We start from the raw sequence: 269,405 nt of genomic DNA, 5'->3' as shown, positions 1-269,405 counted from the left end.
ACAAACAATGCCTCGGTCTAATCTTGCACTAACCACTGCACCTACTGTAAAATGCCAGATACTTTTTCGTGCCCTCATGTCCACATTTTGTGCCCACATTGTCCACATCCTGCATTTGCCCTCTGAATGTAGATATTTTAAAGGAATATTTAACCCAGAAATGAACATTTGCAGAAAAATTTCTCTCCCTCAGGCCATCCAATATGTAGATTAATTTGTTTCTTCATCAGAATAGACATGGATTTTTTTTTTTTTTACATTAAATCACTTAGAGAAAGCAAAAGTACATGTATTTTTGCTTCACCAGATGTTAACTGATGGACTGGAGCCGTGTCAATTACTTGTGGATATTGTGATGTTTTTATCAGCTGTTTGAACTCTCATTTTGATGTCACTTATTCGCTTCAGAGCATCCTTTGGTGAGGTGACTGGTTAAGTGATGCAATTCAAAATTTCTTCTGTTCAGATGAAGAAACAAACTCATCTACATATTACATGGCCTACTTTTTCAGTAGTCTAAAACTAAAAAAAAAACAGAATTATTATGGATAACCATAGTGAAGATATTGAAATGTGGCTTATACATGGAAAAACATTTATAAACGCAACACTTGTTTTTGCCCAATTTTTCATGGGTTGAACTCAAAGATCTAAGACTTTTTCTATGTACATAAAATGCCTATTTCTCTCAAATATTGTACACAAATCTGTCTAAATCTGTGTAAGTGAGCACTTCTACTTTGCCAAGATAGTCTATCCACCTCACAGGTGTTGCATTTCAAGATGCTGATTACACAGCATGATTATTGCACAGGTGTGCCTTAGGCTGGTCACAATAATAGGCCACTCTAAAGTGTTCAGTTTTATCATCAGCACAATACCACAAAGGTCGCAAGTTTTTTGGTAGTGTGCAATTGGCATGTTGGAATGTCCACCAGAGCTGTTCCCCATGAATTGAATGTTAATTTCTCTACCATAAGCCATCTCCAAAGGCATTTCAGAGAATTTGGCGGTACATCCAACTGGCCTCACAACTGCAGACCACATGTAACCACACCAGCCCAGGACCTCCACATCCAGCATCTTCACCTCCAAGATCGTCTGAGACCAGCCACCTGGACAGCTGCTGCAACAGCATAACCAAAGCATTTCTGCACAAACTGTCAGAAACCATCTCAGGGAAGCTCATCTGCATGCTCGTTGTCCTCATCGGGGTCTCGACCTGATTGCAGTTTGCTGTCGTAACTGACTTGAGTGGGAAAATGCTCACATTCGAGAGGTGTTCTCTTCATGGATAAATACTGGTTTTCACTGTACAGGGCAGATGGCAGCGTGTATGGCGTTGTGTGGATGAGCCGTTTGCAAATGTCAACATTGTGGATTGAGTGGCCCATGGTGGCAGTGGGGTTATGGTATGGGCAGGTGTATGTTATGGACAATAAACACAGGTGCAATTTATTGATGGCATTTTGTATGCACAGAGATATCGTAATGAGATCCGGAGGCCCACTGTTGTGCCATTCATCCACGACCATCCCCTCATGTTGCAGCATGATAATGCACAGCCCCATGATGCAAGGATCTGTACACGATTCTTGGAAGCTGAAAACATCCAAGTTCTTGCATAGTCAGCATATTCACTGGACATGTCACCCATTGAGCATGTTTGGGATGCTCTGGATCAGCGTATATGACAATGTGTTCCAGTTCCTTCCAATATCCAGCAACTTCGCACAGCCATTGAAGAGGATTGGCCCAACAGTCCACAGACCACAATGAACAACCTTGTCAACTCTATGCGAAGGAGATGTGTTGCACAGCGTGAGGTAAATGGTGGTCACACCAGATACTTACATGTCCCCCCCTCCCTCCGGGACCCCCAATAAATTAAAACTGCACATTATAGAGTGGCCTTTTATTATGGCCAGCCTAAGGCATACCTGTGCAATAATCATGCTGTCTAATCAGCATCTTGATATGCCACTCATGTGAGGTGGATGGATTTTCTCAGCAAAGGAGAAGTGCTCACTAACACAGATTTAGACAGATTTGTGAACAATATTTGAGAGAAATAGGCCTTTTGTGTACATAGAAAAAGTCTTAGATCTTTGACTTCAGCTCATGAAAAATGGGGCAAAAACAAGTGTTACGCTTATAATTTTGTTCAGTGTATGTGCCAACATAGAAATGTCACCATTTAATTTAAAAGCCAGTGGTGTATTATGAAGCTTGTTACCATAAATGACAGACCATTTTATTTTATATTGTTTATTGTGTGGTCTGAAAGAACTTCCTAAATTTGCAAATATATAATTTACATTTAATTTCAAATTATTATTATTATTTATCAAACATTCCTGATCCAATTTTAACAATTAAATCTGAGACAGTTTAACAATTGTTTGAACGGAAATTAGAAGATTAGATTAATTTTACTGAGAAGTGGTAAATATAATTAGACTCACATCATTGTGATTGATGTTTCCTTTTGGCGCTGTTTCGCTTGCGTTGCAGCGTTCTGTCGGTCAGTACGGAAGTCAGAAGTAGGGTACTTGCAGACGCTCCCTTACAATTTGCTGAGAGTCATCAATTATGCAGGCTAGCCGTACGCACTGGGAAGGAAGATAGCGGCAACAATATGGCGACATCCGCAGTTTCTCCTGGGTCTTTTAAACATCCTTAGGCACGCAAGATCTACATGGATCGCTCTTAATGTGGAAAAAGTAAGTGGACTTTCTCTTATCTACAGCGCAAGTGTTGTGTTTTTTCCCCCAGGTGTTTATAGCCTGTTTTGAGCGTGTCTTATATCTGGACTCATCTGCCGCAGAGCGGTCTCTCGCGCTCAGCATCTTTTCTGCTCACAGATGTGGATAGGTTTGCTGCAGAAAACGCAGGAAAACGCCAATTAACACGATAGGACACTACTAACCGCTATAGTATTGGAGAAACAGAGGCAATGCAAAAGGGAAAAAGTCTGACTGAGGTAAATGAGGGTGTTGGCCTGGCGCTGGAGACATAACATTGGTGTGTGTGTCGAAATGTAGAACATATGCATACCATGGGACAGGCAAGTACGACCGCCGCAAACTTTATTGCATGGGAATATTGTGCGGACAGAAGACGCAAGACGCATTATTCAACATTCGGATGTCATTTGTGACCGTTTTGCAACGTAACATGTCAAAATCACTAATGTGGCAGTTTTTTTAGTTCCCTTGTGCCTGCATTCCCCCTCCCTTCGAGTCTCTCTCGCCATACTACTTTGGGCTGGAATACTGAATGGTTGCGTTTCCGTTTTTGCCGTTAAAAACTGGGACTACCACCCTCGATTTCTCACTCATTTCTCCCTAAAGCGTTAGCGGCATGATGTGCCCGAGAGTGTGCGCGGTTGCGGGTTAAATCACAAAGGGGACGGTCTGACTGCACGGGTGTGGTACTGGAGCCGTCAAGAGTCCCAGATGTTCTTAAGTGTTCAGATACGAATGCTTTTGAAACATAGCGGGATAGAAAGCCGAGACGTCGCTGGCACGACTGTCTGAGACATCAGTGGCGTTCATATTGAGATGTTTCACAGATTGATTCGCTGACTCGTGGCTTTGCACGAGCTCCCCTCAGCTCCACTGCAGTATTTCAGTCGAGAGAGTAGGGCCCACGCGCGTACGTACAGATGCCATAATTACCGCAAACAAACTTGGGCATCCTGGTCTGTAAATTTCATAACATGCACCGCCTTCATATGCGCAAAGCTTGTTATTAGGAGAAGAAATTGCATAGTAAGTGTAGGAAGTATGAATCAATTTAAGTATGCTTTTGCCATCTCAGATGCTCTATAAATTATATCTGCTTTCAAATGATGTGGACCGTGTCCTTAATGAGGTGTAGCCTATGTTACTGTTGGCGTAACCAAACAAATATTACATATGCAAAATGTGAGATAGCTAAATGTAGTAAGACAAGGGCCTATCAGTGTGTTTATGTGTTTTGAGAAATATAAAATAGAGAGTTATAGTCAGATTTTGCGGCCTTTATTCTCCACACGGGATAGGTCGGCGAGGTTCGTCCTCGTGACAGCTGTGCAGCTCCCCTCCCCTCGATGTACAGTGCCAGGAGCCAGACATTCACTTTCCATATAATTACGTTAAAGGCATCAAATTCGCGAAAGTCACTTCAATCGGGATGTTTCATCGTGGCTTGAGGAAGCATCTGTACGTCACCCCCACCCCCACCCCTCTCAATCTCTAAATCTTAAGGGCAAACGTGAGCTCGCGCTGAGCGGTGCTGAACGGACAGCGCCGCTCAGACTCGGCATTTGACGGCATCTAGAAGACACTGGATTTCTTTGTGTTTCCTGAAAGCATACTTCACTTCTTGCTTGATAAGGAATACCTTTGCGATGGTACAGGAACGTACAGTTTACCAGAGATGAGAGCAGGCAATGACATTGCTTGAAGGCACGTAAGTCTAACCCGTCGAATGGCATCGTTTATTTTGGATTTAACGTTTAAGTGTTTGAACTTGGGGCAATCTAGAATTGGAGGACGTAGGCTACCATGTAACAGCATATTATTTTTCGATAACCAACGATGGCAAAACACTAGTTTATAAGAAACAAAATGCAGGAGTTTTGTTAAGGTAATTTTGTGTATATATTGTGAGGATTTTGTGTATATATTGTGAGGGTCTGTCTATCTGATGTATCACCTTGAGGATAGGCATCTCTACAGTATCCCAGGAAGGAGACTTGGAGGTTGGACACAGCCAGCGTTTAACTTAAAACGCACATCATACTCTTTACTCTGTATGTCTTTTGTCTACACAGTCAATTTTTGAAAAATGAATTACTTTGTTGCTTTGCCTAATATGTCTATGGCAAGCTGGTTTAATAAACATTAATTAAAACTATCTATTGATGCAATTAAAATACTTAATTTAATAATTAATTTTAATAATGGGTAAGTGATTCAGTAGTGACTAGTATCTTTTTCAATTTAGCTATTGACTATTCATTATATAAGTAGTAATTTTATTATTTCTAGTCGGATAACTAATAAGTTCTACTACCTAATGAATGAACTATACATTCTGTTACCTAATTAATAGCGAACCTGGATCATGTACCAGCAATATTTGGAATTCTTATTGCAACTGCTACTATATTCGAAATAAGTGCTAGTGATTAACTGTACTTGTTACTATTGTAATACAAAATACCATTTTTATCTAATGAATATTGAATAATGAAAAATATGAATACTAGTCATAGTTGGATTGCTTTAAAATGTGCAAGTTAATGCTAGATTACATGAATAAATATTAAAAGTACTTGCTGTAAAATCTACTGTAGATCAAGAAGCCTTTTAATGGTGTTTTAATGGTGATAAAGTCATCCATCATATTGAGCAGTTCTGCTACCTAATGAATAGTTATTAGTAAAACTGTAAAACTTAGTAAAAGTTTGAAGGAATAAATGTTAAAACGACTTGCCATAGGTCTGCTGTCGATCAGGAAGCCTTCTTTTTTAATGGTGATAAAGTCGCCCATCATAAAGAGCAATGCCATGTGACCGTGGGCACTTCACTATTGATTTGGCCGGTGCTGACTTAACTGAATCAGTTTTTGGTGTATAAATAATTAAGAGACCGTCATTAAGGATATAGAGAACAGGGATTCATCATTAGACAACATAAAACAATCCAGCAAAAAGACAAATGATAAGAGAATCATTAGTGTTAGGTTTAATGTTTTTGAAAGTAATTGTGAAAGAATGTGATTTCTGTATAACACATCATATAGCTCTTCGGGATGATGGTCTACAAACAAGCAGCTTCTGTAATCAGTTGAAGAGGGCATCATGTCATCAGTGGTTATGTGCACTTATACGAAGTGCTTACAAAGTGCACATGTGCTTTTCTTATTTTTGCTTGTCTAATTAGTTTTGTACTAGAAAAGGATAAGTTTTACATTGATCACTGGACCATAAGTGCAAGTCAGCTCTGCGATAGAAAATTCCTGTAAAAGGACATTCTGGAAGAGGAATAGCCCAGTTTAGTGGAGCCTGAGGGACTAGACTGGGACTAACTCTGCGACACACACCTGGAACACAGGATAGGGTGACTAAATAGCACTAATGTAATTTAAAGTTGTTGTTTTTTTGTCTTCACATTTGTGATAAATCTCCTTGAAAAGGATTGTTCTTCACCAACAAAACTCTATGGGGGAAGTTACTTGTTAAATTGCAATGGAACAGCTACATCAAGTGTAGTGTGTAAATTCTACGTTGTGCAAGATTGTTTGGTATTTGTGCAAGACCAAAGTCAGTATATGTATATGTATATGTATATGTATATGTATATGTATATGTATATGTATATGTATATGTATATTTATATGTATATGTATATGTATATGTATGTATACAAACCTGGCTAAACTTGGGTTAATTAAGCTTTTACATTATTTGTAGTGTGATTAATCCATGTGTATTATGATTGAAAATATTCACAGTTACGTGAATCTGTCTGTCTGTCTGTCTGTCTGTCTGTCTGTCTGTCTGTCTATTTATTTTACACTAAATGTACGCAAAATTAATCTTTTTCTATTATATGTTTATCTATTTTGGATTTGGACAGAGTTAATCTCAAAATGGCCAGATATTGGCTGACTAATCAGTCTGGTCAATATATCAGGTCTGTCACTCTAAACATAAATGTCAAAGGGGCACAGTTCATTTTATTGTATTTGTATTGAATTCTCTGTCCTATCTTTATTGAGAGACACATAATGTGTTGTTGTTTTTTCTGTATTATTTAGGTTAAGAGATTCAGTCAGAAACAGGTTTGTCTCCATCCTGTGCTAGAGATTAATTGCCAACAGTCAGCACACACATACAAAAATGCATCTTTGCAATAGAAATTAAGTAAGATCAAATAAAAGCTGGTGAAATAGTTCCAGTAAAAACCTAATACATCACAAACGTGAAACGACAAGTATGACGACAACAATGTTGATTTTTAACTTGTTAAGACTACCTTTCTTGAACAGCTGGACATTTGCTGAGATGATGAGATGAACTCATTGTACAGCAAGAATAATCCATTTTATTTTGTATAAAATTGAAAGAAAAGTGTTTAATCAGCATAGTGTATCTAATGTGTAACCTTAGTATTAAATGAGTAAAGTGGAGAGTTTGTGATCTGTAATCCAAAAACACCAAATTCGATGTGGTGGTTTCAATCTGAACAATGACATTAAGTTATAAATCTGTAAAAGACAGATTCAATATGTTTGAATTGATTGAATGTTTAATATGTGTTTTTTTTTTTTTTTTTTTTGGAATGGGATTGATGACATCATGGACTGGAATATTAGTTAGATAATCCAGGTCATTACAGAGGTTTGATAAGGGCAGTAATGCATTTTTGACCTTACCCTCTAATGTACAGTCTTTGAGCCTCCAGTGCTGCAGTGCATTTTGTATTATTCTGCTTGGTCATCTACTTCTTAATGGACGTAATGAGTGTGTGTGTGTGTGTGTGTGTGTGTGAGTGAGAGAGAGAGAGAGAGAGTGTAAGAGTGAGAAAAAGAGGATAACCAATAACACAGGCCACTGAAATCAATGGATAATTCGCAAACACACACACACACACACACACACACACACAAACACACACAAATATGCTTAAAAAGTAGAAATGTTTTATGTTTGTATCATTTGTGTGGAATTATTAGCTTTTTTTAATGTATTTTGAATTTTAATTTCTGTCCTTTTTCTTTCTTTATTGTTCCCTTTCTGCATCTGTCCGGGTTCCTGCCTCTCCCCTCCTTTTCCTAGAGCTGGCTGTCCTGAATGGCTTCTAAATAAAGAAGATTCTGCTGCAGGATGACAATATGGCTGCGCAGCTGCTCGCACCTCCAGGCCCCGATAGCTTCAAGAGGTTCACCAAAGAATCTTTGGCCAACATCGAGAAGCGCATCGCTGAGGAGAAAAAGAAGAAGCCCGTTAAGCCCAGATCTGACAGCAGTCACCGTGATGACGATGATGACAACAAACTGCAGCCCAACACCGACTTGGAAGCGGGGAAGAGCGTGCCCTTTATTTACGGGGACGTCCCTTCTAACATGTTGGCTGTGCCCCTGGAGGACTTGGACCCCTTCTATATGAACAAGAAAGTGAGTGAGCTTTGAGCCCATATCATCCTTGATAAAATTCATTCTCCATGCAGGCTGAATACAGTTTTCCTCACTATGATAAGTTAAGAAGTGTCCTGAATGCTTCACTCTCCATCATCTGGGAGAACCGAAGGAAAGAGAGAGCAATGGAAAGGTTTAGAAAAGTGCGGAGAGGATAATGAGTGGTGGTGATAATCAAACTTGCAAACTTATATGTATGTTTGGATGGATTATCAAATTAGATGATTTAGTAACAAATAAGCACAAGGAATGACAATTTCTTTTAAAAAATGTGGTTAGTAAACATATTCGTTGAGACTGGTTTGTTGAAATTGAGGTTTCTCAAAAATAATTCATTGACAACTAACAATTTGATACAATGATTTTCTCACCTTGATTTTGGGTAAAAATGAATGTAAAATTAAAGTTAAACTTCACCCAAAAATGAACATTCTGTCATCATTTACTCACCTAAACATGTATGTGTTTCTTTCTTCTGTTGAACAGAAAATAATATATTTTTAAGAATGTGAGTAACCAAAGGAGTAGGTGATCCATTATTTTCCAAAGTATGGAAAAAATACTATGGAAGTCAATTGGGACTGCAACTGTTTGGTTATCCATAGTCTTCAAAATATCTTCTTATAAGGAATATTTTTCCCTTATTTGAAATGGCATTGGATAGTTCATACTGTTCATACTGAAGTGATCGGTTGGTAAACTCTGATCTTCCAGTGTCAGAATGTACAATATTCTCCTGATTTTAAGGCACGCATAATTCTAGTGTGTACAAACATGATTTGTTTGTTTGAATGTTTCCTATTCCACATCAACCGACAGAGTGGGTATTGCTTATTGATTGTTTATTGATGTTGGTGGAGCTCTATGAGGTGGAGAATTAGGTGAATTAGGGCTTGATATAGATTAATAATGATATCTTACTTTTTTTAGGCATTTTAATATTTTAGATACTTTTATATTTTGTATTTGCTATGAGATGACAGTTTTTTTCATCAGATATTCAAAATGTCTAAAGCAAATAAAATGCATCAAAATGTGAAATAATCAGTATCTTACTAACAAGTTTTATGAACTAACTTAAATGAAATTATATTTTTATTTATATGCACCAAATAAAAAATATGAAGTAATAAATAATATTTATATTTACAGACATTTTTTTTCGTATTCTTTGTATCTTTTTTTTTTTTGTCAATTAATTCAAACAGGCGATTAAAACACAACTGAATCAAACTCTAATCCGCTCTGATGCTGTTTTTGCTACTTAAGTTTAAATCAGAGATGCTGCAACATCTCTTTTTTTAATTCACACACTTACAAGTTTTGAAATAACAAAGGATTGTGAAATACTCTCAAAAGTGCATTCAGATCATTACAATATTCACTGTGTTGCACAGTATACGCAAGTTTATATGATCAGCAAACTCATAGCAAACACAGAATTTGTATGTTCATATATGGCACAGTTAATTTGAATGCTCTACAAATAATGAACAAAATTTTCCAAGTGTGTGTGTGTATTCTCCTTATGGTATGTTGGTAAGAACTTTTCAGTGGCTTTTTAAATGCCCTTCAGCCTCAGTGTAGTTGGTGTGTATGTATGGGTAAAGGAGCGGTGCACCCACATCAGCACCTCCTTGTTGGTACACTAGAGGTATGTGTTACATAACCAAGAACAGTGTAGCATGTGTTCTACAGTGGGAGTAGAGCAGATATTTTCGAGAGAGAATTAGTAGAGGAAACAGAATATTGGTCTTGTCTGTGTTTTTATCATCTTTTGCACACTTTACCATAACCACCCCGCATTACCAGAAATAATGTGCATTGCTGCCAGCGTGCATCATCCAACATATATCATCCCCGTTTCTGCCCTCCCTTCTCCTCTCCCTCTTGGCAGTGGTGTTTTTTTGTTGTTATAACTGCTGCAGCTGTGGTACTGTATACTCATGCATTGTGGGGAAGGGTTAAAGTGAATAAGAAAGAAGTGCGGAGTTGCAGTTATACTGGTCCCTTGAGTAGTGGGGTGAAAGAGACATTCAGATTATAACTTTATTGGCTCTCAAAAAGATGGATAGACAGACAGAAAGATGCATCTTGAAAATTGTAAATGAAGACTGAGAAGTGTTGGTTAGTGGTTGGATGGGTGTTGGCCGCTTGAGGCCTTACGGTAAGTGCATTCAGTGACGTCGAGTAGACCGGATGTACTTGGACTTAAGTGCAACAGTGATGCTACATTATATCCAGTTTTTCCACTTTTGACCCCCCTCCCTTCTCCTTCCCTTCCTCATCCTCCTCCCCCACCCCCGCACCAGTTCCCTCAGCTCTTGTCCACATCTTCATGTCTCTCTGGCTCTCTTCTCTGTAGATGATGAAATTTTCAGTAGCTTTGCAGCATATCACTTATGCTGTCAGAAGGAAAGCCCAATAGTCTGCATTGTGTGTGTGCAGGTGTTGACATAAAGCTTTGATCACATGTACATGACCATTTAACTCCATGTTTTTGTAGCATGTTTCGCTCATATTCACTCTCTGCAAAACGCTTACCTTTTATAGACACAAGGACAAAGGGTCGAAGTCACAGTTGAAACTATTTGTTATGATCATGGATTATTCGGATGGGACGGTTGAGGTTATGCGCTTGCATGTGTGTTGCTTGACTGTTAGACACTTGTACTTGTCACGCTCATTTTAGCGTAGTGATAAACAAGATGCTCGTTAATATGAAGTTTTAGAGAAGATTAGGACGATTTTTAGGCCAGGATACTGAGAGCTGCAGCTATGTCATTAGCATTGAGTGCAGCATTGTGAGAGTGGGAGCTCCCGCCAGCGGAGGAAGCCCACAGTCTGTCGCAGTGTGTGTGTCTGTGTGTGTGAGAGAGACTCTGGGGAAACCAGTGCTCAGTATTCAGTAACACATGGAGCCTTCTGGGCAGTTCACAGCTTTTGCTAGTGTGACAGTCTTTGTGATTTTGTGCCTCAGAAGGACAGCTGTCTTCAGACGGAAGACGCAGCATTTTCGTTCCGACATACGCTGTCTTTTAATTTATGATTTTGTTAAGCATGTTGTAGTGTTTGACATGATGAAATTAACAGACAGACACAGAAAAATACAGTGAAAAAAGAGATAGTGGAGGAGAAATCGAGACATAGGGACACTCTGAGGTAAAGGTGCTCATTTTGTCCTCCTTCAGACAGCTGTCTATTTTTAACCTAATTAGATTTCAGGAAGATTCTCATCCGCTCGTCTCTGTGGTGTTTCCTTGTGTGTGTGTGTAACTGGAGTGGTGTTTTGTGCACATTATTCAATGTGTGTGATGTCACAGGGCTGAAGAAATATTGTCTTAATCAGTATTTTGTCTTGTTCTCCAGTAAAAATCTCTGAAACAAATAATATCAACAACAATAAAAACATAATGAGGTTCATTCTAAAAAACAAGAAAGAAAGACTATTTACCAAGTGGATAAGAAAGAAAGGATAAGAAGATAGGTACAAACACAATTTTACTTCTTTGACATGAAGTCTGTATGTGTGTGTACCTTGGATTGATGTGGTTTCCGTGATGAGTATGTGGATGAAGATTCTCTGTCTCTTTTTTTCTTACATTATGCAGGATCAAAGGAGCTTTGCAGGGCTTTTGACCCATCTTTCCTTCCTTCCTTCCTTCCCTCCCCCTCCCTCTCGCTTTTCCCTGTCCCACACACACTATCTGGAGTCAGCACTTCTGCATCTGATGGATCGCAGTGTTAGTGGTTAGCATTAGCGTTAGTATTACAGTCTGAGTTCCTGTAAGAGGTCCATCTCTTTGCCAGAGCTTACTGCAGTTGTCTTAGCTCCAGTTGCGTAAATATATCCCTAGCTGTGTTTTAATGGGCGTGATTTAGAAATTACATTTGACCTGGACTTTTATATTTTATTTTATTTTAGGAAAAAGTTGTGTGGGTGTTTTTTAATATTGTTTACATTTAGCAAGTTTATGTTGAATGCTAAGTTCTTTTCATGTTAACCTTTCATATATGTGATTTATTGCCATTTCTCAACTGTTTTTTTTTTATGTTTGTGTGAATGACTATGCTGTCTCACCATGCACCCTGACACATGAAGCTAATATCTCTCCCTCTCTTTTCTCTTTTTTCTGTTTTCTCTTTTTCTCTTCAGACCTTTATAGTGCTTAACAAAGGAAAAACTATCTTCCGTTTCAGTGCCACGCCCTCGTTATATATCATTAGCCCTTTTAGCCTATTCAGGCAAATAGCAATTAAAATTTTGATACACTCATATCCTTTTCAATGCTCCAGACATTGTCCATGTTATTAAGGATTGTTCTAATCTGTACTTCGTCTGTCTGAAATATGAGAACAATGCTTTGTTGCATTTGTAGGTTTTATCACATTTATAAATTACACGTGTTCATTACACCCTATTATCTGTATCAAACATTGTACTTAAATGTTTTGGAGAAAAAAAAGACTTCTGAATTGTGTTGTGACACAGAAAGTGATTTAAAGACCATTAGGTCGAGGCTAACATCATACTTTCCTTATGAAACATAGTAAATGTTCCTCAACCAACAATTTTTTTGTGTGTGACCCCAGATTTTACTACATAATTTTATGAAATGATTCACATTTTTATTAATGTTCCTATTTCCATTTTTAGTTTTGATATCTGATGACTATTTATGACATTACCACAGGATTTCCTTAACTACTTCTTACAGTTTTCAGCATGATCATCATGTGTACAATTTTGACTAATTGTGTCTTCATGACATTCAGCAATCCTCCAGAATGGTCCAAACAAGTAGAGTAAGTATTCTAATATATTCTATTGTATTCTATTCTAGTCTAGTCTTGTCTAATCTAGTCTATGCAGATTGGTGTGTGTGTGTGTGTGTGTGATTTATGTGCACAGATTTAATAATTAAAGGCAGTATAGTATAAAGGGATAGAAGCCAAGGGTCTAAAATGTAAACTCTGAGCACCAACCACTCCAGTGTGTGTGCTGAAAAGCAGGGCTTATAATGTCAGTAGAGTGACAAGTTAATGACTGGCTAGGAGGGAGGAAAGCTTAAGGACAATGTAAGATTCACTTGGAAATTTGGCCAGTCCTATAAATTGCTGGATCTATTTTGGGGTAACTGGGGATAATGGAGTCCTTAACCAATGGTAAGCTCTGTTCCAAAACTCTGCTCTGTTCCTGAACCCATTGTGACAAGCACTGTTGGTGAGGGTGAGAGAAATACTGTATTAGTTAAACAAACCATGTTTCATTTAATGATGAAAAGTATCAATTCAAATTTAAATTCCAAACACTTATTTATATGCCTTTTTTTTTTGTACAATGTTAGATACACCTTCACAGGAATCTACACTTTCGAGTCACTGACAAAGATTGTGGCTCGAGGATTCTGTATAGATGGCTTCACCTTCCTCAGAGACCCTTGGAACTGGCTGGATTTCATGGTCATCTCTATGGCGTAAGTAGAATGCTGATTTAATTCAAACATTAAAGAAACATTTAGGTAATGTTGCATTCAAAATCTGTTTTGCATGCAATAATTACACGTGCATAACTCTTGTGTGCAGCATTGACTTTTAGGCTATAGAGGAGCTTTAGTTGGTGCCACCTAAGCAGTGGAGCAATATTATTAGGTAAAATTATTAGAAAATAAATAAATAAAAACACTATGTTCCATCCTTTTCCAGTTTGCAGCTTTTTAAAATGAACTCTTTGATTCGATGTGCACCCACATCGAATCAAGCATCTCCACTGATTTTAGTGTAATTCTAGACCAAGCCTCAAAGCTTTGAAAATGACAATTATTTATTCTAGTAAACCGTTGACTTGTTTCTTTGGTCTGAAGATGCAATCAACACCATAGGATGACCTTTGAGCCTTGGAGTCATGCTTGCACAAAAAAGTGTTTGTGGGTGAACTTGAGAGAGAAAGAGGCTCCAATGTCCTGCCTCTCATAGGTGGTGGATTTCAGGGAGTTCAATGCTCAAAGATGACAATGTTTGTGCCTATACTTCTGTATATGTCTGTTTACATAATATATGATAACTATCTTTCTTTACAAACTTTAATTAATCTGTCCATCACTCCTTTACTCTACATATCTGCATTTTCTTCGTACATAAGACAACCATTTCCCCTAAAAAGTAAAATGTTCAAATTAAGAATATGGTGAAATATTGACAAAACAACTATTACAAAAAATAACTAAATAAATAAAACCCCCGCTCTTTCCCTTTGGAATGAGCAAGTTAGGAAAGAATGTGATACATTTTTTAAATGTTAAGGGTTCAATAGAAGTGAATCGCTATGTACAGTTTCTGTGACATGCAGTCAGTAACCACAGAAAATAATTTCAACTTTAGACCGTAAAAACAAAGGAAAACAGTTTATCCTATTATAAGTCTATGAGGCAAGGCATTATACTGGAATAAATGCCACAAGATTTAAATTCTTATGCTGGGATTACATCATGTTAGAATTACTGTAATTACGAGGATAAAAAGTGTGAAAGTGACATGACACACAGCCAAGTATGGTGACCCATACTTAGAATTCATGCTCTGCATTTAACCTACTCAAAATCCAAAGTGCACACACAAAGCAATGAACACGCACACTGAACACACTCTCGGAGCAGTGGGCAGCCATTTATGCTGCGGCGCCCGGGGAGCATTTGGGGGTTCGGTGCCTTGCACAAGGGCACCTCAGCCGTGGTATTGCCAGCCCGAGACCCAAACCCACAACCTAAGCCACAACTTCCCCCGATAGCAACTCTTAAGATTGTAATCTGAGCTGTTTACATCCTCGACTTGAGAAATAAATGGTTTCTAAGGGAATGCTCATAACGTGTGCTGTGGCAAATAATTTGATTGTTACACTGAACAACAGTTGAACAAAATGTGGGTTTATTATTTTTTTTAACCAGCCTTAAACTTGTAATTACATTAATGCTGTGAAATATGGATCCTGGATCATTGTTTTAATGGGATGCATATATTTTTACATCTCTTAATTTTTCTTGTGAACCATCTTCCCTCATTCATCCTGTATCTATTCTCCTTTCCATTCTCTCGCTCTCCTTTCTCTCTCTCTGGTAACTATGTTGCAATCCATTCTGCAGGTATATTACAGAGTTTGTAAACCTAGGCAATGTGTCAGCTCTGCGCACATTCAGGGTGCTGAGGGCTTTGAAAACTGTTGCTGTGATCCCAGGTAAGTCCAGCATCCATCTGGGCCAACAGACGGCGCCGTTCGCTGTCTCTCTTTTCACGCTCCTGTCTCTTCCTTCCTCCTCCGTTCGTTTCTCTCTCTTCTCCCGTTAGACAGGCTTTGCGTGGTGTTTTCCTCCCAGTTCAGTGGTGGTGCTGGTGGTAGTGGTGTGTCGTACGTGTTGTGGTGTTGTGTGTGTGTGTTGTGTCATAGTGTTTGTTCTGTGTGTGATCCTCCCTTGTTGCAGATATGTAACAGAGTTTGTGGACCTCGGGAATGTGTCAGCCCTGAGAACCTTCAGGGTTCTACGAGCTCTCAAAACTATTTCTGTCATACCAGGTGAGAACGCGTTTAAACACGAAGGCTGAGCTGCTTCCCACGCCGATGCAAACTATTATTATCATTACCAGTATTACTACTAGTGTTATTATTTTTCTCTCAGTGTTTTTTTTTTTTCACTTGACTTGCTGTACTTTTTCAAGAGGATGCTGCTGGAAGAATACTTTCATTTATGTTCTATTTATGTTTTAATACACAAACAATCAAAAATGGTAGCGATACATTTTTGATAGGCTTTGCAGTCTGCAGTCAAATCATGGAAAAATTACACGCGCTTCCAGTTTTCTGGGATTTAAAGGACTTTATTTATTAAAAACTGCATACGCAACTTGTTATAAATGTCGGCTATTATGACAAAAAGTAGCGTGAATGCCTGAAATATGCATTTAGCCCTGCTAGCAAACCCATCTTAAGGTGCTAGCTGTGTTTTGTAACATGGTCACTAGTTAAGGTGGAATAACAGCTGGTGAGGACTTGACTGAGTTGGTATACCAACTGGTTAAATGTGGTCAAGCAGGTATAATGTTGGTCGAGTATGCCTGACCAGATCAGTTTTAAGGAACTTAGACCAATGAATGGCCAGACTGGAAACCAGGTGCAATGTTTCAAACCACTTTAAGTTGGTTTTAACTTGGGTTTGCAGTTGGGAGATCACATATCCTAGTATGCAGTTTAGTTCTGAAGTACAGTACACATAGACATGAAATGCAGTTGTTATTACACAACCCATATATATATGCATATCCCAAAAAAAGGATTGCTCCTCTGCGTTCTTTATTCAGTATGTCCAGCCTAAGAGTTATTGCATCATAGGACAGATGTCTGTTCTTTGTTATGTTGAGTTTTACTAACAGTATCTATCAGACTACATAAAACTCAACCTTATGACATCTTTAAGGCATATAAACATTAATATGTGCAATTCATATTGTTCAAAAAGCTGGAATAGTTTGTCTTTTGGTGAACATCTCATCAGATTTGTTTAAAAGAAGCTGATGTGATGTATCATGAAGCCAAGGTTTATGGGTAGAGCACTCACTGAGACTGCCAAGCCAAGTTTGACACATTTTTGCTGCATGATGCTTTTGAAGACATCTGCTTTTTTAGTTTGTCTTTCTTTTATTCTGTTTTTATTTTTGGTAATTTTTTTTAAACAAATGGCCTCAAATGTCTGCATCCTTTACACACATGTAGGTTTATATAATTTTGATCTTATTTTTTTGGTAAAATTACTATTTTGTAGGTCCCTCCCTATTCTTAATTCAAAGAACTCGGAGTGGAAAGTAAAACAGAGACATCAGAAGATTTGAGAAGATTTGTGTGTGTGTGTGCATTGTAGCAAGGGGACGAAAAATCAGGAATTGCCAAGTTAACACAATTACACCCACCTACATTAAACACATTCACATTCAGGATTGTCACATTATATCCATTGTTGTAGGCTTCACATGTGAGTATTTAGTTTAGAGAATGCCTTTTTTTTTATTCACCTGGTTTCTCTCAGCTAAGAGATCAGATGGGATAAGAAGACAGGGTTACACATTCTCGGGACATGAACAATTGGTTAAACGGATATTGACACCATGGTGACAAAGCAAATATGATGATGTTACTGCCTTCAGCCTTGGCGTTTAAATGACCTGCATGCCCTTCCTCCCCTTGCCTGTCCTCTCCTCTTCCTCTCTCTGTGCTGGCTCTCTGCATACTGTTTGAGTATGGCACCGCTCTCTTCAGGCAGTGTCCATTTTGCTGATATGTGTTGAATATTGGATGTGTGTTTATCTTTTAAAGAGTGCTCCTCGTGTCTCTCCAAGGTCCCTACACAACCCGTCTTTAGTAAAGTGCTTTTGAGAAAACTGTAAATGTGCATTTTTTGGAAATCTTTTGAGCATTAGCATCTGCAGCATCCCGTTCATTATATTGGCTACTACTTCATTTGAAAGCCCTCTCACACATAAGAAGGAAATACATGTATGACTATATAATCTCTTATATAAAAGCTTTCTTTTTTTCTCTCAGATTAATTCATATAAACATCAATGGAACTTGTATATTGAAACTTAAGAAAATGTTAACATTACTTTTCAATGGCTGGTTATTGCCCTATTATTAGTACATTCTAGCATCACTACTATTAGTATTGATTATATTTAGGGTTAACACTGTCCTGCACTGATTGTGCTACAGACTTGAATGATACATCAGATCTTTTGTTTATGTGTTTGTTGAGAAACTTTCTGAGCAGTGAGATGTATGGTTTTAGTTTTGTGAACAATAAAAATACCTCATAGCCTCATCCTAAAGCAGTGGTTCCCAAAATGGGGTGTGTGGAGTTAAAAAAGAAGGGCATGGCAAGGCAAGATTATCCCGTTTAATATGTTAGTAATTGCCACATCATTTAATAACATATTATATTACCTCAAGATGACTCACCGTCTGTTATCAGTTGTTGTGGTGCTTGTTGTAGAATAATAGACCAATAGATGGCGTGGTTGAAGAATCCGAAATGAGTTGCAGGGAGCTGTGTCAAATTATTAATAAGTGATGCATGGTTCTGCACTCAACATGGACAAGTTTGTGAAAGGACTGTCAGTGCCTAATACAAAGCAGACAATGAATCTACTTCAAACATCCCTAAAACAAAGACAAGCAAAAATGATGAGGCATATCTCGCTCTGAGAATCACCAGTACAATGGTGGGTAATGAAGAGAGACCACAGTGTGTTGTGTGCCTCAAAATATTAGCTTCTGACAGTGTGTAACCAAACAAGTTGAGACAACACTTAGGGACTTCACATCATGAACACAAAGACAAGCCCATTGATTTTTTTCCCAAAAAACCTACTCAACTGTTGTGCAAAACTAAAGTAGCATTTGTGCCTTCATATACTCAGCTCGCCTCATACGAAGTGGCCTACAGAGCAGCTCAGTGTAAAAAGCCATACACTGTAGCTAAGGAGTTAATACTTCAATCTGTTATTGATATGGTTTCAACTATGATCAATAAAGCAATAGTCAGTAACCTAAATGTTATTCCTTTGTCAGACAAAACTATCAGGAGCTGCATTTCTGACATGTCAAAAGATGTAGAGGAGCAGCTTGGTGACAAGATACGAGACAACCATTTTGCTCAGCAGATGAATGAATCGACTGAGAGTAGAAAAAGACTATTTATTGATAACATGTCAGAATCATTGATGCCGATGATTTGGTAACTAAAAGAGAGCCACTGCAGTTGAATTGTTTGTGAATCATTGACACTGATCTGAAATGAGAGGATTGTGTTGGGATATGTACAGATGGGGCTCAGGCAATGGCCGGGAAACGAAGAGGGCTGCAAGCATTAGTCAAGCACGTTTCACCGATTGTGCAGTAGACACACTGTATGATGCACTGGGAAGCGCAAGCATCTAAAGAGATGAGTCCCAACCTGAAAGATGTGAGGGAAGTTATTAGCGCCACTGTAAATTAAATCAGAACAAGACCAGTCAATTTCTCCACTCTTTGGGGAAAGGGGATCTGAACACCCAGCAGTTTTGTTTCACTTTAAGTCCCGTTGACTGTCGCTTGGGAAGGTTTTATCCAGGTTGTTTGAATTGAGATCAAAATCTTCTTGGAGGAAGAGAGAAATGAACTTGCCTGCAAGTTCAACAATAACAATTTTCTCATGAAACTTGCATACTTCAGCGACAGAAGTTTCAGAAAACTTCAATGAACTAAATCTACAGCTAACACACACCTTCCAAAGCTGGCAGATGATATCATAACCATCACAAGAAAACTAGAAAGGGGGAATGTAGACTCATTTCAGAGCTTGAAATCATTCATTGAGGTCAACAAGCTGCAAAAACAAAAACATTTCCAGATCCTTCAAAAATATTACTGGATTCGAGACCCCTTCAAAGCACCACAAGCCTCTAATTTAAGCACAGCAGAAGAGGAACAGTTTCATCGATGCCATCTCTAATGAGGCTTCAGTTTAAGTCCATTACATTAGCTGCATTTTGGGATGGAGTGGAAAAGGACTACTACCCACTGCTAGACAGGAGAGCCCTGGCTGTACTCCTTCCTTTTGCCACATCCAACATATGTGAGGTTTCTCTGCAGATGCTTCAATTAATACAAAGTACAGATCGAAGCTGGATGTTGAAAATGAGCTAAGAGTTGTAACCATACAGCTGCGTCCTTGATTTGAGAAGATCTGCAGCACGAATCAAGCACTGAAAAAAATGTTTAACTATTAAGCATAATTTCTATAGTTTATTATTATTATTATTATTATTTTCATTTTTTGTGCAGAGGCAAGTTTGAAAATCTGTTGAAATTATCTTTTTTTTTTAAATTGTAATTACTGTGTTATTACAATGTTTCAAATATATCCTGTAGGATTTTGCAAGCAAGGTCATGTCTGAGAGTGACTTTATGTCGGTGCATTTAGGATTGAAAATATTTTTCTGTACAAAAGGGGACCCAGGAGAAAAAGTTTGGGAATCACTGCCCTAAAGGAATGGTTGAGTCATATTTACAGATGGAAATACAATCTCATAGTCTTGCAACAACCACCCAGAACCCCTTAGCAATGCACTGGTAACCACCTAGAACTTTCTATTTGTGTTTAAAAATTTAGCACACAAGTCATCTTGCATGGTTCCTGCTGCTAGCATGAATGATACCACAGATCATGTGATTAAAACCTCATTCACTACTTTTCTTGGGAGATCAAAAAAAAAAGAGAGAGAGAGAGAGAGAGAGAGAGAGAGAGAGAAAAAGACCAATACACATATAACAACTTAATAACCCTAGTAACAACCCAGACCAGCCTAGGAACACCATAGCAACACCTGAGAAACCACATAGAACATAACTAGTCAGAATAACTTATGAACAACCTTTACACCCCTAGCATTGTGGTGGTGAGTTTTGCACAAAAGCACCACTCACATTTTCTCTAGAAAAAAAGTAAAACTTCAGTGGCTCATGTGTATTGATGTCAGTTTCTGATTTATTATTTGTAAAATGTTTTGCAAAAATTGTAGTGGGGATTAAGGAGGGACTTCCCCCCCTCAATCTTCTCCTTTCTTCTCCAAGACTGTATAAAATGTGATCCTTGTGTTGCTGTTGTTATTATTACAAACGACATTACACAGAATTGACATTTCAATTGTTTTTCAGGTGATATAATGTTAAACTGATAGCAAACTACACATACATCTATTCACTGAGATACAGACAGATTGTGTGCAGTGGCCGTGTGGAGACGGGAGACTCTTTAAGCTGCCTGTTAAGTGTAAATCATTGTTTTATATAAGTAAAACACATGATTATTTCTTATGGTATATGTGTGTGAGAAAGTAAAGAAAACTAAATAAGTTATGGTGTGGTTGCTTAGGTATCTGAATGTGGATGTAATGCTGAAGTAATATTTTTTTTTTCTTATTCATATATATATATAAGCTTAACACAATACTGTTCAAAATTTTGGGGACAGTAAGATATTGACATTAGTTTTTAAGGCATTAATTATTTTATTTTTCAAGGATGCATTTAATTGATAAATAGTGACAGTAAAGACTGTTCTTTTTACCTTTCTATCCGTCACAGATTCCTGGAAGTTATGTATCACAGTTTCCACAAAAATATTAAGCAGCCATTTTCAACATTGATTGTAATAAAATCAATCAAACCAGCAAATCAGCATATAAGATTGATTTCTGAAGGATCAAATGACACTGAAGAGTGGAGAAAACAATAATTTTAAACTGTAATAATATGTGACAATATTATTGTTTTTACTATAGTTTAGATTAAATACACTTTGCATAAGCGACTGCTTTCAAAAACATTAATAAAATTTCTCTGACCCCAAAATTTTAAACGGTAGTGTACATTGTAGTACAAAGTAGTAAAAACAGTATTGTGTGTGTGTGTGCTCTTGCGCAGGTATGACCATTATCACTTGTGCAGCAGACTATATATTCCTTGTTGTGTTTGTCTCCTCATCTTCCCTCAGGGCTGAAAACCATTGTGGGTGCTCTGATCCAGTCAGTGAAGAAGCTGTCAGATGTGATGATTCTGACTGTGTTCTGTCTGAGTGTATTTGCCCTCATCGGTCTACAGTTGTTCATGGGTAATCTTCGCCAAAAATGTGTCATCTGGCCATTCAACCAAACTGATTCCTACCTAGCCAATGGGAGCAGAGGCTTTGACTTCAATGAATACATCATGAATGAAAGTATGTATAGGCAATGTTCTGACTACAAAGGATAGTTTCTAATACAGCTGCGTTAAGCGGTGCTGTTTTTGGTGATTTTAAACTTTCACATTTTACAAGTCTCTCTTCTCTCTGCTCTTTTCACAGCAAACTTCTACTTTCTGCCAGGCATGCTGGATGCGCTGCTATGTGGAAACAGCTCAGACGCAGGGTGAAGAGTGAAAACATACACAGACAAACACACAATATTCCCAATACTAAATTTAGCAACAATTATTTAATTTGATTTAAGTCTAAATTGTAAAATCTAAATGTTTATTTTCAAATAATAGCACACTTGATGCACTTTCCAATGACCTTTTATTGTTAAGGTATGATCTGTTATACAAAAGCACAAACATATTTGTTATTTGTAGTATAGGGTGTGTGTGTGTGTGTGTGTTTGTGTAGGCGGTGTCCAGAGGGCTATACTTGCATGAAGGCTGGACGCAACCCAAACTATGGCTATACTAGCTTTGACTCCTTTGGTTGGGCTTTTCTTGCTCTCTTCCGACTCATGACACAAGACTTCTGGGAGAATCTGTACCAACTGGTGTGCACTCATTCCTCTAACTCTTGCTCTGTATTTGACTTGCTTCTGGTCCTGTTTCAGCACTAGTTTACTATGATGAACTGGATGATTTTCTTGTTGTGATTTTTTCATTTGACCTCACCATGTTGCATATTTAATATAAAATTCTGGCTACCATACACTTACAGTGTAAAAAAAAAAAAACCTAAAAACCTTTTTAATGTCGAGATTTAGTTATGACAGAATCAGTGTTATTTTAATACCACTGAGATACTGTCATAGTTTTTGTTAATATTTAGTTTTCGTTATATTTAGTTTTTATTTTTATATTTTCATGATCATTTTAGTATTTTGTTGTGTTTTCTCCTTTTTATCAGTTTTTGTTTTATGTCTATGTTTTTAATATTTGATTTGATTTGATTTCAGTTAACATTTTATTTTACGGTTTTAGATTTAGTTAACTATAATAACCCTGGACAGAATTAATTTTTTTGGATTAAATATCCCTTTTATTATTTAAAAACAAGTCAGGTTAATAGACAAAATAACTGTAATTTCTTGAAATTTCTACCCTCAGTTTTTGAACGAGGATATTTTTATCAGGTTTTATTGAACACTGTCCACAATCAGAGAGTTTAGAAGTTTGGAGTGGCACTTAGCTTGGCCAACCAAATTTGGGGGTGGCTTTGGATACGCCCCTGATATTGCATACAGTAAACATATTGCATACTGCAAGAAAGTAGTATGATATTATGCTGCTTCAAATATATTAATAGGAGTTTCTTTCTTTAAGACTCTGCGAGCCGCAGGGAAGACGTACATGATCTTCTTTGTTCTGGTGATCTTTGTGGGATCCTTCTACCTGGTGAATCTGATTCTGGCTGTGGTAGCCATGGCTTATGAAGAACAAAACCAGGCCACTATGGAGGAGGCAGAACAGAAGGAGGCTGAGTTTAAAGCCATGCTGGAACAGCTGAAGAAACAACAGGAGGAGGCACAGGTACACAAATACTGTACATGCATATTACAAGCTGAATTAGTCAACTTCCCTACGCTTTTTTGTTCCTAGGTTCATTCTGTTTCTTGTCCTTTTGTCCCTCATCACTAGGCCAATGCAATGGCAACCTCGGCAGGTACAGTATCTGAGGATGCAGTAGAGGATGACGGAGGAGGGCATCTGTCCCGCAGTTCATCTGAGGTGTCCAAGCTGAGCTCCAAGAGTGCCAAGGAGCGACGGAACCGAAAGAAAAAGTGGAAGAAAGACCAAGAAGAGAAAGGTGACAGTGAGAAGGTGGTAAAGTCAGAATCTGAAGACGGCAGCAAGAGGAGCCGCTTCCGTTTCAGAGACAACAGGCTTGGGAGGAAGGCCTCAATCATTAACCAGGTAAGAGTGGGGTTATTTCAACAGCGGCCCACATAAACATATTTCCTCATGATCTTGTCCGTCTCATGTTAAGTGATATATGTCTTGGCAAGGCAAGGATAGCTTAAATTAATTTCATAAGGAGGAGATCATTATGTTCATTCAGACATTGGTAAAGGAGCAGAGAGATTTAAGAGGTGTTTGTTGTTTACTGTTGTCATCATTGAATTATTCTCTTTGTAAATTTTATCTATTTTTTATCATTTTATCTGTCTATATTAAGATAAAAGTAGCACATAAATACCTTTTTGTGGCTTTTATTCCATGTCTGATAAGACTTTTATGAGCAGATATACGGGTAATTGACATGTCCTATGGTGAGACAAGCTCTACTACTGTACAACTAAAATTATTTTAAACAACGTTTGCTATTTTTTTATACTTGTTATACATTCAGCTTTAATGTCTTTGTTAATTTATATTCCATGGAATATTCATATTTTTAAAAATGCATTTGTCACACCACAGGACCATATAAAATAAACTAGTTAAAACAAAAACAAAAATTTTATATATTTTTTTAATAATTATTATTCATGCAGCTTTTATGATCTTAAACTTATTTGTATTCCATGAAATATTCCCATTTTTTTTAAATAAAATTATCACACCACACCAAAGGACCATTTAAAATGAACTAATTCAAACAAACAAAGTGTTCAAATGTTTTGACTATTTATAGAATATAAATATATACATTTTCCTTTCAACTTACTACACAATAATTCTCAATGCGCAACAAAACCTTAATTATTTCAGCAGACATGTCAATAGACGTGTGATTAATCTTCTTTGAAAATGGACCAGAAATATCATCTTTGAATTATCAAAACTCTTCTTGCACTGGGGCTTATAAATATTTTGTTGAATAAAATGCCCTCTTGAATAAGACCCCCCCCCCAAACATAAATACCACATGGTGTCAGTTAGCAACAACATGTAGCAAATTACAGTTTACTGTTTCCCCTTGAACTTTGCCATGCATGTTTGTTTTGATAGACAGTATTTTATTATTAGAGTTAATGATTTAGAGCTAATCTCTACAACTGTACTCTGCGATTATACTGACATGCTTCTTTTGCAGTCTGTCATGTTGCAATATAAAGCTGATATAACCTCTGGTGTATGCTATCACGGCCCAGTTGAGCCCAGCCCAGTTCTTGATACTACTGTTCTCTGCTCTGTGCAGTCGCTAGCACTTTCTGCTGAGTCATCGTCCATATCACCAGGGTGATTAGACAAAGTGCTTCAGTCTTACACTCAAAGATCAGAAGAAGAGGAAGTGCTCTTACTCAGTGCCCATCTATCTATCACTATAATTCTTTCCATCTCATTCATTGTCTAGCTTTGGGCAGGATTTATGATTGTAGATTTCTCTGTGTGTCTAAAAGCTCAGTTAAATTACTCGAAACTACATCAAACCTGGTGCTTTTGGAGTTATTTAATTTGATTCCTCTGTCATCTGTTCATTTTGTCACCTTTCTCTGGTTTACAGAAGAATGCTTAGCCATTCTGAGGGCAGTAGGAACTCCTGTTCAAGATCTGTCTTATGTTGTTGTGTGGAGATGTGAAGTATGGCATGGAACCCCATACTTTCACTGGTCCTGTGAATTATTTAACCTCTCGCTATGAATCTTTCATCTGATGAGAGCAGTAATATAGTGTGCTTAAGCAGGAAGTTATACTCCTGGGTCCCACCCTGCAAATTCTGCCCAGCTCAACCTCACAACAATGGATAAAAGCACCTTATTAGACAGTCGCTGGTTAAATTGGAAGCTGGTTTCATGACATTAGTTATTACAGTGTGACCCAATATTTTACCCCTTGTAGAGTTTTTTTTTTCTCCTTGGATTTAGCACAGAATGCCACTGATTGTTATGGATATTTAAGTAAAATCATACAATCTCCAAAGGATTTTGCCTTTGTAGCACTGAGGTCTCAACCCTTTACCAGATCAACCCACTTCTCCTTAATGAGTGTTCTGAATTAAATAGTCCCTGCTGCATTTGGGCTTCTTTCTGCTGTACAAAGACTGCAGTGGTCAACCACTCTATTAGGGAGAAGGCTCTCAACCGCACCGCAGAGAAAACGCCTGCGCTAGCAACTAGCATTCTGCATTATCAGTGAATTTCGGCAAACAGTTAGAGCACTATTATTGGTCTCAACTAGAATCTTGGATCATCTGTGAATTTCATATGGGAAGTGAATTTTAGCCAGAAGGGAGCATTCTGCAGTAGGACAAAAGTTTCTTTTTAAACTTACAGTATAAAAATGCACTAAACTTCCGTAATGTTACGTGTTTCCAAGTGAAATAAATAATTTATTGGATTGTGAAGTGTGGGTGTCACAGAATGAAGTCAGAGTGAATGTTAAAAATGATTGCTAAATGTACTTTTGTCATTTCATAAGCTTTTTTTTATTTTTTTTATTCAGCTTTCATTTATTTTTATTTCAGTTTTAGTAATTGCAGTACTTAAAACATATTAAGCTAAAACATATTTTATTTCACTTAGTTGCCAAGGCAACATTTCCAATTAATTTAATACTTACATTGTATTTCAGCTTTATTTTTAACTAAACATGTGATATCCGTCAGCTATTTAGCAATATGTTTAGCATTCACTCTTACATTCAGCTTTATTTCATAACAAAAACTATTTAGAATAGTTACTTTTAGGTAACAATGACAACACTTTACTGTTATTATGAAGAGTATGAAGATAATTAAAAGGTTATGAAGACAAACAGTTATTTCTAATAAGCTGAATTATTGAAAATAAATTAATAAAAATTTTAGGAATGTGCAATGAGACAATAAACATGGTCTGCTTTAATTTCATACGGATCTTAAACATTTATCAGCTTTGGTTCTGTTTTATGAAAGAATAGAGAACAATGGCTCTCTGAATACCAGAAGGGACCTGTAGTTAGCTGTTCAATTATTCATTTAATGACTTTGGTCAGCGGTTTTGCTCTCCATGTTTCTGAGTCACTGTTCGGTTAGAAAAATTATTCGAAAAATTGGATAAATCAGTGCAATGCAAATGCCTTTTTTCTTCTCATGTTTATATAACACACTTGCTTCTTACACACACTGAAGATTTCCCGTTCTCATGTGTGCCGTCCTTTTTTTTATAGTCCCTGTTGAGCATCCCAGGCTCACCCTTCATGTCCCGCCGCAGCAGTATATTCAGCTTCAAGGGCTCGGAGAACGAGTTTGCAGACGATGAACACAGCACGGTCGAGGAGAGTGAAGACCGCCGCGGCTCCCTCTTTGTCCCGTACAGGCGCAGCAGCTACAGCGGCTACAGTCAGGGCTCCTCACGCATTAACCCACTGGCCCACCACCCAGGGTGCAAGAGAAACAGCACAGTGGACTGCAACGGCGTGGTGTCTCTGATCGGAGCTGTGCCCAGCCGGCTACTGCCTGAGGTGAAAATAGATAAGGCAGCTTCAGATGACAGTGTAAGGACGTCCACAGGGGGCAGGTTCAGAGTATAGGCATGACAAGAGTGGCCGATTATGATTCCAGTTCATATTCTTCCTCTCTTTCCCTTTTCGTTAACCCCATTTTGACTCTGTCCTTCTAAGTCTCTCAGTTTCTAGTCTGTCTGTTCCCTCTCTACTCCTCAACAACCTTTCTTGTCTCTATTTATTTATTTTTATGGCAGTCCCACTCCCTGCCATCACTCTCCCTCTGTGAATGGCATGGTCAATCAAAAAAAAAAAAAACTGAAACAAGATACTTGTAATATTACCATTCCTTCATGTCAACCATAATCTCAAATATGTAATTTTGTAAAGGTTTCCCCCTCGATTGTTTTTCCCCCCCCTTTTTTTCAGAATTTCAGGACCACTCTGCTTCCTCCAAAAAAGTGTGATGCAAGAAAAACCTATCCTAACTTTTCCAATAACAGCAGTCTGCCTCATTTTAGTTAGCATGGTGGATTGACATCCTTATACTCTCTTTGCCTTCTCCTCCTGTGTGGGAAGCATGATTTTGTGCCCAGATTTCACCCAAATTCATAGCATGCTGTTTCAGACCTTCAACTAAACAAGCTACTGTCACCAAGTAACTGCATTGTAAAATCTAGATGATCTTTGGAACTGAACGTAACAGCGAAGATAAACAGATAAACATTGCCTTGACCAACACCCACAATACCAAGTGAATATATATTCAAGATACTTTTCTAATGGCAGTGAAAACTGGGCCTTAAGCAATGTGTGAATTTCTTTTTGCATGATAATATTTGCTGGAGAGCAAGTAGGCAACCTTTTCAGCAGCTAGTAGTGATGAATAGTCTTGTAATTGAAATAAATAAATAGGTGTCACTCATTCACAATTTCAGATGTAGATAAAATCTGTATTTATTTTTACTGTTAAATGTCTGTAAGAGAATTAGTTATAGTAGGTCCATATGCCATTGTCATAGTAAAGCTAGTTTGAAAAGAGTTTAGGTACAACACTTTACAGTGTGGTTAAGAGAGAGACAATCTACATAGAAATGCATCAGAGAAATGAACTATAAATGTTAAGAATGAGTTGCAGGTTCATTCGGGCTTGTGTTTTTGTCAGCATGTGCATGTGTGTTGGCATGGGTTTAAATGTTTATTGAAAGAAATCCCGTCTCTGATTGTTTTTTGTCTTTCTCCACCTTATGTCACTCTTGTCCACAGGCCACCGAGGTGGAGGGAAAGAGAAAACACTCAGGTTCTCATATGGTGTCAGTGGACCAGCTCAATACTTCCTTTAGCCGGAAAGAGCGAGCCAACAGTGCAATGACTGTTGTCACCAACACACTGATGGAAGGTATTGTGTAACATCTGTCTGTCTGTATTATAATGTTGCCAAAACATAGTAAAAATATAATAATATAAAATCAGTGATCATAAAACCATTTTATAGTTCCATATAGATTCATATTAAATTTTTCCTTACTCATAATATAGTTCTCAACATATTCCTCTTTTCCTTATTATTTTTTTGTCACCACAGAGCTGGAGGATTCTCAGAGAAAATGTCCACCCTGCTGGTATAAGTTTGCCAACATTTTCTTAATATGGGATTGCTGTCCAATTTGGATAAAGCTAAAAGAGATAATGAACCTCATAGTGATGGATCCATTTGTCGACCTGGCTATCACTATATGTATTGTGCTGAACACAGTCTTCATGGCCATGGAGCATTATCCCATGACACCACACTTTGAGGAGGTGCTTTCTGTTGGAAACCTGGTAAGACTGTGTGTGCGTTTCTTTTTATTTTCATAGTTTGTTCTTTTTTATACAAATGACCAATGCAAAACTCAACTGATTGCAAAAAAAGAAATGGCTTTCTAACTGATAGCATCTTTGTGATTTTGTTTCACCAATGATTATGATTCTGGACATTATACTCTGTTTATTGCAGAAAGAATACCTGATCAAATGTAATTAATTATGCACCATGAGTGGCACATTATTTTTAATGGATTTATATATTTTTAATTATATTATACAATTTTAAGTTGATACAAAACACAAATATTCTGACTCCTTTCAATAGCTATGACAATGTGCTTTCGAATATAATTATTTGATACTTTTCTTAGCAAATGTTTGTATGTATATGTTTGATTAATTGCTATGTCATTTTATTAATTGAATTGCAATTTTTAATTAATCGACAGCCCTAAATTCAATCGTTTCCTTTTTCAGTCCTGACCCTTTCTCCCCATTTCTGTAATGAGCAGAAACATTATACCACATTTGTGCCACATTTCCACTGATTTCTACTCAGTGTCTGATGGACCTGCAATGAAAATGCAGAATGCATTAAACCAGTATTTCTCCATTGTTCTAGTTTCTTCTACCTTCCACCACCCATCCATTGCTTCTCGTATCCAATTTAGTGATCTCACAGTATTCATGCTACAGGCACAATCAATGTTTGTTGTTTGAGTCATATTAATGGTATTTTTATTTGTTTTCTTTTTATCTCAGGTGTTCACAGGCATCTTCACAGCTGAAATGTTTGCCAAGCTGATAGCCATGGATCCATACTACTACTTCCAGGAGGGCTGGAATATCTTTGATGGCTTCATTGTGAGCCTGAGTTTGGTGGAGCTGGGGCTGGCTGATGTAGAGGGGCTGTCTGTGCTCAGATCCTTCAGATTGGTGCGTTATTAGTGAAGACATTTTTATACGATATAAATTACGATGCAATACATTTTATTAGAGATGTAAACATCACTCGTTCCTAGGATTTGCATGCTCCCTTCTTATACCAACACTAAACTTTTAAGCGGTAGAGTAAAATGTCCCTTAATTTCTGATTCCGAACCTTTTGTGAATCCCAAACTTCTCTCTCATACAGCTGAGGGTGTTTAAGCTTGCTAAATCATGGCCCACGCTGAACATGCTGATCAAGATCATTGGTAACTCGGTGGGAGCTTTGGGAAACCTGACCCTGGTGCTGGCCATCATCGTCTTCATCTTTGCTGTCGTGGGCATGCAGCTGTTTGGGAAGAGCTATAAAGACTGTGTGTGCAAGATCGCCGCAGAAACCTGTGAGCTGCCCCGCTGGCATATGAACGACTTTTTTCACTCCTTCCTTATTGTGTTCCGGGTGCTGTGTGGAGAGTGGATTGAAACCATGTGGGACTGTATGGAGGTGGCTGGACAAACAATGTGTCTCACTGTATTCATGATGGTGATGGTCATTGGAAACTTGGTGGTGAGTTTTACAGTTCTTCTCTGCTCAGTTACTTTCCCATGTTGCAGTTCATCCTGCTTTTTTGTCACTATTTCTTTCCTCACTGTAAGGAACGTCCTGCGAGACTGTAGGGTGTCCCACCTGTCATTTTGTGGTTCAAACAGTATTGGGGGTAACACATTACAAGTAACGTCATGTAATCAGATTATTTTTGTCAAGTAGCTAGTAACGGCAGTTACTTTGTTTTTCCATTTAATGACTGACAAGTCTCCTGTTCCCATATTGGGAGAAATCGGAAGAACAGAGGAATTTTGTGCGCTGTGTGAACATGATGTAGTTCTAGACTAAATGTGAATGTGCATTAATTTATCCCACTCGCAAAAAAAAACTGAATTAATTACAATTAATTAAAACAGGGAAATGCAAACTCAGAATATGATGCAAACCTGCAATAATTAAATATGTTAAACAACACAAATGTATCAAATCCCATTTTATAAACTAATTTCTTTGCTGCTGACCTTTGATGACCAGTTCAACCAATAAGCAAAAATTAATTTAGATAAACTAACAATTGTGCTTGTTGTTTATTGTTTTGTTTTTTTTATGGTTGAAGAGTGTTCTTCTCATGTGTTCTACTGTACAGATGTGAATTTACTTTTCCTTCAGAGGTTTATTCATTACACTTTTTGGTGTGAAAGGGCTTTTACCTTTGCTGTAAATAGAACTTCTTATATTAAATTTAAAATTAAAATTACATTTATGCATTTAGCAGACACTTTTATCCAAAGCGACTTACAGTGCATTCAGATTATCAATTGTTACCTATCATGTGTTCCCGGGGAATCGAACCCCCAACCTTACGCTTGATAGTGCAACACTCTACTAGTTGAGCTACAGGAACACTCTATTAAAAACAATCAAGCCCTGCTCATATTTAAAAATTAATGCAAAAGTAACGCAAAAGTAATGTAATGCATTACTTTTCATAAAAAGTAACTAAGTAACGTAATTAGTTACTTTTTTAGGGAGAAACGCAATATTGTAATGTATTACTTTTAAAAGTAACTTTCCACAACACTGGGTTCAAAAGGATGTTTGCGGGACTCATTGGGGTTTGCACAAGTCACATAAGGGGAGGGATTGAGCATGGTTGGACCAAAAAATGACAAATGGGTCAGCCTATTGTCTTGTGGACTTCAAGTCTTCATCATATGGAAAAGCTAAAGCGATGCTCTTCTCTTGATCAGGTGCTAAACCTATTCTTGGCCTTGCTGCTCAGCTCCTTCAGTGCTGATAATCTGGCAGCCACAGACGATGACGGTGAACTGAACAACTTGCAGATTTCAGTGATCCGCATTAAGAAGGGTATCGCTTGGTTCAAGATTCACGTACGTCTCTTGGTGGCCCACATCCTGAAGAAGAAACCTTTGGAAGATGATGACAAACCTCTTGATGATATGTATGACAAAAAACTCAACCTCATGGGTAACCACACTGGTGTTGACATCAAATGTGGCGATCTAAACTACCCCAAGAATGGCAATGGCACTACAAGCGGCATTGGAAGCAGTGTAGGAAAGTACATAATTGATGAGGAGCCCATGTCCTTCATACACAACCCCAACCTAACTGTACGGGTTCCCATCGCTGTGGGAGAGTCAGACTTTGAGAACCTCAACACAGAGGACTTCAGTAGTGAGTCGGATGTGGAAAACAGCAAAGATGTGAGTATTACTGAAGTCCCTTTTAAGGAAAGTCAATTCACTTGGTTTCCATATTTGAAATGCCTCCAGGTAGTTATTTCTGCGATGCAAGGCCAACTACTATCTACTTGAATGAAGAAATCCTGAAATCTTAAGAAGTCCTTGACCAATTCACATTTGAATAACATATTTAAAATCAGCAATACAATCTTTCATGAACTGTGCTATAAATCTAGTTTCTGATGCTGTAATAACATTAAAAAACATATATTTTAAGGTCCAACTTAAGCACACTAAATGTTCCTTTAAGAACTGGAGCTTCGAAGTTCTAATAAGGCAGCTTTAATGCGCTGTTTCGTATATACTGTATAAAACCAAAGCAGCATCAGAGTTGCCTTATTTATACTTTAATGCGGCATTGGATCTTTGTAGAGAATTTAGAGGCAACACTGTCTAGGACAACTTTTGACTTTCCTTTGTATTTTTAGCTGGTTACAAGAGATAAAAATAGTTGTTTTTAATTTACTGTTGAAGGAAACTCATTTTGGATTGAAAATATTTATTCTACAATCTCAAAAAGGTTATTTATTGTAACATTTTAGTAAATGTCCTTATACTACAAATAAATGTGTGTGTGTGTGTGTGTGTGTGTGTGTGTGTGTGTGTGTGTGTGTGTGTGTGTAAGTTAAAGTAAACCAGAGGAAAATTGTATATAGCCCATACAGTATTCTTTGAGGAATTGAAAATGGCTTACTGCTGCTTACTGTACAGAATTCACAAGGATCATCATTTTGAGCCCATGTTGCTTTTTGCATCATTTCACTTTCAGAAGCTGTTGGCTTATGTACTCTGGCAGATAGACTTTCTTTTCCTGGCACAATGCAAATGCTTGTGAAACATTTGATTGCATCTTTTTAGATATTTCCTAAGGCCATATTATGGCTTTTTGATTAAAGATGACTACTCTATTAATAAAATGCCAAAAGAAGGCTTCCTGAGTCCGTAGATCATGACAGAAATAAATAACAACGTGTTCACACTTAGAGAAGCAAGCTAGTCATTTATATTTTGTGTTTGATACTTTGACAAATGCATTATACTCAAATGCAAATACATGAATGAATTCAATGATGAAAACCTTTATTTTGGGAGTATGATCAGATTATGGTGATATGTGTTTGTAGAGCGTGACTAGATGAAGTCAGTGTCAGTAGTTGATTACAGGCTGCAGATTCCAGCAGTATGGGTGGATTAAGGCTTTGCAGGCAGTATAAGAATGTTGAGTTGGGCTGTTCCTGTGATTTATTGCCTTGCTGCTTCTGCTGAGTGCTGAGCCACTCAGCCAAAGAATAGATGCAGTCCAGCACCAGATGATGTAATGTTTTTCCTTTGCATGTGTGTGTTTGTACACGTGCATTTGTGCGTAAGGTTCAATAAAATCAGGTTATTAAATCTGAGGTAACAAGAGAGCAACAAAGAGCATAGCCAGCCACTAAAAGTTAATACTGTTATATTTCTGTTTTAGCATGCTACCAGGCATAATAATGAACGTGAAAACAATGTCAGTGATCTCTTGTCATCCGAAATCATATGTAATTCATAATGTCAGTTTACCTATGGCCCTCAAAGTGAGGATCAAGCGTGAATTCACATGAATTGAGTAATATTGAGAACTGAATAAGAAAAATAATGCACTTTTTTAATAGTTATATTTGATATTAGCACACATTTACATTAATACTGAATCTCCTGTCATTGTCCTGGTCTCTGTGCAAAGACTGGGTCACCTTGACCCAGTTTAGACGTAACGGATCTAGTACGGCTGAACTATCCATGCTATACTGTACATCTAGCCAGTGGCATCACAGTAAATCATTCCTGTTAGCCAATCAGGGCACCCCTGGTTGAGCCTTTATTTTTGATTGGCTAGGCTGGGTCAGGGAGGACTGCAGTGGTGGTGTGTAAGGGTTGTTTCACTTTATATGCTTTAAACTGCTGATGTGTGTGTATGTGTATTAACGATTCAGGTTTTATAAAACTGCTGTGTCATCCTGGCCTGCTATCATCAGGGTCAGGCTTTTCCAGTAGGCTGAGGAGTATTTTTTTTAGTGTTTGTATGTTATAATCATGTGTGTGTGTGTGTGTGTGTGTGTATTATTTTTAAATTATGGTAGGTGCTTGCAGTAAGAGAGAGTTTGATGACACTGCACAAGGCTTATACGTCACATTTATGCTTCCTGGTAAAAATGTCATATCATATCATATCATATCATATCATATCATATCATATCATATTATAATAGCCAATGTAGACACACTAACATTTAATACGAAAACTTTTAATAAAATAATAATCAGAAACAATGAGACCTATTTTTCTGTGTCTGAATGATTGTTATCATATTAGTATAAAAATGTGTATAATAATAAAATTAATATAAAAAAATTGTATGTATCACATTTACCACATGCTAGTAGTTTCAGTTTCACATAAAATTTGTTTTTAATGTATGTTGTTTATAATGAATGCCTCTACAAGTTATGTTTGTTTTATACTAATATTTTTTATTTTTGTTCTGAACAAAAATAAACTTGTTGAGTGAGTAAAATATGCCGTTATAGCGTTTTTATCATTTTTATTATTATTATTATTATATATTTTTTACAGGATTTTTTTTACATTTAGGGGGTAATAAAATTTGACTTACCCATTTTTTTTTCCTTTTTTTTTTTTTAACTTAATGCGACCTATAGTCAAATGCGACTTATTTTCCAGAAAACAGAAAATTATATTATGATGTTATGTTGTTATATATGGACATCATAGTTTAACATAACTTTCAGATTATTGTTTATTTTCAAATAATAATCAGAAATATTATTATTATTATTATTATAACAATAAATATTATGTGATGTGCCGTACCATAATATGTAACAAAAAAGGAAATCAATACTCAATACCTGATCACAAGAAAGTCATTAAATACAGTCTGATTTGCATATGTAGGCCCTAGATGATAGGTTTCAACCTTGTTAATTCAGTTAATGTTGAGTCAAGGTTAATTTTTTCTTGGGTAGAGTGAATCCTAATTAAGCTAGACATCCAGAAGAACAATGAAGGTCAGAGCTGTCTGGCCTCAGCTTATAACTAGTAGGTTACATTTTTTGACTCACTGCACTGTCATGTTCAGGTATCAATTTATATTGCATCAGGTTTTCACTTTGTGTTGACCTTGTTTGTGATTATCTGTAATTTTTTTGGAAAGCTGTTGTTGAAATAAATAGATCCAATAAAAGTGGAAGGATGAATCAAAATAAACCAAATTTTCATTGATGCATATTTGTGATTTTATTTTCCTTTAGCTGGATGACACCAGCTCTTCAGAGGGAAGCACTATCGACATAAAGCCTGATGAGGAAGAACTGGCTGTAGTGGAGGTTGTGGAAGAGTACTTAGACCCAGAGGCATGCTGGACTGATGGTGAGCAATGCATGCATCTGTCAATAGTTTGAATTAATTACAATTAATAAATCAAATGTATAAATATTTGCTGAGAACAAATATGTAATTAATTGTACAAAATAAACATTAAACTGTATATACTGTACTGCACATTTAATGTTCACTAGTAAAGCAGTACATTTGTTTTAGCTTTAGATAAGAAAGCATACATTGTGAACATCGATTTGATTTGATTTGATGTGTGTTCAGTATATGTGTAATATGTTTTTCAGCCTGCGTGGCACGGTACAAATGCTGTGACGTGCCTATTACCGAGGGCTGGGGAAAGTACTGGTGGTTTCTGAGGAAAACTTGCTACCTTATTGTTGAACACAACTGGTTTGAGACACTCATCATTTTTATGATTCTGCTCAGCTCTGGAGCTCTGGTGAGGTCACACACATGCACACAAGTAGAAACTGATTTTATTTGCTACTATTCTCTTAAAAGTGCTAAGATGTAAATCACATTCCATGGATGCAGTACACAGGTGTTCAGTTCATTTTATTAAAGAATTTGAAGCATATATTTCATGTTGTAAATTAATAAATAAATACATTTCTTTAATTTATTGGCAATATTTATTGATAACCAGAAACCAGCATTGATACCAAACTTGCTATCTCCTACTTAGTGGCTGCTTAATTTAGTCTAAATTTATTAAATGTTGTTAATTTATATATTTTTTATGTTGTTATTTGTTATTTAATAAATGCATATTTCTAGACATGTATTTAACATGCATTTAGAGTACTTTACATTGGGGTTACAACAACATGAAATATTTAGTTCTGGTGTTTACATATTCTGAATGTTAAGCTTCTTTTTTCATTTACCTTTGTTGAAAAAGAGGGGGAAATATATATATATATATATATATATATATATATATATATATATATATATATATATATATATATATATATATACACACATACATTTTTTGAAAGAGTTCTAGGGCATATTTTACATGCAGTTTGTTTAAAGTGATTCAGATAACCTTTATGTGTGTTGCAGATAAATTAGTTATAAAATTTTCTATAAATTAGATAAAGAGTAGAGACCTCAAAAATGTCCATTGATTTTTGAACATCAGTGATAAAGATTTGCAGAAGCTGAAAGAATTAAAGACTGAGATAAAGATTCTGAAATAGGATCGGACGATACATGGGCACAGTGTAGATATCTCAACCTTTCACCATATATTTGTGCAAAACTAATGCAATTTAATGCTAGTGCAGGTAGATTTTAATGTGATTGAGGAGGCATAGCATAATGTGTGATATATGATCTATGCAAGTAGCTAATGGCTATCACTATATTGCACTGTACCGGCTCCTGCACCTCAGCAGTCTGTCTAGGGGCTGCAGTATCTCATGTCTGCTGTTAGGGACCGTAGCCAAGTGCTGCAGAAATGGACGCACATGCAGACAATTCTGCTGCCTCTCTCACAGCTACTGTTATAGATCGTGCCCGCTAAAGTGAAAGTGCAAGCTAAAGTAAGTGGGGTTGCAGTGCCATCCTTTGGTGATGTCAGGGACTGAAAGTGCTTGTGGGAAATATGCAGTTGAGAAATCTTCAATTAAACAAACTAATTGAAAATAATTTTGACAAACATGCATCAAGATTTAGTTACCATAATTGATTTTGTAGCCATTAGAAAGAAGAATTGAACATTCAGAAACACTGTGCTAATTAAATGTTTTGTTTCTAAGGCATTCGAGGATGTATACATCGAACAGAGGAAAACCATCCAGATCATTCTAGAATATGCAGACAGAGTCTTCACATACATTTTCATCCTGGAAATGTTGCTGAAATGGGTGGCCTATGGCTTTGTCAAATACTTCACAAATGCATGGTGCTGGCTGGACTTCTTCATTGTGGATGTAAGTAACTTACAGTAATACCCATAAATCACAGCTGTTATCCCTTGCACTGCCTCACATCAGATGGGTTATTTTGCAGACATATGCAGTAGTTTTCAGTTTTTCATGGTGCATTGTCAGTCCTTTTGGGGATTAATTATATTATTCTCAATACAAACAAACATGTTTTTCTATTCTATTCCTTTTGGTCCTTGTGGTCTGCTCTGAGGTCAGTGGTCATTGTCTTCAGACTGATCTTAAAATTAGATTTGATCTTCACCGGTAGAGTCCTCGGGTGTTGAGGCGCACTCAATTTAGTGTTTATTAGTCATGTCTCAAAATATGTATACTAATAACATTATTATTATTACTTCTTCTTTATTTTCTCTGATTATTATTTATTCTTGATCTAATGGGAATAAAATGTTAATGTAAAGCAGAAATGTACAGAAACATTGTTACTAGTGACACTGTTACCTTATTTTATTTGAAGATATATATGATGCATTTCAATGTATTTCCCCTTTTCATAATATAAACATTAGAATCGGCAAAAAACGACTTATTGTGAATCCTAGGTTTACGAACAGAACCCAGATTTTTACAACTTAATTGTATCATTTTACATCTATCATAGATGATTCTTTTAGTTGAAACCACATAGAAAAATAAGCAAGTTCCCATACATACGTTTCAAATTATTTTAGCATTTTTTAAATGAAAGTTAATGCAATTATTAATGTTAGTTCATTATGGAATACTTTTGAATTTATTTATATGCTAATATTATTAAACTCTCACAAAAAAAATCACTTTTTCACTTTGGCTCCTTGCTTTTTTTTTAATGAAATATGTACATAGACATACTTGTAAATTAACTTGATAAAATAGGTCATTCTGAAATGGTTGACATAGTGATGATGTCAAGACAGTGAACATGTCTAAATGACATTTATATACATAGCCTATTTTGGTTTGCAGCCACTTGGCAGTGCCCATTGTATGTTTGACTACATATCTAAGTCCTAAACGAAAGTGTTTCTGATTGCTAGTTATTGTCCTTGACAGGCACTGTAACCTTGTCTCTCTATAGTGCTGATGGACACAGAGGGCCTGAGGGGGCATAAGAGGGCCGTGAAATGAGGGGCCAGGGTAAGGTCTCTGCTAGGACTCTCTTGTTCTTTTACAGGAGTTCCTCTCTCTCTCTGCCTCCTTACTCTCCCAAACCGCCCTGTTATCCTAGTGACTCTCGATTGGTCTCGTGTGTACCGTACGCGGTTGGTGTTTGTACGTATTGTGCGTATCTTGTGTGTACAAAGTACAGTGAATGTGCTTGTAAGTTTGTTCACACCTCTTCTCTAAATGTGTCCCTTCACCCCTTTTTGTATTTCTCAACCAAAAGTTTCCTTCCAGGTTTGCTGTAAGCTGCTTTCCGAGCTTCGTCTGCCTGTGATACCAAAAACGAATCGCATACTAAGATCAAAATTCAAACATTTGGGTCACCCAATATACAGTACCTATGACTGGTTTACCTATGACTGGTTAACCCCATGTTTAACCTAAATCTCTCTCCTTCTCTCTCTCTCTCTGATGTTGAATACACGTATATGCATACATACATGAGCAAGCCCTTCTATATGTATGTATATATGTGTTTACTGCCTCTCCAGCTCAGTGTCAACGTAGGGTCCTCTCTCTTTCTCCTTGATGTCCTCCTTGAGTCTAACACTTTGGCCCATCTCTTTCTCTCTTCCTCCCTTCCTCTTTCTCTCTTTGTATAGGTGTCTATAGTCAGCCTTATAGCTAATGCGCTGGGCTACTCAGACTTGGGCCCCATAAAGTCCCTGAGGACTTTGAGGGCTCTCAGGCCCCTGAGAGCTTTGTCCCGGTTTGAGGGCATGAGGGTAAGATCCAGGGCTGCCCTATGCATGCCAGTCACTCTGTGAGAACACGACTGCATGCCGAAAACCACCATTGTGCAGAAAGCAAAACCACAGCTATATAAAGTATAAGCAAACCTATCAGGATTCTGGAAATCCAAATAACATTGTTTTGGCTAGACTTATCCTTCAAGTGCATGTATTTTAAAACTCTCTGCATGGAAAACCTTTTCAACATTGCGTCATGATGCAGCTGAAATATGAAGATTTAGCTTCCTTTTATGGATTTCTTAGATGTCAAGAAGCATAATGAAATTCCTTTTGCATTCAACTGACATCGCAAATAATCTTATAGCAACTTTTGGGGAAACTTATGGTTTTTAGAGTAAAGAAGAGAGGGGATATTATGTGAAGCTGCCTCATCACCACCATTCATTTCTTTTGTTGGGTTTTTATTTGAAACAACATAACTACCATTCATGCAACAACATTAATTAAGGCCTTTTTGTGATGTTTATAGCATCCATATGCTTTAAAGCAGCACTATGTAACTTTTGGCACTCTGGCGGTTAATAAACAGAAATGCAAGCATCCCCCGGCAGTGCATTCTAACCGGAGTCACTTCTCTTAAATTTATGTCTATGACAAAAACGTGGGTTTGAAGATGAATTCATGATGTACTCGCTCAGTATATCCATTTTTTAATTTTGGATACTGAAAAAGTTACATAGTGCTGCTTTAAAGGACTATCACTGTTTCACTGTTTCTCTCAAAATACCTCTGCCATTTTCTAAAGTCGTCCTCCAGCCTGAACCCCTAGTTCCCATGCTCTGTCTTCATCCTGCTCTTTTCTAAACCAATTCCTCCAGTCAAAACAGAACAATGTGTAAAAATGCCATGGCATACCTATTCAGTTTGTCTGATCATTTTTCTCAAGGTGTTTAATTATAATGTATTCTGGTTTTGGTTATGATGGCCATATGTTTGGATTTAAGTATAGTATTCGCTATAAAAGACATATAAAAGAGAGCATTTTTATGCATCAATCATAGGCCAGTAATGGAATATGGGAAAAAAGTGATTTATGTCAAAAATGCATAATTTTCAGTCATTTAAGCCAAATTTGAAAGACTAATAGATAATGTTAATGAAAAGCAACATCAGAAGTCAGCAGCTTCTAACCCTAATGCTAAATAATTATTTGACTAATGGAACTTGAATATAACTCTTTATCTGCATTAATACTAGTTTCTTGTATAGGCTAATGGTTTGTCTTTTTTCTTTTTTCTTTTTCTTCCACCAAAGTACTGCATTACTGTTTTTTGTATCCACTCAGTTGTTCATAATCTTGTTTAATCTCTTTGCCATCGCATATCATGTAGAATGCATGTTCTTGAAGGTGTAAGAATAAAGTCATGTTCCCCCCTTAGTTGTTTCGTATCTAATCTCTGAGATTGTGTAATTATCTCATTGACTTGTGTATTTAGTAATGCTAATCATATTTATAAATCATATATATATTTATATTCACTGATTGCCTGAATGCCTGGACTATGGGAGTATGTACAGGTCAAATTTCCCTACCTGAGAATTATTCGTTTTTACTTATTTTTGAGAAATATATCTTTGATACTGTCCCTTTTGATAAAATCCCTACACTTTGTTTGTAGGATCACTAATTAATGAGTTAGTAAGATTGTTGATATAGTTAATTTTATAGATGGGGGTGGGGGTGGGGGGGGCATGGCTGCTGCTAGGATTGAGGCCCTGCATGCACCATTATTGGCTAACCATTTCTGACATCACCCAACCAGATGACATGTGCTGACATCACAGCTTTTGTGTGTACCATGAGTGAGAGGTGATTGGGAGGGTGGGAGTCTTCCTCTACAGTGTCTACCTTAACATTTTTACCACAAATGTGGCAGGTATTTTCTCTAAATATCTGTGTTCTTTCTTGACACTAAGTGGTATACTGGTATGGCAAGAGAAAAAAAAATTGGTGGTTATTTATTAATGTATCAGTAATAATAAATCAAAAGTGGCAATGGTTTACAAATTGAATTCCACTTTTCCAGTGGATACTGAGGCTGTTTTGCTTCTGCTTGTTTCTTACTACTTGAGACAGTTGTCAAGCATAATTGCTACCCATTCTTATTTTAAAAAAACATAGACTCATCACATTTAATATAATTCTGGATTCTTAAGATTATAGAATATTTGAAAATAATACCTTTTTTCCAATCATCGAATGGGGAACAATGCTGGCTTGCAAATAAGGTAGCAAGTGAATAATGTGAAGCAGATAGAAGCAGAGCATGTGAAATCCAGCATGCAGCTCACAGACAGAGAAAAAAAAACACTTTTACTATCCTGCATATTTGAACCTTGGTGTGATAAAAACTGCTAAAAGTTCAATTTAAATCAAACATTTAATCAGAATAAAGAATTTTCTTGTATTTTATCTGTATAACCTTTGCCACTTTAATTTACATAATTTCTGTTTGGGGATCAAGCCATACCGGTTTACATCATCTTAGTGCTGTCATCTTTAGATTCTATGTTAAGTTACAATACATTTGTGTATTTATCTCCATGCTCTTACTGTGTAATTACAGTAGATGCATAGACATTGATCAACAAATGACCAGATATTACTACAATTTATTTGTTATTAAACATTTATCAGTAAAATAAATGTAAATAAATGTTGTTCTAAAAGAGATTCATTTACCTTTTTGTTCATGAAAAAATATGTAGAGGTGGAAAATTGGATCGCTTTCAAAAGAGCTTGAAGATATGCACATTACATGTTTAACGTAAGAACATCAGAATAGCTCAATTTTACTCTAACACCCACTTTCTCTATCTCTCTGTTTATTTTTTATTTCTCTCTCAAACATTCTATTGAAATCCATCCTACTTTTTTGCCCACTTCTCCCAATTGTTTTCCTTTTTTTTTTTGTCCTATAGGTTGTCGTGAATGCTTTGGTGGGTGCCATTCCCTCCATTATGAATGTGCTGTTGGTGTGTTTGATCTTCTGGCTGATCTTCAGTATTATGGGTGTCAACCTGTTCGCTGGGAAGTACTATTACTGCTTCAACGAGACATCAGAGGAGTATTTTGACGCTGAAGTTGTCGACAACAGGACAGAATGCTTTGCACTCATCAATTCAAACCACACAGAGGTTCGCTGGAAGAATGTGAAGATCAACTTTGATAATGTGGGCGCAGGTTACCTGGCACTCTTGCAAGTGGTAAGTCATCTCACATCTTTTGTGTATCAGTTGTTTAAATACCCACCATACCAACACAAGTTTCTTAATAATTAAACTCTTAAGAGGATAAACACATAGTACCTTTGTTACTGTGCTTAGATTTGAGTTTGGTTTCTTTCTCCGTATGACTTAGGCCACATTTAAAGGCTGGATGGACATCATGTATGCTGCTGTGGATTCCAGAAGGGTACGGATGTGTCTATAGTGTGACACTGTTTGCTCTTGATTCAAGTGAGTCAGTTTTTGCTTATTGCTGCTTTCAGGTTGAGGACCAGCCCATCTATGAAGACAACATCTACATGTATATATATTTTGTCATCTTCATAATCTTTGGGTCCTTCTTCACTCTGAATCTCTTCATTGGTGTCATTATTGACAACTTCAACCAACAGAAGAAAAAGATAAGTGTTCTCTCTTTTCCCACCACTTATAGTGCTGACCTCACCTACATTTCTTCTCTGTCCTTTGCACTTTTTTTTATTTTATCTCCTATTCTGTCCGTATTTTTGCAAGACAGGCTTTCAGTTTTGTGCTCAATGGTGAAATCTCTACAGCCACAGTGTGCAATGCTGTGGGTTTGTATGGGCCTGTGCTCCATGTGAGCACATGTGGTTGAGGAAGATTGTCAGGTTGTAACCAGTCTTTTTTGTTTGTGCCTATACTTTGGAGGTCAGGATATCTTCATGACTGAAGAACAGAAAAAGTACTACAATGCTATGAAGAAACTAGGCTCAAAGAAACCCCAGAAACCCATCCCTAGACCTCTGGTATGCAGACAGATAAGCATTTAGATCTGGGTTGCTACACATATCTGGTCATAGTGAGAGACCAATAATGGCATATTTAAGCATGTGTATTCTTTTTATATCAAGTTGATAAAAGAAGCATATGGCATAAAATGCAATCGCAAAGGAAATTTAAATGCAAAAAGTTGCATTTAAAAAACATTCTTATGGTTGCATTCAGCTATATTTTAAATATAAGTTAAACAGTTTTAAATGTTTAATTTGTCTATCTCAAAAGCATTTTAATTTATTGATTATTGTTTAATTTAACTACATTTTAAATAAATGAAAAAGTTTTTAAATGTTTATTTGTCAATTTCAGAAGCGTTTTATTAATTTATTATTTTATTGCTACATTTTAAATAAATGAAAAACTTTTCAAATGTTTAATTGTCAATTTCAGAAGCGTTTTATTAATTTATTATTTTATTGCTACATTTTAAATAAATGAAAACGTTTTCAAATGTTTATTTGTCAATTTCAGAAGCGTTTTATTAATTTATTATTTTATTGCTACATTTAAATAAAAAATTTTTTAATGAACTGAACATTTTCTAGTTTTTAAATATGTCTATGTATTTGTCAATTTCTAATTAAAAATTCTGTCTTATTTATTTACTTTACATATATTAGAAAATAAATCAGCTGATTTCCTCATATTGATTTTAAGTAATTCTTCTAGTCTTTTAATCTCTTCTGTATTTTGTCTTCTTTTCCTTTTATTACAGAACAAAATCCAAGGGATGGTATTTGACTTTGTCACTCAGCAGGCCTTTGACATTTCCATCATGATTCTCATCTGTCTCAACATGGTTACCATGATGGTGGAAACTGATGATCAGTCGGATGAGACAGAGAACATTTTGTACTTGGTAAACTTCATATTCATTGTGGCCTTCACTGGCGAGTTCGTCCTAAAACTCTTTGCTCTACGACACTACTATTTCACCAATGGTTGGAACATTTTTGACTGCGTTGTCGTCATTCTGTCCATTGTGGGTGAGTGTTGTGTCCAAATGTGATTTCATCAATATTTTTCTTGACACCTTTTTGAACAGTTTTGTAAAAAAAAAGATTTTGGTTTTGTTTTTCAGGTATGTTCCTGGCAGACCTCATTGAGAAGTACTTTGTGTCACCAACTTTGTTCAGGGTCATCCGTCTGGCTCGAATTGGCCGTATTCTGCGTCTAATCAAAGGAGCCAAGGGCATCCGGACATTACTGTTCGCTTTGATGATGTCGCTTCCTGCGCTGTTCAACATCGGCCTGCTGCTTTTCCTAGTCATGTTCATCTTCTCCATTTTTGGCATGTCTAATTTTGCCTATGTGAAACGAGAAGTAGGAATTGATGACATGTATAACTTTGAAACTTTTGGCAACAGCATGATCTGTCTGTTCATGATCACCACATCAGCTGGGTGGGATGGCCTCTTGGCTCCTATCTTGAACTATCCGCCTGACTGCAACCCCGAGAAAGAGAACCCAGGAACCACAGTTAAGGGCGATTGTGGCAATCCCTCAGTAGGAATCTTCTTCTTTGTGATGTACATTATTGTGTCCTTCCTAATTGTGGTGAACATGTACATCGCTATCATCTTGGAGAACTTCAGTGTTGCCACCGAGGAGAGTGCTGATCCACTGTGCGAAGACGACTTTGAGTCCTTCTATGAAATCTGGGAGAAGTTCGACCCGGATGCTTCGCAGTTCATCACCTTTGCCAAGCTGTCAGACTTTGCAGATACATTAGAACATCCTCTCCGTGTGCCAAAGCCAAACATCATCGAGCTGATCGCCATGGATATGCCCATGGTGAGTGGCGACCGCATTCACTGCTTGGATATTCTGTTCGCCTTTACCAAGCGTGTGCTGGGTGACAGCGGCGACCTGGACATGATGCGACAGCAAATGGAGGAGCGCTTTGTGGCGGCCAATCCCTCTAAGGTGTCATACGAGCCCATCACTACCACACTGCGGCGTAAACAGGAGGAGGTGTCAGCTATCATCATCCAGAGGGCGTACCGAGCCCACCTGTCACGCAGAGGCTTCATCTGTAAACGCAGGCCCGCCAACAACAAACTGGAGAACGGAGGCACTAATCAGGAGAAGAAAGAGGGCACACCTTCCACTGCATCCCTGCCGTCCTATGACAGTGTAACCAAGCCCGAGAAGGAGAAACAGGACGACAACAATGAAGGCAAGGGCCGCAAAGAGAAAGGCCGAAACCAAAAAGACGTCAGGGAATCCAAGTGTTAAGACTGCTGCTGTAAAACTCATGGACAGTGATAATGATCACGATGATATTATAACAAAAACTGTCATTTCAAGCGAATGGAAACCTTGAATCAAACAATACAGATGTACAGATTAATTTCATTTAAGAGGAAAAACAACAAAAAAATTGTTTACAAACGTCACTGGTGTATCGAGGCGAAGAAAAGTGTTGGGGTTCCTCAAAGCTTGAAGATACTTACAAGTTAAACCAAACATAATCAGCTTCCTGTGTGACACTGTTGCATCAAGTCTTGATTAAAACTGAGTCAAATACGAGTTTAAAAACACAGATACTTTATGAAGTGTATTTTAGAGGGCTATATTGCGCTTCAGTATGGAACTCTTCACAGAGCAGGAACGTGATAACCCAAGGGAGAACTAGGATCCAATCCCACGCTTCTGAACTGCAACGGCGAACTTTTGATGCAGAAAACGAACACTGCTATTCATGAATGGATCAGCTTCCGGAAGCGAATGGTGAATGGAGTCTGCACCGTTTCATTTCATATATGTGTAAGAACTCAACGTTACTGTGAGAGCGAGCAGGATAGACATGAGTATGAAACAAAACAAAGAGTCTGGCTGAGTCCAACGGTCTCTTTGCGTTGTTAGCGTCGAATATATTTTACAAGGTCTTTACATTATTTGAGCGGCAAAAATAGGAGAAACATGAGGAAAAATCCGAATTTAACATTTTGCCCATGTCACACTCAGTAACTGTGTCATGATAACTTTGTTATACCTGCATCAACAGGCTTTTTCTACATGGGCTTTCACACCGATAGGACAGGGGGCAATAACCAGGGGCCCCCAATACACATCTCCAAATGAATAATAAATAATTGTGCTTGTTCAATGCATAGAAATGACTTGCATGATGGCATGTTTTGATCAGAAATTTTGCATGAGTAATCATAGTCCACACAACACTAATACAGACCACCACAGTGGCTTGACGATGTTTTAGGCTGTCCACTGGCAAAATTTATGACCAGAAACCGAATTTAATCTGATACTGAGAAAACCAAATTGGTCCTAAGATGCTGAATCGCATCTTCTCCTCTACTTAACACTATGAAATAGATTATCAAACATTAGGACAAAATTTGAGCTTGGCTTCAGATGGTGCAAAATGCCTGTGACTAATCAGTGGCTTACGTACATTGAAACAAATACTAGCATTGTGGCACATTATTGGAGAGAAAGGATACAAGGGACATCCCATTTTTTGCTGCTCAGGAGATAATGAATGGGAAAACTAAATGTCAGAATGCGCGTGTATTGAGACGGGAGGAAAATGATACAAAACAACACTGTAATTCCTAAAGCTTCGTATTTTATTTGTATGCAGCAATATCGCTTACCTCACCTACAGCACTGCCCGCGCCGCGGGACATATTCTAGGTGGGTCCAGGGAGGGGCAAGAGGGTGGGGGGCAATGGTTTGGGCATTATTAGAGGAGTAGCAAGTTGGTTGGCATTTTAAATCTCCATCAGGGGTTAGATGAGATGAGCTATAACCGTTTCTGAGAAAGTGGCAGTTTTTTTTTATTTTAGAAGAACAGAATTATAATATTTTTCATTCGATTTTATTTCCTTAAAGAGTTTTGCAGTTTGTCTATGCCTAGTCTCGTCCCGGTTTGTCCTTCAAGGATCAGCCGGATGTTTTTATTCGTGTATGAAGCCATCACATCTTCAGCAATGGTTTGATCGTAGCCAGGGACAGGACAGGACTTGAGAGAGACAGCGGGATGGTTGGGCCGTCACAGCTGTTTAAGGAGAAGCCAAAGATGTTTGTCTGATTATTTGGTGTGTGCAATTTGTGTCTGGAAGTTTCTGGAATGTCTCAGGAGCGGAGTGATCCTCTCCTCCTTAACTCTTTCAGACAGACTGATGCTTGTTGACGTTCCCCATTATTCTCAGGATACAACGCAGATGTATCATGTGACTCTGATGTCATCAATAAGGGCCTTCACTAGGTCCAGAGAATGTTTGTAAAATGGGGTGGAGCTGAAGCAGAAGCGCTCCCACCACACTGAACTCTCATGTAGAGAGAGGAGTAGGGCTATCTGACACAGAGCCGAGCTTCAGGCAGTAATAAGAGTGTTCATTGTGGAGGCGATGATTAAATGAAATCCAGACTGAGAATATTCAATTCTCACCACTGTTCTACAGAGGGCCTTGGTTTTAAATGTGCAGTTATTCGACCCCTGGTCAGCCTCGTTTCTCATCAGTACACCTCTACACTAATGCCAAATAACCAGTCAGCACTGGCCCCACAGCAGCTTATTGTGAGCCGGGCAACTCCACACATCAGAGCGACTTCATTTTCAGTTTAATTTAGTGATATCAGCGGTTTTCCCTTACCCTTCATCTGGTGTCAGTGGTCCAGTTGCTGCATGTGAGGGTGTTGACCTGAAACATAAGGGAAAAAGAATAATAAACTGCTCAGCAAAGCTCAATCATTCTCATTTATGCATTCTCATTTATGCAGCCATGCAGGCTCGTCTGTATAAACAGCAAAAAAAAAAGAAAAGAAAAAAAAAGAATAAATAACATATGTTCGTTAAAAAGAAAAAAGGAATGAAAAATCAATGGAAAAATATATTGTACAGTATAGGCTATGTTGTAAGCAGCACAAAATGCTGAAAAGTTAAGAATTAACTTTTTAAGAGACTATAAATAATGTAATATATCATTTATTTTAATGGCATGCATAGTTTTTTTTTTTTTGTAAATACAGAAAAAAAGGAAAAAAAAACTACTACTGCTATTAATCTAATATTGAAAGATAATTATAACCTTAATAGAATGACTTCACTCATTGCCCTGGTCTCACTAGGTAGACTGTGACATATTTGTTAGAAGGTGTAGATTTTTTCGACACACTTTTCACATTAAAGAGGCGAATCTAATATATGTTACATGCAAAAAGTATATATAAATCTATACATAAATAAAGGCATATATATAGAGCTATACAACATATGTATCTATGTATATGTATATGTACATATGTGTATATATATGCACATGTATACATATGTATGTATATATGATACTGAGAGCACTGTCCTCCTCTGTGTTGACCTCTGCTTGAAGTGGAGGTGAAGCACTGCTGGCTGTCATTTGCTCATGTTCTTTCTTTCGTGCAATACGTTCGGTGAACGACCAAAACTGACCTGGCCCACATAGTGTGAGCTTGTGTGCGTGTTTGAGATGTCTGGGTTTGAGTGAGTGTTGTCTGTGTGCGTGCGCGGGTCTAGCTTTCAATGCACGGTGATGTACTGGCTTTTCACTATGGCTTATGTCGCCTGTTTTTGGGAGGGAATGCACTACAATTCATTTACACCCTGTGTGAATATGTCCTACCATCTCAAACTCACATACTACATACATATGCACTGGACACCACATGTTCTTTCCCCATAAACCCTGTTTTCATCTTCTGGCCTAATCGTCAAATACCATGATCTTTCAGTCCGAGTCTGAGAGAATGAGTGTGTGTGCACGTGTGGGGTAGGGGGGAAGGGACGAAGCGCGTGTGACCGTTTGGTCTCTTTAAATATGTGTGATGCAGCTTGACTTAAGCTTAGCTTGTTCTTCATCTCATAGATACACAGCAATGCATTTTGCAGTCTTAGGTTTGGTTAGGCTTTCTATTATGCTTTTCTTGTCTTTGTATGTTTGTTTAAGGTGCCTTTTGCTGCCAATTTTGTTTGTCGAAAAATGTAGATGATGTTGCATAAAATTCTCCTAAACAAGTGGAGCTTGTTTCAAATGAGCACTGGGAGAAAGAACTGAACTAAAGAATGTCTGTGACATCTATTAAAAAGCAAAAAATGAAACTAAAAAAAGACAAAATACAAAAAACGAAAATTACAAAAAGCGGGAAAAAAGAAAACTTAACTGGCATCAGCCTGACTTCATCATCAGAGATTGTCAAATAGCCTGGGGTGGGAAATAGAGTGCGTTTGCCACTCAGTGAAGAGTTGAGTCTATAGAAAGAGAAACAGTTTGCCTTCTGTGCTCAGCTTATGTTAATTTTCAGCCACTTCTTTTATTTTTCTATAAATACTGATTTCTGTCTGTTCTTTTGTAGCATGACTGAGATGCTATTTCCTTCATTTGCTGACAATAACTCAAGTGGTTTTTGGTTCATAATGTTGTTCTTATCTCTTGCCACTGATGTTGGAGAGGAGAGGGTGTGTTGCACAACCACTTGACTTAGTGAGAATCAGTGAAAGATTGTCTTCATTTGAGCACGAAACCTTTTCCAAACAATAAAGCAGCCTTCCAGTTATGCTCGAGTGTTTGTGTTTTTTCTTCTATTAAAAATGTTTAACAGTGTACCATATGAAATTTGGTGGAAGAGCATCTACTAACTCCACTGTGGGATATCCTGTTTTTATGTTTCAGTCTTTCAAATATATGTATTCAGGTTTAAAATTTTGATACTCTACAATCGTACACTCATTATTGTTCTTATTTGCGATGTTGATAACGATGACTGGTCGGCCACAGTTGGAACACAGACAAACCTCTTTAAAAACGGCTTGTCTAGCTCTTGCCAGTCAGTTGTTCTTTTTTTTCCTCACCAGAACAGAGATTTCGTAAAAAGGGTTAGTTCACCCAAAATGGAAAATTAGCTCATAAATTACTAACTCTCTAGTCATCCTAGGTGTAAACACTGCAGTGCTTCAGTCCAAAAGAAGTGAAATAAAAAGTGACCATCCATAAAAAAGAAGTGACTCACACAGCTCTGGGGGGTGAACTAAGTAAGAAACTTTGCTTCCTTTGTTCCTGTTAACAAACGTTGGTTTTCACGATACAAGAGGGGCGGGACCGAGAGCCATGGTAACCTGAGACCGGTGAGTGGTGCACATTCTCATTAACTCTCGGCCCCGCCCCTCTCATCAAAGTGATTATTACATTTTGAATATCAATATTTTCCTTACAAAAATGAGGACTTTGTTCAGCCCCCCATGCCTTTTGAGACACTTTTGTTTAGCATGGGCATTTTTTATATAACCTCTTTTGGACTGATGCATGCAACACCCGCTGACTTTCATGAAACGGCTTGAAAAATCAAAGAAATTATATATATATATATATATATATTTTAATTTTTGAGAGAACTAACCCTTTTAATTCGATAACTGTGAATATTCCATGTACCTTAGATAAGGAAAATTATAATCTACTCATCCTCAAGAAATGTATCATTTTACTCTGAAAATACCCACTGGATCCAGATGAAGTCTGTTGAGGAACACATCCTCTGTTTGGGAATCACTGTTCTGTGGTGTTGGTGGATCCACGCAACATTAACTTTGTAAGAAGTGCTGACATACACTTCCTAAGGTTTCTGTTTTAGGTGTCATTGAAAGGGTTGTGTATGTTCCCTTGCTGTGTTCTTACCATGATGAATTGAAGGCTATGTTGGCATTTGAACAGCATTCCTCCACCCCACCCCTTTCAACTGTGAGCCAAACAAAGAATCACTAAAGACAAGAGTCCAAATGTCCTTACATCCAACTGGCGGTTAAAAAAGAGAGGCATAGTCTGACTAAAAGAGCATATATCACATTTTGTGGTACTTTGACAAGAAATGACTACAATTAAATTCTGAATTACTGTCACCAAACCACAAAGACTAGTTTAGTTTAGATTTAAATGTGTTAGGAGAGCAGTTGTTGGTGAATATTATCTTCAAGATGCGAATAACCTGAAGACACAAATAAACAATAACATGTACAAAGCTTCTATTTTTACTAAATAATGTGTCATACTCTATATGTTATATCCAAATATCCACCTTCACATAAGTACCATCACTGTGTGTAGTGCCACAATCTACTACAGTGGATTATTTTTCATTGTGTTATTTGAAAGAGAGCATGTCAAGTGCTGGGAGAGATTTCGATGTTTTCAAAATAGAATTTTGTCAGTTATCGATACGGATAAATCGAAATCAGAATTTGTGTGAGAGACAAAAATAAATTATGGATTACTTCAATGGATAGACTAAGTAGAACCAGTCTAAAAATGGTCTCAGGCTTTACAAAGATGTTAAGACCTTACGATTAAAGACCTAATACATCAATCTGAGATTAAACGGCCCACACTGAGGCGAGGACAGTATTGGAACTTCTGAAAAACAAAGCGATGTGGGCTTTGTGTGCTGGGAGGTGGGGGTAGATAAAGAGAGAATAGAGCATCTGTCACACTCTGCTGCACATTGACTGCAGGGAGCTGTTTTGGGGGGGGGGGGGGGGGGGGGGTGTCACAATAAGGAAGAAGTGGAGAGTCAAAAGTCAGCATCTGTGTTAGAGTGGGAAGGACATCCAAAATTGTTGAAGGGTGTATAAAAATGTTGGGTTTAAGGTTTTGCCAATAGAGGGCAACACACAAATAATAACACTGTCTGATAACTGGCAGTATTATAAATGTGTGTAAAATTGTACTACCAATAAGGATAAGTATAGAAAATAAAAAAAGAGAAGAAAAGAACCCAAAGTCACTTTCACCTTTTTCTTGAAAGATCAAGTGATTAAAGAGCTTATACAGAGATACATCTGCACAGCCATAAGGTTGTGATTTCTGATGGGAGTTAAAGACCATGATATGTGAATGTCATCCTGGGCCAGGTACAAAGTGACCTGATGCACCAGCTTGTGCATCTGGCCCTTATAGTACTACAGTGTTAAAGCATAAATACTGTTTACTGTAAAGCCTGTAAAAGCCTTAAGATTGTGGAATACAGAAACCACTATTTTAATGGGACTGCAAACATTTCAATGTTTTTTTTATTTGTATAAAATACAAAATATGTTTATTTTTAAAGAAACGAATACTTTTATTTAGCAAAGATGCATTACACACACACACACACACACACACACACACACACACACACACACACACACACACACACACACACACACACACACACATATATATATATATATATATATATATATATATATATATATATATATATATAAAGACAATAAAGGCTTTTACATTGTTACACAACTTTCTTTTACAAACAAATGATGTTCTTTTGAAATTTCTATTCATTACAAAATTCTGAAAAATCATCATGGTTCCCACAAAAAGACTGGCATAATGGCTGCTGAAAATCCAGCTTTGACATCAAAGGATTACATTACATTTTAAGACACATTAAAATAAAGAAGTTATTTTAAATTGTAGTACTATAATTCATAATACCACTTACAATATTAGAATATATTATGGTAAATGAGGAGATACCCCCTGACAATGTAAAACGCTTTGAGTGCTTAGAAAAGCGTTATATAAATGTAGAGAATTATTATTATTATTATTATTATTATTACACAGCCTCAATGAGCTTGAGAGTTCTTTCAAAAAGGATTAAAAAAAAATAATAACTTCACATCATAGGTGATATCTAATTTTTTTTATACTAATTACACACACACACACACACTCAAAGAGAGAGAGAGAGAGAGAGAGCTGATTTTATTAGTACAATAGTTTTTATTTTTCATTGAGGTAGACATTTTGACATGTAATACACTAATGCTGACTCTGAACATACAGCATTGTAACAGTGAGGTAGATTGTACATGTATTAAGTCATATTATTTTGTCCAGCATATTGCAAGTGTTAAAAGTAACATAAAGTTTCCATTTAAATGTCACTTTCATTTCTGTTTGTACATTTCAGTGTATGTCCCACTTGTCTCCCCATAACAAAAGCTCTCTATTCTTTCACATGCCTCATTCAAAACAGAGAAGGGTCAGAGAAAAACACATCCAGTGATCAACTCAGGGGGCTGGGAGAGCTCTGTGGGTTTCCATAGTAAATGTCACAATAGGTGAAGAGTGTTAAAGACTGCAGAGAGCCTTTTAGCCTTTTTCCATTAGCCCTGTGAAAGCCAGATATATTATGTGTTCTGTAGAAATATGCATTTTTATGATTGAAATACTGTATGTAATGTAACAAATACTTTTTTTTTCTTTCTTTTTTTTGAAGGACATGGCAAATATACTACACTAATTAGACATTAAAAGACAAAAACATCTTTCAAACTCAAAAATTGTATAAGATAAACATTAAGTATGGCTACATTCACAATTCCTGAGGGAAATCAAGTTTACATTCAAAGTTTATAGAGGAACCTTACATAATATTCCTAAAATAAGAGTGATTTTATCTGATTTCAGTGTTGAAGAACATCCATGACCCTACCACAGACATGCTCACTAACAAATTGTATGACAACCTTACATTAGACATGACATATGAAACTTTCATATATGTGCTTTGACTTATAATACAAGCTTCATTGTTGTGTACTTTTCTTTTCCATTCCTCTCTTTCAGTCTTTCTTTGGCTTGGATTTCATTAACTGAGGCAGTGGATTAATACTTGACACCATAATGTGCTTCACTGCACAACATAATTATAGAGAGAGAGAGTAAAAGACGAAAGGAAGGGAATAAAAAAGTGTGATTTCAGGGATACAAAAGAGTGTCTGTGCTACAGGTCTCATTAAAGCTGCAGTCAGAAATAATGATCATGTGCATAAGAGAGACATCGATCTTCTCAGTCCGTAAATGGTTTCATACCATAATGCTATTTGCCCTCAAGGGTATGTGTACTGTCCCGGACCTCCATAAGACCGTGTCTCCGGAGGCTGTAGATGACTGGTCTTACCCACAGAATCTCCCTCAAGATCAGACTGAGTGGAAAGTCTATCAGGCCTGTAGCTCTGGAGGTCTGTCCCACAACTTCCGTTGACATTTCCACCACTGTCGCTGTTCTGCCGTTCGGTCTTGTCCCTGATTGTGTATGGTGAGACTCTGGCTGTTTTGGACTGGTCGAAGCTGAACTTCCTGTTACGTGGGAGTTCAGCAGCAGCGAGGCTGCTGTGAAGAGGTGTGGGGGTGTGTAAACCCGAGGGCAGCAGAGAAGGGGTGCTCTGAGGGTAACTAGCACTCAGACCGCATTGCTGTGAATAAACATAGCCTGGTGCGGGTGGCAGGTATGCAGACGGCAAGGCAAATGCTGGCGATGGAAGATAGGATGGTTTAGGCAGCAGGTGTTGGCTGCTGTAGGATGAAGGGTAATCCTGAGATGTGGGACCACCGCTGTACGGCTGTTCTGAAAGATCACTTCCCGTCCCCTTCAATGGGTCTAAACCAGGAGGCCCGTCTGCGCTGTACCCCCCAGGCCATGGATCCTGGTGCTGCTCACTTCTCAGGAAACTCCCATGTTCTGGTAAGGACGAATTGAAGGAATACCTCTCGGCATAGCGTTTTAGCAAGATAGAGGCACTGAGGGCACTGATGTCGTCAGTGTAGCCTGAGAATGCAGGACGACTGGGCTGTGGAAATGGGAGGGGCTTAGGATGTACTGGAGATGATGTGGTAGAAGAAACATCATATCGTTGCTCCACCCACTCAGAAGACCACTGCATCATTGCCACACCTGGAAAATCAAAATAATAAAGATATGTTTTTCTCATACTGTATGCTAAAATAATGATATCTGTTAAAGGGACAGTTCACACAAAAATTAACATTTACAAAAATCTAATTCTAATTCTAGTTCTAGAGGTATTTCTCATTGAGAAATAATGCAAAACAAAAAAAGATCTTAAAAGGGATAGTTCACCAAAAAAATTACATTTCAGAAAAATTCTTCATGATTGTACTATTATTTTTATTTATTATTAAAAATAATGCAAAAATTATGTATTTAAAGGGAAAGTTTAACCAAAAATGAAAATTCAGAAAATTCAGCATGATTTTACTTCTATATTATTTTTTAATGCATTGTTGAGGAATAATGCATAACCCCCCCTAACCAGTTTGGCTGGTCCTGCGACTTATAGTCAGGTGCGACTTATTTATCAGAGTCAGAGATGTATAGTAACGAAGTAAAACTACTTCACTACTGTACTTAAGTACTAAAAGGCGGTATCTGTACTTTACTAAAGTATTATTTTTTTCTCCTACTTCCACATTTACTTCAGTACATATTTTCGCTGAGTTTAATACTTTTACTTTTTTATGTGCTGCATCGTTACTCGTTACAATTATAAAAATGTTACGCAGGTTTGATGAAGCTGGCACATCATTGAGCGAATCAAGCGAGACTGCGCGTGCTGACTTGAACTGCTGTGAAGAGAGAGATGAACACCGAGCCGAGCCAGATAATGACTCGTTCACGAGTCAAGAACCGGTTGGATCGGTTTTCGGGATCACCAGTAGTTCTTTCTGACAGTTCGATTCAATGAATCGGTTGAAGAAAACCGTTCACCGATTCTTTTGCGCTCGAAGTAATGGCGTCATTGGCGTTGACTGTAAGCCTCCAAGCCTTCGGTTTACCTGGGCTCATAACATTAGCACAGAATTCGGTTCACGAATCGGATGCGTCTGACAGAAACGGTTCTTGACTCGTGAATGATTCAGTCTATTGTTCGTTATCTGGCTCGGCTCGGTGTTCATCTTCAGTTCTCTCTTCAGTTCAGTCAGTGTACTGTTTGAGTAAATTATTACTCCGGGATATTGGATTTATTTTAACTCAGAGGGAGTGTCAGACACATTAAACAAGTTAACAGCTTAAGTCATTTGTGGATTAATGCGTATTGGAGACGCGAACCGTTTAAAATGATTCAGTTAGATTTGGTGAACTGTTTCAAAAAGATCCGGTTACATCGAATGAATCGTTCGCGAACCGGATATCACAAACTGCTTTGTTTTCAACTGTTACAACAGAAACGGAAGAGAAGACAATGCTGAATAAAGTCGTAGTTTTTGCTATTTTTGGACCAAAATGTATTTTCGATGCTTCAAAAAATACCTCTGATGTCACATGGACTACTTTGATTATGTTTTTCTTACCTTTCTGGACATGGACAGTATATCGTACACACAGTTTCAATGGAGGGACTGAGAGCTCTCGGACTAAATCTAAAATATCTTAAACTGTGTTCCAAAAATAAACAGAGGTTTTACGGGTTTGAAACGACATGAGGGTAAGTTATTAATGACATAATTTTGCAAATTGGGCGAACTAACTATGTAATTGTTTTTTGTTTACAAAAAGTTAGTCAAAGGAATTGTGATTGTCCTTTAGGTTAATCATTTGAAATAGTAAAAACAATATGTTCAAACTTTTGACTACTTTCTTTAATAACTACATAACACAATACTTGTACTTTTACTTTCAGTACTTGAGTAGTAAATTTAAAATAGGCTACTTGCAATACTTAAGTACAAATTTTTTTGAATACTTTAGTACTTCTACTTAAGTGTGGTGCTTAAAGAGCACTTCAACTTCTACTCAAGTCACTTTTTTGATAGAGTACTTGTACTTTTACTCAAGTCTGGGTCGTATTTTTGGACTGATGCGACTTATACTCAGGTGCGACTTATGATGCTGCTATTAATTTTTATTGCTTTTTGAAAAATAATTCAATTCAAGGGATCATTCACTCAATAAATGATGACACAATTTTTACTTTTGAGTACTCTTTCCATTTAAATAGCTGTTTTTCAAACAAAAATAGAGAATAATAGCAAAAATCATAGCAACATCATGTGGTTTAAGGGTATTGGAGGCGAAACCCTTTCAACTTCACAAACGGACTGAAAGAAGAATTCACCATATGGAACTACTTAGTAATCTGGACAAGATGTGATCTATTCTTCACATCTTAATCTGTGCTTTAATGTAATCTCAGTAATGCTGCACTCATAATGCTGAGTGTAAGACAAATTAAATGAGCGAGTGAACGCTGGATTTACAACCAGTTGTATTTACATATGTCTGTGTGTGCATGTGTGTCTATTTATATGCACCTTCTGGAAAATAAAGGCAGATTAGAATCTACAGATTAGAACAAAGTTCTAGGGCAGGTAGGAGACTGACAGCACACCAAGAGTTTAAGAGCATTTTAAACAAATATAAATGAATATTAACATATCCACCAGGGTTGTAGAGAGTCAAGATTCCTCGCTAATCCCAACAAATCCTTGCTAAACACAAATCTTGTTTCTTTTAAAAATATCTCATACGGAAGAACAGTCAAATGCCAGTTTCTATGTATGAATCTGCCTTTTATTTGTATTTATATTTTTATGGTGCTTCCCTCAAATTCACACACTTACTAGAACTTCCATTGAAGAGACACGATCTCGTCCATAAATATGGCTGCACCCGGAATGCTAAGAATTCAGCCTGGGATTTATTTACAAAGCACATCCTCTACACACTCGTACACACATATATGCGTGCACACACACTTCAGGTTGGACATCATAAGAAGAATTGTTTTTAACACATGGCCAAAGGTCTGCAATGCTAAATCAATTAGTCATAATGTTGCATAATTCTTTGAACTACAAATGCTTAGATGCTGGCCACCACATAGCTCAACATTTAAATATAAACACTATCTAAAGATTTTTTATCAGTAAAAATAATAAAAAATAATCAGCAAAAATAATAATAATAATATTCAGGACTATTTGAATGTATTCTTTTTCTTCTTATGGTTGTGAAAAGGCTCATGATATGCGCAAAGAAACATCTGGTAAACTCATTACTCTCTCACAACTACTTTTCACCAGAATATTATTTAACATTTACACATATCTGCACTGACTCATAATAAATATGCGCGTTTTACTCTATGCATTAACTCACCATGCTGTTTTAACCAGAATTCTGTATCAGCTTGTTATTTTTGTGAGTTGATTGTATATGCTACTGGTGTACAAAAAATCTTTCAACCATAGCTCATAAACACAGATACCTGAAAGAAAGAGAGATTATTATTACTCCACCTTGTGCTTTCTTGAAATAAACATTTTGCCATTTTAAAATTTCACATACCAACCAACACTAACCACCCAAACCATTAGGTACAAGCAGTAAATGTGACATTATGATGTATAAACACACAACACACGTGCAACCAAAGGGATTTCTCTCTCATTCTCTTTAACTTAACATGCAAAAGCTATTAATGTAGATTTAAACAGATAATGAGAGGCATAAATGAAGTGATTTTAAAATATAAACAGATAAATGTTTTCATGGTATTTCACATGCATTAAGAAACATACCAGTCCCTCTCCTTCAATCTTCATTGCACTGTAGCAGTTATAAGTAAATTCCAAGCTTTACGCTGCCATGCCTCTGACACTCTTTTTTTTGTCTTTTGCCTCTTCTTTTTTTCCTTCTATCCAACTGTGCTCTACCTCCCTCTGCCCCTGTGACAACAGTCCACATGCACAGCACCTCCCCCACCAAAATCCACCCCTCCCCCAGCCCTCCCTTTTTGTTGAAAGTATTTAAAGGGATAGTTAACCCAAAAATGAAAATTTGATGTTTACCTGCTTACCCCCAGGGCATTCAAGATATAGGTGAATTTGTTTCTTCAGTAGAACTCAAACACTTCACATCTGACTGATTTTTTGTTTTACATTTATTGTAGCCTGTATAAATAATGCAATAAAACAATATTGCTAAATATGTGGTTTAGTTAAAAATCTTTCAGTCCCAAATAAATTCTTGATTTTATATTTTAAAATAGCTTACTTTGTGAAGCTAAAGTGTAATGTTTCTGTTTGAATTCCTTTCTACTCTTGTAAGTGCTATTTGCACAATCTGAATCTGGTTTAGAGAACTCAAAATCAATCCACGTAAGCTTTGCTGCTAATTGTAGTTGGAGGCTTAAAATGCCCAAGCAAAGGATCTCCAGCAAGCTAATTAGCTATCATGGCATTAGCTCATTGTGCAGAGGTCAAGTAAACAAATCCCAGTGACTTTTCCAGATTTATCTATGCTTCATTGTCTTAGCTAATTGTCTATCAAATTTCTTACTTTTGTGTCCTGTCTTGGTGTTAGTCCAAAAGCTGACTTACTGTATTTTGTATTTCATATTCAAGAAATTAAAACATAGACCACAAATACTAAATGGATCACTTCTATTAAACAAACAAACAAACGTGAAAGTCATGCCTTACAAGAGCTAATTGTATTTTTGATAAATAATTCAAAATGTGTTTAATTCTAAATGTGTGCACAATAATGTTGTCCTGCCTGAAAACGACACGAAGACAGAAAAATGAGCAGTAGACTAAAATGAAACTTTGGTTTTATTGACTTTTTGTATGAAATACACCATTCTATGACCCTCCATGCTCACTAAGAGTTAACTCCAATCGACAAATCATGCAACTTTAAAGAGGTAGGCATAGTATATAAAAGACTTTTGATGTGTGATAATGTTTGCTTGACTCCAAATTTCGCTTAGAAAGCATGTTTTTATTTAATTATTGCTTTGACTTGGTAGAGTACTTCACATTTCATTGTAATAGGTAAGTTAACTAATTTGTGCAATGACATGGAATTATGTATTGTAAATACTCATAATCCACAGCTGATGTCCTAAAAGCTGCCTTAGTTGTTCTGTGACATGCATGTGTGTTTAAAATCAGACTGTAGGGTGGAACATGTTTTATTGACAGACAGAAATTACCCTGCAAATGACATCATACTGAAATTGTTTTGTTGTGCCTGTTTTATAAATTGTAGTCAAGACAAAGTTGAAGGGGACTTTTAGATGAAAAAAGATTTGCCACATGTTTCCGTGTGAATGCTATCTAAGAAGGTTGTTTCATAGAATTGTTTAGCCAACATTTTGTGGTCTGGTCTTCAAGATTGCTGCTAGTAATATCACTCTCGGCCGTCTAGTGCATCCTGGAGCCTAAACAACACAGAGAAAGTAGAATCAGTAATGTATATTATACATTGTAAAATACAAAACTAAAGTTTTATTTGATCTCTTACTTGAAGTCTTCCCCATCTAGAAGTTTCTTGTAAGTGTTGATCTCTGCTTCCAGTTTCATCTTAATATTAAGCAGGGCTTCATATTCCTGACCCTGCTCTGTGATATTTGACTTCAGCTGTGACAGCTCAGCTTCAAGCTGCAGCGTGAGACCGTTGTACTTCTCCACCTCTGCGTTTGAACGTAGCTCCGTGTTCCGTAGCGTATCCTCAAGTGACCCTTTCTATAAAGTTTGGTAGTTTCATCAGACAGTTGCAACATAAACTACTAATTTTATTAAAATTGCAACGATGATATCTGAAACTTTCATAATATGGTATGCATGTGAACATTACCAGGCTTTGTTGGGATGAAAGCTCTATTTCTAGTGTTTGAATCTGTCGCCGTAGGTCATTCACTTCCATTTGTGCACCCTGTAATGCCTCTGTGTTCTGAGCCACCTGCCCCTGAACTTCTGATAGCTGATGAGAAAGAGTAGGTTAGATTTGCCTGGAGATGTCGGAGTTCAGTTAAAGCTAATTTAGTGACATGTGGTAATCAGCGATTCTGTACCTGGGATTCGTGCCACATTTTGAGTTCTTCTGCGTTTTTAAGAGCCATCTTTTCATAGTTACTCCTAATCTCATCCATCACTAGAGACAGATCCTGCCCCTTTGGTGCATCAACATCCACCTGAACACCCGACTGGGAGATCTGGTTTCGCAGCTCCCCAACTTCCTGTCAAAGTTGAGCAGAAAAGAAATCAGAGATATTTAGAGTATGAAATTATAATATGGTGGCGGTTCGTGCATTTCGACGTCGTCACCAATTTTTTTCCAATCAAATGCTCACTAGAATTAGCCATCAACCACAAATTGAGTGAGGAGCTAAGACAAATAAAAAGCTTATTATTATTTTTTTTTTAAAGATAATAAGATAATACATCAACAAAGGAAAGAAAGATGTGTTCATCTAACGTAATGAAGTCCATATTCAGCATATTCAGAGATGTGTCTCATCCTGTCTCATACTGTGTGTGAATCTAGTGCACCTAGTCTTAAGTGGTGCTTATGCAATGGTTGTTTACATTTTCATGGTTTTTCTTGAGGAAAGAAAGCTCATCTTTCAAGGACTCAATTTCACCCTCCACATTCAGGCGACCAATGTTGGTGTCATCGATGACCTTCTTCAGACCTGCAATATCTCCTTCCACAGACTGCCTGATGGCCATCTCATTCTCAAACCTATAACACACACATAATAGTCTTTCAAGTAATGCACTAAAATGTTTCTGTGAGCATGATAACAGTCCTCCATCACACATCTGTCAGGCTGAAGATTTCTGGTATGTCTATTTGTGACCCTTGACCACAAAACCAGTCATATGGGCACAATTTTTTAAATTGAGATTAAATAAGCTTTTCACTGATGTATGGCTTATATGGCTGACATATAACTATTTGAAAATATGGAATCTTAGGGAATATATATCTTTACTGTAGGGAATTTACAAAATATCTTAATGGAATATGATCTTTACTTAATATTCTAATGATTTTTGATTGAGCACAAAAGCATGTTCCTTTGATATCAAGCTACAAAGAGATATTTATTAAGATGCTTGTTGTGTGGTGCATTATTGAAAACTGACTTGACTCTGAAGTCATCTGCAGCCAGACGAGCATTGTCAATCTGCAGAACAAGACGAGCATTGTCCGAAGTGACATCAAACACCTACAGAGTGAAACAAAGCACATATTTCACCAAACAAAACCTGTTTTGACATCCATTCAACTTTTTGTCTTGTAGCAACTCTAGAAAAGATACGATTTCTAAGATGATTTAATTACAGCATTCTTGGAATGTGGTTCAGACGTATGAGTTCTTATAGACAACTAATAACCTGGAATCAGATTTTGATTTATACTTTGTAACTTTACTTTCTTTAGGAAACTGGTGCATGAAAAGGTCTGATTGAGTAGGACTGTTGTTTGTCAGTCAAACTTGATTTTGACAGTGTATTTTTGGGATTTATTTATTTATTATTACTATATTTAATGTACTGAATTCAAGATAATTTGTGCATATCTGTGTAATATCTATGTGCGCAGAGCAGAAGATTTGAATTTAAGGAATAATCAAACAATACTCATTCTAAATGTGTCTATGTGCCACATCCTGCAGGGGTAAAAGAGGAAGCTGGTACATATTATCATGTGTTTCACCGTATCTGACCTGGCAGTCTGAAATTTCATAATATTTGTTTTATTTTCTTCTAAATAAAAATATAATTTGCATTCTTTTTAGTTTAGAGCCTTTTTTATTAGCTTTTGCAGTTTTGTAACTGGAATTTGGTTGAATTTAATAAAAAAAAATCAAAGCAAAGATTTTGGAACTATAAATGTTATGCTATGACTCAGCCACATCTGTTATAAATTATGGAGTTGTTCTTTTGCATTCTTGTTTTGTGCGAGAGAGCGCCATTGTGGCTGTGTGGGTGCTTAAGTGTGTGTGCAATTGCTTATCCCACATCTGTTTTGCATTATGACTCTAGTCAGAGACTGTGGGAAGTTTCAGCTGGTTGTAGTCCATCAAACATTCTTCTAATGCTTTAGAAATTATTATGGATGTTAAATTTGTGTCGACCATTGTCATGGTTGCACATATTTTAAAACCAAATGTGCTTTTTGAGGAATTCCCTCAGTAGTAACCAGAATGCATATAGAGAAAAGCAGAACAGGCGAAAGAATGGAAAGAGAGTGAGAGAGAGAGAGAGAGAGAACAGGGCATGTGCCACACCCTCCATTCAGATGTACGGAAATCTGATCATGCATTTTTATTACACTGAAGGGTTCTCATGAATACTACAGAAACTTTTTTTTTAATATATATATTCTCAAGACATTCTTTAGACTTAAAAAGGCTTAGGTTTTGGTGACAAAGAAACCAAAAAAGTTTTTAGGAGTTTAACATCCAAACTGAAAAAACAAAAACAACAACTGTTAATCTAAAAGTGTGCTTTTTTATTGTTAATTGGTTTTATTCAAGTGTATGTATTATATTGAATATTATATTATACATTTTCCATACCATTTATTGGTATGTAAAATACCTTTGTATACTTTCCCTATAGTATAAGTATAAACCATTTTTTGTGTTCTGTTGAAATGAATACATAAAATGGCTCTTTTCAGCTTGTGCAAAACCTTTACTTTAATTCTAGGTTTTGCTACTTCATTTGAGCTTGATTGCTGTAATTCAGAACATCTGGTATCTCCTCCTCTTCCTAAGATAAATGACTGGCTGCTCTAACAAACTCTCAAATGCTTCCCTTTGCAGCTTGCTCAGACAAAGAATACAGTATTAACCCAACAGTGTCTCTCACCTCCCTCCTCAGGTCATCCAGGATTTCGTTGTACTTGCTGTAGTCGCGTGTTTCTGGTCCACCTTTCTCCAGGGCCTCTCTGATCTGCATCTCCAGTTTGCTGTTCTCCTCCTCCAGCCGGCGCACCGTTTCTAGGTATGTCGCCAGACGGTCGTTCAAATTCTGCATCTGGCCTTTCTCGTTGCCCATGACATGCCCTGTGGAGGCAGTGCTCGCCCTGAGGGACCCCGCAGAACCAGCACCCATGCCGGCTGAGCTCACCTTGTAGGCTGTGGAAGAAGAAATGCCCCCACTTCTAGGAGCAGAACGAAGAGACATGGAAGAGGCAGATGAGATCCTGGTGCCCTGTCCACCCGCCCCGCCATACGTACTAGCGGCACGGTGTACCGGCATAGATCGGGTGAAGGAGATGTGAGAGGCCTGAGGTGCGTAGAAGCTCATGGTGGTGGAGGAAGGAAGTACTGGCTGCACGAGAAAATGAGCGTATGATGAGGGACGTAAGCCTTTGAGAGCTACAGGAAGAGAACTGTGAGGCTTTTATACCCCCACCAAACTCTTTCTGTTCCTCCTTTTCTCTCTCTGACTCACAGACACATGCACACTGACCAGCTAAGACCCTGCCCACATGGCCTGTTTTTTTCCCTTACTTTTTTTCGGTGATCTCTAACGCCCTTTTCATATACTTTCTCCCTCCTTTTCTGTCTCAAATTCACCCCTCTGCCTCCCTCCATCCGAACCCAATCCCTGAGCTTATCTGACCACATTTATGTACTGCAACGAGATACAGCCCTGAACTCAGGCTCTTTATCTGCTTCGGTGAAGTCTAACTAAGAAAAACAGGAGCTGAGAAAGAATAAAATGGTTTATGATTTTCATCAAGCACCTTTGGGACAGCATTGTTTGCATTTTCCCAAGACAACATGTGAACTACATTTATTATTATTATTTTAAGTTTAGATCCTTAAAGGGATAGTCCACCACCAAATTCCATAATTGTTTTTGTTAAATATATATCATGTTTCACAAAAGAAAGGAACTCATACAGCTTTGGAACATGATCATTTTAATTTCTGGCTGAACTTTAAGGCATCTAAACTTATTCACTGGGATGTTTGTGCAAACTGCAGCGCTACAAATAGTCTCACTTGCTTTTGACCTTTTAAGGTCTTGCTCAAAATTATATAACTTTCCAAATATGTGTTTAAAAATACTTTGATAAAGGCTCAACACTAACACAGAATAAATTTGGGAGCTGTATAAAAAACAAGGTGGTAAATGCAAAAGCTTAAAAAATGTCTTAATGGTTGGAGTTCAGTAAAAGAGGAACAGTGTGAATCTCTACCTCTCTCAGGTTTAAAATGTATCACTTTTGGTAAAAATTTTGCTAAGACAAAATTATCTTGATGCTATCACTTGTTGCAACACAAAACCTGGAAAACCTATTAAAAACCATAGTCTTGGCTGTGATGTGTATTGTACAGTCTAACACAAAATGTGCAAGCTCTCACTGAGATCATATTGAACAAGCAACGATTATATCCCAGCTTTTATATCACAGATTTTGAAATCCACAAGAAAAAAACAAAAACAAAAAAACAATACCACGTAGCTAATTGCTGTAATAAAGATATTTCTTTGAAATACCTGTGATCCAAAAGAACAGGACACCAGAGCTCAACACACCCAGGAGGTAAAAGAAACCTGAGGAGTAAGCACAAAGGGTATTTGAAAGCTGATCTTTCTTTCTTTCTATCTTTCTTTCTTTTTTCCTTTCTTTTCTTAACATGTTTATCCAAACATCTGTTTTCTTGAAATGAATGTTCTCAGTTGTTGTTTTTTCTTTGTCCATTTTTTTAAATACTTGCAATGTTTGTAACTTGTTAAAAACTGTCAATGTGCATCAAGGAAAAATTCATGTTTCACTTTTTTTAAATAAATGCTTGTATTCACAATTTAAAATACCTGTGATGTAACAGGCAGCGGGTTACCTATTTAGAGGCTGAATTAATTTCTCGTGGAACATTTCTCTGACTTGGATGAGAATCTTTGCTAAATTGGTCTTGTCGGTGGTTACAGTGCTTTCTCTGTGTCAAGAGTGCAGTCTGCAGTGTCTTTGTTTGGATGGGGTATCCATAGATTCCAGAGAGCTTTGGTTTTCTACACGATGAGTCATCTGTCTCATGATTTCCGGGAGCTCTGAATACAAATCACAAACTGCCCTGCAGGAAAAAAGTGCATGGTTTGATCAAGACCATCTTTTTTCTACTCTATTCTTCATGCTTTAAACCTCCTGTATGCTCTGTAGATCTTTTCCTATAGATGCAGAGAAGTACATCCAGTATTCAAGACCTTGAATGAGTGTTTGTTTCAGTCATACACATGGCAACCTTATGTGTGTGTTTTGTTGCACCAGTTTGTTTCTAAGCAACATTTTCATTTCCTTTCCTGTGGTTAGTCAGAACTGTGCTGTGCACATCAACAACAGTCATACTGAGATGCATCACTTAAATCAGGAGGACAGAAAGCTGATCACAAGAAATCCTGTTTACAGTCTCTTCTCACTTTATTATGGAATTATTTCCAGTCAGTAGCTTAGTGGATGTCACATGTCTTGATAAAGATCTGCATAGCACAGACAAGCCATCAGATTAATGGATTACAAATGAAGAGTCCAGTGAAAAGTTGGCAGACACAGCTGGCAGTAAGCAGAGAGATAGAAAGGAAAAGAGTGCCAAAAAGCAGGAAAACGAAGGGACAGTGAGTCACACTCCAAAATGAAGGAATTTGCACCACCATGCCTCTTTTAGAACATGTGACTTCCCCCACTCATAAACTAGTTTTTCGTGTATTTCTCAGTTACATGAATGCAGTGAAAGTAGTTAAAGCGGTAACTCCTATTTAACTAATAGGCTCAGATTTACATTCATTATATTAATGAAAATCTGACAGCATTTTTTTAACACACTGAAAATAGGTCGGATTTTTATTGGACCCATTTCCAGATAAATCTGGATGAAACTGGATCGACGGGCTGTAGAGAGAGAACGAAATAAATGTCCTTGGCAAACAAATTCAGCTCAACGTTTTATTACTCTTTTGTGTTTGTCTGTTTTTTATTCATGTTTCCATCCAGTCACCCTCTGTATTACCTGCAACTCAAATATTCTCAGAAAAGCCAGAAAAAAAATTAATAATGGAAAGAACAAGCAAAGGAAAGCTCCAGCAATGCTTCAGCATTGTTTGTATGCTAGCATGTATTTTAACTGGGAGGAAAGAGGAGGGTGAACAGAACATGACTGTATTAACTTAAATTAATTGTGCAACATAAAAACATTTTGAGATTTGAGAGGTGTGCTGACATCTCCTGCGATGCATCAAGCCACTCACATAAATTCCACAGTTTAAATTAATGAACGACTTAGACAAGCTGTACATAATGTACAGAATGACTGCAATAATTGGATTACGCAATGTTTTAATTAATTTCTAAATAATTGTATATATATTTTTTTCTTCAACTTTCTCTTTGTAGTGTTACAAGCTCTGGGGGCATAAAGAAGATCTGTAAAGATGCAAAGACTACAGTAAAGTCTCAAATCCAAAGAGATATTCTTTATAAAAGTTAAGTCCATCACACCCTCCTAAAACTGCTTATTCTGACACGCCCCCATGTCTATGCCATGATGTGGGAAGATTTGCATAAAGCCGCCCAAATGTTCATGCAAAGAAAGAAGACATAACTTTTATTCTTGCTGTTGCCACCACCGCCATGTTGTGGAGACGCTGTGTGTTTTGTTGTGAAAGCGAAGCTACTTTGTTTGGCCTTCCAAAAGAGGACACGACTAGAAATCAGTGGTTAAGTTGTATTTACAACACTGAGCACATTTACATGCAAACCAGTAAGCTGATAACTCACAAATATCAGCTTATTAAAACAACCAGTTTTCCCCTTTTACATGCATAAGTAACCTGAAAACTCAAGTAAGTGGAGTTTACATGACTTTATTATTAATCGGGTTATTTCCCTATAGTGACGTCAAAATATAATCATTTGCTTATCTGACTCAGAGTATTCAATACATATGTCAGTTGTGATGTTAAATTAAGCTTGCAACATAACTTGCAACATGTCGGGAAACTTACAGCTCATATCCACTCATGCAGTTATAAACAAAGCATTGTGACTGAACCACTTCTACTTCTGCTGCACAAGAGGATATTCTTTATAAAAATTAAGTCCACCACACCCTCCTAAAACGGCTGGTTCTGACACGCCCCTTTAAATCTAGATTAAAGACCCATCTCTTTAACCTGGCATACACATAACATACTAATATGCTTTTAATATCCAAATCCGTTAAAGGATTTTTAGGCTGCATTAATAAGGTAAACCGGAACCGGAAACACTTCACATAACACCCTATGTACTTGCTACATCATTAGAATAATGGCATCTACGCTAATATTAGTCTGTTTCTCTCTTATTGCGAGGTCACCGTGGCCACCAGATCTAGTCTGTATCCAGATCAGAGGGTCACTGCAGTCACCCGGATCCAGTACGTATCCAGACCAGATGGTGGATCAGCACCTAGAAAGGACCTCTACTGCCCTGAAAGACAGCGGAGACCAGGACAACTAGAGCCCCAGATACAGATCCCCTGTAAAGACCTTGTCTCAGAGGACCACCAGGACAAGACCACAGGAAACAGATGATTCTTCTGCACAATCTGACTTTGCTGCAGCCTGGAATTGAACTACTTGTTTTGTCTGGTCAGAGGAGAACTGGCCCCTCAACTGAGCCTGGTTTCTCCCAAGGTTTTTTTCTCCATTCTGTCACCGATGGAGTTTCGGTTCCTTGCCGCTGTCGCCTCTGGCTTGCTTAGTTGGGGTCACTTCATCTACAGCGATATCATTGACTTGATTGCAAATGAATGCACATACACTATTTAAACTGAACAGAGATGACATAACTGAATTCAATGATGAACTGCCTTTAACTATCATTTTGCATTATTGAGAAACTGTTTTCCAAATGAATGTTGTTCAGTTGCTTTGATGCAATGTATTTTGTTTAAAGCGCTATATAAACAAAGGTGACTTTGACTTTGACTTTGAGGACACATTTTTATCATTTTCTGAGTCTTGAAAAAGTCTGCTTTTGTGTTATATTTCCTTATTTCTTTACTGCAAAATGTTTGCATGGTCTAGATTCGCTTAAATCTGCACTAATGATGAGTTCTTGTCACGTATCACACATGCGCATTTCAATAAGCCAACAGAAAGTGGTTTAATGCATTTAAATAACATGCAAAATCTTTGTAAGAGGCAAAAAAATACTTTTTGCGAACAATTTCTACTTACACCATTTATGCATACAATACATCAGACCTTTATAAGAAAACTGGTTACAGCGTTTACGTGACCAAGTGTGTTTTTGGCTTATTAAGCATAATCAGTTTAAGAGTGTGCATGTAAACGTGCTCACTGATCCGGAAAAGTTCAACTCAATTATTTGGATGTGTACTGTACAGCCCTTTTTATGGAGGAATGTTTCCTGAACCAGTACCCTACAATGTTTCTGTATACTGGGTCAATTCCAACTTTGCAAGGACAGTCTGGCACTTCTGAGTCAGAGCATGTAAGTATGTTTGCATATTCAAAGAATTTGCCACTGATGATTCAAATGTGAGTTTTTAGCAGTGTAGAGTAGCACTTGTTTGTCATTTCTCTGATCAGATATGGTTTAATGTTTACACAGCGTGATAAAAAGACAGTATAAGTCATTATAATCAGTAATTAAGTCCCCACTGGATGCAACAAAGGCCTAGTTTCTATTCTAATGGGTTTTATTATTTTTGACTTGTTGAGCTGTGATACGGCATCACAATGTCAACATTGCTTAACATTTCCATCACACGCTTGAGGTATTCGGCCAATCACAATGCACTGGATAGCTGGCCAATCAGAGCAGACCTCGCTTTTCAGAATGACGAGTCTTATAAAAAGCCTTGACACATTCCAGAAAGGCAGGACATAGAGATGCAACAATAATGTACAGTATGTGGAAAATATATATATATATTTTTACCTTAAACTGCTTAAACACATTGCATTACACCAAATACACCAAATAATGTTCTTTTTAGCAATGCCACATGACCCCTTTAAAATGACACAATCTAATCCTGTTTATATGAAATAAACCTGATCCTGAGCTGCTTGAGCTAAGGGAACTGTCCCTGTGACAGCAACTCAGGGATGAGCTTTGAAGAACTTAATCCTGATCACGTCAGATCATCAACAATTAAATTCAGCTGAGTAATCCATTTTCAATGATTAAATAATAATAAGATATGTTTTTTGAGTACCCAATTAGCATATTACTGTGATTTCTGAAGGATCATGTGAAACTGTTATGGCTAAAATGTTTTAAGTTTCACAATATTACTGTTTTTACTAGTAACAGTGTAATCATTGTCTCTTTAAGGAAACATGCTGTAGTATGACTCAATTGACAAATGTGCGCTAAGTGTTAACGCCCCGTCTAGGGGTAGAGTGTAACATGGAAAACACCATACATAATTAAAAGTGAATATTTAATTTAAAAATAAATAGAAGTTGATATAAAGTCTTTTATGTGTAATTATAATATGTCACTGATATGTTTAATTCATGAGTTATCATGTTTTGTGTGGCTGTAGACTAAGGCAAAGATAGGCTGTGAGAAGTGTGATTGGAAGGGGTAAGGTAAACTTTTGTGATAGATTAGTGCGACAGACACACCCTGCGACATGCCACAAAGATTTTCTCAGCAGATTATGGAATAATTTTTTTTATGAAACATTTAGTAAGAACATTTTAAAGTGGGTGAACCTACAGAAAAATGACGTCCTGACAAAACTGCACCATAATATCTGTCTACAAGAGTTACTTAGACCTTGCTAAACAGCCAAATATCTTGTTCTAGACGAGTCTTTCAACTGTCATTCTGCTGTTAGTGTTCTGTAGACATAATGCAATTCCAAACTGAGCCACTAGGGAGTGCTAAAAACCGCCAAAACGGTGGAAACACAAGACAGACTCGATCATAATATAATAAGCTTGTATTAGTATGTTTTTACTCAGCTTTTTTCCACTTCAATTCTCAGATGTTTTTTTCTTTCTTGATTCACTGGCTCAAAACATTTAGCATTTATATTCTTCTGCAGAGCCCACTGTCTATTCATTCTACCCTAGGCCACATTTCTCTCTGGTAATGCTGGTTGAAATTATGTTGCAGTCGCCCAACTTTACTTTTTTTTCAGATTTATTTGAAATTTCACAATTTCTCTTTATTACTGTAATTCACAGTTTTCCAAGGGTTCCCACTGAAGAGTGGTGATACTGATGTGCTAGGCTGAATTATTACAATACTGTTTAAGTTATAAGTAGGCCTACTGTTTATGTAAAACAACTCTGTCCTTCATTTCAGCACCTTGTACTTACAAAGAATGCTTTCTCATTCTTTGAAACATTTATCCAAAAGCAAACATATGTTATGCCTGTGTTCACATAGTGTCACTCATGAGCAAATTCTCCTGCTGAAAGATCTGTTTTACCGACAGTCATCTGTTTTTGCCTGCAGGGCACCACACCTTTTTTTTTTTTTTTTTTTTTTTTTTTTACAGGAATGCAGCAAGATATTATAGTTTTGCATTAAATGAATATTATTATAACATCTGGAACTGATGAAATTCAATAATAATGGCAGAGCCTAAATGTTTTTTGCAACCCATTTATTTTAAGAAAACTTCTTACAATAGATGAAATAGATGACATGATGTGCATGTCAGGTGGACTATGTAGACTGACGCTGATAGGAAGCTGACTTCAATGATGTAGCCTATTCTGATTGTCAAATATAATATGTGTAAATTAATAGTTTTGTCATTTAAAAAAAACTTAATGACCATATAAACTGATCTATGATGAAAGCAACACAGCTACAACAAATAAAATTGATAATGAGTGTGTTAGATTTAAAGTGTTCAAATAATCAAACATTGACAGTAATCAGTTGTATTGTTAGCACCAAGAGGCCCCCAAATAAAATTCTTCTTAGGGCCTCTGCTGCCTATAGCCATTCATGCTACAGCTGAAGTCAATGACAGCTTAGGGAGTGCTCTTTGCTCTCTTTATATATAGCCTTTTATATACTTTTATTTTATAAGTTTTATAATTTAATGCTCTTATGAGGGACCAATGACCACACTGCAGAGTTTAAGGAGAGACAACTGCATTTAACAGTTAAGGATCATATCTGAATATGTTCTTTTAATTGATGATGAAGAATTATAAGCGTGTGTATGAAACGGCGTATGCACAGTTGTTCAGAATAGCCTGGCATATTGTTCACAAGATGCAGGCAAATTTTTTTTTATTGCTTATAGAAAGGATGCACATTCTCTCTCACACACACACACACACACACATATAAAATATAATATATTATTACGGAGCACTGCATGTCTATTTTTCTTCAAAGCACCAACTTGAATGCCTAATGTTGGCTTGATTGCTTCTGTTACATGAGAAAATCAATAATTTTATCTATACCCGATAAAGTAGATTTACTAAGGGTGGGGTCCGGGTCGCGGTCTTTTTGTCAAATGGCCTGCTGTCTGATAACTGGTTGGGTGTTCTGTTAAGTATACTGTGTGTGCAGGTTTACCAAACAAGACCCATGCAGGACTCGGCTTTAAACTACTTTGCGTCTCTCCGTCAGATAACTTCATTCATCCATGATGCGCCATTTACAGATATTTCCCTAAACAGTCACAGCTCATATATTTTCCTGCCATGGGGTGAGAACGTAATTATTTATTTTTGATTATTATTATTTGATTTCAGTTAGTTTTTCAATAACTGTTCTTAGTTTTGTTTCGTGTTCGTTTTTTCATTTATTTTGACATTTTTATTTTATTTCATTTTACGAAAATGCTTTTAGGTCAATTGTTTTTGTCTTAGTTTTTGTTTACGAAACTAACCTTGCAATGCAGGCAGTGTGTACTCTGAATTCCTAGAACTATACTCTTCTAAATTATGCCTCAAGCCTTTTAACATCAGCTGGCATGGCTGCTGGCGTGGGCTTGTTTGTGGTCATGTTACACTAATCAAAGTGAGTGACACACACTCTAGGAGTCACTGATCAGAATGAGTATTAAAGAAAGCCTTAAAGCAAAAAAGCTAATTGTGGGTTTCTTCATTTTTCCCTTTTTATTTAATTTTACACCCTCCTTTAATTAATTCATATATTTATTTATTTATTAGTAGAATACACTTTTACAATTATTAATACAATCATTTTATTAATCAATAATTGATATGTTGATAAATCTTTGTACTTATCAATAATTAAGCTCTCTTTTGACTTCTCCCATTTTGTCACCTTTGAATTATAAGGTTATGTCTAAAATTTCTGTCAAAATTTTGTTATTAACATATTCTGTGACAATCTCTAATTATGTGAATTTTTTTTATTTTATTTTATTTTATTTTTTTTGTAAGTTGTACACATTTTGGGACTTTTTATTTAGAAAAAAAAGGTTCTATCCACAAAGTGTGGAATGCAAACAAGAACCTTATCATTCCAAGCTGGTGATTTGACCTTGTTATGATTTTAATCATTTATAAATTTAACTTGCTATGTGTCTATTTGTTGAGAGGTGACTTAGGGTCTGACACATTAGACATTTACTTCTTTAGTGTGGCACCTTCCAGAGAACATATGCAGTAATGTTGTACTTTTTTTATTGATTTTAGAGTAATCTTGTTTAATCCTTAATTCCAGGGAGATAATTTGTTTAAAACAGTTGTGTGGTGCTTAATATTTCAAAGATGATTTTGAACCTTATAGGAGACCACCCCAATGACAGCTTTGTACCTTTATTCTGAGAGAGCAGGCTTTCTTACAGATTGTTCTGGCCCTGCAGTTTTATTTATTTATTATAAAATACACAGCTACTTTTAAGTGGGCTTTAATGGACCAAGATGGTATGGGTATGGCATCTACTAGCAAGGACTAGGTCGGTCATGCTTTGTTCACTTGTTATGCTATATTAAGCAATAATCGCAATTTGAGGACTTTGGTACGTTAGGCATAACTTACGTAAGTTTGTAAGTTTAACTTACAAATAGTCCTTGCTGGAAGATTACAATCAGGACAAGCCGGATCCGGATCTGGCTCCTCTGTATTTAAATGCAAAATCTGTTTTAAATTCAGTCTTCCACCTCAAAAATATATGACATTTATGCAGTGATTTTTTTTTTCTTTCAGTAAAAAAAAAAAAAATGCTTTGTAATCTCAATACTGTCATTAACTTGCAATATTCCTGTTAAAATGCAATATTTCTTTCTCATTTTTTCATGTCTTGACTGTTATGTCCTATCACATATGTATAGATGAACACAGGATGTTTGTTAAGTTCAGCTTGAATTCTTCTTCAGAGTCTGTCTGACCAGAGGGGAGAATCCTCTAGATAAATAACTGAAGCAACAGTCATTGCTCTTTTATATCTAATCTTCACCACAAACGAGCACCATGTCTACTACTGTCTGTCTACAATGCAAGTGCCCAATTTGAATAGTTATCTTGTCATGAAAAGCCACTTGCAATCATTCTACCAAAGCTGTAAGTCTTACCTCTGCAAAAGAAAAGACAGTTAAAAAAAAAAAACACTCCAATCAACTGTCTGTAGTCTGCATTAACCTTTGTTAGCATAGGAGAACTGAAATTTGCAAACAGGGAAAAAGGGGAACAAAAGATGCCAGGATGTTTTTATGACAGAAGTACACACATTTCTCACCTATAAATCACTCTTAACATGAACATGATGCACCTAAATAATGAATATAAAAAACAAATGTTGCCTTAAATGTGTTTGCTTGTGATTCTTGTATTATTGCACCTCTTGGGTAAGCTGCCTAATTTAATTTACAGGTGCTGTTATCAAGGGGGCAAAGCTGAAAAAAAATCAAAATGGATTTTTCTGTAGGTTCAAGAGAACATATATTCATATAATGTTATTCTGAATTTAATAATAAAAAAAAATGTTTGTTTAACTATGATGTTAATAATTCAGATATTTTAATCACTGTAGTATATCTGTACACTTATTTTGTAGCACACTATGGCGTGGAGGTCACAGAAAGACTGGGCTGCAATAGGATGGCTGAAACTCAGCAAAACATAAGCAGTTACATCTTCTATTGTTATCTTTACAACAATGTTCAAGTTAGTCAGATCAGCCGACAATACTTTTAGCATCTAGAAAAGTACAATATATGACCAACCAAGGGACTGTTTTGCGTTTGTACTGTAGATATGGGGCCCAGCTCAAATCAGCGGCTATAGAACGATAAAAGTTGCAAAATAACACCCATACAGTGGTTATGTACACTCCTGAAATGTTAAGCAGACTTTTGTGGGATTATACTGATTCTTAATATTTTGACTGGTATTTAATTCGTTTTCTCTGATTTGCTGAGCCTGGATCTGCTAGATTTGCTTCATGATGTTCAGATTTGAGCATAAAAGCAATTATGGACTGTAAAAATTTCCCCTTTGCTCAGGGTTTGAAGTTAAGCTGTTAATGTATAACAAAATGATTGTCCTCTCAACATTTAATCCCCATAACTCTGCATACATTTCTTGAAAATTGTTTCTTGACCAATAAGCTGGCCTTGAATCTACTTTTAAGTTTCCGGCTCCTCAACTCTTGGTCCTTTCTCAAATCTGAAAGCTGTTTTTACAGAGATGCTGAACACCAAGAAAACCATGAAGTCTTTCAGCAGTTACTCCTCTTTAAGTGAGAGCAGCAACATACGGACTCCCCTCAACCATTCAGGGATGGTTTTGAGAGAAGGCTGGGGCTCCAGTCCAGTCATATTCCCCCTTCATTCACAGCTGTTAAGGTTAATGAAAGTCTTCTGGCACCTCTGAACTTGGAGATTGACACAAACATCCTGGCCATCAGGACTCAGGAATTCATACTCCGAATTGTTGCTCTGCATTTAACCCATCCAAAGTGAACACACACAACAGTGAACACACAACAGTGGGCAGCCATTTATGCTGTAGCGCCCGGGGAGCAGTTGGGGGTTCAGTGCCTTGCTTAAGGGCACCTCAGTCATGGTATATCCAGCCCTAGACTCAAACCCACAACCCTAGGGTTAGGAATCAAACTCTCTAACCACTAGGCCACGACTTCCCACAAACCTTTTGTGTAGACCCTTTATGTTTTCACATCTAATCAATTGTATTGTGTTTGGGCCTGTGAGTGTGGTTCGTATGCTGGTGTGAGTGATTGTGATTACAGTAGGCCCAGTTTTATCAGTGTCATATTTTATCAAGACCCCCACTTGACTGACTAACCCAAAGGGACAATGTCCACACTGTCATAAACACACCTTTGTTGCTTTTTGGGCAATACCACTTTACTATCATGCGCAACAGCCACTCCTTTAAACATACTTTTTTTTATTTATAGAAACACACCTATCCGAGCACACACACAGCTAACTTTGTACTCACATAATCTGTTCAATAAAGCACAGAGAGACTCTTGCACATTAATATGCATTTAAATATTAATTAGTAAAACTGCACTGGAAAAGTCAGAAATTGCAAGTAAATTTCACAAACAATTACAAAGAAACAACAAGTAACGCTGAATTAAAACTGAAAAAGTATTTTCTTATAAAATGAATCTGACAGCCATATATGTACTGCATGTATTATCATATATCATAAGAAAATATAGATTTATTTTATCACTTTCTTCTTGTCTTTCCCCAGATGCGCTTCCTGGAACAGCAGAACAAGAGACTAAGTGGTCTCTGCTGCAGGAACAGACTAGCCAGCCACTGATCCAGCACTGATATTATGTTTGAGACCTACATTGCTAACCTGCTCAGACAGTTAGATGACCTGGGTAATGAGAAAGTGCGCCTGGAGTCTGGCCTGCAGGACATGACCAGCCTGGTAGAAGACTTCAAGAGAAAGTAAGACGTTTGTACACTAAAGCGTTTAGGGACATTCCACACACGCACATTCCAACAAACTTTGTACATTCCTTCTCAGGTACAGTATGAAGATGAAATTGACAAACGGAATGACTTTGTGCTCCTTAAAAAGGTCAGCGCATAATGTAAAAGCACACACAGATCGAGCACTTTTAAAAACGTATTATGATTACATTATTATAAATATATTTTTCACTGTGCCTATGTTAGGATGCTGGTGGTTCGTATCTGAGTAAAGTGGAGCTGGAATCTAAATTGGACTGCATAAAAGATGAGAATAACTTCCTTTGGCAGATTTATGAGGCGGTACCATTTACTCCCTTCACATTGCTAGTAAATCTTTTAGCACAGTCATATAATACATGTTACAGATATAATTTATTGTATTAACTGATAGTAAAACTTAAGTCTTAAGAGATTATAACTCTTATGGCGTGTAAGCACGAAAAAAAAAAAAATCATTCAGAATGACTGTTCACTGTAATTTTTATTCCGTGTGTACAGGAAAAGACACACCAGTTGTTGTAGAGATGGACAACAGCAGAAATCTGGATGTGGACACCACTGTGGCTGAAGTTCGTGCTCAACCGCAGCCGTGCTGAAGCAGAGAGCTGGTACAAACAGAAGGTCACTTAACTTTCTTGCACTGTGTGTTTGTGTGTGCATGTCACAAATCATACATTTTTAAACATGATTGTTTTCTTCTTATTATTTTATTTTTTTGCTTTTCTAACGATGCACAAATGAACAGTAAATATGAGTTTATGTGTATGGGTCTGTATGTTCATGAGTGCTGTAAAATGTTAGTATGAAGAATGCAGATGACAGTCGGCAAACATGGGGATGACCTGAAAACACAATGTAATGCGATCTAAGGATTGCACGTATAAATTCTGAGATGGAACCTGTCAAGGGACATGGTAAGAACTCTATTTCACACTATTGTCTTCTGTGGAACTGCTTTATAGCTGAATTGAATTCATTTATCATAATTTATTAACTTAAATGAACAGTTATTGAACTGAACTGATCAACATTGAACTGACTTCAGCTGAATAATGACACGGTTGTCTTTTTTAAAGTTGCTTTACAGCAGAATTTGAATTTGTCTCATATTTCAAGCCTGCATCACTGATTCTGTTATTTTCCTTTTTATTACTGTAAAGCTGCTTTTAAATCTATTGTATACAGTGCTTTATAGATAAAGTTGACTCAATTTGACTATTCAGAGTCAAATGTCAAAAAACTAAAATAATAATTTGTCAAAATGTCAGTAAACAATGCACAGCATACTTACAGCTTGATTTGAATTTTTTTTTTTTTTTTGACATTTGACAAGAACAAAGCAAGCATTCTTTCAGTAAATCATTTCATTGGTGTATTAAATGTGTGTTGATCTGAGATGATCTCAGTTAATTCCAGTTGATCTTAAATTATATGTCAGAGTGTGGGAAGGGTGTAATCTTTTGTCTCCTCTCATTTTAGCATTTAAACCATGAAGCGCAGATCAAAGAGGCAGAAGAATGAGGTGAACTAGCTGTGAAATATGCAAAACTGCGTCTGCAGGAGCTGGAAGCAGCTCTTCTGAGAGCTAAACATGATATGGCTCGTCAGGTGCGTGAGTGCCAGTCATTGATGAACATCAAACTGGCTCCGGACATTGAGATCGCCACCTATAGGACTCTCCTGTGAGGAGAAGAGAGCAGGTTGGTGCAGTTTTAGCTCTTGTTGAAACTATTAACACTTTAACAAAAGGGAATCATAATGGATTCCTGTGGGTGTCATGTATTATTATGTGTTCTTTCATAGACTGTATGGTTCATTCCAGTGTTTTTAGTCCATCTTTAAAACACACTGTGAGTTACTTTATTCACATAAAGCATCTCTGTTTATATAAATATATGCTTTTTTGAAATATTTTACACCAGCTTCGTATATACAGTATTTAAGGTGCAGCTTTTGTGACTGTTCTCTGATATCATTTTTCTTAGCCTTGAACTACGACCTTGAAAGCTGCAACTTTACAAGTGTCTCATCACAGAGTCCTGGTAAAGATGTTCAGAAAACAGTCCTCGAGCAGAAAGCTGTGACTGCAAAAGATGTCAGCTCTGGCAGCAGCACTGCCACCATCACCAAACGCAAAAAGACCACCATCGTCACCAGTGAGAAGAAACTCGTGGCTACAGAGGGAAGTGTGCAAGGGATGGATAAGTCTGCAGACAAACAAGAGGAGGATGTGTTTTGAATGACAGAGGAGTAGATGGGTGTGTTATGCACAGGGTCCAGGATCAGATTTTTATAGGTTGGCCTCCACCCCCTCCCCTGGGTTCAGTGAACATCTATAGTTTAGTTTCTGTTGCTGAGGTGTGGCAGATTAAACTGAATTACAATTCATTGCATTAAATATTTAGTATATTTCTACAGCCCTACAACAAACTATATAATACATTATATATAATACTATATTGTATAATACTACTATATAATATACTATATAAAGTATAAACAAAATTTTTGTTCCTTATAGCTAAAAATGACTAAATTTCTGGCACTGTTATCACAGTCAGAATGTACATGAAACAACTTTTGTTCGCTTTTCAGATTTCTATTGAAAAAGTGAATGCAGCAACACTTCAGTTTTTGACAGTCAAATATTAAGACTTTAGGAGGTTAACACGGGTGCAACGGTAATAGACACTTTGTTCTAAATATCTAGAAAATATATCTGGATATAATGTTATTTTTGTTGATTGCAGCGAGTCTACGACGGATTTCTGTCAATTGGAAAAAGGAGGGGGAAAGAAACATGTATTGTTGTTGTTGTTCTGCCGGCAGACCAAAAATCATCCCCTCAACACAGTAATACTGCTTGCATTATACACAGTCGGGTTATTAGCAGAGAACACAGAGCAGAACTGGAATTTCGGCACTGGATTGTGACTATTAAAGGAAAACACCACCATTTTTCCATATTGCGCTATGTTCTTTGCGCTGCGCCACTATCTCATTCAATGAAAGTGCGTTTTTGAACGAATCTAGAGAGTCAGTGATTCATGATTTGTTTATTAAGGAGGAAAAGTGGTCCTAAAAAGAAAAGTAAGCATAGATCCATGTGTAACAGTATATTAGATCTGTGCACGAGATCTTAAAGAGACAGCAGCCTAAATAAACCTTCTGCTACCTTTCATTATACAGGGAAGATTACCAAAGCCCTTTTAAGACAAGTCATGTCATTTGGCGGCCCTCTTTGAAACGCCTCTCAGGCATGCATATGTAACTTCTACTGTATTTCTTTGGGGAAACATCAAATTCTCCAAAACTGTTCACCAAGCATGCAATTAAATTTCATATTTGAAATTTATTTGAAATTGACTGTTTCTATAGCAACGGGGATGCTTCTAAAGGCAGCTGCAGTGACTCGCTGACTTTACCAATTAGCAATTGGCTCTTTCATTCAGAAGGCGGGCTTCCTGTTACATTTTTCACCTTTCAAAACAATAGGAGTGACCTGTCCTGGGTATTCTATATTCTTTGAGACTATCCAGTGTTATTTAATAGTTGAATAGATTATAGTTAGACCTAACTGAAAGAAAAAATAAAGTTAGTAAAGGCTAATGTTAATTTTATTATTATCTTGTTAATGTTCTTGTGCTATTGATTGTCATTGATTTATTTGTTCCTATTTTATAATATATTATTTACTTGTGTTTTAAAATAAATTCAATTCTGAGTGCATGTAATTCTTGGTTGGGGAGGGCGCGTGGTCCATGGGAAATAGTCCTGTCATCACAGCTGGAAAAAAATCCTAGGAAACACTGCTTAAATTTAATAAAATTAGAAAAATGCCATCACAAAGCTAAAAAAAAAAATCCCCTGAAGTCACTTTGAGTCAAATGTCTCCTCATATTAGGAAAGCACATGTTTTATCAGAACTTTTGTATTATTGATCAGAAGGTGCTCCTAATTTTATTCTATGTTTAATTATTAGGAGGACAAGTGCTCCTTTCATTACAAGAAGAAAATACTGCTCTTAAACTGGGTGTGTGACAGGTATGGCTGTGGAATGGGGTTTGGCTGTGGAAAAATGTTCAGACAAAATATGTATACATATTATTATTATCATTATTATTATTATTATAATTTTTTTTATTTTATTATTTTTTTTTTGCTTCATTCCCTGCATTCAGTAAAAATGCAGAATAGAAATTATGATATCGGGATTGCACCCATCCCTCCGGCTTACTTATTTACAGAACAAAAAATTGATAAAAAAAAAAAGAAATATTGATGCATGTCAACAAAGCAACTTTTGTTTTGACATTTCTGCTGTTCTGCATTTTACTTCGAAGTTGCCGGTTTGAATGTGGTCCTTTATTGCATTTCCATTCTGAGACAACAAGAGAGGATTTGCACAGAAAATAAACGTTTAATTTGAAAAAATTCTTACTTTTTCAGTATATTTAGAAACTTTATTTTAGAGAGTCTTGGCTAATTCAGCGACACTTAGAGGGAATGTGAAATCTACAACTCCAGCATTTCCTATATAAATAAGCAAAAGATGCATATCGGATGACATTGCTAAGTATACAGGTCTAACATTGCCAAATTGAGAACAGTAAGTCTAATAGTAATAACCACATTTATGACATTGTCTCCTCCCCCTTCAGCAAACACTGCCCTACAAGGGAATTTAGATTCCACACCTACAGTATGAACTGGTGTAAACCTTAAACTACTTCCTTAAACTGATTGACCTAAAACTTTGCATCATTTTAACGCTATGGAGAAACTAAACGCTAAATAGAAAAATTATTTCTATTTTTTTTTTAGAAATAATCTATTACTTTCACAAATTAACTGAATTATCATATGTATTGAATGATTGTATGTATAAATGAAGACAAAAAAATACAAATTTGTCCATGCGTTGGTGACATGTAACAATAAGTTGCACTGGAATTTTCTTGAAAAAGTCTTGCCACAACATACACAAAGCTATTATGTTCAGTTTTATGTGCACTCATTGACCCCAGCTGTGCAGTTATTCAGTAGTTATTACTGAAGTAGTTAAAGCAGTTATGGCAGTTATTGTTTTCTTTAGTTTGTTGTACAAAAGGTAAAATGCTAAACAAATTGAGGTAAGAAGAATGAGTGAACCCTTGTAGGGAATACTACGCATAGTAGCAGCTCTAATTTTGGTGACAAACGTTGACACATGTTGGCCTCAGGTGTTTAACCCTACCACACCTTAAACACACCTGACTAACCAGTCCCCTCAGATTCAGATCTTCCCTCTCCCACCCCCTCTTGAAACACATACACCTTTATTCGCTCTGACTTTCTGCAATCAACAACTGCTCTGGTTTCTCTATGCTTGACCTTTTACTCCTCCCTGCTATTAATTTATCATAGTATTTTTTTTTTATATAATCTCCTGTCAAACCCCTCATTCTTTCTTTTACTCTCTCTGTGTCAGTCACTCACTTTCTTTGCAGGCCTCAACAGGCCGAAATTTTATTGCAGATACCAACAGAAACTCAAGGGATTACAGGGCTGATGCTCTGGTCAGGCCTCTTTATAAACCTACAAGAACTGCATTAAGTCGTTCACCTATAGCTTTGCACTCACAATGTGGAGATCTTGGGTATTGTATGATAATACTTGTGAAAAATTAGTCATGATAAAAGAGTTCAAAGACTTGGAGAAGCAGGCTAAAATGTATTCTCTTTATCTCTTTTGGTTACACTATCAGTTAGGTTTAGGAAAGAGTTTAGTGTAGGTTGCCGATGTTATTCTTAAACGTGATGAACTCGCTTGAACCATCTAACAACACTCACCGGGCATTCATTTCTAACTAAATTTAAAAAAGCAATGCCAGATTTTCATTCATCTGTTTTGGGTAATATTGAATGCTTTTAGAGCCATTCTCTAGACATTAAATTATTTATTTATTTATTTATTTTTATAATTTTGCAGAAATGTCATCAAAGGCCTGTTTTTCTAATGAGCCTAGCTTGCAAAACCCATACTTAGTAGTTACAGTGTTGCTGATAGTTTAACATGTTGACAGACATTTGCAAAATGCATTAACAATTTGAGGCCAAAAACCTGCAAAGTTTTACAGCAATGTCAAGACGTGTTGCATAAGCCAGACTATCTTCAGTGGTAAAATCAAAAGTGTGTTGTCATCTTTAATTTGTTAATCTTATCTATAATCAATTTCTTCAAAAAATATTGTAACCACATACCAAGTACATTTGACATCTGAATATATATATAAAATCTCGAAACAAGCTTATGTAACACCTTAAATTTAAAAGTGCATGCACACACCCACACCCACGCACACACACACACACACACACACACACACACACAAAACTACAACCAGAGTTTTGGCTTTTATCAAGACAGATCTGTTTTTGGTGAAACAGTTCTATAAAGAAAGATGTTTTGCAGAGTGATAATCAAATTTAATTTTAAAGGACTCATTCATACATTTTCGCAGCTTGCACCAACATGCGCATATTGAAAGTGTTACAGATATTTGTCACTTCATCTCAGCCAATCACAATGCAGAAATCCTTTGACAGTTCTTGTGGTATCCCTCCCTCTCCACAATGGCATCTCCACCTTTAATTTATAATATAGTTCTGGCTACTATTTGCCATACTTTCACAGCACTTTTAAAGTAGAAGATCCACAGTTTCTAAACAAGTGTGTTTGCATGTGCAATTGTAATTGTAACTCTAATTATAATTAAAGGTGAATTGTTGCTTTAGTTTGATTAAAACCTACCTATTAATGTGTTATGTTGTTACATAATATAGTGCACATTGTTGACAAGTTGACCATGTAAACAAGTTCCGTTATGGTCCCTGAGCTCTCTATTGAATGTACTGTGTATTTGTGTTTGAGAGAGAGAACAAGGAGTGTGTTCAACATGAGTGGCCCTTGTCAAAGTTCTGACAGAACCCTATGTGCAATTTACACATAAATCTGGTTTGCATCCACAACAAACCACTGTCTCCTTGGAAGACAAAATATGCATTTTCTAAGATTTTTTGTGCAATTTTTCAGAGACATTGCACGCAGAGCATGTGTACGGATGCAGGTTTGAATACAGCCAGGTGTCATGAGCAATTAGGGAAATGTGAAATGCTTCAAAACTTCTGGACATATTCATGAAAAACAGCTGAGGTTGTCTGTAAAACAGAATGCAATTTCTAACAAATGGAAAGCATTTCATGAACATTTAAAAATGCTATTGTTTCTATTATATATAATTTAGAGCTATCAGATTCAGTTTTTCCTTTCGTGCAATGTCTTTGTCATGTTAAAGGATCTTGAGTTACAGGTTTTCTGTACTTGCACTGCTTTTCCTTCGGCTGCAGGGACACATCCAACACACCTTTTCATTCTTTCACTTCATTTGAATAAATTACTGAAGGATATTTCTGAGAGGTGTGTCTCATTCTTAAGCTTTGGTAAACAACAAAAGTAGCTATTTCAGCTATTCTGCTTTAATTCTCAACATCAGTTGCACCAGAGGTGTTGAGGTCCACTCGATACTGCCTTCTCGAAAAAACTGGAGAAACCAACAAAACACAAGAGCTGAAATTACTGGTTTGGGATTTCATTTGTAGGACTGTTTCAACCGCATTCAAATTCCAAAAGTTTTAGTCAATAAACAAGCTTCAAATGTGGTTCTTTTTATTATTTAAATATTTAATTTAAACTTATTTAAGCCAGAGCAGTGGGTGGGTGTGTGTGTGTGTGTGTGTGTGCGTGTATGTGTGTGTGTGTGTGTGTGTGTGTGTGTGTACATACTGTACATACAGGTGTTTTGGCACCAGTGGAGATAAAGGTGCACAAAAAAAGAGCACTCACACAGAGACTCCCAGTCTTTTAAAATAACACTGTCACACTTTAAGATACATATGCTGTCAGATACTGAATGCACTTCATGCAGTATTTGAAGTGATGCGTTCAGACCTGTGTGCAGTACTTTAATTCACTTGTCAATGTTTCACAATGCTGAAACTGAAGGAGCTTATTTAGTGACATTTCCCTCTGCCAAAAGCGGTAAATCCTCACACTTGTCATTGAAGGCGAGTGTAACCTGTATGGGTGTAGATGTGTGTGAAGGGACTGTCCACTTGACCAAACGCATACCCTCACAGTGAGGATGATAGCATCTTTTGGGATTAAATCTTTGATATCTGAATAGCACACGTGTGTTTGATAAGTAGCATAAATTATATTGACTCTGAATAAAGTTATTGATAGAAAAGATTCATAAAATTAGAAGACTGCAAACTAGAAAAGTGAAATTAGAAACCCCCTCATCCCCACCCACGTTTTATGTGTTTGGATGACTGGACTGACAAAAAGATAAGCTTGAGGAACGCCTCAGCCTGGCATGATCCACACCCTCAAGGCCCTGTGGACTCACTAACCTGTCACTGTAGGAAAAGACCATCAATATGTCATACAAACTTAGCAAACTGCATGTCACATTTATATTTACTAAACACACACATAAACCCACTTCTATGATTTACTTCACCTGAAAAGTGTGCACACTCAAGGGAACACCTACTGTAAAAACAAACCCGAGATTTAAGTTCATTTGAAATTTGGGTTTGACCCATATGTGTGTGCCTGTTGAAAGGTTACAAAAGAAATGCATGCGATTGGTTGCTATATGAGTAATGCTACTACAAAGACTGACATTGTGTTTATGTAATTCTGTCATTTAAAAGGCATGCTTTCTGGATAAGAAATTAGTTATTTCATTAATATGGCCTCAAATTTATTGAATGAGTACTTTTCTCATCTTTTCATTCCGCAGTGTTCTCAGAATAAAGCATTACACTGCTATTAAATCATTTTACAACAAGGTTCAGTTCATCAATGTTTGTTTATTTATTAGAGTTACAGTGAACAACATAAAAATATTTATTTATTTATTTATTTATTTATTTATGTTGTTGTTTAATATACTAGTTACAATTTTACTATTATTTGGAAATTGTTAAAACACATTTTCATTTATGCCACTTGAAACGTACAGTATATGTAGTAATTAACATTCATTTAGATTGAATGCTATAAAAGATATTACGCAATAATATTTTTGTATGATAAAGGGTGTTTATGACAGATGTGATAGAAATGCTTAAATTAAATAAAAATGTCAGATTTAAAACATTTATCAAATATTTGTTATTAGATTTAATATGAAAATGATCAAAATAGGACATTTTCACAATTTTATATAATTTAGTCAACAATTAGTTAATGTTAATTTAATTTATTTTATTTTATTTTATTAATTTTATTGCCAACAGTTATGAAGTTTATTATAATTATTTCAAAGATTAAAATTTCAGGGGGTTATAATGCATTAATGTTGATTTATTCCATTTGAAATTTTGAAAATATATTAATATTATTATTAATAATATTAATTTAGATTACATGCTGTATTTATGTTCATTTTATGATACCTAATGCTATAGTAAAATGTTACCTTTTTTCACCCAATTATTTGTATTATTTTTAGTTGGAAATTAATGTAATATTATCACAGCTTTATATTATATTCCAGAGTAATGACTGAACATGAAATAAGTAAAGTAGATTTAAAAGTTCAAAGTCTCTCACAGCTTTATGGGCAATCATATTTAGTATTCTTATATTAGTTTTGATTGACAGGTCCTTCAGATTTCAGCCTTTATCATTGTTATGACAGAGTGGGAAACTAAAGACTAGAATAAAGGCTGAAGGATATCAGAAACTAATAAGAAAAATGTGCATGCACAAATACAAGTGCAACAGAATAGCCAGAGCATAACATAGCAAATAGCACATGGATCAGTGGCATTAAGCAAGAAAACCTCCAGTTTGTGTGCTTCGCTGTAAAGTTGCTATGATGAAAATGTATGGCATGTGTGTGAATTGTGCCTGTATGTTGCCATGGAAACCATTTATTCTAGAAAAGATGACTGGAATAAATGGTTTTAGATACAGCATACCACACAGTTCACCGCAAATTAATGCACCACTAACAGAAAAAGTGAGTTACAAGTGAGTCATTGTCTGTTTTTTTTTTTTCACAGTTCTTGAAGGAATTCCAACCCCTTTAACAGAAGAAGGTGGAGCTAAAAAGGCAGAAGTTACATTTTTTTTTTTAAACCAGCGGTTCTACTGTTACTTAACTTTTTCCATATTGCTTATGAAAACAATACTTAAAATACATTATATGGTTTAAAATGTGTTTATATTGCAAAGGAGGGTCAAAATGTTAAAAAAATACAGTTCACCACAGTTTTTAGATTTATGAATGGAATGCATGACGTGAAAGATGAACTGAAGATGAAGACTGAATTAGAGCTCACTGTATTAGTGTGGACAGGAAGTCTACATCATAAACTCAGCTGGGCCTAAAAGCTTCTTTCTCCATTGATGGCCATTGAAAAGTAACTGGAAAATTAATAAGAATAATATTTTTTGAAAGCAAAATCTATCCATCCATTTTTCTAACTGCTTAGATTTGCAGGAATGCTGGAACCAGTGTTGCATTCAATATACACTGTAAATATCTTGTATTATAGTGTTTGTTTCATGGATGTTTGTGATCGGCAGATTGTGATAGAAATGTTCAATATATATATTATTTGAATATTGCCAATATTTATTAAAAGGATATTGGTTTAAAATCTTGGTAGAGTTTTCCGTGAAAATGCATAGGTCAGAGAGAATATTACTGTACATCTGTCATTGATATCTTGCCCCACTGCATATGTTCTATTTATATTTGCTTCACATCAGCAGATCACAAAATGCCTTTTATTCACAGAAGCTTTAAGTATTATAATGTTTTATAACTTTTTTTAACTGCACCTATTTAGACTATTTACACTTGTCTTGTCTACCCATTACAATATGGACAGCTCAGAACCTGTTTTATTTGGAAAAAGAGCTGACTTTATGAATGAGTAATTGCTCAACATCATGTTGAACAAGTTGGTAATTGCTGTCTGTAATGATATTCGAATTAGTAAATGGCCATGAGCTACTGGCACTGAACTGATGTATCTCCCATATTAAAGTGAATCCTTTCATTCATAAAGTCTTAATGTTTTGCCGGGAGCTGCAGCAATATTCAAGCACCCATAAATCTCCATCTCGCTCTTTTTTATTCCAGTTCCTAGTGTCTATCTCTTGCATTTTTATACAATCAATCACATATTGTGAAAAAAGTGATCCTTGTCATGTAATGACTTTTGGTAAGATTTCATTGCTTAACCATTTCAGCTTTTTTTAATTCATTGGTCTTTTGAAATTACGTATAAATGTCAGAAGCGCTCTTGAAATAAAGAAGAAAGTCGTACTTTTCTAAGGGTAGATGTTGATGGGACATGTTCATGAGGCAAGTTTGAAATGAAAAATGCTTTTTTGATAATTAGCTAGTTTTTCTATGTTTGTTTTTTGTTTGTTTGTTTTTAATACAGAATATGCAATTAAGTATAAAAGTCAATTTTCTGTTTTAATGGATTTGCATCAATACTTAAGCAGAACACACACAAAACTGCATTAAACAGTCAAATAAAATAAATGTAAAAGTAATATACAAAAATGTCAAACCAAGATTCTGATTAACATAAATTATAATTACAGTCTGAATTCCATAAAATAACAAAATATAAAAAAACAACTTGCCCCAACCTGAAAAAAATGCAGGTTCCTGACTTTTTAGTTAAAATCCATCTCTAAAATATAGCTGGACCCTGGCCTCTCCAGTCTGTATGTGTGTGAGTGATTTAATTTCTATTGAGTTCAGTAGTAAATCTATTGAAATTATGGGTGTGCCTGAAACACATAAAAAGCGGCTCTGTGAAATGGCACACCATGAGGTTATATGAGCACCCTTATTGTCACTGATTTCTATATATGTTCTCTATTATAGATCAGTGCTTATTGTATTAAAGTATTCTATGCTGGTTCACAGCATTTTCAGAAGTTACCTACTTTCTGACAGTAATTAATGAGATACTCCAGAGTGAGTTTTTCTAAGTTCTCTAGGCCAACACCCATACATGATAAAAAGGTATGCTCATGTTGAGAGGAAGGAGAAGGAGAAGAAAAGAGGCATGTAGAGACAAAGCTGTTTATTGCCTTCTTTCATGCCTTTGGTCTTTGAAACAAAAAAACTAATCAATTGAGCGAAAATGAACACTTAATAAACACTGAGAAGATACAAAAGTATCTGGCTCAGTTCTGCACAAATAATCATAACAAAAAAAGTTTTTATGCAATCTCTATTGTAGTTAAATAAATTAATGACCACTGATAAAATGGTTTAATATACTTCAATTAAGTTTTTTTTTCTGTATCCACCTATTACACATTGATGGTCATGATGAGTGTTGAAAGAAAAGTCCTATCTGTGTACATACATCTATGATGTACTTTTGTATAGGAGTTGCTTGTGTGTCTTGTGCATGGCATACCTGGTACATATCTTGATGGCCTTCAAGAGAAGAAGTTAGACAATAGCACTTTTGGGTGGATGGAATCTGTGTGATTCGTGACATTACATTTCTATTTGTTGCTTCTTAAGAAAAGGTGGGTTGGTGTAGCACTTCATGGGAGTGGGCTTCAGCACCCTGCATAGTCTGGAAATACAGACCTGACAAGTTTCATTCATCTGAACTCTTAGAATTTCATTGAAACCTGACAACTGAAACTCTACTTTATGCAGTAAATGTCAGTTGGGTCCTGTTTGTTGACGCAGGCCCTTTCTTTAGTAGTCCCAAACATGTCTTTACAAAACAAAGTTGTTTTGGCATGATACAAAATGTCAGAATTTCAACATTGCACATTTACATTCCCATTTGCTAAATACACGATTGATGAAAAAAAAAAGAAAAGAAAAAAACCTGCTGATTCTGGCCTGGTAGCTTTAAGGCAGTCTTAAATGCAAGATGCGCATACCAAAGCAAAGACCCTCAGGCAGGTGAACAAGTCTCTAAAGGACATGTACATCCAGGCGTGCAACATTTAGCAGCAGAAGGACTCATTGTTCAAATTATTTGTGTGATCAGTTCTAAAAATGTTAAAGACTGTAGTGTTTTAAAGTAATTATTTCTTGGTATTATTACAGCCCAGAAATGCTTAACGTGAAAGAAAACCTAAAATAATCCCTTCCAGATGGGTTCGAAATGGAATTATTGCATTTATCATCTATGAAAAGGACAATGAAAAAGTAATAAGAATCGCATCCCCCATGCATTATTAAAAGTTAAAGTGAATGAATGTGCTGTTCGGTTGTGTTTTTGCTCTGTTGACTTTTGTTTTGCATGCTTTGAAAATGCAAACAGGTGTTGTATGTTTCTCTTGTTAATCCCCTTCAGATATACAACTCTGACTCGACTAGATTAAAACATGTTCCTGCTTCATTTTATCAGATCTAGACTGTTGGGTGTCACTGAAATGCATATCAGTAGAAGTCCTGTTCTGTGCCACCACTGTTAGATTCGCAAATATGGTGCTCATCTAAAAACGGTTCCACCCACATGACTGATAGGTGGAGTGGCTGCATACCTTAGTATTTATGTAAAGAATGTAACAATGTACATCTGAACTGCTCTTATTAAAATAAAACTGCAAAGGAAAAAGTATTCAAACGTACATATATTTTATGTTAATCCATCTGTTAATTTTTATGCTTCAACTGTTTGTTTCAGTGCATGCTGTAAGTCAGCTGATGATCCTAATAAAGGGTGTGTCCATTCTTGTCATCAGTTCTTAAACCAAGAATGTTCTAGACGCAACAGATCTTTATCTCTCATCGTTAAACATGATGCTTTTATACACAAATAAATGCTAATGTATGTATACAGTCAAACCAAAAATTATTCAGACAGATATTATATAAAAAAAATAAAAAAAAATTCTAGTGTGTGCAGGACATTATAGTTCATTTATGTGAGTGTGGATAGCAAAATAAAGTAAACTATGACATATTATACCCAAAAGTTCTTCATAAAGTTAACTAACAGTTAAATGTATACAAATTTAGGACCTAAAATTATTTAGACACTTTGACCTGATCATGCTTTTCTTTAGTGTTGTCTGACATTATCAAGATTAATTTGTTCTGACACAGTTTAACACTGAGTTCTTGTAATAAATAAATATATTACCATTTCCTAAACCATAGCGAATAAACTTTGATAATGTGTGAGATGTTGAAGGTGTTTGAATACATTTTGGTTTGACTGTATATTTATAAATCTCTCTTTATATGTGTAAGTGTTTATGAGGAAATCATTTTTTTATAACATTAATATATTCTGCCCTCAAACTTGATGCAAACATATTTGCATATTCTTATTCACAATACACTAATATTTGAATATTCATACTCATAATACACTATTCCAATGCAAATGCAGGTTGCATTGCAATAAAGTCAAAGGTGACAAACCCTGTTATGTTATTAGGAGCAAATAATACACTTTGGAAAATATTGATAATACACTTTACATCAGGACAGTTAAACTCAAAAACAAAAACATGCATGCACACTGATATGTGCACATATATAATGCCCAAAAAGTAATGAACGAGTCTGCAGACACTCCAGAAAGCCCCTGACCAAACCCTTGTCTGATTACTATAATGGTTTGCTGCAGTAACCCACAATGTTCTGGAGATCCAGCCTGGACGTGCAGTTTCTTGCCTTTCCTTCCCTTGCATGTCTGACGTCTATGAAGGATCTTGTGCATGCCATTGCTAGAGACATAGCTGGAGATTATTACTCATCACTAATACTCATGCAAAGCCATGATTGCCGTACTGTGATCTCATACTTGGTTTATACATTCATAGTGTCATGATAGTTGTAGATGCTTGTGTAATACTATGAAATGTCCTTCACTGGTGATTGTGACACCAAACAGCTGGCTTATCATATTGACTTGAACCAGAAATGAGAAATAGTCTGATTATGCAGGGTGTTGGATCCTGAAGAAGTTTATAAGTAGAGCTAAATGTACTGGTTTTCTGGTAACTTTTCTCGTTGTTTTTCCAAAGCTCTATCATGCCACTTTGCACCACCTCAAGCACACACTTATATGTACACACATATGGTGGAGTATAGAGCAATAAAACACATCTACTGTGCAGAAGTGTGTGTGTGTGCATTTTCCAGTATCAGTACAGATGGAAATTGAGGGTTGGGGGGTGCCCTGTCGGATCCAAACACTGGCAAAAGTAGATGGAAAAAGCCATTCATAAATGTGGAAGTTGCTTCGCGGCCCACCCTGCTGAGAAGATCAGAGGTTACTCACTCACTATGGCTGCCCAACCAACCAGATACCGAGGCAGAAACACACCCGCTGGCAGACTCTGAGAGCTACACTGTCTTCTACTGTTCTACTGGAATGTCTGTCCAAGAGTCTCTGCCCCTCCTCATGTTTTCTCATTCCACCTGGGGCAAAGCCTGGGGCAGGGTGTGACACCAGTTATCGCCACTTTCTCTCTGTACCTGACTAACAGGTAGGGCTTGTGTGAGAGTGCATCATTATGCGAGTGTATGTGTGTGAGCAGGTGACTCCGCCTCCTGAGTGTGTGCATAAAAATCGGTCAGCCAGCTGCAGAGAGACACTCAGAGGGACTTTGACTCTCCTTTGTGAGCAACCTCCTCTACACCTCTCTCAGAGAGCACTCTCGTACCTCCTTCTCAGCAGCTCTAAGACACAGGCACCATGACAAGCACCAGGTCTATCCGCTTCGGCACCAGTGGCTCCATGAGGAAGTCTGGCTACTCCAGCCAGTCAGCCTACGCAGTCCCTGCCAGCTCTAGCAGGGTCAGCTCAGTGACCAGTGTCAGGAGATCTGGCGTGGGTGCCGGTGCAGGCTTTGGTGCAGGATTTGGTGCTGGAGGCAGCAGCTACAGCTTCAGCAGCAGCAGTATGAGTGGAGGCTACGGTGGTAGTCTCAGTGCTGGTTTTGGTGGAGGTCTCGGTGATGGCTTCGTTCCACCTCACATCACCGCTGTAACCGTCAACCAGAGCCTGCTGGCCCCCCTTAACCTAGAAATTGACCCCACAATTCAGGCTGTCCGCACTCAGGAAAAAGAGCAGATCAAGACCCTCAACAACCGTTTCGCCTCCTTCATTGACAAAGTGAGTATTCTTGGATACAGTCTCTCTTAAAATAACATTGACTTTTACATAATATGCAAATATATAATGATATTGCTGTGCACAGAGCCTGTGGTGCATTCAAATACAGAATTCTAATTTTATTACTAAGTATGACCTTTGAACCTGTGACTCTTAACACTGGGTGCTTTTAGTATTACTAAATAACATAATACCTTGCAGCTGTAAAAAAAAAAAAAAAAGAAAAAAAAGAAAGAAAGATAGAAAGAAAATGGAAAAGAAAGAAAGAAAAAGACTGACACAAATGTTTTCTCTTGCACAAGAGCTTTCTTTAAGCATAGCTGCAAGCTAAGTATTTTTCTTAGATGTAAAAGTTTCATCTGCTTACACCAGAGCCAGTGTGTATTTTTACTAACTGGGCAGAACAATCAATGTAGTAGCTATAATCTAATAATCTAATGTATATGTTGAACCATTTGTACTAGATCTCTCTCAGTGTGGCTTTAGCCTTGGAAAAAAAGTCCTCAAAAACCCATGACTGAGGCTTTCCAAAAAATGGGTGGAGTTTGGGTAATAACCTAGCAACCATGTGAGTTATAGATACACACATACTGTATATACAGAGCACTAGAATTAATCAGTGTGTCTGTAGTCTAAAGTCTAGACTACAATATGCCACTATGTTGTTTGTCTCGTGCATTTTTTTATTTCATCCTCTGTCTAAAAAAATAACAGTCAACTCCGTCATGCTCATATTTGGCTGACAACAAACACTTCACAACTTTCTGAGCAAATGTGGAAAGAAAACACAACCTAAAGGCCATGTAATCAGCATATACACACACACCTTTATTTTGTAGTGCCTGTGGGAGAATTTGCAGTAGGCAGTGTGTGTCCAGGATGAGTCATCTGGACCAAAGATACCAGATGCTCCAAACTTTTAGTCTGCTTTTTAATCTGTTTACAAGTCAAAGACTATGCCAATAAATGCCTTTGAACTTTTTCCGATGTTAAAGACAACAGGGAAATGTAAATCATTATTAATGCAAGATAGTTAAATAAAGATGTCTTGAAGAAAAGGGCACTAATATTTCCAAGGTACATCCAGGTTGCATACATATATATATATATATATATATATATATATATATATATATATATATATATATACACAAGTTTATAGATTACTATCTAGACAGGTGCTGTCGTATATGGCTAATTTCCAAAGACCATACACAAAACTCTGCCTAAGGGCGTGGCAGTCTTGTTTCTCTGATGTTTTATCTGATAAGTAATGCAGGTTTGGGGCAAGGCCATTGGTGTGTTTTTTTCAGTCTAGGAGTTTGTAGCTTGTGTGCAGCACTGCCACACCCAACCAGTCCACTTCCCCCCCCCCACACTCCACCCTGCAGAAAAATGCCTACTAAAATGACTCAATGCCATTTGTATTCCCCTAAACGATTCTTCCAGAGAACATACACAAAGAGACTTAAAGAGCCAGGACTACAAAGGAGTCATACAGACAAAACCATCAATAAATTTAATTTATTAATTCATGCACTATTTTATTTTCAGAATGCAATCTTTCTCCACTACATTTTTAACCTTCAAGGAACTTGAATGTGATCATTTTCAAATAAAAGCACTAATTTATTTATTTATTTCCCCAGGTGCGTTTCCTGGAACAGCAGAACAAGATGCTGGAGACCAAATGGAGTCTCCTCCAGGACCAGACCACCACCCGCTCCAACATCGATGCCATGTTTGAGGCCTTCATTTCTAACCTGCGCAGACAGCTCGATGGCCTGGGAAATGAGAAGATTAAGCTGGAAGGAGAGCTGAGGAACCTGCAGGGCCTGGTTGAGGACTTCAAGAACAAGTGAGTTGTAATTTTGAAATTGAATGAACTGATGTAAAAAAACACTGAAAAAAGAATAGATTTAATCACATTTTTCTTTCTCTTAAAAGGTACGAAGATGAGATCAACAAGCGTAGTTCAGTAGAGAATGAGTTTGTTCTGCTCAAGAAGGTAAAGACCATTCATCGTTTTCTTTTAAAGACTTTGCTTTTTTTACGCCATTACTTGAGTTTTGTTATTTTTTTCTCAATTTTCTCCTTTTTTCCTCATTTTCTCTTAGGATGTTGATGCAGCCTACATGAACAAGATTGAGCTTGAAGCCAAGGTTGATGCTCTTCAGGATGAGATTAACTTCCTCAGGGCAATCTATGACGCTGTAAGTTCAATTCTGTTGTGTTTGGCCAACCAAAACCTGTTATCATAGACAACTGCTGCTTTGTAAGGGCAGGTAATTTACTGATTGTTTGGGCTACGTTTGCAGGAACTGCGTGAGCTCCAGTCTCAGATCAAGGACACATCAGTCATTGTGGAGATGGACAACAGCAGAAATCTGGACATGGACTCCATTGTGGCTGAAGTTCGTGCTCAGTATGAGGACATTGCCAACCGCAGCCGTGCCGAAGCAGAGAGCTGGTACAAACAGAAGGTGATTCAAGCTCTTACAAATCTACTTACAAGATCACCTCAGATGTGGCTACAAGTGCTTATTTGTGTCAATAAATGTTTCAGTTTGAGGAGATGCAGTCCTCTGCTGGTCAGTACGGTGAGGACCTCCGCTCAACCAAGGCTGAGATTGCAGAACTCAATCGCATGATCGCCCGCCTGCAGAATGAGATTGATGCCATCAAAGGACAGGTAATGATGAGCAAGGGTTGATCTATAATTGTTTTGCATACTATTTACGTAAAGAAGATGACGTTATGTATGTTATTGTCATTTTAGCGTGCCAACTTGGAGGCTCAGATCGCTGAGGCTGAGGAGCGTGGAGAGCTGGCAGTGAAGGACGCCAAGCTCCGCATCAGGGATCTTGAAGATGCCCTCCAGAGGGCCAAGCAAGACATGGCCCGCCAGGTGCGCGAGTACCAGGAGCTCATGAACGTCAAACTGGCCCTGGATATTGAGATCGCCACCTACAGAAAGCTGTTGGAAGGAGAGGAAAGCAGGTAGGAGATTTTAAAAGGATATTTCTTTGACATTTACATTCTTTGAAAAAACATCACTAAACAAAACGGTTGTCTTCTTTACTCTAGACTGTCCAGCGGTGGAGCTTCAGCCACCATTCACGTGCAGCAGTCCTCTGGAGGTCTCTCCTCTGGTAAATAAGTCCCCCTCTCTCTCTCTGGATCACTCCACTTTTCTTATAATCTCATTCTCCAGGTCATGTTGTGATATGTTTCTAAACTTCCTTTCTCTTGTAGGTTTCTCTGGTAGCGGCTCTGGATTCGGCTATGGCGGTGGTTTCAGTAGCTCCTCAGGATTTGGTGGTGGATCAGGATACAGTAGTAGCTCCATCAGCAAAACCAGTGTCTCCAGTGTCAGCAGTAAACGCTATTAAGGAGAAGCGTCCCCAACCCGACCTATACCAGCATCCTATCTTCCTTACTTGCAACTCGATCACTTGAACCTTCTTACAACTCAAACCATATATGGTGCTATTTTCTAGCCAGACAGCTATCCCCTGTTAATGAGGAGATGAGGACAATGATTTCTTAAGCATAAAATAAGTTTTAGGTTGCTCTGTGAATTGACGATAGTTACCCATAACATACATGTCGTGACTGGTGGTGTCACTACCATTTTAAATCATCAATCCAACTACACTAAAATATCACCAGAAAGAATGTGCTCCCAGACACTGAATTTGTTTATTTCTGCACTGATACATATGAGGAAAGTGAGACTTGAATGAAATATATAAGCATGGAAACCACTGGAGCCAATTAGACATGTAACAACAATAGTATTTCAGTCTCATTAGCATAACCACGAGCAGTACCATGGTTTCACTGGATCAGAGATGTGCTGTACAGGTCCTGAATGTCCTGGTTGAATGTTTTGTGCTGTTACAAGCTCCCTGCTGTATTTCTGTTAACTAATATAACTTTTGTCATTCTGCATTGGCTGTCAGTATTAGTTTACCTATTTACTATTAATAGTACAATACTGTCAGCCTGTAACTGATGACAATGACTTGTGGGCTTCCAATGTGCAGTTACCTCACATTCAAGGGAGATAGGAGATCTGTTACAACAAACAAAAAAACATGCATAATGGCATTTCTGTTGGACATCCCTCCTAAACTTTGTGTACTTGCCAAGTTGGGAGCTTCATTCACTGTGGCGACTGTACTACCTGATACTTTCCCCTGTATTCAAACTGCTTCCAGAGCATATTTTTCAGTCCCTGTTATAAATGGAAAAATGCAACAAAACTGAAACCATGTTCAACCAGATTTATTTTGTATTGATTGACTTGACATCAACTGAATATCTGAATACAATAAATCTGAGACTACAAGTTTTGTTTGGATTTATCTTTCATTGCTTTTTGGTGTTAAAATGTCTTCCCCGTATATGGGCAGTTTTTACAGTACATCAAAGAGCTCCATATGACTAAAAATTAGAGAATGGAAACCCAAAACTATAGACGGAAAAAATATACAAGTATAACGTATTTTCCGGACTATAAGTCACACTTTTTTTCATGGTTTGGCTGGTCCTGCGACTTATAGTCAGGTGCGACTTATTTATCAAAATTAATTTAGACAAAAAAATAAATGCACATCAGTTAAGTTAAGTTAAGTTAAGTTTAAAAAAAAAAACTTTATGAAAACATTTAGGGCAGGGTTGCTAACTCTCCCTGCTTGCCACAGTACATTTTTAATACTAAATTCTTACCCAAAATACTGTTTTGGCACATGTAATGTGGCATTAATTGTAAAATGTAGCATTTCTGTTAAAGCCAGAGCATTGAAAAACATAGTTGCAACAGGCTTAGATCTCCCCGGCATCGCTGCGTGAGAAAAAAATACAAATAAAATCATTTGTGATGCCATTGTTTACCCACTAGTAATAATATACTTTATATAATAATATATATAATAGATTAAAGCAAGCACAATTGTTAGTTTATCTAAATGTATTTTTGCTTATTACATTATTGCAGGTTTGTATTGCACTTTTTTAAATTCATTTTGATGAATACTACATCTGTTTTTTTATTTGTTTTAGTTTTTTTATTCTTTTGGGAGTGGAATGAATCAATGCACATTCACAATCATGTTCATAGCGCACATAATGCCTCTGTACTTCCGATTTCTCCCAATATGGGGACAGGAGACTTGTCAGTCAATAAATGGGAAAGCAAAGTAAATTGCGTTACTGTACCTTTTTGAAAAAAATATCCTGATTACGTAACCTGTGTTACTTGTAATGCGCTATAATACATACACACACACACACACACCTTCTGCCTTCAGGGAGGCGTTTCAGGAGCCTCCAGCAGATTCAGGAACAGTTTTTTCCCTACATCTGTCTCCTTACAGAATTCTGCCCTCTGACACCCACGAATACTGAATGATCCATTTGCACACTGAAATATTTTCTATGGACTTTTTTTATGTCCATTGCACTAGTGTACATAATGTTCATATGTTCATAGTTTCTGCTTGTAGCTTACATAATTCATCTGTACTGTACAGTATGTTCGTGGTACACCTATCTGTATATCATGCTGATAGTACTTAAAATATGTAAATTATGTCCATAGTACTGCCTTATTTGTATATTTATTGTACATTTTTAACATACTCTAGACACTGTATATTCTGTACTTACTGCTTATTGCACTTCTGGTTAGATGCTAACTGCATTTCGTTGCCTTTTACCTTACATGGCAATGAAGTTGAATCTAATCTAATCTTATGTTTTAGTCAAATCAAAAAATAGTAGCTCAGCACTGCCCCCTAGTGTGATTTGTGAGAAACAGTTAACCAGTTGGTTCCAGCGAGGACAGGGAGGATGCAATAGTGTGAAGTTTGTGACAGGGTTGTAGTAATTTTCCCCCTCTAAAAAAGATTGGGGTGCACAGTCACTTTGGGAAGAGTGATGGCAGCTGGGATAGAAAGAGTGAAACAGAGTGACATTTCATTAGAAATTTCTGGTGCATAATACATTAAGACATAATCACATGCATAATCAAACTTCCATACGACTAAGGTTACAGGGTTACTTAATTCAGAATATGGATTTTTCAGTTCAGTCCGAGTAGATTTTTACCAGCACACAATTTACAGGGGGATAAGGAAATATTTTGTATCTGATCATCTGATGACCTTAGAGGTCACTCAGGCTTCTGTGGTTTCTGGGCTCTGTGAGGGGCTTTTCTACTTGCCCACAGACACAGTTATGGGATAAGGAGCACTCCAAAGGGTGGCACAAGCAACCTCTACTATTGTGTTTAATGCAACATTACTTTCATTTACTCTGAATTGATGGAGCATATGGTGGAGGTAAGAGACAGAATAAGAATGAAACAGAAAATGAAAAGGGAGGACAACAGTTATTAATGACAGCAATGTCAAGCTAACAATTTTCTCCTAACGTGTTCCCTGGGATATATTTAGCAAAGAATACTGAAAAAAATGCATCTTGGTTTCCACAAACAAAGGTGTGCAACATTGAAAATTATCAGAAACGTGTCTTGGGAACTAAATCAGCATTATTAGAATGATTTCTGGAGGATTATGTGACACTGAAGATTGAAATAATGGCTGTTGAATTAAAAATTCAGCTTGCAATCACAGGAATAAATAACATTTTAAAATATATAAAAATACAAACCACTTATTATAAATAACAATCTTTCAAAACATTTAAAAATTATACCAAACCCAATAACAATGCAGGGTAATAAAAGGTAAAATGAAGCTTAATCAACATGTTACTGCAGGCATGATGAGCTTATTGCATATTATTACACGTCTGATTCAATGATCATTCATGTTTTTACACTACAAAATAGGCTATATGTACTTTTCTAGAAGAATCACAACAACCTAGAGATCTTTAGTTCATATATTTTTAGGAACAGGACAGGTTAGTGAGAATACTTCTTTGAACGACATGATAAATGTAACTTTACAGGACCTGAATGAAAAAAAAAAAACTGCACTTCCTCCCTGTACTACTACCTCAAACTAATGGGTCTTACCCTGATATGCTGTGTTTCTCACACACATTATCCAGCACACCAAAGCTATTGCTATGAAGAAAGAGTGATATACCAGTGATATAAAAGTGATTGCGATATACCAGCTAGCTTTGAATATACATTACAGTATATGAAATGCACATGTTGCAATATTTTATAGATGGGGAAAAAAATATGTAAACTCAGATATGTGCTAAAACAATATAGCTATATTTACATTTCACAGAGTTAGTTTTTAGGCCTACTGTATGCAAATACATGTAACACGGCTAGATCTCTAATCCAGCATGGCTTTACTGCTACTCTTCACATGGCTGTGCTGCATAACTGTGAGAGAGCAGATTACTGACAATACAGAAGTTTTTTGCATATAATCCTAATTTCGACAGCTGTCTGCTGTGGGATACAATAGTCCTGCAAATAAACTGTGGTTAAATTATTATTATTATTACATTTATGTCAGTGATGGACTATAGGTAATTTGTTACAAATTAACTGTAATATTTTTGGTTAAGACCAATTCAGTTCTGATGATGTCTGTAATTATTTAGATGCACCATTCATTCAGGAATTATTCTACATGTAAATCATTCAATCAGAGACCTTACAGACTGACAGAAATGATCATAGACAAATTTCCCCAATAGGAAGCAGGACGTGATTTTCGTGAGACAGGAATGCATCAGTGAAGTTTCAAAATGCGCTTCCTATTTGTTCTTCTCTGCATTGCTTCACAGATTCTGTCATCAAGCATTTCCTCACACACAATTAACTGTGGGCATCTATACCTTGAATGTTTTAAAGAGCCTATCTTAGTCATTACACTTTTTCCTTTTTCTTTTATCCTTGTCTTTGCTTTTCAACTCTTTTTCCTTCGTTTCCTTTTCCTTCAGCGCTTTCTTCCCATTCTTCTTCTCGTCATTAGCCTCCTTATACTTCCACTTTGGAGGCCCCTGGTAATCTTTCTGCTTTTTATTCTTCTTCTCCTTTTTTGGGGTGGGGCTCAGAGGATTTGGTCACTTTGATCTGGGGGATACAACCAGACGAGAAGACACTGTTGTGCCTTGATGCTACACTATGAGGAATGAATGTGCGCATTCCAGACGGAGCAATAGACAGCAAACTGCCTCGTCTCACTGTATTGGCACAGCAGGAAAAAGAAACAGACTCAGCTGAGTGGACAGATGGAGAAATGGAGGAGATGGAGCTGTTTCGATGGCACAGTGAACTCTCCTCAAGCTTCTTCTGTGAGTGCTTCTGCATCAGTTCAGCCACAGCAAGTCGACGTTTACCCATCTGCAGAGGGCTGCTTGGGTACAGCGGTCGTGTGGCTGTGGCTATGAATGGGCTGTGTATGCAGGTAGCCATTCATACCATGTGATCCATGACACCATTGTCCTGTGGGTCACGTGGGAAACTGAATCTGAACCGATTCAGTGTGTCAAAGCGACCTGTTTTCAGTTCCAAGTCACGTGCACATTTACCACAGTTGGAGTCTACAGCATTTACATCAGCACCTAAGACAGAAAAATACAGAGAATATCAAAATATGTATATATTATGTATCAAAAGGATTCTGGAGGAGTAATCATTTAAAAAAGAATGCTGTGTCAGAAATCACTCTGCCTAGTCAGGTTGTTCCTTCCACTGATCTTTTGCTTGGCTTTACTTACACTTTTGCTTTAATTACTTAATTAATTAAACTTTGGATGCTAAACTAGCAAACTGGGTCAGTGCCAGCAACACCATTTGTGATTAGTTATGTGGGTCTTTAGGTAACTTCCTGTGTCTCTCTACTGATGGGATGAATACAAACATTCCAACATTCTGAAGGATCATTTTCAGCACATCAATATGTGTGTGTTCAACTACTAACCGTGCATTATTAGAGCTGCCGCAACATCATTCCTGCCCTGTATGGCAGCTTTAATGAGGGCAGAGAATCTTCTGTTGTCTCTGATCTCTGTCTCTGCACCAGGGAAGTAATTCATGATGTAGTTACACATAGAGACATAACCTGTGTACAGAAAGATAAAAAAAAAAAAAATTGTTACTTTGTATTTTGAAATATACACTACAGTACATTGAAAAATAATGGGTTAAATTCTTTAAACAGTAAATAGTAACTATTACAGTATCATATCACTATTTGGCTGGGGCACTATTATTGCCAGCAGAATCCAGGCAGTAGTTCATCTAATTTCCATCAAAACAGTGAATTGACATCACACATGCAGAAACTGACCAGCTTGAGCTGCGATCATTAGTGCAGTGTTGCCGTCATTGTCTCAGTGGTTAATATCCAGATGAGGACAGCCGTGCAGGTCATATACAATGGGAAGAAAAAAAAAGAGGTATTCATAAATGCTGCTGTACCTTTAAGTCATTATCAGAAACCTCATTCTGCAGATAATACAGCCATCAGTTTCACGTCTTCATAGTATGTTGTTGTATTTGATGTGATTACAGATGGGCGTATTCATACTCCCTAACACTTCAGGTCATTAGACTGACTAATGCCTTTCAGGATCAGAAAAGACCCAATACAGGCTTTCAGAGCATATCACCTTTCAAACACACATACACACACACTATCAAAATAGTTTGCTTTTCTTATGAGATCTCTGTCTCATACTGACAAACAAATGCATTCATACTCTAACTCGCTCACTAAGTATTAAAAGGATTATGCTTTGTTGACAAAAATATCCTTACATGACCAGTTTAAGTGTTTAATTTTGTTTAACTTTTTTCTTTTTTCTTAACTTCAGGCATCTCCATAAAGCAGTCCCACAGAAATGTACCAGTTTACTGTGGCACAAGTAAATAACAATAATCATTATGTAATTAACACCTGCATCAGTAGTACAACAACATATGCATATTTTGTGCATAATAAATTAACATAACATAACATACAGGCATACAGTATTTCCATATAACTGAACTAAAACTACTTTCTGGAGTGTATGATTAATGTTTTCTATCTATTTCTATTACTTCCACAGATTTTTATAAATATACTATTTAGTATGTTTATTTTTTCCATATGGGGACAAGGATATATAGATAAATGTCATGATGGACACCTTCCATTGACTTCTTGTTCTAATTATAAGTCAATTAGACGAACCCTAAGGAAAAACCCTAATGATAAAATCCTGTGCATATTTGTAGGATAACATGTCGAGCTCTTCCTCTTTTTTCTCTTGTTGCACTCTGTCTCTGCCCCAGGGAGGACAAGATGAAACAAAAGTGTGTTGGAGAGGTGGGAGTGAATGGGTGGTGGAAAGAAGAGGTAGAGAAGAGAAGAATGTGTGTCAGTGAGTCAGGAAGAGCTGAATGGAGATTACGCAGGACAGTACCAGTAGAGAAGACACAACAAAACAAGGAGCCAAACATTTCGTTCATTTATCCAGAGACAGAGACAGCGAAAGATGAAGAGTTTGGCCAAACTTCAGGGAAACACAGAGCAACCGCTGATGTCTTTATCAAACACTCTCCCATCCTTGGATGATCAGCACTCGGTGAGCACACACACACACACACACACACGCATACACACACACACACTCACACACACACGTAAAGAGTATGTAGACATTCTACAGATTTTTTTTAAAATAAAATTCTAATTCCTAAGTCCTTTTTGGGGACTATTTTCCCCCAAATTATAGTGTTAAGTATGTACATAGACATGTATAATGGACTACTGTCCATATCAGTAAAAGATGAAAGTTTTATATATATATATAGTTTTTTATATGTATGTGTATATATATTAGTATAGTAAATAATGTGTTTTTGATGAGTGTTCTTGTGAAATTTTACATTAATGTCTTTTAATTTAAATGTTCATAAAATTCTGATGTTTTTGTTTAAATACCTTGGATGCTTTAGCAATAATGTAATAATGTACAATCATGCCAACAACACTTTGTTAACTCAGACCCACACACACTTAAACCAGTCAAAACAAGAGTGATTGAAAGCAGGTCTGTGTCGCTTTTCTTATGCCTTAGGGATGCATGTTCTCTGTTTACCAGCAACACATCAGCAAAAATTACATTACCACATGAACATCTTTCTAAAGTATTTTTAGTGAGTCTTTTTAGTTGCAGTCTTTTTGAAATACTGTTTGGGCTTATTTGAAATTCTCTAAACAAAAAATGATTCATTTATAGTTAAGACTTAACGCCTTCAACAGAAATTTGGCCAACTTGTCACAACAAGTCATCGGTTCACTGCTAAGATTGCTCCAACTAGGCCAAACTGTCAAAGGTTTAGTTCAAATGAAGTAAGAAAGCAGAAAATATAAGGATTCTTCATGCACAGTATCATTTGGATCCATATAGTAGGCATGCATAATAATAATAATAATAATAAAATAATTCTAGCTTATATTTGGGTCCTCATAGAAAGGCAAATATCAAGACACTTGTATTGTTGGATTTTTAATAAACAGATTTTTATTAAAAATAAATAAAATGTGCCCATAATATTTTAACCTTTTTTTTTACTATGGTGGAAAAATATATATAATTGAATAACTGCAATGTTGAAATTAATGACATATTATTTAAGTTGTCATTGTTTTTATATGCCATGGTAAATGTTGTGTTGTCTTTAATTTATGCTGATTTACTGTAAATAAACATAAAACCAGTAAAGACAATTACCATTGGGAATTTAAACATTCAAATAAGTCAATGTTGGGATGTATATATGGTTTTTTTTCTTTGAATTTTGGGGTTAGTTTTCTTGAGACTCACAATGTGTTGTTGGTCTAGTTTGAGGAGGTATGTGTTTATTCAAGGGTCACATTAATTGCTCAGGTATGGACATGAATTTCATAGCTGCTGTGATAGTAAAACTAGTTACAACTCTGCCCTTTCAGAGCTGGAGGATAACACAAATTTTTATTACCCATTTCAGATGCAAGAACATACTGAAAGGAGTCTTTTGCTGGAAGACAAACAGGGTTGTTCAAAGAAGAGTACAGAATTGGAAAATGCAGAACAAAGCTGGAGCTTAAGACCCAAACACATACCTGAGGGCAAAGGTGAGGGGTCAAAGACACCCTTTCATAATGCTTATGTGAGATAGAAGAGGTCTCTTTTTTTACTGAACAGGAATTCTTTATTACACTCAAAACATTAGAAAAGGGGCTCATCTCCTGTTTCCAAAATGCATCACAAAGTGCTGGAAAAAGCTGTAAACTAATTCCACATTGCACAAGGTGCAAACAACCTTACGCCTGTTTCACACCAATGTTTACGTTTTTTCAAGTTTGTAGGTGTCAAGGTACAAAAACCAAATAATTAAATGTAAAATAGCACTGGATAGTCTTCAATGTAAAAATGAAATATACAATCAAACCTACATTTATTCAGACACCTTCAACATTTCTCACATTATTACAGTTTTTCTATATATATATATCAAAAATTATTTCTGGTGTCTGAATAATTTTTGGGTTGACTGTTAAAACTACAACTACAAAAAAAAAAAAAAACGATTTTTCTTTCATTTTCGTGGATTAACATTACAGCAGCCAGTGGCTAAATTAGGCGCGGTTCCTTTAAGAGACGATGAACGCATCCAATATAATATACATCCCATGTTCTTTCTCAACTGTTTACTTTCACTTTAGAAATAACTGACAGTTTTTTCGAGCATAATTTCCAAGGGGGATATTGACATATTTTGTATTTATTTGTCGGCACAAGAGTAAAAATAAGCAAATTCGATGTTCAAGTGTTTTGAGACGCCTTTCTCTTCGCAGAAGCTGTCAGTGATATGCGGCTCTCTCTCTCTTTCGTGCGCACCGAACACCAGTAACCAGCTATCCGTTCAGCTTTTCCGCCTCTTGTGTTTGGATGCTTTAATGTTTAAATCGACAAGCGGTAAGGCGTAAAAACATGTGAAAAATATAAGCTTTCCTGACGATGCGCAGCAGTGGCCTCAGCCAGTTGGTTACATAAAATATCAAGGTGAAAGTCATCATAGCTTGCTTAGTATAGACCCAGCTCCCAACCCAACTTTGAGAATAGATTAACGGCGATATTTTTTTTATCGCCCGATAAGAGTCTCCCGTTAACGCAGCACGTTAACGCCGATAACGGCCCACCACTACTTAAGACCAATACAAAGAAAGGTTTTTGAGAATCTTGGCCAGCTGAAAAGTATGAATATGAAAAGTATGAGCATGTAAAGCACTCAATACTTAGTTGCGGCTCCTTTTGCCTGATTTACTGCAGCGATGCGGTGTGGCATGGAGTCGATCAGTCTGTAGCACTGCTCAGGTGTTATGAGAGCCCAGGATGCTCTGATAGTGGCCTTCAGCTCTTCTGCTTTGTTGGGTCTGGTATAACGCATCTTCCTCTTCACAATACCCCATAGATTTTCTATGGGGTATTGTGGGACAATTTTTAATATGTCACATACACCTAGAATGCTTCGAGGGTAAGTAGAGGATGGAGGAATTTTCATTATTAGGTGAACTACCGCTTTTTTTTATGTTGTTTTAAAGGTCTACTACTACATTTCTTCTCTCTTTCTCTCTCTCTCTCTCTTTCCTTCTCACTCTAGAGTCATACACATTGACAGGGCTCAGCGATGTCTCTTTGCCTCCTGATCCACCTTCAGCCTCCGTCTCCACTGATGACCTCTCTCCAATCTCACCCTGCAACCATCAGCCTCTTTTCACTAGAAAAATATCTACCACACCACAGCGCTCCATCAAGGCCCTCAAGAGATGGTTGAGCAGCCCAGCTCGAAAGCTTAGTCTGGGCAGAGTTGGCAAGGGTCAGAGCTCAAAGGTCATTCAGAGCCCAGAAGGGTCATCCTCTATGTTTCTCACTCTCTCATCTACTCAAAGCCCACTGAGCCCAGCGGAATCCAAGAAACTGCCCCGCTCCTACAGATCTCTGGTATGGACATAATTTACAATCAGGGTTAGATGCTTCTACACCCTTGTTATTCACCTATAATTTAAATTATGGGTAGGGTTAGGTTTAGGTCTATATTTTTGGAAAGTAATGTTTATCCAAAAGATGTTGATCCAGGAACATGTCTTGGCAAAATCACTGCGACCATTATTTACATTATTCCATTCAAAAGTTAGAAGTCAGTAAGATTTTTTAAAGAAGAAATTAATACTTTTATTCAGCACGTATGATTAAATTGATCCAAAATTACAGCAGAGGCTTTTGAAATATTACAAAGTCCTCAATGGATCCTGAAAAAAGTATCAACGTTTCCACAAAAATATTAAACCGTTTTCAAATGTATCAAAATATTACAGTTTTAACAATGCAACCTTGGTGTTTTTTCTTTTAAAAACATGAAAAAAATCCAATCCCCAAACTTTTGAATGGTAATGTTTGTCACAAAGAATTATCTGTGTTATTTTTATATATTATTCTAAAACTGTACACACTTTCTCTGTCTGTGGCATTTAGGACTGTGCTGAACTTTCAGGGCCAGCATCTCCTGGCAGTCCCCATTACCCAAGATACCCAAGGCATCACTCTTGCAATGTGCATTCTGGGGAGAGAGATCCCGACTTGAGTGACGAGACACGTATATATTCGCAGAGCATAGAGGATGATGAGCAGGAGAGAAGAACTGCTTTAGAGAAAAGCATGTAAGTATTTGATTGATAGTACCCAAACCCATGGTTTCCGGAAAACTATATTATTTATAAACCTTTCTCCAAATCTGACATACCTTATGTCTCTCTCATAGATATGTGCTGTCAGAGCTGATAGAAACAGAGAAGCTGTATGTGGACGATCTGGGGCTTGTAGTGGAGGTAACATATAAATGCATTCAGTCAGTATAGATCTTACTCATTCATTCTCTTTAACTCTCATGTTCTCCCTTCTTCAGGGTTATATGGCTACAATGAGAAGTGCTGGGGTGCCAGAGTATTTGGTGGGAAAGGATAAAATTGTGTTTGGGAACATTCATCAGATCTATGACTGGCACAAAGAGTAGGTCACCTATTGATAGGATCTCTAATCATTGAGTTGTGTAAACCTGATCTTCTTACAGCTGCTGCTTTTATTCATCTTTTATCTCAGCTATTTTCTTGGGGAGTTGGAGAAATGTGTGTGTGAACCTGACCTGCTGGCACAACTGTTTATCAAACATGTAAGTCTATGTTTTATTTCCTTCTTGCAAGTTAAATTGCTAGTGATATAGTGAACATTAAATGCAGTAATCCATTTAAAGTAGGTTAAGAAATTAATATCTCTGTGTTTTTTCAAGGAGAGGAGGCTCAACATGTATGTGGTTTACTGTCAGAACAAGCCAAAGTCAGAGCACATCGTCTCAGAGTACATTGAAACCTATTTTGAGGTAATTTATGTTTCAATGAGGTAAAAATCAGAATATAATTATAAGGCAATGTTTACTCTTTGGTGTACGAGGTCAAGGTGTATGCCTGTCCTGTGCTCTTTCTGCATGTAGGAACTGAGACAACAGCTGGGTCACAGACTGCAGCTAAATGACCTGCTCATCAAACCAGTTCAGAGAATCATGAAATATCAGCTTCTGCTAAAGGTGTGTTTGTGTCAGCTTGTAGACAAGTACAGTGCATACTCATTCAAAAGTTACTTCTTTTAAAATTGCATGATTTAAAAAAAGAAGAAGAAAAAATGATGGGTCATAATTGGACTCTGAAGTGGGAGTTTCAATTACCTGAGTGTTACTTATTCAGATGTTACAGAAAAATAGCCTGTTCATCTAAAATTCTCTGTATATTCTGTGTTTGTGTATTTATTTACAGGACTTCTTGAAGTGCTACACTAAAGCAGGCAGACAAACTGAAGATCTTGAGGTAGGTGCAGTCTGTACTGGCTTATTAGATTGAGCAAAAGAGAGTAAACTCATTTTCAGTTTACATAGTGAATTATTATTCTGTCTTCTTCATCACTTATCTCAGAGGGCAGTAGAGGTGATGTGTTTTGTTCCAAAGCGATGTAATGACATGATGAATGTTGGAAGACTACAGGGTTTTGAGGTAAGACGAGACCAAAATAAACTGCAGAAATGTAAATGGTTTACTTCACCTTGGACTGCTCCAGTATCCAAAATTAGCACAGCATGAGTCCATTATTTTTTTAATAATTATCTATTTGGGCCATTTATGGTTAGATTTATTATCTATCTTTTACATATATTTGTGGGTAAAAATGCACTCGAATGACTCGTGATTGATTGGGTTCAAAGGGTCAACTTAGAGCACAAGGAAAACTCTTGCAACAGGACACCTTCACATTCACTGAGAATGAGAACAGCATCCTCTCCCGTCCCAAAGAGAGACGGGTGTTCCTCTTCGAGCAACTTGTCATCCTCAGTGAACCAATCGACCGCAAGAAAGGATTTTCCCTGCCAGGATACATCTACAAAAACAGCATCAAGGTGAGAAATAGACGAGAATGTAAACCAAACAAATATGGGGGCAAATGTTTATTTCTACATTTATATCTTTCACAGATTAGTTGTTTGGGAATTGAGGATCATTGCCCAGATGACCCATGTCGGATGGTGTTGACATCTCGTAATATTGATGGAAGCATGCAACGATTTATTCTTCGTGCATCATCTCCAGAAGTCATAATGACCTGGGCAAATGACATCATACAGATGCTGGAGACACAGCGCAACTTCTTAAACGGTATCATCATCGTCATGCGTTCCTTGACCTTTCTGTGACCTTGCCTTAGAGCAGAATTCTTAATGGATATGTTCTGTTTCATCTCCTCTATCTCACCTGTTATAGCCCTGCAGTCTCCTATTGAATTCCAGAGGAAAGGAATTACATTTCTCAGCCTGGGAGAGAACTTGACAACTTCACCCTCACTGAACTCTGGCCTGCAACCTTTTCGCTCTGCCTCCATAGACTGCCACGGTCAGCCCTGTCTGCACTCCTGGAGTCCTTCACAACCTTCTATGCCCCATTGAAAGGTTAGAGTTTGCTGAATTGTTGAGTTGACATCAGAATTTGTTCATTAAACATAGAGTCCACCTTTTGTAGAGAACTGATATTTCATTTAAAAACGTTTGATTTCATTCCATTCCTATAATTTTAGCTTTCTGACAGTCTGTGAAGGCAGTTTCTCATCTTCCTCTTCCCTCAACTCATACAATGCCCCATCTGTTACCCTCAAGAGAGCATTATAAGAAGATAAAGGAAGTCTTAGGCCATTTGTTAGTTCATTTCAATATAAGTCACACAAACAAACTGTAAACCTATCACAAGCTTCAATCTTTGACAATGTTAACAATTTGAGTATTTTATACCTACTAGATTACATTTTCTACCATAACAAAAATGTTATGTATTTGACTGTATATGCTAAACTTTTTGTCACTGACAGGATATAATTCATGAAGTCAAAATTATATTTGTAGCTACTGCTAATTTTATATTACTGAATGCAGAGGCTGAATTTCGGCATTTGACTTGGCAGATTCTGTAAATATCAGGTATGTGCACTTGAACCTTTTTGTAAATGGACACAATTTCAAGCTATCCAATGTGTTGCTATTTCTTATTTCAATGTAGATGTATTCATTAGCAGTTTATATTCAATGACCCTAAGGATTTTAATATTAAAAGCTGTCAGTTTAAAGATTCTAAAAGATTGTCTATAGATTTACACAGCTCTTCAGGAACACAGAAGACATGGCACGAAATGTTATCACCAAAGCCTTTATCTCATTCCATTCGACAACAAATTATTTTTTTTTTACATTTACAAAAAAGGAAAACTAAAATTTCCAGCTTTATATTTAAGGGACATTTGCAAACTACATTTTGTTCTTTTAAAATATGATCAATAGGCAGCCATAGTTTTTGGGAGACAGAAAATTAGCTACCTTCCTGTAGAGATACAAAACCCCAACAGAAATTAGAAGTCATGCAGACTCAGTGAGAATCCAGAGATGAAGAGACAGAATCATGATCAGTGAAGTGAGGAGGAAGCAGGGAGGTTTTTGAGAAAAATGCTTTAAATATCATCAAAAATTCAAACTCTCCATTTAATACACAGCCAAAAAAAAATCTGATATTCAGCTTCCCATATCTGTTTAAGCTCCTATCATCTTAAGCTCATCTGAAACTAATTGTAAGAATCAGCCTTACACCAATGCTTTTACATGCTCCTTCTGACCTTGCGAATATGCAGGGCAGATAACTGCAGTATAATGACTGGTAGAGTGTGATAAAGAGCCATTTAAAAGGATTTTTTAACCTTTTTTTTTTTGTTTTGTTTTGAGGAGCATCACATTCAAGATACAAAGCAAGAGCACAAGATTTAGTTTTCAATTCAATTTTACACCATTGCTTGTTATATTCAGCCTGTGTGCTCATTAAAATCCATTATGTACTGAATTATGTATTATATAAAATTCATTATGTATCTTTTTTTTTTTTACTTTGTTCTTTCACTTCCTTAACCTCTTTTAAGGCTTTCTAGAAAGTCTCCTGTTTGGCACTGTTTTTAGACAGGATGGGGAAAACTACCCCACACTCACACACACAGGTATAATCTTTGACAAGGCCATAATGTTGAACATTATTTAAAGAATCTGTTGTTCAATATATAATGCAGAAAACAGTCATTAGGGCCTCATGCTGTTCATGAGCGACAATGAAAAGCACACTTGATGTATTTTAAAAAACACTTATCTCTCTCCCACACACACACGCACACACACACAAACACACACACACACACACACACACATAAAACAAACAATATGCAAACAAATGTAATAAAAATTATGCACAAGGATGTTATATATTGAATTAGACAGCTATTACATTAGCTTCGTACATGCTTTTACTCTACAGTAGGTGGCTGCATACAGGTAATTTTTTTTAAACAATTATTTATTTCTATCAAATATAGAGTACAAATTAAGGTTTGGACACATTTATAATGACCTTTTGATCTTAAAGGTTAATTTTGGGTAAGAAATATACATAGTGTCTGTTCATGAATGTCTTTTAAAAACCTAGTTTAAAAAAAATGGATCATTGAGCAGAATTTGGCTACTTAAAAAAAGCTAGAGTATAACGTTTAATTATGATTTTTTTAGGTTCAACATTTTCATGACAAAATGTATGTGGAAAATAAGAATGAATAAAGAATCAGGTGTGTCCATATTTTGACTGCTAATGTAGATATAGCCTAACATTTGAATTACCATTTTATTCATTCATTTATATTTGCACATCTGTGCCATTTAAGTTTATTAATTCTGCTTTTTTATTTTAGTAAAGTTAGTTGTCTCAGCCATTCTGCACAGCAAAAGCAACTGACTTGACAATTTCCCCAACAAATCTGGCATTGGATGAAATCCCGCTCAAACAAACAAACAAATAAAAGCATTACAGTAAGCAACTTTGGAATATATGCTTATGATGGGCTTGCAAACTAAATTTATAAAAGGTGGCATTCTGGCTGCTATATTCATGCTTCAGTACTTTAGGATACAATCTTAAAAAGATCCCAGAATAAAGGAAGTAAAAAAAGTACAAACAAAAATCAAGTCATACAAGGACAGTAATTAAGCCTTTGGCACAGTCACTCTTAATAATAAATAATAATAATAAAATTCAGATTTTACTGATGTACAATGAATCACCCATCTATCTTTTGCTGATATATCTTTCAGAGTGTGTATGTGAGAGGGAGAGAGATAATGAAAGAGACGGGTTGGATAGTCTGTGGTTTTAGCTTGCTAATGATGTTCAGTCCATTCCTTCTTTTTAGTGACGCTGAGGGTCGAGTCTCTCCAATTGAAGTCCATTTGGTTTAGTGCAAACGTACAGAGAGATGACCCTCACACAGACATACATAAGAACACACGATCAATGTTCCAAAGAAATGGTCTCCCTTTAACTGGAATTAAAAAAATTCTAAAAGTCATTGTTCAAAATGTTTCCCTCGGCTGTCTTCTCTTTGTTCTTCAGTTTCAAAAGAAACCTCGTTTTCTCATCAATTGAGGGACTAGTTCTCTCAAAAATGAAAATTCTGTCAAAATTGACTTACTTTCATGTCGTGAATGCGCTTGGAAGTCTCTAATCAGATTGCAATACTGTAAACACTCTGAAGGCACTGCCCATAACTGCATGTACACATGGGCGGAGCTTTTCAGATGTTTGTTTGTGGAAACATCTGAATGCTGTGGTTTGAGAAATATGCCAGTAAAAAAAAAAGGAAACGAAAACGGGACATTTGGCCAGTGATGTCACTCTGTCACTGTAAACTTTCATTATACAAGCTACTTAAACTGAAAGTTTATTCCGTCTGTATTGTGATGTGGAGTTATTTTTGAAGTTTTGCAGTCTGTGTTTATATAAATAAGCATAATTGGATTGTTTTATTTCCAGTACATTTTGAATGCTGTTACCACTACAAACAAAAAGGAAAACTCTGTCTGTGACCCCCTCCAAAATACCTTTTTTCTATGCAGCTCGCTGGGTTATATGCATTTTAAACAACATCCACGAGCAGATGATGACAGAATACTTTTTTTTCCTTATTATCCCTTTAAATGTGATACTGAAACACAATTGGCTAAGGAGAAAAAGAAGGCTGTGCATAATTTACAGAATGGTTTGATCAGCATCTAAAGAATTCTTGTGAACAAAAATAAAGCTAAAGAAAGGAGACACAAAAATACGACATCTTCAGGTATCAAAAAAATCTTAACCAGCCATGACTGTGCATCTCATCCGTCAGTCATGTGTGATCACACTATGAGAGTTTCCAAAAGAACAGACTTATTTGAACTCCCCCATACTCACATTGGACCAAATACAGTACAGTACATACACAGCACACTTCCAGTGTCTTCAGAGGTTCCTTTAGCTACTCGGGGAGAGAGTATTCAATTAAGGGGGGATGAGAGAAAGAGAAGAAGGCATAGTCAGGGTGTTCAGTTGTGTGTTAGACACTGGAAGCGGTTTTTGAAGTACAGGAGGCCATTTTTGGTGTGTGTCGCATCAGATGAAGCAGGAGGGTAGCGGAACTTTGCGTAAGTTTTGTCGCTTTCCGACTGTCCCCATGGCAGCTTGATTTTTGTGGCATGGTTCACAATGACATCATCACATGACCCAACATGCAGGGAGCCGAGTCCATCTATAAAAAACTCTGTAAAACAAAATGTGGACATGAGGACATTTTTTGTCCCTTTTTGTGTCAGCGTGTTTGTAATTTCTTATAATGGCAATTGCTGCCGCTTTAAAGCAAAAAGGCATATATGCATATATGCAATATAAGTTTTTCTAAAAGTCTTTACTCTCTTTTGCAGATTTCAATAAAAATCTTTCAAAATGAAATCAGATCACAAAATGAAGATCATACGGTATAGCCAATTTTTGGTGCCTAAATTTGCATTATTTAAATTTTCCCACTGATTAGTTTTTAAATATTTTATTTTGAATGTATTTATATAAAGTAGTATAGTTTTATTACATCAGTCATAACATAATTAACAACAAAACACAAAATAATTATCTGCTTATCATTTTCTCGCCTCAGAATTTAATATTGGTGCATACCTAATTGAGGAGTTTTATTTTTGAGAAATTTTGCTGCAAAATACACCACAATCCTAGAAACACCTACTTTTGTGTTTGGACTCAAATGAAAACTCACCCAAATGCGCAACACGGGCTAGCCGGGGGTCAAAGCCCACCTGCTGCACTTTATCTGTCCTGGCAAGAAAGAAATTGATGACTCCATCAGTGACAACACAGTGAGGAAAGCCCTGGATGATGTGATGGAAGCCTCTCCGCATGTGCAGACAGTCCCCATCTTCCTCTCCAGCTTCAATTGAGATAGTCTGCCTGTAGGTGGCAGTGTAACCTGTAGCTTCACGCACTGCTCCTCCAACCTAAACACACACACAGCAGAACACTAAGAACAATGCAGGGATGATAAACTGAACTGGAGAAGACTTTTTAGTACAGAGTATCTCTTCCTATTAATAAAAACACCTTTAAGCAATTTTCTGTCTCTTTCCCTTTTTTTTTAAAGCAGATGTGCTTGTCTACTTATCGAAGGCATGACTCCAGCTGTATGACTGTGCACACAGAAGACCCGTTCACTGAAAAGGTCGCATAGCTAGCTGATCCATTCCAGAGCAATGATCTGCCCTAGATCTGCAGCTGCCTAAAGCAAAATGTAATTAAAACTGTATTTATAGTACTCTTTCCTTAGCCATATTTTGTGATTCAAATAGATTTAAACTGTATTAACCTTTTAGGCTATTTCCACCATAGCATTTTTAGCCAGGCCCTCTTCTGAAAACACCCAGTTTTGACCCCATTAGAGCACTTCTGCAACAAAGTATTATTTTTTTTTTTCAGTAAGAGAGGCTTTGGTTGCAAAGATATTGGATATCCTCGATATCTGCAGAAGTAATGTGGCAGACACATCATAAATGAAATACTGCAATCATTATTTTTCCTATCAATATATGTAGTAGTCTGGGAATCCTATCTGTTTAAGACATGAACATGATCCCATGATTTACTCACCCTCAAGCCATAGTAGGTGTATATAACATTCTTCTTTCAGACGAATAAAATCAGAGTTATATTAAATAATAATCCATGATTTATAATGGGAGTGGATGGTAGCCCAACATTTTAAGTCCAAAAAATTGCACCCATCCATTATAAAATTGGGGCTAATAAAGGCCTTCCGAAGAGACGCAATGCATTTGTGTGAGAAAAATATCCATATTTACAATGTTATAAACCTTAATCTCTAGTTTCCATTAACTGTCGTACACTCATTCATGAGAGAGTGGCATCCAGCGGATGATGTAGGCGTAGGCCAATGCTGTGATGAATGCGGAAGTGACGAACATGGAAGCACAAAAGAGGAGCAAAACAAGTTCAAATTTTGGGCAACCATTTACTCCTATTATAAAGCAAAGAGTAGCCTGGACATTATTTAATGTAACTCTGACTGTATCTGTCTGAAAGAAGAGTGTCATATACACCTAGGATGGCTTAAGGGGGGATGGGTCATGGGGTGATTTTAATTTTAGGGTGAACTATCCATTTAACGTCTCCTCCATTGTGGTTTAGCTGTAGTACAAACAAAATGTGTGACAGTTGGTCAGAATGATATTTGCCCCGCCCTTCCTCCACTGTGATTAGATGTCTGACTAAAATGTGAGTGATAAGCACTGTGTTTTACCCAAAGTTGAACATTCTTCAACTTTCTGTGCTGAGAAAAATATGCCCGAGTGCTCGGCATGAAAAAGATGCTCAGAGCTCGGCACACTCCTGGGCTTTTAAAAAAATGTGCCGTTCCCATTGAAAACAACTGAAAAAATACTTCAGCCTCGGGAACAAGACTGACTACTTGAAACTCTTCCTGTGTGAGCAGGGTCCTAAAAATGAAACAAACAATGTGTTCTAAAATTATGTTCCATTTTTGGACCATTTTGACCTTTACAGACTTGGACAATTGTATCCTCTGTTTCGATTCAACACCAATCAGTGCCAGAGACAGAGGCCGCATTTACACTGCATGCTTCCAGTGACCCAATTCTGATTGGGCACTGAAATGTGTTGCTTTTAAAACCACGCTAAATGCTCGTTGCCACTGTTATCAGTGATGGTGGCTCTTGCACAGATTAGCTCTTCAAACTAATGCTAACTTTTGTGGAGGCTCTCTATTCCTGCTCTTGATATAATTCCTGATGAAAACATTTGTTATTAATGAGAAAAAATATATATACTTGGGCAGATTAGAACCCAGGCCTGCTAACTTAGCACAAGTTTAGTACACAGAGGATCTGTGTATATAATCACTGTCATGAAGATTCTGTACTTATTAAGGATTTTGAAGTAAGGATGACTAGCCTATCACTTTAAAACATTTTCTATGATTTCTGTCATTAAGTTAAACTCTTTGCTTTTGGTAGTTCCTAAGATAGCAAAGTCCACTAAAAGAGGTAGAGCTTTTTCACATTTAGCTCCTAAACTCTGGAATAGCCTTCCTGATAATGTCTGGGGTTCAGACACTCTCTCTGTTTAAATCTAGATTAAAAACACATTGCTTTGTCCAAGCATTTAAATAATGCATCTCATTAATTGTGCCTGTAGTTGTATCTGATCAAATGCGCATTCTTATTCTTTAGCTTGGGTTAGAATAATTAATTTTTCTTTGTTGGAACAGCAGCTACACTAATTATATCTCTATTTGTTTCTTTGTTTTGCCTAGGATAATAATATCCTTTGCAATAGGATAAAAAAAAATACGGCAGCTGCTATTTACACTAAGTGGAATTAACATACTTTCTTAGCGATATATCCTATTTACAGTAGGCTAAGTGCAAATAGCTCTAGATGCTATTAACAGAAAAACGTTACAGTGAAAGTCATGATATATTCTATCAAGATGGAGGGCAGAGCTACAGTCGATTTGCACTTAGTAATCTTTTTTTCCATTTGCATAAAGATTATTTTTATTACCATCTAGCATATAATTTTACTTAAGTAAAATGCATTTAATTTAGATCCCCCAAGGAAACAAGACTAAGTATCTTATATAATTTTCTATATACAAAATCCATCTATATTTATTTATATTTTTTTATATTCATATTGAAATAAGAAAAAAAAACATAGCTTGTGCTTTAAAAAGGGGGAGGAGACCGAAATAAACTCTGGTTTTACCAAAGAAAACCTGCTCCCAACCAGGTTAGGTTCATAAGGTAACTGACTCTGAGTATAAGTTATCTCTCTTTCAGAAACAGGCTTGACTTACCATTCTTTTTTCAGGTTTGACAAACCTCCCATTCTGAAACAGAAAACCTAGAGTTTCCCTCAATCTAGGGTTAACATACTCAGAGTTTTCACTAAATGTCCTTTCAGAAACGGGCTCCTGGGATTATAATTAAAGGATATTTCATTCTACTCAGTCGCCCTGTAAGCAACATGCATTGAGTAAAAATGTATTTCATTATCATACATTTTATTGCAATATTATTATTTTTATTTCTAATCACACAAGCCCTATAACTAACTTTTTATTTTTAACCATCAAGTGGTTTTAGCAGTTGTTTGAAGTCAGTTTCCTTTATCAAGTGTCATAGAAAAATAACCACTCATCCAGTTCACAACATTAATCATGAACATAACCCACAAACAACCAGAAAGCAGTCATTATTCTAAAAGCACTGTTAAAAAATAACATGATGCCTAACTATTCTACTGCTTGAGATTTTTTATTAAAATAAATTTAGCCTGTTGCTGTGGGTTTTGTGATGTAGGATGGTGCCTTCTTGATTAAAGGTTAAAGTGGGGACTGTGGTGGTTTAAAAGGTGTAAGTTCCTCACCAAAAAAACGCTTGTTTCCTGTGCAACAGAAAGAGTCCTCAGGGGACCTGATCCACTCAACATATGCTTCTGCAATGGCTCTTCACTAGATAAGACTGAATTATAATGTTTTGGTTGCTTTGTCTTTATTTGATGGCTAATATTCACTGGACTTAAGAAAACCCGTGAATGAGTGACAATTCTCATATACTGTGTATATCATACTACAAACCCGATTCCAGAAAAGTTGGGGCATTGTACAAATTGTGAGTAAAAAAGGAATGGTATAATTTACAAATCTCATAAACTTATATTTTATTCAAAATGAAATATAGATAGCATATAAAACATTGAAAGTGAGACATTTTGAAATGTCATTCCAAATATTGGCTCATTTTGGATTTCATTAAAGCTACACATTGCAAAAAGGTTGGAACAGGTAGCAATGAAGGGCTGAAAAAAGTAAAATGTACATATAAGGAACAGCTGGAGGACCAATTTGCAACTTATTAGGTCAATTGGCAACATGATTGGGTATAAAAAGAGCCTCTCAGACTGGCAGTGTCTCTCAGAAGTCAAGATGGGCAGAGGATCACCAATTCCCCCAATGCATGATGGCGAAAAAGAGTGGAGCAATGTCAGAAAGGATTTTATCAGAGAAAAATTGCAAAGAGTTTGAAGTTATCATTATCTACAGTGCATAATATCATCCAAAGATTCAGAGAATCTGGAACAATTTCTGTGCGTAAGGGTCAAGGCTGAAAAACCATACTGGATGCCCCTGATCTTCGGGACATTAGACGGCACTGAATCACATACAGGAATCCTACTGTAATGGAAATCGCAACATCGGCTCAGGAATACTTCCAGAAAACATTGTCTGTGAACACAATCCACAGTCCCATTCACCGTTGCCGGCTTAAACTCTATAGGTCAAAAAAGAAGCCATATCTAAACATGATCCAGAAGCGCAGGCATTTTCTCTGGACCAAGGCTCATTTGAAATGGACTGTGGCAAAGTGGAAAACTGTTCTGTGGTCAGAGGAATCAAAATTTGAAGTTCTTTTTGGGAAACTGGGACGCCAGGTCATCCGGATTAAAGAGGACAAGAACAACAGAAGTTGTTATCAGCGCTCAGCTCAGAAGCCTGCATCTCTGATCGTATGGGGTTGCATGAGTGCGTGTGGCATGGGCAGCTTACACATCTGGAAATGCTGAAAGGTATATCCAAGTTCTAGAATAACATATGCTCCCATCCAGATGTTGTCTCTTTCAGGGAAGACCTTGCATTTTCCAACATGACAATGCCAGACCACATACTGCATCAATTACAACATCACGGCTGCGTAGAAGAAGGATCTGGGTACTGAAATGGCCAGCCTGCAGACCAGGTCTTTCACCCATAGAAAAAATTGGGCGCATCATAAAGAGGAACTATAAGCCTGCATTAGACAAGAATGGGACAACATTCCTATTCCTAAACTTGGCAACTTGTCTCCTCAGTCCCCAGATGTTTGTAGACTGTTATAAAAAGAAGAGGTAAACATGGCCTTGTCCAAACTTTTTTGAGATGTGTTGATGCCATGAAATTTAAAATCAACTTATTTTTTCCTTAAAATGATATATTTTCTCAGTTTAAACATTTGAAATGTCATCTATGTTGTATTCTGAATAAAATATTGAAATTTGAAACTTCCACATCATTGCATTCTGTTTTTATTTACAGTTTGTACAGTGTCCCAACTTTTTTGGAATCGGGTTTGTACATTGACTTTCTCACCAGGTCAAGTGTGGTTTTCTCCAGCACATCCACCAGCTTCTCCAGCTTTGTGTTGGTAGTAAAAATAAAGTCATCATCCACCCATAGCACATATTTGGTGGTGACCTGTGACACGGCCAGATTACGACCAGCAAACCAGCCCTGAAACATAGACATACATATTCAGAACCCATCATAGTGCATGTAAACACATAAATAAATGTGCCATCAACTCAACAAAGTGACCCACCTTTCCGAAGGGCATGATGTAATGTTCAATATATGGGCCTGATACTGTTTTCGGGTGCTCACTGTCATCTGCTATCACTATTGTAACTGTTGGATAGTACTGGCGTATGCTGTCAATTAAATCTTGGAGCTTGTCATAGCGCAGGAAGGTTTTAGTTGCTATGGTCACAAGAGCACTGATGTTATACTCTGAAATCAAGCAAACAGAAAGTCAAATGTAAATGAAACATGTGGCTTTAATTTCCTTACATTATAAATAACAACTAACACTAAAATCACAGAGTGAAACATTATTTTGCCATGAGGAAGTGTAAATGTGCTGACACATCTAATATACAAAGAATAAATTGAATTGTAGCAGCATCTCACTAAAAAGGGTATTAAAGGGATAGTTCACCCAAAAATGTGATTAATAACTCACCCTCATGTCTTTCCAAACAAGTACGACCTCCGTTCATCTTCGGAACACAGTTTAAGATATTTTAGATTTAGTCCGAGAGCTTTCTGTCCCTCCATTGAAACTGTGTGTACGGTATACTGTCCATGTCCAGAAAGTTAATAAAAACATCTTAGATGTTAGTCCATGTGACATCAGAGGGTCAGTTAGAATTTGTTGAAAAATCAAAAATACATTTTGGTTCATGAAGATCCGGTTACATCGAGTAATTAGTTTGCAAACTGGATATCACTAAACTTCAGTGTTTTGAACTCGCTCACAATAGACACGGAACAGAAGACAATGCTGAATAAAATCTTGTTTTTTGCTATTTTTGGACCAAAATGTATTTTCGATGCTTCAACAAATTCTAACTGATCCTCTGATGTCACATGGACTACTTTGAAGATGTTTTTCTTATCTTTCTGGACATGGACAGTATACCGTACACACAGTTTCAATGGAGGGACAGAAATCTCTCGAACTAAATCTAAAATATCTTAAACTGTGTACTGAAGATGAACGGAGGTCTTACGTGTTTGGAAAAACATGAGGGTGAGTCATTACAGTTTTTCTCAGTCGCTTTGGTACATTTCTCGAATCAAACTCACAATTTGCAAAACATAAAGTGCATTTCTCAAAACAACTCGTACAAATAGCAAATCACCATGAATTACCTGCAAAAGCCAGTCTCCTGCTCAAAATCCTTAGTTCATCTCTCAAAAATAAATATCTGTGTCAATGAACATATCACTGCCATCAGAATGACAAGTCCTTGTGTCATAGTTTACGGATAAGACAGTCAAATTGCTTAGTCATGTTGTCAATATAACAGTTTACTCTGGAGGGATGATCTGATGTAAACTACTGTATTGAACAATATGCCATATGCTTATGTAAGCCATATCCATTTCAAACGTACACATTTACACATTACTGTATGTGGGATATTGACTGAAAGAGACTGGATAGAATTCCCAGTTACACTTTTACAAAGTCTGACCAAAAAAAAAAAACCTTTACAATGTCATTGTGATATAGAAAAGGAAAAACAAATATGGACACAAATATGAAAATAAGTCCATTTTCAGAATGTGTAACTCTTGTGTTGTCCTCTGTCTATACAGTATAAGCTTTTCAACTGAAGATTCATGAGATGAACCTTTGAGCTATTTCAGAGAAAGGGTTTATCATTGGTTTATCATCTACATTCTCTTCATAAGTCAAGATTCACTTGGACAATTCATGCCAAATGTACAAAAAGTCTAATAATAATGTGTAAAAATAAATATAAAAAGTGTGCTAGGCAGTTTTTGACAACTAGATTAACCATTTTGCATTTAATGACTTATATGATGAACTAAAAACTAGATGTTTTGAAGGGTAAGACTGTTGCACAGAAAACTATGCAATACGTTTTGAGCAACATGACATGAGCAACTGATAATGTAGGAAACTGCCGATAAACATGCATAATCAATTGCATGAATGTACAAAAGCAATCGCAACTTGTTCAAAAGAATGAGAAACTGGTTTTATGATGTGTATAAATGACTAGATGATGTGGAGGTTGTACAAGTAGTTTTGAGAATTTCATTTCTGTTTTGAAAAATGCACCAAAGTGACTGAGAAAAACTGTAATGACATAATTTTTTCGATGAACGAACCCTTTAAGTAATATTCTTTTTTAATTTATAACTGAAATGTTGATGTTATCTAATATACAGTCAGGGTTTCACAATAAGTAACTTACATTTTAATACAATATTGTCTATGTTGACAGTTTTTGCTTGATTTGCTTAACAGCAAAACAGTCACACATTTCTGGGCAACACACTGGTGTTTCATTACTGAATGATTCAGCGGTCCTTTCATAAAGACATGCACATGTTTCATTCTTGAATGAATCAACTGTCTGAATGAATCGTTTGAATGAATGCCTCAATGACTCACACATTAAGACAGTCACCTGATTCCACCTACTGGTGGTTTACTTTCATGTTTAAAAGTAGCTTATCTTTGCAGTTTTCCAAAATGCTACATTTCAGCTTCATTAAACTGTCTGTGTATATGCATCTAAATGCCACTTCAGCTGTTTCTGTTTCTTCTGCAAGGAAAAGATACTGATTATATTTTATTGGTAACAACCCTTAAGTATCTTATTAAAATACGTACAAATAAAAATGCCCTTTAAATAGGTGAAAAATGACCTGGAAATTGATTTAAATACATTTTAATATGCAGTACCTTTAGTCATATAAAATCGTAATTTTCCAACAAAATTGTGGCCAGTGAAAATCCTGAGTGGCTAGTTACTTTGGAAAACCACTTGCCACAGTGGCTAGTGAGCAGACAAGTTAATGTCAAGCCCTGTATACAGTGATTTTGCAGTTAAAATGTGGTGTTTAACTGGAGTAAGGTAGTGGAGGTGCTTGTACACGTGTCAAACACTATAAAGGGGTGCACTCTGCAAAAAGTTTGCGAACCACTGTGCTATAGGATTTATTAATGTTATGAATTCACTTTTATTGTTGTTGTGTTTTTTTTTTTCATGTATTTATTTATTTTTTCATTTTTGTATTTTATAATTGTATTCAATTTCTATTTCTATTTAGCTTTAACTTATTTTTATTTCACTTTTAGTTTAAAAAATGTCAGTACTTCAAAAAATTCAAATCCGGGGCAACGATTATCTTTTTCATTCTTTTTTTAAGGTTTTCATCTAATATTTATATTTTATTTTATTTTAATTTAAATGAACAAATAAATATTTTTGATAGCTATAGTTGTAATAAACAATGATAACACTGACGTACTTACCTTGATCTCCATCAGAGCCTGTGTTGTAGAGTTTGGGTGTAACTCCATGACGGATCTTGATGGAAAACAGAGCTTGATGTCCTTCTATATCTAACTGCACTGAATCACAAACACATAAAAACTACAGATCAACATAAAGATTATCCAGTCCTGAGTTTACTTGTACATTTGAGATAACTAAGTTTTTTTGTTTGTTTTTTTTACAGGAATTACCCAGAAGCTTACCTGTGTCAGCTGTGCTGGGGTGGAACAACGTGTTAGTATATGTGATAAACTGGAGCTGTCGATTCAGACTGGACAAAAGGCTGCTGCTCAGGGTCATGTGCATCTCGCCATCACCCTTGACCTTTACCCCCTCCACCTCTGCTGCCACATTAAATGTACCCAGAGATGCTGAAAAGTTCAGCTACAAAGAAAGAGGAAAAACATAGTGTCCAGGAAGCATCCATCACTCAAGGGCACAGAAAATCGAAAATAAATATTCATGACATCACTTACAGTATATTCATCTTGGGGCAGCTCTTTTAAGGCCAAACCTGAAACACATTACAGATATGTATTTAGGGACGGATTTATCTCTTATCATGACATAGGCAAAATAAATTCTGGGGCCCACCCTTCCCTATTAAAATATAATATTACCACCCAAAATAAAAATAAATTGTTATCCATGGAAACCATTAGTGTTCTCATTGTTCATGTTTTATTTGAAGACATTCGTCAGGTTCTAGTCATTACAGTTTTTTTCAATCGCTAACAAGCGCTTAACCATACTTCAGATACTTTTTCTAAACTCTTAACACAGACTAACACCTACAAAACACAATTGGCCAAATGGATAATTTTCTTCTCAAAAACACATTTTGTTAAATATATACTAAATCTTCATTTCAAAATAGAACACATCTTTCTCTGCACACACCAACTTTACCAAAACACTGGAAATCTGACTCAAAATTAAATTATTCTGTCAAAGAATAACACTTGTTTTCACCTCACAAGTTACATGCAGTCAATCAAAGTACACCAGGTTTCAAAATACTGGCTATTGTTGACATTACAAAAACTGCATAGACTTTTCAGTCTCAGTTTTGCAGGTATTTTCATGCAAAACATGCAATTCACTGTTTTACACTAAATTTCTTGGTTAGGAACTGTATGTCCAAATGTACAGTAATGTTCACATTCAAAAGCATTCCAGTAAAAAGCTATTTTTTTCCTTTACTGTTTACTGCAGGAGGTACAGTAGAAACACGGTATGATAGAACAGAAAAGGTTTGACAGTATTGCCTACAGTGAACAAAATATCCATGAAACACATAAGAGCATTCTGAACAAAAAAACAACAACAGCAAAAAGCCCAGATAAAAAAAGAGGGGGGGGGGGGGGTAAAATAAAAACAATCTCTCACTGCTCCTGCTCCTCTCACTGCATCTCTCACTGCTCCTGCTCCTCTCACTGCATCTCTCACTGCTCCTGCTCCTCTCACTGCATCTTTCACTGCTCCTGCACCTCTCACTGCTCCTGCTCTTCTCCCTGGGCCCCTTGCTCTTACTCTTCCTTGTCCATACATTGCAGTGTTTGTCTTTTTCTGTTCCCAAAAACATCACTCTTCAAAGTCCCCCTTTTATTGTATAAGTGTCAATGTAATAGAAAAAAATAACCCCTGCCATTGAGTCTAAGCCAGATAGGAATCAGCTGTGGTTGGCCCAATTTACACAACATAAATCAGCTAAGATATATTGTTTTTGAACTGATATCAATGCAGAAGCAGAGGTTTTTATACTGTATCTAAGGTTTGGAACATTGTTTTTGCTATTGTGGGATGTTGTGTGTTAACATTTGTAAATACTACAAAAACGATCCATAATTTTGTTGGGAGGTATAGCTTGTCTGTTCAGAAAATGTAAGCATTGTGGAAATGTGTTCAATGACTCCATATTGTGTGAAAACGACATGAAATGTGTGAATGGTATGGCCACAATAGACCGATGCTGTGTCAATTGTGTTTAGAGTTTTGAAAATGTGACAACTGCTTGGACAAATGCTTGTTAGCGACTGAAAAAAACTGTAAAATGCTATTGTGTGTAATACTAATTTATCTAATCTTAAGCTTCCTGTTGGTCACTATAAAATGTAATTTTACAGCCAATAACAGAGGCTTGAGCAATTGATGTGCAAATTATGCTAGTACAGTTATTAGAGAGAGATAGGTTAAGTGTGTGTGAAAATATGGAGTGAGAATCATGCTAAAACTTCACACACACACAAAATGTGTTTTACTCACACCCAACGATTCACAAACAAACTCAGTGTGGTTTGCAAATACAAAACATCACTCGCAAACTGATGCATTTTGTTCTGCAAATAAAAAAACGTAGCTATCAAACAAATACAGTACGTTTTACATGAACAAAGAAATGTATGTCTTCAATGACAAAAATATCTTCCAAGTACAAACTAAAATCCTTCAAGTACATAACAAAATCCTTCAAATACAAAACAAAATCCTTCAAGTACAAAACAAAATTCTACAAGTACAAAACAAAATCCTTCAAGTACAAAACAAAATTCTACAAGTACGAAAAACTGTCACGTGACTTTTGGCACAAATTTTCCGCCTTGCTGATCCACACGCAAATGCCTTCAGACCCACACACATGCTAGTAAACGGTCATGTAATTTGCCACAACAGCAGGTGGCGCTGTTGGCGACTTGCTTGGCGCCGCCACCGACATGGAAACAGGAGAGAAGAAGAAACGCTAGCGTGAGGGACGTTTTGAACACTGTGAGCGGCCAACAGGTGAGTTTCCAGTCATTGCTGGTGAAAAATCTGCCTGAAGGGGTTGTTATTCGCTATAACAACCGCCTCGCTATACACGATCCCACTTATTACATTGCTACCTACAAAATAAATAAATAATTTGACAAAATTTATTGATTTTAAAAACGATTGTATTGCTTCCGCTAAAGAAAATAGTCCGTTCCGCGTCCATATCAACGGTCTGTTTTTCATGGCAAGGGTGTTTTTAGACCTCCAAATCAACCCTGGTCTTCTCCTGCTAGTGTCTAATAGAATATAGAGGCTTTATTCCATGTCAAATCAGTCAGAATCCAGGAAAGTGGTTGCAGCAACATCTCAGGTGAAGAGCTTTTCTATATTATATTTGGGTCCCAAAACCAAGGCCTGTAAAAATATTCATATTTTTTGTCAGTCCTTGAGATTGTCATTTTTATAGCATCAAAAACACTATCAGAGAACCATGTTTGGGCATTAATATCTTAAAGTGTAATTCATAGCCTCACCAAACTTTGCAGGATGGAAGACAAACATGTTCTTAATATAACTGAACCAAAGTTTGTACTGCATGTCTATTGAGATTCTACAAGGCCCTAGATTTGGGTAAATGGCTAAACCCCTGATACTGAGGGTATTATAAACTCATTTTCTGCATCCATATCATACCAGCAGGCTGTCAGCATACATGGGTGCTGCATTTTTTTTAAAGCTGAAAATTAGGACATAACCTGCTTGTTAATTACACTTAACCCTTGCTAAAAAGAACTATACGTATGAAGTATGTGCGAAGATTTTATTTGAATTAAAGTATATTCAATCAGTAAGAATAAACTTGGCAATGGGTTTGGCACTGGTCCTTGAGGGAGGTTCAAGGGGGGGTATATATAAATACACACAACTTTTTAATTCTGACTTTTTCTAGAAATAGACTATTTGTCCATAAACTTCTTTATACATTTTACCAAAAAAATGCATCCCATTTACATTAATTTGAACATACATTGACAAAGAAAGTAATGTTATTCAGTCTCAGAATTAATATTGTGTATTTCTGGAGTTTGTTACAAAATGTTATCAAATGATGCAAAAATGTTTGAGAACCACTGCCCTACATAAACACTTTACATGTCTACTGGGAGGACAGTGGCCTGCCTGATGGGCCACACCATGGTGTCACTGTTCCTGAGATGGGCGATGTACTGAGTGATGAACAAATGGCAGCCATAAATCCCCTGGGACACTCCCAATCACATGGCTCAGACATCTACCTACTTACTGTGGAGTATGTCCAGCACTTACTAGGCTTACAGAAAAATGTACTCAGCAAAGGACCTGATTCAATGATAATGCAGCACAAATACAAAAAGAACACTTATTTACAGAACAGTGCCCCTGCTAATAACTGGTTTGTAAGATGTTACAGTAACACAAATAAATATTTCTAAATCAGTGAGGTGGTCTAATGTTTGATTTTTCTCTGTTTAATCAAATCAGACCAGCAGACATGCCCGGTGTTAGGACTGCCAGCGGCAGCAGGAAGAATAGCTTTCCTCAAGCAGTGCTAGCAACGGACTTTAAGACTTTCAGCTCTCTTAATGTCGTAATGAATGTTCAAACCAAACACATGTAGATTGTATTATTTTTTTATTGTAGTGTGAATACAGTCTTAAAACATCTGGTGGGTTGGAACAACCAAAAAAAAAAAAAAAAATCTTTCTTTTTTTTTACTATGGGGACCTGGTTTTCTCTTTCTTATGGGGCGGTCACACTGCACTTTTCTCTCCATTGACTTCCATTCATACGCATGCGAATGCGTCAGACCGGAAACGCAAGCTCATGGGAAAAATTTCACATTTCGCTGCGTTCCAAAGTTCAAGTTTGGTGAACTCTGACCTGCGAATTCGCATCACGTGAAGATGTGGGACCAGTAGAAGATCGATACGTCACTGCGTGACCTCTCTGTACAGAAATTCAAAAATGAAGGAAGCGCTACATAACTTTTGCTGTAGCGCAGCGTCCTATTTTATATAATACATATTTAAAAGATTATAAAAATAAAATAAAGCATCTGCATGGTTTGTAGTGTCAACCGGAACAGATGATACATTTGAATGTGGATGTTATATAACTTTTTATTGCTTAGGGTGTATATATTTATATAGAGAGAGATACAGAGAGTACAATATAATAAGATGCTTTCGACGCCGTCTCAAAAGACACAGTACAAGCACATATTAATCCATGTTGTGATAATTGAGGAAAGACCGTTTTATTGCTCCCGCCCATATTCGCAGCGGTGTCCAAAATAATTTAGCACGTTTAAAGTCTAGTGTGACCGCGCCTTTAACCAACTTGTGCAGCTCTGTGAGTGCATCTAAAATGCCTTTTTGGATGAGAACCTGGTTAGAGGCAGCCGCAGCACTAAAAAGAACAGCCTCCTGAAAACACACAAATTCGAGGTAATCCAGATCAAGGGGTTGCTGACAGACAATATGCTGGAGCCGTGTGTGGATTCTCTCTAACATTGTTTGTGCAAGCAGTTCCTAGAGAGAGGGGAAAAGAGGAAAAATCTATGAGGTCAAAAATACTGGTGTAACTGAACATGACCAGTAAAATGACCAAAAACTACACTTTGGTTCATTCTTAATATCTTCATGACCATTAAATTTAAATTAAATTAAAATTTAATTTAATTTAATTTAAATGTATGCATTTAGCAGACGCTTTTATCCAAAGCGACTTACAGTGCAATCAGGCTATCAATTATTACATATCATTAGTGATAGAGACCTCAAATAATGACACATGATTATGATTAAGATTAAGAAAATGTAATGATTCATATCATACAGATGCAGAAAAAATGAGTTTATAATACCCTCAGTATCAGGGGTTTAGCCATTTACCCAAATCTAGGGCCTTGTAGAATCTCAATAGACATGCAGTACAAACTTTGGTTCAGTTATATTAAGAACATGTTTGTCTTCCATCCTGGAAAGTTTGGTGAGGCTATGAATAACACTTTAAGATATTAATGCCCAAACATGGTTCTCTGATAGTGTTTTTAATGCTACAAAAATGACAATCTCAAGGACTGACAAAAAATATGAATATTTTTACAGGCCTTGGTTTTGGGACCCAAATATAATATAGAAAAACTCTTCATCTGAGATGTTGCTGCAACCACTTTCCTGGATTCTGACTGATTTGACATGGAATAAAGCCTCTATATTCTATTAGACACTAGCAGGAGAAGACCAGGGTTGATTTGGAGGTCTAAAAACACCCTTGCCATGAAAAACAGACCGTTGATATGGACGCGGAACGGACTATTTTCTTTAGCGGAAGCAATACAATCGTTTTTAAAATCAATACATTTTGTCAAATTATTTATTTATTTTGTAGGTAGCAATGCAATAAGTGGGATCGTGTATAGCGAGGCGGTTGTTATAGCGAATAACAACCCCTTCAGGCTGATTTTTCACCAGCAATGACTGGAAACTCACCTGTTGGCCGCTCACAGTGTTCAAAACGTCCCTCACGCTAGCGTTTCTTCTTCTCTCCTGTTTCCATGTCGGTGGCGGCGCCAAGCACCTGCTGTTGTGGAGTGCGAATTACATGACCGTTTACTAGCATGTGTGTGGATCTGAAGGCATTTGCGTGTGGATCAGCAAGGCGGAAAATTTGTGCCAAAAGTCACGTGACAGTTTTTCGTACTTGTAGAATTTTGTTTCCATTTCATTGGTCACTTCGATGCTGCGGTGACGTCACCACGTATGGGAACACCTTCGGTGTGACGAATGTCTGAAGCCCTATACCATCCCGCCAATCCTATTGGCCAAATGGCGCATGGCACCACCCTACGCATGCGCACGCATGATATACCTGGGTGCAGCGCGCCATTTCGCTCAGATTTCATTCCTTCAGGAATAGCGAATCATCTGTGCCCTATCATCTCGCGTTCTCCAGCGATTTTCTTCGAGCAGTGTTTAACTCCTCTTTCGCGGACGCGATGAGTCAACGAAAGGTAAGAGCCGTATAATGGGTTTATCACAGGGAGGCACTCATGAGAGATTCGTTTGCAGCCTCTCTACATGTTCTCTCTGTGATAGCCTACGGCTATGGTAAAATAAAGAAAAGTATCCGCGCTCTGGAGTCTATTTCTTCAGTCGCCTCGCGTCTAACCCCCACCGTTCGCTTCTGCGGTCGCCGAGGCCCCGCACGAGGTGTTGGTTAGGGGCGATATGTGCGGCTTGACTATGAATACAGTGATGCACTGGAGTTTTTCCACTTGCTTGCTCTTCCCTACTCGAGCGCGTTAATCAGAGCAGTTTTGCTTTTATACTATGTTGTCTAACCGCAGCTTCGAACACAGAGTAGGCTCTGGCTGGCATAAGCGGTTCTCTCCCTCCGAGCGGACAGGAGAAACGCGCTTCCCCTTCCTCAGTGTGCTATTATGTGTCTATCCGCGCGGTGGATAAACAACCCTTCTCACGGACCTCCACCAAGAGGTTTTGAGGTCCTGGAAGCAGCCTTTATCAGCGCATATCACGAACGGCGCGGGTTTTTGCCACGATTAAGTGACATGGCGGACTGCTATTAAATAGCGATGCCGTTTGACTACCTCTCTAGCCGAACGGATCGCGCCAACTCCGCCGCGACCTAGTCTCGTCGAAGACGTATCGAGTCGTGTCTATTTCGGCAAATTTTATTCTCTTATTACGGTTCTTACGAGAAGCCTCTTGTTCTTAACCCCCACACTCTAACATTGACTGTCTCGCAGCACAAGCACTTCGAGCGTCACTGAACTGAGCTGTTATTTGAGCGCCCCCTCAGACACTGCACAATTCAGTCTTCAGAGTTTGAGGAACGGCATAGAGACTGACGAATATGGCCAGTTTATGACGGCTCACACAGCTGCTGCGTTCTCGCTAGCGGCGTGGCCCTATGTTTTTCTTGTTGGATTAAATCCTGCCGTGGACACGATTCAGGATTATACACAACGAAACGCAGCGAGTTTACGCATGCGCTTTCCTTCATGTTTGCCAGGGACTGTGCCCTCCACTATAGAGTGCTGTTGGACCGCTAATGCGCATCCAACACTCTCACTGCCGTCCCTACGCTCTAACATTGACTGTCTCGCAGCAAACAGCGCTTCAAGCAGCATTGGATCGGGCTGTAACGCCAGGCGTAAATAAATAAATAAATAATAATCCCTCAGACACTCTGCGCAATCCAGCTTTCAGATTTCGAGGGGCGATTCGAGGGTCTTACACAGACGACCCGTTTATGACGGCTCGCACAGCCGCCGTTTTAGTTAGTGGCAGAGCCTGATGTTCAATTCGTTGGTCTAATTCCTGCCGTGGACACGTTTCAGGATTATACACAACGGGACGCAATAGCTCTTATGCATACACTTCCCCTGTGCACGAATGCCGCAGGCTTTTCCGTGCACAGACATTTATGTGTATGACAGCGTTGCAGAAAGTGGAAATTTGAGACTGCTAGTATTGTTTTGGGTCGCGTGGAACGCTTGCCCGGCATTTCTCAATGGGTGTTACGCACAATTGTCACGGATACACCAATTAGTTTTTTAGAGGCCCGCCTCTTTTCCGCTGAATTCTTTCCACGGTGGTAAACTGATGGTAATAGCAGTGTTGTGACAGGAGATGTCAACTCTGCCGAGCAAAGGGGCTATAGAAGACGTACACCCCTCTCAGATGGAGGCAGGGTCTTACAGCTGTTGTTTGAAAAAAAAAAAGAGACGGCGGATTGTGACCCCGTACTTCTCAAAATGCATGGATGTAGCTCTGGCCCCGTTGCGGCTCCAGGGCGTCCGTCTGTGAACCACTTAGATGACTGGCAGCGGCATTCCCCGTAATTTGTCTGGGGTTACTTCACATGCGCCCTTTTCAGTGGAAAAATGGGCGGAAAGACGAAATATTTCACCCCGTTGTCTTCCGCATCGGACGATTTCGGTGACACGGAGTTGTGTGATGTCGTTAAAACTGTGGATGCCAACCGAATTTCTCCTACCGGGGTTCTGCTGGGGATTTGAGCTTTCCCAGAGACCGTCACGACGGATGCGTCTTTGACCGGTTGGGGAGCTGTTTGTCAAGAGCTACCAGCCCATGGAGTGTGGACAGCTGCACAACGCAGTTGGTATATAAACCGGTTAGAATTACTGGCAGTTTTCTGACTCTCCAGTAATTCGCGAATCTGCTGATCGGCCGTCTTGTGCTGCTCAGATCAGACAACACAGCGTTTGTCTCATACCTGAATCATTAGGAAGGATTACGCTCTCGCCCCCTGTGCAGGCTGGCGAGACATGTTCTTCTTTGGTCTCAGAACAAATTTTCTGTCGATCCGAGTTGTTCATGTCCTCGGACGTTTGAACTTCGGAGCGGATATGCTATCCAGACAGGCTCTGGAACAGGGAGAATGGAGATTACACCCCCAGACGGTGAATCTTTTATGGCGGATATTCGGCAAAGCGAAAGTGGATTTATTCGCGTCGAACATGACTACGCATTGCCCGCTATGGTTCTCCCTATGCCCCCCATCGCCCCTGGGCGTGGATGCATTAGCTCACAGCTGGCCCAGGACCAGTCTGTATGCTTTTCCTCCGATTCGTTTGATCCCAGCGGTATTATGCAGAATACGGCGGGACAGGGTGGAACAGCTGCTGCTGGTGGCTCCGCGATGGCACACGCAGCCGTGGTTTGCGGATTTGATCAGTCTGCTAGCGGGCTCTCCGTGGGAGATTCCCCTCAGACAGGATTTATTATCACAAGCACAGGGGCTGATTTGGCACCCGAGGCCAGATCTGTGGAAACTGTGGGCGTGGCCACTGAGCGGAGTGCATTAGTATGTCCCGGTCTTTCTGTTGAAACCACTGAGACTATATTGAATTCTAGAGCAGCTTCTACGAGACGCTTATATGCTTTCAAGTGGAGACTGTTTACAGCCTGGTGTGGCAATCGTAATGTGGATCCAGTTTACTGCCCAGTGGCTTCAGTGCTGGAGTTCCTCCAGGATCGTTTTTCGGATGGCGGAACACCAGCCACTTTAAAGGTTTACGTGGCAGCCATTTCAGCTTACCACGAATACATAGGCGGTGCCTCTGTGGGGCGTCATCCACTAGTTTCTCGTTTCATACAGGGTGCGCGACGGCTGAGGCCTTTCCGCCCTGTGCGAGTTCCTTCATGGGATTTATCCATTGTGTTGCTAGGTTTATCAGGGCATCCGTTTGAGCCCTTGGAGACTGTATCGGATAAATTCCTGACACTGAAGACACTTCTTCTCATGGCTTTATCCTCCCTCAAGAGAGTTGGGGATTTACAGGCTCTTTCTGTTTCACCCTCATGCATGGAATTTGCACCGGGCTCTGTAAAGGTGCTGCTGCGGCCCAGGCCTAACTATGTTCCTAAGGTCGCATCTAACCCCTTTCGCTTTCAGCAAGTGGTCCTGGAAGCTTTTTCACCTGCTGAGGCTGGGTCAGGAGATCTAAGTCTTTGCCCTGTGAGAGCTTTAAAGACTTATGTGGATCGTACAGCCCCTTGGCGTGAATCTGACCAGCTGTTTGTCTGTTTTGGACATAAAAGTAAGGGCCATGCGGTTACAAAGCAGCGCATGTCCCATTGGCTGGTGGAGGCAATTTCTTTGGCCTATGGGGCGCGCGGACTCGCTTCGCCCTTGGAAGTTAAAGCTCATTCCACTCGAGCTGTGGCTTCTTCTCAAGCTTTTCTCAGTGGATCTTCTATGGATGATATCTGTGCTGCGGCAGGATGGTCTTCACCGAGCACTTTTATCAAGTCCTACAGTCTAGGTGTGAGGATGGCTCCTGGCTCCCGGGTTCTCTCCGCTTGAGCAGATGCTTCCTCGGATCTCAGTTTTCAGGTACGTCAGGCGTTTTGGTATATCGTTCCCATACGTGGTGACGTCACCGCAGCATCGAAGTGACCTATGAAAGGGAACATCTCGGTTACGTATGTAACCATGGTTCCCTGAATAAGGAACGAGATGCTGCGGTTCTGGCCGTTCCGTACCTTGATAATGTTCTTCATCTTCAGTCATGAAATCTGAGCGAAATGGCGTGCTGCACCCAGTTATATCATGCGTGCGCATGCGTAGGGTGGTGCCATGCGCCATTTGGCCAATAGGATTGGCGGGATGGTATAGGGCTTCAGACATTCGTCACACCGAAGGTGTTCCCATACGTGGTGACGTCACCGCAGCATCTCGTTCCCTATTCAGGGAACCATGGTTACATACGTAACCGAGATGTTTGTACTTGAAGGATTTTGTTTTGTATTTGAAGGATTTTGTTTTGTATTTGAAGGATTTTGTTTTGTACTTGGAGGATATTTTTGTCATTGAAGACATACATTTCTTTGTATATGTAAAACGTACTGTATCTGTTTGATAGCTACGTTTTTTATTTGCAGAACAAAATGCATTAGTTTGTGAGTGATGTTTTGTATTTGCAAACCACACTGAGTTTGTTTGTGAATCGTTGGGTGTGAGTAAAACACATTTTGTGTGTGTGTGAGGTTTTGGCATGAATCTCACTCGATAGTGAAACCTCTGTGAGTCTGTGTGTCTCTAAACAGTATTTGGCAGCTGCATTTCCACTGATAGCAAAACTAGATGTTTAACTGATCGAAAAAACCACAACAATGCCACTTCCACGCTGAGAAATGGCATGTTGCTTTTCAGCTGCGAAAATATTTTGATAAAGCCACAAGGGGAAGTACTAACAAGAAGTTTCTGCGCTTAATTTCATTGGAAGAAGTTAGTCATTTTTATTATTTAGTTTTTTTATATTTCTTAGTCAATTTCTTTTTTCATTTGCCTGGCTATGCATATATCTGGCCCTGCATGTATTGTACTCTCCACACGGCCGCATTAACAATAGGGCTAGGTGGGGCTTAAGCCCCAGAGCCTGAGCAAGGAGGGGGCCCGTGATTGGCTGTGGAGCAGATTGACCACTAGCCATCTGATTGCCAAAGCCTTACCACGCCCCCCAAAAATTAGCTCTGTTATTTAGTGGCACTTTGCCGTATATTCAATGCATTATCATTGAATCATTAAGCTGCTGTCGCCATTTGTGTCAATGTTAATCAAACATCAGAAAAAAAGGAATTTAATGCCCTTGACTGAATCACTTTTGTAAAAAAAATAAGAATGAATGTTGAATTTATAATGAAAATTATGTATTGTATATTTGATTACTATATACAATATAATATTATTCAGTGCTTTAAGTTTTTCAAGTAGCTATTTTCTTAATTGTATATTGTAAAGGATTTGGCAACTGTTATTCTGAATGATTCTAGATTATATTTATGTAAAACAACTACAGCAGTGTTTTAGAAAAATGCAGGCGTTTTTTTCTCCCTCTATAGTTGGTGACCTAAAGTGGTGGGGGGGCCCTGCAGTAGCTCATAGCCTCGGGGCCCAGTGACCTCTTAATGCAGCCCTGACTGTCCAGCCTCAATAACGAAAATGAAAATGCACTCAACTGCCTCCTATTACAGTCACAGTCCATTCAGCAACTTAACAATGTGCTCTTTTCAGATCTCAGTCGTAAGCTTTTTATTATTATGATGCACATTGTTACTGCAATTCTGAAAAAAAGCAACCCAGGATCTTTGGAAGTACAATACAGTGGCTACATTTCTGCAGAAATGTACACACATTCCACTGCAGTTTCTAGGAGAAATGAACACTACTGGCAGTTAAAACACCAATAACTTCTGTTCCTTTTGATTCAAATAATTATTACGGGGGCAGATTATCTTATGAATAAAAATGATATATGAATAAAGCCTTTTTTTTGTCCAGTTCCTTGCCCAGTACTGCATTACTATTACGTTAACATTTTTACTGTAATGCATGATTTATAAACAGGTTTTGTCTGGCAAGAGGAGAACTGGCCACCCGACAAAGCCTGGTTTCTCCCAGGTTTTTTTTTTTCCATTTCTGTCACCGGTGAAGTTTTGGTTCCTTGCCGCTGTCGCCTCTGGCTTGCTTAGTTGGGGGCTCAATTTCTGGCAACATTGTTGCCTTGACTGCACACTGTTGCCTTGGAGCTGCTTTGACACTATCTGTATGTGTAAAGCATTATATAAATAAAGGCCGCTTAACTATAAACAAATACATTTTAACAGTTGCATCACAATACTGTATGTGCTGTTGAATAAGCCTGCAATTGAGATAACTGATATAGCTTTTAGTGCCTCTTGTGGATCATCTAAAAAAAGTGCAGCAAAATGGACCTTAAGCAATGTTTTTTTCTGTAAGGTTTAGTAGAAATGTAGCCACAGTGACATATTTCCATTGAGCATGGGCTGCAGAAAAGTCAAGTATTATCAATTATACTCATTACATTAGCTTAAAGATTTATTATTATAATACTAAGTCTCATCACTGTTCTTCAGTAATATGGTAATACATTAATCTTACTAGAAACAGAAAGTGTAATACCTGGTATAAGGATAGTTTTAAGTGGCCGAACCTCCACACCCTGGGTTGGATACTGCAGAGGATTGTTAGCTTCAGCTACAATCAGCAGATCAGAAGGGGTCTGTGACCTATACACACAAGGGTTACAATCGTTAACTAAAACTAAAACCATAAAAAAGAACTATTTGCAAGATCAGACATAGTCTGTCATATACACAGTTTTTTTTTTTATAACATATATATGATTTATAAACCAAACAACTGAACATTTGCACTGGCATACTGTATAATTATTAAATGCACCTCATCTGAAAGCTCTGATACTCTTTGGCACGCCGTTTCTTCATCTCATGGAGCTGGGAGGCCTGGAAGGCAGTGTGCAGCGGATGGGCAGACACTCTGGGGAACAAGAGCTGAGCAAATGGCAGGTTGACCCCTCTGCTGTCTCCTTCACAAACACAGCCATTGCGAGCCAAAAGCCTTGAGGTAGAGGAGGAGAGTTATCACATGAACAACCTGTCAATCTCTAAACAGAAGGAAACCTTTTGCATCCCCCTGAGGTGACAATAGACAATGTAGGTCTTTGTGTTTTATGTATACTGTATATAAATACATAAACCATTTACAGAGTTAACAAAATAGATTCATGTACAGAATTTAAAATGATGTTTAGAGATAAGTTTTAGATTTCAGAACAACTTTAATTTGGAGCACATACACTACAGTTCAAAGGTTTGTGGTCATTAAGATAACTAAGGTTAATTAACTATTGTATACAGAAAGGACAATTTAAATAAATCAAAAATCACAGTAAAGACATTTACAATATTATAAACGATATTTCTATTTAAAAAAAAATGTTTTTCTTTCGAACTTTCTATTTATCAGAGAATCCTGAAAAAAATGTATTCAGTTTCCACAAAAACATGATATTATAAGAATGTTAATATTTCTGAAGGATCAAGTGACACTGAAGACAGAAGTAGTGACTGCTGAAAAATCTACTTTGCTATCACAATAAGTACATTTTAAAAAATTATAATAAAATAATAAATTGTAATTAAATTTCACAATGTTACTGTTTTCCTTTATTTTTCATCAAATGAATTAAAAAGAAAAATTATAAAATCTTACCTACCACAAGCTTTTGAAGGGTTGAAATAAGTAGTTGTTAAACGGATACTCCACCCCAAAATTACAATTTTGTAAATAATTACTAACCCCCATGTAGTTCCAAACCCATAGCTTTGTTCGTCTTGGGAACATAATTTTAAGATATTTTGGATGAAAAATGGGAGGCATTGTGACTGTCCCATACACTGCCAAGTAAATTACACTGACAAAGTCCAGAAAAGTATGAAAGGAGTCGTCAGAATAGTCCATCTGCCATCAATAGTTCAACTGTAATGTTAAGAAGCAACGAGAATACTGTTTGTAAGCGAAGAAAACAAAAATAATGACTTTATTCAACTATTCCTTTGTCAACACTCTCCTCTGTGTCTTTCCACATCACTCAAACTGCCTACGCTCTTCTGTATCAGCCACGTCACAAGGATGCGCCGTTTTCTTTCAAATCAAAGCAAAAATACACTTAGAAACAGTGCATCCTTGTGGCTCAAAGACAAACAAAGGTTTTATGGGTTTGGAAGGACATGGGGGTAAGTGGTTAATGACAAACTTTTCATTTTGGGGCGGAGTATCCCTTTGAGAGTTGCAGGTGTTAAAGCCTCTACTTGAGCTGATGTTTCATAGAAAAACATAAATCAGCTTGTGAAGACTAACTGACCTGGCCACACTCTCCCTCACTCGGTAAGGGATGGTGCTAGTGCTGGGATCTAGTTCGGGAAGTCTCTCCTCCAGCATCCGCTCAGCTCCAGGACCTGGTCTGTACCGGACATCCACAGTGCTGTAGACCCGAGTGGGCCAAGAATGTAGCACTGCCAAAACCAGCACCACTGATGCTACCAGAGCTAACAGCAAAGTCTTACGTAGGGAACGCATGCTACAAGCTAAAACAGAAACACAACAGTGTTGAAACTTCATTCAGTGTAATTAAATGAAGTTGTATAAAAATGGTTGGGGTTCTTAATGTAAAACTTCACAAATTAGCAATCTCTAAAGTCAAATAAGGAAGCATTAACTTCAATAAAATTTTCTAATTAGGCTTCATTTAATTTCCCTTCACTTAATAACAATGTGGGGGAAAGCACTTTAGTAATTCCAAAAAAAGTTTTTCACATACTCTATCCAATCAGAGCGAGAAGTACAGCAAGTAGCCATTACTGCTCCTATAGGTCCATGGTACTGACTGGCTCAATCTTGATGTGCCTTACAGTAGCTGATGAAGCTGACCGAAGGCTCTCTCCGTCTGCTAAGGTAGAAAAGAAGAATTGCATTAATTTACTGCATTTATCACATGAATCCAATGTACATAAATTCAATTACATAAAAGAGTCCAATATTTATTACATGAATCCAATGTACATAAATTCAATTACATAAAATCGTCCAATGTACACTCTTTAAAAAAGGTTCTTTATGGGATTTGTGGTTTCAGGACTAACTTTTAATATCAATTAAATATTTCCACCACACAGAAGTTTCTTTATAGTGGAAAAAAAAGATATATATATACTTTAAAAATGTCTTTCTCACAAAGGAAAATGGTTTGTTTAAGAACTATTCTCTCAAAGTTTTTTGGTTTACCCAAAATAATGCTCCTATGGCAACGCTACGAAAAATCACTTTTGGAATCTGTATTTCTCCCTTTCACACAGAGCATTGATCCTTTAAAATTGCCTTTTGTGTGAATGCAAACACATCCTGGGAACCTTGTAACATTGTAGAAATCAGTCCCAGAACGTTCGTGTGCACAAAAGGCTGGACCAATGTGATAAGGGGTGTGCCATGGTGATAACACACATTGTTGGTGGTTTTAGCTTTAAATGTCTCCTTCACTCCACCAACTGAAACAGAAGAATGAATCGTAAATGATGACTAAAGCTGAGGATGTGCTGTGGGGTTTGTGGCAGGGCGGTCTGAGGTTGGAGCGATATGTTGATGATGAAACAATCTGCTGCGATCTTCCAACAGGTGATTTTCCTTTGATCGAGTTCATTAATCTCATGCTATTCTTAAATCGTTTTGTTTGCTTTGTTAATTTGGAAGTTGAGGAAGTAAGGAAACTTCCCAAGCCTCGTCACCCAACTCTCCGCGTTGCGTCTACCCAGCTCAAACCACGCCGAGATACTCCATATACCTGTCACAGTGTCTGGTTTGTGTTCCCTGGGTAACCACTAGATGTCTTCTGTTCTTGTGTGGGTATCGTGACAATACCACTATAACGGCCTAAGTCTCCTGATCCGCCGTGGCCACCTGAGTATCTTGATCTGCCCTGAGAGAGAAATATGCTACACCACCTGCCAAATTTTTTGATTGATGACTTTGACCTTTTAGACCCTGCCCCTCCCCCACCCCAACCACCCATGTGGCTTTGACCTTTTGATGTTTACCCCTCCCCCACCCATGTGGATATGACATTTTGATTGTTTTTGATGTTAAAGGATGCAGCTGTTGTGACAACATGTGACATTGAAAACTTGCTTTCAAATTTGCAGATGATTCTGTGGTTCTGGGCATAATTTCCAACAACAATGATACTTGGATGAGGTAGAAAAATTCACATCATGGTGCCAGGACAATTTTCTCTCTATGAATGTGAGTAAAACTAAAGAGCTGATTGTGGCATTCAGAAAGAGACAGCAGCGGCCTTATCAGGGACATCGTTAGGCCTATTTTAGGGGGGCTGAAGCCACCCCAAAATGTTCCTAAGCCTCCTAAATGATAATAAGAATCAATAGCAATTCGATTTATAAATAACCGTATCTTCATTAATATTTAGGCGCAACAAATGATATATAACCAGCAACAAGAAATCAGTCGGAAGATGTACGGAAGAACAAAGAGTTGTGGTGCAAGAGACCGTCTCGTTGCATTGTTGTGAACTGGCAGCCTTCAGAGCGCTGCAAGTAACTGGAGAATTCATCTCGTCTTTTACCGACTTTGTCGCTAGATTTAGTGACTTTTCAGACCCCCTTAGCGACTTTTTTCCAAAAAAACGACTAGCGACAAATCTAGCGACTTTCTTGGACAAACATTATTTAGTCTCTGAGACTCTTCAGTACACCGCACAAGCGCACGCTCAAAGATATTTTAGCAGAGAAAAAAAGAAGCAACCGCAGGAGATTGGCAGGCCAGTTGATTCTGAGGGAGCCGGTGCGATTGAGGTCAGTAATAGTCTAAGGATTGTTTTGTTTTCTTCTAACAATAGACATCTGTTGGCAGGTCGAGGACCTCACTTGGACTACCCACATTCAAATACAGGTTAATAAATCCAGACAAAGGCTGTACCATCTGTGACAGCTGAGGAAATTCAGGGTATCACCAGCAATCCTGAAAACTTTCAAGAAGATCCGGTTAAATCGAGTGATTCGTTCGCGAACCCTAAACTGCTGTGTTTTGAACTTGCTCACAACGGACCCAGAAGAGAAAACAATGCTGAATAAAGTCATAGTTTTTGCTATTTTTGGACCAAAATTTATTTTCGATGCTTCAGAAAATTCTAACTGACCCTCTGATGTAGAGGTCTTCACAGTGCACCCGAGACCCGTCGACCCAGGACCCATACGGGTTCGGGTCTATATTTTAAATATATATTTTAAACACAATCTGAGGTGAACTGTCACATGAATGTTTTCTATGACGCTCAAATTGCATTAAAGCATATTTTAGGTTGATCCAGCTAGCACGAATGTGCGCTCTCGAGCGCGTTTCATGTTTCTATGGCAACCAGTGAGGGAATAATGAGTGGATTAAGCTTGGACTTGGAATAACGAGAGGAATAACGTGGATAACTTTCTTGTCATAGGATTGTAATGCATCACAGGCAGTCAGGTAAAATGAAGAGAGATTACGGCTCCTTAAATTAGGTAAGATAAAAAAAAAACGTATTTTTCGCAACAGGTTTATTTACTTGTAATAGCAATTTAAGGTGGAATATGTGACAATCTGGTCCAGTCGGGTCTGTGTCTTCCCGGCGGTTTCGGGTCCAGCTTTCAAATAATAGACGGGTTGGTTCGGTATAGTACATTACAGGTCTCTTTCGGGTTCTGGCATGAATTTTTGGACTCGTGAAGACCTTTACTCTGATGTCACGTGGACTACTTTGAAGATGTTTTTTCTTTCCTTTCTGGACATGGACAGTATACCATGCACACAGTTTCAATGGAGGGACAGAAAGCTCTCAGACTGAATCTAAAATATCTTAAACTGTGTTCCGAAGATGAACGGAGGTCTCACGGGTTTGGAACGACATTTCATTTTTCTGTGAACTAACCCCTTTAAAGAAGTGATGTGACATACAGCCAAGTATGGTGACTAATGGGCTAGGTGCACAAGATGGCGCCGGTGAGCTTCAGCGATGCGAGTGTGTACATACTTACTTTAATTACCACATACCACATTCAACCCACCATTTAGAAACGAACGGTTTGTTACCAGTACAAAGATTATTATTATTCTTCAGCAGCAAAACTATTAAAGCTGTGTTTTGGTCCCTGTGTAAAGCACCTGTTTCTAAAGCAAAGTTAAGAGAGTTCAGAATCAAGGGTGCTACTATATCCCATAATATCTTCAGTAACTCTGGGGGAATCCCATCTAACCCAGGGGCCTTATTAGTGCTCATGGAATCCAGGGCCAATTTTAATTCCCTGACTGTCAATGGGCTATCTAATATACTGCGTTGAGAGTCATTTAATTTAGGAAGATTTAGATGTTTAAGGAATAAATAAAAATTAGTTAGGTCAGTGCTGGATTCGGAGGTATACAAATGTTTGTAATAGGCTTCAAATGTCCTATTTACATCCTTAGGTTGATTATATACTGTACCCTCATGCCTTATAGCTGTTATACTGGCCTTAGGTTCAACATCTTTCAACCTCAAAGCCAACAGCTTAGAAGAGCGCTCTCCATGGAAATAATAAGAATGTCTTGTATGATGAATGATGAATTCTGCTCGATGTAAATATATAGATTTTAATTCTGATTTAAAAACTTTAATTTTTTAGCTTTAGATTCGCTAAATTTACCTTTTAGTTCTTTCTCTAGTAAACTGATTTGATTTTCTAATTAAATTTTACGACTGTCTCTACGCTTTTTATTAAAGGATGAAAAGCTTATACATTTACCCATAATAAAACATTTAGTGGTTTCCCACAATACCTGGGGGGTTAGAGTCTGAATCTTTGTTGATCTGCAAAAACTCTTTCAAGGAGTTGAGTAGTTCATCCACAAATGTACAGTCTTGTAATAAGGAGGTGTTGAGTCTCCAGCGATTGTGTCTGGAGCCCAACGATACTGCGGTTAAAGATGTAATTACTGGATAATGATCCGATAAAAGAAGTGGCAGAATATTAACTTTACTAATAAAGGGAATAAGAGAAGGGGACATAAGTAAATAATCAATTCTTGAATAGCTCTTATGACGAACTGAAAAAAAATTATAATCCTTAACACTGTCATTTTGTAAATGCCAGATGTCACATATGTTAGTGTGCAGCAAAAATGAATTAAAACACCCAGAAATTATTGAATCAGCCTTAGAGGCATGAGATCTATCAACACAGTATTAAAATCGCCCCCTTGCACCACAAGACAGTCCTTATAATTGAGAAATCAAAATTACACTTAAACACAATCAGCACTCCTTTAGTTTTGTTGGTGGCGAAGAGGAGCATATCACTTTAAAGTATCTATTTTGAAAGCGATGCACGTCAACTGCTTTCAAATGAGCCTCCTGTATAAGGGCGTGATGGACATTTTTGCATCTTAGGTAATCTAAACATTTAGTTCGTTTAACAGGGCTATTTAACCCATTGACGTTCCACGACAATATATTTTTTAGCCATATATTACTGAGGAAGAGTAGACCAGCCAGAACTGAGGCGGGAAGAGAAGATAGTGGTGATCCCCTGGAAAGGTAACGGTGATCAAAACAAATGCATACACGTACATGTTTATAAACATACAATCATTACATATAAAAAAAACATGCATAATACAGGTTAAACTTACTTGGACGGTCTTGGGCATAAAACAAAAGGCAAATCAAGAACAGTAATAAAATGGGCAGTATGCAAAGAGTTGGAACGCACTCTTCTACCTGCCCTGAAGTAACATTATTTTAATACTCGGCCAATTTAGCAGTGCGGCTCGTCCGTCATCACCCAACCCGGTCATTTTCCGGACGAAAAAACACTAACATTTTCTCAGTAAGGTCCTCCATAGGAACTGCAGATTCGTCTTCATTCACCTAAGATTCTCGTGACGCCGCCGATACAGCTCCCTTCAAAGAAGATTTTACGGTGGGATCCAGATTGAGAGCGAACTTTTCAACCTCCGCTGGTGTCTCAAAAAGTGAAATCTTCCCTCGATGAGTAACTTTCACAACGCGAGGTAAAGCAAAAAGGACGTTATTCCCAGCTGAGTTAGCTTTTTTCTCGCCGATGACACCGCTCTCCTCTCCGAAGTATGGGTGCTGTAGTCTGGGAAGAAAAGCAGCGGCGTTCCCATATGAAGAATTATTGACTCATAATTATTGAACCTAAAGCAAAAGGTTTCTTGTCCATATCAAGGCTGTAACTTTCAGAGCAATGTTTATTCAACTACTAAGGCACATAAAAGTGAAGAACATCAAGACCACAATAAGATGGCATTCAAACCTGAAATTGTGTCACATAATGAACGTGAGGAACCTTCACCTCATATAAATATTCAACCCGAGGATAGTGCCCCTGAAACTGATGAGGTTGAGTTTGAGGTTACTGAGCTCAGTGAAGATGTGGAGAACTTGGAGAGTCAGTTGAAACATAATGTAGCTGCTCTTTTTCTGAGAATGTCATCAATTCCTAACATCTCTGAAAATGCCCTGCAAGAGCAGATCAACCAAATGTATGTGCTTTCACAGCCATTGTTACATACATCTGTTGGAAAAATACTAAATCAACATTGTGGAGATGTTGAGGACTCTTTAATGAGTGAGATAGCTAAAGTATTTACTGAGAATAATTTATTCCTGAAATTCACTTCTACTGGGGGGTCATTGTCAACCACTAGCAAGCGAACATCATACAGTACATTTCAAAAGAATTCTCAGTGGTAACGCCTGTTGAGTTTGTCCTAAAAAATGACAGGCAGACAGTTGTGTATATCCCCATACTAAAAATGCTGCAGACATTACTAAACAATGGAGACATTTTAGATAAGGCCATGTCACCTGAGACAAATTTGTCACAAGGATACAGATCTCAGAGGGATGGTTCCTGGTTTAAAGACAATTCTCTCTTGACAGAGGAAGAATTCAGGATTGCTCTTTACTTGTACATATATGATGAAGCAGTCTCAAAAACCATGGTTATGGTGAAATTCTCCGCCCACTCATTCAGGACCTTGTTTTTCTTGTTTTCAGTTAGGAGCCAGCATAAAACCCACAGTATTATTTGTTGCATCAGATAATTTAGCTGCCCATTCTTTGGAAGGGTTCTTTGAAAGCTTCACAGTAAGTCAGATGTGCCAATTGTGTATGGCCACACGGGAGGAAATACAACACAAGGAAGTGCGGACAGGCTCATTTCATCCAAGAACAAAAGAAAATCATGATAGACAGGTGCAAGATGTATTGTAGGATCCTACCATGGCTCAACAATATGGCTTGAAAAGAAGCTGCCCAGCTTGGAACATTTTCATGTTGTCAATGGTTATCCTCCAGATCTTGTTCCGGCTGAACTGGCCTTGTGCTTGGAGGCACTAATATCAAAGGGAAACTTCTCACCCCCAGCTCATCCCAAAGAACATTGCTTCCAAAGAAACAATTGGAGGAAATGGTCATGAAAATTGGACACTCATTCGCCTTCTGCCACTACTGATAGGTCATCACATTCCTGAGGGGGATGAAACCTGGGAGGTTTTAATGAACTTGTAGTGGAATTGTCAGTGTCTGCAAGCTTCTCAGAGGAGTCAGTGTGTTTTTTTTGACTGCAAGATTGCAGAACATAGAGATATATTTCAGAAGGTTTTCCCGAACAAGATGATACAACAGAAGCTCCACTACATTGAGCACTACCCTCAACTAATTCAAACTTTTGGTCCATTGTGTGATGTGTGGACAATGCGATTTGAAGGCAAACACAAGTTCTTCAAGAAAGTTGTGGGTCACATTCACAACTTCAAGAACATACCCCTTACTTTAGCTGTCATACACCAAAATATGATACCCTTCCATTTAGCTGCTACCTCCTTTTTCAAGCCATCTGTTGAAATTAACAAAGTGAAGTCTGTAATTGTTGCAAGAACTGAAGAACTGTCTCTATTTCATGAATAACTACCAGAACACAGTCCTTGTAGCAGCTTCTGTTTGCATGGATGGCATTAAGTACAGTGCTAATATGGTTATTTCCATTAGATCGTGCTCAGGGCTCCCATATTTCAGACAAATAGCAAAGATTGTGGTGATCAATACAGACATAATATTTGCCAGCAGACTCATGACATCATGGTACAATGAGCATTTTAGAGCATACGAGCTCTGTAGTAGCCATTTGTCCATGTTCTGTGTAACTCAGTTGTATGAACTAAATGATGTTTTGCCGATTTCACTTTACAGAGTTGGAGACAAGCAGCTTGTCACACTTGTCTGGCACATATGGCACATATGATGCTGAGTGAGTCAGTTATCAAAATGGACCAGGGGTTGTTGCTGAGAGTCATCATCGCTAAAGATGATATAAGGAAGGAAAGAGCTACAGTCAAAATCATCCCTCTTGTGACTCTCCATTTAACAGCATTTCCATCACCCACCACAACATTAGACACTGAGTGCAGCACAGCAAACACTGAGATCCTGTCGACTGTTGGAGCATCACCATCGCTAAGACAACAGTGACCAGACTTATTTGACATACCTAATTTCTCAGTAGATGTTGAGTATAGGCTCAGACAAGCAGATCTTGCCTTTAAGAAAGATGAAACACGTATGACTCTACCACGAGATATGAAGCATGACATCCTAAAAAAGATTGCTGAGACAATGTACCATTTCAAGGCTTACCCGGAAGATGATGACTTCAGCAGTGTTGCAAAAGCACCGATTAGCAAATACCCCTGCCTCACTGAGCCTGGACCACACAGATGGTATGGCTGGATAAACAGCCTTAAATTTAAGATGGCCAATTATCGCACAAAGCTTTGAAAAGCTGGATGTGAGGATGTATCAATCAATGGATGCAAAAGAAGTAAATGCAACCCAGAGGGAGAATCCTCAAACGGCCAAAAAGAGGTGACGCAAACTACCTGCCTAACTTACCTGAAGGACATGATGAAACAAGCCTTGAAAATGCCAGAATGGTTCTAGTGGAAGAAATGAAGAAAAACAACCAAATGGCACTCTCATTTCACAAATGATTGACCAATCATTCCCACTACGCAGACAAGAAATTGTAAAAAGGGAGCCTGCTGTACTATAGACCATGGTTGAACGATAGCCAGCATTCTTCACAGAGAGACAGGTAAGTTATTTTGATTCTCAACCAATAAAATAATACCAATCAAAAATAAACTCAAGGTGTGTGGCTAGAAATCCAAACACTTGTTGGAATGTTAATATCTCTGCCAGCTCTCCATCTCTACCAACCCCTTCCCCCAGACTTCTTTGAGGCTCTGAACCAGAACTTTTCAAAACAAAGAAAAGGGATCTGTTGGCCAGAAACTCAGGGAGCTGATGCAGTACATGAGCTGGATGGTAAGTAGGTTCATTTTGCTTTTGATCTGTATGATAGTTCATCAATGAAGTTCTAAATGAGCTGATCCAGACCAACCTATTTTATTTCCTGTCTGCTTGTGCCTATCAAATTACTCTGTTAACTGGTCTTTTCTCTCTCTGTGTATCATTAGACACCAGACGTGACAGTACTTCGCTCTGTTGTTCTCAAAGACATTCCGATTTTACTCGGTGACGACTCCATTGAATTCTACAAGACCTGCTCTGTAAGTACTAGCACATAAGAAAAAGTTTGGTCTGCATGAAAATAAAACTATACCTGTGTTGACATAGAAGATGTAATTCTATCTGCTCGAAATACAATATACATTTTATACAGTGACTGGTGTATTTTGTATAGCAATACCTCCACAACTAATCTGAGAGTTATGTAAACAACCACTAAATAAAAATAAAATGTTCCACATAAACGTTATACACATTCATTAATTTCAAATCTAAGGAGTAGAAGTCTAGGTTGAAAAGTCAGTGTCACTGTTCAAGAATGTATAGACCTTGACGTATCTCCATAGCTTTAGTTTAACCATACCAAATATATTTTGTTTGCTTTATTGTAAAATCCAGTGTGAAAACATATTTAAAGCCATATTCTCTGATAACATTACAACACTAAAAATAAATGTTTTAGAATAGCATAAATTGCAATGCTGAAGAATGTGTGTTTTTGTAGGATACAGAGAGAGACGAGGCCCTAGAATGCATCACTGGTGTGCTGACAGTTGTCAGTGAAGATAGTCCTCACAAGGGTCAAAGCTCAGTGGACCTCCAGCTCATCTCCACTGCCATCATTCTGGAGGGAGGTATTGTCATGGATCATACGCTGTAAAAAATCCAACTTACAGTTCGTATTACAAACTCAGTTTTTAAAGTTAATTCAACAATTTAACATTAAAAAAGTTGAGATAATACAGAAATGTAAGTTAAATAGAAATTTAGATAAATTTTTCAAGTTAATATTTCAAGTTAGAACAACTAACAACTTTAAGTTGGTTATTAAATTGCCCACAAAGGCTGATGAGCATGCACAGTTCGATTGCTTTTTTATAAACAACACCATTTTAATTTCTCCTGTTTCATTTTCGAGTCACCTTAAGCGGTGTCCATTTATTCCCTCATTGTGATCGCTCTGGTAAGTGTAGTTCTATGTGTATCAATTCACAATATGATTTAAATGAAGTTTATTCACAATATGCGCTTTTGTACAACATAGGTGGCAGCAAGTAGTCAGTTAAATTTTCCCGCCTGGTCTTATTGTTTCCTCAGGTCAGACGTCGCCTAGTTTTCCTGCTTTGTCTTCGAGTTGCCTAAGAAGGGTCAGACGAGCGCAAGGGTTTTTTTTTCCGACAGTGCAATCGCTCTGGTAATGTTCTATGCAGGCTATGAGAATAATTAACAATAAGATCTGAATGGTATTTGTTTTTTTTAAGTAAGGTCAACTAATTAAATTTTACAGCCACAGATTTGCCGTTCTTGTCTTTTTGTATGTTATAGTAATAAATTAGGTTTAATCGTTTAATCACCACCACAGCATCTTGTCTCCATTAGCAACACGCACGATTTGTGTTGTTTGCAAGTGACGTCACAGGTAGCAGAGAGTGCAAGTAGCGATTGCAAGTGACATTGTTATTTAGTTTCTTTTTTCTTGTCTTCACAACCTGGCTTATGTTATAAAATGTTTAGAGATTCAAACAAAAAGTAATAAAAAATATTGAACAAAATAAAAAATAAAGACTGCAAGGGATGTCACTAGTGGAAGTGCAAGTCTGAGAATGCAAGTCTGTGAGTGCAAGTGCAAGTCTGCAGCCAGACCCTCTTGAAAATATCTGCTTGATAACTTATTATAGAGCTGAGAACGAGCCCAAATAAGCAACTACACTTTAGAAACAAGCCCAAAAAAACGTGACCTGCGACTACCAATATTTGTAAGCAACTTTGCGATGACATCACTTCCAGGGAGGCATGTTGTACACGCCCCTGTCCCTTGACTCCACCCCCACGTCAAAACAGTGCCAGAAAGTGAGAGGCGCAGGTAAATGAAGTGCAAAGGAAAAACGGCAGCGCAAGTTCAAACTAGACTGGCACACAAAATAAAAGCAGCGTTACAAATAAATTAATAGATATGACCATGGAAAATATGTATTGTAAAATCATTGCTTTCGCACTGTTTTCATTTTTGCAAAAAGCACATTTATTTTTCTCAATACTTAAATTTTAGTTTGCAAAACTTTATTTTCTTTTAGAAAACTGTATTTATTTTTTTTTTTATTATTTATTTTGATAAAAATAAAAAGCGTCATATGGGACAGTCACAATGACCCCCAGTTTTCATCCAAAATATCTTAAAATTGTGTTCCGAAGAGGAACAAAGCTTTAACGGGTTTGGAATGACATGGGTTATGTGATTAATGACAAAATGTTCATTTTAGGGTGGAGTATCCCTTTAATTGCACCCACTAATAATTATTAATTAATAGCACTTTATCCAAGGTTATGAAGATAAAAACCATGCATAGCCCCGTAGAGTGTATAAGCCCAATGGATGCGACTTCCCTCCTAATACTGATGTGGTATAGTATATACAGAGGGCCAATCAATGTGCGGTGATTCCCAGCCCCCTGTAAACCATAGCCTACCTCACACAGGCCGCACAGCTGACAGCATGCACCATTGGCCTTCGAGACAGAAGCCATTCAAATCCATGGCAAATAGTGATTAGCCATTAAGGGACTTGATAATTGGCGATCATTGCCACTGTTTAATGCCCATTCTGCCGCCTGTACACCAATACAGAGAGAGATACCGAAGCCCCTTGGCCTGTTGTCGCCATATGTCTCATCATGCACAGAACATTCCATTAGGCAATGCAGAGCTATAACACCATTAGAAATGTTGCCTATCTCAGAAACCGAAACCCTTCTATTCTATTCAAATACCATAGAGTGAGTGGCGATCAATTTATTTTGCGGTGCATATTTAATCATATTCACTCAATCGTGCAGCGAAAACAAACAAATATGCCGTAAATGACTGATGAAAAAATGATATCAGTGCCAATAACAGGGTAGATGGACAACCAGACACGTTCAAATAAATCTTACCTGTAATGTCGCCACCAAGAGGGATCTCGTACCCTTAAAACACCCCCTACGCGATGGCCATGTGAATGAATATAGCCGATTAATGAAGAAAATCCGATTGCATGGCATCCACCTCTGAGACAGAATGGAGGAGAGAGGAGAGGAGTCGGGCTACCCCCTCTGTGAATAGAGATGTAGGGCTGCGGCGCGCTGAAAGGCGAGAGGAGAGAGGAGGAGAGAGTGATGCGGCTGCACAACACGCGCTCACGCCTGCTGCGCATCTATAGTGTTTAGAAATGCTTAATTATCTGAATGGAGATTCATTTTGTTCGAAAATTAACTAGATTTCTCGTACATGTATTTACTCACTGGATATAACTCAATTAAATAAAAAAGTTAGGCCTATTTTGCACACCTTAGAACGTTGGTCAACCAATCAGATTCAAACATTCAGCGGCCCCGTAGTAAAAAGCAACATCATTTATATGATTATGAACATTAATAATAGATAATGCACGCTTTATGGACAGACATCATTTTAAGAGAGGCCAGGTGAAATTTCATGATAGCAATAATAATAATACTAATTATAAAAAAAAAATCTTGTCGTGTGACATGTGACCAGTGGCGTAGCAAGCTTTTCAAAAGTGTGGGGGATGGATGTGGTTTGTTTAAAAACAATAAAAATGATGAATACATTGACAGAGGGGTACAAAATGCAGGGCTTGAAGTTCTTGCAGCGTTGGCTGGGAAAAAATAACCCTACATTAAAAAAAATATATATAACATAAAAGGGGAGAAAAAAAACGCCCACACAAAGCTATTTCTCTGGTGGTATAAATAATGTAACAATTTACTGTTTTTAAACATTAAAATAATATACACTTTTCTTTCATAGTTCTTCAACAGGAATGCAAACAAGCTGCTGAACAATATCCCAATAATAGCAATTAGTATTAGTCTAAAAAAAGAAATATAATACCGAAAACACTTGACATGTCAACAAAACGATAACAGAACATCTTCTCAAACACATATCAAGCTTATTTTAAAAAACTCGAAAGCATAAACACTCATTCAAAGTACCTGGAAAAGGGAGACGTAAATAACCATAACCATAAGTTCCCGCCTCCTCAGCACGAGCTGACCGATAACACGCCAAGAGAGGCGGGACTTAAGGCAGAACAGCCAATCATCAGCCGGTCACACTCAAAGCCGGTGTCAAGTTTGAGAGGGAGGGGGGAGGAGGCAGCCGCGGCGACTGTAGTAAGGCGTTTGTGCAAAACTGCTGAAAAACTGCAAAAAACGTGCGGGTGTCGAACGCTCTCGCCGGGAAAAGTGTGGGTGTTAAAACCCCCACATCCCCCACGGGTGCGACGCCCTGCTTGTGATGCCTCTTTAATGAGAAGAGCTATATGTTCTCATCCGAAATACCATGTTTGTTTCAGATGAAATCGAAGTGTTTTAGCTACTCAGCTAATGATTTTGAAACTTCTTTCTGCATGAAAATACTTCTTGCATTCCTCATAGTAAAATTTATGATTTATTTAAACATTCTATAAATAAAATTAAACAGTTAATACAGTCATCAAAAATACAAATAAAAAACAAGCCAGTAAAACAAAGGAACAGACAAAATGAAAATAGATGCACCATGTTTAAATTTGTGCGAGATAATTTGTGTATGTCAAATGATTTAGCAAACAAGATATCTGCATATGATGCAGTTGTCTTGCATCTAATGAGGAAGCATCAACTAGTTTTGATTCAGTTCAATTTAATTCACATTATTTGTATAGTGCTTCCCCATGTAGAGCTCAAAGTGTATGTCCCGTCTCACACTTGTTGCCTGGGATGTTTTCAGCTCAAGGTAACCCACCGCTGCATCAGAGCTGTGGCACCCTTGGAAAACTCCTCCTTGCCTGTTTCAATCTTGCATCCCATTGCCTCTGACCTCCAGAAGGTAGGTAGTCACAAAAGATGCCTTCATCTCGAGTTAGAGAGCAGAGCTCTGTACGAGGGCAGCCTGGCTTTAGGCTCCTGGTCAAACTTGGAGCAACACTTAAGGCTCCAGGAGAATAAAGATTACATCCAAGACAGTTCAAATATTCTGGTCTGTCTTCGGCTGCGCAGAGGTGGACCTCTTCTTCTCAGAAGGCAACTTACACTGCCAAATGTATTTTTCAAAACAGCGAGATGCCCCTTCTTGGGTCATCAGACGAATCAGGGAAGTCAGATGCTCTGTTCTCCTGGTGGCTCCACCCTGGAGGAATCAGACGTGGTTCCCCGAGTTGATTCAGCTGCTATCGACAGCACGCTGGCCGATACCACTGAGGAAAGGCATTCTCTCGCAAGCGAAGAGCATGATTTGGCATCTCCAGCCAGAGCTGTGGAGCCTTCAAGTTGATCCAAAATAGACTTTTTATCTAAAATGCACTTTTTGAACAAGAAAGTTTGAAAACACTGAAGAATTGAAATTTCAAGCAAAATGATGATTGGTGAAATCTCAAAGTTGCGTGAATGTCATCTTGCTTTCTGGTTTGTTTACTTTTGCAGAGATTTACATTCATTATTTTTCTCTATTGACCACAATGAAAATCGAGCAAATAAGGAGTTTATTGAGACATTAAGTCATAGTTAATGGTTTGTTAATAGCAAACAATAGTAAAAGATTTAGACCTTAAAATAAAGTGTGACACTAATATATTGTCAGTTTATTTCTCTCATAGATTCTTTTGGTTCCTTTAACCAGAAAATGTTGCGAACACAATGTAGGTATTTTCAAATTAACCACAGCGACCCCATGAGTCCGATGCATTACATTACTATGCAAATACTCGCAAAAACAGGTCCAATAGAAGTCTTTTTCGTGGATGATGGGTGGCTATTACCGCACGTGAACCAATCAATACACGCTCTAAACTTGACTGACGTTGAAAATGTCCAATCACGTGTCGGCTTTGTACAACGTTGTCCAATCCACGTTCTTTGGCGCACTTTGACATGCACAAATAGCAAATCATTTGCCAAGGCTAGTTTGCGATATGAGAGAACTATGGCTTCCTCCTTGATTAAGTGGTTAAGAGGATTATATGTTTTTTTCTTAACATGTCTCCTATCCGTCTTTGCTTTTTTGAATTTAGAAGAATTAAATGAAATGAAATATGGGATACAGATTCTGCCCGATCCAGTTATTATGGGACAGGTAAGGTTGTTTTGGCCAGGGATACAGTTAGCTAGGCATGTTTATTTGCTACAGACAGCTGTTAGCTTTACCAAGAGCTTGACTTATCAGACATTAAAACAGTTTGACTAGATGACATCGTTTCATACTACGTTAAGTGTCTGCTTGTGCAATGCAGAATAACTCGTGAAGTAACGAGTGGGGAAATAGCTATGTGTCAAAAAAAAAAAAAAAAAAAAATAGACTGTGCCTCCACAGGTAACTTACTGTGATTTTGCATGTTTATAACGATATGAAGTTCGGTAAAAAAATAAAAACAGCACAGTGGTGGTATCGACTCACTTTCCTGGTTCTCTTTTTCTAATTCATTTTCTCTGTTTCCGTCACCTTCTTTCTGTTCCTGTTTTTAGATGGAAGATGTGATGGTGGTCTCTAACAAATATAAGCAGCTGTATGAGTGTCGTTTGCCAGCTCAGGCAGTGCGTTTCCATCAGGACCCGGTGTCAGAACCTGAAGTTCAAGGCTACAGTGGGCCGGGGGTCCCTGATCTCCTCAAGCCCATGCAAACTGAACCATGCCTTGTTAAGGTTGACATCACTTGTTCTATGTCACAGTGGCTTACACACATAGGAATATACACATACTGAATAAACACAACCACTTGTACTGGCAAAATTACATTTGGAGTAGCCATGATTGTGTGGATTATAAAATTATTGCCATTTGACATACGACATGTTTATTTTGTTCTGCTTTTAGACCAAAGACTGGTGGACTTATGAGTTCTGCTATGGCCAGCACATCAGGCAATACCACTTAGAAGGTGTGTTAATTCATCAATGTCATGTGTCATTATTAAAAGTGATGTCTAAAGTATGTTTTTCCATGTCTAATGGGGTTGTAGTATATTGGTGTTGAGCCTGGTATATCTTTGGTATTTTAATGGGGGAAAAAAGGACATTTTGGAGTTAAGGTTTTTCAGGATTATGTATAGTCTTTAATGTGTATTTGCACTAATCATGTTTTTTTTTTTGTTTTTTTGTTTTTTACATATGTATATATTCCATGTCTTGAAAGATTCTGAGATCAAGGGAGTTGTGCTCTTTTTGGGATATTATGATTCAGAGTTTGACTGGACCAATGAAACTGCCAAGGTAAGGACAAAAGTTAATGTGTTTAAGTTTAATGTATTTATGTGTGTATGTATGTATTGCAATTTGAGTTATTTATTTAACCATTTAATAGTTTGGGAAATTGGAGGAATTAGACATTCTGATATTACCAACAATTTTTCATTTATACCTGATTGCCAATATTAGTAATACAGGGGGCAATATTATGAATATTATGAACACTGTACCACATCTCCAGACGTATAGCATACTATTTGTAGTTACTTTCTTTATATTTCTGTATTTGATAACATATACAGATAGACTACCGGTCAAAAGTTTGGGATCAGAACGATATTTAATGTTTATTACAGGAGTTTCTTATACTCAAGGCTGCATTTACTTAATCAAGAAAATAGAAAATACAAAAAAATAATATTGTGAAATATTACTATTGTGTAAAATATTGTTTTTCTGTTTTAATATATATTCAAATCTAATGTATCCCTGTGATTCAAAGCTGAATTATCAGTCTTCAGTGTCCCATGATCCAGAAATCATTTTTATATGCTGATTTAATATCAGGGCTAGAAACTAGTGTTACATAATATTTTTTGGAATCTGTAAAAAATAATTTCAGGATTCTTTGATTAAAAAGTTAATCAGAAGAGCAATTTTTTAAAATAGAAATTTCTAACTTTTCTAACAATATGCAATACAGTTCAAAATTCGGGGTCAATACATTTTAATTTTTATTTCTTTTAAGAAATTAAAATTTGCATTCATCAAATGATGTGTTAAATTTTTAGGAAGTGATGGCAAAGACATATATTGTTAGAAAAGATTTATATTTTGAATAAATGCTGTTCTTTTTTAACTTTTTATTCATCAAAGAATCCTGAAAAAAGTATCGCAGTTTCCGAAAAAATATTTTGCAGCACAGCTGTTGCCATCTTTGATCATTCTAATAATAAATCAGCATATAATAATGATTTCTGGAGGATCATATGACACTTTATACTGGAATAATGGCTGATGGAAATTCAGGGTTGCATCGCAGAAATAAATTATTCTTTAAAGGATATTAATATAGAAACCTTTTATTTAATTTTATAATAACATTTTGCAACATTACTGTTTTTGTTTTGTATTTTTGATCAAATAAATGCAACCTTGATGGTCATCAGAGACTTCATTTTAAAAAAAAACATGACAAGTCTTACTGATCCCAAACTTCTGAATGGCAGTGTGTATGTATGTGTGTGTATATATTTATGTGTGTGTGTATGTATGTGTGTTTGTGTATATATAAAATATGTATTTTATATTTTTTAGGCATCTAAGCAGCATAAGCTGAAGAGATATCATAGTCAGTCATATGTCAATGGCTCTAAATGTGACTTGAACGGGAATCCCAGACAGACAGAAGTCAGAGTAAGATTGCACACACTCACAGATGTTCACCAGTGTTATAAAGTTATAAAGTGTTATAAAGAAAATGTACTATTAAAGTCAAACTGACAGCACAGTACATAACTAAATGTATGTGGGCACGTGTGGGGATGATAAAAAAGTAATAGTAATTTTACATTGTTATGAAAAAAATATCAATTTCAAAGAATCAGAATGTATCACAGTTTCACATGTATCAACTGTTTTCAACATGAATGATAACTGGAAAAGTTTCTTGAGTGCTAAATCTTATTAGAATGATTTCTGAAGGATCATGTGACACTGAAGACTATTGGCTGCTGAAAATTCAGCTTTGCGATCTCTGGAATAATTTACGTTTTAAAATAGCAAAAGAGTTGTATTAAAATGTAATAATATTTCACAATATTTGTAAAATATTGCATTCTTGGTGAGCATATCAGACCTCTTTCAAAAACATTTAAAAAATCTTACCAACCCCAAACTTTTGATCTGTAGTTTACAAGAACATACTTTACATTGTGAGCATGAATTAGAGCAAACCACTGCAGTCATTTTCCAACATCTAGGGACCTTTTTCACATTTAACAGGTTTGTCAGCAGCAGGAAGTCATCATAGTTGGGTAAACTTTTATAGTGGGGAATGGGAGACTAAATGAATATTTGTTCCCATTCCCACTCACGTAGCAAAAGAACAACTTCACGATATGTTTTCACAACTTTCAAAAAGAGGAGGAAAAAATAGAGAGAGACTAATAACAGCATTAAGAAGAGAAATGTCAATGTCAAATTTACCTTCACTAACCTAGATTCTGTGAACCTCGTAGCAGCAGGAACTAGATTTTTCTTGTAATTTGATGCAATGGCAATTATATAAAAAAATAAAGTGATATAAATGTACATACAATTGAATTTTTTTAAACAAAATTTTAAAATTAAACTTTAAGTATATAAACTTTATACATATTTAGTTTTTATTTATTTATTTCATTTAGTCATTCAGCAGACGTTTTTATCCAGTGACTTTCAAATGATGACAACGAAAGCGATCAAAATCAACAAAACAGCAAAGATACACAAGCGCTATAACAAGTCTTAGTAATCTTAACGCAGTACACATAGCAAGTTTTTTTTTTATCGTATAATAAAAAGAAAATCGATAAAATAGAAAAAGAATAGAGCAATCTAGTTTTAGAGGCCTTTTTTTTTGCTTTTGTTAATTGTCTAATAAATAAAGAGAAAACCAATAGAATACAAAAAGATAGTAGTTTTTGTATGAAAACAAGCAGTTAGTAAATGAATAGTGCAAATCTAATGTTTTTATTTTATTTTACTTTTTTTAATTATTATTATTATTATTATTATAATAATAATAATTATTATTATTATAATTATTAGTGATGCACCGATCATGATTTTTCATGGCCGATACCAATATTTTTACAAGCAAACTTAAATTTTCTTTAATAAACAAACAAGAAAGAAGGAAAGTATACATAAACAAGATGTTTATTTGGTATTTAATAGGACAAACTGGCTTTTGGCTATTGAAAACAACAACCATAACCATCTGAAATTAACCGCAGTAACTGCGCAGTAAGTAGCCTACATTCAATACAAAAATTGATGCTATAGACATCAGCATTTAGCTTTTGTTTTTGAATTGGGTTGAAACTATATAAAACTGGCCTTAAATGAAAAGTTTAACTGTAACCATGTGAAATTAAAGGCAATAACTGCATAGTTCTACAATCCTAACAACACAATCAACACACATTCAATAAGATATTTCTTAATCAGCATTCAGTATTCGTTTTAGTTTTTACATTTGGTAAAAAAAAAAAAAAAGTTCTTCACCAGTGAAACTAAATAAAAGTATGCTATATAGACAGTTTCAACAGCAACAACATAAACAAACGTTACTGCGCGTGTGGCCCTACCTTAACTTCCGGTAGACTTCCAAATAGAATCAATAACAACAGCCAAGTCCCTCTAGAGTAGTTTATTTATTTATGTATTTATTTATTTATTGATAACAAACAATATGTTTGCTGTGTAAATCAGGCGACCTTAATGAAAATGCAAATTTTGGGGGGAATGAGTTATTTTTCATGAGTTAGTGATATTGATAATCTAAATGTGTTTTTTCTTGCTTTTTTTTTTTTTCTTTCCCTTCAACAGTTTGTGTGCGAAGAGGGCTCTAGTGACTATATCACAAGGGTAGATGAACCTCAGTCCTGTCGCTATGTCTTAACAGTACACACCTCTCGCACATGCCAGCATCCCCTCCTGCGCCCACCTTCCACTGCCAAACCACAAGGCATTGTGTGCCAACCTGCTCTCAGTGCCCAGCAGTATATGGACTATGTCAAGGCTCAAGTTTGTAAGTACGAGAGGTTCTGTTTTTTCCCTCCATCAGGGCCTTGTCATTTAATTGAACATATTGGGCAATATATTAAATGCATCTAATATGTTTCCAGTGACTTTGTGATAAATTAAGCAGCACTGTCAATGTTGCAATAAGTTTAATTTGCTTTTATGTGGTCATCAAGAGCATGCCTTTCGACTGCTTTCACAATCCTTCATTGTTGTGTTATGCAATTGTTACATTAAGACTTGGTGGAAAATGGTATTAAGATTCATTTGTGTGATTCAGTTGAAACCCTCTATTTCATTTAAATTGACTTTTTCATATTTGGGCATATGTGTGTGTAGGTAAATCTTTTTTAAATGAACAGTAAATCATATTTATGTATTTCATGAAAAAATATTTATTGATTTTACCACATTTTGACTGTTGTGCTTTTTGCATTAAACATCTTTGACTACTTTTAGTTGAAGTAATGGAAAGAACACCCTTTAAATATTAACATTTATTGAATATATTAGAAGGATAAAAGGAGACCTTCAGAAGCTTAATCAGACTTCTGGAGTCGTCAGATTTTGAGGCATGATTTTTTTTCTTTCGACTCATTACACTATTCATTCATAATGTCCCCACTGCGCAAGTCTAGTCCTGTTAGATGATCTCTCCAGAAATGCAATCAACCTACATTTAATCTAACTCTAATTGAAGCATTATTTTAGGCTCCTTGGCATCTCTCTTTGTAGCAATCATTCCCTCTTTCTCTGTACTCAGCTGACACTAAACGTAAAGTGGAGCAGATCTCGGAGGAGCTCAAGAACCTGGATGAAATTCTGTCCAAGGATGACAAGAACAAGGGATTGCAGGACGACAAAACGGATGAGGACCCTGCGGTCCATTCAGATGATCCTCCACTTTCAGAGTCAGAAACAAAAGGTTAGCAAGCATGCAACGATTTTATTTGTTTATACTTTTTTGATAAGGCTAATTTGATTTAGACCATCCACAACACCTTTTCAACTACAGTCTCTCTGAATCCCTCACCTAAATCATGCAGTTGCAAATGAATACATTGGGTGGTGCTGTGTAAATGGGACATTGATGTGGTGAAAGGTGACCCCGGCCAAACGTAGAACAGGCACACAAAATGCAAATATGTTACACATCACGGAAGTGGGATTCAAATTACTAACAACTTGTTCAGGTTGTACAGAGTCGATTGTTTATTTTGTGAGACAATAACTTTATCGGAGTGTCTTGGCAGTTTCTATTTACACACACTCCTTCTATCAACGTGAGTTTCGGCTAGTCAAAATTACAAAAAAACAGCTGAAAAACGATAGCTTCAGTGGCGCAGATGGTAAAACGTGCGTCATACTCATTTTTAAATGATTGACCCAGTCTCAAATCCTTTTCAAATTTCAAATCACATCAGAAAAGCATTTATTTTCAATGAAAACTAAGGAAATAATCAAAAAGTTGAAAATAAAGTATCGGTTAGGGTAGGTTTAGGGAGGGGTTTATTGTCCCAGTAAGGTGGCATCCATTTAATAATTTTAATTAAAATTCACACACCGAGTTATTATTGCATATTGTTTTATAATGTACTACAATATTGAGGTGCAGATAGTTACCACTATTTGCAATAAGTAGTATAAATAGCAGAAAATCCTGCTATTTTATCATAGTGTAAATAGAATCTATATTTACACATAGTGTAAATACCATCTAATTGCTATTTGCACTTAGTGTAAATAGCCTCTATCGCAAATGCCTTACTTCATTTATAGCGCACTTTCAGCTTTACAACTGCAATTACGCTCTGTATGAAAGGCAATAGTGGAAATGGTATAATAGGGGCACTTTTACAAACATTACTGTTCATTTATATTACACAGATTTTCTCCCGGTTAGTCCTTTTGTTTTTGTTTTTTTATTCTTCTCTCTCTCTCTCTCACTCTCTCTCTCTCTCTCTCTCTCTCTTTTTTAGCTTTCTCTTTTTTGTTTTGTTAGCAGCTTCTGTACAGCATTCAAACAGTACAGTGTTTATGTGTGCATTTTTATGTGTTAACAGAGGATGAAGTAGCTGAGGGGAACCTAGTGAAGGAAGAACCAGAGGACAAGGACTTCTGGGAGGGAGTTACCAAACCAGCAAGCACAGAGTCAAGCACGCCTGACTCCGAGGTACAGCGGTGTTTAAAGCAAATCTTCAGTCTATAATATAAACCATATACTCTTTCTATTACCTTTACGCTTGTTTTATGAACCTTTTGAGGGGGCACTGATCATTAATGTGAACTACAACTGTCTTACAGAACCCTCAGGAGCCTCAGGATAACCAATTAGATGAAAATGACAGTAAGACAGTTATTCAAAGTTTAAATGCACTTTGTGTAAATGATTTGCAGCAAACCAAAAATGCTGCATCAATCAAGTTTTTCTTAAATAAAAGCAGTGCACCTTCATATTTCTTTTTCTCTTTAGTAATTGGAGAGGAAAATTTTAATTTTAAAATCATCACAGACCCTGCAGACCTCATGAAATTTGTACAACATCTCAGAGAGAGCAACCAAAAAGTAAGTATTTTTGAATTCTGGATACAGGCTTTGACAGAGGCTGATTTATCAGTCAACGTGTATCCTTCTGGAAAATATTGGCCAGTAACTGTGGAAAATAACTAGGCAAAAATCACCTATGACTATTGCATGACCGGTGTCTTGCAGTTTTTCCAAATTTACTTCCATAAAGTAAAAAGCCACTCACCCATAAAAACCATGTATTGATCAACCATTAATTTCTGTGCTCTATGTTCAGAACAGGAAAGCTGAGCTGGAAAAAGAGCTCCAGCAGTCATCTCAGAAGAGAGAGGAAGAGGAAGAGGAGCAGGACGAAGAGAAAAGAGAGGAGAGTGCAGCAGAAAGGGAGGTAGAGGAAGGGGACGAGGATGAAAAATTGCTGCAGGAGTTTGAGGATGAGATGGCAGATCTGTCCCTTCCCTCCTCCAAGATAGATGAGATAAAAGAAGAGATGCAGAAAGAGTTTGACAACATCATAGAGGAAGTATGAGTTACTACTGTTAAAGCCTGTTATACCAATCAGCCAAAAGCTTTGGCATTGAATATACTCTATCTGTTTTTATCTCCCAGGCTAAGCAGGAGTTAGAGAATGAAGGTCTTAAGGGCGAGTTTGATCGCTCTCAGGCTACGCAAACTTTAGAGAACACACTGGGCAAACTTCTGGACCGTCTTGAAGACAAGACTGGACATGAGAGTCAACCAGAAACCGAAAAAAATACAGAAATGCATAAAAGCACACACACAGAGCATAAGGCAGAGGGAGGGCCTTCTGCTGGCAGCCCGAACCTGGTTCCCAAAACTCCAGGTAAATATACAGAATGGATCCTGAGTGAACAGGTGCATGAACGATCTGATGGTAGAATAGATGGCCACCCAGGAATTCATAGAACCTGCTTTTGGGCATATTGTACTATACACACACACATATATGTATTGTATATTGTCTGTAAATTTGTATTATTTCTAAAATGGATATGGATGTAGATGCATTATACAGTGGCCTCAAAACAATAATCTGCAAACAAATGAAGCTAGTCCTTTTCTTCCTCCTGTGATGAAAAAGCTATTACTCCAATCATGGAGTCACATGATCCTTCAGAAATTATTCTAATATGCTGATTTGGTTCTCAAGAAATATTCCTTATTCTCAATGTTTAAAAAAAATCTGGATTATAGATTTAATAGAAAGTTCAATACAACAGCATATATTTGAAATAGAAATATTTGTTAAATTAATTTAATGCCAAAAAAAAATTACTGACCCCAACCTTTTGAATGCTTGCAACTTATAATCAACAAACTATGGTCCAAATACTTTGTGGGGCCACTGTATACTTTATCAGTAAACTAAATCATTGTCACCACTAATACTACACAGTATCATTCTGTTGTGCAATTGATGTTTTTGGAGAGAGACTATATTACATAAAATAGGGAGGGGGGGGGGGATTTTCCACCATACCCGGGGTAACCTCCCCTTCCCTCTGTCTCTCATCACCCAAGCCCAAGCGGGCAGCAGTGGCGATCAGGTAAAAGTCAGGGTGACTAAGTATAAGTTGGGCGGAGGTGTGGCTGCAGGAGCTGTTACCGGGGGCAACGATGATGATGGTGATGGTGAGGGGGGTGTGAAGGTGAAGGAACTGGGCGAGGGCGACCCCCAGTGGCAGCAGATTCAGGAAGTGGTCAAAGAGCAGCTAGAGAGAGCCGGCATCAAGGCCGAAGGTAGGCCGGAACACCCGAACGCACACACCTAAAATATTCTTATTTCCCTGTGTGTGTCTTTGTGAGTGGAGCAAAGACTTTATCCATCATCCTGAAATCTGAAATTATTCTTCTGACTGGGGCTGGGCTTTGCTCTCAGTAACTTATTTCCTCAAATAAGCACAACTTTTCTTCTCTTTGACACTTCCACTAAGGCACATCTAAACTTCATGATCCTCTTAGATTCCAGTAGTTTTGTTTTTCCCCTTGATGCTGGCTTATGCATGGCTACAGAGAAAGGAGGAGGATGTCCTTTTCTGTCTTAAGAATGGCTTTGAAAGAAGAAAACATTATAGGTTTCGTGTACGCTCACATTTGTCAGTAGAGGGTGGTTGCTGTTGCTCCTGTTTTTCTGGTTTTGGAGTAGAGTTGATGTTTAGGCTGATAGAATGAGAAAAATTTGGAGTATGACAATACTTCATGTGTCTTTCCTATATTCCATAGCCTTCATTACCATCTCTGCATGCATCATTTCTGTCTCTACTTATTTCTTTTATCAACTGTGCGTATAGGAATGATAAATAATAATTTTGTTATTCGTTAAACTATAACCGTATAATTGTTTACGTTAACATAGATGATGACTAATGAATTTTGGGCCTGTTTTTCAGGAAAGATTGAGGTGAAGATTTTAACCCGTAAAACAGCAGAGGAAGAAGGAGACCAGTGGCTTACTGAGGAGGATACAAAATCATTTAGAGAACTCCTCATCAACCTTCTGGTATGACTCTATACACACAATTATACAAGTGATCACCTGAGATGTATAAAAGGCAACACGTACCTGCAAGTTCACTAAAGGGGTCATACAAAATCAAAAGGTCTCATTGCACAATAAAAAGTGTAACATGCGCACATTTACCCATCAATGAGACCTGTTCAGTATTCCGGTGAACTGAAACCCACCTAGTCACAGTGAGGTACTAAAAAAGAAAGCATCATTTATATATTATTTATCATTTGGTCACATTTGTGACATTTTGGTCAAATTTCAAGGGAATAAGGTCCATTGTAAAAGTGTGGCAATGCATGAAGCTCACACAGAAGTCACTTTCAAACAGAGCAGCTTTCTATTTGCTGATGTGGCAAATTCATGGAATTGTTTTCACCTTTACGCACAACACCCATTTTTGCAGGAATGTGGCCTGTAAAATTTTACCAAACAATGGTAGATGAGACCACACCTTAACAGCAAATAATAAGCGTAAAATGTGGGAAAGTTGGTCGAACATTGTGTTGCTAGACAAGTGTAGCACCTGAAACTTCTTTTAATTTATTTTTTTTTTCTTATGAGGAATCCCAATATTACAAACTGCAGATTTCAGCGTGGATTGTTGTGTGAACAATGTAATGCTTGCCTTGTACAGAATGTTATACTGGACTAAACTGAAATCCCATTGTCCACAAGCAAATATTAGCAGAAGGCCTTTTAAAAGCAAATATTAAAGGCAAAGAAGGAAACATTTTCTAGGCAGAGAAAGACCGGGAAAGAGAGAACTATTTTAGCTGCACAATTTTGAGTTTAATTAATAAATGTAAAAAAAAAAAAAAAAAAAAAGCATGATGTGAATCCTTTAATATAAATGCACCTTACACATTTCAGTGTCGGTTAAGGAAAAAGGTATTTTTCATGCTTTGTTTCTTACATTCTGCAGGAAAATAAATTGGTGTTTACTCTTTTTGTGTGTAGACGGGAGGTACAGAAGAAGTATATAAAGAGCAGAAGAGACAGCAAGAGTTGGAGAATAACTACAAATTTGTCTGGGGAGAAAAACCGGAAGAGAGCCAGTCCACAGGAAACGGTGATTCTGATGAAACGGACTTTTGAGCCTCTCTTCTCTTCTCTCAAGCACTGTTAACCTGAAGAAGGGCATCCAGCGTTCTCTGAACTATAAACTGCCTGGTCATCACATGCATCAAAACCAAACTTCTCTCTTAGACCGTTTAAGTTCACATGACTGAATGAGCATCTGTGAGTGGTTTATATTCTTGCCTGATTTCAATCCTGGATGGGCTTGTGTTTTTCTTTTTTGTTGTGCTTTTTGTCTGTGTGAGACACAGACCATTCTCCTCTCTCACCTCCAGACAAAACATCAGTTAGTATGCATGTTAAAGTCTTCTTTGCAAGACAGTCTAAACCAACATCTCATCCTTGGACAAACAGTGATTTTGTTTGTCTTGGTTGCTCTTGAAAGTCAGAAAATCTGGATTCAGTACAGTATGGCGGTGGAGCTTGATGCAGATTGACTGAATGACGAGTCACTGTATTGCAAATTGAAGCAGTGTCCTCCCAGTGTTTTCTTCTGGCACTTAATTCATATGTTTTGTTTTCAATAATGTTGGGCACAGGTTCACAACATCTCCTTTCTTCAACAAATCCTGAGCCTGGCCCTGCCCTAAGCAAATAATTCAGTGTATTGCTTCAGTTTTGTCTTAATTTATGTTTTTCATTCAAGGTGCAATTTAGTTTAGAACTTGGGACAAAAACTGTTGCCAAACATTGGGAATCTACTGCATTGAGCCACTGCTTCCATGTTGCCAGCTGACAAGGGCTCAATTTTTTGTAAGTGTTTGGAATGATCATCATACTTTTGTGGATTGTAAATAATGTTGCTACTGCATTTGATTTGTTTGTTGATATTTAAGGCCTAGTTTCGGTTTATAATTTCTAGTGTACACTTGCCCTTTTTGAGAGGAATAGAGTGGATAAAGCTTATGTATGCAATTAAGTAAAGAAAAAAACACCACTGAATACGTCTTTAGGCATCACGTTGTCTCTGTGAGAGCCCATGTGGTTGTTTAAAATTAAAGCAGAAGAAAAAGTCTGACGGAGTCCCACGCGTGTTAGCCAATCAGAGAGCTTGGTGGCGAATCACTGCCAGTTTAGTGCAGAACTACTTGTTTGTCCACATGATGATACGCTGGGGTATTGTCAAGTTTTCATTGCCTCAGACAGATCGCTTACATTAGCTTTAGGTTTTTTGTTTCACCCCAGCAAACACAGAACTTTCCCTTAACATTCGTTTTTGGTTCCCATTTGTTTTTGTTTTGGAACCAGATACTTACGTTCTGGGAACCAAAAATTGTGAGCTGGGCCATGAGATGCACAACTGTAAATTTTTGTACTGATGAAGAAAAGTTTAATCTCAGAAACCTGTTGAAAATGCATTGCAAGTTCTTGTGTGAAAGATTATTGAACAATAAAATGTACAATATGCTGTGGTCTACTATATATATTAGTTAGTTAATAGAGTTTTGCCCTGAAGAGATTACAAATTACAAACTCACATAGTGTCTTCTGAGCATTGCCAAGTTAATATACAATGTGAATAAATCGGGCATAATATAAAATGGCGTATACCATGATATTAACATAACTTACAAAATATACCACTGTTGCTGACAGCTTTAGAAATAATGTTTTTATACAGTTTGATTTAATAAAATAATAATACATTCGTTTACTAAAATTACTTAAGTAAATTATGCTCATTTTATTATAAGGTTGTGGTCATACGCATTTGAGGAAACAGACACGACACGACTTAAACTGTTCCCTTTATTACAAAAGTCGAACAAAATCTTTACAACTCTTGACATGATACTTCTGGCTCCCTTCGCATGTGTTCCACGGTTGGATACATGTGGTCCAATCATAATCCGACGTTCAAATGACAATCTCGTTTAGCCCGAAGATTGACAGTCGATCCATCCAATCAAAATGCCCCTCCGCGAACAGTTGACAGTTGCTCAATCGTTTCGAGAACGGTGTGGTCGAAAAGATTTCATTTTCTTTTCTGATATTAAGTGTCTCAACTTAGTTGGATGAGTGTATGCCACTGTCCAAGAAAAAAAGACTGACAGGGAGGAGCTCTGAATAGGGTCGGCTAATTATAATACTGAACTGAACCGCCCCCATAACTCTCAGCTTGATACTTTTTTTCTGAACACCATTCAGTTAACATAGGCATAGATAGGAAGCACGTTGCAAGTTAGCTTTAAGTGAAACCTAAAATTATCCACCAGCCCAAATTTGCGTGAGGCAGAAAATAGGCCAGACATGATTTAGAAGCAGAATTGACTGATTAGGCTGTCAGATTTCGGATTTAAGTTGGAAACCACAGCTTAACTGTTATGTTCTCCGAGTTGGGCTGAAACGGCCTCAGAGCCGAACCATGCAGTTTTTCTCACTTCAGTTCTGGAGGAAATAAGCTGTATGGTAAGTTTGTGACACCTTGTTACATAAAATAGGCTAAAATATTTCCTGAGGTACTTCTGCTGTAATCATGAAAAAAGTTGCTTATTTTGAAACTTTCTTGTTATCAGAAACAGAAGATATTATTTATAGGTTGAAAATAACCTGCCATTCATTTTTACGTTATGTTCTGTTTTTACGTTATGTTCTTTAATAATAATAAAGAAACGGACGGTGTCGATGATGTATGACGTCTTAACATTTTAGTTTAATATAATTTACTTAGTGTGTTATTTTAAACTGTGTTTTATTTACTTAAATTGTGTTATCTTGCAACCTCGTTAGAAGTTTATTTTATTTATTGATTTATTGAATACACGCTAGTTACCTGACGCCTAATAGTGTTATGTAAACTTAATTTATTTTCCTAAGCAAATATTGTAATTAACCATAAATTTCCAGTGTAGACGTTTGCTGTCATAAGTTGTATCCTGGTGTGATGACGCATGCTGCTCTATCTTAACGTTGTCATTATCCTTCATAAAGACCACACAGCTGATGTCACGCAGACTGTATGCGCCTAACATCGGGCTCATTATCCATTTTCTTTTTTCTTTTATTGTGATCTGAATCTTGAATATGATATGCCTGATGTACACTAATCCTTCTTCTGCTTGATGTAGCCAGGTATTCTTTTTGTCTTTCTGTCTGTGATCTAAATAGTCCCTCTCAGGTGATTGTCTCTACCCATAGAGCTCGTGATGAAAGCTCTCGGTGCACGCTCCGCGTTTTACGTGGGCTTTGTGGTAGGCACGTGCACCCTGTACGTGCTCCTGCGTCAGATTGGATTCACACAGGACTTGGGATCTCCTCAGTCCGAGGTCTACGAGAAAAGCCTAATGGAGATGGTTGAAGAAGAAAACAAGAACTGGAAGAAGGAGAGGTTGGCTCTCTTCAACCTTAATCATCCTCACCATACAGGTAAATACAGTGAAGGAACTAATAAACCTTCACGACTTCTGTGTCTTATGTGGAACCTGAAAGAAGATAGTTAAAATGGCAAAACAGATTCAGTGAATAGTTTGAAATCAAGTCTAACAGGTTTGGAACAACACAAATGAGTAAATGATGGCTGAATCTGATTTCTTCTTCTTCTTTTGTCTTTCATATTCTTTAAGCATATTTGTGTCTATCTGGTTGGGAAAACTTAAATGGCATTGAAATAATAATAAAAAAAACATTACGTGTGCTCTCTTATTTCACCTGTACAAGTTGCTCAACTTGTTTTGCATTGTTTTGTTGGATACCATAATGTGATAATGATAGCCTATTTAATTGCCTGTTACAGACAGTCATGCTCAATTGTTTAGAAATAAGTTGTTTGTCAGGTCTTTTGATCCACAAAGAACAAGTGAATCTGAAATTACTGTAAAAATTACTGTATTTTTGGTCTTTACCAAAAATAAAGACAGTTAGGTGTTAGATGCACAAAGGTGTTAGACAGAAAGTGTCAGATGATGTATAAGGTACTTCGGCTTATTACAACTGAAAAAACTTTTAACTTCTGAATGTGACGTTTTGAATGTGAACCGAGTCATTTGTGTAGTCTTTGAGAAACTCTTTATGAGTATGTGTCTGTCTGTGATTACTCCCTGGAGAAATGGACTTTGCTCTGGAGTTTGGGCTTGCATCTAATGTGTTGACCTTGTTAAAGTTTACAGAAAGATTTTATCTGAAGCTGGTTATCAATAAACTACCCCAGTAGTAATAAACTCTGGACTACCATATGCTGGCTCTAAATTCTCTGAAAAAGTATTAGTCATTTACTCTTTCCTCATCTTCGAAACACAAATGAAGATATTTTTTATGAAACCTAATGGATTTTTGTTACTCCACTGAAAGACAGTACAAAATGTCTTAATGTGTAAATAATATTTTTTTTTACATTTGTGTTCCAAAAGAAGAATTAGTCTTATAGCTTTGCAATGACATTAGGTTGACAAAACGATGAGGAAATGTTTATGTTTGAGTGAACTATCACTTTAAAAGTTTTGTAGTTTGAAAAAGACATTTTAATCTCATAAAAAAAGACCACTATGATTATGCTAATTCCAAATATTCTTGTCTAAATGGTAGCATGTGATTTTTATAAAAAAATTTTTTTGGTCTATATCATTAATTTTTCAGAATAATCACAGTTTGTCTTTTGTAGGTGAGGATAGCACACTGGCTGACACTCTCTTTAAGCATGTACGCATTTTGTGTTGGGTCATGACCAGCCCTAATAACCTTGAGAAGAAAGCACAGCATGTGAAAGCCACATGGAGTCGCCACTGCAACATTGTGGTCTTCATAAGCTCTGTGGACAACCCTGATTTTCCCACTGTCGGCCTAAAGACCAAGGAAGGTCGGGATCAGCTCTACTGGAAAACCATTCGTGCTTTCCACTACGTCATGGAGAAGTACGGGGACGAGGCAGACTGGTTCCTCAAAGCGGATGACGACACTTACGTGATCGTCGACAACCTGCGCTGGATTCTGGCCAGCCACTCTCCAGAGGATCCAGTGTATTTTGGCCGGCGGTTTAAGCCATTCGCAAAACAGGGTTACATGAGTGGTGGCGCAGGTTACGTGCTGAGCAAAGAGGCTCTGAGGAGATTTGTGGAAGGATTTCACACCAAAGTGTGCACTCACTCTAGCTCAGTGGAGGATCTAGCTCTGGGTCAGTGTATGGAGAAGGTTGGAGTTGTGGCAGGAGACTCCAGAGACACCTTACAAAGAGAGACATTCCATCCTTTCGGACCAGAGTCCCATCTCACTGCCACATTTTCTAAGACCTTCTGGTATTGGAAATACTGTTTTTATCCCATTGTGGAGGTGAGTCCGAATTCAGATAGCATCAAAGGCTACAAAACCTCCATTATCAATATCTTAGTTTTTTTGCTTTGAGTATGGTGTATCTTAGTTTATCCATGCATATGGTTTTTGCCTCATTTATATATTTTTAATTAAATTATCAGAATTTGATCTTCCAGTGAAACGACTTCTCCAAGCATTTTGCCAGTTTAAACCCCACCCCTTTTTACAATCAGCTGGAATTTTGTATTCTGATCTGCCTTTGTCCATTCACCAACTGATGTATTGAAGTCCCCGCCCTACATTTTTTTCTTTTCAATAATCTGTTTGGAATGCTACAGTATTTCCCATAGACTTACACTCTATGTGTGGCAGCATTTCCCCTGGGTGAATTATATATGTGTATAATGTAAATCTAAAACATCAAAGAGGCTTATTGAAAGTTCAAATTCATTCTCTGCCAGCAGGAAGCACTTAAGGAGTAGAAAAAATGGTGGTTTCTCCTGTAATGAATGGGTGTATTCAAAGCAGGGCTGTTCTCATAAAGGCTATCTTATCAGGCATTATAGGAAAGATTCAATGAAAATGAAATCGAAATTTTACTGAAGACAATTGGTTACCTTAAAATACATTTAGATACATTTATATTAAAACACCTGTGCCACATTTTGATCTTGAAACTTCAGTGCTCATGTTTTATCAACCAAGTCAAAGCCATTTGGAAAATATATTTGTGGCTGGTCACCACAAATAAATAAATGTATGGAAAACACTGATGCGACATTTAGGCAGTTAAGATATTTGCAAAGGTGAAAAACAGTCTTTACTGTCTGTGTTTGCACTTAGTGCACCATGAACGTGTCAATCTAGCCCTTTACATCCTTTTCAAATAAATGACACACAACATATGCTAAACGCGCTTCAAGTCAAAAGCCATTCATCCCTGTGTCACCAGCCCAAGTCAGCATGAGTTTTTGTTGCAGATCAAAGTCTGCTCAATGCACCCATTACTTTAAGCACTGTTGCCTGGTTGTATTAAAAACAAAACTAATTCATAGCTAAGAGTTTTATAAATGAGAGAAACTTCTGTCATTTGTTATAATAATCGTTGTTTTGATTCAAACCTGTGTGGATTTTTTTTTTTTTTCATTGTTTACTCATACTTAAAGGGTTAGTTCACCCAATAATCAAAATTATGTAATTAATAAAAGGAAAAAGGATGTCATTAATGACTCAGCCTTATGTCGTTCCAAACCAGTAAGACCTCTGTTTATCTTTGGAACACAGTTTAAGATATTTTAGATTTAGTCAGAGAGCTCTGTCCCTCCATTTAAACTGTGTGTACAGTATACTGTCCATGTCCAGAAAGGTAAGAAAAACATCTTCAAAGTAGTCCATGTGACATCAGAGGGTCAGTTAGAATTTTTTGAAGTTAGAACCTTTCTGGACATGGACAGTATACCGTACACACGGTTTCAATGGAGGGACTGAGAGCTCTCAGACTAAATCTAAAATATCTTAAACTGTGTTCCGAATATAAATGGAGGTCTCACTGGTTTGGAACGACATGAGGGTGAGTTATTAATGACATAATTTTGATTATTGGGTGAACTAACCCTTTAATGTCACCAAAATCAAAATATGTTTCTAATTGTCGTTTTCTATTGAACACAAACATGTTTGCATAATATGGGCTCTTTTCCATTCTGTTACACTGAATGGGGACCAATAATTTATTGTTTCAGCAAGGATCTAAAAGCACCATAAAATTAGTTGAATTGAATGGTGATTATATTCCAAGTCTTTTGAGTTGGAGTCTGGAATTGACTTAAATCTAAGTCATTTTTCACTAAATCTTCCAGTTAGTTGTCAACTGTTGCAACTGTATCTTTGAGCCAAAACCAAATCAGTGTGATTTGATGTATTATAATCAGTCTATACGATATATTGTAATTTTATGGAGCTTTTAATTCCTCTTAAAAGATGCAGTCCACTTTCATTGGTAGAGTAAGACGTGGGTTTGGAACCACAGGATGAATACTCAATTACAGGATCTTTCTTCATTCTTATTTATAGAAGAATAAAAAAAATTCTCTCTGTTTCTCTCAGGGCCCACAGTGTTGCTCGGACCTGGCTGTTTCTTTCCACTATGTGAATCCATCAAACATGTACCTGCTGGAATATTACACTTACCACCTGCGTGCCTTTGGTTACAAATACCGCTATCAGCCCGCTGAACCCAATGTCATACAAGACTTCAATGCCCCAGTCCCAGGCAAAGTGGAAATCGGAGACATAGAGGAAAGGCTGGGGGCAAGAGCAAAGGAAGGAGAAAAGAAATCCCCTGAACTCAATGAAAAGCTATAGCAGCTTTTTGCATGGGAATTTAAAATCTTTCAAAATAACTGTTTTTGGAATGGCTTTACATTTTTTGGATAATTTCTTTTTATATTGTGCCACAGAAATGTGTGCATGACACGTTTGTGTGATTTAATGAACTGCTACAACTTGGGAGTGCTCTTTGTTATAAGAGCCAGAGTATGTGGTTCTTGGGGTATGAGTGTAGTAGCCTGCCTTAACAGTATAATAACATTGGATAAAATTTTGGGGCAATAAAGGAAGGCTGCATCTGCATACATTATACTTAGCATTCAGTTTATATATATATATATATATATATATATATATATATATATAGCAATTCTGTGTTTGCTCTGCACTGTGAAATCATGAACACAACGCCATGTATGATTTAACAGCAGTGTCATGAGTAAAAGGGGCCTTGATTCTTCTTTAATTTATTTATTCCATTGAATTTGTGCTGCTGCTCTGATCCTGAAAAATCATCCACTTCCATATGTCCCTGGACCACATTTGTATTGAGCTAAGCCAATAACTGAACAGAGCTGCTTATATCAAAGATCATAGATGAGCAAACATTCAAACTCCAGCAGTGTTTCCTCTACACTGTATACCAAAGTTGAATGTGTACAATTTACTTTGACTAAGATTACTTCCATAGAAAATTAACCAGGATTTAGTCCTTCAAATGACACCAGAACAGCATATTACCCTACTCTGAAAGGGATTAAAGGGATAGTTCAACCAAAAATGAAAGTTTTCATCATTCACTTATCCTCAAGTTGTTCCAAACTTGTATTATTTTCTTTCTACTGTTGAAAAAAATATATATTTTGAAGAATGTGGGTAACCAAACAATTGCAGGTAGCCATTAACTTACACAATATTGAAAAATACTATTGAAGTCAATGGCTACTAGTAATTGTTTGGTTGCACACATTCTTCAAAATATATTTTGTGTTCAACAGAAGAAAGAAATTCATACAGGATTGAAACAACATTAGAAGAGGATGATAAAATTTAAATTTTTGGCTGAACTACCCTATCAAGAAAGTTGAAGGGATAGTGTTGGCTGGCCCAATAGAGAGCCTGGGAAAGAAGTAAAGGTAGATAAGCCTGGAAGGTTTTTTTTAATGTTATTTTTTTTATTCTAATGGGAGTTTGTAGATGAGTGGAATAGTGTAAAATACTGTAATGAAAAGCAGTTTGAGAGTTATTGGGTTTTTCAGTCCACACAATGCTTTATTTAATTGACTGGAGTGCATCTGTGAAGGTTTTTGTTCAAGTGCAGGCATTGTTCAAACGGTCCATTAGAGAATCTTCTGGCACTTGCAAGCATTTTTTCTGTGCACTATATAGTGTGACACTTGGCACAGTTATGAAGGATTTCAAATAAAGTTTATTTGAATGAATGAACTTACTTGAAATGAAAATGTTTGGTTTAATACAAACCTCTACTTTCCTTTGACCACTCCAAGCACAATGGCACTTTAGCATTTATTGTAGAACTGAATGGTTTTGAAGTGATTCAATCTAATAAGCAAATACAAATGGCAAAATACAGATTATTGTCATTATTAGCAAAAATATCTTTATTTTAGTACCTTAATCAAATTGTCTACATCTTGAAATTGTTAATGGAATGATTATGGGTTTTGAGTCTTTAGTAACACATAGATGTTGTGAATTATGTACAACGGGAATTTTGTGTAGTACTTCTACAGCAATCTTTTATTTATAAAAGTTTGTGGGAAGCAAATGTGTGACCAAGAATAATTGAATGAGGAATAATAAATTAAGACTTATTTTACAGTAAACTGTTTTCATGTTGTCTATTCTATGAATAAATACAATTATATTTTTTCCATCTCTTTAAAAAAAAGCATATGTTCAAATTAAGGTACTGTATGAGCACGAAAACTTACAACGTGGCTTACATATTCTACATTTGTCATTTCATCCCAGGATTGTTTTCATTCCTGAAATCTAAGTAAATCTGTCAAAACATCCTTTATCTGATTTTAGTCTGGTGCTTTCTATACTCAGAAATCTTAATGGCTTAAATTAATTCTTATCCAACATTAATTACTACAATGTTAGTACTGCAATAAACACTGACAATAAATTAAAACTCATACAGCTCGGTTATCTTAAAAAGACTTGACTTTTTCTTCGGGATGAGTTCTGGACAGAAGAGATCAGGCTTCATACACCACAGCAAAACCATCATGGATAAAAATATAGTCTATTAAATTGTGCAGAAACCTCCTAAAAAGAAAGACCATTCATTTTAACATTCTAGCTAAAGTGAACTTCATTTGAACTAGATAAACTCTTACCTCAGCCTTTCTGTCTTTTAAGAAACTGTTGCCTCTTCCCTCTCCTCTCCAAGCAGGAATGACTGATAGTCAAAACAAACTCATACTGTAGGGCTAGTTTTTTAAGGATACTAATTTATTAGAATTCTCCACAGTGCCCGCTAGAGGTCAGTGTATTCGCTGCAATATTCTGTCTGTCCCTCATTCTGCACTCTGCAAAATTCAGCTGTTACAAACGAGGTAGATCGGTTTGCTTGACTGTAGTGACATACTCTAAATATAGACAATTATTTATAAATTAACCTCAATTTAATGCAATTTTTATACCCCGTTTGCTATTTACATCTCCTATCACAGACTTACTAGACACAGTGTTTCTAACAGCCCAACAAATATATCCTTCATATTCACTACAACGGACCAAAGAGAAAAATCACATCAAGCCCTGGTGTTACTTTAATTAATAATAGATGTATCATAATCGCCTAGCATAGAAATGATTAGAGGAATCGAGGGGGTCCTGAGATGAGGGTAAATAAACAAAACACCCAGAACACATTGTAATTTAGTATTTCTTTTTTTTTTTTTTACTGACAGACTGCATGTTTTAAAATTATATGATGGAACCTTATTATAGAACATTTAAAAACAAAATATAAAATATAAATAACTGAACGAACAAGACAAAGATAATACATTTGCAAAACAAAGCAAAGTTAACATTATTTTATTTCAAAACTTGAAAATTTGCTAAATATATGCCCGAAAGTGTAGAGTATGTAGAATAGCATGGAAAGACTTTTAGAGGCAGGAGTCTAAAAAAAGATGTGCTCATCTATTTTCTTTTCTTCTTACCTTCCTTACTTCTTTTTGTCCAGTTTCATTTTGAAAACAACAAGCACACAAATACACAAATATCTCATGTTATCTCTCCTGCAGATATTTGTGCAGATACAGCATTTACACAAACAGCTTCATGGACAGTACATACACAATTAAAAGGGACAGTTTACCTAAAAATGAAAATGAAACCTCATTTACTCACCCTCATGCTGTTCCAAACCTGCATGACTAACTTTCTTCTGGAACACCAAATATATTTAGAAGAATGTTATTATCTAAACAGTTTCATGTGCCATTGATTTCCATTGTATGGACAAAATCTAAGTCAGTGGGACCTGACACTGTTTAGTTACCAACATAAAATATAATACCATCAAAATATCACATTTTGTGTTCCACAGAAGAAAAAAAATACATACATGAGAATGACATGGAGATATAAAAATGATGACAAAACTTTCAATTTGGGGTGGACGGTTCCTTCAACACATTCAGCTTCTCCTTTTTTAAATTCAGAAACCATGATTTGCTTCATGTTGCAGGTCTCCATAGTTCAACATGGCTAAAAGGAACTCAAAACTCAAATGGTTACTTCTCATCCAGCTCTTGCTTTCCGATATGATATTTGGCAGAGCTCCACTCCCTCAAAGCAAACTGAGGCCTTCAGTCACTTCAGAAATATTTCAAGAAGATAAAAAAATCACAAGTGGTTGGAGATCTTTCTGCTGCCCATCAATTGGTCTTGTAACTCTCAGCCTCTCAGCAGGGTTTCTCTCAAGAGCTATTAGGGTTGGCAATGGTGCCAGTGCAGGTGTCAGCAGTATGTCTGTTTGAAGCCCAAGTGTTGGTAATGCAACTATATGTGGTGTTGGGGCAAAATGATACACATACATTTTTATAGGACATACTGGTACTGATTAAGAGGGGTAAAGAGAGGGATTCATCACACATGGTTCATCACAGCTTTACCAATGGATTCAAAACTCCACAGCGCCATTTACAGGCTGTTATATTTAACATTCATCAGCTAGCTGAGGTGGGTGAGAAAGATGAGAGTAAAGTTAGGAATAGGGGGCAATGCAATGGCTGGGTGAGGGTGAAAGGTACTCGGTTTCTCGGGCAGGCTGCAGAACAGAGCAAGCAATTGTGTCTTGAGGAAGCACGGCAGGCTTGTGGAAGCTTGGGATTCCAGTGTACAGGTGTGACCCAGGATGGTGATTCTGGATATTAGCGTGTTATCTCGAGGCCTGGAAGCCGCATAGTGCCTTCATCTAACTCTGAGAGCTGGATTCAAACTTGCAAGGTGAGATCTGTACGTTGGCACAAATATGAAGACCCTCAGCATAAATGTGTAGTTAAAAAAGAGGAGCAAGTGTATACAGTAGTGGAGTGGATTCTGGCAGTCTCCACACTGTATAATCTGGGAACAGCCGTTTACTATGCTTCGGTTAGCTGCTATGACACTGCAAAAGAGAGAGCATCTTCAGCACTGTGGATCTGGGCACAGACGCACTCATGGCTGTAACGGGTGGAACCGCAGGAGTTGCCGGTTAAGCGTTGGGGGCTGGAGTTAAAAACAGGTGTGAAGGCAGGGATTAAATATCTGCTGAACAGCATGAAAGAGGAAGCTGACCTTGTAATGAACCAGAACAGCTGGGAGGACAGAACTATCGCTGTCCAATAAAAGACCAAGGAGAAACCGATGAAGAGAGTCAAGAACAACAGTTGCATTGCTCCAGGGCCTCAAGGATTTTTCCAACTGTATTAAATAATGTTTAGATCACTCTATTGGTCTATATGTTCAGTCATAATAAATATGTTCCCATTCAGTTATAAATACCTTAATATCCAAAAGGTATTTAATGACATTAGAACGAAGTGACCTAATTTCTGGTGGGGAAAAAAATAACAACACAAACTTGAGCTAATTTTAGCATTTTTCCATTCAACATTCTACTTTTTTAGAAATTGATATAGAAAGTTAAAGAACTCTGTATGATTTATATATATTATACTATTGTAATACAATACATAATACAATCAATATTTCAAAAGACTTCCTTTTTATGAAATATGTTCAATGTATTTGTCATAATAGTCCCTGAGCTTGCGCACAGAAAGTAAGGACATTGTTAAAATAGTCCATGTGATGTGGTTTAACCTTAATTTTATGAAGCTACGAGAATAATTTTCTGGGTCTAGAACGTTGTAGTTCCATTGCTGTTTGGTTCAGAAAGCTCTCAGATTTCATCAAAAATATCTTAATTTGTGTTCTGAAGAAGAATGAAGGTCTTATGGGTTTGGAACGACATGCGGGTGAATTAAAGACAAAAAATATTTTGTTGGGTGAATGACATGAGGGTGAATTAATGACGACATATATATATTTTTGGGTGAACTATCCCTTGAATTAGTTACAGACTTCAAAAGGTAGTACATAACAGGAATGACCAGTAGCCGCTTATAACCTCAATATAGCAGTTCTCCAGCTTCAGCTGAGACTTTGACTTGCGTCAATCATGGAAAATATTTAAGTTATTATATCGTTGGGAGGAACAGAGCACTACTAGTAGAATACAAGATAAACAGAAATGATAGAGCATAAAACCAGAATTACATGTCATGAGAGTTATTTGAATATGAATATGTAGTTAATGTATAACAGTTGCACGTAAAATCAAAAAGAAATGTTTCTACTCAGTTTGTAAACTCCTTTTTTTTAAATGTATAATCGTATTTTATATATGGATAGTGTAAAATAAATAAAATGCTTTGAGATCGTATGGCATTTCTGTACATCCATCCATTGACTTTCACTTCCTCATTTCTTGGAACGTGAGAGCTTGAGGGTTTCATTTCTACCGACGTTCTATCAACACCCCTCCGCTCTGAGTCTGATTGACGGAAGCTTCTACCAAATATGGTTGTCAAGTGTGCCCTTCTGCGCCAATGAACTGATGCGAAGGTTCTCTACGTAACAAGATGGGTGGGATTTAATAATTAATTAGGTGAGGAAAAGAACAATGCGCTAGAAGAAAAGCACAGCAGAGGGGGGTTTAGTGAAGAGCCGACGGTTTCCTGAGAAGTGCTAGTCATGTGTTTCTAGTCAGCTGATGTTCAGTTCAGGACTGTTGTTGTCTTTCTTGTATGTCTGGAGAAAACACTTTTCAAACTGAGGTTTGACGATAAGTTCTTCAAACGGCAGACGGCTGTTTCAGGTAAGTTATTGATATTTTACTATACGCTAAGGCGCTAAGATGACAGTTATTCATCATGGAATGGCTATTTAGTCGTCATCATCAGTCATATGCTGTCAAATGCATTGGATTAGTGTACGATTACTGTATATTAGTAGTCTATAACTTATCTTTATTATGACCGTGGTGTAACGTTTTGTCCTCATGGTTGGTTATAAACGCGGTTCTTGAGTCAGTATTTCCGTTTGTTGTTTGAGGGCAGTGTGAAGGAACTGTGTCACGTGAGGACAGAGAGCGTGTAACATAAGCATGTGTTTCAGTCCTGGGCACATTTGGCCCTGTGGAAATTTAAACGGTCTTCAAAAACACGTTTTTTACTCCCATTAGTTAGTTTAATTTGTTAATACTTTAATATGTCTTCTGTCATTTTTAGCATGGACATTTTGACACAATTTCAAACAGATCTCAAATTACGTGTTTTGTCTGATAACATCATATGATGGAAATGATGACTGTGGAAATGGACTACTGTGGAAGTACAGTAAAACTGTAATATTGTAAAAAAAAAAATAGTAAAGTTTTTTTCAGTATATATATATATATATATATATATATATATATATATATATATATATATATAATTTTTTTTTGAATTGTGAGTCTTTTGAAACATTATAAATGATTTAAGTGTCTAAATATATATATTTTTTAAGAATCTCTATTGTGCTTTTCATACAAGAAAATGTCTTGCTGACTCAATATGCCAGTCCATTTGCACAAAAATGTCAGGTTGAAGAGTCATGCCATACGTTATTATTCTGCTCTTCAACTCCAAACAAATCTGGTTTAATTGTTTTCTCTCCATGGCTTGTTTTTAAAAATAACCACTGGAACAGCGATTCCTTTCTGACATTTGACTTGCAAAGTAGTGGCAGGACTGGTCCAGTGCTGACTAGTCCTTGATCTTTCGGCAAACATGAAATGTTTATTATTGTAATTATTTTGTAGAATGACACAGTGGGAGCGATTGCAGCAGCTGGATACAGTGTATTCACAGAGGGCTTTTGATCTGTACAATGGAGATGAATTCCCAATGGATGTGAGACATTACTTGGCACACTGGATCGAGGGCCAGGACTGGTGAGTGCGTTCCCTATGTGAGCAAGAGCTAAAACCTGTAGATTGATTCTTATAATTCAGTATCCTAGAAGGTATTAATAACCATGGATAAGGAGAAGCACACAGCTGCAGCAAGGAGTATCAACCAGGCGAAACAAGTTAAGTTTCTGTCCTTGTGTGTTGCAGGGAACGTGCTTCTCGGGACTCTTCCCAAGCTGCATTCCTGTTTCAGGTGCTTTTAGAGAATCTGGACAACCAGTTCAGTCGTTTTGCGCACGAGAGAGAGAGTTTTCTACTGCAGCGTAATTTCAGACGCTACAAACAAAACTTTCAGGTAAGTGTACATCTGTTGCCAAAACCATCATGCCTGATGCCCTCTTTGGATTTGTGAGGCTCTAAAATTGCCAAATAAAAACTATACTGGTAGACTAAAGGCCTGTTCACACCAAGAACATTAAATATAGCCTCAAATATGTTGCCATCCAAACCAACTGACAGTATTGTTCTTTTTATTTCCAAGTGCACTGTGAACATGATTATGCTTTATATGTCAACTATTATTTTATTCATCAGCTGGAAAAATATATTTTTGGTAATAGTTTTTGATTGTAGAGCATTCATTTTTGACAGCTATGGGCTGATGGGTTACATTTGCTTGTATGCAGAAATACCAAGAGGAACCCTATACTCTTGCTACTATTATCAACTGGTTCCTGGTGAAGGAGAAAGGGATCTTGAATGATGCAGAGCTTGCACAGCAAGTTAGTGACTTAAAGTATCATTATTATTATTATTCTCATTATCAGCATCATCATCAGTCACTTCTGATTCTCTCTCTCAATGTTTCAGGTGCAGATGTTGCAGGTTCAGCCAGCTGCAATGGAGTTGGAGAGCCAGAGACAAGTAGAAAATAGGTTAAAAGACCTTAAGACCAAAGTAGAGGTGTGTGTCTGTGAGTATACACTTATACAGGTATGTGTGTGTGGGTGTGCGTGTTTGTTCAAGAGCATGATTCATTGTTTCTTTTAACAGGTGATGGAGCACAGCGTAAGGTGTCTGGAGGAGCAGCAGGATGAGTTTGATTTTAAATATCAGACGCACCTAATGGACTGTGAGGCTGCACACTAAACACACTGTCTTTGATTTCTCTATATATGGTGGTGTTAATATGTGTGTATGTTTAATGTGTCTTTAGTTTGTACTGAAGAAGAGAAGAAAAAGCAATTAGAAGGGCTTCAGAAGATGCTCAATACACTTGATAACTGCAGAAGGGTAGGCAAATTGTGTGTGCATGTCTATTCTATTCCGGATTATTATTGTTAACTAAACTTTTGAAATTAGGTTGCCAGAGAAACTAACTCAAAAGAAACCTAAAACATAATATATATATGTATATATATATATATATATTTATAAACCATGCCGTTCTTGTGTCATTGTCTCAGAACTTCCTGTCTGATATCTCGGCTATGTTGGACGCTGCTGATGTTCTACGCTCAGCAATCATAGATGAGGAACTGGTGGAGTGGAAGCGGAGACAACAGAAGTCCTGCATTGGTGCTCCTGAAAATACAAGTCTGGAACACTTAGAGAAATGGTAACCGCTCATGAATTTCTCTTAGTGATGATCTGCACAAACACCATTCAGAACTACTTTTAAGATGTTTATGGTCTTCGGCAGGTTCACTCAAATTATAGAGTGCATGTTCCAGCTGCAGATGTTCTTACAGAAGCTTGATGAGCTGGTAGGGAAGATGACCTACGAAAATGACCCCATACCGGTCCGAAAACCCCCTTTAAAGAGTAGATTGGAGACACTATTGACCCAACTAATAAAGAGGTACACTCAAACATGTACACAACAAAACATGCACGTCTCTGTCTTCATGCTTATGTGCTTCATTATTTGTTTGTGTGTTTTTAGCTCATTTGTTGTAGAGAATCAGCCATCCATGCCGCAAGGTCGAGGCCTCCTGTTGCTGCGCACAAATGTTCAGTTCTCAGTCAAAGTCAGGTCAGGCTCTAACATTATACTGCACATTACTTGCCACCTGTGATACAGTGAAAATCAGTATTGCTCCTAATAACAATAGTAATGATCATTATAGATTCTTTGTTTACATATATTGCTTGTGACTAGGGTATATACTTTCAAACATTGAGAATATGTAAATTCATTTTAGTGTATTGTCCTGTACTTGGAAATATTTGTGAAAGTTTAGTTCGAGTTGAGATGGAGAAAAAAAAAAGTTTTCCCTCAGACCTAAAAGGACAATAACTCTCCTCTATGCAGATTGTTATATAAAGTTCCTGAACTCAACCATGTTATGAAGGTGTCTGTTTCTGTTAACAAGTAAGATCACCGTCTTTCTTTCCTCAAATGGTATGATTTGTCTTTCTTAGACTACAGAATCTGGGAGTCATTCTTGTTAGATATATGTGGTTTGATTTTTGATATGGTTTTAAAAAAGATTAGAACTATGAATTCTAATGGTCTTCTCTTCCTTTTGTTTTTATTTTTAGTGCAACTTCACAACTGAAAGGGTGAGTGTTTCCATACACACTTTCCCATCGCTCCACTCTGCAAATCCTTGACTTTGATTTTAAATAACATGTTAAATCTGTTTATATGGTAGGTTTCGGAAATTTAATGTGCTGGGTACCTTGAGTAAAGCCCTTAACATGGCTGAGAGTATGAATGGGGGCATGGTTGCTGATTTCAGACATTTGGTGAGTTCTTCCAGTGTGCATTTGAATGAATAAAAAGTAACATGTCATTACTACATACTAAAACCTTTTTCATGTTTTGTTCATTTGACATTAAGCATTGGCACAATAACATCTGATTATTTGGTATTGGATTGTTTTACATTTTTAACCAGATTTTGGTCATTATGATAAAACGATAATAAAAAGCTTAAGCATTGTCTATGTGTGCTTTTTCACAGAGTTTAAAAGACCAGAAAGTTGGTGGTGGAGGAAAAGGAATCAATGATGTGAGTTTTCTAAAGGTTCTAAGGATGAACTATAAATGCTAGTAATTACATTGCTGCATGTAACATGTATAAACCCAGTACCAGAGGCAATACAGATTAAGAGTGTTTCCACATGTGTAGATTATTTGGTTTGTTCCAGGACAGACTTCAATTGTTACAATGCACTGAATTCTCCTTGGGTTGGTTTGCCCTCACAAGTAAACGTTTCAAAACCTACCCAAAATGTTCTTATGAAAATCACAAACCACACCAGGTTTATGAAACAAGCACTCCAAAAGAGCCAAGTGTGAAAGTGCAAAAGAGTCACAAAACTGAAAGAGTTGTGCAAAACTGTATTTAAAATGATCAGAATAGGAGACAAAGCGATAAGTAGAGTTCTGTTTGTAAATCCTGTTGTGTGTTTTATGCAGCTCTCATTGAGTGTTACTGAAGAGCTGCACAGAATAACTTTTCAGACCCAGTTTGATTATCAAGGCCTGTCTGTCCCTTTGGAGGTGAGACATCTTTTCCTCATTGAAAACATTCTTCTCAGTAAACTTCCATAGATTTCCCAGTCCAGCTTTTATGAGCATGCTTCCTTTTTCCATCTCAGATCTCTTCTCTTCCTGTTGTTGTGATTTCAAACTCCAGTCAGCAGCAGAGCGCTTGGGCGTCTGTTCTGTGGTTCAACATGCTCTGCCCAGATCCCGAGGTCAGGAGCAGGAGTTACTTTTGGCTCATGAAAAGCTGTTTTTATTCATATTTGCATCACTAAAATAACTGTTAATAACTTTTGTGTGGGTGCATCTAGAACGTCAAGTTCTTTGAAAGCTCTCCTGCAGCCACTTGGCCACAGTTTGGGGAAATGCTAAATTGGCAGTTTCTCTCCTGTGGGAAACGTGGTCTAGACAATGACCAGTTGGAGACCCTTGCCATCAAGCTCTTTGGTATGTACATGCCACACCTTTCATTTATTAATAGATCATAAAATATAAAGGTCATAAAGTTATCTTGAATATGTTAATAATGTAATATTTCTTATAAACAGGTAAACAACAAAGCTATGAAAACTGTACGATATCCTGGACCAAGTTCAGTAAGGTATAAACAATTAAACACAGTTTATAGGTCTTTGTAAAATGCCTGATGCTAATGTATGAGGGTTTTGTTTTCTCATGGTTGTCTGTGTGTGATTTTTAAGGAGAACCTCCCTGATACAAACTTCACCCTGTGGGTGTGGCTGGATGGCATTCTAAACCTGGTTAAACTCTACCTGTCAGACCTGTGGAGTGATGGGTATGGATGCCATCGATAGATAGATCGATATATGGATAGATCTTCATTTCCAACCTAAGTTTGTTTGTTTTATAGGTCTATAATGGGTTTTGTCAGCAAGGGGAAGGAAAGACTTTTATTAAAGAAGAAGCAGAACGGCACTTTCCTGTTGCGTTTTAGCGAAAGCATCAAAGACGGAGGAATCACGTTCAGCTGGGTGCAGTACGCTAATGATGGTAAACCATGTCATTAAAGATACATGAAAAAAAATATATATATACATAGTTAAATATTTGGTCACTTAGGGTCCTGCAAAATGTCTGAATATACGATGCTTTTTTTTTAGGCTCTTCGAGTGTGCAAACAGTGAAACCATTCACCAGTACTGACCTAAAGCAGATTGCTCTACCTGATATCCTCTGCAACTTTCGAATCATGGAAGCAGAAAATATTCCAGTTAACCCACTGTGTTACCTTTACCCGAACACTCCCAAAGACCAGGCTTTCGGCAAATACTACAGTGAAAAGACTGAAGGTGAGTCTAGAATTTGGTCAATTTCAGGCTTTACTACTTAAAATTTTACAATTTCAACATTTATAATTGTTTTTTTTACAACATTTGACAAATCTGTGTATAAATATTACACTTTGACCATTTTTTGACAACCCTAATCAACATATTAGAGCTTTGATTTCTTTCTTTTTTTAAATTTAGTGTGTGTGTGTGTGTATATATATATATATATATATATATATATATATATATATATATATATATATATATATATATAAATTAGTTTGAGCTAGGTACTAAATCGTTTCTGCTGTATTTAGTTCAACACAAAATCATTTTCTTTGTCTTGTGATGTTTTTGTTTCAGAGGAGAATCCTTACCTGAAGTATCTCAAAACCAAACTGGTTTTTGTCACTAATGAGTAAGTCTGTATTTGTTTATTAGTTTATATTTGTGTGTTGAGTGTTTGCATGATTATGTAACATTTATGACAGCGCTATCTCTGGTCTGGTTTTGACTATTTGGTATTTTAACCTTTCTTTAAATGCACAACTTTTGTTTCAATCAGACTGAATTCATCCTGATTAATGAATCTGAATGTAGTGTTAACAGTAAATAAAAAACAAACAAACGCTAAATAAAGTGATTGGGTTGATGTGTGTTTTAATCCATAGGCATTATTATTATGCTCTCATATTTGAATACTTGTGAAGAAATAGTGACCTTATTTACAAAAACAAAATAAGCGCTTTACTAAACTATTCATGATATTGTTTTGTTTTATCACCATCTAATTTATTGTGAGCTGAATGTATCTCCCAGACCTATTTCAGTGCTTCATTACAGCAAATTTAGTCTTGCATACATGCAAGCATAATTTTCATCCTCAGCACAGCCTGCTGATGTTTGTTAAGGAGTGGAAACAGATAAATGAATTATATCTTGGCCTTAGAAACGAGATGTACTTTGCCATACTTTTTATTGCTGCCTGTGTATAAGTTCTACAGGTTATTGCTAGAAGTTACCATTTAATGATGTGAGGTTCACATTGTAAGATTACAGCATTCAAGATGTTACCACAATATTATTTGAAGATAAGTACACCATCCCTGTGTTGTTGTGAGTTCAGGAGCGAACAGACTGTAAGGGCCCTATCATACACCCAAGTCTGTTTGCTAGTTTCAGTCCGGCGCCGTTCACATTTTCCCGTCCAGTGCCACGTCATTTAATTAGCAAATGCATTTGCGCTCATTTTTGCGCCCATGGGCGTGATGGTCTAAAAAAGAGGTTTGTTCAGGCGCATTGCTGGCATATTGCTATTTTAAGGAGCTGAAAATAGACTGCGCCATAGACCAACTCAAACCTGGTCTAAAGTCTGGCGCAATGTTTTTTCTTTGTTATTTAAAGAGCGTACACGCAGCTTATTATACACAGGGACGCACAGCAGCACACAAACATGCCAAATATTAACAAATTAAAGGATTGCATTGCATAAGATTTTTTTTTTTTTGTAGGCTAATTTAAATTTTACACACATATACACACACGTGTGTGTGTGTGTGTGTGTGTGTGTGTGTGTGTGTGTGTATATATATATATATATATATATATATATACACACACACACACACACACACACACACACACACACACACACACACACACATACTCATACATGTGTATATACATACACATACTCATACATACTCATACTCATACTTTCCTTCTCAAAAAATTTGCATATTGTGATAAAAGTTCATTATTTTCCATAATGTAATGATAAAAATTAAACTTTCATATATTTTTGATTCATTGCACACCAACTGCAATATTTCAGGTCTTTTATTGCTTTAATACTGATGATTTTAGCATACAGCTCATGAAAACCCCAAATTCCTATCTCAAAAAATTAGCATATCATGAAAAGGTTCTCTAAACGAGCTATTAACCTAATCATCTGAATCAACTAATTAACTCTATAAACACCTGCAAAAGATTCCTGAGGCTTTTAAAAACTCCCAGCCTGGTCCATTACTCAAAACCGCAATCATGGGTAAGACTGCCGACCTGACTGCTGTCCAGAAGGCCATCATTGACACCCTCAAGCGAGAGGGTAAGACACAGAAATAAATTTCTGAACGAAGGCTGTTCCCAGAGTGCTGTATCAAGGCACCTGCACTGGGGTGCCATGTCAGCTGCTGGTGTTGGTCCACTGTGTTTTATCAAGGGCAGGGTCAATGCAGCTAGCTATCAGGAGATTTTGGAGCACTTCATGCTTCCATCTGCTGAAAAGCTTTATGGAGATGAAGATTTCGTTTTTCAGCACGACCTGGCACCTGCTCACAGTGCCAAAACCACTGGTAAATGGTCTACTGACCATGGTATTACTGTGCTCAATTGGCCTGCCAACTCTCCTGACCTGAACCCCATAGAGAATCTGTGGGATATTGTGAAGAGAAAGTTGAGAGATGCAAGACCGAACACTCTGGATGAGCTTAAGGCCGCTATCGAAGCATCCTGGGCCTCCATAACACCTCAGAGGTGCCACAGGCTGATTGCCTCCATGTCACGCCACATTGAAGCAGTCATTTCTGCAAAAGGATTCCCGACCAATTTTTAAGTGCATAACTGAACATAATTATTTGAAGGTTGACTTTGATGTATTAACACTTTTCTTTTATTGGTCGGATGAAATATGCTAATTTTTTGAGATAGGAATTTTGGGTTTTCATGAGCTGTATGCCAAAATCTTCAGTATTAAAACAATAAAAGACCTGAAATATTTCAGTTGGTGTGCAATGAATCTAAAATATATGAATGTTTAATTTTTATCATTAAATTATGGAAAATAATGAACTTTTATCACAATATGCTAATTTTTTGAGAAGGACCTGTACAATGCCTACATGTCATAATGGATAGTCATCGCATGTATCAGAATTAGGCTATTTGCTCGCACATGAGCAGCTCGGTTTCATCTCGGAGACGTGTCCTGTCTTTGCGCTTGCCAAATTCTGCCGTGTAAATAGCAAATCCGTCATGGCACGAGCGCAACTGGCTCTTAAAGGGAATGGAAGATGAGACTCTGATTGGTTTATTACACGTTACGCCCAAAAAACACCCATTACTCATTAAGAGAATAGGGACAACCCATTTAGACCATGCGCCCGGGCACGCCAACTGTTTTTCTGTCATTTAAAATAGCAAAAGTGTATTTGGACACGCCCTGAGTGCACCTGCGCTTTACACTTTGCGTTTAGATAGTTAAAATAGGGCCCTAAGACTCTGGAATGAGTAGACACTGAGAGGGCTGTTCTGCTGTTTACTGGAGTGATCTGGGCTTTGTTGCTGCAGGAATGGCTGTTCTGGCATCAGAGAGGGACCAGAGTCTGACCTGTGCACACAGGACAGAGGTGAGACTCGTCTTCACGGCCCTTCCAAATCCAATCAGCTCAACCCTAACCCTCTTCTCGTTCGCTGGATAATCACCAAATGTGTCTTGGTTGCAAAAGGCTTTCTGATGAATACAGATGTTACCTTTATGGATGCTTCTCTTTCATTCAGATGCTCAGTCAACTTCATCTTGTTTAGACTCTTCCTTTCTTTCCCTACCCTAGTGCATTTGATTCACTGTGTGCAAAGTCACCTTCTGTTTGTGTGAAAGTGACCTTCTGTTTGTGTGGTGGGTGGTGACTGTAGTGTTTCTGTATTTCAATAACACAAACCTAACCATTCTGGTAACACTGACTGAAAAATGTTTATGGAAGCTTGAGCTTGCATGCCACATGCACATGGAAAATTTGGGATGCTCCAGTATAGATAAAATGATGATATAGCCGATATTAAAATCCTGTGCCCTTTTGTTTAAAAGAAATTACATAAAAAAACTACACTGAGTTGTTTTAAATGATTGTATTATAATGTACAGTATGAAAAATGAATATTTTGACATTTACATTTGTTTTTGTTTTTTTTTGGCATGTTGCATGCCACAATTTAGGGATGCACCAATATCAATTACCTAATATTTTTGCAACTGATTTTATTTTTATCTGCTAAATAGCTGAAATAGCTTTTTTTTTACATAAATGAATAACTATGATTTATGATATGTTATATTATGATGTACAGTATGATAAATGGATATCCATTTTGAGGTTTGCTAAAGATAACATTTACAAAATATCCATCTCAAAAATGCAAAAAAAAAAAAAAAATAATGCAAAAAAGTAATAAAATTCTAAAATTGACTAATTACCTGGTACCGATATATTGTGCATCTCTAAACTGACCCAACAGTAATAAGAAAAAAGATTTTTTTTTTTTTTTTTTTTTTTTTGGCATTTATGGTTCCATAAAGAACCTTTTACATCCATTGGACCTTTCCATCACACAAAAGGTTTTTATAGTAAAAAAATAAATATATGAAGATTTTCTTCACTCTATGAAGAAGAAGAAAAAAAAAAAGGTTCTTTATTGAAAGGCACTTTCGGGATCTAAAATTTGTTCTTCTATGGCAGAGCTGTGAAAACCTCCTTTAGGAAACTTTATTTTAAAAAATGATGCTAATCAGCATCAGAAATACATGAAGTCATTATTATTGTAATGCAGCTATTGAGTTAATAACTTCTCTCTTTTGCTTTCTCATCTCCTTCATGTTTAAAAGACCCTCCTTCCTCTTCTGATGCGGGTGATGATGATGTGTTGCTCAAAGGGTCCGAGAAGTCTCCAATGATCTCCAGCTCTACCACTGATGCTGATTTTCTTAACAGTATTTTGGACATCGATGGCGAGAGCTCTTTTCCAAATACATTTCCTGTAACCTCTCCCCACATTTCACCATCATGCCTCCAACAAAACTTTCCAGAGAGTGTCGAGGATGACCTTGGTGAAGCACCCTCTACAGACACTGATGTTAATAACACATTGCAAGAGATTTTAAATGACATAAACCTTAATTTACTTCATCCTTGGTCCTAGTTTTTAAGATCTTGGCAATCCCAACATACCATTGACCCCCTGAATTTGATCCATTTTACACAAAACCATAATCCTACTGAAGCCGTATAATGCTTTCCGTTGCTCTGATTTGTTGTAATTAAGTATCAAGTAGAGAGGCATAATACAGGTCATTACTTCATTTTCAGTACTGATTTTTTTAGTATTACTTTTATCAATTTAGTGTTTATATCTGAATGTCTACTCAGCCAGTCATCTGTTACTTACAGTATGTCTATTCAATTTTAAGGGAGAGGTCTTGTGAACTCACTATTCATAAGCTGCTAGTAAATATTTGTCCCTATAAAAATAAGCTGGAAAGAAAAAGTTGCATTGAAATTGATTCTGAAAATATTAGAGCTCCTTAGCAATGAAATTGGATGACTAATTTTATATATATATATAAAATATAAAAACACTTCTGCCATTTAACCTAAGTTAAGCTCATGCTTTTGTGGTCCAAGTACATGATCAGCAGAACAGTTTGTATTCTTCTATTCTAATTAAATGGGCCTTATTGAAGAGATAATTTGATAGTGAAACCGATAGACTTTATTAATGTGTCAAACACCTTTAGTAATGTGAATTAGGCATTAGCTTTGAGCTAATGGTTTTAAAAGCATCTTAACAACAAAGCCATTTCTGCGCATACATTTATGACTATATAACAAATTCTCCATATGGTGCAATTTTAAAGTTCTAAAAATTGAAAAATGTATGGCTTAATTTGACTTTTAAAGTCACCAATGTTGATGATGCTTTTATAGTAGTCTTTAACTTTCACTTTTATGATAAATGTTTGTTTATTTTGTATAACCACTGTTGGAAAGTTCCTGAATGCTTTGCTTTTGAGTCAACTGGATTTTTTTCCTTGTAGTTTTTTTATCATTTTAAAAGTGATTTGGTGGCTTTCACTAAACCCAACTTCAAGACTATAGCAATACTTATTATTTTCCTGTTTTTGGTGCTGGATAGTTGAGTTATCAACTACAGATTTAATGAGGCAGATACTGGGATTAATTTATATATAAAAAAGGAAATGATCATTTTGACGCTTACATTTTCTAGAATTTCAAAAGCAGAATTTAGTTCAGATGTTCTGTTACCCGGCTGTTGAAAATACTTAATATTTGTTTTAGATGTTTTTATCTTTTATACAAACTGAATTTGAATCCGACTGATTGTATGATTACTCTGAGAGTAACACTGAGATTTCTGATGACAGAAAAATGCACTTAAGTTAGTTGTTGTGTAACAATGTTTACAGATCAATTAAAAGAGGAGATTGAACGGTCTCTGAACTCTTTTAGAGAGAAAAAAAAATTCCTCTCTGAAATGAAATAAGATATCATAGTTATTTAATCAATTTATCTTTTAGATCTAAAGACCCCATTAGCACTTCTGTTTGAATTTGTAGAATTTGCTTCAAATGCATGTAACCAAGATTGGCATTGTGTCCACTGTCAGCCTTATTGTAATATGTTTTTTATCTGTTAACAAGACTTTGTAGAGTTGAAATATCAGAGTGTTAACAATGGTACAATATTGGTCCAATAAAACATCTAATGAGAGATAAATCTGTGATTAATGTCATTCTAAATGAAAACCAAGACACCTAAAACTGATCTGGCTAAATGTTTTATACAGTCCCTTAATAGAGTGGTGAGATGTTGTGTTAACAAGTTAAAACCAGTTAGGTTTCCAAGACTGTATCTGTTCCCCTACTAGGGGACAAAATTGCTTTGTCCCATGTTCCATTGTGCAAATGCCTTTTAAACAGACAAACAGAATTTAGAATGGGTGTGACATATATTGTAATAGCTCTTGTGGCCATTCTGAAATCCATGAGTATGATACCCAGAATTATTTGCCTCATGATCTTAAATTTCTAAATACAATATAACCTTAGCTTTGACGTCATTTTTGACATCCTTTGTTAAGGAATGTCATGAATTTGGACCTGCGATATGCTTGGTTTCAGTAACTCTGCTCCCTGTATCCAGAGTACACAGTTTGCTTAGAGCACCAAGTCCCAGGGGGGCACCACCATCCCAGTTGTAAACATAAATAAATAAATAAACGAGGCGCCATTCTTCCATCCGCGCTTGCAACCGCTCGCATCTCATGCGGCTGAATGCAATTAATTGATGGATGGATGGACATCTATGCCCGTGAAAAGACATCAGCAATACTCCGCAGAGAAAGGAAAACGAAACTAAAAAATATGGCATAAAGTTGACTTAACGTTGGACGTTTGATATTCGCACATTTAGGGACTGTCTCTACATGCAATATTTGTTTAGCCTGCACTTTTCTAACGTCAATAGCATTTGAGGAGAATGATTTACAGTCATAAAAACAACTGTAGACTGTTAATCTAGATGTCAAATGCACACATTATATATAATAAAATATATATTATAAACTGTAAATCATATCTTAATTATGCAACTTTTTCATAACTGAATGGGCTCAAATGCTATATATCAAATAAGCTCAACAGCATTTGAGGAGAATGACTTAGTCATAACAAACTTTAAGTGTTAATTTATGTGTCAACTATAATGCACCTTACACATTTTTAACATTTATTAAAATAAATTGTAAATAATTTGTTAAAGGTAAAAACGAAGGCCGTGCATCACTTTCAGGCACATTCCTAATCCTGTGAAATTTTTTTGGGCTGTTGACGCTAATAAAATTTTTTAAATAATTTCACCACCACCAAAGCATCTACTATTCTCTTTGACTTTCCATGTTCCCTCACGAAAATTAGCCATGGTTTTAACACAAATGACACCTAAACCATCAATAGCCTTTAAAATGAATTACAATGCATTAGATAAAAAAACAATGATGCAATAATGATTAGTTAATAACACTGTTAAAATACATAATGTAGGCTAATACAAAATAAACAATTTATTTAAATAACATGTAATAACAAATACCTGCAAAGGGAGCCAAAGGCCTGGTAATTGCTGCTGCTACACATACAGGACAATCAAATCCTTTTTTAGGCTGTTGGCCAAACATTTAATTCAAATATTGACTTTAACTTCAATTTTTGGACAGCTTTTTGCTATAGATGACACAGCCTCTATAATTTCTTCAAGAAAAAAAATAAAACATGAGGACATCACAATGCTTATAAAAACAAACCACGATTTTATTGTAGTAAAACAGTTTAATTTTTATTAATTTTTTTTTAATATGATTTAGAATGCTTGAAACTATAAAATCAATTAGACAACTGTAGGCCTAATGAAGACATAGCCATAAGTAACTGTTGAGAGCTGCTATTGTAATTTGTAAATGATACAATAATACAGGCTCTAAAAAAATCTACAAGCTGACTTGAGGTGGTAATATAAAAACACATAATAAAATTAAAATAAATAATAAAAATGGGGATCTGGATTCCAACCTTAATCTCAATTAGAACCAACAACTCATATGCCAGAAGCAAGTGCATATAGTTTAAACATAGTATTTTTGCTTACTACATATTTTAAGTTACTTTCTTTCAAAAGAAGCAATTATGAAAGAAATCATAATACATGTTATCATTTAAAATTCTATTTTAATTGTAGAAAACTGATATGATGGGCAATATACACGTTACAGGTCCACCTGAATTTCAAAGAATTGTGCAAATAATCCTTAATATAAATAACTTATTTCATATTGTGGAGGTCAATCTTAAACCGTAAATATATCATAATGAAAACAATACAGCAAGCAAAAGATAATTAAATAAACTCTTGTGGTTTCTAGTGTGAGGTAATAAACAAGTTTACAAATTAATTTTCTTAATGCCATTATGAATCATTCCTTTGGTGGCATGCATAATTACTGCCTATGTGCAATCAGAAAAATTTGGAAATGAAACTGAGAAAGTTTTTGCATTTTGCAGTGAAAAGCATGACACGTTTTCTTTCTGAACTGGAAAATCCCACTGCTTAAAAAGAAATGCCTTCAGACCATGAGAGTCAAAGATGAGCTAAATAAAGAAGTACACGCTATTTGACAATCTAGAAAGTGAATGGAACATATAACTGTACATAATTCATAAAATGTAAATATGTATGCAGTTTTCAGTTAAATTCGGTTATATTGCTTTAATTGTGATTTATATGCAGCTGATGGAGATGAATAAAAACAAACCTGATAACTGTGATGTTCTCCACAGAATTAATGGAGTGCAGCTCGATATTTCTTTATACATGATATGTGAGGTCACTGAACATCAATAGGGCAAGACCACCAAAAAAGCAGAAGCCTTCAGTCATATTCAGATTGAATTGACTCGGATAACTTATGTAATTATCACTTAAATTGTTCTGAACCCATGGGTTCTCCATATCCAGGTTAATGGATGGAGAGCTTTGACCATTAGGTCTTTGTAGGCCTGTTTAAACTGCCGGTTCATGACTGCATACAGCAAAGGGTTAATGCAACTATTTAACCAAGCAAGGTTTGAACAGAACATATGAATGACCTGTGGTGCACGGTTTGCATTATCAGCAACATTCAGCAACAAAAATGGTGCAAAGCAAACTACAAAACACAAGAAAACTGTAAAGCACATTCGAGTTACACGCTTAAATTCACTGTCCTCTCTTGAGCCGGCAGCTGGAGTGGTCTTGATTGTTACCATAGATGGTTTAGAAGACATTTCTATGTCTTTTGGGGCATCTTGAATGGAGTTTTTTGGTTCTTTTGTAGTTGTTTGGCCCTCAGATTTCTCCTCTGCTTTGTTCCTATTCTGCTCCACTCCTGCTTCATCATTACTGATCTCACAGCTTAGAGTTGTTGAAGCTCCATCACTTATTCCGCTGTCATCAATCGCCACTTCAGCTTCGGCCCACTTGCGTTTTGATGAGCGATGACTGAGCCTGTACTTCAGAAAAGCCTTGGCAGCTAAACACACCTTATGGTAGATGAGTAAGTAGAAAAGGCCCACACAACCCAAGCCCAAGAAGAAGTACAGGTAAAGCAGCACGGTGGTGTAAGGCCGCCCTTTACTGCGGTGAAAACTGCAGGTGCACACTTGCGGGGCAAACACATAGATGGGCCAAAGTGGGGCGAAACTGGCTATACCCAGTAGCCAGGATGAGATGAGGAGCACTGCCACTCCACGGCGGGACAGGATCAAACGGGCACAGTGAGAAGTGCGATGCGCAACAATCAAGTAACGGCTCATAGCGATGAGGCATAATGTTATAATGGACACGCTGTAGGACAGGAACAGAAGAAATCCAAACATCCGACACCACGTGGCTCCGCCTCTCCAGTGCAAGTGCAGGTATGAGTCAACAATGACCGGTTGGAGCATCATGCAGTAAAGAAGGTCAGCGAGGGCAAGGTTAACTATGAGAACATTGAAACGTGTCCTCAGGCTGGCATCAGTGGCAAAGGCGAGGACCGTCATAATATTCCCTATGGTTCCTACTAATGTCACACCCGATCCCAAGAGGACGCCAAAATAACGGTAGCCCTCTACAGTTGGGGATGCACAAGAAAAGCTATCATTTTTCAAAGGATCAGTGCTGTTCCACATCCTGAGGAGACACGAAACAGTAAATTAATCAAAAATCAATGCAATGTGACACATTTTTTGATGTATTATTGTAAGCATTATGTTTTATGTCTACATGTCACTTTAAGAGCCGCTGGTTAAATTTTTTTTCTGAAACTGAATGCCACAGTCTAAGGTCACTAGATACCACATCCTGTTTCCTAAAGCAAATAACTGAATAGCAACCCCCCCCCCCCCATAATAGAGTGAGGTATATGGGCAGTAAGCAATAAGGACATTTTGAAAGAGTGCGCTTTTTTCTTAATATAAAACCAAGACTACACATAATTACATTTTAACCTTATTTTAATAAATAAATAATTATAGTAATAACAAGTAATAATTAGTATTTTTTAAATAATTGACAAAATGTTGTACTTTATTACTAATTAATATATATATTTTACTGAAAATGGGAGTGTATTTTGTAAGGTCGATTAAGAATTAAAAAGTTATAGTCCTGGAAATATAGCGAGGTGTTGTTTAAAAACATCATGGTCTAAATATCACCATGGCTGTGATTACCTGCAGCCTCATGAAAAAAAAAAAAATTAGCTTGCTTAATTCTTAAGGAATTAAATGTATATTTTTACACCAAAATGAAAATCATGTTGTTCCAAACCTGTATGACTATACAACCTTTATAACACAAAAGATGATATTATGATGAACCCTAACAGTTTTGGTTACCATTTTCTTCCATTGAATGGACAAAACACCTAGACATTTTTCAAAATATATTCTTTTATGTTTTACAGAAGAAAGAAAGTCATTTATAATTACTTTATTTTCCCCACTATCCCTTTAAACCGTCTATCAGCACATTGGCTAAATATAAGCATATGAACACAAGGCCATTTTATCCTGCATTTGGGGGTAATATTTCCACCAGCAATTATTAATGACATGAAGTATAATATAGGCCAATAGAAAACCAACAATACAAAACTAACAACAGTTCATTAGTAAAAGAAGAAAAAAAAATTCCGTCAGTGGCTTACCTTACAACAGCTGTGGCATCCATCCACTATGGCTTCCTCCTTAAGTTTTTATAAATATCCCTAATTTGTTCTTTTTTTAACACAATTTGTTCATATGTCTCAGTTTTCTGTTTTGTCAAATAGACCCTACAGCCTCGACTCCATCCTTTCCTTTAGTCTCATAACTGGTACTGATGGTTTAACACAACACGTTATGTGCTTGAGACATCTGGTGAAATGTGAGGTCTCTGTGAGGAGGGCCGGTTTTGTGCCCAATTCTGACCCCCGCCAGTTTTTTTTTACCCCCCTAGTAGGTAGGTTTAGGAGTAGGTGTGGAGAGGGGGTTAGGATTAAGCAAAAACGGACACAACACCGGTGTTTTCGGTTTCCGAGATTTTCGGTGTCAGCAGGCAGAGAATCCGTGAATATCTGTTTTTAGACAGTGATGAATATTCATGAGTTTCCCGGACAAGCGAGTGAAACCAAGTGGAACTGATGATTTCAATTCACGCTCCTTGCATATCAACAGCGACACAGTGTGTAGTAGCCTTGCTTTGAAAACTGAATCGGAGCTTTGGTATCAATCGCGTCCCATCACTAGATCGCCACACGGGTGGCTGCGATTTCTTCTTTGAGGTAAATAAAAGTTTTACTGGTTATAATAGGCCTACTGCAGAATTAATTAATGTAATACTTTTTAAAAGTGTGATATTTTGTATAAGCGGGTGTATTAAAATATTTCGTGCAGATGGCAATGATGCAGAACCCTTCCAGTATCAATTTGCTTCCAAGTAAGCCTATTTATGTGATAATAAATTATGATTACAAGGATGATTGGGATGGAGAAATTTATTGCCATAATTAAAATTTATTGGTCATAGATATACTTTAAATATACATTTACACAACTAAAAATTATATCAACCAAAAAAAGTAACTGTGTATCTTTCTCTTGGGTCCTCATAAATGAGTAAGCAGCAGCATTTAAAACAATAAACAGAGAATATGCACTGTTGCTCAATATTTAATTACTGCTTCAGATTCATGATATTTTTATTTGCTACAAGCAGGATACAAAAGAACCAAAGAATTTTTACAAAAGAATAGCAGGATACAAAAGAAGCACATTCAACGCTGTCATGTCGTGCATTTGTCTTGATAATAATAATCATATACAGTAACTGTTAGCATGTCTGCAATTAATGTGCACCTGGTTTATGAAAAACATTTCAGGGGGCCCAAGGCAGTCGTCGGCCTTTGACTAATGGTTAAGTCCGCCCCTGATGTGGACCTTAGAGAACACTAAGAAACAATAAAAAAGGCAGTTCATGACCACTTTGAAGAAGTAACCACTCATTTATCAGCAGAAATAATAAATGATCAGATCAATTTTAAACATTAGGTAATTAGATGACAATTTTTTTTTTATATACAAGAAAAGTCAAATGCTTAAATGAAGGAAAGTTGCCCATGGCTACAATTGACACTAAATAATGACATGCTAGAAATTGAAAAAGAGAAATAAAAGAGACAAGGATTCTACTAATGGAGTGAGGAAAGTACTGTTAGACATATAAGTATGTTGAACATAAACAATATGCATTTACAGCTCTGAGTGATGTCAGTGCAGCAATTTCTTTGACTGCTGCTCATTCCTGACTGTGCAACTCATCCAAAGTGGTACTGATTTAAAATCTCCTCGCAGAACAATCAGATAAAGTTAATCTGATTTATGTGCAAGTGACATGATTATAAGTGTGTGATTAAATAATCCATGGAATTATGGGACACCTCACACTGCAGAGACACAAAAACAAAAATATAAGTCATGAGAATGAGCAAGAAAGAGTTAATTTTGGTCTATAATTTTTGGAAATTTAAAGTATATGTTTAATATATTTTATGGTGTGCAATAATTAAAAATTACGTATTTAGGTATGTAAAATGTATGCATATTTTATATCATAAGCATGTGCCATTGATTTTAAAGAAACACATTTTGTGAAGAGAACTGGTAACACTTTAAAAACATTGATTTTATACATCCATTCACAATGAGACTAGCCAATTAAACATAATTGTAAAAAATGCTAAAAGCAAAAAAAGTGGAGGAAGCTAAGAAAAACGACTAGCATCATTTGTTTGCAAACGCCAAATTATGTGATATTTTGTTTCTAATGCAACAGCATTTTTAAAATTTTTAAACATCTGTAAGTATTACTGAAATGAGTGTGTTTGGACTTACAGGTACAAAGCTGTCTATAATCTTTGCAGCAGTTTAAAATGCAGTTAGTATTGCAGTTGCAGCGGAAGTTACTGTTGTACTTCTCGTTACATCTCCCGCTACAGGAGGTTGAGGCTGCACACACAAACCAGCATTAGTCAAACAAGTATCCTCTGTTAATTGTGTATAAGCTGTGTAGGTCTCTGAAAGAAAGTTTTACTTAGGGTGCCAGAGCATGAGTTTGAGGCACTGAAGGTGACAAATCCCGGCAGGTTTTGTCCCAGGTTGTTTGTGATCCAACTCTGATATCGAGACACACTGGTGTAAACTCCAGGAGAGTTGGGCCTGGCACAGCCGTAACCCCAGCTGGTGATCCCAGACTGAACCCACACTGTACACTGCTTACTCACCATCGGACCACCAGAATCCCCCTATAGAGAGGGACAGAAATAGAGAGATAGGAGGTTTTTATTATTATTATTAGGGTAGTAATTTTAACAGTAGAAGACAAAAACATGCTCTTGTAAAAACCTGTTAATTGGTTAATGGTAAGCTTTATATGTTGAAAACTGTAAACTGATGCAGGTGTCTTAACCGGATGGCCATGGCCCACCAGGGGATCAGGTAATTAATTTCAACATATTCTATAATTTACTAATTTTATGATTTATAGGTTAACTAAAAAAATAAAAAAAACAACAACACCACCACCTCTCTTGTGCGTATTCTGTGATTGTTTAGCTGTTTCTCATTGCTTTGTGTGAAATACAGTCTTGACAGCAGCTCATATGCAGAAGCATTTGAAAGCAAACTTCAGCTCTCAGTTGGATGAAGCAAGCAATGTTGCACTAGTAAAGTTTTGATGGATGATGATTGTAATTAAGGTAAAGACTATTATAGAAGTAATCCTGACATACAGGAATCATACTTTAGGTGTGCGTTTGTTATTATTGATGAGGAAACAAACAATATTTGCTCTGTCAATGCACAGATCACTATAACATTGTATTTCTTCATTAACACATGTCAAAATGAATGTATTGTGAATGTTTTTATCATGGATGCTGGCAGGTGAAGTGTGCTTTGGAGGAGTTGGTGAAGATCTGTGATGTTTGTATGGGTACAAGTCACTCCAAACACAGACACGATTGCTTGTAACAGAGGAACTGTTCACTGATCGATGTCAACTCGCATTTAGACAGTATTTATCCTCAATAGATAATGTGAATGCAAATAAATTACAACGGGTCTTGTAGTGTGTTATACTGTACATACTTCGATGTGTGCCAATATTCTGTTTGTTCATTGTACCTGGCAGGTGTCTTTGCCTCCCTGTATTAAACCAGCACACATCATGTTGCTAGTAACAGATCCAGAACCCATCAGATTATTACATTGAACATTGTCCACCACTGGAATCATAGTCTCCTGCAGAATCCCAGGAGAAGGTAGGTTCACTGAACACCAAACACACAATAATCAATGAATGATTTTAGGAGTAAATGCATTATGAATTAATAGGTTTGCATGTGTTTGTACCTCCAGATTGAGTATCTCCCCAGCCTGTGATCCAGCTGCTGGTGCCAGAAGGGAAGACGCTGTTCTGGGCCGCCAGACACACGGGTCTAATGTAGTTATTAAAGGTGACTGTGGAGGACAGCCGGAGCAGAGCGATGTCATTGTCGTTTGTGTTGCTGTTATAAGAGGGGTGAACGATTATCGTTCTCACGGTTCTGCTGATCTCATTGGCATTGACTCCCTGCTGTGTCCTCCTTCCCAAATACACAAGCAGACTGGATGTGCTGACACTAAATACAGTCAGAGAATGTGAACAATTTTGCAGTGTCATTTGACATAATTTGGTATTTTGTCATTTGGTAAAATTGAAACTTAAATGTCTTTGAATGCCAAAGGTTTTACATTGCATTTGAATGTCAAGCATGACAAATATCTTTAGAAATCAGTACATCTTTTTTTTTCATTAATACAAAACTGTTGCATATGTGTGTTTAGGTGAATCTTACCCAGGTAAACAGTGAGCTGCTGTCAGCACCCATTCGTTGTTGATGAGAGAGCCTCCGCAAAAGTGATATCCAGAATGCTGCAGACTGACCTGCCACGGCCAAGACCCTTCAGGTGCGTTCACACCACCAACAATACGGGTGTTTAGAGGAGCTTGTCCACAAACTATGAGAAAGAGATCAAAGATTATTCAGTATTTTAGTATTTCTACTATATGACTTGATGATGACATATGAATGAGAGGAGCTCTTACCAATAAACTGAGAAAGTGAACCTGCAAGGGAAGAAATAAAGTTTCTTTATAATGACCCTGCACACATTATTGCATTACTGCACTTATAGTGGTAGATTCAGTTAACAGTTTAGTTGGTGGGCATAACCTTTTGGTAAGTTTGGAATATATTTAGTAATCGTTGCTGAATATTCATCTTTTCCATGATATAATTTTAAACTATTTTTCAATTATTTAATTATATTTAAATTAAAAAAGTTATTTTAAATTATTTTATTTCAAAATATTTCACTTTTCACATTTTTTACTTTTTGTAAAATCCATAAATCCAGCACTCAACTTTTTCCAAACACATTAAAAATCTTAATTATTCCAAACTTTTGACTGGTAGTGTATTTTTTGACATGACATCACAAGAGTGTTTCTTGCACCAGCGCTCTTCACATGCTTCATTGATGCTTGTATATAGAACAGCCACAGACTCGGCACACCTCTACTTCCACTCACTATTACAAATCTACTAGCTAGTGAGCAACGCCTCATGGTACCTTCACAGAGAGGCTCAAAATCACTTTCCAGAACATTCTCATTCACCATTCCTGGCTGGTGGAATGATCTTCCCACCCCTATCCAGAATGCTGAATCCCTGACAATTTTTAATCGACAGCTGAAAACTCATCTCTTTCTAAACTACTTGGTTTCATCGTAAATAAATAAATAATAATAATAATAATTCTCTTTATTCCTTCTTTTTCTAGATTGTACTTATTTGAACAATGTATGAAACTTGGTATTACAAGCACTTTCTGTGTCTGTTTGCCTCTTTAAGAATAATCACTTTATGTGTCTCCTGATTGTAAGTCGCTTTGGATAATAGCGTGTGCAAAATGACAAAATGTAAATGCAAATACAAGAACCGACTCCTAAGAGTAATTTATTTGTGAATATGATTACACAGAAACATGTTTAGTCTGATTGATGAACAAATTATTCTTACAAGTCGGCTTATTTTATAAAAACATTCAAAATGAGTCACTGTGAATCAACATATGATACTGAACTGCAAGTTTCATGTCATATTATTTTAACAAAGCATTTGTTCCCTTTGTATAATGTCTTTGTTCATGGTTATCCTTACCCTAATAGATGTATCATGAGACCTTACCTTTGGCACATATGAGCAGGATCATTGTGATGCATGTTAATCTCCACATCTTCACACAGTTCCTCTGTTTGCTAGCAGAATGAATGCATAAGGTTATTTTGTTCTCTGAGACTCGTCTAGTCCCCTTTATATAGTTGTGCTTCTCGGTTTACTCTTTTCATCCGTCACTCACCTGCCCACTTCTTTTCTCTTTATGCTCCTCCTCCATTTTTGTCATTCTCTTTCAATCTTCATATTCTTTTTTGTATGCAAAGTTGTCAAGCACATATCCAATCACTTCACTGAGAACATTTTTCAGAGTTTGTACTTATTGTTAATTAATTGCAGGTATATTTGAGCAGTATTGACAAATACAAACTCCTATGAGGTCATTGAAGTCACAGAGATAGTAAATAGTGAATGATTTGATATCATGTGGTATTTGAACTTTCAGCTGAATTTCAAACTGGCCCAACAAGTTAATTTACATTGAAAAACATAAAAAAAAATGGAATGGCAGAAGGAATCGAATCTTAAATGTTTCACATTGCATTTTAATGTCAAGCATGACATGTCCTTGTTCAGTCCTTTTTTCTTTTAGTCTGACTTTCTTTCCTGCTTGCTTCATTTCTTTTAGAAAAACACTTTAGAAACTAAGACACACACAGTGTGTTACTTATGACAACTTATTGTCAGATGGCAGCAACAATTACTCATAATAAAAGACATACATAGGTGTATCAGTCTGTGTGTTTAGATTTTTTTTTTTTTTTACATTTTAGGAGATTTACTTGAAGGAAGTATTATTTATAATAAGATAATTGGAGTTAGCCAAAGATTAAACTTGAGCTTTAAAGCTTGCAATGTTTCTTTAACATAGGGACATCAATTGTGTGCTTAAGAATATTTGTGTTAGATTTATATTGCTCTTTTATATTTGGCCATTACAATGTCTAGGATCTCTTTGATGTTTTTTTTTTTTTTTTGATTGTTTAGTGGCTGTGTAGACATGATCAGTCTGGTTCTCAGGTTCTGCCCCACTTTTCCCACCTCTAACATAACTGTGATGTTGCAACATCACAGCATCTCCACAATACAACAATACTGCAGCGGGAATAAAAGTTACACCTTCTTTCTTTGCGTAAAAATTTAGACAGTGTTATGCAAATCTTCCCACACAGTGACGTAGACGTAGGGGCGTGTTTAAACAAGTAATTTAGGGGGGCTTGGACTAGCCTTAACTTTTATAAAAGAATATTTCTTTGGGTTTAAGATTTTAGTTTTTGCAACTTTAGGGATCCTATCTATTCACAAACAGCTTGTAACACTCCAAAGAGAAAGGAAAACTTAAAATTGCATCAAATCACCCCTTTAAGTTCTTTGTTCAAGGGCACAAGGACTAAACAGGATTTTGAAAATGTGCCAAGTTCTTAGTGTTACTTTAATAGGGTTTAAAAACCATTCTATTTTAAGAAATGTTTCAGTTTATTTTTTAATGAAATATGTCAAGTACAAATTCAAATTATTATTATTTCAAACATGACATTAATTCATAAAATTCATTGTTTTCGAAGAAAAAAATATTTATTTGATTTGGTGGACAATTGTCTAGAAATTGTCTAAGCAGTGTAGCAGCAATATTGTTCAAATGTTTCAACAATTTCATTTTAAAGAGGCTTTTTATATTATGATAAAGAAGTCATTATGAATGTCATTTTTATTTATTTTGATTAATACATAATTTTATTCACTTCAGTATTATTTTGACCAGAAAGGTGTTCATTTTCAAATTTGTTAGGACTAAAATCAAAACTGTTCACACTTGTATTACATCTCATTCTTTCTAAAGCTGATTACATACTTTCATTACAGCCACACATATTTTCTTCCTTCAATTTCTTTCCTCATACCTTAGACAAACTTCTATTACTGTTTTTTTAACTGAATTGAACTGAATCGAATAATATTTTTTTAAAAAGACAGATAATTGTACTACGTAATCATAACATTTGGTTTACTCACCAGAACACAATCGTATGAATCTTTTGGTTTAACAGTCAGTTATTTAACTAGCAAATAATGCAAGACCCTTTTCAAATCACCCTTTAGCAGGCCATGGTTAAATTGAATTAAATTTCCTGGTATTACTATGTTTGTGGGGACATTTGGTCCCCATGATGTAAGGAGATGACACACACACACTCACACTTTGTGAAAATTTTGGTTATAAAGTGAAACAAATCACTTTATAAAATTATACTGTAATTATCTTATTATATTTAATCATTCGTTTTGGAAATTGCAAAAAATCTATAGACATACTGAACCGAATGATACATACACAGATTAACAATTAAGATCAGATTAATTAAATTATATATAGATTTGACGGATGTTTACAAATATTCAACTGAACAAGGAGATATGCGAATGAATAGACTAATAGTATTAGCATTATGAAAGGCAGTCATTGAAAAACAATCATGTAAAAAAGAATGTAATTTGTGTTTTCTTTAACATAATTAAAAATATGCTGAAATAGTTGGGTGAAAAGTGCATTTTTATGATCTGTTGTGAGATGGTTTATAAAACGTTCTTGTGAAAATCACTCCAGAGCAATGAAAAAAAAAACTGTAAATACAAAAACATTGTGATTTACCTGCATATAGTAGCACAATAGTATGATAAAGCACCCGTAATGCAGTTTTGATTCAAACCTGGAATTTTAAATCTTTCTTCCAAAATGCATCAAAACGTAACAGTAAAAAACGTAGCATATCTCAAAACTAGCTTATTTCATGTATATCAAAAACACTTTGTCACTCATAAAACAGTGACTTTAAGGATAGCATTGCAAGGTGCATTTTCTTTCTTTTAAGTGTTTTGATTATGTGCCAAACCCTAAATCTTTTACTACATACTAGGACAGGTTTTAAATATTGGCCAAGGGCTGATGATCAGAAGGCTGCTGGGTAAAGGACCTATAGCTCAGGTTGCTGCAGAGGGTTTTCTATCAATAATACTGTTAATTGCTTTGGATAAGAGCATCTTCTATATACAGTATTGTTCAAAATAATAGCAGTACAATGTGACTAACCAGAATAATCAAGGTTTTTAGTATATTTTTTATTGCTACGTGGCAAACAAGTTACCAGTAGGTTCAGTAGATTGTCAGAAAACAAACAAGACCCAGCATTCATGATATGCACGCTCTTAAGGCTGTGCAATTGGGCAATTAGTTGAAAGGGGTGTGTTCAAAAAAATAGCAGTGTCTACCTTTGACTGTACAAACTCAAAACTATTTTGTACAAAAAAATTTTTTTCTGGGATTTAGCAATCCTGTGAATCACTAAGCTAATATTTAGTTGTATGACCACAGTTTTTTAAAACTGCTTGACATCTGTGTGGCATGGAGTCAACCAACTTGTGGCACCTCTCATGATTCTTTAACAACATTCCACAATTCATTCACATTTCTTGGTTTTGCTTCAGAAACAGCATTTTTGATATCACCCCACAAGTTCTCAATTGGATTAAGGTCTGGAGATTGGGCTGGCCACTACATAACATTAATTTTGTTGGTTTGGAACCAAGACTTTGCCCATTTACTAGTGTGTTTTGGGTCATTGTCTTGTTGAAACAACCATTTCAAGCGCATGTCCTCTTCAGCATAGGGCAACATGACCTCTTCAAGTATTTTAACATATGCAAACTGATCCATGATCCCTGGTATGCAATAAATAGGCCCAACACCATAGTAGGAGAAACATGCCCATATCATGATGCTTGCACCTCCATGCTTCACTGTCTTCACTGTGTACTGTGGCTTGAATTCAGAGTTTGGGGGTCGTCTCACAAACTGCCTGTGGCCCTTGGACCCAAAAAGAACAATTTTACTCTCATCAGTCCACAAAATGTTCCTCCATTTCTCTTTAGGCCAGTTGATGTGTTCTTTGGCAAATTGTAACCTCTTCTGCACATGCCTTTTTTTTTAACAGAGGAACTTTGCGGGGGATTCTTGAAAATAGATTAGCTTCACACAGACGTCTTCTAACTGTCACAGTACTTACAGGTAACTCCAGACTGTCTTTGATCATCCTGGAGGTGATCATTGGCTGAGCCTTTGCCATTCTGGTTATTCTTCTATCCATTTTGATGGTTGTCTTCCGTTTTCTTCCACGTCTCTCTGGTTTTGCTCTCCATTTTAAGGCATTGGAGATCATTTTAGCTGAACAGCCTATCATTTTTTGCACCTCTTTATAGGTTTTCCCCTCTCTAATCAACTTTTTAATCAAAGTACGCTGTTCTTCTGAACAATGTCTTGAACGACCCATTTTCCTCAGCTTTCAAATGCATGTTCAACAAGTGTTGGCTTCATCCTTAAATAGGGGCCACCTGATTCACACCTGTTTCTTCACAAAATAGATGACCTCAGTGATTGAATGCCACACTGCTATTTTTTTGAACACACCCCTTTCAACTAATTCAACTAATTGCACAGCCTTAAGAGCGTGCATATCATGAATGCTGGGTCTCATTTGTTTTCTGAGAATCTACTGAACCTACTGGTAACTTGTTTGCCACGTAGCAATAAAAAAATATACGAAAAACCTTGATTATTCTGGTTAGTCACATTGTACTGCTATTATTTTGAACAATACTGTAACTACTTGCTTAGTAACAAGAGCATGAATGGCATAATTTTTTTGTGTAGGATCCACTGCAGGACGTTACAAGAATAATTCAGTTTAATGTAGAAGTAAATACACACCAGATCCAGAGAAGAATGTCTTGACTATATAAAGCAGGCTAAAGTATATAACTACACAACTTCGAATGGTAATCAATGTAACAACAGGTACCAACAAAATACTGGTAACTGAACTTTTCTCCATAATTTGCAGTTCTTATAAAAATAAATCAATGTTGTATTGTATATTTACAGAGTAATTTCAGGATATTAAGGCTGAGAACCTACAAAACTCCTTAATCCAGTTCATGTCAATGTGGTACGCAATGACTCAGTTACAGTCATAGAAAGGAATTTCACAGGAATTTCAAAATAGCAAGTCATTATGTGGAAAAGGTCCCCTAAACAAGTACCTCAGGACCCTCAAGATTATATACTGTATTGAACAAGAATGTAAACTACACAGTAAGACAAACTTTAAGTCTTTATGTAACATCACACGTGTACCAGGTAACTATAATTGAGTGTACATCTATTTGAGGAAAGGATTGAGATTTATTAAGCAATGTTTATTCTCTGGGATCTAGCGATAGAAATGTCATATTGTGTTTTGTACTGTTAAAAATGTCACTTTCTGATGTCAGATAAATGAACACTCTCCTGACAGGACACTTCATGACAAACTGGTTTTGATGCTGTTAGTCATGAATCCCTTTCACTGGAACTGACTAAAATATTACCCTTTCAGCCTTTTCAGAAGACATACATACAGTACATACATATATAAAGATATACTTAATATAAAGATATTATAAAATCAATATAGGAATAACAAATATAGAAATGATGCTTCAATGTTTCAATCCACATTGAAACCAATCCACATTTGGGAAGTCGTGGCCTAATGGTTAGAGGGTTGGACTCCCAATCGAAGGGTTGTGAGTTCTAGTCTCGGGCCAGACGGAATTGTGGGTGGGGGGAGTGCATGAACAGCTCTCTCTCCACCTTCAATACCACGACTTAGGTGCCCTTGAGCAAGGCATCGAACCCCCAACTGCTCCCCGGGCGCCACAGCATAAATGGCTGCCCACTGCTCTGGGTGTGTGCTCACAGTGTGTTTGTTCACTGCTCTGTGTGTGTGCATTTCGGATGGGTTAAATGCAGAGCACAAATTCTGAGTATGGGTCACCAAACTTGGCTGAATGTCACTTCACTTTAAAAAATTGAAGTCCTGATCATCCCGGTTTGCAATAAAGACTCACCAAATAAATAAACATAAAATACAGATTTAATCTACCTGTATATATCTTAAACCCTAAATTCATGCTTCATCCCGAATCGTTTCTATTGTAAGTGCTACTGTATGTATTGGGACCACTCCAGCTTTGGGAGGTTAAAATCAGGGCCGTAGCTGGGGTATGCAGGTCCCTATTTAAAATTGTATAAATAGTACAAGTAAATAAATTAAACAAAGATACAAATTAAACAGTGCTTTAGGTTTTTCTTTTTCTTTTAAGTTTTCTATGTGTTCAAGCACAGAAACTAGATAATAAAAAAGCATTGCATAGCCTTCACTGTATAAATATCAATTAATCCATGTTAAGGTCCAGTCCTACAACTGTCCCGAGCATCTTTCACCACCTATCTTCCCTGCTAGCAATGGCCCTGGTTAAAATATTCACATGTTGAAATAAATGATATAGTATTATATTCACAATAAAAAAGTTGTGTAACTTCCTATACTGAGTTAATAGTTTTGTCAACTGAGTCGATTTCTATAGCTTACTACTTCCTTATTAAAGACCATGATCTCATCCTGAATCATAACTTTCTGAAAAGCTCCTCCTCTACTAACCATTAACCCTCTTTTCAAAACTTTAACAGCTATTGTAGTGAAAAATCTGGGTGGCAGCGGTCCTTTGTGGCTTGTGGCCTGTTGGTTTATTGTTAGTGAGATGTTACGTGCAGGAACTGCACTGATGATTTATTATCTCCTCGTTCCTTGAAATTTAATACAGTATAATGTATAGCCTATTGAAGGTAAACTGAAGTTTAATTTTATGACATTTTTAATAATGGTGGGACACTACACAACATCATTTCCTGAACCTTTTTATTGTATTAACTGTGGATATTATTATTATAAGATGTTGCATGTAAAAAAATTGAAATGTGAATTTTTTATAGCCTCATATTTGTCATATATTTTTCATATATTTTTTTAAGTTCGCCATTGACTTTTAGATGTGTTTAACATTGTAATACAACAGGATTTTTTTTTCTACTTAAAAATTATGATCTTTTTTATTAATACTAGTTAATCAGTGCTGTTCATCATAGGCAAGTCTGAATTTATCATACATTGAAAAACAAACTTTCTTTTCATTTGTTTGTGTGTGGATGTGTAGTATAAAGAGTAAATGTTTTATTGGAAACATGACATCTATGCTCATTTTGAACAAGTCAGTCAATTTCATCAAAGCAGTCCCTCTATGGAATTATATTTGGTTCAATATAAAACTGAACGTAACTTTTTCAGAAACCATCAAAAATATGCCATTACAAAAGAAGAACAACACAATGAAAATTAAAAAAGTGAACTCAGTCGCACAAATTTAATGTTATGCTTCATTCTTTGTTAATGTTTTTTAAGATTCGTTTTTGCTAATCATGGATTCTGAATGCATTGCCACAGATTTTGCTTACGATGCGCAGTTTTTTGATTGGTGTTTTGACACAAACCTCTCGTGGGGCCGGGGTTAACAGTAATCTACTCTGATTGGATAGTGAGCTTTTGATGGACAGGTGCTCTCTGACCGGGAAATACAGACCCCACCCAGTCGCACGCATACTGAAAGCTCTCGCGGTGATTAAATCTGGTCTCTACCGCAAAAATTATCTTTCACAGACAAGTGAAAGAAATTTCTTTTAAGTTCATACACAGGTTCTACCCTGTAAAAAAGTTAATACAAAGATTTAACTCTGACATCAAGCTCTTTTTGTTCGAGTTCTGAAGAAACTGTACACTTATTTGCGTCATGTCATACACTCAGAAACTTTGAGATGATATTGGTGTGTTTGTCAACTGTAAGATTTTGCCAGGCTTCTCAGTACATATGAAAAACATTATATTTGGGTATTATGACTCTGACCCTGTTTTTCTAAAAGAAAACTATTTGAATGTACTATCAGTAACTACTAATAAGAAAACTAATAAGGACTGTTAGAATTTGCTCTGCTTTTCATCTCCTTGTGTAATTTTGTTTAGATTTTGGCCCTCTTTTCTTTAGTTCTATTTTATTTTTTATTCTTTTTTTGTGTGGTTGATATTATGTGATGTATGTTTATACTTTTGTATGTTTTTGTTCTCTGCATTAATAAAAAAAAGAAAAAAAAACTCTCACATTGATTTGTATGCAATACGTCGTGCCTTGTATTAGTAAATATGTAAACAATATTTGACCTTCGATCGACTCAGTCTGTAAAGATCAGGGGGGCAGGGTTTCATATTTTTTTGAAGCACCCCTGTGCGCCGCCATTGGCTAGCGGACCCCCACCTGCTGTTAGCATTCCATTGACTCCCATTCATTTTGCCGTCACTTTGACAGCGAATAACTTTACATCTGAGGTGTTTAAAGAGGTTATGGTCCCGTAGAAGCAGTTTTTGTAAAAAATAGGCAACTGATTGCGTCATGACCAACGAGACTCTGTCGCACAGTAGAGAAATTACCGTATGGACAGGAGGAGAAGCTCGCAGGCAATCTTTTACTGTCTATGAGGCAATCGAGGGGACGTGGAGGCATAAAGTCAAGGGAGATAATTAATCAGAATACTTACCACAATTTGCTCCTGTTTACGCTCGCCTTCTCTGCAAGATTCGGTGGGTGATTCAGATTTCTCTTGGCACAGCGATTAGAAGACTTACAGGTTGCTCATGTGACATATACGTCATCTGCGCAGTACATTTTTATCCGTTGAATCCAATGGGGTCACTGTGTCCATTTCTTTAACTGTCTATGATAAAGATGAGCTTTCAGGAGACAGAGACACAGAGCGGCGTCATCTTCCTCCTCCACTTGTCCTTCAGGCAGCTTGAACTAAGCTTGTGTTACTGAAGTAACCAATAACGTCTATGCAAGTTTTTCGTGTTACAGTGTGCTACAGTTTGTTGCAGGTTATTATTGTCATTCAGTAACACAAGCTTACTTCAAGCTACCTTGAAGGAAAGAGCTCATCTTTACAGACTGAGATTATCGAAGGTCAAATATTATTTACATATATATACAAATCACCATGAGAGCTTTCCAATATGCGTGTGACTGGGTGGCGTCTGTACTTCCCAATCAGAGAGCACCTGTCCATCAAAAGCTCACAATCTAATCAGAGTAGATCACTGTTAACCCCACCCCCACGAGAAGTTTGTGTCAAAACACCAAACGGAAAAAACTGCGAATGATAAGCGAAATCTGTGGCAATGCATTAAGAATCCACGATTAGCGAAAACGAATCTTTGAAAATCATTAACAAAGAATGAAGCATATTTGAAGAGCCTATTACATTTGTGCAACTGAGTTAATTTTTTTCACTTTCATTGTGTTTTTCTTCTTTTGTAATGGCATATTTTTGATAGTTTCTGAAAACGTTACGTTCAGTTTTTATAAAGTTTCATTCATTTTTATTGAAGCAAATGTAATTCCATATCCCTCAACATCTTAACCACTTTCACTGTCCAAAGGTTATCAGTAATAAATGAGTTGGAAGATTGTGTAATGATACCTTTCAGATGTAAAACAAGGTCCCCTGTTGGTGTCATTTATTACAGCAAGAGACTTCACAAGCCAAATGATGCCATGTATTTATTTAATCATTTATACAGATACATATTACAGACATGTATTCAAATGATATTATCACTTACCGCTGATATTTCAAATACAAATATATTGTTTCTTTGTATATTAGATTAATATTAAAATCAAGTTAAAATGTTTGACACATTTTATTTGAAATCTTTAGTCTCAATAGAGAAATTAATTCAAATGTTTGTCATTTTCTGCTGATTTAAAAATATATTTATACATTCATTCGATTAGGTGTACTTGCACAGCTTATAGAATGTTTGAAGAAACTGGAAACATCGGTGAGCTGTGTAGGAGTTTATGCCAACCAAGAGTTAGTATCCATGATCCACTGACAGCAGAGACAGAGAAACAAGCAGAGCTGAAGGACTTCTGGTCTTTTAGGATACTATTTGACTTCTGTTCTTTTATTATTTGCTGTTTCAGTGATTTGAGTATTATTTAAAAACTAAAAACATCATAAACAATTGCAAGTGTGCAAATGTCAAATCTCTTAACACATCTTTTGTGGCAAGAGATTGAGGCTACAACAAAAAAAACATTTGAACAAGCATCATGGAGAGAAGTGAGAGTTGTTAAGGAGGCATGAATGTGTGCAGGTGTGTGTGAGAGGGTTACACTGATACGGAGGAGGTCTTGCGGTAGTAGCAGAAAATCGTGTGAAAGTAGAAGTTGTTGAGGTATCAGAAATCAGTGATGTGCATGTGCAGTGCAGATTGACATGTACTTGATGGGTTGTAAATGACAAATACCAGCAGGTTCTGGCCAATCTTGTTTGTCATCCAGCTCTTATACTGTGACACGCGGTATAAACACCAGGTGCGTTGGGTTCAGCACAGCCATAACCCTAGCTGGTGATACCAGACTGAGCCCACGTTGAACACTGCTTGCTCACTATTGGACCACCAGTATCCCTCAACAGAAAGACAGGAGTTTTTCTTTAAAAAAGTATATGAAGAACCTAATGGCCTTTTTAAACATGTAGCATGTTTAGCACACTTGCTCTCACAAACCCTTTCTCCTCTTCATGCTCTGCTTGCCTTTTGTCTAATCATTCCAATGTCGCAATAATCAGTTATTATAATTTTTTGCACCTCGCCCTGTTTTCATAATGCGGATCTGTTAAACATGTATTCTAGAACTAAATTCACTAAATACAGATCTGAAATGCAAGTTTGTTTTCAGAGATAAAGAGTTTTGTTAATCCCAGTCTTAATTCCACAGGGTGTTCTTTGATCACCCAAAACTGCATCATTTACTCACCCACATGTTGTTGCAAACCGGTTTGACTTTCAACAGTGGAACACAAAAGATGACGCTGAATGACACAGCAGACACCATTAACTGCATGGAAGAAAAGACAGGTGAACTATAGATTTCAAGACAGTGGAAAGTTTTTGTGTACACTTTATTTTACAGTAGGTGTATTTACAGAAGAAATGAATGGTAGTATAAGGTAACTACATGGGTTGAGATTAGGTATCATTGTAGGTTCATGGTTAGTACCTAGTTAATACCCAGTCTTTGTAATTGCTGTAAATAAAGTGTTACCAACTTTTTTTTTTTACGATTTAAAGAAAATTAAAGAATAAAAGATTATACTATTAGTAGATGCAAATGGATAAGTTGCTCCTGATGTCACACAAAGAACAGAAACATTTATCTTCTATTTAAATAAGTTATTTTTAAAATGTTTTATTCAGCTGTACCTTGTTACAAAAATAATAGAAATTACATTTGAAATCCAGTGTAAGTATTCTAATATTCAGTTATTGTTTTTTTTAATTCTTGAATTATTAAATGTTCCAAAATATACATTTGCTATTTAGATGGTTTATTTTCTGATATTAAAATGCATAGCAACATGTGAGAGAATGTGAGCTGATTATTTAGAGGAGCCATCCATAGCCATCCATAATCAAACAGTATTCATTGACAAACAGGTACAAAAAAAGGTGTTGGCGAAACACACAAGTACATAAATGCCAGTATTTGTTAGTCTGAAATGTGAATTATGACCTAAATGCAGCATGTGGCAATCAGATCAACAGAATCAACACATAATAAATGATCTTTTTTTTCAACACCATGACATTAATTTGAATCTCTCTCTCTCCCTACATATATAGAATTCAATAAAATGCTGTTAAAATATTATGTAAGATTTTTTTACAGACTAATTATTAATTAAGACTAATTAATTTATAAAATAAAAAAATAAAAACTTGCATTAAAGATTAGTTAAAAGATTTAGTAATTTGCGTTTAACAGATCTGCATTTCGAAAATAGGGCGAGGGGCTAAAATAATAATAAAAACGGATTTGTGCGATTTTAAAGTGGTTAGATAAATGGCGAGCAGAGACTGCAGAAGTGAATATATAAAGGGTTTGTGAGGGCAAAAAGAACCAAATCCACCATCTCCATCCATTCCGCAAGAGAAGAGATGGTTTGTGGAAATGTGGAGGTTTGGCCCTGCTCTTATGTGTTCAAGGACTTTTACTTGTTTAAGGTAGAAACTTCATCAGCACTAAATGTTTCTGCCACGGCCCTGGTTCATGTGGGATAATTTCATTAAGTTAATTAGTTAGAGGATGTCACCCATGAAATCCTTCCTGTTTAATGTGTGCTGTTATGTCTCTTTCACTGCAGGTTCACTTTATCAGCTGAATGGTAAGAGCTTGTCTCATTCTTCATATGTTCATATGAATCACAGTTTAACAGAATTGCACATGTGAAGAATTTCTCTATAGTTTGTGGACAAGCCCCTCTAAACACCCGTATTGTGGGTGGTGTGGATGCCTCTGAGGGTTCATGGCCGTAGCAGGTCAGTCTGCACAGCTCCAAATTTGGAGGTCATTTTTGCGGAGGCTCCCTCATCAACAGTGAATGGTTACTGACAGCAGCTCACTGTTTAACTGGGTAAAATTCACCTGAATACATAAGCACTTGTTTTGTTTTGTTTGGTAGAATGTACCTTTTTCTTTTCTGTGTATTTGGGAAGGAGGACACAGCAGGGAGTCAATGCCAATGAGATCAGCAGAAACATCACTACAGTCATCGTCCACACCTCCTACGATAGGAACACAAACGACAATGACATCGCTCTGCTCCGGCTGTCCTCCACAGTCACCTTTAATAACTACATTAGACCCGTGTGTCTGGCAGCCCAGAACAGCGTCTTCCCTTCTGGCACCAGCAGCTGGATCACAGGCTGGGGAGATATTCAATCTGGAGGTACAGACACATGCAAACCCATTAATTCCTAATGCATCTACCCCTAAAATCATTCATTGATTATTTTGTGTTTGGTGTTCAGTGAACCTACCTTCTCCTGGGATTCTGCAGGAGACTATGATTCCAGTGGTGGACAATGTTCAAAGTAATAATCTGATGGGCTGGTTTAATACAGGGAGGCAAAGACACCTGCCAGGTATAACCACCAACCAGATTAAGCATGTGTATAAAAACATCCTGCATATCTTAAAGTCCACAGAGTTTCTCTAATACTGTATATATTTACACACAAACATCTATGCTGCATTTATATATTTGTACATGATTCTCCATTTGCTTTCTGGCCATCTTACATTCTGGCCCAAAAAAAACAAAAACTTATCCTCTTTTTCATTCTGTAGGGGGATTTTTGTGGTCCAATGGTGAGCCAGCAGTGTTCAGTGTGGGTTCAGTCTGGTATCACCGGCTGGGGTTATGGCTGTGCTGATCCCAATGCACCCGGTGTTTACACCCGCGTGTCACAGTATAAGAGCTGGATGACAAACAAGATTGGACAGAAACTGCCAGGTTTTGTCACCTTCAGCCCTACAAGCACATGCCAGTCTGTTTCTACTATATCACCCACTTCTACAACCTTCCTAACTACTACTAAAACTACTACATCACCAAGTACTACCACCCCAAAAAGAGAAAAATGCTCTATTCTAAATATTTTTCGGTTACCATTGACTTCCATTGAATTTTTTTTGTCCATACACTGAAAGTCAGAGGCAACTGATATTTCAAAATATCTTCTTCTTTCATGATTTTTTTTTCACTTCATACATATCTGCATAATGCTTTATAATGACTTTTTTTTATTGTAGCCTCAAACTCTTGTCAAAGGACATGTGGTGAGAGATCCGACTTCCACAACCGCTGCAACTGTAATCCTCGCTGCCTCTTAAACTGCTGCAGGGATTATGAAAAGATATGCAGTAATTCCAAATACACACACAAACAAGTGTTCATTGTTCTGAAACACAACCAGACATGATTCAAATTTGGATTTATTTTTTTTTGTCTCTGTGTGTTTTTGTGTCTCTGCAGGGTTTCAGTGGATAATTCCTGGTTGGCAGTCTTCTAAATGACTCACCTGCACTTTATGTTTTTAATTTGTTTAAACAGTCTGTGCAACAACTTCATGCATCAAGTACAGGTTATACAACAACATATTTCTTTAAATCAGCAAAGAATAAATTTTAAATAAATTTTCTTCAAAATATATGTGTAATGAAAGTCTTATTTTTTCCTTTTTTTTAGACTAATGATTTATTTGTGTCAGAATTGTACCTAAATAATTCAAAATTCATTTTATAGAACATACAAATTCATACAAGTGGATTATATAATATTAGCATGACTTGCTAATATAATTTGGCTCTTGTTTGTAATCTGTATTATATAAATGACTAAATAAATACTGCATCATCTGGCTTGCAAATCACACCGGAGTGGGTGGATGAAAAGTGTTTGTAGTGTCATGACACAAACCAAATGCCTTTGTTTCACCTCGACAAGGATGTACAAATAATAAAGTGATACAACACATTGCTCATTATCCATCTAAAAAAATATAATAATACCAGACTTATGGATTTTTTTTTTAAGCTTGGTTGTTGCATTCTGTTTCCTGAAATGATTAATAACAGGTTTCACGTCCTCACAAGTGCAACTTGTTAAACATGTTGTCGTGTGCTTGTGATGCCTGCCAGCCCCCGTGACAAATCCCTGACGCCTTCATCCGGGACTCGACCATCAGAACACTCTCCAACATGGCGGCGTCAGGTGAGAATAATGCGCTCCGCGCTCGGCCTACATTTAAGGCTTTCTTTGCGAAATATCACTAAACAAGTTTGTAAAACCCTCTTGGTTTAAAACGTAATGGTTATAGCATTCACTGTGCTGCACTGCTAAATATACTGAGAAAATATTCTTAAAGCATGAAGGATTAGTTGTATTGGGGAAGCCTTCTGCGCAAATGAATTAGCCTGTGTGCTAGCTGCAAAATGACGTGCATCGCCTGTTTTGTTATCCTCTTGCGTTTTAGAACGGAAAGATTTCGCAGATGGATGTTCGGGCGTTTTAATGTACGCGTAAATGTATAAGGTTAATGCACGGAAAGTAAATTATAGCGCGTGAAGTTTAGAACGGTGCTAATAACCCGTGCTTGGCGCGCATGCGCAGTACGATCCAGAGGAGGGACCGGAGAGGTGACCACGTGCGTGGAGCAAATAGACGTTCTCTCGTCTTTTTTGACAGAACGGCGGTTGGATTGGTGATTTAGATTTATTTGTGTTACTTTTTTATATGTATATGTGATCACCGAAAAGATTTGTTAACGGACTCATTCGCTGCAGTTAAGTCGTTACGCCTGTAGGTGGCGATTGACTTTTTGTGTCGAGTCATTGAATAAATATTTTTTTGAATAACTAATTGATTAGATTAAATTTGAGCAATCCATTACCAAACATCTCCTACTATCTCATACTAAAATGTATGTGTCAAGAGTTCTTTAAAGACAATTCAGAAAGAGTGTTTAAGTGTCCCCAAAAAATGCATCAGTAGTGTTTCAAAGGCTTGTACAACCAGCCTAAATGTCCAGAACTTATGCAAATACAGCTCTTATCTTCTTGAGCTGGGAAAGACTGAATTATCTGAAACCGTTTCTTAATGATACATCTGAATGACATTTAAAATCAGTAATAATATTTGACACCAGTGGTATTATAAATTGAGATTCTGATCTTTTTCAGGCTTGTCCTGTTAATGCATATACGAATTGCGGAGTAAAACAAACATAATGTGAATGTGCCTTATGTTACCCTTTTCCACATTGCAGAGTGTCAGCAACACATCTTTTGCACAAGGTGTGACATTGCTCACTGGTGTGAAAGCTATTAGTGTATATTCTGGGTTTCGTGCAATTAAATGAAGGGTGTGAAGTGGTTTTTACATGGAAATCCTCTACACGTGTAGTGACATTTCACTTCTAAAGCAGGCAGATATTAGTGAATAAACAAATAATGTGATAATGTTCTTTAAATAAGCCTAACTTTTTTTATTATTTTTTTATTTGCGCATAGTCATGCTTTGTCTGTTATCTGTGACACTACGTGTCCCAGCTAGGGTGGGGATGTTAAAATGTTCTTCTTCTTCTGAATGTTAATGGTGGCATGAAACAAAAATTCTGTTTTCCAAATGCATCTTACTGTAAACATTTAATTTGTGCATATGTTTCTTTGTTTTGACCTTTTAAAAAGCCATTACATCTTTTGGTGTAATGAGTTTGCCAGATTTTCCAGTAGTTCTGTTCGTCCTTTTACTCACCCTAAAGTTGTTTTAAACATTTATGAGTTTCTTTGTTCTGTTGAACACAAAAGAAAATGTTTCGAATCGATGAATATTGGTAACCAAGCACTTGATGGTAGCCATCCACTTGTATAGAGTGACTTATATAAAGTCAATGGCTACCATCACCTGTTTGGTTCAACATATTTCTCAAATAAGTTATGGCATTCTCATAGCATCAGTTTTTCATTCTTTAGCTAAGAAGAATAAGAAGAAGGGGAAGACCCTGACCCTGAATGACTTCCTTGCGAATGATGGCAGTGGCAGTGCGCCCCCCAGTTACCCCAGCGCAAAGACCACCAGCTGGGCAGACGAGACCGATGACTTGGAAAGTGATGGTGAGTGAAGGCTGTAACACATTATGGATGTCTTAATTTCTTAATTTTCAAACATTAAATCATCAGACTTAAGTAAGGAAAGATTGTTGGTGCATGTTGTATTCCCAAATGCTTACTAAAGTCCCTCAAATTCAGATGCAGTGATAGAGCAGCACTTGCTGTAATAAATTATTCAGCCCTAACATGGAGCTAAAAAATGTAGTGTGTACCAGTCACATACTACGCAGTTTACTGGCTAAAAATGGCAGGCTCTGACTTTTGGCAATTTGTGTTGACTCTTCCAGACTGTAGAGCGGGGCAAAAATATTGTCAAGTCTTAAGAAGGCAAAATACTACCGTTGGTCTGATGTATTTTACGATCCAGGCATTGAAATCATATTCTGTGATAGTCAAGTTCTGTATTCCTTCTCTTTAGTCTCAACTTCTTGGCATGGTGCAGAGGATACATATCGAGCTCCTCCCATCGATCGCTCCATCCTGCCAACTGCGCCTCGTGCAGCGCGGGGACCAAACATTGACCGCTCTCGGCTGCCACGCGGTCCACCCTACACCGCCTTTCTTGGTAACCTTCCTTACGACGTCAGCGAGGAATCCATCAAAGACTTCTTCAGGGGTCTTGGGGTCAGTGGGGATCTGCATGTTTAGAAACAGGATGTCTAGATAATACACTTACATTCAGAGTCTTTCGTAGCGGCTTTGACAAATGCAGGTTGCGTATAACTGGATGTGTTTTGTGTGTATTCTCAGATCAGTGCAGTACGTTTGCCACGGGAGCCTAGTAACCCAGAGAGGCTTAAGGGTTTTGGTTATGCAGAGTTTGAAGATGTTGAATCATTCTTGAGTGCTCTCAGTCTAAATGAAGAGGTGGGTCGTCTGTAAAACACTGACCTCAGTGCATTACCTTTGTTTTCTGTTTTGAGTTAACATTGCATTACATTTGTGTAGAATCTTGGGAACAGACGGATCCGGGTGGATATTGCGGATTCATCCAATGACAAAGGTGAAAGATGATATACATGATGTCTTTGCCTCTCGACTAAATTAATATTTCATTTAATTACTAAAATTAACATTTATTTATATTTCTTCCAGAGAGGGATAGTGGATCAATGATGGGGCGAGACAGGGATAGAGGTCGTGGGATGGACAGTGGCCCTGATAAGACAGATTCTGATTGGAGGGCACGGCCAAGCGGGGACAAGGATGATGGTCCACGCAGAGATGACGGATTCGGGGACAGTACGTTAAACAGATGCACACTCTGTATCATGCTTAAACTAGTGTTAATTTTGACAGAAAATGTGGATTTGTCTTTTTTAAAGGGATATTTCACCAAAAAAATCAAATTACACCATGATTTACTCACCCTCAAGCCATCCTTGGTGTATATATATATACATCCTTGGTGTATATAGTGGGGAAGTCGTGGCCTAATGGTTAGAGGGTTGGACTCCCAATCGAAGGGTTGTGAGTTCTAGTCTCGGGCCGGACGGAATTGTGGGTGGGGGGAGTGCATGAACAGCTCTCTCTCCACCTTCAATACCTCGACTTAGGTGCCCTTGAGCAAGGCATCGAACCCCAACTGCTCCCCGGGCGCCGCAGCATAAATGGCTGCCCACTGCTCCGGGTGTGTGCTCACAGTGTGTGTGTGTGTGTTCACTGCTCTGTGTGTGTGCATTTCGGATGGGTTAAATGCAGAGCACAAATTCTGAGTATGGGTCACCATACTTGGCTGAATGTCACTTCACTTCACTCATATGTCTTCTTTCGGACAAATTAAAACATGTCCCGTCTCTTCCGAGCTTTATAATTGCAATGAAAGGGGGATCAAGAGTTTGAAGCCCAAAAAAGTGTGTCCATCCATCATAAAAAGTACTTCACATAGCTTCAGGGGGTTAATAAAGTCCTTCCGAAGCAAAGCGATGTATTTGTTTGACAAATATCCATATTTATCAAAACTTCTTAAAACCGCAATCTCTAGCTTCCACTAAATTTTGTGCACATGTTCACAGAAGAGTGGCATTTCAGATGATGACGTGGCTGTAGTGTAAGCTTTAGTGAGATGCCTTGTGGTATTTTTTTGCAGGGTCACGTGACCGCTTTGAGTCGGACCGATTCAGAGATGCTCCGAGGCGTGATGATCGTTATGACAGCGGTCGCGATCGCTTCAGTGGAAGAGATCGCTTTGACGACCGAGACCGAAGGGATCGCTATGATGACAAAGGTAGCACAGACTATGATTTTGGAAGTTTGTAGCATTTCGTCTATTTTTTTCTGCTTATTCACACAAAAGATTGCTTAATTTCTCATGTGATACCCAAATTGAATGTAAGTGCTAGTTAAGTTCTCTATGAGGTTCTGTGTTTTTGGTGTGTTATGAGTTAATGTTTGCTTTGTAAGTAATGCTATGGTTGTGATTGTCTAAGGTTATGACTCACGTGGTGGACGACGAGGATTCAGCAGTGGCTTCAAGCGAGACAATGATGACTGGCGTGATGGAGATCGAGAAGAGCGTTCAGAAAGGAGGGATGATGGACAAGATGAGAGGGGTACATCAGACAGTGTTAAGGCAGAAATTAAATGTTTCAGGTTTAAAGATACAAGTTTAATATCAGGAACGTTGTCACTAATCATATGAGATTTCTCATTCCAGCCCCTACACAGAGGCCCAAGTTGAACCTGAAGCCACGGAGCATCCCAAAAGAGGAGGAACAGAGTGGAAGCTTGTCCCCGCAGAGTGATATAAGGGTGGCTAATTCCAGCAGGACTTCCTCTATATTTGGGGCAGCCAAACCTGTGGACACGGCTGCTAAGGAAAGAGAGATGGAGGAGAGGCTGAAGAAAGAACAAGAACGACTCCAGAAACATTTGGAGGAGGACAAGAACAGGGCATCGGAGAGACGACCACGAGATCGGTGAGAAAGGATGAATAGATGGGTTGATGGAAAAGTGCTTGGGTCTAACTTGGTGTAAAAATAGACTAAAATGAAGTGAATCTCATAGGGATCTTGGGGAGGGTTGAAATTGAATACAGCTCGGGAACTGGAGTCTCTGAAAACGTAACTGTAAAAATTGTGATCAAAGAGTATTTTGAGAATTTGTGTTTGAATTTCTCTTTTTTTTTTTTTTTTTTCTTCAGAGACTTGAGTTGGAGGAATGAACAACCACCTGAAGAGCGTCGACGCACGGGAAGTGAATCCTCACAACCTAAAGGTAATAAATACATTTATGCATGTTTTACTCTTTACTTTTTGGTTGATTCTTATGATTTTTATAGTAATCAGGCCAGATTCAGTTTATTTTATATTATTTTTTATCAAAGATCATTTATTTATATAAAGTGTGTGCTGTGTATTTATATACTGTTTTATTTACTTTGTTTCTTCTAATGAATATAGCCATGTTAGCTGGCATGGCACTAAATTATAAACCATTATCAGAGCATGTATATTAGGTATGCGCTAATATTAAATGGCGAATTCTTGTATAAGGGCTATATTAGCTTTATGCTACGGGGTTGTTGAATCCTTGAATCTTATTGGCTGATGAACGTTCTAAGTCATGCAGTTATTTTCAGGGAAACGCACAGCTAAAGTAGTTACAGAAAGGTCTAAACCGCATTACATGTCAAGATCACTTCTCCAAATAATTTCAGTTATTTCAAAGTTCCTTACAAAATACCACAGCAAAATAATCACAGGAAGCACTTTCTTTGAGAATGACAGATAATGTTTAAAGCTGTGTCATTAAGTAAAATATAAATATTAGATGAAAAAATGAACTTAAATGATCATTATAAATGTTTAAGTTGAGGTACTTCAATTACTTTAATACTAAAATTAATATACATTAAAGCTAAATATAAAAATTTGAAAGAACGAATATGTATGAAATTAATGAAAATTTGTAAGGTACATAAAATTGCTGAACCTTTAAATAAAATTTCAATGAATTCAAAACCTACAAATAGAAGCTAATTCAAAATATTAAATACTGTATTTGTCTGTAAATATTACTAAAATAACAATCATTTTGTACAATGAAAGTAGACTTTTTTTCATAGTTTGACTGGTCCTGCGACTTATAGTCATGTGCGACTTATTTATCAAAATTAATTTGACATGAACCAAGAGAAATGAACCAAGAGAAAACATTAGCGTCTACAGTCGCGAGAGGGCGCTCCATGCTGCTCAGTGCTCCTGTAGACTACCACTGAAAACATAGACCACTCTCTGGCGGCTGTAGACGGTAATGCTTACTCTTTGTTCTAAATAAATGCGACTTATAGTCCAGTGTGACTTATAGTCCGAAAAAAAATATGGTATATATTTATTATTATTATTATTTAATTTTTTTCAAGCAAATATGCCTAAAAAAGAAGATCCTGCCAGTAGTTAACATGGTGTTAAATACTTCTGTATCTGTGATGTTCAGGATCTAGGAGTCAAGACGGTGAACATTCAGAGAATGAAGTCCTCAGTGGACAGGAGGATGAGCCGACCTCTCCTGCATGTCCATCACCCTCTTCCAGTCAGGGTGCGCTCCCGCTGAAAGTTATGCCAGCTCCACCACCTAAAGAAAATGTCTGGGCCAAACGCAGCACAGGGGGTGGTGCTAATGAGAAGGAAGGACCACCCTCAGCTGCCCCTAGCAACAAAAGCGCTCTTAAACCCAACAGGTGTGATTTCTCCCACAAATAATGGAAATACAAATATAAAATACACAATGATGAAGCACAAGTAACACTCATGCGCTTTTTGTTTTTCTCTGTCACTGTTTCTCTAGGTCAGAAGAAGAGAGAGTATCAGGCAAAGGTTAAAAGTCTCCACATTAAAACTTCAGAAGATTGGAAAAAAAACATATGAATATATACAGTTTTCTCACTTGTCTGTTTTTCTGTTTGTTAGATGAAAACCGGGTTGATGGCATTCGAAAGGATAAAGTTGTGTCTCAGGGAAGAGGAGGAGAAGGAGGATGGGGTCGGGGACGAGAAGTTGACTGCCCAAATAAAGAGAAACCGAGAGAACCTGCAGACAGGTGACATCCTTCATTAATGTGAATTTGTCTTGTACTTTATAGACTCCATAGACATCACATTGACTGAAGGGCAGTACCTGAATCTAATATATTGTTAGAGGAAAAGAATGCTAGACTTTTCTGTGTGTTGAAGCAAATGGGAAATACTACGCTCTAAAACTGACTTTTAAATAGTCCATACATCTAGCTAATAAGCTAGTTGTCACGTTTTTTTTCTGCTGCGTGATCGGCTGTTAGATTGATCCATATCAAGTACGTATGTGTAGAGCTTATCATCGCTAATGTAACACATACATTTGATCATGATCTCGATATAATTTTATCTATTCTTAAACCCTGTCATGTATTTTAATTAAAAGGAAGGAGGTCAGACGGGAACAAGATCCCAGAATAGCCTCAGAACCAAAGAAATATGAAGAGGGCACTCCTCCTGTGAGTACTTTATCTGGTCCTGACCCCTCAGTGAGCAGACATAGTCTACATTACAAGAAGAATTAGACCCCAAATATGATTTGTAGAAACCTTCAAATTAGTGCAGTTGTTCAGCCCTCTGTGTTGTAAGACTTGTGGGGGAACTACTAATTCAGTGAGAAATACTGAAGATTATTTTCTTGCTCCTCACAAACATTAAGGTTATAAACTTTCTTTTTGTCACTACAGCAATTCAGCTCTGCAAGTAAGTACGCTGCCCTACTAATGGATGGAGACCAGGGAGAAGATGAAGAGGAATGAACAGTTAGGAAGGATCAATTAATGACAGAAACGGAGTACAGATGAAAAAAGCAACTGAACGATCAAATGAAGGGTTCATTAGAGCTCATAGTGAGGGAATGGGATGGTTTAAGGGGTACCCACAATGCTGTTCTCTGTCACGTTTATGGGAATTTAAACCGGTATTCCTAAAACTGGCTCATTTTAATTAAAACGAAAACAAAATCATTGCAGTACGTAGATTAATGCATTCTTACATATAGACATATGAAAATCATTGTTCATTTGACCGTCATTGTAACAATAAAAAATATAAGATACTGTAACTTGTCTCTGAATTCCTTTTTTGGTTAATTCAGTCAGCAATTGCAATATGATGCATAGTAACTTTTTTATGGATCTTATTTAACTGTTCAATCATAATGTTGTGTTAAAGCATTATGTTGTGTTGGAATGCCATAAAACATGGCACATTTTTGTTGAAACGGGCCTTGTTTTCCCACTGAAGACTTCAATATCAGAGACAGCAGAAACACCCTCAAAACTGAGGCGTATGCCGTAGGATAGGCTTTCCACTTAAAGCTTTTAAATGCTTTAGATTGAAACTCAAGGTTTCTGCTTGTTTTGTTCATCCTTTCATCTCAAACCTGTGTAGCATTATGTTCTCAAAGGGCATGATATGTAATGTAATTGTAACTGTCCAACACACTGATGCTGTGCTGATCCTCCCAGTCCCTTGGTGATTGAGCATTGAAAAGCTGTCCAAGACCCTTAATGCTTTTCCTTCCCAAGGATTTTATTATTAATTTAAACCCTAAAATCTGACTGCATGTAAATTCACAGTTGATCTACTTTGACTGATTTTGAGCTTTGTGTTTCTCAAGGTATTTTTCACTACTGATTTATTGGAAGGATTTTGCAGGCCAATCTCGGGTGGGGGAATTATTATTATTTTTTGCATTTTTGTAGCATTTTTTGTGCTCTTATTCTCTTTCATGTAGCGCGATTTGAGGGCTGATATTTCCTTACAGAACCACAGCAGTGCAAATATAAGCTAATATAGCTAATATATATAATTTTGAAATAAAGTTGCATGATCTCGCATTTTCGCTTAATATGCTTTGTACTCGGCTGAACTCTGTTGCATTCCCTTTAATTACGGTAGTGCATTGTCAATGTGTCCACGTGGAAATACTGCAGCTCAGTAGGTGCGTTTACATGGACACTTTTTGCTTCCAACGGATTGAATTCATTCTGACAATTAAAAACAGTCTCTGGTGTAGTGATTAATCAGATTTGATGATCGTAATGTTTTTATGTTTTCCTTGATGACTTTTATAAACAACCATGGCTCTGTGGTTTGCCATTATTGTGTCTTTTAGGTCAGAAAAAATTATATTTACATATCTTCTAGTTAATGTCTAATGAAAAACAAAAGTTAACTGTAATGATAAAAATGATTACAACGTTCACCGAGTATAACCTATTTCTACACCAACACACAGCCGGCGCCACTTTATCTAGGATAGATTCTGATTGGCTGTGTTTGTGTCATCTGGAAAAAAAGATCGTTCTGAAAGTTATTCTAACGATATCGTTTTTCTGTTCTAGTTATCATTCCATATCATGGGATATGGAACTAAAACGGTGTTATTGTTCTTACAGTGAACATGACTTAATTTACAATTTTAAGGTATGGTAACAGTGCAATTTATGAAAATTGCAACACATTTACACCAAAAACAATAATTCATTAACGCTTACTATTTCAGCGTTTACTCCAAAGACGACGCCACTTAAATCCGCAACGGCAGATCCATGATTGGCTGTCAAAATGTTTGAATAATTCAAGTGTAAAAAAAAAAAAAAAAAAATATATATATATATATATATAGTCGTGGCCAAAAATATTTGCTCACTTGGTAAATATGATCAAAGAAGGCTGTGAAATGTGATTTGTATATTGTTAATCGTTTTGATCTTTTATTTAAAAAATCACAAAAACGTATCCTTTCATTAGATAATAAGATTTTAAAATGGGGAGGTCATTATTAGATAAAGTTTTTTCTCAAATACAAATTAGCCACAATTATTGGCACCCTTTTATTCAATACTTTTTGAAACCTTCATTTGCCAGTTTAACAGGTCTAAATTTTCTTCTAAATAATGCTTGATGAGGTTAAAGAACACCGGACAAGAGATCAGAGACCATTCCTTCATCCAGAATCACTCCAGACCCTTTAGATTCCCAGCTCCATGTTGGTGCTTCTCCTCTTCAGTTCACTCCTCTCATTTTCTATAGGGTTCAGGTCAGAGGGCTGGAATGGCCATAGCAGAAACTTGGTTTTGAGCTCAGTGACCCATTTTTGTGTTGTTTTTGAGGACTGTGTTTCGATTATTGTATGGTTGGAAGATCTAAACATGGCCCAGTCAGTCAATTACTGATTTTTTTTCTCTGTTGGTATTTGATAGAATCAAAGATGCCATGTGTCTAAACAAGATGTCCAGGACCTCCAGCAGAAATATAGGCCCACAACATTAAAAATACAGCTGTATTCATTGTACACATTGTACACTGTATTCAGGGTACTTTTTATCTCTGTGTTCATCAAACCCATCATAAGTGTTTGCTGCTAAAAAGCTCATTTTTAGTTTCATCTGACCATAGAAGCCAGTCCATTTGAAGTTCCAGTCATGTGTGGTAACTGAATATGCTGGAGCTTGATTTTTGATGAGCTAGGATAATTTTTCTTGTAACCCTCCCAAACAACGTGTTGATGTAGGTGCTGTTTGACAATTTTTTTTTTTTTTTTTAAGATTTCTGAACCCGAGACAACTATTTTCTGCAATTCTCCAGCTGTGATCCTTGGAGAGTCTTTATCCACTCAAACTCTCCTTCTCACCGTGCATTAGGATGATATAGGTACATCCTCTTCCAGGCAGATTCATAACATTTTATGTTGATTGGAAATTCTTAATTATTGCCCCGATGGTAGAAATGTGAATTTTCACTGCTCTAGGTCTTTTCTTAAAGCCACTTCACTAATTTGTGACGCTCAATTATCTTTTGCTGCACATCAGATACATTTTCTTTGTTTTTTTCTCATTTTGATGGATGATTAAGGGAATTTGGGTTTTGTTTTCCCTCCTCTTTATATTTCTGTAAAACAGGAAGCCATGACTGGATAATTTCATGTTTATAATCACGCTGGAGTGCTCAAAATTGTGAATGTGAATATACTTCAGAGATATTCTACTCATAAGCATTTCTGAGTAGGCATGGGTGCCAATAATTATGTCCAGCGAGTATTTGAGTATTTTGAGTATTATATTAAAAATAAAAGATCACACGAATTAACAATGCAGATCAATTTTCACAGCCATCCATGATCATATGTACCAAGGGTGCCAATATTTTTGGCCATGATTGTATATATATATATATATATATATATATATATATATATATATGTGTGTGTGTGTGTGTGTGTGTGTGTGTGTGTGTGTGTGTGTGTGTGTGTTTTAATCATTCAGCTGTAAAAAAAATAACCAAAAAACCTTTATGAATTGGTGGATCTTGTTAACTATTTTGTTTGGTATTTTGAATCTCTTGGCTTTGTTATTTCACTCAAATAGTTTTGTGTGTGCAAACGTGTAAAAACAGTCCTTGTAGTCATAAGATGAGGTCATAAAGTTCCTCATCTAATGAATATATGGACTGTTTCTAAATTCTGCATTATATGTGTATGATAATTATGCAGTAATCAGAAAAACTTGAATTGATTTGAAATGCAGTATCACTTCAGAATATTAAATGCTATACTGTGATGACATCATGATTATTTAGACCTAAACAATGCAATCTACTTTAAATTGTAGTTTGTTTTTTTGACACAAACACTTATGTATATATATTTTGAGAAATGTAGCTATGAAATAAATGGGAGAGTGGGGAGGGTTAGGCAAACATTTATTTAAATGAATATCTTCAACAAGATGATTCTGAAGATGCTAGATCTGTCTTGTAACCTTCATTAACATAATTTCTGACAAATGACAACTCTTCTACCTCAAATTATTTTTGTGCTACAAACCTTTTATATTTTTGACAGTCTTACTACAACTGCTGTTGCCTCAGGAAGATGGTCCTTCTCCCCCGTAGTCCATTAATTCATTTAAATGGGGGGGGGGGGTGAAATGCTATTTCAGTTTGAGTTTTTTACACTGTTAAAGAGTTGGATTCCCATGCTAAACATGGACAAAGTTTAAAAAAGTAAGCACTGAGAGCACCACAGACGTTCACTGATCAGAGCGAGAGCGAAATATCACAAAAGATGTGTGTTTTTGGTTGCCAGGGCAAGACAACCCTGCACAGATTACCAAAAAAAAAAAAAAAAAAACAGCATTAAGGGACCAGTGGATGGAGTTTATTTTTACAGAGCATCAACGGAGTTGTGCAAGTGTTTGTGTTTGTTCCCTGCATTTCGAAGATGCTTGTTTTACAAACAAGGCCCAGTTTGACGACAGATTTGCACATTGTATATTTCTTAAGGATAATGCAGTCCCAACTAAAAAGGGTCACGATCCTGTGTTGGAACCGCAGGCGGTGAGTGAAACGGCTTCAAATATCTCTGTGTTGTTAACTTAGCTATCAGCGCGTAAGCACATCAAGTAAACAACAAGCGATGTTGTCATCAAACTGCACTTTCCACATGTACAGCTTAAAAAAAAAAAAAAAAAAAACGACATATAGTGGAACTTAGTCATTTTCCAAAACCGCTAAGCAAATATATACAGTTTCAGTACATACCACATAGAGACGTTGCTGATGCTGCTCTTGTTAAATTTCAGCCTCTGGATCTGATTCTGGATCATAAATATACGCTGAATCTGACTGTTAGCCATGGTTTGTTTTGGATGTTTTTTTCCTCACGGTAATGTCACAGCTTCCAAACGCTCTCAACGCAAAAGCCTACTGGCGCTCGTGATTCTTTAGCTCCGCCCACACGTCACACCTCCAGCCGGTCGTGTTTTTCTGGGAAAAATCGGTACAGACTATCTTTCTCTTATGAATATAATAAAACTAAAGACTTTTTGGAGTTATGAAGGATGCAGTACTACTCTATAGGTACTCAAGATTAACAGGATATTGAGTGAAAACGAGCATTTCACCCCCCCTTTAAATGATGTTACAACTCACCCTGTTTTACAGAAACTTTATTATGAATGGAGTTTTATTCATAGAAGAGTTTTTGTGGTTTCATGTGCTTCACAGTAACTTATTCAGTATCACACCCACACATGCAGATGCAAGGCCAGTGCTTCTTGGATGAAACGGATGTGGAGGAAGGAGAACAGATGCTTTGTTGTCTCATTCTACCAATGAAAGATGGAGATGAGGAGGAACAGAAGACCTAAAGCTCTCTTTGTGTGGACGTAGGGAATGGATGGTGGAGAGATGTTGGAATACAACCTTTAGGGGTTGTGTGTCTGTTTGTGAGGATCTGCCACAATGTTTATGTTTATGTCTTCTGTAAATCATTCAGTATTTGGAATCATTATAGTCAATAGTTTCAGAAAGGGGTCTGTTGAATTGGGGGTCCATGGAGAACATGTAAAACATACAAGTTGTTATTTTTAATCGGTTGGTAATGTTTTAACTAATAATCTGTTTAGTGTAATGTAGTAATGTTAATGTGCTTTATAAAAGTTATAAGAGTAATACTTTACAATACAGTTACACTCATTAACATTAGATAAAGCATTATCGTGAACTAAAAAAAAACAGCAAAAACAAAGCATTTATTGATCAAGTTTCATTTTAAGAATATTGTTAATTCAAGTTCATTCATAATGCATTCATATTCATTTTACGCAGCTTGAAATGCTAAAATGCATGTTGCCACAACAAATCACATTCTGCTGTATATTTAAATTGACTACAATTATATATTTATATTAACAGCTATATAATTATTATATAGTGCTTGGAGTGGTTTGCCTGACATTCCATAAGAGTGTTTATTTTATTTTCCCCAACATCAACATTTGTATTTTAGGGGATGTCAGCATCCAGTACTCTTTATTAACTGGTTCTGTTATGAATGTCCTCACTGTCACTGCTTGATTGCAAGTGAAAAAGAAATATGAAGTGTAAAGCTGTGTTTTCTTTTTTTTTTCTTTTTTCTTTTTTTGCTGTGGAGAAGAATATTTTCTGAAAGGATATTCCTGTCAATGAACCCCTCCCCCCAACACACACACAAACACACGCTCCCTCACAGTAACACATCCATGTCCACGTTCCATGTCCGTCATTAGGTGGCAAGTTGACTCTTTGGGGTCAGGCAGCTTTAGTATGTTTATGTGCTCTTAGAAAACTAGCTTATAGGATTGAGAATGTATGTAAATAGAATATTTCCACATAACACATTGTAAGCAGTGACAAAACACTTACATGACATGTGCGATGCTCTTGAAATAAAAAAGGAATTTACTGGTATATTCCATAACCACAGACAAATGGCAGGATTAACACCCATGCAAGCATACAAACAAGCTCATGGCTTTCCTAGGGATTCTGTGGTCATAAAGACTGCTTAACAATAGATGGTGGAATTCTGGGATGGTGGAAGAATACCTCGAACCTCCCACCTGCTCCTGTCTACTCCTGCCTGGAATGTGAGTGTTTATGTGAATGTAAGAGAATCCCTATTAGCAAAACTCTAGTTTCAAAATGTCGGCAACAAAAGTCACAGTGAGAAAACTCTTTTAGTCTCTCTCTCACTCTCCGTCATATAGCACGCTCAGATGACATTGGTAGAATTCTAGTAACCTAGAATTGCACTCCTCGGTGAAGAAGAACTGTGAAGGCATGAGGAGAAATTTTGGTCTGTGTTGGATATGTGGAGGGAAAGGCTTTATCTATGAGCCAAAGATTGGATCTGGAGACAGTGAGAGAAAGAGAGAGAAGGGTGGAGAGCTGAAAAAGACCTTTATCTAAAACCATGTTCCAACACAGTGTTCCTGTGGCTCAAGTGGTAGAGCATTGTGTTAGCAGTGCAAGGTTGTGGGTTCAATTCCCAGGGAAAACATGTTAGTTAAAAACTGTTAGCCTGAATGCACTGTAAGTCGCTTTGGAAAACAGTGTCTGCTAAATGGATTAATTTAAAACAAAATATTTATGTTATAACTGTGTTTTATATCTGGTGGTCACTTGTGCAGATTATGCATACATAACCTCTATGACTTTGAATGAACTGCTGTATATGTGTTTTTAAAAACATACTCTTGTTATTGTAGAACAGATATATTTTCTATAAAGTCTTTAGATTGTTTGAGGTGGTATACAATGCTTGTATATAGCATGGCGATTGTTTACTTCCCATTTACAGTCTGTAGATGGCAGCATCGTCAAGGGATAAACCTAACAATGTGCTTTGAAGGCCTACATTACCTTTCAAAGAATTGGGGTCAGTCATGTTTTAAAGAAATTAATACTCTTATTCAGCAAGGACACATTTGATTGATAGAGAGTGACAGTAATTATTATTATTTTTTACCTTACTACAAAATATTGCTATTTCAAATTAATTTAAAATACATTCTATTCGTCATGACCTTCTTATTCATCATGAAAAAAACTATCATGGTATTAAGCAGCACAACTGCTTCCTAACATTGATAATTATAAGAAATGTTACTAGAGCACTAAATTAATATATTAGAATGATTTCTGAAGGATCCTGTGACTGAAGACGGGGATGTAACGGCTACTAAAAATATATATTAACACAATATTACTGTTTTTACTGTATTTTTTTATTAAATAAATGCAGCCCTAGTGAACATAAGATACTTTAAACATTAAAAATCTTACCAACCCAAAGAGTATAAATGTCTTACAAAATATGATTTGATGTTTTATAAATTTTTTTTTTTATAAATGCAGTTCACAGAGTGAGTTAAAGAGTGTGTGTGTGTGTGTGTGTGTGTGTGTGTGCATGTACAGTATATATATATATATATATATATATATATATATATATATATATATATATATATCATCAATGGTATAAACACACACACACATATATATATATATATATATATATATATATATATATATATATATATATATATATATATATATATATATATATATATATATATATATATATATGTGTGTGTGTGTGTGTGTGTGTGTGTTTATACCATTGATGATTTTGTTGGTGGCAGTATACCATGGACAGTTGAATTTGAAAGAACATCTAGTTAAATAGAATAAAATAGAGCAGAGTATGATCATCCAGCTGTTTTATGCAATATCTGTTCATTGTTCCCAAAACATTTTTATCATCACACACTATTCCCCAAAACAAACATGATTTTCATTCATTGCTTTCATACTGGTGAGTGATTTATGCTCTTCATATCACCACAACTGTGGGCGTGTGGACATGTGCGATCAGTGCTCTTCTGTTTCGTGTTTGTATTTAGGTTTAGTTCTTGCCAAATGTACATACATATAGATCCCTCAATATCTGCTACTGTATAATTTTGAGGTCTTTGTGTGTGTGTGCTTACATGTGTAGTTGGGGAAAATGGGTTCACACTCCTTTAAAGAGAGGAACTTCAAGAAGAAACACCACTGTGTTGTCTGCAGACAAGCCCTCGACAGCCATGGCATGCACTGCAGAGGTAAAACACATAAGTTTTTACTATCATGACTTTACATTGACTTCTGTTGTTTTTATACTTAGCTAATATTTGCTGATGTTTCTGTCCCCAACTAGGGTGAATCTCCATCACCTGTGTCCTTTCACATGGAGCAGCATTTACTACACAGAGTCGTTGTTCACTGACAAGCTGCGCAAAACCACATATTTCATATCATATTTTGCATGTTTCGTGCAGCTTGTAAGTGGACAACGGCTCTGTGTAGTAAAGGCTGCTCCATGCGAAAGCGCACAGGTGATGGAGATTAACCACTGATTACAGAATCAGCTTTACTGACAAGATGTGCATTAAATATTGCATGCGGTTTATCGTGCAGCCCTATCTCCAACCCATTTTTAGATTTGATTTAATAAATTTTTATTATGTTTATTAAGCCCTTTCTTCAGGGGTATCATTAACTGCTTAACGAAATGTAGGGACTATCCATGTGGGACTTTCTGCCCTCCTCCCAAACACGCATAATGTACTTCAATATTTATTAATGTAATCGATATTTTTGTCCTTACAGAGTGTAAAACTGCAGTGCATCAGAAATGTGAGGAAAAGGTAAGATTCTTTCTCTAACAGCTTACATACTGTTACTTTTCTATGCTTTATTGAGAAGTAAAGTGGATATGGCTAAACTTTGTTTAAACAGTGATTAGCTCCTGATTTGGCTTTAACCATTCAGAAAATGAAAAATGAAAAAAAAAAAATTGTGTAATAATTCTCATCATCAGTGATAATGTGTCTTTGTACATCAGTGTTTCCACACGCTACACACCTGTTCCTCTCTTTCTCTCCTTCTATTTCTTATAATTTCTCCTACTCCTGTTCTTTTTTTTCTCTGCACAGCAATAAAACAAACAAACAAATAAACAAACAAACAATGTTAATCAAATCCAAAAAACGAAGGCAACCGTTTTAATCAATTAACTCCTTATTTTAAGTAAATGGCTTGCCTGAACGTAAAATGTCAAGCGTCAAAGCAATGCAGCCATAATTATTCATTCCCCAGTGCATGGTCAAAGAAAGATGAATGGCATTAGAATACAAAAAACATTGTTATTGATTAAGAAAAGTGCATTATGCAGTTCACTATACTAGCTATACTATAGTTGGTTTGACTTAAAACAAATATGATACTGGCTAGTTAAAATGCATGATGAAAATTACTTCTAAATCATTTATTAACTTAAGTTAATTTACACATTTACTAATACATTATTAAAATTAAATGTTGCATATGTTAATATTTAATTAACTTGAGCTAACATGAACTATGACAATGTTAACAAAATAATACATACAGAAACAAATGCATTGCTCATTGTTAGGTAATGCATTAACTATGGAACTTTATTGTTAAGTGTTATCCAATTCAAGTAGTTTATGCATAACTAACACCTACAATAATAAAACTACAATAATCAAGTACATATTTACAGTTTTATAAGCATCATTTAGTTGAATACTTTTTACAGTGCATGCCCTTGTTTGAGAGAGAGGGGGAGAGAGAGGAAGAGTTCTGTGGTTGCCAGAGAATGAGAGGATTAGAAAGAGAGAGAGAAAGAGAGGTGAGCACTTGTGTGTGTGTGTGTGTGTGTGTGTGTGTGTGTGTGTGTGTGTGTGTGTGTGTGTGTGTGTGTGCAAGGAACTCTAGAAAACTGGACTCATCTGAGAAAGGTATAGAAACTTTCAAAAGTACATCAAAGAGGGCAGGGGCAGATTTAGTGAATTGGGGGCCCCAGGCAGATATAGGACACACATTTACACACATTTACCTAGACCAACCTTGCGGTTGCTTTTTTTGTTGTGATGCTTGCTGCTGCACAATGGTTTCTACATTTTTTATGTACATGTTATAATGGGATTCTTTCATTTACATTTATTCATTTAGCGGACACTTTTATTATTTCTTGGTGTAAACCACCTAATAGCAATTGATTTAACGTTGAGATACAAGTAAAAAAAAAAAAAAAATCAATTATAAAATGATAAACCTCACAATTGAACCTTTAAACCATTTTAAAAAGAAATAGGATGAGTTGGAAGTATAAATTATTATGTTATTTAAAAACAGATTTATGTGGGTGAATTTTCACATTGGTCTGAACAAAAACTGCAGACTGGATTACTGAAAATGCACATTCATTCTCTGCCAGTAGGAGGTGCTTTTGGAACTCAGAGTAACCCGGTAACGGCTGTAAACAAAGACAGCTCAGCTCATAAATTATACTTTAACAGGTAAAATTAAAATGAGATCCAAACTTTTCTGAAGACAATCAGTTCCCTTCAGAGGTTCAATCATATAAAAACTTGAATTAATGACAACGACAAAAGTGTAAAAAAAAAAAAAAAATATAGCCTATACTGATGAGGAAAGTCCAGTGATGAGTTCCCAGAATAAGCCTAAGGTTTAATTTAGGGCTGTCAATCAATTAAAATATATAATTGAGATTTATCGCATGATTGTCATGAGTTAACTCGTGAATTATCGCAATTTAATCTTTTCTAAATGTACCTTAAATTAATACTTTTCCCCATGTTTTCACAGACAAGGCTTAAACTAGTCCCAGACTAAAATACATGTTATAGCTCAAGGGAGCTCAAGTCTCAAATGAAAATATCTTGCTCTGACATATCCTAAAATATGTCAGTGGCATTGTTCCGTGTCAAGATGCACACCTGTAACACTTTCTGCTAAGGCATTTTTTTTTTTTGTAAAAGTTGCTTAGATATCTTAATTTAAACAAGGCCTAGTCCTGGCTTAAACTAAACCCCGTTTGTGAAACTGGGCCTTCAAGTTTTTTATCTAATCAACGTGGGCATGGAAAAATATGGATGCTTTATGTAATATATGTTTATTATTAGTGAAACCGTTGTAAACGGAGCATGAAGAGAATGTTTTTCAAAGAACCTGTTAATGTCTATTAGACACATGAAAAAAAATCATAGAAATACTAGGTTCTTATTACTTCTCTTTCAATTTACTTACACAAACCTGATTGCATTTTCGCAAGACAGGGCAGCTCACTTCTGAACATGCAAAATGTACATTTATTATCTCATTTGTTTGCCTCTCTGTGCCATATACTGTATTTTGATGCAGCTAAAAACTGTTTTCATTAATATAATTGATGGTTTCTGTTGTCAAACAATGGGATGAATGTGTAGTGACTGAAATGAAACCCATCAAGACTAACCAGCTCTCCCTTACAAGATTTCTGATCAAATCAAACAGGCTTCACACAAGATAAAGACAATAGCTGTGCTGTGATTTCGGCTATGCATGTAAAATTAGAGAAGTATCATATCTGTGTTTTAACTGAAAGTGCAACTCCTTTCACCTGCTCGCTGAATATTTTCATTTGCTATGAGCAGGATACACAAGAAGCACGTTCAACTGGGACACGCAGATGGTTGTCATGGTAATAAACAGCGTAAACAGCAACCGTTCGCATGTCCGCGATTAATGCGCATCTCGTATAAAAGGCATTTTAGAGGGCCATTGGCTTTTGGGGGCCCAAGTCAGTCGCCTACCTTTGCCTAATGGGTGAGTCCGCCCCTGAAAGAGGGATTTATTTTTGCTTTTGTCAAATGCAAAATATACTAAGTTCATTTCAGATAGAATAAATTTGTGGTTGTAGTGAGATGATCTGTTTGGCACAAAGAGAAATACTGAAATACTGACTCTCTTCTGAAAAGAAAGAATGAACAATGAGAGTAACTGACACATGAGATATACAGTCAGGTAAGGTTTATATAATATATTAATATTTATCTTTATGTTTGTTTAGTGATTGTGTGTAAGGGTTTGATTGTGTCTGCATCACTTGCAATTACTTGTTACCTGCTAAAACAGTTAATGAACCCAATGTTTCCTCATCCCTTATAAAGGATTTGTTTTGTCTGAATTATAATATAATTTTATCATTATGTTATAGCAACATGTTAGCTTCAACTTCCAACAGTTGGATCCTCCAGCAGTGCAAGCCAGCTCCAGTGAGAAATGCTTATAATATGTCTTGTGACTATAGGATCAGTATTTAATGCAGCATTTAACTGTGAGACCTCAAGTTGCTTTTTTAATGAACATCTTAAAAAAACAGACTTACCATGGCATCTACATTACATTTTATATTAATTAATTTAGCTGACTTGACATTGAGGGAACTGTGGACTTAGACTTTATTAAACTGTTTATCAACTAAATTTCACTGCGCTGTAAAAATCAGAAGCAACTAGTTTTAGGACATTTTTAAGTTTACTCTAATGACAATTGTATTACATTTTTTTTATGTAATGTCATCTTTTATTACATTCAGTAGTTTAGCTTTTAAATAAAGTTTGTTTGACAAAATGCAAGTTGAATTATTTTCCAGTGTATGAGAAATGTAACATAACCAATGTTTGTGGTCTCAGAGACCCCATGTATTAAATATAAATAGATGCAATCCATAATATACACACTGTAGACATCCTCTCCTATCCTGGGGCAAAATATACTTCAAGAAAAAAAACAATGTAATTATGTTAGATGATAGTGATATTTTTGTGCATGTCAGAAAAGGAAGGTTAAAGGACTAACTAAATATGTTTGAATTGCAGTTTAAAAGCAATGTCTATAAAGTAGTACGCCTGCTTTTTATTCACGTTTTTTAATTCTGATCCTTCCAGCCCCCATTTCAAAATCAGATGAACATTCCTCCCAGGTAAGAGCAGATTTCATGAAGCTAACTCTGAATGACAGAGAAAAGAGCAACATTATTATGTATTCTAGAAAAAGCTCACAAAAGTAACAATCTGTCATCACTCACGTTCAGGTTGTTTAAAAATCATCCCGGTTAGGGTGACATTTTTTATTTGTGACCCTGGACCACGTCTTAGTGGCACAGGTATATTTGTAAAAATCCAAAATCCAAGTTCCATTAAGATATTTTGTAAATTTCCTAGCATAAATATATCAAAACTTAAATTTTGATTAGTAATATGCATTGCTAAGAACTTCATTTGGACATTTAAAAAAAGGTGATTTTCTCAGTATTTAGATTTTTATTTTTTTTGGCACCCTCAGATTCCGGAATTTCTAATAGTCCTATCCTAACAAACAATACATCAATGGAAAGCTTGTTTATTCAGCTTTCAGGTGCTGTATCAGTCTCAATAAAAAAAAAACTTGGGTACTGCTCCTTAAATTTAGTAAATAAATAAAGTGTTTGTCGTGTGTTTCACAGTAGAAACAAAATGGACAGTGTTCATGGGCAGTCATTATGACTTTGACCTGACATACATAACTGAGCATATCATCTCTGTCCTCTACCTGTCTGACCTGGAAGACCAGCGTTACAGTGCTAACCTCAAAGATGGTATATTTCTGTTTAAAATCATTGCTGAGATCCAAAGCCATGTGAATTAGCACGTTTATGTCTCTTTTACTTCTCCTAAGCTTATAAATCTGTCAGTGAAACGTCATGACATCTGCAGACTAATCCAAAGGTCTCTTCTTGCTGTTTTATTAAAAATAGCTTTATATGTATTATTTCATTAGCTAGATTTGCAAGCAAATGAATGTAAAAGCCATCAATCTATGGCTTTGCTTGTTTTGATGTATTCTTCTGTTTCTGTATTTCTGGGATGACCCATTCCCTTGCATCAGGTTGAGGAGTTTGGGTGGCCTGATCTACATGCTCGTCCCTTAATAAAATATGTGCTGTGTGCAAAACCAGGGAGAACTGGCTTAACTCTGACCCCAAGAACATGGTTGTACTGCATTGCAAAGTTGAGATCAGAAGTTATTTGATATTTAATATATAAGAGCTTAAAGTGTCTAAATGTCATCAGTCTTATTAAAGGAATAGATCATCCAAAAATTATATTCTGTCACCATTTACTTACTCTAAAGTCATTCCAAACTCATATGACTGCCTTTCTAATGGAAAAGTTTAGACTAATGTACTGTCTTTTCCATGCAGTTACAATCAATTGGTACTAAAGCTACAGAAAGTACTTATAAAAGTGTCATAAAAGTAGTAACTCTCAATGCTTCCCTCTGGTTGGCTGTTAAACTCTGTGACCAGCTAAGAGTCAGCGAGTTAGACTTAACCAAATCAGTCTGATCCAACATTTAGACTTGTAAATCATGACAGAAGTTACATTTGATTTAAATTTTTGTCATAGAAAGCAAACCCCAAAAATAGTATTACTTTGTATTAATTTGTATATATTTTTTCTTCTGTCTGTCTTCCTTTTTCTTTACCTGTCACTTTAAAAAGAAAAGGAGTGATTGTGGCAGCTTACATGTACCATTTACACACACACACACACATTCACATTCACATTCACATACATTAATTCGTTTTTCAATGGGTACACGATACTTTTTTTTTTTCTTTAGAAATTAAGTTTTAGTCAGCAAGGAATCATTAAATTAATCAAAAGTGACAACAGAATGAGGACATGTAACATGTTCATTCCTGACCAGTCCTTATTTTGTATTTTGGGACAACAGAAATCTGTATGAATGTTTTAATTTTACAATGTGTTGAAGTGATAGTTGAAGTAAAAATGAAATCATAATTTATTCACCCTAATGGCGTTCCGAATCTGTACGACATGGTTCATTCATACAGGTTTGGAACGACATGGGAGTTAGAAAAGAATGACAGAATTTTTGGGTTTACTATTCCTTTCACTGTGTTTCCTCATATTATCCATTGCATGTTGCAGGTTACTCTCCCTTTCTGAAGATCTCTCAGTCGTTACAGCTGGTCTATTCTTCAGGCAAATAGAAACTGGGGCTGTTTTATCAGTCTCATTTAGTTTGAGATGTTTTTCCGAGCTGTGACATGATCACTGCGAGTGGTCTGATATATTGACCTGTGGTGCATGCTCAACCCTGCAAAAATAAACATTTTGTTGGTTTAATCTGCTCAAAGCTGATTTAAGATGATAAGTTCTGGCTAAAATGGTGTAGTTAGTCTCTCAGCCATGACATGTTGGTTTAGCTGGTCAACAAGCTGGTCTTCCAGAACGTCCGGCTGAAACGTGTCCAAAGTCTATCTAAATCAAGCTAAAAGACCTGCCTGACCAGCTCTGGCTTGCAGTGTATCCAAATTACATTTCCCCTCTCTTCTTTTCATCATGTCTTGTCCTTTCTTGACTGTGCTATAAAAAAACTGAGGTGTCATACTTTGCCAACTTGTTTTTGTTTGTGTTACAGTGATATTCAGGGCCCTAACAGTAAGACGCTGTGTGTGAATACTGAACCAGCTTTACTGCTGAAGAGTGACATCCTGGTAAGAACACTCATACATTTCACAAGAATACATTCGTGTTATATTAGACTCTCCTATAACCTCTTCACTAGCCATTCCTTTGAAGGGAGAAAATATTTTAGAAATACAATTTGAAATAAACATCATCACATGGTTGGTGATGGTTCACCCCAAAATTCTGTCATAATATGCTCACCCTCTTGTCATTACAAACCCATAAGCCTTTGGTTAATCTGTGAAACACATTTTTAAAGAAACCCAGGTGAAACCCAGGTTTCTGTCCCTCCTAAAATTTTAAAGACACAAAAGATCTTAAAGGTGCCATATTTTCTTCCAAGCCTCGTGTAGAGATATGATCACTTTACATGATGAACAGATTGAATTTAGTCTGTTATTCTAATGTAAACAAACACACATAGAGCGAATCACAAATGGTAGACAGCTCAGATGTACTCATTGGTTCTCTTGCATGCAGCACACACATTTTGCTCTTTGTATGTATGTTGATCATTGTTTAGATGTGAATAAAAGCCCACATTAAATCTGGTCATCATATAAAATGACTCTCTTCACAAGGCTTGGATTAAATCACTTGATTCATATGGATTTGTCTTATGATGCTATATAACCTTTTTGGATATTTTATGTTTTGGTAACTTGGACTTTCAATGGAGAAACAGAAATGTAAATTAATTCAAAATATGTTTGTGTTTCAAGGATTAACTGAAGACTTATGGGTGGAATGATATAAAGGTGATTAAATGATGACAGAATTTTCATTTAGGGGTGAATCTCTTAATAAAAAGGGTGAAAAGCTCAAGCCGTATGTCTGGATAAGAATATCATAGACACTTGGGCCATTAACCGCCACCAACTAAAACTCTAAAACCCTCTCATCTGCATAGCAACACTTTTATAACTTTACTTTTTTTTTACCACAAAAGCACCACATTTTCTTCAGTAAAATATTATTCTTACTGTCTGTCTTTAGGTGAAGTGTTAACACCATGTCTAAGAGAGAATGTGTGTTCAGAGTCCAGTTTCACACCAGTAGTGTTCATCGGTCTCAGCTTGATTTTGGCAAAGGAGAACTTGGCCATGCTTACACGGGAAAACCTTCCAGCACTGCTTGTTTGACTGCCTTCTCCATTGCCTCTGCTTATTACAAAGCAGAGGAATAAAGTATGTTTTCTGTGTTATGACTCGTTTTTTTCCGTGTTTGTATATAGATGACGGTTTCCCTGCAGACGCCACAGTGGAGTTGCTGTTTTCTTCTGGGCCACAAAAGAGAGGTACACATCTATCAAATGCACTTTTTCAAGCCTTCATTTGTTAGCTCAGTCTTAATTTATATGTGTGTTTTGTGTGTCTTTTGAGGTTGAGAAGTGCAGGGAAATGAGCCGGGAGTATCTGTGTATTATGACACCGCAGATCCTATTGTGTGCTTGGACTCGTATGAGAACTTTAACAATCAACCTGAGGATATTGTGAAGGGTATGTGCTCCCAGTCTAGCCCAGAATTGAATGTATCCTTTCTGAATAATTAATTAAACTTGATTTCCTTTAAAATATATATATATATATATATATATGTATATATATATATTTTTTTTTAATGATAAATTAACTAAAACAAAATCTAGAGTCAAAATCTATTGATGCACAAACATATTATATTGGGTTAAAATTTATCAATGAATCTTTTTTTGATAACCAGAGAATCATTTATTTGAGGAGATCATCCTTTGTCAAGATTCTGGCACAAAAAACACTCGCTCCTCAGCACCACCCGAATCCTAAGAGAATCCAAATCCTAAGAGAAGTTCTAAGAGAAAAAAGAGAGAAGGACAAAGACGGGGAAAGACAGAGAGAAACCGCAATTCTTGATGATTGCGACTACTCTCCTGTGAGACCGGATCAGATCGTTCAGTCTTGTTATGGTCACCCGTATTCCCACACTCTTTCATTCTGTGACCCAGAACTGACCAACCCTCATGCATTTGCATAAACGCACCATCCCAACCACCACACACTTCCCTGCAGCCGCTGCCAGTCCAAGACTCCTGTGTATCCCAGCCGGATCTTTTATGGGAGAGAGGGCGATTTCTGCACCATCCCTGCCCAGAAACCATTAGGCACATGTACTCATATCCCACTCATGAAACCCACCTTCATTCGCCACTTTCCCACTCACAGTCCTCCCATTCCCACACACGTCCTGTACAGACATATGCTGTTTTATAACAAAGTTCGGGAGGAACAGTCGCAGTTCATTAACCTGATTAACACAAGTGGAGACCAATCAGTAATCAACTCATGACAAGGTATAAATAACAGCAGAACCTATCTCTGTTCATTGACAGTTTTCAGCATCCCTCCTCCACCCCATTTCTCCTCACTTATAGATCCATCTACTCTTACCACAACCGGGGGGAGTACTCTGGGTTCGGGCCACATCCCGAGCTCGGAGCCCTCCACCCGGACAGCACGCCAAATACGCATAAACTTACGGTATTAATATACGTAGATGTGAACTCGTGAAGTGCATTCTACTCTGGGGAGGAATGACCTGTGTTACATTGCTCTGCCCTCCCTCTGTGCCACGCCAACATCCCTTCTTCTCTGTCTCCTACTCAGTCACTGCTCTCCAGTCCATACCGAGAATTACGTTACAGCACGACTCCGCCAACATCATGCTCCTGCAGGGACTGTTCTCACTTACTAGAGGACGTTGGCCTCCATTCTTTACAAGGCAGAGAAATAAAAGCTCTCCATTGGTCTAGGGATCCTCAAATCTGGACCTCAAGATCCACTTACCTGCAGAGTTTAGCTCTAACCTTTATCAAACACACCTGAGCATACCAAACAAATGTCAATCAATGATTTTGGGATCATTAGAAAATCACAGGCAGGTGTATTTGATCAGGGTTGGAGCTAAACTCTGCAGTGCATTATACCTCCAAAGCAAGATTTGAGGAAGGGGGGTCTAGAGAGAAAGAGTTTTGGATTAGGAGGGAGGGTCCTGTGCACTGGAGGGATGAAAGGGCGGAGTCTCATTGGGAGGGAGCTCAAGAGGCTGAATATTGGTGGCGCAAAACGAACATATTACCCCAATCAGTCAATATCCCAGCCCCCAAAGCAGTGGCTACCATAGCCCTCGTCCACCCTGTCCTTGCTCTCCACAACCATTCAGAGACAGGCCTGGATACGTCTCCTTCAGTCATTCCCTAATCTTTTCTCTCTTTGCTCTCACTCCATCTCTAAAGTGAGCCAGTCACAACAACACTTCAGCTGAAGAGAATCAGCATTTCAAGCTGTTTGATGCAACTCAGCGGGTTTTGTACTCCATCAGTCCATAAGAAGTTTAATAAAAAGCGCATCCATTATAAAAAAAAGTGTCTCACACAGCTCCTGGGGGTGAACAATGGCCTAATGTAGCGAATCGATGTGTTTTTGTAAGAAAAATATCTATATTAAATTTTTATGGAGTCTCTTATGCTTTTTATTGATCAAAATACTGTAAAAAAAAAAGTGCTACTGTTTGAGATTATTACAAATTTATTTCATTTAACTGTTTTCTATTTTAATCATTTTTAAAACTTAATTTATACCTGTGATTGGCAAAGCTGAATTTTCAGCAACCATTACTCCAGTCTCAGTGTAACATGGTCCTTCAGAAATCATTCTAATATTCTGATTTGATGTACAATAAATATTTATTCTTATTATTACGTCTGAAAACGGTTGTGAATATTTAATATTTTTGTGGAAACTGATAAAAAAAATTCTTCAGAATTCCTTGATGAAAAGAAAGTCTGAAAAACAGAATTTGTTTGAAAATGTCAACGTCTTTACTGTCACATTTGATAAATTGAATGCATTCTTGCGAAACAAAAATGTTATCGTTTGATGATAAAACTCATAGTGTTATATTCAATATTCCTCATTAAAAATAATCAATGTCCTCTTTCTCCCTCTAATATTCTCTATTACTCTCTCTTTCTCATTGTCAGCTTGTAATGTTCTCTACCTAAACTCAGTAGAAACAGAATCTTTGATGGTCCTCAAGCCATCTCCAAGGCAACCAAGTGCACCTTGACCCAGGACCCTCGTCAAGCAAAACAGTATGCATTGTAACACAGCTTTATTACTATCAATCCTCAAGCGTATTTTTAGCATCTTCCTTCAAATATGAGATTAAAGTTTCCTATTTTAGACATTCAAGTAAACGACAGGCCTTTATGTCTCATGTCTAAGACATTAATCAGAGACAGCAGTGTGGATCCACTGGATCAAAGGCACAATTTAGGATCGAATTATTAGGAAATACAACTCCAATCTACAACACATCTCATCTATAATGTAATTTGCTTCATTGCAAAAGAAGCCAAGCCAACATGCATTTCTTTGAATTTTGTCTAGTGATCATGTCTAGAGGTTTAAATTGGCCTCTCATTCTGATCTAAAACTGTCAATGTGCTATTATTATAATTTTTTTGTGTGTGTGTTCTCCTGCTCTCTTTTATGCTTGCCTCTTATTTGCTTTGCTTGTACGTGTTGCTTAGCCACTGTGTATGTGTGTGTGTGTGTGTGTGTGTGACAGGTAGATTGATGCTGATAACACTTCTCGTTTATATACCTCTATTCTCTTTCGGTGTAGCTTTTCTTGTGCCTTCTGGATTTTTATTCCCAAATGAGTACATTTAGAAATGAGACAAGTGTATTTCTTTCTATGCCACTGGGACTAATAAAGTGAAATGAAATAAATTATTAAAAGGGTTATTTTACTGAATAATCTTTCATGGACTCTGATATATACTTGTTTTCTATAGGATGTTTGGATGTTTGCCCTGTTTGCAGAGCTGGACCCAGAGCAGCCAGCCACAGCCATTGTGAACTTCATCGATAAAGTCATGCTGGGACCTCAACAGCTGCGAAAATGAACACAGTATAGGAGAGATGGAGAAAAACAAAACAGAGAGAGCAAAGGACAAGTTGGTATTGCAGTGGATATCGTCACGTTTTTCTGTCATGTTCACATATAGTGTAAATCAGTGGGTCATGTTGAAATTGAGTGCATTATGAAGTGATTTCAAATAATAAGCCTTTTTATTAAATGAAAATGAAATACGAGAAAAACAACAACGGGATATTCCTGGTAAAGTATATCTAATAGATAAATAAAATACCACTTATACTACCACGGATGCTCTATGACTGTTATTGTGTTGTTCTGTTTTTATTTTCATAGACTTTGTGCAACTGATGTGTTTTTAAATTCATATTTCTGGGCTTTTTAAATAAAATATTACTAAAATATGACAAACAAAAATGCCTGGACTCTCCTTTATCCCTTGAAAAATATCAGATTTCCTGTTATTAAATAAAGGTTTGCAGTAAAAATGTGCTTAGAGGTATGTTTTGTTTTGAGGGTTAAGGGATCAGGTTTATTAAACTTACACAAATATAAATTAATACACTGATCTGTAACATCACACACCAAAACACTGAGATAACTTGAATTCAAATGTAGAAAACTAAGGTTTATAGATTCAGGTGCGTTTGTTAATCATGTCATGCTTCACTTCATTTTTATGTTAAGTACTGACAAGATCAGCACTGCTAGTCTTTGCTTGTTGCCAGTTAAGCATAGTTTGTTTAGGTGTGGCTTACAATCCTACATTTGACCTTTTAAGTTAAGCCATTTAATTATGCTTAATAGAATGTATCATCTAGTTACCAGCAGATTGCAATGAAAATCGAACATACATGTACTCTGCACAGTGTAGATATTATATTATATTTATATTTTATTGTGTAATTATTGTGTAGTCACCGAGACCTGGTATTAGAGTTAATAATAATAATAATAATTTTACAATGAATCACTGTAAAAGAGATGGACTAAAACAAATGATTTAATATTTACACATTCTTATTGTGTTTTGTATGTTTACAAACAAAAATGGCCATAGATAGTTGATAGGCATCAACTATCTTGGGGGATACTTTCATTGTGTGTATCATCGTGTAAGATATTATCACTGAGTTTGTTTTACGGTCACCCATTTTTATGATTTTACCATAACCAGCTATCAAATATGAAAATCAGCCCACCCTTTCTACTCACTATGAAATATGAGTGTACTCAGTCTTATAGACACTTATAGACAATCTTATATTGTTTGTTTTGTTAACAAACATAAGCTGAATTCGCAGGATTTCATGGAGGTACATCACTGATGCCTTGTCCTAATTCAACAGAACATGGCATTTGTTTTTTACTCTTTTTGGTTGGCTTTTTCAGCATTTTCAAAAGGACGAGGTCCCACCGAGATTTGAACTCGGATCGCTGGATTCAAAGTCCAGAGTGCTAACCATTACACCATGGGACCGCGCTGCCGCGTGCAGCCACATGAAGGGAACTAATCACTGAACATGTGGCCTGTACTTTAATCTTATATGTATCGTATGTTATTGTTTTTCAGTTAAACTGCGCGAATGTGTATGTTTGTTTAGGGTGAAACTGCGATACTTCCTTTCGGATATATATATATATATATATATATATATATATATATATATATATATATATATATATATATATATATATATATATATATATATATATATATATATATATATATATTGCTTGGCTAGATAAATTAGCTTATAATCAGTGTCAGATCATAGCAAACCAAAAGTATTTTAGTAACTTTTATATTAAATATAACCTTCTTACTTTAATGTTTGTCGAATTGTATCAGCCTATATTTATTTTGTTTATTTATACTATCGCGAATGTGTCTTTTTGATCATATTTGACGTAGTTTAACCTTAAACTCAGTTCCTGAGACAGACTGAAGACAAAACTCGCACGCTCTCAGTCTCCGCTGATGAAACAGGCTTTTTAAAATCGTATTATTTATTCATTTATATTTTTTTCTACCGAGAAATAGACACATCAGATTGTTACAAAACTATACGCTCCTTTTATTAGCCTCAAATCTTACCAAAACTTGACTTCCGTGCACGAACAATCCACAATGTTTACTTATTCATTTTATCCTGACAAAAACATCTGCAACAGTTGCATGAGTCAAAGAATGGTCGGTCTGTAAAACGTCTTTATTTTGGATTTTTTTCCCACTGTTAATCCAATGTTTTTTTTTTTTTCTTCAGGAAATCAAATGCTTTTTCCTTGTGACATTTTCGTTCCGAGTAAAGAAGCAAGAAAGAAGAGTGTTGTCTCCGATTTCCCTTTTTGGCTGATCTGAAATAATAATAACAACAACAAAATAATAGATATTTTCATTACTAAATAAGGGTCAGCATTAAATATCCAATCAATTTAATCTAAATTTACACAACCCTTCATTTACGTTTAGTATTCATCTAAATGCTAACTATATGAATGCCACAAACTGCCTTATATTTTGCACAATAGCAGAACATACTGTATTAACACTGTAGTAATACTATTGCTGTTTACAAGATGTATTGCTGATTGTGTTTTATTGTATATAGTTTTTTAAAAAAGTATATAGCTTTTAAAAATTATTTAATGATTTTTTATTTGATTTCCATACAGAATTTCTCATTGGCTGGCTGCCCTTGACCTTTGACCTAAAATGAAGTAACATTCTATGTTCCACATTCCACAGTTATCTTTGTAGCCTCTGAGAGGTTATGAACTGTTATATCAGTGTAACTGTCAAAACATTTAGAACAAAGGTGTGATTTTAGTCAAATCCAGATGACTATAGTGAGAGGGATATCTTATAGGTGTGAGCACCACAACAGAATCCTCTGAAGGTCACAAGACCACATCAAACATCATACAATCGTATACAGTATTACTGTATAATGCATTAATAGTATAATGACATTGTACCAATTCTATTATATTCTGTATGTCTTTTATTTCTCTTTACAGTGCTGTTTTAAACGAACGTACAAAGCATGCTTAGTACCCTAAATGTGCCCCTCTATATTTCCAGACAATAGCCTATATGTTCCTGTGAGAGGACGTCGGAAACAGCTAATGGATAACCATAAGAGGCCCCCTCTCTGCATCTTTTACTTCCGTTCATGCCTCTACGATCTTCCTTTCCCTCCATCACATTTCTCTTCCTTTATCTCAACATTCTTCATCAATCATTACAGCTCAGATCTTACACACACACGCCTGCATACAAACACGACACATAACCTTTCTTCTCCTACTGTGAGCCACAGGGCTGAAATCCCCCTTGTGATCAGGCTAACACAATCAAACTTGTATGTTGTTTTTTTCTTATGCATACTCGCACACAACGTTGTGCTCTGCCTTCTAGGCCTGAAACAGAAGCCTCTGCTATACTACTCAGGCAGACACACCCAAGTAAAACATGAACTCATCTCCTTACAAACCTAAATGTTATATTTTAAAAAAAAGATTGGCTGTCATAGACGGCTGAACTTTTCCATGACTTACTGCAGTAGCTGTAGCGACCAGAAATTGCCTACTGCTATTAGGTTAAGTAGGATACTGGCTAGGCCATAAATTGTTTTGTGTTGTATTAATGAATTCCTTAAAGGAACAGCAAAAACACAGAAGTAAAATCCGTTCATTTCATATCTGTCATCATTTATTTATCCTTCCCGACCCTGTATGGTATTCTCAAAAAGAAAGAATGTTAGGGAATAATAGCCTTGCCTCTTTCTTTTAAAAATTAATGGTGCATGGGGCTTTCATTCTTTTGTGTTCCAGAGAAGAAATAAAGTCATACTGGTTTGCAACAACAGAATGAATAAATGTAAAAAGCATTCCTTCAATACAGATTGAAGAGCCTGGCACACATTCCTTCTCGTTTATACACGAATACGATGCTCGACCTCATGCGGACAAACTGTTTACCTCGTTGGTGCCTCTGACGTCACGACACACCCCTCACGCGCGTGAGCGCGCGCAACCCTTGCATGTGAATGCAGTGGGATTCGTGCGTGCGTGTGAGTGAGTGTGTTTTGCTTGTGGAATGTGGGAGTTGTCCCCACGCGTTTTACGAACAACCGACCTGTCCAAACAGTGCGCGCGTGGCAGAGGATGTCACACCAACCAAAACAGCGGACGTACGCTCACAGCACAGTCTTTGATCCGTTATTGGAGGAAAATCCGCTGTACAGGGTAGAGTCGGGGCGGGGCGTAATTACACGGAGTCCCATCTATTTAGGGTCAAGTACAACATTTTTACAGTCCTAACCAGCGTGGGTTCAAAGTTTGTTTTGTGCCCGGAAACTGCGAATCTCCCACAGGGTGCGGAGGAAGTGCTTTCGGAATATTTTTGTCTTATTATTTTGTCTTTAGTTAATCCCCAGACTCGCGATCAAATCTGCACGGGATGGATTGCAAAAATGCAATAGCCAGCGTAATTCGTTAGCATCTCGTCGACTAGCTCCTCAAGAGGCTCATGAGGAAGGGGCTGCGGTGCGGCTGGACGCGGAGCGAGGCGACCCTCTGCGGAGCTGCGAGGCGGTGGGCGTGTTTTCTCGGCGTGCTAGCATGTGAGCTGGCGCCAAGTTCTTGGCGTAAAAAAGAAGGAAAAAACAAACAAACAAGATTTACAAGTTACGGGCTGAAGAGAAGCAGCAAAAGTCACATCTCGCTTGACCGGAAAAGTTGTACGCAGGTACGAAGCGAGCAGTTTACTCTAACACACACTTTTACTAAAGTGAACCTTGTGCGCACACTAAGTAAATGCAATTCAAAACAAAAGCTGCTAGTCTGCTAATGTTAGGTAACCTACTCAAGTGACTACTGTTTTTTTATCTGGCAAATGAGATCAAGGGAGAGAGAGATTGTGTGGTAGTTGCTGAGCTAAAACACGTTTTTCACTTTTAAAAACCTGTTTATATAGTCGTTGTGTGTCTTTGATGCATCTAACTCGTTGCACTGATTGAATGCAATTTAACCACCGACAGTGGCAAGTTATACAACGTGGAAAACTTTGCTTGCAACTAGCTCTGAAGGATGACTTAAAGCGGCAAATTCGTGCTAATGAAGTAATGATTGTATTCAAAGAAATGTAAACGAGTGTAACGTGAATGGTGATGAGTTATCTTGATATAGTATTGCTGCGCAATCGGCTCATCTGTTGCGGCAATTTCCAACTGCGACATCATCCAGCCACAGCGACAGTATCGCTTCTACACTTTTACCAGCACTTTTAAACTTACTGATCTAACTTCTCCAACCAAATACTGTTATGTCGGTTATGTACGTAACTAATTCACAACAAAACGTGTAGTACGAGTGTAACGATTCAGGCTGGATATCCGCTGTTTTTCTGTGTGTTTGTGTTTGCCGTATGACTTTATAATAGCCTTCTTTGATAATATTACGTATCATTAATTAATTATATAATGTTTAATAGAGCATTCGTTAATATACATTACGATAGTTATAATGTAATTAAATTTTAATTCATATATTTTCACATATGTGCATATTTAAATATACATAAATATCTGATCTATTGCGCATTTACTTATCTGTCTAATGTTTAATCGTAAGGGAAAGTTATTGTTTAATTTAAACAATTTTTGAAAATGAGTTTTCTTGTATTTGTTGATCTTATGCTGTAATAATAATATTAATAAACTTTATCATCCTTTTTGCAGTAGGGTTGGAACAGTGCATAGCCTATAAAGGATTTTACCTGATGGAGACCTGTGTGTTTTATAAAACCCGATGATGAAAGTAAAACTTTATAAATGCTTAATTTAAAACCTAATAAAATGTACTAACCCTGCTATATGAGTCAAATTAACCCACAGCATTACTAACGTTGGTCATATAGGAGAGAGTGTGCGTGACTCTGAGCTGAAAGCACATTGTGCTGTTGGTATGTTGAGAATCCGTTGTAGTTTGCATTGTTTGTTTAACATGTCTGTTGAACTAAGCTAGGACTTTTTCCACTGTTCCTAATGGACAACTAGTTAGTGCATGTCGGACAAGCATGGTCAAAAGTAAATGACTGGTCATATTAATTCTTTTTTTTTAGTTGTTTAGGTTGATTTCAGGTGACAGACCTTATAAATCAATGTAATAGTTACACTTTTTGGCTAATATATTTTCTAATTTGAGTGGAAGTAATATGAGTACCTCTTGTTTTATTTCCAACCATGTAACAAGATTACCCTGGAATGATTTTAAAACCCTCTTTCCCTTTTATTTAGTACCATTTTCTTTCTAAAGAAGTAAAAATTTTCTTAAGCAAGGACACATTTGATCAAAAGAAACTTACAGAAGTTATCTATTTTAAATAAATACTGTTCTTTTGAACTTCATATTCATCAAAGAATCATGAAAAAATATTATACTTTCCACAAAAAAAGATTAAGCTGCATGAATGTTTTAAACGTTGATAATTTGATTCCTGTAGAATCATGTGACACTGAAGACTGTAGTAATGACTGCTGAAAATTCAGCTTTGCCATCACATATATTATATGTTATATTTTAAAATATATGAAAGTAGAAAACTGTTCTTTTACATTGTTATAATATTTCATATTATTACTGATTTTACTGCATTTTCTATGAAATGCAGCCTTGGTTTTGAGCACAATAAAATTCTTTTCAAAAACATAAAAAATCTTACCAACCCCAAACCTTTGAACTCACTATATATATAATATAATATATATATAAAATATAATATATATAATTTTCCCCTCTCTCTTTATTTTTGTTAGTATTTTTTGATTTTCAGTGCAGGATAAATAACTGAAAGTCAGTGGATTTTTCTTTTCTGCTGAGCTCCAGACGGTATAGGCTGCAGTAGCAAAATCTATATAGTCCTATACTGGATGTTTACATGTTCAGTACAGTCCAAAATACCCACGCACCTGCATGTGATGTCCATAACAGTGATTTATGCTGAGTCTGTGTAATGCTGGACTTCCTCTGTGCATGTCTCGCTTTATGATATGTTCCTTTTGTTTAAAGGAACTGGATTGTGATGTTTAGGTTGTTATTGTGGCGGTGCGCGTTTCAGGGGCTGGAATGTGTGTAGTTTCTGTAACTCTAGGCAGAAGCTGTGAGGCCTTGACTGTAGCCCTGTAGAGAGGCCCATTGAAGGGGAAGCTGGCTCTGTATATGTGTGTATGCGTGTGTGTGCATGCAGACCACTGGGATTGGACACAGGGTAGAAAGACCCCCTGTACGGAAGGAGGGAAAAGGGAGGAAAGAGGAAGGAGGAGTCAGTAGCACTTTTCTGGTCATGTGTGTGTTCTTGCCCCATGTTTTGCATGGAGTGAGTGATTGGTCGCGTTACGGCAAGGGTAACCAAAGACGAATACGTAAAAAGACTATTCACAGCTGAGAAAGGCTTCTCATTAGTAAACAGACTAAATTTGACTCTTGTAATGTAACTTGTACAGTGTTGGCCTGATGTTTGTTTATTAACTGTGACTGATGTTTTACAGTGCTATCTTTGTCTTTGCATCTTTTTTAATGTAATATTTGTTTGCTTGTGGTGAATTTAACAGTTCAGATATAATTGATGTTCAGTGTGAGGAGGTTTTTCAGCATGATTGAAGGATAATGTTTAATGTATGTCTTTGCACAGTGCATCTTCAGCTACTATGGATTGGTACTATTTGCTTAGTGCTTGACATTTATATGTATATATATATATATATGGCTTAGGTAAACCTATAAGGACTTAAGAGTCTTATAGACTGCAATGACACAGAAAATATAATATATTTTTTGTAGTTGTTTGTTTAATTTCTTTCCATTGCATTGATTTCTGTAAGATCCTCTAGTAACTTTGGATAGTCCTTCAATATATAAGGGATAAGATACAGTCAGCCAAGGTGATCAGGAAGTGGAAGGATCGTGTGTCACCCTAATTACAAACTTGCCAAGTAAATACATAAATTACTTATAAAGTTTAGTGGTCATTACACAAAAATAACTGATGCAGGATGCAACAATTGGCCAATCAGAGGTCGATGTTGCTCAGGCTCAATTTAGGTTCTCTTCACAATGTCTTTTAGTCTGAACTGTGATCATTCTGTCTCATAAAAATTTTGAGATGCACGTTCCCTTATTTTACATGTTTTCTAGTATACACTGTCAGAATTTTTTTTTAATCATTGGGACAGTTCTCTAAGTGCTAAAAGCTACATATTTTTACCTTATTTACCCCCAAATGGTACCTAATAGGACCTTACATGTACGTGTTAGTACCTGAACTTTATATGTTTTACTATTGTAATATTATGTAACTGGAGGGTACCACTTCAGTGATGGCTGTGTGCTTTTTTTTGGAAACTGTTTAAGTAATGCTAAATAAATTAATACATTCTGAGATTAAAGTAAAATAAAAGTAGACATGTTGCTGCAGTCTCCACTGTATCCCAAAATGAAAATGATTTGTAACTTACTTTCTTCAGTGGAACAAAAAGGAAGATAATCAGAAGAATGTTGGTAACCAAACAGTTTTGTTTACCATTGATTTCCATTGTATGATCAAAAATGTACATGCATTTCTCAAAATATTATCTTGTGTGTTCCACAGAAGAATGGATTTGACACGACATGTGGGTGAATACATGATGACCAAATATTGTCCCTTTGGGTTGTGTTTACGTTGAAGCAATTTTTGGATGTGATGTTGGCCTACATGGATCGAATTAGGTTTTCTCTTGAATATTAGGCTACCGCATTTCTTGGGGTTAAATCAAAACCAGATTGATTTCAATACATATACCAGCTGTTCCGGCTCCTTATGTTAATGTAAATGCTGAACATCTACAGTAGTAAAAACTATTACTTATACATTTACATAACGTGTGTGTGTCTTGCCCTATGCAAATAGAAATCTCTGAAAGAATCCGACAGTAAAATGACTTTACCATGTCCTCATAGAGTGTAGCTTGGCATGAGTCTTAGTTTGTATTTGTGCGGTGTACTTGTGGAATTTTGTGTGTTGTGTGTGTGAGAGAGAGACTTTGTGTGTGAGTGTGTGGCGGTGTTATAATCTGGCAGTGTGTTCCAGTAGGGTTCGTGTGAGGACAGCAGCAGTTTCTGTGTGTTCTGGACCCGAACTGACGCAACTGGCTCTGCGCATTACACATACACTCATATTTCCGTAGCGTGTGTGTATGTTGGAAATGTGTAGGACTGTTTGTCTCGGAGTCTCTGTCTGTTTTTATGGGTCTGCTGATCGTTCTGCCTTTATAGCTGTCAAAGCCAGTTTGCCGGGTCGCTCCTAGTGTGAGAACATTTCTACAGGGCATTAGTATGTGATGTTGCATGTGTTCCTGTGTTTTCCACATGGTCTCCATGCCAGGCCTGGCATTCCTGCCGTGTGAGGCTGTCTCTGTCTGTTGTCATAGCTAATGAAGGTTTATGAAACCCTGACAGCATCTCTGTCCTGTCCTGCATACAGGCGGCCCTCAGCCTCTGCTGTAAGAGCTGTGGCGCTTTTCTCTGTTTACTTAATTTTATGACCTAATTATACCTAAAAGCCACACCAGTTACGAAGTCAACTCGCATTATGCAGTTACTAGAAGTTTTTAAGGCGAAGGAAGGAACCATAGTGACCCATGTCGATTGAAGTATCACTATAGCTACATGCTCTAGAGTTACTATAGCATGACATAATAACCACTGGCAATATGTAATGGAATATGCTAACCTCTGGTTATCAGAAATGACTGCATTTGTTTTTGAAAAGGAGGTCAGACTCAAGAGTCAATTCTCACCATATTTCAAGCTGTTTTCAGTTTCGATTAAAAGATAGTGCTCATGCATGTTGCTTCGAAGGCGATCTTCTCCGCTGTAGTCATGCGGTACCTCTAGTTCTTTTATATGATAAACAGGCCATTACACTCACAACCAGGTCATTCTTCTGAAGAGGGACAGTCTTTCTCATACACCTTGGCCTATATACTTGTTAGTGCTATGTGATGCTTCAGTCAGTTCAATCATTAACTCTGAACTACCTTAAAGGCATCACGATCATATACATATAGTGAGGCCGCAGTCAAAGTGTCAGTCATGTCCAGACCTAAAATATCCCAGGTTTTCTCAGATTTCTTAGATGTTTTATGGCATCAGATAAAACGTTAACCTGACCGACCAATTAAGAGACATTTAAGATTTAAGAAGTCTTTTATCTCCGTCGTGCTATGTGTGCGTTGATAACAAGAGCCATGGAAGCAAATAGTGGAAGAAGCGTGCATCTCTGTGTGCACACACAGTTAATGATTTTGGAGCCTTGTAAAAACAAGGGCTAAGTTTACATAACAATTGTTTCAAAACGTCTGCATTTAGTGTACTTTTTAGAAGGATATTGTGTTTATTATATTATATGAATTAATTATGTATTCATGTTATTATTATCAGGAAACTAGTGATTTATAAATGGATTCGTCCTTCAAATCATGTCTTTTTGTTAAATCTATGTTTTGCACTTTGCGTGTAAGAGCATTGCTCTCATAATATTAGTTGATGAGGACTATATTGTATAGCAAGGCTAATCACTCATAGCTACAGCTCACTTCACTAAGTCTACTTTATTATTTAACAGGTTTTTTTTTTTTTTTTTACACACAGGCTGTTGAGAAATTAGGTACAATCCAGAATAATGAAACTCAATGACTTTTTTCCTGCACTTGAGTGCACCAAAATGTGAATGCTTATGTAAGCAAGTATGAAGTAAAAGTGATCTAAAAAGTATGAGAATAACATTACTTTCTTTGAAATAAATGTCTGTTTGTTTTATATTTTCTTTTATAATGACAGCCATTTAAAGAGTATGTTTGTAAACGGTAAACATGTACTTCAAAGTTCTAATTTTTTTATTATTAAGTATTTATTAACGTTGATTTATTATCATATGATTTACTTCGGCCCCCCTTTTTGAATCTGTATGAATATTGACAAGCGAAAAACAATTATCATTATCATTACTGGAAAAGCCATAAAAAAAATAGCAAAATCCATCTGCAGGTTACCTTCAGAAATATGCACATAAGTAGTGCCATGTTTGTGGAAGACTGCCAACTAAATCTTCACAAACAGGGATGGCAAATGTTTCACACATTTTGAGTAGATGAATAAATGAACAGCCCAATTTAGATAAATGCATAATTATGTGCTGAAGTGTTTTGAAATGTTTTTATTAGTGTGAGTTTTCTGTGTGCATTAGAGTAATTTGAGAACCTTCTTTTGAAGAGGTTACGTGTGTGTGTGTGTGTGTGTGTGCATGCTATATGAAGCTTTTCCTCACAACTTATTGAGTGAAAACAGGAAAAACTGTGACATCACCCTCTATGCTGAGGAATGTTTATTTGGTTTGCACTGTTTCTGTTTGTACACATTGACTCGTGATGTTCCTGCGACCTTTCACATAGATCTCCACTTTATTGCTGATTCCATGTGTTAGGACAGTGAAATGATTAATCACATGCTTTTATCATATACACATTTCTTGTGACAATATTCCTATCACCTGAGGCTTTTGAGCTGTTTGAGTTGGTGTGTCACTTTGACCTCTGACTCATTTCAGCATGGCTGCTGTTCCTCGTGGGTTGCTCAATCCTCAGTGGGGCCATATAATGATTTTATGTTTATTTTTTTGCTGACCTTGTTCTTTTTTTTTTTCAAAAAGGCTTTTGATGGAGATATTGAAGCTGACATCTGTTTGTTTTCATTTGCACGGTCTCCTACAACCACTCCAATCCTCCTGCCCTTCCTCGATGGTGTAGCACTGATAGCTAATTAATATTCCCCTCTATCTCGTACGCTCTTTATCAATGCGCATACATTAGTGATGCTTATATAAAGAACTCTGCCCCCCCCCCCCCCCATTCAGTTTTTGATTCTGGCCTCATAGCTTTAATCAGAATGATTTATTGTTCTATTAAAGAATTGTTAATTATTCATCACTCGCTGAAGAACGTCAGTTATGATTTGTGGTTTTGTTATTCTGTCGGTGTGTGCTGAAGAAAGGGAATGTCCTTTTTTTCTGCTTTATACACTACCAGTCAAAAGTTTAGAATAATCAAAAAAATAATAATTGTGTGTGTTTTTGAAAGAAGTCTTTTATGGTCACCAAGCCTGCAACTGTTTTTCTATTTAGTATATTTAAAATGTAATTTATTCCTGTGATGGCAAAGCAAAATTTTCAGCAGTCATTACTCCAGTTGGTGCTCAATGTTTTTAAAAAAAATCAGTTTTATTATTGGTGCTCCGTTATTAATAATGATTCTTCTTATCAAGGCTGAAAAATAGTTTTTGATGCTTAATATACAGTATATGGTGATATGCTTGATACTTGGATTTGCATGATACTTGATACTTTTTTTAAAGGAATCCTTAATGAATAAAAGCTTAAAAGTATTTATTTGAAATATAAATATTTTGTAACATAAATGTATTTACTATCACTTTTTAACAATTTAATGCGCCCTTGCTAAATAAATGTATTAATTATAAATTCAGTAATGTCATCCCAGAAATAAATTACAATTTCAAATATATTCAACAAGAAAAGTTTTTTTTAGATTGTAATATTGTAATCTGTTCCCATCATCCCCATAACTGCACAACTCTGTATGTTTGACTCTGTTTCTCCTCCTCCTCCTTCGTCTCCTAGTGATGGAGTCCGCCGTTAGTACATCCACTCAAGTGCCAGATGAGTTTGACCGTAATGTTCCACGGATCTGTGGTGTGTGTGGAGACAAAGCCACTGGCTTTCATTTTAATGCCATGACCTGCGAGGGCTGCAAAGGCTTCTTCAGGTACACATGCATGCACTTTCTCTCATCCAATTTGATATTCACACATTTAAAACAACATTAACACATATTATCTGTAAACAATGTGATACTTGGCATACTATTTTTAGCCTTTTTGCATGGGTGTGCATTAGGCGCAGTATGAAGCGGAAGGCCAGTTTTACCTGTCCCTTTAATGGAAGCTGCACCATCACTAAAGATAACCGTCGCCACTGCCAGGCCTGCAGACTCAAGCGTTGCCTGGATATTGGCATGATGAAAGAGTGTGAGTTACTAGCCAACAAGACACATCTCAGAACACTGGTTACTGGGAGCCAAGATATATACTTTGTTATATCATGTTTTAAATCTAGTTTAGATTTGTATTAAACCTGGAGTTTCCGAAGCTTCCAGATGTCTGTTTTGTGATCTTGAAGGGCTCTGCAGGAATGGCATGCTATTTGTTATAGTTGTTCCAAACAAAAGCAAGTAAGATGATCCATTCACAAAAGGCCCTGAAAGGCAGTTAGCAAAATGAACCTTAGGATAAGGAAGTAGTATCACCGTTTGTGAGCACATGATCTTGAGTGGCAGCTCTTTGCGAATCATTTTGAAAGTGAAAGGTACTTCACTGTGAAATATGGATTTCGCAATGTTTGATCGCTCTTGTGTTTTGAAAGATCATCAGGGGAAATTATAGCTTGTATGTTATCACTTTTTTTTTTAAAACAAACATCACATGCAGAAAGATCAGATATATTTGAATTAAGTCATTAAAAAGGCAATGTTTGATGCAATTGTTTTAATGTGCCGAACAATTGTAATAGCTATAAACCTGAATATTTCTTTAAACCTAAAAAGTTTCATTTTAATTTTTATAATAATAATGCTTAGATTAATGGGGGAGAAAGGAAGACAAATATCCAGTAGAACGGAAAAAAAGAGGTTCAGACATTTTTTGCAAGTAAAATTGGTCTGATGTAATTGCTCTCCCCATTGAAACTGAATTAAGTCTCACAGATACAAAATTAAAGCTATTGATTAAACTGAACTCCATCAAACTATACTGAAGTAAATTATAATGAATTATGGTTGTAATATAACACTGGAGAACAACATACGATTTTAGTTTCTCATTTTTTAAATCTGTATTTCACCTGTAATAAAATCATATTACATGAGCATAGTAATAATACCCATCTGTCTTTTCTTCAGTTATATTGACGGACGAGGAAGTTCAGAGGAAAAAGGAGCTGATCCAGAGGAGAAAGGATGAGGAGGCGCAGAAGGAGGCACAGAAGCCCCGGCTTTCAGACGAGCAGCGCAGCATCATTGACACGCTGGTGGATGCGCATCACAAAACCTATGACGATTCCTACTCTGACTTCTCACGCTTCAGAGTAAAACTTTCATCAGATTTTTCTCTGTTCTCCTCCTCTCTTCTGCATACCATTCAACCAGTTTTAAGATGTTTTTGGACACCAAAGTGATGCTTAATTTTGCCTGCATTAAGTATCAAACCAAACGGCATCTGTTTTTTTTTTTGTCCAGTGTGTTCATGTGTTTATGTGTGTTTTGTGTTGCAGCCTCCAGTCAGAGAGGGTCCAGTCACACGTAGTGCCAGCCGAGCCGCGTCTCTTCATTCACTTTCAGATGCCTCGTCAGACTCCTTCAGCCACTCTCCAGGTGACACACAAACGCACATGCATATACACGCAAAACATATGCACACAAACACTCATTTGTGTGTGTAAATCACCTGTAAAGTTTCTTCTGAGAAATGTTTTCCAGCCCAGTCTGAGACGCGGGAAGGAGTGTGTGTTTGTGTGTTAGAGGGCTGTGTGTCTTATATGCACAGCAGGCTCCATCCATCTCACCATGCCTGACGTCACAGGAGAGCCACTCTAATGACAACCAGACTATTCACATGCATACGTATACACACACACACACACACACACACACACACACACAAACAAATGGCTCATCCTGGAAGCAGCAAGTTGTTTTTGTAACTTTAAATATGACATTAATCATCAACTCTCTATTGGGGTGGGGGTATGACCATAATCTTACAGAGCACGTTATGAGTGCTTTTTATGATTTTTTTATAAATAATATTACCAGTTGGAAAACTCTGATTTTGATAATAAACTGTTCTGATTATTTTTTTTCTGATTGCTGCAGATTTTATTAATCTGGAAAAGTTACAGATTAGCGGGTTAAATTTTTTTGTCTACTCACGTTGTTTTGCAGCTCTGATATGTTGACACTGTTTGCTTTTCAGGCAGAGTGTAAATTAGAGAATTATTCTGCTATGTTAACAGCTTTGTTTATTTTTATGAAGGTGTTTGCAAGAGTGCAGAACACAGTACGCTGACAGTCAGTGAGGTTGTGCTGAGCTGCAGGCTCAACATGTTTACCTGAGTAAACATGCACGAAAGATGTCTTCAGAGATTTCAGTGCAAGCTTTAGTAAGCATTTATTAAAAAAAAAAAAAAATCCAAATTAAAAAATGCAGTTACAGTATAAAGAAAATGTCCCGCATAATTGTGCAGTCATAATATATGACAGCAAATGTAATTTACACAAATTCTTTTCCATAATATTCCCTTACAATTCACTAAACCATTAAAAACAGAAGTAGTTTGTTGTCTGGTTGTATTATATATGCATTTTGGCAGATTTTGAAATGGACACAAGGGGGAGATAATGCTTCTGTTAATCAGCTAAGTGGACACCGTTATCGGCCAGTGTCTCAAAATACTGTCATAATTTTTTCCCTGGGCCATTGTTTCAGATTTTTACTTGCCTTACAGGCACTTTCACTAGCCCGCCACAAAAAGAGTTAATTTCATTCAATGCAAAGAACTAGTCAAAATCAAAGAATGATTTTGAGTGAACATTAAAAAGGATTTTGAATGTTTCTGAGTGCATGGGATGGCCGTATCGATCCTGAAATATTGATACTGATGTGAGTATCGAAAGTATCGATGCTCAAATAAAGATATTGATAATAAGGTGGTTTTTTTTTTACCAGTTTTTTGTTTATTTAACAAAAAGTATAAAACGGTATGTTCAGGAAATAATTGAGTAGGATAGAACCATGTCCTATTTTCTAGAACTATGAGTAGGTATCATTTCACATTTTACATACATGTAAAAGTTCGTATCTATTGACTATTGATATCAATGATACTGTTCTTTAAAAGTATTCTTTTAAAGTATCGAAAACAAAATACAGTGGTACCGTCCATCCCTAGTGTTCAGAAAATGCTGGAAGAATTCCAGTGTATTTGTTACAATAATTGTTGAGTTTGAAAGGTTACTTAGATATAGCAAAGCATTGATCTTTTTTGTTGTTGTTTTTTCTCTTTCTCTCTCTCTCTCTCTCTCTTTCTCTCTATCTGTGTCTTCACATCTGTAGAGTCAGGAGATCGTAAGATGAATCTGAGTAATCTGTTGATGATGTATCAGGAGCAGGGTTTGAGCTCCAGTCCAGACTCAAAGGAGGATGAGGGCACTGGTCTTTCCATGCTTCCTCACCTGGCTGACCTGGTTTCCTACAGCATTCAGAAGGTCATCGGCTTTGCCAAGATGATTCCTGGATTCAGGTAAAAAAAAAAACATGTCAGGGAAAATTCAGAATTTAAAAAACTTCTTTTTTATTTATTTTTTTATTCATGAATAAATTTTATTTGTAATGGCAGGAGGTTGGATTTACTGTATTTCAATTTGAAGAAATTCAGAACCAGTCAGTCACCAGAAGGAATTCAGTTTTGCAATTTTTTTTTAAATTTTAAATACATATTTAAACATATATGTATATAAATACATATTATACATATACTGTACAGCATTGGAAAATATGTACTAGTCTTCCAAAAAACAATATTTAATGAAGTCAACAAAAAAAAAGTAGATTAGAGCCTTTCGGGACATGATAAACAAATGCTCAGTTCAGCTGAATGGAGCTGTTCTTAAAGAATTAGTTCACCCAAAAATGAAAATTTGCTGTTAATTTACTCACCCTCAGGCCGTTCAAGATGTAGGTGTCTTTTTCCTTCAGTGAAACAGTAAAGAAGATTTTTTGCTGAAACCATGGTCCTTATTGATTCATAAAATGCAGTTCAGTGGCTGCCACTGATTAAGGCTAGTTTTCAGTGTTTTACTTCATTATTGGGTGTTTTAATAATATAATTGATTACATAGACAAATTGATGAATCAGTTATTTGAACCAGTTCACTGAAACAAACTGTCTGAGTCTGTGGGCTATAGATAATCATGTTGTGAATAATGTTCAGTTTCTTGCACTGACCGATCGTTTTTCTTCAATATATCTTCAGGAGCCACAGTTATTGTTTTTGTTGCCTGTATAGGTTTTATTATTTTTATTCTTAAAAGTGACGGTAGCCATTCACTTGCATTTTATGAATCTCCAAGGACCATTTTTCAGCTACAAATCTTTTTCATCTGAAGACAAATAGTCCCCTACATCTCAAAAGCCCTGAGGGTGAGTAAATTAACCGCAATTAATAATATATATATATATTATATATATATATATTTTTTTTTTTGTGAACTAAACTAACATTTTTGTAGGTCTTTCTTGAGCAAGGATGATCTCTGCATTTCTTTAATCTATTTTTGTGGTGCTTGTTTGTGGAAAGTTCCACCTTTTTCCAAACAGTCTAATGTTAACATGCCTAACATCCATTTAATTGCCTCAGGAACATAAAAATATGTTTGACCTTATAGACTGTCACTCTCCGTACATGTTTCTTTCCTGGCTCTGAGTACTTCCATGTATTTCCCAGCTTCCTCAGAATGTGCGCACATACATATGCATGATGGACCGCATGTTGCTGTGGTAACCATAGGAGTGTCATGTTATCTGCACTGAATGCACCCACTCCTTCTGCATCTGCCATTCACAGAATCCAGCATGAGCCAACATTTGATGTGTGTGCATTTGTGTGTCTCAGGGAGCTGACAGCTGAAGATCAGATCGCTTTGCTCAAGTCCAGTGCTATAGAAGTGATCATGCTTAGGTCAAACCAGTCTTTCAGTCTGGAGGACATGAGCTGGAGCTGTGGAGGACCCGAGTTTAAATACTGCGTCAATGATGTCACCAAAGGTACACGCAAACTGACAAACATTGTTTCATGCAGTGGCTGCAGTTTTGTTATTGTTTATTAAAACCAAATTAAAAATCATTTTCGTTAATTGAAATAAAGCTGAAATAAAAATTATAAACTTTTAATGAAAATTATAAATGTTGCCTTGGGAACTGACTGAAATAAAATATGTTTGATGTACTCAAATTAATAAAACTTAAACTGAAAAAAAAAAGAACGCAAAACAGAATTAGTAAAATTTGAAATGAAACTGAAAAATAAAAAATAAAAGGTAAATTAAAAATATTGATAAATAACATAATAGCACATAAACATACAAATATAACACTGAATAGTTACATATATTAAATCAAAGTTTACTTGGTTACTATTATGTTTTATTTGATGTCAGCAGTGGGTTTAGTGATAATTTTTAATTTTTTTTTCTAATAATTTTTCTTTTTATACCAATTTTATGCATGGAGACAATGATGAATAATATTTTTTACAACATTCATCTAGGCTAATGTTTTCAATTGTTAATTTATACTACTTCAGTTAATTCATTTTGAATGTTTAAATTAACGTTAGAAATTAGCATATAGCACATAGACAAATACATGAAGGTATTGATTATTATTGTTTCCTGAAGTTTGTTGCATTTAAATGAATGATGAATTCAGTATAATTAATTAGAATAATTACTGTATGATTAGGATCTACTATTAATTAATTAATTAGTCATTATAAAACATGACATGGTTTTCAAAAATGAAATAAAAATATTTTTTTATCACTTACTGGTTATCAGACTTTGTGACCAAGGTCCATAGTCAATGTGATGAACAACACCGGTTGTTAGTCTCTGTTAATAATGAGCCTAATGGAATCATCCTGATTTTGTGTATGTTTGGGGGCACAGCTGGACACACTCTGGATCTGTTAGAGCCTCTGGTGAAGTTTCAGGTGGGCTTGAAAAAGCTCAGCCTACATGAGGAGGAACATGTGCTGCTGATGGCCATTTGCCTGCTGTCTCCAGGTCAGCGTGTATCCCATGTGCACCAAGCATTAGACAGACTGAGACGTCACCCGTAAAACAAGTCTGTGCTAGCAAACAGGAATCTCACTTGTCTGTGTTTGTGTGCTCGTAGACCGGCCCGGGGTGCAGGACCATGAGCGAGTGGAAGCGTTGCAGGACAGGTTATCTGAGGTTCTGCAGGCGTATATCCGTGCGCATCACCCGGGGGGGCGTCTGCTCTACGCTAAGATGATCCAGAAGCTGGCGGACCTTCGCAGCCTGAACGAAGAGCACTCCAAACAGTACCGCTCCCTTTCTTTCCAGCCCGAACACAGCCTGCAGCTGACCCCTTTGGTGCTGGAGGTGTTCGGCGGACAGGTCACTTAACAACCTCACCGGAGCAAGACATGCGGGTCAAACGGCGTGGATCAGAGAATTGTGGAGTGGAGTGAATGTACGGACAATCACCTTAAAATGCATACAGAGTTTCCAGGACGAAGTTTGTGAGTGGTGTGTATTTGTGTGTGTGTGTGTGTGTGTAAGTGTATCCCTCATCATTTACAGATCGTCTAGGGAATGCCATAGATGTTGTATGTAAGGAAGACATTCTCATGAGAATGTAATATGGTCATGGTGTTTATCACTGTGGCAACTCATTACAGTATATGTTACTGTAGTATCAATAACCAACAATATTACACTGCATGTGCAGCAGGATGAGTGTGTGAGAGTGCGGTCCTGTTCTAAACCTCTGCATGGCCCCCAAAGCGCTGTCCACTACTGCTGATGTCCTGTCTCTTCACCTCCTGCCTTTAAATGCACAGGGTTAAAAGTACTAATGCAAGCACACCGCTCTAACTCACCCCTCGCCTAGCCATTTAACCAAACGGCAGCTCCGCCCCCATTTTCCTCTGCCTCCAGAGCTCTGATAGGTCGCTGAACAATGGCTGTCTTCTCTCCTGTTATTTGCCTGTGCTGTGATTGGCCAATAACCTCGCGCCTCCGCAAAGTGGTCAGTGCAGCATTAGCACTCGCCGCGCAGTTAACCTGTAAATAAGACTCAGTATCTATATTCGTAACTTTTCAAATGAGTGTAAATAGAGTTTGATATAAGTGCTTCTTGTGGCTTATGGTAGAATCTAGCAGAGGGAGACCCTGAAGCCCTGGCTGGTTATAATGAATAAGTAAACAAAGACTACCATCTAACTGTGCGTTTATGAAAACATGCAGGAAGTGGGATCATGAATTACATTTTTAAAAACCGCTTTACCTCCATTCTTTACCGTCGTAAAGTCCTGTAGGTTACATATTTCTCAAATCTTCCATTCTATCATAATTTTTTTGTTGTTGTTGTTGTTTCAACATTTTACTCTTCGTTAGCCATCATATTTTCTTAGGGATATCATCTATATTACAATCATGTATTATTTACATTTTAAATAATATATATTTTTCTCTTCATTTGACATGAATGAGGTTTCACATTATGGTATTCAAAAATTGTGGGAAATCATTCTTAATAAATCAAATTAATTGGGATACTTCAAAATGGAAATCATAGTTTCATAGTCCGGAGTGAATTATGACCCATGCACTATGGTGTCTATCTGACAGGTTGTGGGAGATTCATTTAATAACTGTTTGTTTTGCTTTGGGAGATAATACTATTTTTTTTCTCTTCTCATGTTTTTAAAAGTAACTGAAAGCAGCATGCTGGGTAGTTTATGATTTGAATTTTTGTCATCTCTAACTGTGGTGTTACATGCTTCTAGGGTATATTTGATATTTTGTTGGCACAGAGCAGTTCTTCAAAGCATATTCTGATTACAGCATAACACAACTCAGCACTTCTCTTAGGCTGGTTGTTATTATCTAAACACCAATTATGTTGTTATCTAAACTGTAAAAATTATCTAAACATGTCGGGCATGGTATAAACAGCGTTAATTTCACATTAGCCACTGCCTGAGTTGTGTCTCTAAAACAAACATGACTGCCTTAGCTTGGCCTCAGCTGTTCACAGTCATTCACTTTGATCTTTTTATGCTTTTTAATTATGTAAGAGTCCTTTTCTCTACTGTGTAAAATATCTGTAAGTGATATTTGCGAGACTGTCGTCAAGGGCTCCTTGAGTCGCAATATAGGGCTGATGCTTACAGAGCGCTACCTCTGTTGCTTTATATATCTCGTTCTCTCGGTTTCTCCAATCACGTCTGATTCGTATGAATCTTCTTCTCAGTCAGGGCTCAGGGTCATTAGGAAAAACTTTTCTGTGGTATGAGATTTAATCAGTTTAATGAAGATTTTCTGTAGGTGTGAGTTTAGTGTCAGAACTGGGTCGATGATTTAATGATCATGTAAGCTGAATTTAACTACCTGGAAACTGCGGTCGCTTGGAAAGGAGAGCGCAGTGCGTGCGTGTGTCTGTCTGTGGAAGCGTGTGTTTATGAAGTGAGGGCAATGTATAGCATTTACCTATACACCAAGTATATTCATATATAATTGGGTGTCGCATAATTGGCCCAGCCTTGATGGGAATGTGTATTTGTGTGAGAAGGTTATCGTTTCCTCATTATATTACTATTCAGATAACTTAGTCATGGCACTTAAGATTTAATGATATGGAAGGTTTGCTATATATATCTATGAGTATTACTTTGCAAATGTAAAAGATTAAAATATTTTCTTGTAGACTAGTTTTGATATTCTGGTATCAGTGTACAGGTGGTGGCACAGGGCAGAGCATTGTTAGTTTACATGTGTGTAGATATGCAAATATCGGAAAGTTTGGTTGAATGCTAACCTCCTGCCCAGTGCGGGCATGCATATATATATATATGCATGCATGCATAAATTTGTTTTCATGATCTAATTGCTCTCTTTCGACTGTCTGTTTTATCGTCTTCATGCCTTCTGTCTGTTATTAGCTGCTCAGTACTTTGTGGGATGAGGGCATACACTCAATTTTAAACTGGAAAACTATGAAATCTTCCAGTCTTGAGCATTTTTGTAGACGTTCACTCACTTTCGTTCTGATTTCATGATGAACGAGTGAGAATATCCCTGCAGCACTTACCATCGACATAGATCAGACAAACCAGAACAACATGTCATGTCTAAACGGCTGCAAAATATACAGTATGCATGGTGATGATGATGATGATGATGATGATGATGATGATGGAGAGACATGAGAAAGACAAAAGATGAAATTGATGTTGGTCTCTTTTCCGAGTCCAAATGTAACCATAACAAACTACCTCTCTGGGGAACAGACACATTTGATTTGTGTTTTTTTTTTTTATGATTCATGTTTGTATTTATTGCTGTGCAGTGGCTCACATGGACAACCCAGTACCTCATGTATGAATATCACTTAACAACAAAGACGCCTTAACAGCTGTTTTATCAGATTTTTTTTTTTTTTTTGAATAATAATATTTGTGTGTACAGTAATTGTATCCTTAGCTTTCTTCAACATGCTGAAACATTCATTACACGGACAGACAGACAGACAGACACCTCCACAAGAGAGCTGAGAGCTGTTAAGGCGTGGTCTCTTCCATGATTGACAGCGATCAGTTGCTGCTGGGATTGGTTGGCCATCCTCAGGCCCCTCCCCTTCTTTATTCTGACTGCTCAGTTGGATTTTGCTGCTCTGCAAAAATAACTACACAAAACCTGTTGAAGCATTGCCTTCTCTCTTTTTCTCTTTTTAAACGGTGACGTGTCAAGCGGGTATCATCTACTCTGCAGATCACACTTGCTCAAGCTTTACCTCATACAAAAACACATATACCCTCTACAGTCAATACCTCATGCCAGGTCAATCCTAAAATGGAGTAGATGATGGTGTCCGATTGATGATCGAGTCATTCGTGACAAAGAGAAAATGAAGAGAGACATGCTCTTTACCTCTCTTCTTCTGCCGGGTGACCATTGGACAGGAGATCAATAGAAAGTTTGTGGCACTAAAAGGCTCATAAGTGCAGAAGCACTTCTGTCTCTGAGTGAATGGGTACCATATGGAAAACTGTAATACAAATGCTAGCTGTTTACTGAGGCTAAAAGTAGAATGCCTGCTCACCAGGACAAAACCAGTTGAATATGACCATTCATGAAACAGTTAAAATTGCCTGTTTTGTTTTCTTTCTTTTCTTTTACATCATAAAGTATTGTAAATTCATGTTCCTGATTTCATGTAATATTGGTCAAATGTTTTACAAATCAATAAAAGAATATAATAATAAACACTGGTTACTTTGATTTTCTGTCATATGGGGAGAGTGCAGTACGCTGTCGGCCTATTAATTTAGGAAAATGAAATATTTTTGTCAATATGTTAATAAAGGGTCCATCAAATATAGCTGGATGTTATTGATAAACAATCATATTTTATACTCAAACAATTTTTTCTTATTACAAATACATTTCTGCATGGCAGATATCATAAACTTGGTCAAGGTCTTTTATTTATATATATATATATATATAAGTTTTTTTATTTCCACTTTCTTGAAATGTATAATACCTAAAGTGGGTATAGAAAAGATTGCCTTTAAAATATTAACATTTTGTTGCTTTTGTTTTATTCAGGATCAACTTGTAACATCAAAGAAAACGATATAACATCAA

The 269,405-nt window shown here is 36.9% G+C and overlaps 13 protein-coding genes, 1 long non-coding RNA gene, 1 other non-coding gene and 5 pseudogenes across 29 annotated transcripts; 13 read left to right on the top strand and 7 right to left on the bottom strand.

The window, feature by feature from the left end:
- Positions 1–2,591: 2,591 nt before the first annotated feature.
- LOC113050360 (sodium channel protein type 8 subunit alpha) lies at positions 2,592–50,253 on the top strand. Of its 6 annotated transcripts, none has more exons than XM_026213252.1 (27): positions 2,592–2,723; positions 7,832–8,169; positions 12,347–12,465; positions 12,907–12,996; positions 13,539–13,667; positions 15,666–15,757; positions 21,768–21,989; positions 22,116–22,179; positions 22,419–22,560; positions 23,333–23,539; positions 23,648–23,923; positions 27,101–27,394; positions 28,643–28,775; positions 28,962–29,200; positions 29,948–30,121; positions 30,321–30,680; positions 31,910–32,386; positions 35,732–35,849; positions 36,104–36,258; positions 37,586–37,759; positions 39,520–39,642; positions 42,592–42,876; positions 43,031–43,084; positions 43,161–43,298; positions 43,560–43,664; positions 44,411–44,681; positions 44,777–50,253. In XM_026213252.1, the coding sequence occupies exons 2-27, from the start codon at positions 7,888–7,890 to the stop codon at positions 45,931–45,933; spliced, it is 5,880 nt and encodes a 1,959-aa protein (XP_026069037.1). In that variant the 5' UTR covers positions 2,592–2,723; positions 7,832–7,887; the 3' UTR covers positions 45,934–50,253. The 6 variants fall into 6 exon arrangements, with proteins under 6 accessions (XP_026069037.1, XP_026069033.1, XP_026069038.1 ...); XM_026213248.1 differs by having other exon boundaries at positions 27,101–27,427; XM_026213253.1 differs by lacking the exon at positions 15,666–15,757 and adding an exon at positions 15,330–15,421.
- A 3,204-nt stretch (positions 50,254–53,457) lies between these two features.
- Positions 53,458–59,239, bottom strand: LOC113050359 (putative fidgetin-like protein 2). Of its 3 annotated transcripts, XM_026213247.1 has the most exons (3): positions 59,082–59,239; positions 58,660–58,768; positions 53,458–55,434 (listed from the first exon to the last, which is right to left on the bottom strand). In XM_026213247.1, exon 3 carries the CDS (start codon positions 55,424–55,426, stop codon positions 54,590–54,592), a length of 837 nt encoding a protein of 278 aa, XP_026069032.1. In that variant the 5' UTR covers positions 55,427–55,434; positions 58,660–58,768; positions 59,082–59,239; the 3' UTR covers positions 53,458–54,589. The 3 variants fall into 3 exon arrangements, with proteins under 3 accessions (XP_026069032.1, XP_026069031.1, XP_026069030.1); XM_026213246.1 differs by lacking the exon at positions 58,660–58,768 and having other exon boundaries at positions 59,082–59,236; XM_026213245.1 differs by lacking the exons at positions 58,660–58,768; positions 59,082–59,239 and adding an exon at positions 58,122–58,639.
- Positions 59,240–60,098: 859 nt separating this feature from the next.
- Positions 60,099–64,698, bottom strand: LOC113050357 (keratin, type I cytoskeletal 18). Its single transcript, XM_026213244.1, has 7 exons — positions 64,173–64,698; positions 62,439–62,521; positions 61,875–62,031; positions 61,361–61,525; positions 61,144–61,269; positions 60,811–61,031; positions 60,099–60,727 (listed from the first exon to the last, which is right to left on the bottom strand). Exons 1-7 carry the CDS (start codon positions 64,611–64,613, stop codon positions 60,697–60,699), a joined length of 1,224 nt encoding a protein of 407 aa, XP_026069029.1. The 5' UTR covers positions 64,614–64,698; the 3' UTR covers positions 60,099–60,696.
- Positions 64,699–75,966: 11,268 nt separating this feature from the next.
- Positions 75,967–77,762, top strand: LOC113051177 (keratin, type II cytoskeletal 8-like; annotated as a pseudogene).
- An 11-nt stretch (positions 77,763–77,773) lies between these two features.
- On the top strand, positions 77,774–79,655 carry LOC113051096 (uncharacterized). Its single transcript, XR_003276845.1, has 3 exons — positions 77,774–78,154; positions 78,720–78,940; positions 79,226–79,655. It is a non-coding gene; the product is annotated as an uncharacterized LOC113051096 (long non-coding RNA).
- Positions 79,656–92,892: 13,237 nt separating this feature from the next.
- Positions 92,893–97,787, top strand: LOC113050356 (intermediate filament protein ON3-like). The gene is made up of 9 exons (XM_026213243.1): positions 92,893–93,433; positions 95,083–95,291; positions 95,381–95,441; positions 95,551–95,646; positions 95,752–95,916; positions 96,000–96,125; positions 96,213–96,433; positions 96,521–96,585; positions 96,689–97,787. The coding sequence occupies exons 1-9, from the start codon at positions 93,014–93,016 to the stop codon at positions 96,823–96,825; spliced, it is 1,500 nt and encodes a 499-aa protein (XP_026069028.1). The 5' UTR covers positions 92,893–93,013; the 3' UTR covers positions 96,826–97,787.
- A 3,415-nt stretch (positions 97,788–101,202) lies between these two features.
- On the bottom strand, positions 101,203–102,964 carry LOC113051176 (ankyrin repeat domain-containing protein 33B-like; annotated as a pseudogene).
- Positions 102,965–103,752: 788 nt separating this feature from the next.
- LOC113050354 (rho guanine nucleotide exchange factor 25-like) lies at positions 103,753–124,446 on the top strand. 2 transcript variants are annotated; one of them, XM_026213239.1, is made up of 15 exons: positions 103,753–104,008; positions 105,417–105,543; positions 107,073–107,413; positions 107,945–108,129; positions 108,231–108,297; positions 108,375–108,478; positions 108,569–108,638; positions 108,756–108,845; positions 108,957–109,049; positions 109,276–109,326; positions 109,432–109,509; positions 109,719–109,910; positions 109,986–110,166; positions 110,272–110,456; positions 124,316–124,446. In XM_026213239.1, the coding sequence occupies exons 1-14, from the start codon at positions 103,919–103,921 to the stop codon at positions 110,451–110,453; spliced, it is 1,851 nt and encodes a 616-aa protein (XP_026069024.1). In that variant the 5' UTR covers positions 103,753–103,918; the 3' UTR covers positions 110,454–110,456; positions 124,316–124,446. The 2 variants fall into 2 exon arrangements, with proteins under 2 accessions (XP_026069024.1, XP_026069023.1); XM_026213238.1 differs by lacking the exon at positions 124,316–124,446 and adding an exon at positions 110,582–111,915.
- Positions 111,193–151,969, bottom strand: LOC113050355 (beta-1,4 N-acetylgalactosaminyltransferase 1-like). Of its 2 annotated transcripts, none has more exons than XM_026213241.1 (12): positions 151,366–151,969; positions 139,619–139,747; positions 139,163–139,385; positions 137,680–137,856; positions 137,398–137,504; positions 124,608–124,645; positions 124,335–124,515; positions 124,110–124,208; positions 120,855–121,042; positions 120,626–120,766; positions 115,163–115,400; positions 111,193–114,655 (listed from the first exon to the last, which is right to left on the bottom strand). In XM_026213241.1, exons 3-12 carry the CDS (start codon positions 139,375–139,377, stop codon positions 114,441–114,443), a joined length of 1,599 nt encoding a protein of 532 aa, XP_026069026.1. In that variant the 5' UTR covers positions 139,378–139,385; positions 139,619–139,747; positions 151,366–151,969; the 3' UTR covers positions 111,193–114,440. The 2 variants fall into 2 exon arrangements, with proteins under 2 accessions (XP_026069026.1, XP_026069027.1); XM_026213242.1 differs by having other exon boundaries at positions 139,619–139,744.
- A 2,377-nt stretch (positions 151,970–154,346) lies between these two features.
- LOC113050352 (protein OS-9-like) lies at positions 154,347–166,991 on the top strand. 2 transcript variants are annotated; one of them, XM_026213234.1, is made up of 15 exons: positions 154,347–154,549; positions 154,939–155,115; positions 155,288–155,351; positions 155,606–155,682; positions 156,976–157,074; positions 159,253–159,454; positions 160,211–160,372; positions 161,511–161,620; positions 161,752–161,794; positions 161,921–162,012; positions 162,251–162,496; positions 162,583–162,817; positions 163,516–163,734; positions 164,385–164,494; positions 165,464–166,991. In XM_026213234.1, the coding sequence occupies exons 1-15, from the start codon at positions 154,400–154,402 to the stop codon at positions 165,599–165,601; spliced, it is 2,124 nt and encodes a 707-aa protein (XP_026069019.1). In that variant the 5' UTR covers positions 154,347–154,399; the 3' UTR covers positions 165,602–166,991. The 2 variants fall into 2 exon arrangements, with proteins under 2 accessions (XP_026069019.1, XP_026069020.1); XM_026213235.1 differs by lacking the exon at positions 163,516–163,734.
- Positions 166,992–167,434: 443 nt separating this feature from the next.
- LOC113050353 (glycoprotein-N-acetylgalactosamine 3-beta-galactosyltransferase 1-B-like) lies at positions 167,435–173,488 on the top strand. Of its 2 annotated transcripts, none has more exons than XM_026213237.1 (4): positions 167,435–167,992; positions 168,722–168,949; positions 170,181–170,845; positions 172,934–173,488. In XM_026213237.1, exons 2-4 carry the CDS (start codon positions 168,730–168,732, stop codon positions 173,189–173,191), a joined length of 1,143 nt encoding a protein of 380 aa, XP_026069022.1. In that variant the 5' UTR covers positions 167,435–167,992; positions 168,722–168,729; the 3' UTR covers positions 173,192–173,488. The 2 variants fall into 2 exon arrangements, with proteins under 2 accessions (XP_026069022.1, XP_026069021.1); XM_026213236.1 differs by having other exon boundaries at positions 167,437–167,992; positions 168,692–168,949.
- Positions 173,489–176,964: 3,476 nt separating this feature from the next.
- Positions 176,965–178,030, top strand: LOC113051175 (uncharacterized; annotated as a pseudogene).
- A 1,350-nt stretch (positions 178,031–179,380) lies between these two features.
- LOC113050351 (signal transducer and activator of transcription 1-alpha/beta-like) lies at positions 179,381–192,001 on the top strand. Of its 3 annotated transcripts, XM_026213230.1 has the most exons (24): positions 179,381–179,564; positions 180,552–180,683; positions 180,849–180,996; positions 181,328–181,423; positions 181,512–181,604; positions 181,695–181,773; positions 181,858–181,934; positions 182,108–182,259; positions 182,344–182,502; positions 182,587–182,676; positions 182,956–183,015; positions 183,186–183,206; positions 183,299–183,392; positions 183,611–183,658; positions 184,069–184,152; positions 184,251–184,349; positions 184,449–184,584; positions 184,686–184,738; positions 184,839–184,933; positions 185,009–185,148; positions 185,259–185,447; positions 185,793–185,847; positions 188,781–188,839; positions 190,093–192,001. In XM_026213230.1, the coding sequence occupies exons 2-24, from the start codon at positions 180,553–180,555 to the stop codon at positions 190,404–190,406; spliced, it is 2,472 nt and encodes an 823-aa protein (XP_026069015.1). In that variant the 5' UTR covers positions 179,381–179,564; position 180,552; the 3' UTR covers positions 190,407–192,001. The 3 variants fall into 3 exon arrangements, with proteins under 3 accessions (XP_026069015.1, XP_026069017.1, XP_026069018.1); XM_026213232.1 differs by lacking the exon at positions 188,781–188,839 and having other exon boundaries at positions 190,093–190,251; XM_026213233.1 differs by lacking the exons at positions 179,381–179,564; positions 180,552–180,683; positions 180,849–180,996 and having other exon boundaries at positions 181,406–181,423; positions 181,512–181,614.
- A 2,756-nt stretch (positions 192,002–194,757) lies between these two features.
- Positions 194,758–195,987, bottom strand: LOC113051174 (G-protein coupled receptor 84-like). Its single transcript, XM_026214763.1, has one exon. The coding sequence runs from the start codon at positions 195,985–195,987 to the stop codon at positions 194,758–194,760; it is 1,230 nt and encodes a 409-aa protein (XP_026070548.1).
- A 1,934-nt stretch (positions 195,988–197,921) lies between these two features.
- LOC113050350 (serine protease 27-like) lies at positions 197,922–202,800 on the bottom strand. Its single transcript, XM_026213229.1, has 8 exons — positions 202,629–202,800; positions 201,485–201,505; positions 201,234–201,396; positions 200,749–201,017; positions 200,521–200,666; positions 199,430–199,640; positions 199,231–199,344; positions 197,922–198,782 (listed from the first exon to the last, which is right to left on the bottom strand). Exons 1-8 carry the CDS (start codon positions 202,675–202,677, stop codon positions 198,778–198,780), a joined length of 978 nt encoding a protein of 325 aa, XP_026069014.1. The 5' UTR covers positions 202,678–202,800; the 3' UTR covers positions 197,922–198,777.
- A 10,668-nt stretch (positions 202,801–213,468) lies between these two features.
- LOC113051173 (tryptase-like) lies at positions 213,469–216,621 on the top strand (annotated as a pseudogene).
- A 513-nt stretch (positions 216,622–217,134) lies between these two features.
- On the top strand, positions 217,135–225,193 carry LOC113050349 (eukaryotic translation initiation factor 4B-like). Of its 2 annotated transcripts, XM_026213227.1 has the most exons (15): positions 217,135–217,218; positions 218,979–219,119; positions 219,535–219,740; positions 219,867–219,983; positions 220,065–220,119; positions 220,212–220,358; positions 221,206–221,343; positions 221,546–221,668; positions 221,773–222,034; positions 222,259–222,332; positions 223,554–223,797; positions 223,905–223,933; positions 224,027–224,156; positions 224,516–224,588; positions 224,817–225,193. In XM_026213227.1, exons 1-15 carry the CDS (start codon positions 217,206–217,208, stop codon positions 224,886–224,888), a joined length of 1,824 nt encoding a protein of 607 aa, XP_026069012.1. In that variant the 5' UTR covers positions 217,135–217,205; the 3' UTR covers positions 224,889–225,193. The 2 variants fall into 2 exon arrangements, with proteins under 2 accessions (XP_026069012.1, XP_026069013.1); XM_026213228.1 differs by lacking the exon at positions 224,516–224,588 and having other exon boundaries at positions 217,206–217,218.
- An 8,274-nt stretch (positions 225,194–233,467) lies between these two features.
- LOC113051172 (tensin-2-like) lies at positions 233,468–245,987 on the top strand (annotated as a pseudogene).
- A 1,195-nt stretch (positions 245,988–247,182) lies between these two features.
- Positions 247,183–247,254, bottom strand: trnaq-uug (transfer RNA glutamine (anticodon UUG)). The gene has a single exon. It is a non-coding gene; the product is annotated as a tRNA-Gln (tRNA).
- A 2,532-nt stretch (positions 247,255–249,786) lies between these two features.
- On the top strand, positions 249,787–269,006 carry LOC113050348 (vitamin D3 receptor B-like). The gene is made up of 9 exons (XM_026213226.1): positions 249,787–250,527; positions 258,514–258,658; positions 258,790–258,920; positions 259,850–260,034; positions 260,221–260,320; positions 262,062–262,248; positions 263,621–263,772; positions 264,675–264,791; positions 264,904–269,006. The coding sequence occupies exons 2-9, from the start codon at positions 258,516–258,518 to the stop codon at positions 265,155–265,157; spliced, it is 1,269 nt and encodes a 422-aa protein (XP_026069011.1). The 5' UTR covers positions 249,787–250,527; positions 258,514–258,515; the 3' UTR covers positions 265,158–269,006.
- The last annotated feature ends 399 nt before the right edge of the window (positions 269,007–269,405 follow it).

This window comes from Carassius auratus, chromosome 31 (assembly GCF_003368295.1).
Source record: "Carassius auratus strain Wakin chromosome 31, ASM336829v1, whole genome shotgun sequence".
In the NCBI taxonomy this organism is placed as follows: Eukaryota; Metazoa; Chordata; class Actinopteri; order Cypriniformes; family Cyprinidae; genus Carassius; species Carassius auratus.
This window is presented reverse-complemented; position numbering and strand designations above follow the sequence as displayed.

Excerpts from the sequence above, each read along its gene's own strand:
- LOC113050360 (XM_026213248.1), top strand. The coding sequence starts at position 7,888 with ATGGCTGCGCAGCTGCTCGCACCTCCAGGCCCCGATAGCTTCAAGAGG. Across the intron at positions 13,668-15,665 it reads TTCATGGTCATCTCTATGGC|ATATGTAACAGAGTTTGTGG; the intron begins GTAAGTAGAATG and ends CCCTTGTTGCAG. Across the intron at positions 21,990-22,115 it reads TGAATACATCATGAATGAAA|CAAACTTCTACTTTCTGCCA; the intron begins GTATGTATAGGC and ends CTCTTTTCACAG.
- LOC113050359 (XM_026213245.1), bottom strand. The coding sequence starts at position 58,215 with ATGTGCTTTGTAAATAAATCCCAGGCTGAATTCTTAGCATTCCGGGTG. Across the intron at positions 55,435-58,121 it reads TCTCTTCAATGGAAGTTCTA|GTGTGGCAATGATGCAGTGG; the intron begins GTAAGTGTGTGA and ends TTGATTTTCCAG.
- LOC113050357 (XM_026213244.1), bottom strand. The coding sequence starts at position 64,613 with ATGAGCTTCTACGCACCTCAGGCCTCTCACATCTCCTTCACCCGATCT. Across the intron at positions 61,032-61,143 it reads TTTCATCCCAACAAAGCCTG|AAAGGGTCACTTGAGGATAC; the intron begins GTAATGTTCACA and ends CAAACTTTATAG. Across the intron at positions 60,728-60,810 it reads CTAGATGGGGAAGACTTCAA|GCTCCAGGATGCACTAGACG; the intron begins GTAAGAGATCAA and ends TGTGTTGTTTAG.
- LOC113050356 (XM_026213243.1), top strand. The coding sequence starts at position 93,014 with ATGACAAGCACCAGGTCTATCCGCTTCGGCACCAGTGGCTCCATGAGG. Across the intron at positions 95,292-95,380 it reads GTTGAGGACTTCAAGAACAA|GTACGAAGATGAGATCAACA; the intron begins GTGAGTTGTAAT and ends TTCTCTTAAAAG. Across the intron at positions 96,586-96,688 it reads CTCTGGAGGTCTCTCCTCTG|GTTTCTCTGGTAGCGGCTCT; the intron begins GTAAATAAGTCC and ends TTTCTCTTGTAG.
- LOC113050354 (XM_026213239.1), top strand. The coding sequence starts at position 103,919 with ATGAAGAGTTTGGCCAAACTTCAGGGAAACACAGAGCAACCGCTGATG. Across the intron at positions 108,479-108,568 it reads ATCTATGACTGGCACAAAGA|CTATTTTCTTGGGGAGTTGG; the intron begins GTAGGTCACCTA and ends CTTTTATCTCAG. Across the intron at positions 110,167-110,271 it reads ACAGCGCAACTTCTTAAACG|CCCTGCAGTCTCCTATTGAA; the intron begins GTATCATCATCG and ends CACCTGTTATAG.
- LOC113050355 (XM_026213241.1), bottom strand. The coding sequence starts at position 139,377 with ATGCGTTCCCTACGTAAGACTTTGCTGTTAGCTCTGGTAGCATCAGTG. Across the intron at positions 124,646-137,397 it reads TAAAACTATCCTTATACCAG|GTTTGGCCTTAAAAGAGCTG; the intron begins GTATTACACTTT and ends AATGTGTTTCAG. Across the intron at positions 124,209-124,334 it reads CCCCAGCACAGCTGACACAG|TGCAGTTAGATATAGAAGGA; the intron begins GTAAGCTTCTGG and ends TTTGTGATTCAG.
- LOC113050352 (XM_026213234.1), top strand. The coding sequence starts at position 154,400 with ATGGCTTCCTCCTTGATTAAGTGGTTAAGAGGATTATATGTTTTTTTC. Across the intron at positions 155,116-155,287 it reads CTGAACCATGCCTTGTTAAG|ACCAAAGACTGGTGGACTTA; the intron begins GTTGACATCACT and ends TTCTGCTTTTAG. Across the intron at positions 161,795-161,920 it reads CCAATTAGATGAAAATGACA|TAATTGGAGAGGAAAATTTT; the intron begins GTAAGACAGTTA and ends TTTTCTCTTTAG.
- LOC113050353 (XM_026213237.1), top strand. The coding sequence starts at position 168,730 with ATGAAAGCTCTCGGTGCACGCTCCGCGTTTTACGTGGGCTTTGTGGTA. Across the intron at positions 168,950-170,180 it reads TAATCATCCTCACCATACAG|GTGAGGATAGCACACTGGCT; the intron begins GTAAATACAGTG and ends TGTCTTTTGTAG. Across the intron at positions 170,846-172,933 it reads GTTTTTATCCCATTGTGGAG|GGCCCACAGTGTTGCTCGGA; the intron begins GTGAGTCCGAAT and ends TGTTTCTCTCAG.
- LOC113050351 (XM_026213230.1), top strand. The coding sequence starts at position 180,553 with ATGACACAGTGGGAGCGATTGCAGCAGCTGGATACAGTGTATTCACAG. Across the intron at positions 183,016-183,185 it reads GTGTCTGTTTCTGTTAACAA|TGCAACTTCACAACTGAAAG; the intron begins GTAAGATCACCG and ends TTTTATTTTTAG. Across the intron at positions 184,585-184,685 it reads CCTTGCCATCAAGCTCTTTG|GTAAACAACAAAGCTATGAA; the intron begins GTATGTACATGC and ends TCTTATAAACAG.
- LOC113051174 (XM_026214763.1), bottom strand. The coding sequence starts at position 195,987 with ATGTGGAACAGCACTGATCCTTTGAAAAATGATAGCTTTTCTTGTGCA.
- LOC113050350 (XM_026213229.1), bottom strand. The coding sequence starts at position 202,677 with ATGTGGAGATTAACATGCATCACAATGATCCTGCTCATATGTGCCAAA. Across the intron at positions 201,018-201,233 it reads GCAGCTCACTGTTTACCTGG|TGTCAGCACATCCAGTCTGC; the intron begins GTAAGATTCACC and ends GACTGTATTTAG. Across the intron at positions 200,667-200,748 it reads GGGAGATACTCAATCTGGAG|TGAACCTACCTTCTCCTGGG; the intron begins GTACAAACACAT and ends TTTGGTGTTCAG.
- LOC113050349 (XM_026213227.1), top strand. Across the intron at positions 219,741-219,866 it reads ACTTCTTCAGGGGTCTTGGG|ATCAGTGCAGTACGTTTGCC; the intron begins GTCAGTGGGGAT and ends GTGTATTCTCAG. Across the intron at positions 222,333-223,553 it reads TGAATCCTCACAACCTAAAG|GATCTAGGAGTCAAGACGGT; the intron begins GTAATAAATACA and ends TGTGATGTTCAG.
- LOC113050348 (XM_026213226.1), top strand. The coding sequence starts at position 258,516 with ATGGAGTCCGCCGTTAGTACATCCACTCAAGTGCCAGATGAGTTTGAC. Across the intron at positions 258,921-259,849 it reads TATTGGCATGATGAAAGAGT|TTATATTGACGGACGAGGAA; the intron begins GTGAGTTACTAG and ends TCTTTTCTTCAG. Across the intron at positions 260,321-262,061 it reads CTCCTTCAGCCACTCTCCAG|AGTCAGGAGATCGTAAGATG; the intron begins GTGACACACAAA and ends TCACATCTGTAG.